Source organism: Sorex fumeus, unplaced genomic scaffold (genome assembly GCF_029834395.1).
Source record: "Sorex fumeus unplaced genomic scaffold, SorFum_2.1 ptg000037l, whole genome shotgun sequence".
Taxonomy (NCBI): domain Eukaryota; kingdom Metazoa; phylum Chordata; class Mammalia; order Eulipotyphla; family Soricidae; genus Sorex; species Sorex fumeus.
The window spans coordinates 77,167,800-77,456,157 of record NW_026606094.1 but is presented as its reverse complement, the minus strand read 5'-3'; the positions used below and the strand labels follow the sequence as shown (position 1 = coordinate 77,456,157).

Genomic DNA, 288,358 nt, shown 5'->3' with positions numbered 1-288,358 from the left:
GCAAAAAAAGGGGGGGGGGAAACAATAATGAAGACTTAGAAGAAAAACATAAACCTCAGAAGTAACTACTGCAAGATTCCATATAAAAGTTCAGGAAGGGGGTGGAGCAATAATACAGTGAGTAGGGCATTTGCCTTGCACACGGCCAACCAGAGTTTGATCCCTGACATCTCGTATAGTCTGGTCCTCCAAGCTCTGCCAGGAGTAATTCCTGAGTGCAGAGCCAGAAGTAACCCCTGAGCATTGCATCACCGGGTGTGATTCAAAAAGCAAACAAATAAAAATAAATTTAAAAAAATAAAAGTTCAGGAAAAGAACTGGCATATTAAAAAGAGTCCAAGAGGAAATAATCTCAATAAATAAGAGATTTATTTTGAAAATGTAAAATCAAGAGAATGAGATAAAGATAAAATATTAAGATACTTCAGACTATATAAAAATAAAGAATGAAGCACAATGAAAATCAAGGGCAATCAATAGACTAGAAGAATAAAAAATGACAATCACTGTTCAGATAGTGGTATTTACAATAGAAAGACCAGACTGAGTACATAATCAGAAAAGTTATGCTAGAGCACAAATCAGTGTAGATTCAGAACCTTTCTATAAAAAATTATAGATGACAGTAAAACAAAATCTGTGTATTCTAAAGAAAAATACTAATCTAAAATATTTAGACTTAGCTAAGCTTACTTTTATATGTGGCCAATAGCAAAAATTTTTAAGCATGAAGGAATTAAAAACCTTGATGAGATATGTATTTTCCTTGGAAATCATTGGTCAAAGACATGTAATGACCAATGAAGAATCGAAAATACTGAAATGAAGTGCTGAGATGTGATAGCATAACCACTACAACAGAGATATCCAAGTAGAGGAAAGCACACAATAGAGACAAGAGCAATATCACTAAAATTAAAAAGAAAGAAGAGAATGTCAGCAAAATTAAAAGATGACTTTTTGAGAAACTATGTTAGTACATCTACAATACACTAACAAAGGAATAATAAAGACACTAAAATTGACATCAGAAATAAAAGAGATACTATCATCACAGACCCTAGAAACAGCAAATGAATATATGGGAATAGTCTAATAGCCTTTTAGACTATTAGATAACACAGCAGGCAGGACGTTTGCCTTGCACACAGCTGACCCGGGTTTGATTCCTCCATCCCTCTTGGAGAGCCCAACAAGCTACCGAGAGTATCCTGCCCACACGCAGGACCTGGCAAGCTCCCAGTGGCGTATTTAATATGCCAAAAACAGTAATAACAAGTCTCACAATGGAGACCTTACTGGTGCCCGCTCGAGTAAATGGATGAATGGGAGGACAGTGCTACAGTGCTACAATCTAATAGCCCTAGTTATAAAAGTTCAACAACTTAAATGAAATAGTTTAATTCCTTGAAAACCACAAACTATTGTCTTCACTGAAAGAAGAATCTTTAGAACAATGATATGTCTGCCCAAAGTAGTTACAACTTTGAAAAACCCTTCCTCTGGCTTGCTAGAAAAACCATTTGAGCTCTAGTTTAGACTTTGTGGCCATGCCAGCTCTTGCCCACCAGATGTTGTTATGGACTCTGGAAGTAGATGCCAATAATGGCTATGGGTTCAAGCTGTTTAAGGAGTGAAGGAATGAATGGGTGTACAGAAATGTAATTGACACTCTTAGTCTTTTAAATGGGCTGGAGCGATAACACAGCGGGTAGGGTGTTTTCCTTGCACGCAGCCAACTTGGCCGACCCGAGTTCGATTCTCCTGACCCTCTCGGAGAGCCCGGCAAGCTACCGAGAGTTTCTCACCCGCACAGCAAAGCCTGGCAATCTACCCGTGATGTATTCGATATGCCAAACACAGTAACAACGAGTCTCACGATGGAGACGTTACTGGGCCCGCTCGAGCAAATCGATGAACAATGGGAGGACAGTGACAGAGACAGTCTTTTAAATATCAGGCTGGCCCAGAGATGACTCTGGAGCATGCATGCCTACAGATTGTTCCTCGGGCTCAAATAGGTTCCCTACCACAGGTCTTCCAATTTCTGCTTTCTCCTGAAGAGCTGCTTCACTGTAACTGAGGCTGACCTGGGAAGAGGTAGCATTCAAACGCCCTGCTACCCACACTTCAGACTTTTCTCTAGCTGCTGTAGGGATCAGCATTTCATTTCCTTCAGAAGGGTGCATATGGATGGTGCATTTCTGAGTCTACAGCAGGGGTTATACATTGCTTTCAGTAAAAGGACACATTGTTTACAGGAGGCAATATGTAAGAGGTATATGTACTATATTATCACTATAACAAACATTTTGAAATGTAAAATTTGTTCTTCACTGTAGCACTGTTCTGTTGTTCATGGATTTGCTCCAGCAGGCACCAGTAACATCTCCATCGTGAGACTTGTTACTGTTTTTTGGCATATCGAATACGCCATGGAGAGCTTGCCAGGCTCTGCCGTGCAGGCGGAATACTCTTAGTATCTTGGGGGCTCTCCAAGGGGGACAGAGGAATCGAAGCCAGGTCGGCCACTTGCAAGGCAAATGCCCTACCCGCTGTCTATCACTTCAGTTTAGCTCATGCAAAACCAGGTAGTAACCTGATTAGGATTGTGGGCCATTATTTGTCAACCCTAATTTTCAATGAAATAAGAGAAAGAAAAGAAATTATAAAAAATAAAAATTGAAAGATGGTGGGAAAACTACTTTTAATGATATGACTTTTTAGGAAAACCCAAGAAATTATCTATTCAATTATTAGAATTCAGGAATATAGGTAATTATAACATATCTATAAATTATAATCAACTATGATTATGGTCTGGAGCTCCTATTGTCTGGAGCCATAGCACAGAGGATAGGGCATTTGCTTTGCACCCAGCCAACATGGCCGACCCGAGTTCGATTCCTCCGCCCCTCTCAGAGAGCCCGGCAAGCTACCGAGAGTATCTTGCCCGCACAGCAGAGCCTGGCAAGCTACCCACGATGTGTTCCATATGTCAAACACAGTAACAACAAAGTCTCACAACGGAGACGTTACTGGGGCTGCTCGAGCAAATCGATGAACAACGGGAGGACCGTGACCATGAACCTATATACATTTTATGAAAGAGCTGTTCAAATACTAAAGTACATTTCTGGGGGGCTGGAGCGATAGCACAGTGGGTAAGGCGTTTTTCTTGCACACGGCGACCTGGATTTGATAGCCAGCATCCCGTATGGTTCCCCAAAACACCGCCAGGAGTAATTTTTGAGTGGATGAGCCAGGAGTAACTCCTGTGAATCTCTGGGTATAATCCAAAAAGCAAAATAAATAAATAAATAAATAAAAAATAAAAAAATATAAAGTAAATTTCTGTGAGAATATTTAAGTGCAGATTCTGGGACTTCAACCCCAGATTTTCAAATTATGAGTTCTGGATTGGAGGTCCAAGAATCCATATTAAAAACAAGATTCCTTCTAGTTTACACTACAAAAATGGTTCACAAGACGTAACAGACATAACTTTAGTATTTCTATTTTAATCCTTATGTTAATATCGTTAAAATTGGTAATTCTAGATGATTGAAGGTTTCTAAATACCTGTGAGAAATATTTAAAAGTTCTGAATACTGCCCTCTCACTCATTACCTATATACAATAAAGTAGAAAAAACGTATATGCCTCTAAAAGTTTAGCACATAGACATCTGCTCGGCCACACTGGCCTAGTCTTGAAGCGATGCATGCAAAAAGCTAGCCCTGCTGGAACTGCTCCTCCAGGAGACTGCTGATTTTGGCATTCTTTTTCCTTTCTTCGTATTTCTTCTGAATTTTCTTTGACCGCTTTTTGTTTAAAATTTCCTCTTCTTCGGGAGTCAACTTGGCTCCATTCTTGTGACCAAGGGGCAGCGCATAGTGGGACTCATACCACTGCCGGTATGGTGTGCTATCAATCAGCATGATGTAGATAGCACAGCGGTAGGGTGTTTGCCTTGCACGCAGCCAACATGGCCGACCCAAGTTTGATTCCTCCTCCCCTCTCAGAGAGCCCAGGCGGTGATAACAAAGTCTCCAATGGAGACGTTACTGGGCCACTCGAGCAAATTGATGAACAACAGGAGGACCGTGACCTCTAAAAGTCACGAAATTTTTGGTGGATAGATGGTTGTCATGGTTTCAATTGAATCGTTATCTTTGGTTACATTTGCTCAAATCTGAAAAGTGAGAAATTTTGGAAAATACTGAAATTTAATATAGTGGACCAATCCACAGAAGGTAATTTGTAAGCATTTTGCTTAGACCAATTTGAGTTTTCATGATACAGCCTTCTCCACCTTATCCCAGTCTAACCATCACCACCATCAGCATTTATAATCACGCTGTCTCTATCTAGTTCCTCGCTACTCTCTCTCCAAACTTTATATGCCCAAAGCCCATTTCAACTTTTAAGTAGGAGGAAGAGGGGGAGGAGGAAGTGACAAATACAACAGGAATTAATGGGGGCAATGTTTTGAACTTTATCCTAAAAATCAGGGGGGACATTTAAATGATGGGGAGTTTGGGGGAAACTAAATGACAGAAAAAGAGATTTTATGTCAAAATGATTTCCTTTTAAACGAGAAAAGGGACATTTGAATTTTTTATGATTATTCATTGGAACACTGCTCATATAACCTCACAGTTGACTGAACACTCCCCTCTGACCTCCCTCCTCAGGGACCAACTAAGGTTTAATTGAAGGTTTTGTCTCTATCTCTGCCTTTGACAGCTGAGAGATTAGCAAAGACTTGGCTAATTAGTATTTAACTGTTTACTAATGTTCCCATGGGGTTGTCGATCACAATCTAGTTTAAAATGGATTCAAAGTTTTCCAAACCTTGAAAAAGGATGCGGTGTCAGAACTGATTCAATTTCTTGAAAGGATTAAAGCAAGAATCAGATCTCTCTTTATGATCTTTTCAGTCACATTCCCAAACAAAATGTTATTATTTTGAATTGGAAAAAGGCCACAGTCTTCTTGAGAGGCAGGAGCTTTGAAATAAGAGTAAAAAATGATGGGAATACATCAAATTAAATAGCTCTTGCACTGCAAAAGAAACAATGACCAGAATAAAAAAGACACCCCTAAAGATTGGGAGAAAATATTTGCTCACAAATGGTTAGCCAAGATACATAAAGTACTGGTAAATCTTGACAAGAAAAGAAAAAAAAATCAACCCTACCAAAAAATGAGAAGAAATGAACAGAGATTTCCTCAAAGACAAATAAGTATCTGATCAACACCACCCAAAAATGTGGAGAAGAAATTAACAAAAACGTTATCAAAGTATACATACAGGTAGCCAATAGGTTGAAAAATTGTTCTGCATTGCTTATCATCAGGTAAATGCAAATCAAAACAATGATGAGATAGTGAGTATCCATCAAAAAGGAAAAACAGCCAGTGTTGACATGGGTGTGGGGGAAAGACACCATCATTTACTGCTGGTGTGCTTGTCAGCTGGTCTATCCTTTATGGAAAACGATATGGACACTTCTTGAAGAACTAGAAATTGAGATTCCAGATGATCCAGAAATTCCACTCTCAGGCATTTATCCCAAGGTTCCAAAAACTCCATTAAGAAAACACATTTGCAGGCTGGAGTAATATTACAGCAGATAACTGTCTGCATGCAACAGATCCAGATTTGATCCTTGACATTTCATATGGTCCCTTGAGCTCTATCAGGAGTGATCACTGAGTACAGAGCAAGGAGTAAGCCCCAACTACAGTTCCAAGAAAAAGAAAGAACTAAGAAAAGATACAATTGCATTTTTACTTATTATTTATGTTTATTACAGCACAGTTCACAGTAATCAGAATCAAAAACAATCCAACTGCCTAAGAGCAGTTGAGTAGATAAAGAAACTGTGGTACTCATACATAGTGGAATGCTACTCAACAACAAGAAAGAATAAAATCATTCAATTTGTTGGAAGGTGGATATAACTAAAGAATATCATGCTCTGTTGAAAGTAGACTATGGACTGAACATGATTGCCACTCAATGCCTCTTTTGCAGACCACAACACTCAAAAGGAGAGAGAGAACAAAGGGGAATGCCCTGCCACAGAGGCAGCGTGGGAGGGGGGTGGGGGGGATATTATCCATGGTGGTGGAAAATGGGCACTGGTGGAGGGATGGGTATTTGATCATTGTGTGACCGAAACCCAAGCACAAAGATTTGTAAATCTACAACTGTACCTCATGGTGCTTCACTAATAAAAAAAAAATATATATATCATGCTCAAAAAAAAAAGAATATCAGGCTCAATATAGTCAGCCGCTAGGAGTAGAATAGATACAGAGCAATTTCTCTCATATATGCAATATAGAACAACTTAGAAGGGGAATAACAAGTGACCAAAGAAAACTGAACCTGAAAACCTATATACCATGAGAATATAATGGTAGGAAAACAAAGTTGGGGAAACTGGAGAGGGGATCCTGAATCAGTGGTGGAGGAAAGTGGAGGGTGCAGCATTAGAACATTATATGCCTGAAATCCTATCATGAACAGTATTGCAAATCACAATGATGACAGAATTTTTAATTAATAATTAAAATGATTTTTTGAAAAAGCAAATTGAAGAATCTCCAACTTGAAATCTCCATATCAACTTGAAAATTACCGGCTATAGATCTGCTCCCATGCTTCCCAGACTTGGGGGCAAACTGAGAATAACCTCCTTACATGACTTAGTCCGTGTCCGTAAAGACACCCTTCAACCTGATTGCCTTCTTCAATTCATTCCGGCAGTCAATAAACATTGCCTCTCTTAGGCCAGTGAGCTAGCATCTAGATTGCACAGATAGAAAGGTATTCCCCTTAATAAGCTGATCTTTACAAAGGAAGGCAGGCAGATGAGCACTGGTTATCATCAATGGACCCATTGTCCAAAAAAGGGTCAACATGGAACAGGCTGAGTCCCCAGCAAAGAAGACTTCTGTCTGCCATTTAGGAAAATATCCAGAGGCAGAAGCACTTCCAGTGGATTTAAAAGAATCAGCAAGATCTCCCCAGAGGATAAGAACAAGTGAGTTGGTTTTTTTTTTTTTTTTTTTTTTTTTTTTTTTTTTTTTTTTTTAGGGATAGAGAACAGTTTTCAAAAGTGTAATTTAAATGATTAGAGGTGAGAGATAATCACTAGCTTGATCACATGTATTTTACATGCCTTGTTAAGTAATTTAAGGGTGTTTTTCTTTTCTTTTTTTTTTCTTCAATTTTTGGGTCACACCAAGTGGTACTCCATGGCTATTCTGGCTTAGTTCTGGAGTTCTCTCCAGATGGTGGTCAGGTGGCTGTGCACTGCAGGTTCTGTGAAACATCCCTGGCAGTCCAATGGGCTAATGTTCTGGCTGTGGAATTTTGATGTTTATTCTACTGGAACAATTTACTCGAATGTTAAAACACACTGCTTCACCCAAGATTCCTGAAGCCCTGGTCCTTATCTGAAATGGGACAAATGTCCAATGTCTCTCGCAGAGGAAGTGTTTGATTCTGCACATAGAAGTTTCTCAAAGGAGCCACTCCTCTCTTTCACCCAGAAGTCCAGAGCAGCAATAGCATAGTGTCCTAACACCCTGGGGACCCAGGCCTCACAACTTAAGAAGATGGATACTGTTTTTAGGATCTTCTTCGGTCCAAGCAGGTGACAGCAGCTCTACTTGCATTGTCAGCAGCAAGACCAACAGGGTAAATCTGCCAGCAGGGTCCACTCCGAGCTTCAAGCAAACTGCCCTACACAAGGTTTCTGCATTGCTCATCTCTGTTTCCATATGCCCCTATTTTTTGGCTTCCGAAAACTTGGAATCTGAGATCTTTTAAATGGACACATTTCTGGGCCCAAAGAGATAGTAAGTACAGCAGGTAAGGTGCTTCTTTGCATTCAGCCAACCTGAACTCAATCTCTGACACATCTATGATTCCAAGAGTACCACCATGAGTGATCCCTGACCACTGCAGGGCATGGCCCCCAAATATAAATGAATGAATAAATGAAAGGACACATTTTCTTACTAAATAAAACCAAGGCTTTTCTCATAAGATATAAGGAAAGATGGACCTTGGGTGACCACTAAAGATCACTTCCATAAACACCTTGCTGAATGGAAGAAAATATTCATATGCCAAATAATGTTTTTCAACCTTGTCAATGCCTGTAATTTTTCATAGTTAGTTATCTAGGAATTCTCCTTAGTTAATCATTTCTGAAAAGTTGCATTCATCTAATCTTCTTATAATCAGTTACTAAGTACTCTAGATTCTTATTTGTAACTTGCCTGCATCTCTTTCTACTCTTCCATTTCTCCTGCCAATGTTCCTCATTTCACAAATGGCCAGTTGTGGTTGTTTCTAACTGGCTCTCTGCCCCCAGTCAACATCACTTCAAAGCACATTTTATGCTCTGCCAAATGAATCTTTCTAAATCACTGATTTCATCACTTTTCTCATCTGCACACAACAGCCAAATTTCCCATCTAGAGCTAAAAGCTCTGAGCCCAATCACCTTTCCAGACATGTGTCCTGTGCTCTCCTCCTGGAACTGAGACCCTGATGGCATACAGCATTCTTCAAACCCTGCATCTTCATGAATCACACTACCACTCTGATGTGTCCTCTGTAAATAAGATCTGTCTTCTACAATTCTCTGTTTCTGTACAAATTCAGTTTATTTTTCCAGACAGCAAACATCTTCCCTAGAATTTAAGAGATTCCCCTTAAGTACATTAAGGGGTACATCTGGCAGATGAAAATTAAATATCTGTTCTAACTCCCTCCCCCACCCCATTCCTGAACCCTCAGAAAGATTATGGAAAAGCAACAAAAGGTTTAAACCTATAGTAAGTGAATAGGAGAAAATGCATTCTCAGAGAAGCTGTTTAATTTTTTTCTGGAGGATAGAAAGTGATGCAAAGGCTTTTGTTTTGGAGCAGAGCAGAGGAAACAGCAGTCATGGGGAAACTGCAGGAAGCCAAATGCAGGTAAGTTATAGAACCATGGACTCTGGACATAAGGAACACAAATGAGTTAATAAGTGAGACTGAAAACGAGCAAATATGTGAAAGGACTATAGATAATATGATAAATATATTTTCTATCACACAAAGCTTAGGCCAGCAGGCATTTATGCCCAGCTGAAAACATAAAGATATTTTTCATTCTAAATAATTTTAGTGACTGGAGAGATATTATAGCTATAAAGTACTGGGTTGATCTCTGGCATTTCACAAGGTCTGACCTCTGAGCCCAGCCAGAACTCATCCCTGAGCACAGAGTCAGAAGTAAGCCCTAAACCCAGTGACTAGGCCCCCCCAAAAAAACAACAAAAATTGAAGGGTGACCTCCTAAATGGTTCCTAGGGAGCTGGGGCCTATTTTAGGAAATTATCAGTCTACAGTTCAATCCTTCTTTAATGTTTAGCTTTGTAGATCTTCACTGAAGACTTCAACCATTATTATTATTATGTACCATATTTCTCCCTACTTTCAGGGAAAAGATTGTTCTGAACTCATCATTATAAGTCAGCCACCTCTATATATCTGCTTCTTAAATCATATACATAATTTAATACTTATAAATCTAATATTTCTAAATTTCTTTTTGTTTTTCTTTGAGAGGGGGCAAACCCAGTGGTGCTTGGGGTTTACTTATGTACAGGGATCACTCCTGATTATACTTAGGGGTTTGTCTGGGGTATAGAGGACCAAAACAGCCACAACCATGCTGAGACCACTCTCCACATGCATGAAGGTACCGGCAGAGGAACAAAGGCATGTGGGTCCTGGGGCTGAGATCTCCAAGCTTGCTCAGATCGGGGCTGAGCATCCTCCACCCAGATCCTCCACCTGCCAGTAGGATCTACCCACCAATACCCACCAACTGCCCCCAGCACCGTGTAATCCCATCGACGGCCAAGACCCAGAGACTATAAAACCCAGCTCCTGGAAGCATGCAAATGCGGCCACGCAACATCTTATTATCTCTTTCTTACTTTGGACAACCTGGCAGGCTACCGAATTTAACCTGCCCACTTGGCAGAGTCTGGCAAACTTCCCATGGTGTACCCAATATGCCAAATACCAGTAACAATGATGGGTCTCATTCTCCTAACCCTGAATATAGCACTTTTTAAAATCTCAGGGCTAGGGCGAAGGAGATGTTACTGGTGCCTGCTCGAGGCAATCGACGAACAATAGGATGATCGTGATCCTGACAGAGGATCAAACTCAGGTAGGTCACATATAAAGCAAGTGCCCTACCACTGTACTATCTCTCTAGCCCCTGTATTCATCCTATTTAAAACAATAGCAAACTTAAAAAATTATAGGGATCAGGAACATAGCTTAGCAGTAGAGAACTTGTCTTGCATGTATGAGGCCCTGAGTTCCTTTGTTGGCATTTAGGGGACTGGGGAAACAATGTGTACACTAATTATATATCTATATACATATATAGATCTGTATATTATTTTAAAGTATTCTAGATACTTTAAAGGATTATGCATATACTTTATACATTTAGAGTCATTTTTCTTGGAAAACATCCAACTTTGGGGGCAGGGGGGAGGTGAAAACTGGCAGTGCTCAGGGCTTATTCTTTTGGGACAAAACCTGGATCTGTGCTCATGGATCACTCCTGGTGGTACTCAGTGGGCCATATATGGGACCAGAGATTTAACCCGGGTTGATCCTGTGCAAGACAAGAGTCTTGCCTCTGTATTATATCTGGCCCAAACATCCAAAATTTTTATTTTTTTATTTGTTAAAAATGTTAGAGGAATAATTTCTATTGACATGGTAAATAATGTCATATAATATTTTTAAAGGAACAAAATGAGGAATAAAGTGGTTTTATAACCATTTATAGGACCATAGTCACTTTGGACAAAAGTCTAGAAATTTACTTTTTTAAAATCAACATCTAAAGTACTCTTTGATTAGTACTATCTAATTGAGAAGTACTATCTGAAAGGGCTGGAGCGATAGCACAATGGGTAGGGTGTTTGCCTCTGTCCCTCTTGGAGAGCCCAGCAAGCTACCAAGAGTATCCCACCCGCACGGCAGAGCCTGGCGAGCTCCCTGTGGCGTATTTGATATGCCAAAATCAGTAACAACAAGTCCCACAATGGAGACCTTACTGGTGTCCACTCGAGCAAATCGATGAACAACTGGAAGACAGTGCTACAGTACTACTGTCTGAAACAACCATAAACATCATGCATATTTATCAATACACAAGTGGCAAAAATGACTTCTAATTCAAAACATCACAAGAGGCAGTTCATTGTGGGTTGAGAAGGGGCATAAGAGACCTGAACTGTCATCAGAAAAATAGGGACCAGCTTAGGAATGAGTGGTTGAGGGGAAAGGGCATTGTATTTAACAAACACAGGAGCATGTGTGTGTGGTCTAAGGGTCTGAAGGGAGAAAACCCTGCATTTGTGTGGAAATGGCTCTAAGACGCAAGCAGGTCTTGTCCCTACTGAGCCAACAACAGTTTCCTGCTCCACTTGACATCAAAGCTCCTGAGGAAGCAGCTTGCAAGACAGTCGACACTAAAAACACTGAGAGCCCTCCACTTGGCACAGTCCCACTATCTATTTTTTTTCATTTTTTTTAATTGAATCACTGTGAGAGAGACCCCTACAAAGCTGCTCATGATTAGATTTAAATCATACAGTGTTCCAACACCCATCCCTCTACCAGTGTACATTTCCCAGCACCAGTGACCCAGGTTCCCTCCCATCACTCCCCCATCCCTGACACCACCACCCCCAGCCTGCCTCTATGGCAGGAGCTTTTTTTCCTCTCTCTCCCTCCCCCTCTCTCTCCCTCCCTCTCTCTCTCTCTCTCACTTTCTCTCTCTCTCTCTCTCTCTCTCTCTCTCTCTCTCTCTCTCTCTCTTCCTTTTGGGCATTGTGGTTTGAAATACAGGAAGGTTATCAGGAATATCCCTTTACCTGCTTTTAACAGTTCTTGCCTAATATCATCATTTCCAATCATTATTGCCATACTGTTCCCTTCTCTATCTTACCTACCCTCCACCCCATACACACTTGTGGTTGATTCCAAACATTGACTAGTCCTTCTAGCCCCTGTTTTCCCTGGCCATGGATATTAGTCTTTTAATATATATAATTTATATATTGATAAACAATATATAGAGAAAATATACATATTAATATATATTATGTATATTATATACCACAAATGAATGCAGTCATTCTATATACGTTCCTTTACTTCTGACTCATTTCATTCAGCATGATACTCTTCATGTCCACCTATTTATAGGAAAATTTCATGAATTCATTTTTCCTAACAGCTGCATAGTATTCCATTGTGTGGATATCCTATCCATTCATCTGTTCTCAAGCACTCAGGTTGTTCCCAGATTCTGGCTACTGTGAATAGTGCTGCAAAGAAGATAGCAGCCCAGATGGTGTTTCTGCTGTGTGTTTTTGGGCCTCCAGGCTATATTCTCAGAAGTGGTATTGCTGAATCAAATGGGAGCTCAATTTCTAGTTTTTTGAGGAATGTCCAAGATCCCACACACACACAAAAGGAAAGTTACAGGCCAATATCCCTGATGAATACTGATGCAAAGATCCTCAACAAAATGTTAGCAAATAGAATTCAATGATTCATCAAAAAGATCATACACCATGAACAAGTGTGATTCATCCTGGGGATGCAAGGATGGTTTAATATTTGCAAGCCAATCAACATAATTCATCATAACAATAAAAGAAAAGTTAAAAACCATATGGTCAAATCAATAGACGCAGAGAAAGCATTTGACAAGATTCAGCACACATTTTTGATGAAAGGTTTCAACAAACTGGGAATTAAAGAAACTTTCCTCAATATAGTGAAAGCCATCTACCCTCAAGCCCATGGAAAGCATTATTCTCAATTGGGAAAAACTAAAAACTTCCCTCTCTAAGACTACCCACTCTCACCACTTCTATTCAATATAGTACTGGAAGTACTTGCCATAGCAGTTAGGAAAGAAAAAGGTATTAAGGGCATCCAGATAGGAAGGAAGAAGTCAAGCTTTCACTATTTGCAGATGACTTGATAGTATACTTAGAGAACCCTAAAACCTCAACCAAGAAGCTCCTAGAAACAATAGATTTGTATAGTTAAAGTGTCAGGTTACAAAACCAATACCCCAAATTCCATGACTCTCATATATACAAATAATGAAAGAGAAGAAAGCAATATGAAAAAATATCCCATTCACAATTATGCCTCAAAAACTCAAGTACCTCAGATCAGCTTAAGTAAGGAGGTAAAGGACCTGTACAAAGAAAACTACAAAATGCTGCTTCAAGAAATAAAAGAAGATGTAAGGAAATGGAGACATGTTCCCTGCTTATTGTCAAATTGGCAATATTCCCCAAAACATTATACAGATTCAATGCGGTCCCTATAAGGATAACCATGACATTATTCAAAGAAATTGATCAAACACTCCTGAAATTCGTATGGGACAATAGCACTGTAGCACTGTCCTCCTGTTGTTCATCAATTTGCTTGAGCGGGCACCAGTAACATCTCACAACAAATTGTAAAACTTGTTACTGTTTTTGGTATATCAAATATGTCATGAGTAGCTTGCTCTGCTGTGTGGGCGAGATATTCTCGGTAGCTTGCCAGGCTCTCTGAGAGGGGTGGAGGAATCAGCCCAGGTCAGCAGCGTGCAATGTAAATGCCCTTTAGACTGTGCTATTGCTCCAGCCTATGGGACAATAGCTAAATAGCTAAAGAAATTCATGGGGAAAAAAGAAGATGGGAGGCACTACCTTCCCCAATTTCAAACACAGCGGGTAGGGTGTTCGCCTTACACGCGGCCAACATGGCCGACCCGAGTTCGATTCCTCCGCCCCTCTCAGAGAGCCCGGCAAGCTACCGAGAGTATTCGATATGCCAGACACAGTAACAACAAAGTCTCCAATGGAGACGTTACTGGGCCCGCTCGAGCAAATCGACGATCAACGGGAGGGCCTTTACCTTTACCTTTACAAAGCCATAGTAATTAAAACAGCATGGTATTGGAATAAAGACAAACCTGCAGACCAATGGAATAGGGTTAAATACCATGACATACACTCTCAATTATATGATCATTTAATATTTCATAAGGGAGCAAGAAATATGAAATGGAACAAAAAAAGCATCTTTAACAAATGGTGCTGGCAAAACTTGAAAGCTACATGTAAAATAATGGGCTCAGACCTCTAACACTATGCACAAAAGTCATGGATTAAAAGCCTCAACATCAGACCCTAATCCATAAGGTAAATGGAAGAAAAGGTAGGTAAAAACCTCCACAATATTGAAGCTAAAGATATCTTCAAAGATGAATTGCCAGCAACCAAGCAGGTGGAAACAAAGATAAACAAATGGGACTACAATAAACTAAGAAGCGTCTACACCTCAAAAGAAACAGTTACAAGATATAAAGACAGCTTACAGAGTGAGAAAGGATATTCACCAAACACCCTTCTGATAAGGGGTTAATATAAAAGATGTACAAGGCACTGGTTGAATTCTACAAGATAAAACATCCAATCCCACCAGAAAATGAACAGAAACCTTCTCAAAGAGGAAATTCAAATGACGAAAAAGCATATGAGAAAATGCTCTTCATCACTAGCACAGCGGTAGAGCGTTTGCCTTGCACGCAGCCAACATGGCCGACCCGAGTTTGATTCCTCCGCCCCTCTCAGAAAGCCCGGCAAGCTACCGAGAGTATCTCGCCCACACGGCAGAGCCTGGCAAGCTCCCCGTGACGTATTTGATATGACAAACACAGTAACAACAAAGTCTCCAATGGAGACGTTACTGGGCCTGCTCAAGCAAATCACTAATCATCAGGGAGATTCAGATCAAAACAACAATGAAATATCATCTCACACCTCAGAAACTGGTACACATCCAAAAGAACAAGAGCAACCAATGCTGGCGCAGATGCAGGGAGAAAGGACTGTCCTTCATTGTTGTTAGGACTACTGACTAATCCAACCTTTTTGGAAAACCACATACCTATTTTGATTAGTGACAAACAAAATAAAACAAAACAAAAATTCCCAGGACAGATGAACATAAAACAAATATGCTTCACTTCATGGCAGGATCTCCTATCTCACAGGATAGGATCTAGGTTCTAACTCCCATCCTCACACCCAAATAAGACAGAGTCTCAAGCCTGAAGCCCTGCTAAGTGTTAGACATCTCAACAATCAGAAGGGATCGGATTTTGCAGACATCTCTAAACAAAGCCCCTGGTTACTGAGAAGGCCATGACAGTTTATTCACAGCTTCCTAAACTCTGTGTCATGCTCGGAGAGAGATCATCAGATCTCAGACCTTTCACTAGAGGCAACCTAATCCCAAACAAGAGTCTTGCTCTCTCCTATATGTGTCAGTTCTGAGGCTGGCTGGAACTGTTGCTGCTGGGTCATCATACATCTTCCTTGGAGCTTTGACACTTGGAGGCAGAACAGGGGAGGGGAGAGAAGGGAGAATTGGCTCAAGGGGCCTAGGGCAGGAATCATGCACAATCATTCTTGGATATACTTTTTTTTTCTCTTTTCCCTCAACCAGGATTACACAGAAGAAAAGGTTTGGGCATAGGGAAATAATGAGTTATATTTCTTATAACTTATGTATCTAATTTTTATGGGTCAATTTGTTTTTACTTAGGTATATATCTAGAGGCCTGGAGCGATAGCACAATGGGTAGGATGTTTGCTTTGCATGCAGCCGACCCGGGTTCAATTCCTACGCCCTTCTTGGGGAGTCAGGCAAGCTACCAAGAGTTTCCCACCCATATGGCAGAGCCAGGCAAGTTACCCCATCCCATATTCAATATGCCAAAAACAGTAACAAGTCTCACAATGGAGATGTTACTGAGCCCACTTGAGCAAATCAATGAACAACGGGATGACAGTGATACAGTGTGATAAAGTGATATATTTAGGGGGAGCACACCTGATGGTGCTCAGGCCTTACTCCTACCTTTGTGCTCAGTGGTCATACCTGTTGGGCTTAGGGAACCATGTAGGGTGCAGGGATTGAGCCTGGTTTGGTAGCATGCAAGGCAAGTGCCCTACCTGCTGTACTAATTCTCCTGCCCTTAACTTATATTTTAATCCCCTTGTGATTTACATTTCATCCCAGCAACTGAAAGAAAAGGAATTGGTCACTCCTGCACATGGTAGTTGGCCAGCTGACCATAGAATCCATGCTGTGTAGATGCTTTTCAGGGGTGTCTGAGGGTCACAGATCTAATACTTTGCCAGCCCTGCATGGTGCATACAGGTGTCACAGCCCCCAAGTTTCAGTTTGGACAAGTCTTCCCCCTCTACTTTAGTTAATTTGTATAGGTATCTGCTTTATCTACTGTGTGATACACACAGGATTGTGATGAATACATTGCTGCTCAGTTTACCTTTTAAGTGGTTTGGCAAACAGAATTGAATTTTTGTGTCACATCCAGTGGAGCACAGGGCTTACTCCTGGCTCTGCACTCAGAGATGACTCCTGCTCCACCCAGGGTGGTGCTAGGAAACCCCAGATCAGCTATGTGCAAGGCAAGTTCCCTACTCACTGTTTTATCTCTCCAGCCCTCTATGTCAAGCTATTTTATGATTGTTTTAATACATTACTATTTTACCAAGTTATGTAAATATTTTGTCAAAAAGATGAAACATTAGTGCTGTGTTTATTTAGTCAACACTTTGTTGCTAGTCACAAAACTTTATCCAATTTTCTGCTCTTACAAATGATGCTACAACAATGCTACATCATTGTGCATCAATCTCTTCTATAATCTACATGATTTTCAAAGCAAAATTGCTGGGATCAAGCATAAATACTTTCAGGCTTCAGATACAATTTCAAAAGTATTTGAACTACCTGTGATTGGGAAGAAGGGAAAGAACAGTTTTCTTTTTTTTTTTTATTTCTTTTGAGATCATCTCTACGGAAACAACTTTCCAGTGAAATTAATGAACAAGTGTTAGATAACATTGGGTTGTCCTTGCTCCTCCCACAGGGAGCTTAGGTTTATTGAGCTACTCCCACAACAGTGCCCCTGAGACACACCCAATTCCATCAAGCACTAATAATCCTGTGTTGCTTTTCTCTTTCCTTTATGTCACTTTCCTTTATGGTTTAGCAATGTCTTTTTTGTATAGACAAAGGAAGACAGTTCATGCTATGCTTTGTAACATAGGTGTTAATTGACTTCAAAATAATATTTGCTCCTGGGCATCCACATTTACTTGACTTAGGTCTCAGTTGCCCTTAGTTCCTAACACTCCAAAAGCAGCATCCCGACAAATGGACTGGATGAACCCAAGGCAAGCCTTAAGCTACCCTGTCATCAAAAAGGGGAAAGCTAAGCACCATAAGTATAATAAGTTAAGAGCACGATCATGGGACAAACTCTGTCATGACCCAAAAAGAGGTAACTGGATAAGGACCCTGCTGGGATTCGAAAAGACTAACCTGGCCTGAGGACTGTAGTCTGCGATATATAGTGAGATGTCCCCAGGAAGAGCCACCCTTTAAGCTTAATGTATCTCTTACTATTTTCATACAAAATGGCTAGAAATATTATAAGAAGTAAATTTACTCTGACTGTTTAAGTGGACTACTAGCTGAGGAGAGGAGAAAGCAATACACCCCGATGGAATGGGTCGGACAGAGGAACAGTTCTCAGCCACCAAACGCTCAAGTCCCCCAGCCCCCGTGCCTTTCTTGTGAAACTCACAAACAGGCTCCTGGTGAGGCCTATGATGTTCTTGCAAGATGTACTATTTGTGCCCATTTTTAAGCTATTAAAATAAGACAAATTTTAACCCAATGTTCAAGAATTCGATCTCTTTCCAATTTATCCTCTGCTTCATCATGTCTCCCTTTAGATTGGTCATTTTCCCCCTTTTTTTCAGGGGATGGGCATACCCAATGATACTCACTGGTTATTCCTGGCACTATACTCAGGAATCAGTCCTGGCAGTGTTCGGGGACCCTATTGGGTGCCAGGGATCAAACCACAGTCAGTTATTTACAAGGCAAGCACCTTACCTGCTATAATAGGTTGGTTATTTTGAAGTGTCATAAATATTTTTATTTGTTTTTGGATCACACCCGGTGGGCCTCAGGATTTACTCCTGGATCACCACTCCTGGAAGAGCACAGAGGACCATGTGTGGTGCCAGGAATTGGCCAAGGTTGATCACACAGGTAAGCATCTAACCCTCTCTCTGTACTCTCTCACCAGCCCCTGCCATGGGCATTTCTAGGATATGCTACAAAGTTAACTACTAACTTTGTTTCTATAAAATAAAACCTGCAAATTTTATCTCCAAATTTCTACTTAAGATAGGTACATTGAAATATGCCAGAATCTATAACTAATCCCTGTGTAGTTTCTTCCACAGTCAAATAATCTTAATATTGAGGAGTCAAGAGCTGTGCCAGAACCAACTAGAAGAAGTTGAAGGATGAAAATGGAAAGGAAGTTTGCCAGTGTCCAGGCCTCTGAGGAAAAGGAAAATCTCCATCAGATCCCTGTTCTGGAATTCACAAAACAGACCAGGCTCCTGCGCTCTGGGCTCTATGCTCTGGGCTCTCATCCTCATCCTCAGTTTCAGTTCAGTAACTAGCCGGGAGGCTGGACCATGCTTAGGCCAGGCTTCAGCAGCGCTGAGGGCACCACCAGAGATCAGAGAACTGCCTGAGATGCACAGAACCAGGATTTGGTCAAATAGGGCCCAATAACTTCATCTTCCAGGACATGGTCATGAAGAGGGAGAGAAGAGACCCCTGAAATTTTATTATCATGCACCAAGTCTTTCGTTTTTCTTTTGCCTGTATAGCAAAGTATATGGAAGGGAAAAGATGGATGGAGGAAGAAAGGATAGGGACATCTTAGAAGTAGGAAACAGCTGGGGGGGGGGGGTAACACAGCAGTACACCACTTAACTCGCATGCGTGAGGCCCTGGGATGGATTCGTAGCACGTCAGTGCGATGGGAGCAGAGAAGGGGGGATGGGTATTAGAATGGCCCAAAGGCAAGCATATGTTCTTGACTTGGGGACACACTCTCAGTTACTAATTATCCCTCCTATCGCTTGATGTGCAATACTGAACTAATAAACAGGGTCAGTCCCTTCCAGAGTCCTGCCATAAAAGAGAGCAAAAAGTACCCATGTGGGAGAGGAAAAAGTCACGAGGGAATCGGCAGAGGAAAGTGGCTTAGGAACCGTGTCACAGTCTCCATCTTTAGAGGGAGTGTGCAAGGCACTTCTAATTTCTTGCACTTTTAAAAAAAAAATTTTATTAGTGAAACACCATCAGGTACAGTTTTAATTTCTTGCATTTTGATTCATACACAAAAGCAAACAGAGTCCAAGTCTTTCAAGCCTGGACTTTGCATCTGCAATGGTAATAACAGAGAAGCTAAAGCTTTCTGGAGCTGATTTTCAAACCTATGGGAGAGAAATTTTCCTTATCTCCACCAGCCTATTTGCCTGATCCAAGAGCTGAACTCCAACACTCCAGGGCCCTGTCTGAGGGAGCGGCTAGCAGCAGACAGGATGGAGAGAAACACTCTCCTAGTCTTTGGAATGTAATTGCCATTAAGGTTGAAAAACGAGGGCGATGAACAGTAGTGGCAGGATTTTTCAAGTTTATGTAAACACTGGTGCAGGGTAAGGGCTGGAACCCTGCAATCAAAGCATCCTTGTCACACCCATGCTTTAAATCTCTAAGCAGCTCCTTGAAGATCATCTGGACTCTGTGAACGTAGCAGCTGATAAAAGGGCCCTCTAAGCTCATTTATCTGCTCTCATGGACACAGATTGCCCAAATGCAGCATCCTGGGGAGACAGCACCCAAAGTACCAGGGAAATGTCTCTACCACAAGGGCAGGGGCGGGCTTCTGGGGCAGTTCTTGAAAGCACACAAGAGCTCAGGACAAACTCGAGACTGTCCAACACTCCATTTTCTTCTCCTTCCCTTTTCATATTTATGAGCAAAATCAAATATTGGACACAAGAGACCTTCCAGCTCCTATGACCAGGAATGCCCTCAAGTACTTTGGGTTTTGAACAGTGAAGACTGAAGCACCAATGCTCCCTCAGGCCTTGCCTTGTGGCTGAGTCTCTGGTTCTCTCTTGTATACCTCATCAAGATAAGCATGAAAGGGGATAAGCCCCAAATCAGCATATCACCATGGCCAGGAACTGTGTAGATAGTGCAACTAAGAGATTTCAAGGACAACTGCTCCAACTTTCCCTCAAATATATGCCATTAAAGTAAAAAAAAAAATTTTAAGTACCAATTAATTGTACAATTGTAAATTGTCCAATGCCAAGAATATCCTGTTCCATTAGTTAATGAGTCCCCATTTAACACTTTCTGTATTTATTAGTACAAATGTCTCTTGAACCACCATCTGAAATATAATCACTCATTGAACAGCATATTCTTTTTTTTTATTTTTATTTTTTATTTTTTTTTACAGTTGTAAATTAACAATTTTTTGTGCTTTGGTTTCAATTATACAATGATCAGATACCCATCCCTCCACCAGTGCCCCTTTTCCACCACCATGGATAATATCCCTCCCACCCCCATCCCCCCATCCCCCCTGTCTCTGTGGCAGGACAATCCCCTGTGTTCTCTCTCCTTTCGGGTGTTGTGGTCTGCAAAAGAGGCATTGAGTGGCAAACATTGAACAGCATATTCTTAAAGAAAGAGAGACAAAGACAAAAATCAACCATGGGGAAAAAACATTTATTTTACATTATCCTCATTTTTACTTATTTTTCATTATAAATATTTCACATTTACTGAAGTGACATTGCTTTCTAATTTTATATGTCACCATTGAGCTCCGTTGAAAATAAATATATATGCATTACAAGTCCATATCCATCCTTCACCCAGTGATGATGATCTGTCCTGATTTGCATACCCTTCTAGTTTCTTTTTGGTTTGTTTTCTGTTTGTTTGTTTGATTGGCTGGTTGGTTGGTTTTGGGTTTTGGCCACACCTGGCATGCTCAGGGGTTACTCCTGCCACTGAATTCAGGGATCACCCCTGGTGGTTCTGGGGTTCATGTGTGGTGCTACAGATCAAATTGGGACTAACTACAAGAGCTTTAATCCTGTACACTCTCTTTTCCCTGTTTGTTTATTTGGTTTTGGGGGGAAAAAAGGTGCATGGGGCCAGAGCAACAGTACAGTGGGCAAGGATTTTGTATTGTATGTGGCAGACCCAGGTTCAATCCCCAGCATCCTATATAGTCTCCCAAGCATAACCAAGAGTGATTTCTTGTGCAGAGCCAGGAATAATTCCTGACCATTGCCAGTTGTAGCCCCAAAGCAAAAAGTACTCCAAAATAGTGCTCAGGTCTTGCAAATAGTGCTCAGCACTTCCTCTTTTTACTTGGCCAGAGCATCCAGACAACTCAATACTAGTATGAGGATATGGTTCTACTTTGGCCCTGTGGTACCAGGACAGCAAGGGTACTATCTGGTAGTGCTCAGGAACCACCAGGACCACACCCAGCCATGCCAGGGGACCACACAGTACCAGTGATTGAACCAGGGTCAGGTTCTCCTAATTTCTGTGCTATCTCCAGGCTCCCTCTTGTTTCTAAAAATAAGAAAATTTAAAATCAATCCAATTTTTTAAATAATGCTATGGTACTGTCTAAATTTTTAAAAAGCCTATAAAGAAAGGGGGGAACAGAGCTATAAAGAAAGGCTCCCAGCACCGTGCCAACCCAAAAAGAGTTTTGCCCACAGGACTCTGCAAGAGCTCACAGGAGGAAGGATTGTCTATCCACTGGATCAGGGAAGGGTTCACTGACAATGAGCCCCTCTCCTGGTTTATAAGTCAATGGGTCTGGTTCAGAGATGTAACCACTCACCAAGTTAGCCAGCCGAGCTGGAAAGGCTAGCTGGTCTCTAGAAAAACTCATTTTGCATTGTCATATTTTCACAAGAGTATGACAGTCTGCACCAAAAAAGAGAAAAATAATATATGAGGGAAGAGGGGAATTTAGACAAAATAGATTGTTGTTTTTAATGTTCTAAAGTGAACTAATGTTTGTACCTTGCTAGAAGAGATTTCAAAAAGGAAGGAAGAATTTGTGGTTGGCAAGTAGATAAATATATATATGTACATATATATGAGAAAGCCAAAGAGTTTAATTTAATTATGAAATTAAGTGAGTATGTAGATATTGGCTATAAAATTCCTTAAACTTTTCTGTAGGTTAAAATTGCTCATCATACAATTCTGAAGAAAAGTGATCTGACACAAAATTTCCCTGAATGTTGTGTGCAGTTTTAGGTTTCATTTTTCAGTCAATTATTGGTTATTTGTTGTCATTTTAAGTCATCTGAAAATATATTTTTGTGTTAAAAAGAATATACATGTATATGTATTGTATATGTATGGGCTGGAGCGATAACACAGCAACACAGCTGGTAGGGCATTACCTTGTACGCGGCTGACCTGGATTCAATTCCTCCACCTCTCTTGGAGAGCCCGGCAAGCTACCGAGAGTATCTCGCCCGCACGGCAGAGCCTGGCAAGCTCCCCGTGACGTATTCGATATGCCAAACACAGTAACAACAAAGTCTCCAATGGAGGCGTTACTGGGCCTGCTCGAGCAAATCGATGATCAACGGGAGGGCCTTTACCTTTACCTTTACCAAGTGGAAAGGTCCCATATGAAAAGGTTGACTGCACATTCTCAGCTACATAACTTGTTAAAATAAACTTGAAGTATATTTCAACTATATATATTCCAATTATATAATATACTCCATATTTTCAACAACGTACGTTTAAACTATATATAATAAACTATATAACATACACTGTATTTTCTAAAAGAAATCTATGGAGATAGTATAAAAGTCAGGCTGCCAGGAGCTAGGAGAGAAGAAAAAAAAAGGAATTAAACTAGTTAGCAAGAGACAATGAGAACACTGCATTTTGATATTTATGATATTTAGCCTAAAAGTACTCAGAGAAAATTAACAACCTTAAATAAATCAAGAATTCAATTAATGAACATAATAAACATAAATGTGGTAGATAGTAATTAAAACTAAGAATAAATTAATAGAAGACACAAAGTAAATAATTATAAAACCAGAGACTGTTATTTTAAAGTTTAACTAAAATAAAGTTCTCAAATAATGATAAATACTTTATGTTCTCACTTAAATGTGGAATCTAAAAAAATACTTTGAACTTACAGACACAGAGAACAGATTCATAGTTTCCAGAGGTATGGAGATGAGTGAAGTTCAAAAGGACACACTTGTAGTTATAATATTAGTAAGTCTAAGGAGATAATGTGCAGCTTGATGAGAGAACTTAATATCATATTACACATTGGGGAGTTACTAAGAGAGTATATCTAAAAAGCTCTCATCTCAAGAAAGAGGAGATTTGTAACTTTGTGAGGTAATGGATCTTCATTGAACTTACTGAGGTAAAATTTTTGAAACAGACACATACAACAAATCATCATGTTGTGTACGTCAAAACTGGAACGATAGCACAGTGGGTAGGACGTTTGCCTTCCATGCGGCCGACCCGGGTTCGATTCCTCCGTCCCTCTTAGAGAGGCTGGCAAGCTACCGAGAGTATCCTGCCCGCCGGCAGAGCCTGGCCAGCTGTCTGTGGCATATTCAATATGCCAAAAACATTAACAAGTCTCACAATGGAGCCCTTACTGGTGCCCGCTCAAGCAAATAGATGAACAACGGGAGGACAGTGCGACAGTGCTACTTCAAAACTCATACAATGTTACATGTCAATTCTATCTTGAAGAAGGATCATGAAAACAAAGTTCAAGTTCTATACATCATATTGGTGAGTGGAGTGAGAAAGAGAGAGGAGTACATGTAGGGAAATTTTAGGATTAAAACAAGGAATGCAGATAAGTACGAAGTTAAATTTATTGTGAATACTATATACAAAGGTCATGTAACAGTTACATTTGTAAGATATAAATTACTTAAATTATTGGAAAGATTTGAGAAGCACTGATTATTGCACAAATATAAGAACAAGTTAAAAATGTGTCAGTTTGGGAGGGAGAAAGAGACTAAAGTCTCTTTTAATAGAATTTACAAATGTTTACCTAGAACATACAAGAAACCAATTAGACTATTTTAAATTTCAAGTAGGTGATGGGGTATAAGAGCAAATTAGAAAATTAATAGCCTTTATATGTAAGTAAGTAAGTAAAGTAAGTAAAGGCCCTCCCATTGATCATCGATGTGCTCGAGCGGGCCCAGTAATGTCTCCATTGGAGACTTTGTTGTTACTGTGTCTGGCATATCGAATACTCTCGGTAGCTTGCCGGGCTCTCCGAGAGGGGCGGAGGAATCGAACTCGGGCCGGCCATGTTGGCTGTGTGCAAGGCAGACGCCCTACCCGCTGTGCTATCACTCCAGTCCAGCCTTTATATGTAGCAACTAAAATTTTAATATTATTTTTTAAATCTCAAAACAAGAAAAAACATGATGACAAGTTCTTAATAAAATATTGAAAAATGAAGTCTAGTAATGTATGAAGAGGGACTCCGCTCCAGGCTGTTTTCACTCGGGCGCCCCAGAGGGGGGCAGGTGAGAGCCCTCCCCGCCCCAAGGAACCCAGCCCCTGCAAGCCCACCTTCACTACCTAACTGCCGCCATGCTCCAGGCTGCTTTCCAAACCATGCGACAGTGACACATCATAAGACACTTTCCACCCATTTTCCATAATTACCACACCATATTTGATGTGGTTCAGACATTAGGCAAAAAAAAATCATAGAGAGAAATATAATATTATATATATATATATATATATATATATATATATATATCTTGGGGAGTCTGGCAAGCTACCCCGCCTGTATAGGAAGAGCCTGACAAGCTACCCATGCCAAATTCAATATGCCAAAAACAGTAATGATTTGTCTCATTCCCCTGACCCTGAAAGAGCCTTCAATCTTTGGGAAGGACGAGTAAGGAGAGGCTGCTAAAATTTCAGGGCTGGGAGGAATAGAGATGTTACTGGTGCCTGCTCGAGTAAATGGATGAACACCAGGATGACAGTGATACAGTGATACAGTGAATGTATGAAGAGAATAATGGAACATGAACAAAAGAGGTTCTTCCTAGAAATGTGAAGCTAGTTCAACATTTGGAAGCCAATGTGAGTCATGATATTAACAGATTTAATAAAGAAAAACTCTATGATCATATCATACCAAAAAAGCATTGCACAAAATGCAGCATCAATCTATAACAAAAAAATAGTCAATGTACCAGAAATAGAAAACATATTGAACTCAACAAAGAGAGTCTAAATGGGCTGCTGTAGATGTTTCAGTGATTAAGGCATTTGCCTTTCACAAGACTAGTCTGGGTCCATCCCATATGTCCATATGTCCAACCACATATAGTTCCTGGTGCCCCCTGGGCATAGAGCCAAGAGTAAATCCTGGACATGTCAGGTGCTGCCCAGAGAGGGAGAGAATCTTTAAAAATCTTGCAATTAGCATTATACTTAATGAAAACTGAATGATTTCTCAAAAATAAAATTGAAACAAAGCAAGGCTTTGTTTTGATTTTCACCACTATTATCTAACATAATAGTAAAAGTCTTAGCACTATAAAGCAAGCTAAGGAAGTAAATGACATACTTGCTGAATGGGAGAAAATACAATCACTCCCCCAAATAAAATTCCTACAAATCTAACAAAATATGTCTTATACATTGAAAATTACCAAAGTAAATGGGAAAAAAACAAATATCTAAGTATATAATTTATATAACATGTTATAAATGGATCAAAAGATCGCTTGGATGCCCACCTACGAGATGGTCAGACTTCTTCGTCAAGACCATGAATGATCAGTTTGAGGCTCTTCATGTTCCTAGAATGAGCAGATGCCATTGGGCTACGCTAGCATGCAACCGGGATGAATGGAGACATTACTGGCACCCACTCGAGCAAATCGATGAGTAACGGGGTATCAAGTGATCAAGTGATCAAGTTATAAATGAAAAACTCACCTAGAGAGATGTCATGTTTTCCTAAATTGATTCATAGAGTTAGTGAATTTCATACTATATCCCAGCATGACTTTTTCCAGGTAAGGGCAAAATTTGAAATGAAAAGACCATAAAATACAGTTAAAACAATTTGACAAAGAAGGAAAAAGGAGAAATACTACTTTAATGGATTAGTATAGGGCTAGCTACTTATAGTTACCTCCCCCTTGAGATTATTTTGAGGCTGATAAAATATAAAATGTCAGCTGCATGAAAATAAATATTTACTTTGTCTTTGGGATAACACCCAAAGGTGCTCAGAGCTTACTTCTCCTGGCTCTGTGCTCAGGGATCACTGCTGATGGTGGGCAGGGGCTCATACGTGGTGCTGGCAACTAAAACCAAGGTCTGCTGAGTGCAAGACCATTACCTTAACCCTTGTACTATCTCTATGATCCCCAAATGAATAAATATTTTTAAAAATAATGTATATTAATGACTTAGATTTATACCTCAGCAATAGTGTTGCTTAACACAGATTAGCCATTAATAAAACATTTTATAGATCAGAAACTGATGTCTAATTGGGCACAAAGTACAAAGCCACAGTAATATAGATAAGTGTTGGGGCTACAATTTGAGCAAAATTCCTGTGATTCCAAATCCCAGGGGATCTTTTAGTACCACATTGCAAAAATTATCAAGGAGGCGTTACCTTTCCAAAGATACTCTAAATCTTCTATGCACTGAGTCATATTTATTTGTGGATGAGCAAACTCTGAGACCTCTCTAGTATGTCCCAATTTACAAATGTTAGAGCTTTTTTGTGGCTCCGATTTGTCTGGCTATTTAAATCATTTTATTTTTATAGTACTTTTCCTTTTCAAGAGGTCAATCCAGTGGTTATCCTTGACTCCTTCAGATACGGGATTCTAACACAAATAGATATTTAAGTAACCCAAAATCTCAATCTGTAAAACATAACATGCCTTGTTTCCTTCCTGTAAATTATTCATCACAAGTATTATTATCCCAACAAGCCTGTGATCGATAAGAACATCTCCATTTGCGTGTAAATGAGACTCGTCTTCTCAGGCCAATGCCCTTGCTCATTCCTATACCTGCAGAGATGAAAAGAGATTAAGTGAGTCTCTTCGATATATCCCATAAAATATTGATTTAAGGTCTAGTTGAAATAAGTGTATTACTGTAAACTTAAAGCACTCAAGTGAGTAAAACACCCCAAGGGGAAACATTTCTACAGAGCAAGTGAGACAAAAATTGGATACTTTGGAAATGGTGAGAATTTTTCTAGGCACACAGATCCTTTTTGCAATGTCACACAATGAAGTAGGACTTTTATCAAATGATCCAGTGATAAAAGCTTCTCCTTGAAGGGAGGGTTAAGGTGAAAGAGGCAGACAAAGTTAAAAGTAAAATAAGTTATATATATGTATATATATAGTTTAAAACAAGGAAACTTTCTTATTTTTAAAATTTTATGTTACTTCACAATACTTGATTACATTTAATATTCAAACACCAATCCCACCACTATTACACCTTCCCACCACCAAATTTGAGATGTTTCCATCCCAAGTCCCAAGCCCTGTCCCAAAACACAAATGAAAGAATATATTTTGTAAGCATGTTCTGCATGCTTTTTATTTGCTATTCTCCCCATCGCATGAAATAAACTTGGAAATGAATTTAAGCTTCATGGGATAAAGGCCAGAATGGAAAGAAACACAGTGTTTGGAAGACCCCAAACTGCTGCAATTCAGTGCTTAGATTCACTTTCCTTGGGGGGAATCGTCTGACTTAGTTTGCTCCTAAGAGTATTTTTTGCTTTTTCTTAGAGAAACCATTAACATTGCTTTTACTTAAAAGCTAGAGATTAAGTAGATGTGAGAGCTTAGAGAGACTTTCCAAAATCTCCAGCTCTTGGAATAGAGAAGGGATCACTAAGAAAAAGATGGCTGGAGGAATCGGTCGGGATGGGAGATGTGTGCAGAAAGTAGATAAGGGACCAAACATGTTAACATCTCAGGGTCTGTTTGCAAACCATAATGCCCAAAAGTAGAGAGAGATTATGGGGAATCATGACTGCCATGGAGGCAGGGGGAGGGTGGAAAAGGAGGTGGGGGTATACCGGGGATATTGGTGGTAGGGAATGTGCACTGGTGGAGGGATGGGTATTTAATCATTTTGTGATTGTAACCCAAACATGAAAGCTTATAACTATCTCACAGTGATTCAATAAAATTAAAAAAAAATATCTCCAGCTCTTCAGTACTTCCAGGAGGCAACTAGGTCTCGGCAGGCAAAGGACAGAAACTCACAGCATGGCAGTGGCAGAAGCCCCGTCTAGGGGTGGGACTCTTGACCCCTGTCAATGGCTCTCAGTGAAAGAGAGCAGACTCTTGGAGACAGTGCTCTGAGGGATGTGTACAGTATGTAGAAACTTATTTGGTTTAATAAGGTAAAATGAGCAATTTAGGCTACACCCAGTAGTGTCTCAGAACTCCTAGCTCTGTGTCCGTGGTTCCCTTCTGACAGTGCTCAGGAGACCACCTGTGGTATCAGAGTTTAAACCCGGGTCAGCTGAGAGCAAGATAAGTGTCCTACCCACTGTACTTCTTCTCAGGTCCTTAATTCCATAATTGCACTATGACTGAGCACTCAAGGCCTGCAAACTTTGCATAATCCATGCCCCGAATTGTTCAGAGGTCATTCCTCAGAAGCACTGGCATCAGAAGCCCTCCCCTGGCACACCATGCTGATCTCTTCATCACCGTCTCTGACTTCTTCCATGATATTCATGTTAGCTTCACAGATTCCCTTCAAGGCTCACCTCCCATCTTGGGATGCAGGATCAATTTTCCTTTCTTCTCCAAAATTAAATTCCCTTCCTCTAGTGCCAAAGATGTCAACCCCAAATAGTTCCTATGATTCCAACACCAACCAACCCATACCAGTTAGGATTCCTTGGGAATACTTTACACAGAAAATTTCAACTTGTCTCCTGGATGTGACTTCAAGCATTTAAGGACATTCTGGGTTCATTTTCCTCTTTAATCATGAAGATGTAACATCAGGACATATGTAAGAGTCAAATCCTTGACATTGGACAGTCTCCTGTTATCTCATTCGGTGATCATCTATGATTTCTTGGTTTCATCAGATCCACTAGGGAGAGACTTTCCTCCATTGATTTTAATCTTTCTTTCTTTCTTTCTTTCTTTCTTTCTTTCTTTCTTTCTTTCTCCTTTCCTTCCTTTCTTTCTGGTAAAAACAGGTGCACTACTCTAAAAACTGCTAGCACAGCAAACAGTGGTTTCTGTATCATTGTGTATGTTTTAGAAGTGCAGGTTTCACCTATTTATCTTTCTCTTTTTTATTTATTTTTTGAAGTGCAATTCCTTTCCATTATATCCATGTTATTACAAATGGCAACATTTCTTTTTCAATTTTTCACTTTAGAATTTAAATGAGTGGAACAAATGTGAGTTTCTTCCATGTTCAAAGCAGTGGCAGTCTTTTATTAGATAACTTTCAGTTTTATTATAAATTATATCATCACAAGACTTAAAACTTAGATGATATACTTAAGCTACATGTATATCATCTAAAATACATGTAGCTAGGGGTTGGAGAGATAGCACAGCGGGTAGGGTGTTTGCCTTGCACGGCGGCCGACCCGGGTTCGATTCCCAGCATCCCATATGTCCCCTGAGCACCGCCAGGAGTAACTCCTGAGTGCAGAGCCAGGAGTAACCCCTGTGCATAGTTGGGTGTGACCCAACAAGCAAAAAAAATACAGGTAGCTTCCCCTGACAAGAATGAGTAAGCCCCCAAGGGCTCAAGAGAATGAGAAACACATTCTTTGGCTGAAACATGAACATCACTGATATGATTAGATTCTAAAAGATATAAATCAAGCATCTCCTTTGGAATTTACAAGTTAAAGGGGGGAGTTTACACAAATGTTGAGGAGTTTATACCCCCACAGTCAGTCCCTCTCTGAAAAAATAAAACACCAAGAGATACCAGAAATAATTTAATTTTTGAAATTATCTTTACAAAAAGAGGGACAAAAGGATAATATCACAGTGAAGTGGAAGTTATGAAGATTAAACACTGCTTAACCAATTTCACAGCATAATCATCACCACCACATAATCAGCACATGCTGATTTTTAAAATACTGGTACAACTATTTTTTAATGCTGAACATAACTGTTGCACCCCATATTTTTTCACCCAGCATGACATCTTCAATAATCATGCAGTGAAATATGGTATTTTACTTTTTGTTTTGAGGGCTTTTTGTTGTTGTTATTTTTAGGGCCACACCCTGCAGAATTTAGGAATTACTTCCAATCTGATGCTCAGGGGTTCCTCCTAGAGGTGCTCAAGGGTCTTGTTGCCAGGGATCAAACACAGGCTCCTTCATGCAAAGCTTATGCTCCAACATTTTGAACCATCTCCTCCCAAATATAGTAGTTCTTATTAGCAATAATTTTTAAGGATCTGTTAAGCAGGTGTAAAAGAACCTTTTCTTTTCTTTCTTTTCTTTTCCTTTTTTTTTTTGTCACACCTGGCGATGCACAGGGGTTACTCCTGGCTCTGCACTCAGGAGTTACTCCTGGCGGTGCTCAGGGGACCATATGGGATGCTGGGAATTGAACCCGGGTTGGCCACGTGCAAGGCAAACACCCTACCCGCTGTGCTATCTCTTCAGCCCAAGAAACTTTTCTTTAATATCACTGCATTTCTCTAATTCTTGCACATTCACCAATAAAATAGCAATTCTTCAGAGTAGCCATTCCTTGTCCTCATTATTTAAGAGAATGTTTATTATCTGCCTGGATATAAGGGGAGTCAGAGATGAACAGCAGGCAGCAGTCTGCATAGTGCTTGTGGCCTATGTTGAGGGACAGAGAGAGAAAGAGGAGCAGTTAGATGTAAAGGGCGTAGTTGGGGCTACACCAGAATCTCTACCCAGCCTGAGAATCAATACACTGCAAAAAGAAACGCTGGAACCATGCCATCAGATTTTCCAGTCACTGAAATAGGGTGGCCAGGGAAACGTTGTCATCCTCCAGAAAGAAATTCTCCTGAGAGAAACACCAAAAGCAGCTGCCTTCTCCTCCCACTTCCCAGCCTTAGCTCAGCACCAGAGATTGAGAATCTGCACATGGCCACTTTTCAGCTGGTCACTGGAGGCCCCGGAAGGAACAGAACAGCCCTCAGGGCCTCATGCATGGCAGGCTGGCATGGCACTGGCATTTGTCCCTGTGAGGGGCCAGGCAGGCTGCCCAGCTCCCACTCCTGTTCTCTGTGGTAACCCACTCGCAGGACCAAAGAAACAGCCTCCTCTGACTTATAAGTGGTTAGGGAACCATCCAGAAGCCAGAAGAAATTTCCCAGCTACAAAACAAGATATTTCTATCCACAGCTCTAAAGACAGTCTGCTAAATTGGATATGATTTTTTTCTTTTTCTTTCTGTCTTAGGGAGAGAGTGTTTGTGTGTACTACCCTTAGTAGTATAAATAATTTTCTCACTCTCTCTCTCACTCTCTGTCAGTCTCTCCTCTCTTTCTCTCACTGTTTCTGTCTCTTCTCTCTTTTTCTCTCTCTATCTTCTCTCTCTGTCTCCTCTCTCAATCTCTCTCTGTCTCTGTCTCTGTCTCTGTCTCTCTCTCTCTCTCTCTCTCTCTCAATTTCTCTCTCTCTCTATGGGTGTGTATTTTATTTCATTTTTTTCTTTACTTTCTTCCTGGGCCATGGATCAGTCCCTGACTTTCACACATGCAAGGAAAGCACCATAATACTAAGCTACATCTATGACTCTAGATCTAAACAATGTTTGCAGCTTTAGTCAGATCTTTAGTCACATTGCTGCTCTGGTTCTCCCAAGCAGTGAATACTCCAGGGCCAGGAGGCCCTACCAGCAATTCTTGGTTACCCTGGCCTCGGGTGGTTCAACACAAGAGCCAAGGATGCTACTGCTGAAGCCTGTGGTGGTGTGGTACCCAAGTCAGTTCCCAGTGCTAAAGGTCTCCCAGGTCACGTCACAGGAGCTCCAGAATAGCACTGAGGGATACTCAGGAGATTCTGTGGGGTCAGAATCTAACTGGGTCCAGCGAGTGCAAGCATGTGCTCTAACCACTGGACATCTCCTGTCCTCCTCATAGTAATTTTTTTGACTGTGGTAAATTGCTTATTAAAGGTAAAAGGTAAAGGCCCTCCCGTTGATCGTCGATTTGCTCGAGCGGGCCCAGTAACGTCTCCATTGGAGACTTTGTTGTTACTGTGTCTGGCATATCGAATACTCTCGGTAGCTTGCGGGGCTCTCCGAGAGGGGAGGAATCGAACTCGGGTCGGCCATGTTGGCTGCTTGAAATTGCTTATTAGGTAAGAATTTTACAAATGTTTCTAATTATTAACAGGAACACTGGACCTGGAGAGAACGGTGTCATCTCCCACTGCAGGCAAGAACCACATAGTGTGGTGGAGCTTGTGACCTAGCCAAGGCCTCCATGAAAGCCCTCTCTAGCAGGCTGGTTCTGTGATTCACTGCATATCAAATTTCTTCTGGTGACTTAAGGGAATGGATCCATGAGAATGACCTCAGAATTTGCACGTGGAACCTGCACCAACCAGTAAGAGCTCAGGACTCTCAGAGCCCCCGAGGTGTCCAGCTCCTCCCTAGGGCACAGCCAGGAGGCTTCACACAAACCTGAGCTAAGGAAAACTAATGGACAAGCTGGATATCAGTCACACCCTTCGGAACCCCACATTGTGGCCACCACGGCACATGCAAATCCGATGTACAACGTGGTGTTGCTTGGCGTTGTAGTCTAGTCTGTGCTCTGCCAGGCTGCGTGGCCAAGAGTTGGCAGTACTGCCTGTGCCACTTCCCACTGGTGCTTCCTCCACACCTCCCCAATGCACTTGCTTGTTACCATTTTGGCTTACTGTTGGCCATTACTTCTTTTTTTTTTAAGGTTTTTTTATTTTACAAAGTAGTTCACAATATTTGATTACATTTAATATTCAAACACCAATCCCACCACCATTGCACCTTCCCACCACCATATTTAGGGTGTTTCCATCCCGAATCCCAATTCCTCCCCCAAAGCAGAACCAAAATAATACAATATTTCCCTCTAAGGTTGTTTGCCTCCTACTTTGAATCCCATCAAATGTGGCACAGTACTCTTTGCGGCCACATGGCTCAGGAAAATGTTCACTCGTGGGTGAGGCTCGGTCCAACCATGTGGAGAGCGACCAAGAGCAGGGAGGAGTTAAGTTCTGGAGATTTTTTTGCTGGCAGTGCTAGGTCCCTTGGGGGTGGGGGTGGGGGGAGGTCTCACCCAAACCCCTCTAGGTGCCCCAAGTGAATCAGGCTGGTGCAGGGTTCAACAGCATGGTTATGGCAAGCACCATGTTGCTTTCTTCTGGGAGAGAAGGATGTGTGATCTGGATGATGGCCAATGATGAGATTATCTGACATCAGCCAGGGATGGCTTAGACAGAGGTGGGGGATATGGGCAGAGGATCTCCATTCCCAGTCCCATTGAACCCAGAGTTCTCAGTCACAAAGTCCTGCATACTTGGGTTTTCTGGGGGTTATGTGTTTAGTGGGTGAGGCTTCACCAGAGCATGTGGAGAGCAGCCATGAGCAGTGCAACGGTTGAGTTCTGGAAGTTCTTGGCTGCCAGGGCTGAGTCCCTTGGGGTGGGGTGGGGCCTCACTCACCCCCCTTTGGTTGCCATTACTTCTTAATAACATCTATTTCTGCATAAATGGATGAAATTCTCCAATGAAATAAAAGATAGTAAGACTGAGTTTGAGAGAAAAAAATAAACATAAGAAGCAAGAAAGATGATTTAAGCATCATTATGTATGCAACGTATTATTTATCATATTTATATGCAACCTAGAAAAAAATCCAACCAAATAAAACCTGGGTAGCTGTGTTAATATTAAAACTAAGTAAACTTTAGGTTAAAAAAAAGTTACTAGAAATTAGAAAAACACTATAAAATGATAAAAGATTTGTTTCAGCAATGCACAGAGGAGAACCTCAAAATATATAAAGGAAAATTTGAACAGACCTAAAATTTGTGATCATCTTTCTGAAAAAGTTACTTTCAATCATGTTGTTAAAGTCTTCTACATCCTTGGGGCTGAAGCAATAGCACAGCGGGTAGGGCGTTTGCCTTGCACGTGGCTGACCCGGGTTCGATTCCCAGCATCCCATATGGTCCCCTGAGCACCACCAGGGGTGATTCTTGAGTGTAGATCCAGGAGTAACCCCTGTGCATCACCTGGTGTGACCCAAAAAGCAAAAAAAAAGTCTTCTACATCCTTATTACTAACAAAGACTAGGATAAACAGAGAAGACATTGTCAGCAAATGTTTATACATTTGTCAACTGACACATTAGAACATCATCCAATACATGTCTTATGGTCATACATGAAACATTAACAAAAAGGAACATACAAATCAGAAAATACCCATAATTTGGAGATTCAGAAATGCATTCTTCAATAATCTCTCTATCAAAGAAGTTAAAATGCAACCAGAAATTAATTAGTCTAACTACAGAATCTAAGAAATTTGGGGGCTGCAGCCAAAATATTTTTAAGAGGAAAAATTATAGCCTTAAAATGTATGTATTAGAACTATATTAGAAAAACAATGATGAGGGAAGAGCAATAGTAAGTACAGCTGGTAGGGCATTTGACTTGCATGGGGCAACCCAGATTCAATCTCCAGCATCCCATACGGTCCCCTGAGCACTGCCAGGAGTGATTCCTGAGTGCAGAGCTAGGAGTAATCCCTGAGCATCACCAGGTGTGATGAAAAAAGCCAAAAATTTGAAAAAAAAAGAAAGAAAAACAATGATTTTCTTGATCAATTTTGCCAATTGAGTTCTTAATCAATTTATTCAAGGAGTTACCATTCGATTTTGCTAATTTTTTATTATACATGTGCTTTAGATTATTATGCTGTTTTATTATTTCTGTTACTTCTATTAATTATATTACTATCTTTATATTATTCCATACTTATTTTGCTAACTTGCCCAATATAATGTTGTTTTTAGTAAACCTCCTTCTTTATCGCCCCTAAAAATCATGACAGTAATTCAGAGGAAGCTGATCACAAAAATTTTATCAGGAAACTGAACATATCAATGGTTTAATTAAGTTAAAAATGTTCCTCAAGAATTTTATTCTTCCACCAAAATTATATTTTTCTACGGAAGTCATTTAAAATAAGTTATATGAGAAAAAGAAATGTAAATTATCCCACATTTCAGCTTGTTTTTTTAAATTCAGATTAAAAATAACTAGGAAAACTCCAAAAGATACATCACCCCAAATTATGATATTCCTAAGAGACCAAATTTACCAGCTCGATGAGTTCTTGAAAGAAATAATTATAAAGAGCCCGAGAACAGACAACTGGTTAAGGAAACTCTGGTACATATACATAATGGAATACTATGCAGCTGTTCGGAAAGATCGTCATGGTCACGGTTCTCCCGTTGTTCATCAATTTGTTTGAGCGGGCCCAGTAATGTCTCTATCATGAGACTTGTTGTTACTGTGTTTGGCATATCGAATATATCAGGGGTAGCTTGCCAGGCTCTGCCATGCGGGTGAGATACTCTCAGTAGCTTGCCGGGCTCTTCGAGAGGGGCAGAGGAATCGAACCCGGGTCGGCCATGTTGGCCGCTTGTAAGGCAAACGCCCTATGGCTGTGCTATCGCTCCAGCCTGTTTGGAAAGATGAAGTCAGGAAATTTGCTTTTAAGTGGATGGGCATGGAGAGTATCATGCTAAGTAAAATGCGTCAGAAAGAGAGGGGCAGACATAGGATAACGACACTCTTTTGTGAAATATAAAATAAAAGAATAGAAGACTGACACCCAAGGACAGTAGAGAGAGGGCCAGGAATATTTCTCCATGATTGGCAGCCTGCCTTTTGAGCTGGGGGAGAAGGCAGCTGGAAAAGAGCGGGGATCACTAAGTCCGTGATGGTTGGAGGGATAGTTCAGGATGGGAGATGTGTGCTGAAAGTAGATAAAGGACATGATACCCTTTCAGTATCTGTATTGCAAACCATAATGCTCAAAAGTAGAGAGAGAGTATGGGGTAAATTGTCTGCCATAGAGTTAGTGGGGAGGGATGGGTTGGGAGTGGGGGGATACTGGGGACATTGGTGGTAGAAAATGTGTACTGGTGGAGCTATGGGTATTTGATCATTTTATGACTGAAATTCAAACATGAAAGCTTTGTAACTAACTCACCATGATTCAGTAAATTTTTTAAATAAAAAATAGAAATGACTAGAGTGAACTGAAAGTTATAAATAAAATTATTTTTCATTTAAAATTTTTATAAAAAGAATTTTACATTGTCTTAGAAAGAGCAAACAGTGCCTTCAACTCTCGCTGAACATGAAAGTAAGATGATATCATGGTTGACTTGTAAGCTATAGAGATAAACCACCCACAGCTTAATATAGTTCAGTGTTTAATCAATAGGCCAGAAGTCAAATGGAATATTCTCCACCCATGGGCCTTTTGAATCATTTTCTAAATGAATGATAAGAATAAAAGGAATCACTGAGGGGTGGGGGGAATCTTTGAGACCAGCTTTCCTAACAGATTGAGTCATTTCCCTTAACTCCTGAGAAGTTTCTAGGTGGCCTAAATACTGCTAAAGTTCCCCCATGTTCTCCTAATAATTCAGAAAAACACAGTGTATGAAAATAAATAATTGCCCAACTACCCATAAGCTACATTTGAAAGAACAAAAATACTTGTTTTCTGAGAGAAATTGAGAACTCTTAAGTATGACAATGTCCACAGTTACTACTTTAGCTTTTTAAAAGCAAAATGCATTTCTTGAAGGTATTTAATGAGAGAAATAGTCTTTGGGAGAGTGGTCTGTTTTGAATAAATAATTTCTGCCTAAAGGATTATATGTACTTGAGAGCAAGGACAGGATATTAGAACTTCTGCTTTCAGCTTTGACTCTGCCTAATTACATCAGCAGTATATTATTTAGGACAATTTCATTAGTGGCTAATACAAACAATCCCCAAACTCTTAGAAACATAACATTATTAACTGCCCGTGTCACAGTCCCACCAGTGTCCAGCCTTCTGTGTGATATTTTAGTGATTACATTTTCTTGCATTTTTTTCACGGCAAACTTTCAGGATTTCCTCTATCCACTGCAGGCTCACTACATTCAAAGTAGTGAGAGAAAAAGGGATCACGCTTGGTGTAGAACGATATACTTGACTTTTTCCATGCTTGTAGATAGTCTCATAACCTTATTCTAACCAAAGGTTTGGTCTATGCAGTGTTCCAGAAGGAACCCAGGACATATCGATGAAACTGAGGTAGTATAGGCCAGCAGCCAAAGGGAGGAAGCTCATCTTTCTCTTTCTTTCTTTCTTTCTTTCTCTTTCTTTCTTTCTTTCTTTCTTTCTTTCTTTCTTTCTTTCTTTCTTTCTTTCTTTCTTTCTTTCATTGAATCACCGTGAGATACAGTTACAAGCTTTCATGTTTGAGTTACAATCATACAATGATGGGTGTTTACTCATTCCTCCACTAGTGCACATGCCCACCACCTATCTCCCCAGTATACCCCTTCTTTCCCACCCTCTCCCTGCCTCCATGGCAGACAATTTCCCCCATACGCTCTCTCTCCTTTGGGACATTATGGTTAGAAGCACATATTTCGTATTTTCTGGTGCAGTCTTGGCAATGAAATGTAAAATGAACTAGAGGAACAACAAACAGGATTCTCAGTTCACATCTGGAATTCTATGACTTTCAAATAGGAGAATGTCCCTAGTGTGGATTTGCAATCTGTGACTACAGATATGGGAAGGTGTATTACCACTCTGCTACTAAGTAAAACTTTTTATCTGTGTGAAATGAAATAAGATAGAGGGAAATAGACAAGAAGCAGATTATTTTAGCCATGTATGCAATATAGAAGTGCAGTATAGAAGTATAAATCTGATGAGCAGAAAAAAATTTTAAATGTACAACTAAGAATTGAGGTTTTTTGAGGAAAGGGGTCATGGGTGAGAGAAAGCATAAAGGAAATATAAATGTGAAAAATAAATATGAAAGTCATTTTCTTTACCTAGTAAGATAACTTTCTCAAATCAACATCTAATTCTTAAATTAATGGTGAGACAATATCGTTTCCATGTTAAAGTTAAAAGCAAGTCAAGAATCCCTACTTTCATCACTATTAGTCAATAGTAACATTAACATTTTGTTTAAGAGAACAAAATTTGTTGGGGGGAAATGTGCGGAGAGAACCAATTAAAACACAAGAAATGAAGAGAAAGACATCAAGCAGGAGAACATAAATCAAATCAATGCCATCCCTTTCCACTTGTACCCTGATAATGGAACTATTTCTCTGTATCAGTGATTTAAGTTGTAAATCTAACCCCTGGTTTCTAAAACTTTAGCCACAAAACTCTCTTTCCATGGCATATTCATTAATACTTGTATCTCAAAGAACCCATGTCAGATATTCACACCCCAACAATTTATCTCCTAATTCCAGTATGTAGTGACTTAAACAGTTTTTGCTCAATGCCAAGTATAAAAGGTTTAGAAACCAGGCATTTTCCCTTCCTCCATTGTCCTAGTGTTCCCTTCCATAACTTACTCCCACCCAACCCTGGCCCCAATGGCAAGTTTCCTACTGAAGAACAGTTCTTCTGCTCTTCCTTTCTATTGCCATTGGACATTTGCTATTCCCTTCCAAAGTTCCTCTGGGGCAGGAATGATAGTACAGCAGGTATGGCATTTGCCTTACACACAGTTGACCCAGTTTTGATCTCCAACATCCCATATGGTCCCCTGAGCACTGCCAGGAGTAATTCCTGAGTGCAGAGTCAGAAGTAACCCCTGAGCATTGCTGGGGTTAAGAAACCAAAGTTCTTTTATATTCCATCTATGAGAAAGATCATTCTCAATCTGTTCCTCTCTTTTGACTGATTTCACTCAATATCATACTCTCCATATCCATCCACATTGCATGACTTCATCTTTTCTTATGGTTCATTGCATTGCATTTCTTTTTTTTTTTTTTTTTTTCTTTCTTTCTTTCTTTATTTATTTATTGAATCACCGTGGGAAAGGTTACAAAGCTTTCAGGTTTAGGTCTCAGTCATGCAAATATCAAACACATTTCCCTTTACCAATCCTTTTTTTTTTTACCATGAAGAACCCCAATAAAACCCCACCCCCCACCCCTCCCAGTCCCTGTGGGGCAGATGAATTCTAGTTAACACTCTATCTGTTTGATTAGATTCATTGTTTCAATAAAAGATTCACCACTATTATTTAGAGTTTACCCCCCCCCAAATCAGACAGGCTGAAAAAGCATTGTGACGTGATTTGCTTTCTACAGCTGGGTTCAAGAATTAAATGTTGGTTTTGGATTTCTGCTATTTTACTTATTGACCCTGGAAGTATTTCTACTGAAAGTCAGATAGTTAAGAAATTGGTTTCTGTGCTCTGGAGTCGTGGCCGTGCTGGAGAGCCGCTAGTGGGGGGCAACTGGTGGCCTCGGTAGGGCGTGAAGGGCGGACCGAAACGCCCCCCTTCCCACGAGGTTTTAGTCACCCCCACTCCCCCGGCTCATACCTGCTGTCCACAAGGCTCCCATGCGGCCGCCATCTTTCTTTCCAGAGAGGAGAAGGCGACTGGGGCAACACCCTTTCCCCTCCGGACAGACATGATGGCCTGGATTAACGCATAGTCCTTTCACTTTTCTGCTCCAAGCTACCGGGTTCTGCATTAAGTCCCTGTGCTTCTGGGGCTGTGGCCGTGCTGGAGAGCCACTCGCGGGGGGCAACTGGTGACCTCGGTAGGGCGTGAAGGACGGACCGGAACGCCCCCCTTCCCATGAGGTTTTAGTCGCCCCCACACTCCCGGCTCATACCTGCTGTCCACAAGGCTCCCATGTGGCCGCCACCTTTCTTTCCAGAGGGAGGAGGGCGGAAGGGACCAACACCCTTTCCCCTCCGGGCAGACATGATGGCCTGGATTAACGCATAGTCCTTTCACTTTTCTGCTCCAAGCTGCTGGGTTCTGCATTAAGTCCTTGTGCTTCTGGGGCTGTGGCCGTGCTGGAGAGCCGCTCGTGGGGGGCAACTGGTGACCTCGGTAGGGCGTGAAGGACGGACCGGAACGCCCCCCTTCCCATGAGGTTTTAGTCGCCCCCGCTCCCCCGGCTCATGCCTGCTGTCCACAAGGCTCCCATATGGCCGCCATCTTTCTTTCCAGAGAGGAGAGGGCGAATGGGGCAACACCCTTTCCCCTCCAGCAGATTTGATAGCCTGGATTAACGCATAGTCCGTTCACTTTTCTGCTCCAAGCTGTTGGGTTCTGCATTAAATCCTTGTGTTTCTGGGGCTGTGGCCGTGCTGGATTGCCGCTCGTGGGGGGCAACTGGTGGCCTCGGTAGGGCGTGAAGGACGGGCCGGAACGCCCCCCTTCCCATGAGGTTTTAGTCGCCCCCACACTCCCGGCTCATACCTGCTGTCCACAAGGCTCCCATGTGGCCACCACCTTTCTTTCCAGAGGGAGGAGGGCGGAAGGGACCAACACCCTTTCCCCTCTGGGCAGACATGATGGCCTGGATTAACGCATAGTCCTTTCACTTTTCTGCTCCAAGCTGCTGGGTTCTGCATTAAGTCCTTGTGCTTCTGGGGCTGTGGCCGTGCTGGAGAGCCGCTCGTGGGGGGCAACTGGTGACCTCGGTAGGGCGTGAAGGACGGACCGGAACGCCCCCCTTCCCATGAGGTTTTAGTCACCCCCACACCCCCGGCTCATACCTGCTGTCCACAAGGCTCCCATGTGGCCGCCATCTTTCTTTCCAGAGAGGAGAAGGCGACTGGGGCAACACCCTTTCCCCTCCGGACAGACATGATGGCCTGGATTAACGCATAGTCCTTTCACTTTTCTGCTCCAAGCTACCGGGTTCTGCATTAAGTCCCTGTGCTTCTGGGGCTGTGGCCGTGCTGGAGAGTCGCTCGCGGGGGGCAACTGGTGACCTCGGTAGGGCGTGAAGGACGGACCGGAACGCCCCTTCCCATAAGGTTTTAGTCGCCCCCACACCCCCGGCTCATACCTGCTGTCCACAAGGCTCCCATGTGGCCGCCATCTTTCTTTCCAGAGAGGAGAAGGCGAATGGGGCAACACCCTTTCCCCTCCAGCAGATTTGATGGCCTGGATTAACGCATAGTCCTTTCACTTTTCTGCTCCAAGCTGCTGGGTTCTGCATTAAGTCCTTGTGCTTCTGGGGCTGTGGCCGTGCTGGAGAGCCGCTCGTGGGGGGCAACTGGTGACCTCGGTAGGGCGTGAAGGACGGACCGGAACGCCCCCCTTCCCATGAGGTTTTAGTCGCCCCCGCTCCCCCGGCTCATGCCTGCTGTCCACAAGGCTCCCATATGGCCGCCATCTTTCTTTCCAGAGAGGAGAGGGCGAATGGGGCAACACCCTTTCCCCTCCAGCAGATTTGATAGCCTGGATTAACGCATAGTCCGTTCACTTTTCTGCTCCAAGCTGTTGGGTTCTGCATTAAATCCTTGTGTTTCTGGGGCTGTGGCCGTGCTGGATTGCCGCTCGTGGGGGGCAACTGGTGGCCTCGGTAGGGCGTGAAGGACGGGCCGGAACGCCCCCCTTCCCATGAGGTTTTAGTCGCCCCCACACTCCCGGCTCATACCTGCTGTCCACAAGGCTCCCATGTGGCCACCACCTTTCTTTCCAGAGGGAGGAGGGCGGAAGGGACCAACACCCTTTCCCCTCTGGGCAGACATGATGGCCTGGATTAACGCATAGTCCTTTCACTTTTCTGCTCCAAGCTGCTGGGTTCTGCATTAAGTCCTTGTGCTTCTGGGGCTGTGGCCGTGCTGGAGAGCCGCTCGTGGGGGGCAACTGGTGACCTCGGTAGGGCGTGAAGGACGGACCGGAACGCCCCCCTTCCCATGAGGTTTTAGTCGCCCCCGCTCCCCCGGCTCATGCCTGCTGTCCACAAGGCTCCCATGTGGCCGCCACCTTTCTTTCCAGAGGGAGGAGGGCGGAAGGGACCAACACCCTTTCCCCTCTGGCAGACTTGATGGCATGGGTTAACACATAGCCCGTTCACTTTTCTGCTCCAAGCTGCTGGGTTCTGCATTAAGTCCTTGTGTTTCTGGGGCTGTGGCCGTGCTCAAAGCTTAACTATGATTTTCAGAGAGAAGCCTTAGGTAGTTTACTTCCCATGGATCACTTTGTATGTAGAGAGATGTTGCGCGGCCGCATAAGCGGCCGCGCGGTTTTGAGGAAAAGTCCTAGTTCCCGCATACTCGAGCTGTGCTTGTAGAGGTTTCTGGTCACCGGGGTTCCATCTGGAGGAGGCGGGATGCGGTACCTACCCCATCTCGGACTTCCCGATGATCTCGGCTCTTTTTGGAAACTGTTTTTTTTTTTTTCCTTCGGGATCTGTGGGTCCCGCCCTCCATGTTGTTCTTCTCTTCGGCTGAATCATGCATTGCATTTCTTATGGTTGCATTCATTGCAAATTGCATGACTTCATCTTTTCTTATGGTTGAGTAGTATTCCATTCTGTATATATCATAATTTCTTTTTCCAGTCATTTTTTGTGGGCATTTGGATTTTATTCCTATCATATTAGGATAAGAGTACAGATGTTTTTTTTCTGCATCTTGCGTTGGGCCCTTCGGGTATGTTCTCAGGAATGGAATTGCTAGGTCATCTGTAAGCTCAATTTCTAGTTTTTAGAGAAATATCCATATCATCTTCCCAAAAGACTGGATCAGTCAATGTTCCCACCAGTAGTGAATAAGGGTTTATTTTCCCCCACCTCTTCACCAACACTGGTTATTGTTCTTTCTGAGGAGTGCCAGTTTCACACAGTTCACTTTATATTATCCTGCTGCCTTCCTGTCTGAACTATTCCAGGACCATAAACTCACCTGCTAGATGCTTTTGTTAGGACTGCCATAACAAAATGCCAAAAACTTAAACATACATGTCTGTCTTAATTCTTTTCTTTCTTCCTTCCTTTCTTTTCACTATTCTCTTCTTTCCTTCCCTTCCTTCTTTCCTTTCTTCCTTTCCTTCTGTCTGTCTGTCTGTCTGTCTCTCTCTATATATACATACATACAGATAGATAGATAGATAGATAGATAGATAGATAGATAGATTTTTCTCTTTCTATCTTTTTTCCCCTGTTTTTTGGTTTTGGTCTTGGGCCAAAAAAAACCAAGTTTTTCCCTGCAACGTATAGGTTGTCACTGAAATAGTGCTGGGTAACAAAAGAGCTTGTGACACTCAGGGAATGTCTACTCCCAGCTATGGGGATCATGCAATGCTAGGGATAGAATTCAGGACTCTCATATGCAAATCATGTGTTCCATCCCCTTGAGTTATCTCCCTGGTTCAAACAATAATGGTTTTACTTCTCTCAGTTCTGGAGACTCAGAGTGAGATGAAGGCATCAGTGGGGTTGGCTTCTAAGACTACTGTCCTTGGATTGTGGCTTGACTGTCTTTTTGCTGTCCTCACATGGCTATTTCTCCCATAATCTCTTCTTATAAGGACACCAGCCATATTCAATTTGGGCCAAACCATGTGAACTCTTTTTACCCTAATTCTTCAAATGCCCTATGTCCAAATACAGTCACATTTGAAGAGCTTAGATTTTCAGCATAGGAATCTGGCAGCGTTGGAACAGTTCAACCCGTATCAGATGCTACCTCTCAGCATAAACATTATCTTGTGCTTCTCTCAGTCATAGCTGAGTATCTGTAAAGACAGTGTCTTCACTAATAATTTTTGAAAGCCATTGATGTATTTGTATTTCTACCAAATAGCACTGTTCCTAAAGACTGCATGCTTAATGTCTGTAGAGTACATGAATTGTGGAGAAAGAGAAAGAAATGCCAAAAGTCTTTGAGCTACCACTTACTGATAGTGATTGCTGAAACAAATGGGATAATAAGCACCTCCCATGATTTTGGTGAGAATTCAATAAAACAGGTCACTGGCAAAGTGCCGAGCACATAAAAGGAGCTCCATAAATGTTAATTGAATCTGAGGTTGTATCTTTTTCCCTGATATCTATAAAAAACTAATTAATAGTTGTTATTGAAATGCATACTAATTAAATTGCTTTATAAAAACAACAATAATGAGGTGTGCTAACCCAGTCCACATAGATAAAGGATTTGCCATCATCAACAATATTCCATAAATTTTGTCTCACAGGTTAGAGCCAATTTCGAATCTTGGTGATTAAAATACTTTTAGCCAAGGGCTTTTTTCAACCAGAGTCACACAGAAAATCCTGTGTAGCCTTTTTATGGACAAAATAATGCACAATATAATGTCCTATAAAAGTGTGGAAAGCTTAGGCTTCAATGCTTTGTTGGGATATGCCAGTGTAAGTGCTAAACACGAGCAAAGAACCTTTTAAGGATACGCCAGAGTGATAGTATAGTGAGGAAGGCTCTCACTTTGCACACGGCTGCCCCAAATTCTATCCTTAGCATTCCATATGAATCCCAAACCCTGCCAAGATTGACCCTTGAGCCTAGAACCAGGAATAAACTTTGAGCAGCGCAGAATATGGCCCCAAAACCACAAAAAGTGAAAGATTTTAAGGAAATTTTCTTCAAGGAAAATATTCTATTAAAGTTTTAAAGAGACATGTTTAAGGCAAAGATGACTGAGATCACAAGAGAAATACACAAGTGCATCAGTGTAAAACCACTCTCCAGAAGCTCAGGAACAAGTTTTCCCCTGCTATGTATCAGCTGTCACTGAAATAGTGCTGGGTAACAAAAGAACTTGTGACACTCAGGGAATAGGAGGGGAATAGGGAGTATAGCTAATTTATATCTTGGCTTTTTCCGTTGCTGCCCCCCTTAATCCATCCCAACGTCAGTGAAGCAGCTTCCAAAAGCTGAGAAGAGCTGGAGTGCTGTGGCAAGACCCCCATCTGCAGTGTACAGAATGCCTAGGCTTCTGAGGAGGGTCTTCATAGGAAGCCAGCTGGAATTTTCTCTGCCCTGGCTGATGTCTGAGACTCAAACCTTCCTTGCCTCTCTCTTCCACAGGGGTCAGACCGGTATCTGTGTGTAGTTCTCCATATTTGTCTGTCTCTCTTCTCTCTATCCTGATCAATGTATTTCATCTAGAAAATCTCCCCCCTATCTAATTCAGTGTTGGTTTCTGCATCTCAAGGACTTGAACATTCTAAAGTTTGTTCACTAAAAACATTAAGTCAATTTTTTTTCTGATAGTAGTTCCACAAATTGGCTGGGTAGTACTTCTGGCATCAGTCAGGCTAGGTTGATCCTGACTGTGTTTACTCATGTATCATAGATGGTGGGTCAGGAGGAGATAGTATGATCAAGGATGGCACCTGGAATACTTCTGCCCAGCTTCTAGTGATCCCTTTCTTGTCTTTCTCAAGAAACAGCATATAAGCACTCAGGTTTCTTGATTTGAAGCTGACATAAAACTTACTTCCATTTTATTTAGGTGGACACTGAAAGTCAAAGGGCCTGTCCAGATATAAAAGTGGGGACAGAGGTTCTTTTTTTTTTGTTAGTCTCATACTATGTTCACAAAATCACAAATCATCCTGTTAATCGTCTATTGCCTCTAGCAGGCCCCAGTAACGTCTCCTTCATCCTAGCCCTGAGATTATATTCAAGGCTCTTTAGGAGAATGAGACCCATCATTGTTACTGGTATTTGGCATATCGGGTATGCCACGGGGAGGTTGTCAGACTTTGTCGTGTGGGCGGGCTACATTCGGTAGCCTGCCAGTTTGTCCAAAGTAGGAATGAGATAATAAGATGTCGCGCGGCCACGAATGCGGCTGCGCAGTTCCCGGAGCTGGTTTTTATAGTCTCTGAGTCTTGGCCGTTGATGGGATTACACGGCGCCAGGGGGCCAGTTGGTGGGTGTGACCCCCGACTACTGGAATTTGGAGGATCTGGATGGAGGATGCTTGGCCCAAATCCGAGTAGGCTTGGAGATCTCGGCCCCGGAACCCGCGTGACTTTGTCCCTCTGCCAGTACCTTCATGTGTGCGGAGAGTGGTCTCAGCATGGTGGTGGCTGGTCCTGGAGGTCTTTGGCTGCTGGAGCCCTGGTCGGGGCGGGGAGGAAAGCTCAACCCGCTCCCCTCCAAGGGGCCCCGGCGGCGAGGACAGTCAGGCGTGGGGGCAGGAGACTGCATTGTTCTCTTCCGGGAGCTGGTTTTACCAGCTCCCATACTATGTTATTTTTATTTATTTATTTATTAGTGAAACACCATGAGGTACAGTTGTAGACTTAGAGATTTTTGTGCTTGGGTTTCAGTTATACAATGATTAAGTACCTATCCACCAGTGCCCATTCCCCAACTCCAATACTTCCAGAATCCCTCCTGCCCTCCCACCCACCATCCCACCCCATCCCTGTGTCAGGGCATTCCCTTTTGATCTCTCTCTCTCCTTTTGGGTGCTGTGGTTTTCAAAAGAGGCATTGAGTGGCAATCATGTTTGGTCTATAGTCTACTTTCAGCATGCACCTCTCATCCTGGGAGGATCCTCCCAACACCCTTTATTTGGTACTTCCTTCTCTATCTGAGCTACCTTCTCCCCCAGCATGTGCGGCTGGCCTCCAAGCCATGGAGTGAACAGAGGTTCTTTTTCTTAATAGAAGGTACATTGCAAATCTTCTGATAATGAGAAGTTAAATATTATCATCATTTTTGCAACCAGTCCCACAGATCATTTCCACAGTTATCCCCCAACAAGCAGTCTCTGTTTATGATAACTGCCTTGGCGTTTTGGCCCTTGCCAGCCGACATAGCCAACAAGCATGCCAGGTCTTTGAGCCCATGCATGGCTGGACACTGTTCATAAGGCTAGCATTTTCCTGGGCAGAACTCCCAGCCAGTGTGAACCAACAAAACTATTAAATGCCACCTTTAGGAGCTGCTCCTCGTGGTCCAAGCCCTAACTAGGCAACTTGACAAGGTTTACCCTGTGTCAACCAGTTCCTCTCCCATCTGTTCCCTGTCACCCCACATCAGTTTCAGGTCAGGAATGCTAAAAGAAAACAGGGCACACAAGTATTTGAACTCAACCTTACTTTCCCAAAGAGCAAACTGACAATTAGAACCAGGACCTGCTTCAAAAAAGAGCAAGCCAGCATGAAGTCTGTCTAATTAGTCATATGAACAAGAGCTTCCCCTCCACTTCCTCTAGAACGCACGCTTGTCAGATCTCATAAGGGAGGATTTGGTCCTTGACATGCTATCGAAAGGAGATAAGGTACAGGTAGCTTCACATTCCTGTTATGAGTACCCCTCTTTGGACCACAAAATGTTGCTGTGAAAATCCCTTTCAGATTTCTTTTTAGCTCCAGGAGTTGCAAATAAATTTGTAAAATGAGGCTTTTGATTATGCCATGAAGACAGACCCATACAGTCACTCTAGTGAATTCTCTCTGGTTCAGAACCTTGACTTTTAATACCTTGTCTCATGCTAATGGGAAACTGAACAAGATGAAAGATTCAAGGTGAAAGCTGGATATGGTCTGCTGATCCTGAGAGCTAGATGGTTGAGGTTTATGTACTTTAATTTTTTTCCCCTTTAAAAAGGCTAAGTACCATGGAAGGTCACTGGACCTGTCAGCAGAAAATATTAGCAGAAGCCCACATAGCACCTAGCTCTGAGCATTGCAGAAAGCATTGCTTTAGAAGGCCCAGATGTGGAAAAATACAAATCTGGAACAGGTATGACAATGCATTACTGCTCATATCCTCACAGGGGCAGGACCTGACTTTCCATAGTGCATCTGGCTTCTATTCACATCCAGCATCAGCTTTTCGGGAAAGCCACATCTCTCTGCAGATAGGTCCTGACCCAAGAGCACTGTGACCACATGACTCTAAAAGTGATCTGAGTCATTTGTTTAGAGCTCATGCCTGTGGGTGTAGATAGCCTTCCCACTAAAGCCTCGCACGCACAAGCAAGCTTCTGCTCCCTCATTAAGTCTTGATGCAAAAACCCACACACCTTGTCTAAAGTCATAAGGAATGAGAGGTGGAACATACATGCAGTTTTCTCTGGCTCCCTTTCACTTTGCCATATCTCCCTTCCTGTCTGAGAAAGAAGCTCCAGTTTTACCAAATCTTGCTGTTGTTGCTTACTTGGGTTAGGGACTCCTAAGCACCCTTCAATACAACATTTCTGTCATGCCATGCATGTCTGACCCTTTCTTTTCTGGTCCAATTCAGCTGGGTGCCCACGAAGACAGCCTATACACCTGAAGTCACTCGCTGTGACTTTGGCTAATTAAGGGAGACTGGGAAGCTGTCACACATACATGAGACTTAAGTATTTCTTATGAAAGAAGAGAAATCAATACAGCTTGCTATAGCATTGCCCACTATTTAGTGAAAGGTCAGAGTCAGGACCTGTCCAAAGAGATGTTGCCCAAGATATCATCACAATCCAGCATGCGACAAAGGCTCTTAAAATGGAATCCCAGGGGGTCAGTGTAGGCTTTCCACACTTTGACCCACCCTGATGTCTTCTCTCCTGCCAGGACCGAGCTTCGCCAAGATATGCCAGTAGGGGTGTAAAGCAAGTTCTAGGACTGCAGTCCCCAGTGCCACTGGCCTCAGTCCCAACTGTTTTCACAAACGCTCCCCCAAAGTTCATCCATCACTCCTCATTTGCAGAGTCCAAAGGTACTCTTCTCTAAAGTGCCTGCTGCTGCTCTGGGACGCCCTTTACCGTCTTGGAGTGGTCTCGTTCCACATATGTGTCCTTCTCTTAATAATCCTGCTCCCTGGAGGAGCCAGCAGGCGGCAGCAGCCTTTTCCCCTTTAAACCAGTTTCTTGGGGGAGTCATTTACTGTAAGACATTTCTGCCTGTATGTATAGATGTATGCATGTGTGCGTTCACATCAGTGTGCACCCCAGCACTTCTTTGTTAGCAGCTGAGGAACGCTAAACTTCATCTTGAAGAAGCCTTGGGGCCTCGGAAATGGTTCAAGGGGTTGGAGTGCATGCTTTGCTGGAGGCGTGGGTTTGGCCTCTGGCATCATATGGTCCTCTGACACTCTCAGGAGTGACCTTTGAGCACAGAGCTGGGAATAGACCTGAGCACTGTCAGATAGAGGGGAGGGAATGAATGAGACTCTTATTAAGAAGTAATAAGAATGGCTGTTCTTATTACTATGGATATTCCACATTATTACAAAATATAGAATACAGATGAGGAAATGTAGTAAAAGCAGGGTGCTTCGATCATCCTGGAGAGTATTTAAAGAAGAGATAGAGAAGGAAAGAAATCAAAGGGGGAAGAAGAGAACAAGAAGTAATGGGTGAACAGTTATACCAGTGATATCTCCATACACGCAAAACACATATTCAACAGAACTGAAAGCACGAAATCTAAGCAGCAACAAATGGGACTTTGTAAGTTTCTGATGTGGGATCTTCATCTCCACTTGCTTCTGCAGAGCTCTCAACCATGGTTCTTCTCGGTGAATTCCTCCTCTTGGTGTGCTATAATGTCAATGATATTAGTGTCAAAACATACTTTGCTAGATTAAATTATAATTTATTCACATTCTGCCTCTTCCATTCTTATGAAAGCTAAATTTATGAGCAAAGGAATGTACACCTAATAGGTTTTCTTGGTCAAATTCTCTCTAGCTAAGAGAATTCACGATCTTCACCACTACCCTTTCTCTTCCCCTTAGAACCAAGCTTGGTGTTTTAACAGTGGACTTTCATTATTCCACTTTGTGCCCAAGGATTGGGAATGTGGGAGAAAATTTCCTGGCTGGTTATAATTCAGGACTTCACATGTGGTTGTAGTCAACTTCTTGGGGAAGATTGTACCATCAGACACTGACTTGGTCTGGATGGTGTGTTTATAAGTTTAGTTGTCAGCAGAAACATTCGTTCTGAGTTCTAAGGGCCTGTGTGCAGGGCTGCTCATGGGATGATAGTTTCATTCCTTTAAGGGGGTTATGAGACAGAGATAAAAACTTCCTGGCAGCTAATCTTCGAAGTGATGTATCACCATTTTAACTCTGTTCTGTTGATCACAAGAGCCCATTCTGGTACACTGGGAGAAACAACTACAGATTAAAATCAGGAGGTGGGCACTTTGGCAGCCAGTTGAATCTTGCCAAACTTATGCACAACCACCAAGACCAATTACCTTCCCTTTCTGATATTTTATGTGTGATTTTTATCATAAGAAAGCTGAGGCTAGGAAGGGGAAGGGAGACAATGGTTTGATGTCAAAATAGTCACATTAATATTGCCAATGTTTCAATAAACCAATTTTAATCTTCTAAAATAACTATTGCTAAAATTATAATTTTCAAAGGACAACTTTATAACTCATTTATTGGGGCTTGTACAAGCACCATTACCTTTGCCAGCATTAGCTAGAATATCTTTTTTAATATCACTTAGAATGCTAACATTTTCCTTGACCTTTCATAGATAGGAAAGACTGTTGGGATTATTCAGAGAGATCAGAAAACTTGGATTTTTGGACTCCTAGTCTGGCAGATGCTTGACAACACTTTTATGCTTTATCTCTGAAATGTAAAATAATCCAAATTTAATTGGTTTTTGTTTTAAAGTAATACATTGTGAAGGGTCCAAGGTGGTTATTTTTTGTTGGTTTAAAATCACTAATGTACTGGGGACATTGGTGGTGGAAAATGTGCACTGGTGGAGGGATGAGTGTATGACTGAAACTCAATCATGAAAGTTTTATAACTGTATTTTATGATTAAATAATAAAAATAAATAAATAAAATCACTAATGTAAAATAGCCTTGTAATTTGTAATTAGCCTCAAGAATTCTTCCAAAACTATAATAGAATTTCTATCTCCCTTTTAAGAGAACCAGTCTGTATGCTCAGCAAATTCATGTAATTTATTCTAAGAGGTCTAAGGGGTATTTAGTTTTCACCTTTTTTTTACTCTGTGGCCTTTTAAACTGGAAGGGTAATCATTCTGCATTAGAGTATTGGTGCATCAAGTCAAGATATTAGGGGAAGCATCTAGTCAAGAATGGAAGACATGGGGTGGGCCGAGAGACAGTACAGTTGATAAGGTGCCTGCTTTGCACCCAGCCAGCTTCGGTTCAATCCTTTGAACTTGGGTTCAGTGATGTCACCTGACTACCACCGAGTGTAAACCCTGAGTACAGAGTCAGATATCCCACCCCCCAAAGAATCACCAGTCGTGATACCCTACTATTGGTTGTTTTTCACTTGAGGACATTCAAGATACATACTTTTGCTATTAATTTTTATTTATGTGATGCCTTTTTCTGAAGAAGCCTACCAATTCAAATATAAATTAAAATACCTATCAATGTCCAGTATGAAGCAACTAAAACACAGGTTCAGTGATTAGTAGTTTCCCAAGATGCCCTCTATTTCTCGGGAGTCTTTTAACAGAATGGTCACTCCCAATTCTCCCTTCAGTCACCTGTGGCTTCTTACTCTCCCCAAAGAGGCAGACAGTACTGAAGACATCCTGGTTTATAGAAGCAGAAACACAGACTAAAGTACTACTGAGTCACAAGTAAGTGAAAATGAGAACACAGTTAATGCTTTTCCACTCATGTCCCCTGCAGTATTGCAGATGATGCTTGAATCAAGTTTAGTTAACCTCATGCAGATTCCCCACCTCTGAGGGACAGGCTGCTCAATCTTCACCATTCAAGCAGGCTATTCTCTGATCCAATCCCACAGGGGCTTTGTTGTTTTTGTTCTAGGGCCACTCCCAGTATTGTTTGGGTCTTACTCCTGGCTCTGTGCTCAAGGGTTAGTCCTGGCATGCCAGGGGAGTCTATGTAGTACTGGGGATGGAATCCAAGTCAGATGCATACATAGAAGCTGTCACTCCTGCCCCTCAGATCCTAGAGTTGTGTGCCCATGCCCCTGTCTCTGTATGGTTCCCTGAGCACTCCCAGGAGTGACGCCCAGGCACAGAGCCAGGAATAGGCCCTGAGCATCTCTTGGTGTGGCCTTAAAACAAAGCAAAATAATTTTTAAAAACTCATACCTACTAAAGGCTCTCTATTCTTAGCTTATAAACATTTATGATACAGAATATTTTTGAAAGATTAATAACTCAGAATTGAATTGAAGGTAAAAACTTCAAGACAGATGACTTTCAGGGAAAAGACAGAATGGAGGATTGAAGGAAAGAGGGAGTCAATCATGAAGGACTTTAATAATCCCATTGATGGAAAGGGCTGGCAGTGCTACCACATGAAGAACAGTTTAAAAACCCATTCATTGCACATTAAACTTATCAGCATTTTACAAAACTGAAACATCATAAGTGAATATCTGAAATAGGAAAAATGGAGGCTGGTGTTATTTTGCTCAAGAAATAAGTCTAAGTCACCACCTTCATGTGAAATCAAGATACCATAAGCATCTCCTGAAAATTAATCAGGAGACAAATAATTCTGCCATAATATTAGATGATTAATGAGATTTCTTTAGACATGGTATTCATCCTTTGTTGAATAAAAAAGCCACAGAAATTCCCTCTCACCATCTTTGGATTCAATTGTTTGATTAATACCAAGTTCTTAATAATTGTCACTGGGTCTGGGCTAAAACATCTAGACTACTGGTTTTCAATAGGAATTCCAGAGGAATAATATGCTTATTGAATATGCAGATTCACATCCCCCTGAAATGAATGATTCTAATTTGACTAGTGGGGAAGGGTTCCTCTGAGGTATCTATAGAAGGTACAGAGAGAGAAATAGTGAACAAGCCAGTGAATACTGTCCACGTCAGAATGTTGAAATTCAGTGTTGAAATTCAGATCTTTAGACTCAGACTTCCAAGATCCCTGGTTGCTCCATATAAAAGTTAAAGTTGAGGAGCGCTGCATTCTAGAGCATGAGCCAACAAACTTTTTCCGTAAAGCACCAACTAGTAAATATTTCAGGCTTTGCAGGCCATGTGGTCTGTGTCACAGCTACTCAGCTTTGCTGATGTCCTGCAAAAGCAGCCTATAAAATGGGGGTCTGCCAAGCAGGTCCCATAGGCCAGATCTGGTCACTCATCTGCGCAAAACAGTCTTCTAGCCAGGCATCATCTTCCTGTTTTTAAATGGTTGACAAAACAGCAAGAGTAGAATAACTTTTTATGGCATGTAAAAAGTAGACAGAATTCAAATGTCAGCGTCTATGAACACAATTTTATCAGTTCACAGACATTTCATCTGTTTCCATGCTGTCTGTAGCTGCTTTTATGTTACAGTGACAGAGTTGGATAATTGTGACAGGAACCCTATGGCCTGCAAAGCCTAAATATTTACTATCTGGCCCTTTTCAGGAAAACTTTGCCAACCCCTGCAATGAAACATTATTTGTGGATGCTGAAATTTGAATGTCATATAGTTTTCATGTGTTATGTATTATTTTCTTTTGATGTTTCTCAACCGTTTGAAACTGTAAAAACCATTTTCACTCTCAGAATGTACAAAAACAGGTGACAGCTGAAACAAATTGAGCTCTGTAAAGCTTCATTCAGAAAACACAAGCCAGCTTTTCCAAAAAAGAAAACAAATCTTCATAAGCAAGGTTTCTCAAGTTCAAGTCTGGCCAATAGTAATCTCATTTTAACTTATTGAAATCACCCCTGGCCTGGTCCCAGTCACATGATCTGGGAAGTCTTCCATTACCCCCAGACTCCAGAGATGGAGATCTGATTGGGTTAAGCCAATCAGGGTACCTCAAGGCTTTGATCATTATTCAAGACACATGATCGTAAATCCAGGCCAATAAAATATAAAGACATTTCCTTTCTGGATTCCTTTATATGCAGGTGCTATTGAAGGAAAGTAATCCCTAATAACTTCAAACAGGGAAGAACATAGACATGAGAACTACTGAGGAGCAGGTTGTTGTCCTTTAAGGTAGGAGAAAACCTACCTTAAACATGGCATGAACATGGGTCAGAGTGGTACTACAAGGGGTAGGACATTTACCTTGTGTACAGCTGGTTCAGGTAGAATCCCCATTACCATATGATGCCCCAAACATCTCCAGGAATGATCCCTGAGCTCAGAGTCAGGAATAAGCCCTGAGCACCACTAGTTATGACCCCAAAACAAAACAAACAAAAAGTAGTATCAGCAACTAAAAGCCAGAAACAAGAAATAAAAGTATCCTCTGAGCCTTAGAATGCACCTAAAACCAAACCTAAGTCATTGAAAGGGATGGGTCAACACATTCCTTTGTTGAAACCAGATTGGAAACAATTTCTCATTCACAACATAGAATCCTAATTGGTGCACACATTATTTCAACACTTTTTTCTTAAAACCTTTATTTCAAATGCATTTGAGTGATAGCACAGGGGGTAGGGCATTTACCTTGCACGTGGCCAACCTGGGTTCGATTCCTCCATCCTTCTCAGAGAGCCCAGCAAGCTACCGAGAGTATCCCGCCCACATGGAAGAGCCTGGCAAGTTCCCCGTGGCGTATTCGATACGCCAAAAACAGTATCAACAAGTCTCACAATGGAGATGTTACTGGAGCCTGCTCGAGCAGATAGATGAACAATGGGAGGACAGTGCTACAATGCTACTACCCCCACCCCCACCATTGACAAATTAGTCCTGCAAGGTTCTGCTAATCACATACACACATAATCTATATCTACACACATATATGTAAATATTTAGTGTCTGTATATGTACACACACACACACACACACACACACACACATATAACCCCAATGACTAGAAACCTTTCGGTAAATCAAACCCTTGAAGGCAAGGTAGTACTTCAAGCCTTATTTCCTGCTCAAGGTCTAAACAGGCTGTGATGCAGAATGAGTTTCAATTCTTAGAAGAGCTATGTGATCTTCATGATTTTTACTAAAACGTTGAAGTGCAGAGAGCATGGTTACATGAATTTGGAAATCAATGACAAATGGTAAGGCCTTCCCCCTCCTCCTCCTCCTCAATACAACAATACAACAAGTCCCCGCCCCCAGCCCCAGCTCCCAGCCCCCGCTCCCAGTCCCCGTCCCCACCGACCTCTCTAGACCTGACATTCAGCTGTCAACCTGCACCTTTCAGCAAGTGCATAAGCATCCCTCAGCTTCAGCAAGTGCATAAGCATCCCTCCTCCTCCTCCTCCCCCTCCTCCTCCTTCCCCTCCTCCTCCTCCTCCCCCTCCTCCTCCTCCTCCTCCTCTTTCTCCTCCTCCTCCTCCTCCCCCTCCTCCTCCTCCTCCTCCCCCTCCTCCTCCTCCTCCTCCTCCTCCTCCTCCTCCTCCTCCTCCTCCTCCTCCTCCTCCTCCTCCTCCTCCTCCTCCTCCTCTTCTTCTCCTCCTCCTCCTACAGCATGTGTGTCAAAGGAATTGAGAAAGTCAGGTAGCATGAGTTCAGAGACTGACAGCACCATAACTACAAGTATTGCCACCTTCTGACCCAGTCTTCAGATTCCTTCACTATAAGTTAGAAGGAAGGTAGATTTTAAGAACCCTTCTTTCTGTTTCCCAAACATTCTGGAATGTTTTGTTCCCTGCTCTGTTGTCCTCCAAAAGTTTCCTTTTATATTAAGAGTGCAGTAGGAAGTTTGGAATGTTACAGGTTTGAATATGGAAGTGGTTTTTGTTCTTGTTTGCTTTGCTTTTCTTGGCTGTTTCTATTTGTTTTGTTTTGTTTTCAAAATCACAGATTATTTCTCAGGGTAATGAGGAGTTCATTTCTCTTCTATATTCTTTGGCTAAATCCAAATTTTCTGGTCAAGAGGAAGATTGAAGTGTCACAAGGAGGGCTAAGCAATCAAGAACCTTTCTTCTGAGTTCTTTATATATATATGTATATATATCACATATATATGTACATATTCCTGGCACTCCTCCTGTTCCTCCATCCCTGAGTCCAGTCATTGGGATGGATTTCAGAAACACACAAAATTAATACGATTTAAAAAATTCAGGTACACCTTAAACCACATGTTGAAAATCATTGTCCTAGGCATTTTTTATATAAAACTAACTTTGTTATTTCTAACAGTCCTGTTAATTCTTTCAAATAATTTTTCTCATAAGAATGTCACAAAAGTCTTGTGAAGCAGATTATGTTATAATATGAAATTTACAATATTTATTTTACAAGGGGAATGAGATGTATATAAAAGTACCTGCAGCAGAATTGGATCCGGATTTTGTCTCAATCAACATAGTTCAGCAGCATAAGTAACAATGATGCCCTACAAGAAACTGCCCTCCTTTTTTTACAATAGAGTAAACTATTGTATTGCAAGTTGCAATGAATAAGAAGAAGTCATCCTTCTGAGCATCCCTCAGCATCAGGAGGCAGTGGCTCTAGTAGGTCTGAGGGACATTAAGTGCCCTCAGACCTCTACAAAGCATTGTAGCCTGTTGTTCCCAGGAATCACTCCAGAAATAGACAGCTTTCAGAGTTGGCTGTTTGTTTTCCTGTGAACTTACTCATTTTAAGAAACATTTTGGAGTCGCAGGTGGGTATGGGCTGAAAGTGCTTGAGACATGATCATCAGAGTCCTGGGAAAGACAAACAATCCTAACCTATGTTCCAGAACCTGCTCTCTGTGCTTTATAGTAGATTCCACAACTCCACTGGGCTTTCACTTTCCAAACGGGGAGAAAAAGAAGGATCAAATGAGATTTTCCGGGTAAAGTAGTTGCTACTGCCTGCCACATAAATACATTTAAATAAACATTATTATGACTGATTTATTGTACATGCCAGAGGAAGAATGTTCAAAAGCTAGTCTACGTTTCTAGGGGGAGCTGGGGACACTGGATTAGAAAGATTATGTGTGCCAGCACAGTCCACCTCAGGGCCATTTGCAAATAGTTCACTTTAATAGTTAGCATTTCTTTTCTAATTGTACTTTACCTGTTAGAAAGTACCACTGCCAAAACTGGGTTTTCTGTGAGTGATTTATTAACAGCCACGTGAAATAACGTGACTGATGGGATTTATACCTTTGAATTGGCCGTGCCAATCAGGCATTGTGCTGGGAGTACAAAGAGGAGGCTTGGAACATCGGAAATCACTGGTGATGCAATACAACAAGTCCCCGCCAGCCCCCGCTCCCAGCCCCCGCTCCCAGCCCCCGCTCCCAGTCCCCGCCCCCAGTCCCCGTCCCCACCGACCTCTCTAGACCTGACATTCAGCTGTCAACCTGCACCTTTCAGCAAGTGCATAAGCATCCCTCAGCATCAGGAGGCAGTTGTTCTAGTAGGTTGATTTTTAATAATAACCAACTATGACTTATACACACAAACATAGAGAGAGAGACAGAGAGAGAGAGACAGAGTGACAGAGAATAAAGAACCACTTCGGTAATAACCCTGGCAGCTGGCATGTGCTGCGAGAAAACTTGCTCCGTGCTGAGTATTCTATTGCACATCTCATTTAATGTGCACAGTAATCCAATAATGTAAGGGTTAGCGTTCCATTCATTTAGCAGTTAAGGCTAAAGAGACAGAGATGAGGCCAAGTGGCCAGTGGTCACTTTAAACAGCCGAAATGAAACTTGAACCAGGTCAATGGTGAATTAAGCCAGCAGGTCTCTAAGTAATCATTGGACTTACTTGAAACATTCAACCTCAGGCTCTCTCCCTTAAGCCCCCAGCCTTGTTTTTAATTTTAAAAATGACTCAGAAGGAGAGAGAGAGAGAGAGAGAGAGAGAGAGAGAGAGAGAGAGAGAGAGAGAGAGAGAGAGAGAGAGAGAGAGTTTCGTTCTAGAACAATAATAGTTTAGTGCAATACTGGCGAGTGACGAGTGCTCCTCAAAAATCTTAGTCTTCAGCGCGCCTTGAGTTCTGAACAGACCCAAACTGCAGGCAAGAACCGCACGCCGGAGAGGCGCGGTGACGCGCACTGGACGAGGCGAGCACCCCGGGAGCACCCGCTTTGCGGAGCGCGCCTGCCCGCACCGCGGCCGGCCGCAGACGCCCGCTGTCCGGCGCCGTCCCGGGCCCGGCTGATAACGGTCCTGATTGCGCGCGGGGCGGAATCGGACTGGGCGGCGGACTGGCGAGGAGCCCCCTGGAGGGAACCCCAGAGGGCCCCAAGAGACGGCGGAGGGGGCGGAGCCCCGAGCTCCGCGCTGCCTCAAGCCTTTTCAGTTCGGAGTCTAGGCCCAGGGCACCGGGGATTTGCTGGGCGCGGGATGGGTCGGCCAGAGCGCCCTAACCCAGCGAATGCTGATCCGCTCGCGCATCCAGGGGCGCGGGCCGCGGCCGGCTTTTCTCGGCTCAAGGAAGCGAGGCTGGAACCGGCCAGGACAAAGCCGCTGAACGCAGGAGCACGCAGCCTGCCCCGCAGCGTGGGCTGCGCCGCTGCCGAGCGCCATCGGCGGGGTGTCCTGGCCGGCTCAAACCGCCAGGGCTGCAGAACCAGCAAACTCGCCGGGGGTCAGGTCTGCTGGGCAGCTGAACACGTGCCACAGGCACAGACCTTTGACAGCCTAGCCCGCTGGGAGTCGCAGGGAGGGCGCCGCACCCCTCGACGTAAGCGGAGAGTGCCAGATCCCAGCCGCGGGCCACAACGTACAGCCCGTGTTTCTGGGCTCTGGGCTGCTTTAGAAAGAAATAACGCCGCCTTGGAACTGCCTTTTCTCCAGAAAAGGAGACCGACCGCTTCAAATTTCAGCCGAGGTTAACGTTGTGGAGCGAGAAAATTGGGTTCATGCAGGATCGCGGTCCTGTCTTGGTCCACCAGGAAACTGTGTGCACCCTTGAGCAAGTGCCTTCGTGTCCTCCGAGTCTATCCTCTCCATCTCGTCTCTCCCTCACTCCCCATCTCTCTCACTCCCCATCTCTCTCTCTCTCTCTCTCTCTCTCTCTCTCTCTCTCTCTCTCTCTCTCTCTCTCTCTTTCTCTCCTGACAATTATTAGCATTAAAGCTGTTTTGGAAAGTGTGCAGTGTCTGGTACATACTAAGTAAGCAATAGATGTGGTTTGTAATGCACCGAAAAGCTTTAGCACCAGAGACTTCAGACAGGCATGAAAAACCTTCACAGAATAGGAGCTGAGAGAAGAAAATTCAGCTGAAAGATAAACCGTGGGTCTCCAGCCTTTCTAGCACAGACATTTGTGTCAGGAAGTCACCTGCCTGACCAGATCTTGCTTTTGAGAGGGGGGAGCATTGTTTGAGTCCCTCTTTCCCAACAGAAATCCTAAGTGACACCCAGAGCATCTCATAGCCCACAAAATCCCCAGGTTCCTGCAGGGCTGAAAGTCTGTGCTCTTAAATTCACCTCTAGATTAGATTTAATTCTATCATCCTAAATTAAAAAAAAAAAAGGAAACTTCTGTCCCAAGTTCAGACAATAGTAGTGACTCTGTCGTCCTTTGACCTCCAGAGAAAGCTCTCCATTCACCCTCCACTTCCTGGATGTGGGCATTGTTGTCAGTGGCTGCATTTGACAGAAATGGAAATACAGACAGCACAACTGTTTCAACAGAGCTGCTTTCTGAGGCCAGACCCCAGCACTTTCCTCTACAATTGCTTTAAAAATAAAAGTTGTTCATTTTGCCTAATTTATACTTAACATTAAACTGATATGCACCCACCCCACAGAGTTCTTTAACATAAATGCCAAGTAAAGTATAATAAATACACCATTGCTTCTCCTGCCCTTCTTTCTTCTTTCTTTCTTTCTTTCTTTCTTGTTTTGGGGCCACACCAAAACAAGAAAGGTAATTTTCAGGGACCACTGTCAGTGTGAGCCAAATTTTTTCGCTTCACAATGTTGACCATGCTCGTTCATGGTGTTGCTCAGGGTTATTCCTGGCTCTGTGCTCAGGGATCATTCCTGGTGGTGCTCAGGGGACCTTATGGAGTGTCAGGGATCTAACCCAGGTAAGTCATATGCAAGGCAAGTGCCCTATCCTTTGTACTCTCCTCCTGCTGGCCCTCAGGGTCCTCATTTCTTCCTTTCCCTCCCTCCCCCATCTTCTCTCTCTTTCTATCCTCCTTCTCAACCACTGTTTAATGGATATGGAACATAGGCAAATTTTCCAAGCCCATATTCATTCCAATAAGCTACTGCCAGGTTCAAAATGACTGAATGCAGACAAATTAATAGAATTCCAATTTTCATTTTTTTTCAATCCTTTTTCTGTTTTGAGGCAGGAGTGACAGTACATGGGTTAAGGTCTACACTGCTGACCCGTATTCAATTCCTGACACTGCACTTAGTTTCCTGCACATCACCAGGAGTGATCTCTGAGCTTAGTATCCTGGAAATAAACCCTTTCCCCCCTATTTCTTATGTTCTTTTATATGTTAATATCATGTGTCTCACAGGAGCTTGTGTGTATCCTAAGTCCAGATTGTTGAGGTTCTGATTGCTGCTCTATTTCTGGAACCAAGAACACACCAAGTGAGCAAATACTCTGCTCTGCATTCTTTATTTTTTGCTCTGCATTCTTTATTTTTTTTTATTCAATGTATATATCTTCATTCCCTCACATGCTTCCAGATATCTGAAGTACAATCACATTTGGGAATCCACACTGAATCCCTTCCAAAGTATATTTTGTGTCAATAAATTGTTGGACACCAGGACAGGAGCTGGTTGCTGAACTTTCAGAGTAAGTCACTTACTGCCTAGATCTGACCCATCTTGGCCCCCCACCCCCAAGTCCTCTGCTCAGAAGTTGTCTCATTACCTTGTGAGTTTGTTTTTCAAACCTCTAAGAAATCTCAGCTCTGAAAGAACCTGATGGGTGAGGGTGTTTACCTGTGGAGCTAAGCTGTGCTCCTTGCAAGCAAGGACCCTGATCCTTCACACAGGCTGGCAGGACTCTGCTGGGCCAACTCACATTTCATCCCCAAATAGGCTGACTCCTCTTCCTCCCAGTGACTTCCAGCTTGGTTAGTCCAGAGCTCCTGGTAACCACTGAAGCGATGATTTGGGATCTAGAGAGTTGTTTTGGAATCCCTACTATGATATTTGTTATAAGCATAGTTTCCATCAATTTTTTTCTTCTTTTTGGTTTATTTGGGGGCCACACACAGAAGTGCTCAAGATGCATTCCTGTATCTGTGCTCAAAGGTCACTTCTGTCTGTGCTGGGAGATGGGATGATGGACATATGTAGTGCTGGGAATCAAACCAAGGTCTCTAACCCAGGCTCTATGATGCAAGGCAAGCGCCTTAACCTTTCTCTGTACTTGCAATCTGCAAGTACAAATTCCTTTTCTCTCTCATTTTTTATTACAATACTGATAGCAATAGTGCACATGTTATTTGAACACCATATCCACCCATGTCTTTAAAACCCTTCCCTCCTCCCCTTCAGCTCAGATCTGGGCTCTGCCCTCCCCAACTCAGTTCTATAAACCAACTCTCCTGTTCTCTTGTCTTTGGGTACTTGTTATTCCCTTACTATGTATCTTTATTATATTTTAGATGGTTTTTTTAAATTGTTCGTTTTAAATTCAGAGAATCTTTCATTTTTTTAAAACTTGATTTCCAAGTGTCTGAGTCTCCCACCCTTTTCTGTTTGTAATTTCCATTTTCAAAGTATCATGTTCTCACAGGATAATTGATATGATTTCTATTTCTTGATTTTTAATGGAGAATGTCTTGTGACCCAGCATGTGGTCTCCCTTAGAGAATGTTCCATGTGCACTGGGAAGAATGCGTGGACTTTGTGGATGGGGGTATGAAGAGACTTATATAGTCTGCAAGGCACATCCCTTCCATCTCTTCTTTCAAGGCTAGTGTTTCCTCATTGAGTTTTTGCCTAATTATCCCTCAAATTCTCAATCTTCCACAACTAGGGTGCAAGCCCAAACTTTAAAGAGGATCCAGAGAAGTGAATAATCAAAAAATAGTGTAAAACAGCAATTTAAGAAATCAGAACTCAAGATCTGAGCTTGAATAGCTAAATTTTAGATAAAGACAGGACACACCAGCATCTGGTGTCCTGTGCAGAAGCGCCTTGGGGCAGGAAGGCAGAAGCACATGTGGAGGGGGAGTGGTGAGGGGGCTTGGATTCTTCGCACAGTGGGTCAGAAGATTTCTTCTCAGGATGGCACTGAGAGTTTTGCAGCTCCCTTGCCATCTGAGCACACCTGCTCTTCCTCAGAGGGGGAAGAGGCTCAGAGGTGCTCGCAGAGGCAGCTGTCTCAGAGCCCTGAGTGGGTCTCTGGCCAGGACAATGAAAATGAAATGAAAATGGAGCACAATGAAAATGGAGCAGAGAACGCAGGAAATGTGGGGATCCCGGGCAGCGATGGGTGGCCAGGCTGCTCACATCAACGTGCTGCTGGCCTCCGATAGCAGTGTACTTTCTTTCTCTGCAGACTCCAGTGGACCAGGGAGCATCCCCGTGTCTCCGGGGCTGGAAATGCCAGGTTCTGGACCCACACAGTATATCCCTCCTTGACCCCACAACTGGGTGCACGTGAAGTCCCGAGCGAGCGACTCACCAGCACCCTCAGCTCGAACCCGGATCGTTAAGCGACGCACTGGGTCAGCATTCCCTTGAGAGCTCATCACTGCCAGGTCCTTGGGGTACTGGGTGGGGACCCCTGGAGTGGTCCGCCCAGAAATAGATGCTCCGGGTCAACTTGTGGCGGCAGCTCAGCAGCTCTCGGGTTCAAGAAAATTGGAACCCTCGGTGTAGTGCTTCTGAGCTGAGGCCGGGAATGCGGAAAGCTCGGATTTACCCTCTCCCTGGTAGGGCAATCCAGGGTGCCTTGAACCAGAGGTAGCGCCACCCCATCAGCGCGCGCCTCGGCGGGTCTCTCCAGCGCTAAATTCAAGTTAGGCATCCTGAGGCAGCGGCCCAAGCCGAAAGAATATATCGGGAGAGCACGAGTAGATTCCCGGCACGCCGGGAGCCCCCTCGGCCACCAGCTGACAGAATGGGTCTCCTCTCCCCACCGCCCCCGCCGGCGCCCGGCAGCCAGGCTTGGACGCGGCTTCGGGCCGAATCAGCCCGGGAGTCCCCTCAAGCTGGCATTGGAGTGACAGTCCGTTGAGCAAGGAGCACTGGCAGAGGCAAGCCTGTGCCAGCGTTAGCGTCCTTTGAGAGAGGAACACTGGTCCTAGAGGACCCCGCTGAGTTCTGGGTTGTTCTGGGATGGATCGTTGTGTCCCAGAGTGGAGACGATGGCAAGTGTGAAGAGACACCCACCACCCTTACAATCCGTGTAACTGCTTCAGTGTGGCCCCTGACTTTTGAAGGCTTCCCCGTCTACCAGGCCCTAGACTTGCCGGCATACCCCCCACCCCTCCGGTGATGATGACAAAACTCTCTGCACCCTACACCAGAAAGCCCCCTCTGCGATGGCGAAATCGGGCTTTAGAAATCAATAATATTCTCTATTTCCGTTCTATTGACATAAACCATTTAGTTTTCTCCCAAGCAAAACCTGGGAACGAACTTCCAAGCTTGGAGGTTTCGCTGGGAATTGGGAGCGGGAAGAGGGTCGTGTGTCCCACTTTAATAGAGTAAAAAACGAATTCCAGGTTCTGAGCCAGCGGGGAAATCCACCCAAAGTCGCGCTCAAAACCTTCCCCGAGCACAGTGCTCACCGCAACACCTGACCCCGAGGAGGCCAGCAGCAATGTTCCTGCTATTGCCCAGTTTGGGCCCCAGGACCTGAGTCTTTACCCGGTCATTCTGCGACAACCCCAGCTTTGGAAGGAACCCTGGAATTCCCCTTTGGCTCTTAGAGTCTCTGAATGGCACTTGAAGGCCCCTCCCTCCTAACCCCCATCCCTATTTTCACAGCAGCTTATTGATCCGCAAAGGCAATAAATCCAGGGCTAGGGACCATGTCCCCCACCCTTCCCCAATAATCACGTTGTGGACTGCGTTTTACTACTGTGGTTTCAACACCAACAAGATGCATCGCAGGCTAGGGACCCCCAAGTGACCCCATTCTTTGACTTTTCCGTTCCTTTGGTTTGTCCCCTAATCTGAGCGCTGGCTTAGTATGTTTCTCTCTCTCTCTCTCTCTCTCTCTCTCTCTTTCTTTCTCTCTCCGTATATTACCTTTTCTGGGATGCTGGGTTGGAATTCCCTACTCACAAGAGACCAAAAACTGGGTTAAAGCCACATGAACACGTGAAAAAGAAAAGTAGAAAGAACTGGAGGTAATCCGGCTTCTTCCTTGTCATTGTTTTTTCCTGAAGGGATCCTGATCATGAAATTCTAAAATTCCAGTCGGACCCTTTGCGAAATGCAAGGCGATGGCTTTTGTTAAAAACTGAATTTTAATTCTACAGCTGGTTTCTGAGCTTTCAGCAGATGATCCGTGGAAGTATCTATCAAGTCTTAGACTAACCACGACGTCTGCGTCCCGCCACGCCTGACACTAGACAAACACAAAACCCGCCACCTTCTGGACCCCGTCTGCAGCGCGCACTTTCCATTCCGATGGAAAAGTCACCGCCAAGTCGCACTCAGGTAGGCGAGGTGGGGCTCTAGGAAGAAAAGGGTTCGGTGGGGTCTGCACTGGCAAAGGGGTACACTTTCAAGAATCCCAAGGTTGGAGATGAAAGCGGACCCTCGGGCACGTCCCAGGGCGCCTGTTCCGGCCACTCGAGTGGTTCGCTCTCTGCTCTGCAGGCAGCACCGCGGCCGGCCGGAGCCCATCCCGAGGCGGCCGCGTTTCTCTCTCGCCTGCCGGGCGGGCTGCAGGGGGTACCTGCGTCTAGGCGCCCTGGTGAGCCGCTAGCAGTCGGGAACCGGCGGGGCCTCCCCAAAAGTGTCCCCTACACTCTGCACGCGGGGACAGATCATAGGTTCGTTCCCCAGTCGCCGTCTGCTGCTTCGAACTAGAAACCGCTGCGACATGGCTACCAAGCAGGAGCGAGCCGAGCCGAAAGACTCACCAGCCTCTGGCATCGGGTTTATGCACAAGTCCTTAGTGTCTGGATTTTAGCTCCCCAAAATCCCGGGTGCCACTAAGGGAGAAAAGGGCTGAAGAGAAAGGGATTTGATTCCCCCTTCTTGAAGACCCCACCGACGGGCTCCTAAGCTCCAAACCTGCCAGCAGGAAGGGAGCACAATTATTCACATATAACTCGTGTGTGTGTGTGTGTGTGTGTGTGTGTGTGTGTGTGTGTGTGTGTGTCTTGGGTCCACGGGGCTCCAGAGAAGCGGATCATCTTGAGCATTCAGAGAATTTGAGCTATTCGAGTCTAGGAAGGCCGACCCGACGACTCCGCGAAGCCTTGGCCAGCCGGCGCGCAGCCCAGTGCTCGAAGGCACAGAGGTGGTTTTGCCGAAGCAGCGGGCGCTGCCAGGCTGGGCTTCAGTCTCGGCACCACCCTCGGTCCCCGCGCGGAGCCAGGTCGGCCCCGTGCAGCCCCCATGGACGAGGCTGGGGGACCTTGCGGCGGCGCTCGAGGCGCGGCGTGTGCGTGCCCGGGGACTCCGTGGCGGCGCGCTCGCAGCTCTGGGTAGCTGCATCCTTCCCGCTCGCGTGCCCGGCCCCCAGCCAAGCAGACGCGGGGCGCCGAGCGTGGGAACCAGACCCTCCCCCTCCCCTACACGAGGCGCCGGGGCCGTCGGCGCCGGCTGTGCGGCGCCGCTCTCGGCCGCTCTTAGAGCTCCGCGATTGCTCGGCAAGAAAAGGGCTGCGAGGAGCGACGACTTCCGAGGCCTCGGGGGTCTAGGTTCCCCTAGCGGATACCCCGGGGCCGCGAGAAAATCTCCTCCCGGGCGCTTGCAGTTCCGCGCCCCGGGGCGGGCGGGGCGTTGGAGCGGGGTGGGGGTGGGGGGCGGCCCCGCTAGCCCGGCCCGCACGGCCCCGCCGCGGCCGCAGCCCTCCCCGCCCGCCGGCCCCGCCCCGGGAAGCGGTGACGTGCGGCGCCGCTGACTGGCTGCGGGCCCCGGGGGTCGCCACCGCCAGCAAATTAAGGCGCGGGCCGTGGCCGGCCGGCTCAGTGTCCCCGAGCCGCGCCGCGCGTCCGCCCCTTCGCAGGCGCGCCCGGCCGCTCCCGCCTCTGCAGCCCGCTCCCCGCGCGGGGACGGACCCTCGGGGACGCACAGCCCGCGGTCCCGGACGGTGCCCGAGCGCCCTCCGAGTCGCGCCGAGGGGCGTAGCGGGGCGCGGGGAGAGCACTGGGCGTCCTCGGGAGGCGGCGGCGCCGGTCGCACCGGCAGTTCGGCACCCGCGTCCGGCAGCGTCCCCCCTCGCGGGGCAGCGGGCCCGCGGCGATGGAGTTCACGTCGTCGCCCAAGCCCCAGCTCTCCTCCCGGGCAAACGCCTTCTCCATCGCCTCGCTCATGGCCAGCGGCGGCTCCAAGGACAAGGAGGCCGCCGAGAGCACCATCAAGCCCCTGGGTAAGTCGGGCGCCGTCCGGCCGCGTCCCCGCCGCTGCGGCCGCTGGTGGCCGCCGTGGCCGGTGGGAGGCCGCTCCGACCCGGAGCCCCGCGGGCCCGGCGCTGGGGGCGAGGTGTTAGCCGTTCGACCCCCGCTGGCTCTGGGGACGCTTCGATCTGTGGCTCCCGGCCCGCAGTCTCGTTCGTTCTCTCCCGCGGGCGCACGCGGGTGCGTGTGCGGAATTGAAAACCGAAGACGTGGAGGGACAAGTGATGACCAGGCCCGTGGAAGGCTCACGGGGTTTGTCAGCCTTAGAAACCCCGGAGTGAGGCTCGGCGGCTTCGGAACAGACGAATTTGATTTTGCTTTGCGCCCGACTTGAGAAGCAAAGAGTCTGCTTTTAGACAGGACGGTGGAATAATGCGGTTCTCCTCGCATTTGCCCCTGTCTTCCCAGAAACCCTGGACTCAGCGCAGTTTTATAGCCGCCGTCATGTTCAGTGGAGGTTGGCAAAAACATTGACCAGTAACCATTTCCCAAATTCCTCAACTTTTAGCTATACTGTTTATGTAACAACCTTTTCCATTTATAGAAGACGCTCCACGCCGAGGCAAGGGAGAACAGAGATGGTGATTTTAGCCCGAGTGAGTTAGGTTTGTGGGAAAGAGCAACCGGGGGTTATGTGTCTGAAAGTCCCTTTACAGAAATGTTCTTAGAATCAGCTCTTGGTACCCAGGAAACATTTATTGCACTTCTCTTCATCTGGTTACCCCCAAAACATTAACGACATTAAATCACAAACTTCGTTCTAATCCTCCCAATTCATCTCCTCTTCTTCCCAATCAGGTAACATCATACATCAGAAGAAAAGGACGATAATGGAAGGAAAAGTGTTAGGAAACTAGGGCTTGGGCAGATGGGAGAGGGAATGAAAATCCTCCCAGCTTCTTGAAATGAGGGACTAGGAAATAAAATATTCAGGAAACAGGACTGTGAAAAAAACTTTTCCAAGATTTTCACCACCCCCCCCCACCCATTTTTTCCGATCTAATTTTCATCTAGAGAAATGGAAACAACCCATCCATCAGATTTGACCATTTTAGGGGAAAAGATGATTTTCCACTTCAGAGATATGTTTGTAGAACTCCCCAATATTAAGGACCAGTATTTAGGGGGCCCTCTCAATTTTTTGTCAACATCTCCTCTGATATATAACAACAGGAAAGAGGGGCCCAGGTTAAAATTCCTGATGAAAGTTTAGACAGCTGGCTAACAAGAGTCAGACTTTATTGTCATTTCTGCATCTCTTCTTCCTGTTTATCTGGGAGAAGCCGTCTTCTGAGTTCTAAGTGAGATGGCATTTAACTCACATGCAGGATGCAGAACCAGAAATGAGCATTCACCCTGCGCTTTGGAAATGGTCTTCAGGAGGAAGAGGTATTCTTATCCATTTCACTGTCAAGTCAGTAAAGAACAATGAAATGACTGTAAGACAGGGCTGGCAGTACAAATGTCTGGAAGTTCCGTGAAGAGATGTAATACTTTGACACACAGGGAGGTGTTGATGCAGCAAAGTATCTCCCATGACCCATTTGAAAACTTGAAATTCATTTAGTACTGCCTTAGAAAATGAAAGCATTTCTTTGAAATTTTATTTAAAAAATTTTAATTGGCACATAGAATTGTGTTGTAGCATTTGTAAATCTTTTCCTTCTATTTCCCAATCCTGATGTAATGATTCATCGTACATTTAGAAAATATGCTTTTTTCGGTTCTCAGAAAACAAAAACTTTTCTGAGACCACTTGTTAATCCCTTAAAAAGACATTATGTAAATATGTTCCTGAAAATACTAGTAGACAATAAGATTTTGCTGTGATATGGTTATTTTTCTTCGAATTTGAAGAGATAATTTGATATTTTTCATTTAAAATGTTTCCATGGGGATTCTTGTTAGTAAAAAAAAGGTAAATTTTTCTGTTTCCAGTTTCCTTCCCTGCTAGAAGGAAAAATATGAAGTGAAATATTTTGTATAACATAAGCATATAGTATATGCCTTCTACATCATCTATCTGGTGCATACATTTAGACCTTGTTTTGATCCCTCCAGGCCACTTAGAGTGGAGTTGTTTGGAGATCAGTTTCACATTGCAGATTCAAGTAGTTTCTTTTTTAAGGGATGCAAGATAATTAGGACAATTACAGAAGTCCCCCTGTATTCCATCAAAGTGACTGCTGTAGTCCAGGCCCTTATCAGCTGTGGAGAATGCGTCCATCGCCTGGTGCTTGCTTGGTGGCAAAGCTGCCTGCCATTCAGTTAGCTTGAATTCTTCTTGTTTTCCTCACTTCTAATAAGATCTCTTCGAGGCTGAGAGAGAAAAAGTCCCACACCTTGCTTCAGCAAACAGCCTATTTGAAAATTAAAAAAAAAAAAGCCCCCTCTCTCCTCTCCTTAACAAGCCGGAGCACTTCATAGGACCTCAGGCTAGCTAGGAGGAACTAGCTATAATAAACTATAACTAGCTAGCTATATAATAAACTATATAATAAACTAGCTATATAATAAACTATATATAGTTTATATAGCTGTATATAAATATATATAAATATATAAAGCTATATAATAAACTAGCTAGCTATATAATAAACTATAACTAGCTAGCTATAATAAAACACCCTGATCCAATGGCTTCAAGCTCAGGAGACAGGGGGCCAGGCAGAGAAGTGAAGTGACTGCCATTATTTTTGTTAATTTGAGGAGCTTCATCCCTACTCCAATCCCATCTCCCCTAATTAAGAAATCTCCCTAATTAAGAAATCTCCCCTAATTAAGAAATCTCCTAAGAAAGGAAATTCATCTCAAAGTGTGGAAGTGGTGTTCCCTTTTCTCTGGGTTACCCCTAGTTGTCGGAAAGGCAGGACCAGATACCACCGACTACAGAGCTTAGAACTTGAGTGACAGCAAATTGGTTTTCTTTCTTCAGGATCACCATTGCTCATTCTGTAGTTCTGGGGTTTATTCTCCCAAGTGGGCTTTAATCTCCAAGTGGGCTTTCCTAAGAGTAGAGAAGAGCCCACAGTCTTGGGGATTCTGGACCTCTTTTGATCCAGCGGGAGCTCCATACTGTGTTTGCTTTCACTATGTTTTTAAAATTTATTTATTTATTTATTGCTTTTTGGGTCACACCCAGCGATGCTCAGGGGTTACTCCTGGCTTTGCACTCAGGAATCAGTCCTGGAGGTGCTTGGGGGACCATATGGGATGCTGGGAATCGAACCCGGGTCGGCTGCGTGCAAGGAAAATGCCCTACCCACTGTGCTATTGCTCCAGCTCCTCACTATTTCCTGTGGGGTTTCTGAGTTTGACTTTACAGAGTTCTCTCTAGCACCTCTTCCATCCTGTACACACCTCTCCGTCCTATGTTTTTGCTGTCATTCTTTCTTCTTTCTGTTTGCCTGCAGAGCAATTTGTTGAGAAGTCCTCCTGTGCCCAGCCCCTCGGGGAGCTGACCAGCCTGGATACTCATGGGGACTTTGGTGGCAGCGGCAGTGGTGGTGGCAGCCCCCCCTCCTCTGCACTCTGCACCGAGCCGCTGATCCCAACAACCCCCATCATCCCCAGTGAGGAAATGGCCAAAATCGCCTGCAGTCTGGAGACCAAGGAGCTCTGGGACAAATTTCATGAGCTGGGCACCGAGATGATCATCACCAAGTCGGGCAGGTAGCTGAGCTGGGTGGGAGGGGAGTGGGGGAAGGAGAGGGAGGCTGAACCACCCACAGGAGCTTCTAGGAGCTGGTGAGGGGCCTGGTCCTGGCTTTGGAGAGAGTGGGTCTTCCTTGATCCACAGGTGCGCTTCCCTTCAAGGGCTTCGCTGCTGAGACTAGGCATCCAGGCAGTTCTGCTTTCCCCAGATCCGCCTTGGTGCTATGGTACAAGGAATCATGATTTCAGCCCTCCTGAAGCCTGGGAGGACCTGTGGGGGTTGGGAGGGGGAGTATTTACCGAGCTGCTGTTGGAAGGGAAGGACCCCAGTGGGCTGCAAGCCCAGTGGCTTGCCTTTTATTGATCTCACTTTGCAGAAGCCACCAGCTTCCATTAAAAACTAATTAACAAATTAATAGCCCGGATGGCAGAAGGGAATTTGAAAGGACTCACCCAGCAGGACAGACTGTTCTGCAGAATCCTCCTTGCACCCTAGACAGGCAGAAGTGCCCCCGCCAGAGCACAGGACTTGCTGCTGCTGAAGGCGTGGGTGTGTGGGAGGCTGGTTGTTAGCAAAGTCTGGTCTGTTCTCCCCAGGGCTCCTGATGCCCTCCTGGGGTCTCAGGAAAGTCCGCCCTCCCTCTCTCCTTCTCAACTTGGGCTGAAAACTTAAGATGTTTCATAAGTAAAAAGTATGGGATTTCCCCTCCTTATCAAAGCCCATCTTTTGAACATGATTAAGTAAAGAATATCAAAATTTCACCTAGAAACACTTTTGGGTTTGTGTGAAAGTGACACCTAAAACGAACCACCTTGATCCAACTCTGGGGGAAAATCTGGGCCCCTCCCCTGCCTCTCGGTGGCCTTTTGGGAGCTACAGGCACCTGACTGTGCGGAAGGAAGGTGGGACTCCTGCCTCCTGCCCCTATGTGCCAGAGGCAGTGAGAGCCCAGCAGATTGTCTTTGTCTTCCGGTGCCAGGAGGATGTTTCCCACCATCCGGGTGTCCTTTTCGGGAGTGGATCCTGAGGCTAAGTACATCGTCTTGATGGACATCGTGCCCGTGGACAACAAGAGGTACCGCTATGCCTATCACCGCTCTTCTTGGCTGGTGGCCGGCAAGGCAGACCCTCCGCTTCCTGCCAGGTGGGTGCCTGGAGCGTCCTTACCTCAGCCCTGCTGGTTGACCCTGCCAGCGGGTTCTCTCTGTTGCTGGTGGTTTGCATTTTAAGCAGTCTGTTTTTCAAGCCCTGGGCTCTGGCAGGAAAACATTCTAAGCCCAGATACTGAACTGGCTCTACACAGTGAGCTAGTCTGGAGAAAGCTAGTCTGCATAAACAAAACATTGTCTCTGATTTTATCTTTCATTATGATTTATTTTAGAGTGTTCCTAAATTTCCCTTTTGGATGTTTGTTAGCAGTCTAAACCCGTTTTATATAGTAGCTGTCATTTCTAGTCTGTTCTTTAACACCAGACTGGTTAGACTAGATCAAGTGGTTGCTGCAAATTCCTTTTAATAGAGTAATTTTAGTAAAGTAGTTTCTTAATAGTTATTAATAGTGTGGTTATTCCTGCACACCATATTATCTGAGTAAAATGTAGTTGTTATTGAACAGTGAAGGGACTCACAATTTTAAGAAAAAGACTCCTTTAGTCCCTCCATATGTTTAATGAATGGTTAGAATTCAATACCAGATTAATACCAGATTAAGTTTATTTTTGAGCTGTTTATTGCTAGTAATGTTTTTCCCTTTGACTGAATCACTTATAAACCTTGGTTGTTGATGTGGTGCTCCAATGAACATTCATTTGCGTATGTGAATAGTAGAAGCTGAAGTCAGTGGAATGTAACTGCGTACTTTAATACAAAACAGTCTTCACTGTTTTTTACATTTAATTCTAAAACCAAGCCTTGATGCTTTTCAGTTGTCTTATAACTAATTTTTGTAACTGATTGAAAATTTATATTGGAGCTAGAGTTTATTTAAATATATAGATTTAGGAACTTGAAGTCAAGCGTGTCTGTGTAAGTGTCTAGTTTGGAATCTGAGTCAAAGCACAAACTCACAAGATATACCCTATATATCTCTCTATAAATATTAGAGTATTAATCTTACTTAGTGATTAATATTGATTCCCTTAATGAGTTTACAGTATGCTAACTGCACTGCAGGAGAGATTAAAATTGGATGTCAGGTATTTCCATCCTCATAGTAGAAATTTGGCATACTGTCTTCCCAAGGAGTATAGCAGTATATTAAATAAATCAGGGCTAAGAAACTTTTGAAAAATTGTCACTCATTTTAAGTTGTGAGTTAAGACTTACCACTTTACAATAGATAGTAAAAAGGCACAGAATTTGTATTCTCTGGTATTTACTACTAGTCAATTTACTTTTACTTTTTAGTCCAATTTTTAAATTTTTTAAGTAGCATTTTATGCCAGAGAGCATGACAGAGGAAGAGAAACATTTAGCAGATTTTAAAAAATATGTATTTTAATATTTTTACAAAAGCTAAATCATTTTTACAAGCAACCCTTTTATATGTATTTTTAAAGTCTTTCCTCTAAGAAGTTAATCACCGTTATTTAACATACATTTTCTTCCTATCTGAAGGTATGGGGAATGGGGTAGGGCTTTGAAAATATGACATGCCTTGTTTATGTTACTGGTCTGTTCTGGTTGGAGAAGGAAAGCATGTACCAATACACTATCTTAACTGAAGTATGTTTAAGTTATTGCTGGAATTTTAAGTCCGAGGGGACTTCAGAAAGGCGGCGTTTCCTGTATACTTTTTAATATGTCCAAGTTCTTATTTTTATTGATATTAAACATGTTTGGTGCATCATAAGATAGAAGTTTTACTGATAATTTAAGTAATTGTTTATTACAATTAGATTAGATGAAATATTTTCTGAAAGAGAAGACTCTGGAAGGTAATCTTCTTTGTAATAGCAGTGGAATTTCCCTGTGGATTTAGGTCTTTGAAGCATTTTATTTGAGTCTGAAGTTTATCAGCCAGTCATTCCTAACCAGAAGAAGTAAGACAACGAGAGAATATCATTTGATCATAGTAGTGTACAAGTCACTTGAATGTTAAGTTTTCATAAAGGGACTTTTCCTTTTCTCCAAAGTAATTTATATTTAATCATTATCACTCTTATTCATGTGAGTGCATGTGAGGTTATTGATAATAAAAGAGAAAACTCTTCTGACTTCTAGGAATTTAGAAAAAGTTTGACCCTTTTTGAGGGGGATAAGCAGGATCTGGTGTGATAATGGTTGTAATCATGTTCCTACAGTCACTCGTGGGAGAGATAGCACTTAAAATGCTCTTGGGAATCTGTCTCAAAGAATATTTCCACTGGAGAGGCAGTTTTGAACAGTCCTTAATAAAGCCAAGCAAACAAGCAAACAGACATCTACAGCCTTTGACATTTTTCCCTGGTTTTTTTTTTTAACTCTGTTCTGTAGACCTTTTTTTTGGTGCTTTACTTCTGGTGGGCTTGGTGAGTTTTAGTATATTGCCCCCCTGATTTTTCTGTTCTTAGTCCCCTGTGTGACCAATTGTGAAACTTCTTGTTTCCTTTTGGTTTGTTTTACTTCTGGTTTTTTGGGTAACACCAGACAGTGCTCAGGGTTTAATCCTGACTCTGAGCTCAGATATCACTTCTGGCGATTCATGGGGGAACTTTATGAGGTACCAGGGTCAGAAACTTGCTATGTACAAGGCAAGTACCTTACCTGCTATATCTCTATCCCCCTTTCGTTCTTTAAATGAATGATGCACAGAAAGGTATTGTGAGTTTTTTCCCCTTGCCTTTACTCCCACCAAAATATTTATCTTTAGTTAAAGTTACAGGAAGCCTGAACAAAACTTACATATAGAAATAGCCTATTTGATAGTTAAAGGAATTATTTTTTCAAATGAAAACTTTTGCTTTTCTTCCTCATTTCTTTTCTGATCTCCCCAACTTTGTAAAGACTTCTGGTGAGTGGATGCTAGAATTATGATTTATAAAGAGTTATACTGCGTATGATCATGGAACAATGGTTTTGATTATCAGTAAGTAGTAAATACATAATATATTTCCCCATTCACAACTTATTTTCATTTTGGCTGTTTGAAGTGATATATTTTGAATAATTTGAAGCCTAGCTTGCTTCACTCATTCAGTGAGTGCTTAGTGAGGTGTTGTGAAAATAGGAGTGTGGAAGGGTTAGCAAACTATCTGTGGACTTTAAAAAGTTCCCTAGGTCACTGTATTAAAATTTTTTTGCCTTTTATTAATTAAGAACACAAACTTTAAGCTGAGTCACTTTTAGATTTAAATAAGCTGATTATCTAAAATAGATTCTTTAAAATTTTTTTATCTTCATTGTGTTTCAGCAATTCTTATTCTAGGATTGCATTATGAAAATAGTATAGCGTAGTCTTTTGAAAATACCTACAACAATGAGTTTATATGTGACGAAAGCAGATTAGCAATTGATTAGCTAAGTGGAAGAAAAAAATCACTTAAAAATTTGCTTAGCAGTTTCTGGCTATTCAATATCCATTTTAGATCATACACCTAAAGAAACCAATGTTTTAGTTATTTTGGTGTTACTATAGAATTAAATTTGAGACATATGGGGTCAAATAAAATTCAGGATTTACAAGAGGTTTTGTGTATATTTAGAGTCAGAATATACATATATATATAATATCCAATGCACAGAGAATAGATTTTTAAAAAAATAAAATTAAATAAAATTCTCAATGAAATTCTCTCATAATTTTTATAGGCTGTACGTACATCCGGATTCTCCTTTCACTGGTGAGCAGCTACTGAAACAAATGGTGTCTTTTGAAAAGGTGAAACTCACTAATAATGAACTGGATCAACACGGCCATGTAAGTCCGGTGCTTGGGAACGTGACAGTTCCCTGGGATGGATGGAGACATCATATAGGACTTCCTCCCCCTACATCTCTTCCTTTCTTCCCTCTTGCCCTCTCACCCTTGTCTCTGAGTCATTCTATGAGACTATGCACCTGTTCTTCAGAGGACGTTGACCATGTTGTCAATTAGATCATCCTACAGAGTGTCTTGTGCCACTTCATTGTAAGAAGGTCTGAGCCCTTTGGCGCCATGGATTTCCTAGGAGTTCTGTACATGTTTTTCCAGCTGAACAAAGGGAAGTTGCACTTTGGAGGTTATTGCAACCCTCTCTTGGGATAATTATCTACTTGCTGTCAGTGAGATATCAGATGACAAGGCATGAAGGAGGGAGTTCCTCCTGTGTGTTCCAGAGGACACTCCCATGTGGTATACAGAGGATTTACGTCCGTGTAAATTTGGGGAACGTTTTTTACCTAGTTGCTGGGAGCCACAATCCAGGTACTCAGGGAATCACGTGTCACCAAGGCTAGAACTCAGGCCTTCCATATTCTTCTTAAGTTGTAACAAGTGTTATTTTCTCATTGCATATCTTTTCTTTTCTCTTTCTCTCTTTAAAGAGAGACAAGAATACTAAAGCATAAGGAAATCTTGGCAGATTGGAAACAAAGCAACTTAATTCTGTCAATAAGGAATTCAAAATGCAGAAAAACCAGAAATTAGAATTTGAGCTCTTAACAATAGTCAAAACAGCCAGCTAGTCTTGACAAAGACCTTTAAAATTTTGAGTACTTTTTTTTCAAGGCAACTGTATGTTTTATCCATGCTCTTAAAGATTTACACACTTCTGTTTTAATTTTTTAATGCTAAGAAAATTTCAGAAGAGTCACTATTTTTTTTATCAAAAGAATATTGCTTCTATTTTTGCTGCTATTACCAAAAATCATATTGGTACTTTCAATAGTTGTTTTGTGACTTAGATATTACAACTAGCTTGTCTCTTGGATCCTTAATTAAGGCTGATGATACTTTAAGTTTTTATTTCTTATTGGGTGTGTGCAGTTTAGAAGTGTTCCACAACTTTTCTCAAAAAAGTTGGTTCTTGTCAATACTGAAGCAATAAGCTGTAGACATGATCTCAAGATGTTAGATTGACTTGGGTCCCAAATAAATTATTTCCAGTACTGCTGCTGCCTATATGGTTAGAGGGGACCTCGTTTATCATGAGCAAATAAGAGTGACCAGAAGAACCTGGGATTCTTGGTAGCACTGTTGGAATGTTGGAAGTAGGCATATTGCTTTCTGTAATTTTATCTGTTGGAAAAGATAATTGATATTTATTTTTACAGATTTGTTGGCATATTTTTCCTTTGTTTCTATTTTGTTATTTCAAGTGAAAATTTTGCATTCAGGTTAAAATTCATGAAATACCTGATATTCTGTAGCCAATGATCTTTATTAATATCATTTTTTGGTTAAAATTTCTTGTGATTCATTGATATCTTTTCCGGGAGATAATTTTTTTATGGTCCTGTTATTCCATGTGTGGAACTTTTAGAAAAACTGCTTTGATGTTTCCTGAAAGACATGAGCATTTATTGTGAGAATAGCTCTCAGAATTGATATTTTTATTCTAGCTTCAGCTTCATGGGTGAAACAGACTGAATCTGATATCGGGGCTCTGGTTTCTAGTTCAATTTTGCCAACATTTAACTTTGACAAATTATTTAGTCTTAGATGGTCAGTATTATCCATTTTAGAATATGGTTATTTGCTGAAACCAATTGTAACCAGAAATTGTCTTCTGTAAACTGAAGCTTTAATTGTCTTATTATTTAGGTAGGCATTTTGATTCAGTTCTGAAGAAGCACCTCTAATTGATGCACTTTTTAATTTTTAATTGGAAATTTTCTTATTTCTAGGATTCATCTCCTTGATGGAATGAATGAAGTCCGCATTTCTTTTAGTGCCTGTCCCCAGGAAGGCTTGATAGAGAGTCAGGAGCCCCACTAGGCTCTGATAGCCAGTCTGGGGTTGAGTATTTCTGGACCGATTCCCTAAAGAAATTGATTTTAGCATGGTGGAAATGAGGGAAAGAGAAATTTAAGTAAAGCTTTGAACTTTTTCCATGTGTGTGTTGTACTCTCTTGAACAGGTCTCTCTCCCTTCACATTTGTCTTAATAAAATTGTAACAAAACTTTTAAACTTTATATATATATATATATACATATATATACATATAAAATGAATGTTCAGTCTTTTCTTATGTAAGGCAGATAATCACTTTGAGTTTATTTTAATTTTAGGTTTCTTGAACTCTTTGGAATGAACATATTCAAGGAGATAACTTTAAAAAGTAGTCTGGTTCAATTCCTTTGAAAGCTCTCATTTGTTTCTTTTGTTTTCAGATTTAGATTCATAAAATGATTTCCCCAATCTTTAATTTTTTTTTACATTGTGCCCACACCTGGTGATGCTCAGGGCTTACTCCGAGTGGTGCTGGGGATTGAACTCAGGTCCTACATGTGCAAAGCAAGTGCCCTACTGCTGTCCTATGTATTGGACCCAAAAGATTCAGAGTTTGAGCAGCTGCTAATGCCCTGTTACTTTGTCTTACATAGATCAAAGAGAGAGATTTGATTCTGCATCAATAGTCCTGCAATGACTGTATTAAACTCAGACAAAGCAGGTCAGCAGGAACACTCCCTGGAAATGCCCATTAGTTAAGAGAACAAGGATACCATCAGTCCTACCATTCCCTGCCCACACCTCTCCGGGCAGGCTCCCTGCCAGCATGAGTCCCATGAGCCCAGGAAGGACAGAGATTTGGAAGATTTGGGGAGTAGTCTGGGGGCCAGGGAAGGAGATGTGGAAAACCTTTATATCTAAAAGTGAATTTCATTCAGATTTTATTATGAGAAATTTTAATTTTTATAGTTTTAGATACATTGTTTACAAGAATCAGAAACAATTTCTTGTTAATATCTTGTTTGATTTCTGAATATTGGTCACTTTTATTAGCTAAGGAATGGAAGATGGCCATCACTATTAGTCATGTTCAGTTTATAACTGGGAGTTAAGAATTGGTGAATAATAACATTTTTATTTAGCTAACACCCCTTACTTGTTATGTGATTTTTCAAGGGTTATGTTCCTTAATCTTCACCATGACCCTGCTAAGTTAATACATTGTTTGTATTTGAGGAAATTGCCATTGGAGCAGTGAGATCTCTTAAAGAGCTAGAGAATAGTAGATTTTCTGTTCTAACCAGGACTGTCTGTTATCACAGACTTTCTGTGTTGTTTTATTTTTTTCCACGTACATGACCTGGCTTCCCAGAATATAGCAACTCTACTTTAGAGAATTTAGATAATCAGCCTCTAGTCTAATCAGGCTAGCTACAAGGGAAAAAATTATAATGACTTCATTTAAAAAATACACAATTAAACCTGAAGGCCAAGAATTGTGTCATTGAACTGACACTGACCAGAAGATTTATTCAAAGTGGTCATTTAATGCATAGTAGATGTTGAATATTATGCAGCAATACATGCATAAATAAATAAATAGCCATCAGATAATAGCCTCCTTTATTTTAAAAAGGACATTTAAAGAACCCTGTATTATTTGCAGTTATTTTTGGTAAAATATAATTCACAAGAATGACTCTTCAGGAAAATAATTTACCATGAGAAGATAAAGAAAAATCCTGTTCTTCACACTGAATTGCAGGGGCTGGAGAGGAAGTACAGGAGTTAAAACACTTACTTGCCTTGCAGGCAGCGAACCTGAGTTCAATTCCTGCTACCATATATGGTGTCCTGAGCACTTCCAAGAGTAATCACTGAGTGCTGAGTCAGGAGTAAATCCCGTGCATCACTGGCTATGGCCTATCCCCAGCAAAAAAAACAAAAAAACAAAAAAACAAAAAAAACCTTTAATTAGAAACTAGATTTTATGGCCCCTTCTTTGCCTCATTGTCGTTTGACTAATTAGCAGTACGAGTGTTTAAAATTAAGTATTTTTTGTTCTAGATCATTTTGAACTCAATGCATAAGTATCAGCCCCGTGTGCACATCATTAAGAAGAAAGATCACACAGCCTCATTGCTCAATCTGAAGTCTGAAGAGTTCAGAACGTTTATTTTCCCGGAAACAGTCTTCACCGCAGTGACTGCCTACCAGAATCAACTGGTGAGTATGCTGATGCATGCTTCTCTTTTTGCCCAGTTTTTATTTAGATACTGTGGTTTATAATACTGTTAATAAGAGAGTTTCTGACATCCATTTTTCCAGCTCCACACCCCCTGCAGTCTCAGCATCCCTTCACGAATGGTGCAAAGCCCCTTCCCTCCTTTCAGTCTCTTGGCAAACTCTGTTCTGTGGGCCAATTAATTTTCTGATCAAAATAAGGATTTCAGGGGCTCTTACATTTTCCTGGCAAGAATGCCTATCCCAGTACTCAGAACAGAAGTTTATTTTGCAGAGACCGATTGAGTGTCGGCTCTAGTACCTCTGAGGGTGCCATGTGACTTTGGTTTAGGATTCTAAATACACTATCTGTTCTAGAATTATTATGCTTCTAGAAGGCACACTGCCTACCCACACACACCCAAACCTGCGCCAAGTTCCTCTTCAAATCTCTTTTCCAGAAAATGACCTTCTTTTCATTCTCCTGGTAGGAACTCATGGTGAATATGCCTAAACACTCTTTGCCTCATAAAAATTAGAAGCTCAGGGGCCTGAGTGATAGTTCAGAAGGCCTTGCACATGATCAATTTGATCCCTGAATTCCCCTGTGGTCCCCGAGCACTACCAGGAGTAATTCCTGAATTGCAGAGCCAGGAGTAACCCCTGGGTGTTGCTGGGTGTTGCCCCAAATCAAATAAATTAGAAACTCAGTTTTTCAGCTAAGTTAGCATATATATTCCAGCTCAAGTATTTAGTAAGAATTCTAGAAGAGTGGTTTTTAAATGTCTCTTCAGATAATAAGCTGTGGTATGGGGACTGTTGTGCCCCCCAACTAGCATCAGGATATCTCATTTATAGTATTGAATTGCATATTGTCTTCTCTCTCTTGCACATCACATTGATAATGTACATATCCTTCATAAGGCTTTGTTCAGCTTAGTAAATACTCACCAAGGTCCTACTATCAAGTACATCCCTGTTGGTTTTCTTCTTTCACGGTTGGTTTTCTTCTTTCACATTGGTAACCGCAGTAGTTTGGTTGAGGAGGTGATTCCAGGGCAATGGGGAGTGTGATGGGCAGAAGGACCACCAGTAGGTTCCCCCTGCTGGGCTTGAGTGAGGAGAACTCATGTGTCATTCCCCTTTACACACCTGGCTGTGCACCTTCACCAGGGTTTTGCGTCCTGTTTTTATTTGATGTGTTATATGTAGCCAATGATTTTGATCAAATGCTATTTGATCTGGATACCATTAATTTGGAGCTCTGAGGAGCCAGAGAGATAGTACAGCATGTGGGATGCTTGTCTTACCTGGGTTCAATCCTCAGCATCTCATATGTTCCTCCAAGCCCACAAAGATTGAACCCTGAGTATAGAGCCAGCAGTAACTCCTGAGAACCATCAGGTATGGTCCAACCTGCACCCCCCCCCACAGCACTCCACCCAAAAAAACCAAAATAATTTGGGTCAGAAAATTATGGGTTCTGGGAAGAATTCGAAGGAACAAGCTGTAAAAAAGAAAAAGAAACAATATTGCAAACTCTGAGTGAGTAACTATTAGGTGCATGTGGAAGACTTAGAGTCTGGAGGTGGGATCAGCGTCCTTGATGAGGTGTGTAGTTCACAGGAGGAGCTAGACCTTTAGTGGAAGCACAGGTAGTGGACACAACGAGGGAATAGGAGTTGGAGAAGGGATGTGGGCATACAGCACAGTGCATGTGTGTGAAAGGCACAAGCCCCTGCCAGATCTGTGTGACTTTGTGCAGAGTTCATATCTCCATCCTTATGACTGTTTTCCTTATCTGTAAGCTGGAGCTCAGAAGTGCTCAGAGCCTCCTAGGAGATTGCTGTAAGGGTTGACTGAGAAGCTGTATGTAGCCTTAGGAGACTGTCCAGATCTATCTAAGAGGCATGTGATTACTAGTAGACTGTCTCTATGATGTCCAAAGAGGTTTTGTCATCATTTGTATTTTGGATCTAAGTGGTGTGATTTTTACTGATATAAATAAATGTCGTCTTACAAATTACCTATTAAAAAGTTATTTTAACTTTCTTTTTTTGCTTTTTTTTCGGGGGGGGGGGGGGGGTCACCCAGCGATGCACTGGGATTATTCCTGGCTCTGCACTCAGGAATTCTTTCTGGCAATGCTCAGGGGATCATATGGGATGCTGGGAATCGAACCCGGGTTGGCTACGTGCAAGGCAAACTCCCTACCCTCTGTGCTATTGCTCCAGCCCCTATTTTAACTTTTAAATTATTTCCAAGATACCTTTGTGAACTGAGGCCAGCCACCTGGCTCTCCCCTGCAGGTCCACGCTACCATGCTTCTGTCTTCCTGCCACTCACTGTTACTTCCTACTCACGCTGTTCTGCTCCTCTTGGGCTACCATAGAGCAACATGGTCACCCTGTGCTATGGGACCCAGACTCCTGTCTTGAAGCCCCATTCCAATGACTGGCCCAACAGCTGGCTCCTGCCCACCTTCTCGTTTTCCCGCCTGCAGATTTTTTTTTCATGTTAAAGACCAATAAATGTCTCTCACCCTCCCCCCTCAAAAGATTATCACCAAGATAGTTCAAAAGTGGAAATGCTGAAATTTTCTGAACTAAAATTCTGGATAAAGAAAATCCCACAAGATCCTAAAGGAAGAATCCTTTTTCTTTGGGAATTTGGAGCACTGAAACCCACAATCCCATTTTTAATTTACTTGGAATACAGGTAATGCAAATATCATAGGTCCAAACAAGATTCCTGAAACATTTAGTTAAGTTTATATTAAGTGAATTGATAGTTTTTATACTGTCACTGTCCTCCCGTTGTTCATCAATTTGCTCGAGTCGGCCCAGTAACGTCTCCATTGTGAGACTTTGTTGTTACTGTGTTTGGCATATTGAATACGTCACAGGGAGCTTGCCAAGCTTTGCCATGTGGGTGCAATACTCTCGGTAGCTTGCCGGGCTCTCCGAGAGGGGCGGAAGAATCGAACTCAGGTTGACCATGTTGGCTGTGTGCAAGGCAAACGCCCTACCTGCTATGCTATCACCACTATTTGTAAGCTTACTATGTGCAAGGCATCCTTTGACGTGTGCTATTTTATTTAACTCTCATAATGATACTGTGAGATAGGAAGGGTGTTTCTCTCCACATTTCACAATGGCAGCTTCTGAGGCACAAAGTCAGATAACTCATCCAAAGCATCCTTGTTGTTCCCATCCCAGATTTAACCCCAGGTGATTAGAGGTTAAGAGGTATTCTTAAACCTGGTATCCCCAAGAAAGCAGAACTTTATCTCCTCTCAGCTTACTCTTGAGACAAACTTTCTAGAAGGAGTCAACTCTTTACAATCATCTTTCTCTTTTGAGCGAATCCTCACTGTATAGTGTGTGCTGTCCACACTAGGCAGCAGTGAGTGGTCATCATCCAGTGCAGGTCAGAAAATATGCTAATGAGGAGAGTAGCACCTCAGGGGAGTTATCTGTCGTTATGTCATCATTTCACTTAATGGCTTCTTTCCCATGCACCTTCTTATTTAGAAAAATGCAGTATCCAAAACTTAAACACACAATTAAGGACTCTTTATTCAGAGAAGTGAAGTAATGTTTTGCAAAATTTCCTTTTCATGTTGCCCTCAATTTCTGTCTTTACATGTTTTCTTCTCTGAATTATTTGAAATATAGTTGTATACATCATGATATTTTACTTGTAAATTTTTTGTAAGTATGAAATGATGTGTGTAACATAATATTTTTAGTCTATCATAGCTAGGAAAATTGATAATATTTTCTTGACATGTAAATTCAGTTCATGTGGACCACAAATGTCTTTTATAACATTTTTCTACTTCTGAAGTAGTATTCAATTAAAATTCATAGTTTGGATTTATTACTTTTTAGTACATAAAAATCCCTCCATTTTTTTCTCCCAATTTCATGGACCCATTACTCTAATTCCTGAAAGAACATTCCCTACGCTCCATTTTACAGATGAAAAAACAGCCTCAGAGTAGGTAAAATGTTACCTACCATAGATTTGGAAGATTTGACTGCCAAGGTCTTAATTCCTTCTTTTTGATGGTATCAGAATAGATGGCAAGGCCAATGACGTGGATGCTAACAGTGTCAAAGTCTTGAAAACTGAAATTAAAAATTTTGTTAAATTAAAATAGGTAAACACATCCCAATAATATCTGCTCCTCTTTTTTTTTTTAAATTTTTATTAGTGAAACACCATTAGGTACAGTTGTAGACTTACAAATTTTTGTGCTTGGGTTTCAGTTATACAATGACCGAGTACCCATCCCTCTACCAGTGCCCATTCTATACCACCACTGATCCCAGTATCCCTCCCACCCCCCACACTCCCATCCCACCCTGCCTCTGTGGCAGGGCATTTCCTTTTGTTCTCTGTCTCTCAGTATCTGCTCCTCTTGAAAATGATTATTTCTTATTGAGATTATAAGTGGGTTTAAAATCAGTGACCAGTGCTTTCCAATATTTCATTGCATCATTAATTCTCATTAATCACTATGACAATATAAATAGTGAGCAATTTCATTGCCAGATAACTGAAAATAGAATACTTTAGTTAAATTGTTTAATAGGTCTATGTTTGACTTTAGTTTTGTACACCCACCTTTTAAAAACTATAATATTTATAAATGTATTTGTCATTGTCATTGTCCTCCCATTGTTCATTGATTTGCTCGAGTGGGCCCAGTAACGTCTCCAATGTGACACTTGTTACTGTGTTTGGCATATCAAATACGTCACGGGTAGCTTGCCAGGCTTTGCCGTGCAGGTCAGATACTCTTGGTAGCTTGCCGGGCAGTGTACTTGAAATTCATTTATTATAAGATATTTCACTTGGTTTATTAACAGGCCAGTTTAAACAAATGTTTTATAACTCTTATTAGAGAAATAAAACTTTATTATGGTTTTTTAAAAGCCATAAGTGGAACGCATAAACCAATTTTGGGGTTAGTATTTTCATTTGTCCTATGCAGTTTTCTAAAATTATTCTTGATAATTTTAGGCCTCTATTCCATATGCATACAGAGGTTTTTGCTGTAGCAAACATTCAGTAAAATTAATTAAGAAATAAAATTGTACTAAATATATTCTAAATATTATGTGTTCCCTGCACAAAAACAGAGAGAAACAAGGATTTAAAATTAACTTCAGGGCTGGAGTGATAGCACAGCGGATAGGGCATTTGCCCTGCACATGGCCGACCTGGGTTCGATTCCCAGCATCCGTGATGGTCCTCTGAGCACCGCCAGGAGTACTTCCTGAGTGCAGAGCCAGGAGTAATCCCTGAGCATTGCTGGGGTGACCCAAAAAGCAAATAAATAAATAAATAAATAAATAAATAAAATTAAGTTTATATTTAGGATCTCCTTCTCTTAGCACAGCAGGTAGGGCGTTTGCCTTGCACGCAACCAACATGGCCGACCTGAGTTCGAATCCTCCACCCCTCTCGGAGAGCCCGGCAAGCTACCAAGAGTATCTCGCCCATACGGCAGAGCCTGGCAAGCTACCCATGACGTATTCGATATGCCAAACACAGTAACAACAAGTCTCAAGATGGAGACATTACTGGGCCCGCTCGAGCAAATCGATGAACAACGTGAGGACAGTGACAGTGACAGTGAAGCTCTTAAACTTTACAAAGACCTGTTATTTTTATATCTATTGAAAACTAAATCTAAGTTTCCAGTCAAATTTGTGAAGAAGCTTCTCATTGATCGTGGCTAGCAGTATTATTTAGAAGTAATAAAAATGGGACATTTTTGCTATTTCTTTCTCTGGTTTTTGCAAGGAAGTGATTGCATTTCTTTACATTATTAGATAAAAGCTAAATACATTACACTTTCAACAAACTATTTTATAATTTAAGATTTAAAGGTCATACATTGTTTTGCAGCCGGCAGACTATTGCTGTGGAGTTGAAGTGTAGGTCAGGTTTCATTTTTAAATGCCTTTGGACAGATTTTTCTCTGATAATTGGAGAAATGGTCTCTGAGGGCCAATTTTTCCCTGTGTCTGGGAACCCCAGCTGGATCCCGAGTCTGCTGATACCACGTGGCATGATAACTACCACCAAAGGTTTTCCTTCCCTCTGGTACAGCTGGTTAAACTCTCCACTGCAGTTACATATCCATTTTCCTTCAGATAAAGGAGATGTTGCAACTGAAGGCTTTGGTTAGCAAACATATTATGCTATATATTAGTGAGATAATACATGAAAGACTTTGGCTTGAATTAGTCAGTGATTTGTGTATATGCAGATACACCCTGATTGCAGGTTTTAAGCACCTAAAGGTAAGTACTTCTGCCCTGCATTGTAAATGCTTTTCCATCACAAAATGAGAAGTATTTTTTCCTTTAATTTTCATTTATTCTTATTATTTACTTATTTATTTTGGGTTTTGGGCCACACCCAGCAATGCTCAGGTGTTACTCCTGGCTCTGTGCTTAGGAACCACTCCTGACAAGTCTCAGGGTACCAAGTGGAATGCCAGTGATAGAACCCAAGTTGGCCACGTGCAAAATAAGCGCTCTACCTACTGTACTATTTCTCATGCCCCTAAATATTAATTTTGAGTTGTAAAGAAGTTAGTCTGATAGTTTCTCTACATACTGTATTTGGTAGTTCACTATTTTTGGATCTGATTCAGTAGCATCTTTGCCACAGATGATACTGTTCAACAGTATTGCTTTAGTTCTCTGTCAGGAAAATCCTTCATAACAAAATTCCAATCTATCGTTCATGTTCTTCAGTTCTCAGTGTGAAACATTTGCAGTTGTCCTAAATTTTATAAAAGGATGTAAAATTTTATTCAGGAATGTCTTTTTTCTGATGGCTTGTTCTTGAAGCATAGTTCAACAAACATGCCTTGAAGGGTATTTTGATGACACCCCACTAGGTTCAGGGTCTTGTGATATCACAGGAGCATGATATTTTATTTAAAAGGCTAATGCAGGTTTGAGAGCTAGTACAGTGGATGTGGTGCTTGCCTTACACAGATGCTAGCTAACCCAGGTTCAGTCCCTGGATTGAATATGGGGACCCATATGGTCCCCCAGCACTACCAGGAGTGAACCCTGAGCACAGAACCTGGATTGAGTCCAAAAAACTCAGAACTCAACTCAGAGTTGTGGCCTCAGCACAAACAATAATAGCAACAGCAACAATATAAATACATATTTATGTAAATATATATACATATTTATACGTAAATATATATTGGTCACTGTCCTCCCATTGTTCATTGATTTGCTCGATGCGGGCCCAGTAACATCTCCATTGGAGACTTCATTGTTACTGTGTTTGGCATATCGAATACATCACAGGTAGCTTGCCAGGCTCTGCTGTGTGGGCGAGATACTCTTGGTAGCTTGCCGGACTCTCCGAGAGGGGCGGAGAATATATATATATATAAAGGTAAAGGCCCTCCCGTTGATCGTCGATTTGCTCGAGCGGGCCCAGTAACGTCTCCATTGGAGACTTTGTTGTTACTGTGTTTGGCATATCAAATACTCTCGGTAGCTTGCCGGGCTCTCCGAGAGGAGTATATATATATATATATATGCTGTTAACCATTACTCCATAAAACCTGTTCAGAATGCAGTGTTAGATCTGGACTCCCTTAGAATTTTAGCGATTATTTCCTTTTAGAGTTTTTCTTTTCCCAAAAGAATCCTATGGAATTAAGTGGTCCATAAAGCTTTACTGTAGTATGAAATTTTTATCAGCATGTAAAGAAAAGGAATTAGAATTAATAGCCTTGGGGATATGAATTAGTATCTAAGAGTGAATTGGGTAGGGATGCAGGGGAGATAGCACTGCAGTTAAGATGCTTGCCTTGCACATCACCAGCCTCCCCAGTTCCACATCCTGCCAACTCCACCAGGAGTGATACCTGAACACAGAGGCAGGGTAAGCCTTGAGTGTGGTACAAACTCCCCCCCATACCTTTCCTATGATAAAAGAAAAGATATTAGTAATAGAAAATTTTCCAATAAAGGAAAATTCCAAAGTAATCTGAAAATTTGTGTTGAATTTAATGATCTTGCCTTTTCAAAATTATGGTAGTGATATTAGATACAGTGACATCAATTTTGCAACACATATGTCAAGTATGCTCTCTTTTGGGGGGAGGGGACTAGTAGGGTCCCCGTGAGGCAATATTCAGGGACTATTTCTGCTTCTCTTCAGGGGTCACACTCCTAGAGGTGCTTGGGAGCACGTATATGATTTGAATTAGAGGACTGAACTGGGATTGACAGTACAGCCTTAACCCCTTCACTGTCTCTCCAACCCTCTCTAAATCCTTGATGACCACACTTGGAAACAACCTCAAGTCTTATGTAAATATTTCTTTGTAGATATACTTAAAGTCACTCTATACTTATTTTTTTAAAAAAAGAAGTTTCTTATGCAACGTATTTCTTTCCAAGTTTACCACTTTCCTCTAATTTGAAAAAGATATTAGCAATGGTTTGTTTTGTTTTAGAGCTGACACCCAGTGATGCTCAGGGCTTACTTCTGGCTCTGTGCTTAGTGATCACTCCTGCAGGGTTTGAGGGACCCTGTGGGATGCTGGGGATCAAACTAGATAAGTCACGTGCAGCACAAACACCCTACCCGCTGTACTATCTCTCCAGCCCCCATTTTTGGACTGTTGATATTCCTGGGCCAAAAGTAGCATTGCTGAGACACTATCAATAAGACTTGCTTTCCATATTATTGCTGAGTTCTAGAAATGACATGAAATGGAAGGATAACAAAAATTGTAACTAATTTGATTCTAATTTAAATAGAAAAGGGGACAAGAGGTAAATATAGATTCTGAAAGTCTTATGTCATGCAGTTAATGTTGTAAACAGGACATTATTGGCCATTTACTCTTTTTGATTCATCATGGCATATATACGTGTGCTAGGATTAATAAATGAGGTTGCCAGATCAGCACGGCAGCCTTTTTGTTCTGCTCCTCGTTATCTGGCAGTGCTGATATTCTGGATGGCTCCCCTCCCCACTGATGGTGCCCTGCCCTCTCTCCACTCAAACCTGTCACACTCTGGCCACATTGTTTATAAAATTCCTATCCTATTTTCTCTCACCTCCAGCATGTGTTCCCACCGGCCTATCCAGGGAAACCTCCTTTTCTCTGACGCCTTCCCCTACCATGGGAACCTCGCCCTGCCCTGTCTCTCCTCGTGGACTTCTTTAGCACTTCCGACCTTTCTCAGGACACTGAGAAATTTTAGATATATTGTGCCGGGGCTGGGGGGGACGACATGGAAAATGAACAGACTATTTCTGGTTCTACTTCTTTGACCTCGGAAATGATTTTGTTCTGTTACCCATTTCTTCCCTTTCCAGATCACCAAGCTGAAAATAGATAGCAACCCTTTTGCCAAGGGATTCCGGGACTCTTCCAGGCTCACTGACATTGAGAGGTAATGAGAGTTTTCTGTTTACTTTTGTGTCCAGATAAGATAAAGTGGAAGGCAAGTTTGTAAGAACGCTTTCTTTTTGATACCAAAGAATCAGTCTTACTGCATACAGACCTTAATTCTCTGCCCCTCACTTCCCTTCTCCTTAAAACCCCTCATGACAGGAGACTGCTTAAAACTTTGACAGCTGCTGCAACTGTATCTGTACTGTGATTCTTTGGTCTGACATTTATCCATCTGTGAAAAATAGGGCTTCATTGTTATCAAGACTCAGTGCTCTTGATGATGAAGTGGAAACGTGCTAGCTTTTGCTTTCTGAAATGGATACATTTGTTGACTTAAAGTGTAGAAAGGTAATTGGGAATTTTAAAGCAAGTAGCTGTAATCTTAAATGTCTCACTCAATGTGAGATTATATGATGGTAATATCTGTATTCAGGTACTGTTGTTTGCCAAATATGAATACAAAAATCTATTTTTCAAACATGATTCTAAACCTGATTATTTGCATTTCTTAATGTAACTTTCTTCTTTATGAAGGTTTTTGAGTTAAGCTCAGCAAATTTCATTTATTCAGTGCCCTGCTATCAACTATAGTCACCAGGTTTTATATTAGATCCTGGGATCTTATTCACTTCTATATTCGGTTCTTTTATACAGCCTGAACTTTTACGAACAGTGGAGGAGTTGTGGTCAGTGACCTTCTGCTTTATCTTATCGCCAATACTATTCATTTATTTTTGGTTTTTGGTTATACCCAGTGTTGCTCATGCGTCATTCCTGGCAGTACTCAGGGGACCTTACAGTGCCAGGAATCAAACCTGGAACTTGTGCATGCACAGTATGCAGTCAGCCCGTTGACACTTACTGCCTATATTATTGTGATTTTCCTACCAACTGCTATGTGTTTCTGCCACACTCTTTGTTCCCTAGCCAACAGCCAAACCTCCTAACCATAGCACATCTCCTTCACCTGTCCCAACAGAGTAAAGTGATGGATAACTTCATGTTGTAGCAACATTTTTCTGATTTTCCCAAGCCATTCCAAAGTGCTATAGAATATAGGTAGGGTGTGGTTTTGAACTGGGGATCAGGAGGCTCTATGGGAGGCAGGAATGCCATCAGAAGAGGCCGAATGTTTGGCTGGGAGCTGAGTTCTACAGGAAGTTTAATTAATTGGGAGGCATGACTAGTGGTTGGGATATTGAGATTAAGGAAGGAAACTTGAGCTTGCGTTTGAAACTCCACTGCAGAATGTGGATAACTTTCTTCTGGGTGGGACTCAAGTGAAGGAGATTGTGATGTCAGCAAGGTGCATGACAAGTAAGGCCTGGCACAGGCTGTTCTCCACGTGGGCATGACCCGTTATGCCTCCTATTTGTTAAGCACCGTGATTGATAATACTATTAATGGAGGGTTTCATGTAGAAAATGTTACAGCAACATACCCTCCATTAGAATGTCCACCACTGTCCTTCGTCACTGCCCCAGTGTCTCCTGCCATAGTAACTCCCATCCCCCCAACTATTGTAAGCTTTCTACTAAAGATCAGCTCTCAGTTTCAGTGGTCTTTGCACATTTGTTATTTCCTCTCTGCTTTTCTATATATCCCATGCCTGAGAGAGATCATTCTGTATTTGTCTCTTCTGACTAACTGCATTCAGCATCCTACTCTTCAAATTCATCCACCCGGCAGCAACTTGCATAGTTTCATCTTTCATTATAGCAAGTAGTATTCCTTGGTGTATATGTACCAGAGTTTCTTTGTCCAGTCATGTTCTTGGACACTGGGTCCTGTCTCCTGTTTCTGCAGTGCCACTGGCATGTGGTGCTTCCAGGTGTGTGGCAGGTTGGCACAGTGCCGTACACAACTTGCTGTGGGATGGGGGTGAGCAGGCACTGTTGGGAAGCAGACTCATGGCTTAGAATCCCAGCTCTGCCCAGCTGGCTGAGTGTCCCTGAGAAGTCAGCCAGCTTCCAAGCCTATTTCCTCCTCAAGATAATGGAGAAAATAGACCAACTCCCTTCAGAGCTTGATTAGGAGAATCTAGTATGAAGACATTTCTAAGAGCACTTTATGAATCTTAACAGCGTAAAATAAAATAGTTTATTTTCATATACTTAGAATGTACTTACACGTACTTGATATGAAATGTTCTATTTTTCGCCACAGGCAAGTCTCATTTAATAGTTTTAATAAACTAGGCCTAGAGTAAAATAGCCCCTGAGTTGCACATGTGCGCATGACCGTCGAGTTTTCCAGACTGACTGCCCTTTGGCACGACAGATTGGATAATGCTACAGCCCCATTTTGCACTGATTGAATAAGAATGGGGTGGGGGAGCACTCACTTGTACATGAAAATCTGGAGCCTCAGTGGTCTGAAGGCCAGAGAGCATCTGATGTGACTAGCTGAGAGTTTGCAAGATGACCTAAGTAGTGTGAAATTGGCCAAGGTTTTGGATTTCATTTCCAGGTATTTAAGTCTGAATTTTTCCTAAACAGCCTTTGGGGATGGGACAAATCAGATCAATTGATCTTTAGAGACCTAAAGAAATTAAATTAGTCTGGAGTCAGTTACTGCACTAAACCATCTAGTAATTGAATTGCTCCTTGTAACTGATTGAAAACAGCCCTATCTGTAACAATATAGGGAGCTTTTCTTTATACGAGATCTGAGAGAAAAACACATCTTTTTATGACATGATGACAGAAATTGCACTTTTCCAACCTAATTGAATATGATGTTATAAATATGTGACCTTAATGATTTCAAGTTTCCTGTTCCAGATTTACAACTACTGCACAAGATATCCAAACAAAACTGCCTTTAAGATTGGATATGTTTGCCTTATACCTCTAAATTCATAGTATTATTCCTTCTACAGTTGTACAGACTTTTTGGAAACATTAAAAGGCTTTCTTGCTTTAATTTCTCTAGGTTCCATTCAGACACTTCGATGTTCCACATATTTCATGCATAATATTCCTCTGCATAGGTTCTCTTCCTTGTTTGCTAAAGCAAAACTATCTCGTTACCAAAAGTAGAAAGTATTTTCATTAGATGTTTTGTGGTTATACCTTCACCAGACAGATAAGCCTCAAGCCAACGGACCAAAAGGGTTTCTTAATGTATTCAGATTTATAGTTATTTAGTTCAGGAAAAGAACTTTCTGCCCTTCCATATAATAGCCCACAGCCTGTCTGTTGATGTTTTCTTTTTGGGGAAGGAAGGAGCATTTATATCTCTATCTCTATCTATCTATCTATCTATCTATCTATCTATCTATCTATCTCTGTCACTGTCCTCCCATTGTTCATCGATTTGCTTGAGCGGGCCCAGTAACATTGTGAGACTTGTTACGGTGTTTGGCATATCGAATACGTCACAGGTAGCTTGCCAGGCTTTGCCGTGCGGGCGAGATACTCTCAGTAGCTTGCCAGGCTCTCCGAGAGGGGTGGAGGAATCAAACTGAGACAGCCTTGTCGGCTGCGTGCAAGGCAAATGCCCTAACCACTGTGCTATCACTCCAGCCCATATATATATAAAATAAGCAGAGGCATGATGTTACTTCTGAGGAAGAAAGAAAAATGAAGTTTATTTTTCCATAAAATTAGTTTCTTGTTTTATTTTTATAAAAAAGTATTTGTTTCTTGTAGAAAAATTCCCATAAGAAAGGAAAAGGAATAAAAAAGTAACAATATCCTACAGAAATAATCGCCCCAAATTTGCATATTCTTTCAGATACTTTTCTGTGAAAATACACACATAGATGTTTGTTCATGGCAAATGTCTAATTTTAAATTATTTTATTTTTTATTTGTTTTTTGGGGGGTCACACCCACTGATGCCTTAGGGCTACTGCCAGCTCTTTAGGGAGTCACTCCCCAAGGTGCCTGGGAACCACAGGGTAAAAAGGATACATCCAGTCCTCCAACTAGCAAAGAGTCTGTGCAGCCCATTGAGCTGGCCCCAGCCTCGATGTCCGGCTTTATAATGAAGGCACAATTCTGTGTGTACCAGAGTTTATTTGAGCATTATATTTGACTGTGTCTGGCATATCGACTAATATACAACTATACTGTATATTACTTTCTATACAGATTTCTTACTTTTTGTTGTTACAGTGACAGGAAGAGTCTGGTTACATTTAACTTGTGAGGACTTGAAATGAGGCTGTTGCATCTTGAAATGCAATATGGGATTTTAAGTAAAACAATAATAAAACTAAATTTAAAAGGACCAAAGAAAACAAAAAAGCACAGTTCCACTGATTTTGAAAACTACATATAAAATGAAAATGACTATCTCAATAATAGTTTCAAAAATATTTATTGACTGTTAAAATATTATGTTTTAGCACATATTGAGTTAAATAAAATGTGTTAAAATTAATTTCAAGGGGCTGGAGCAATCACGCAGCGGGTAGGGCATTTGCCTTGCATGCGGCCGACCCGGGTTCAATTCCCAGCATCCCATATGGTCCCCCGAGCACTGCCAGGAGTAATTCCTGAGTGCAAAGCCAGGAGTAACCCCTGTGCATCGCCAGGTGTGACCCAAAAAAGCAAAAAATAATTAATTTCAAATTTAAAAAATTGACAGCTGGACAGCTCAAGTTACATATGTGACTCACATTACCTGTCTATTGAATAGCACTTTATAGGAAGACTTTCGTAGTAGGGAAGGTTTACTTCTAAAAATAGAATTTTTCATTAAAAATTTACCTACTTTAGTCATAAAAAGTCATTGATTCCTAGAGGTTACTGGCATTCTTTCATTTTACTGAACTTAAAAAATAGAGTTAATAATATTTCATGTTAGTCAGTTGAGTTTTCCAGTTAGATTGCAGTATCATTTGCAAAAAAAAGGGATAATAATTATCTTTTTTTTCCTAATAGATGTTTTTGAAAATGTTTTCTTCCTGTTCTATTCACTGACTTAAAATTTCTAGAACACCATTGAAAACTAGTGGTGATAGTATTTTTCTCTTGTTTTTTATTTAGTAATGTTTCTCTTTTTTTTTATTGGTTCAGATGGATAGTAGGGTGATATTCTTCTATGCCTAAATTAAAAAATTTTCAATTACCTTGAATGTTAATTGGATATATTAAATGTTCTTTCACTATTCATTGAATCTTTTAAGTATTTTTCTATTTGCACTGTCTGTAGCACTGTCCTCCCATTGTTCATCAATTTGCTCGAGCGGGCCCAGTAATGTCTCCATTTTGAGACTTGTTGTTACTGTATTTTGGCATATTGAATACGTCATGGGTAGCTTGCCGGGCTTTGCCATGCGGGCGAGATACTCTCAGTAGCTTGCCGGGTTCTCTGAGAAGAGTGGAGGAATCGAACCTGGCCCGGCCAGGCTGGCTGTGTGCAAGGCAAACACCCTACCGCTGTGCTGCTTATTTTTTATATACTGTATGAAATAAAATTGTAGTCATGTTGTCTATGTTTAGATTCCTGGAATAAACCCTTTTTAGATATTTCCTTTTGATTCTAGTTTATTTTTGAATTAGCGTATCTTTATTTTATTTTGACTTTTTATATCAGTCTTTATAATAGATATTTTTTTCTCTCTTTACTACCAGTTTCGATACATTTTTTCAAATTAATTTTTCCCCCTTCATTTTATTATCTGGATCACTTTAAATAAAAAAGATACAATGATTTATCTGAAGATTTTATAATCATGCTCATAAATTCTTGTGCATACACTTTTTTTGAAGAATATTCAGAGCAACTCTGTACTAACTGGTACCCCCATTTAATTATTTTTGTCTCTAATTCTTTATCTACTTTTATATTGCCATCCTTTGAAACATTTGGCTTTTTAATTGCCTTTTACAGTAAAAAAAGCCTTTCTCCATAGAACTAGATATACCCTCTCTTGAGTCAAAATATTTGTGTGATACTCAATGTTTTTTTTCATTAAGGAAAACAACCCTATGATTTCATTTGTCTTTTGAGTTATTCACTTTCCCACTTTTCTGCTCATCTTACAGTAGAACTTTTTTTGAGAAATTAAGCATGCTCTGTTTCTCTCCACTCCTTTCTTCTTCCAGGAATATCCCCCACTACCCACCTCTGTCAGTCCAGCCTTGTGCAGATCCCTAGAGAGCTTCCCCTTGCTCAAAGTCCAAACGCCTCTTAGTCATCTTACCTGTCCTCCTCACAGTTGTTTATCACCGTCCTTTTCCCTCTAGACTTCCAAGACCTGGAACTCTTGTGGGCTTTGTTCTACTATTTTGGTGATTCTCTCTCCACTCCCTTGTCTCCTCCCACTCCTTCTGTCTGTAAACTCTGTGTGTGTGTGCACACGTGCGTGCACGTGCCAGCCTTTGGGCCACTTCTCAGCCTTCTTCCTAGGTGATTTGATCCAGATTTATGCCTTTAAATACTATTATCTGATTTCTACTATCAAATTTACATCTGGCCGCTGGAGTCCAGAACAAGGCTTTTTACATCTTTATCCTCAGGACCCTTCGGATTTATGTATCTAAAATCAAATGCCCAGCACAGTGCTCCTTGACATTTGCTCTTCCTGTATTTCTTTCTCTCAACCATTGGCAACTTTCCATTGTTCCCGCCTGAGACTGGGGTTGTCAGACTCGCATCTCACTTCCTGTATCCAATCAGCTAATTCTTCAGAGGACCCCATCTAGGGAACTCCAAATATAACTTCTCTACATTTGCCACCCCCCCTCCCCTATCCCAGGACACTGTTGCCTCTCTCCTAGACTATTCCATTGATTTTCTAATTCATCCTTCCACCTCACTGTTGATTGCACTTGAGTTCATCTTCAGTGCAGTGGTCTGCATGATCTTGGCAAAGAAAGGAAATCAGAGCACATCAGAGTTTTCCACTGACCCACCATTTCATCACAGTCAAATCCAGGGTCCACTCAAGCTCCTGGGGGGGGGGGCTGCAGCATCTGAATTACTCCTCCCAGTCATCCCCAGGAACTCCCCTACCTCTGTCTTACTCACTCTGTTTAAGCCATAGTGACCGTCTTGCTCTGCTGTGAACAAGCCCAGGCCCATTCTGGCACCGGGCTTTCACCACCTGGTATGAAGCCACTCCGATTTTTAATGGGTCAAGACTCTGTGTTAGGTTTTCTACCATATCCTTAAAATATGGAGTCAAGCCTGGCACATAGAAAGTATTCAAGTATTTGTTGAGTAAATAATGGTGTCCTTTATTTTTTGGTTTGGTTTTGGGCCATCCCCTGAAATGTTGGAGAGGGAGTAGGACTGCTCCCAGCACAGTGCTCCATGGATACTCTCTGGAGCTGGGGACCCAACTCAGGCTTCCCACCCTTTCTGCTGTCCTTCCATGACCCCTTCCCCGCACCCAGTGGCATCTCTTTTTAAAAAGCTGTAGCAGGTTATCTGTATTTTTTTTAAATTTGTGGTTTTGAAGGTTTTAATTATTTATTAATAAAACTAGACTCTCTCTCTCTCTCTCTCTCTCTCTATATATATATATATATATATAGCTCTTTGGGTCACTCCCAGCGATTCTCAGGGATTACTCCTGGCTCTGCACTCAGGAATTACTCCTGGCGGTGCTGGGGGACCATTGGGATGCTGGGAATCGAACCCGGGTTGGCCGTGTGCAGGTCAAACACCCAAACTGCTATGCTACTGCTCCAACCCCCAGACTCCTAATATTTTTAAAGATTTAAATATAATTAGAAATTAAGTTTTGTAGAATATATATGAAATGTTATTTATTTTTCTTTTTCTGCCAAACCTGGCAGCACTCTGGGGCTATTCCTGACTGCTCAGGAGTGACCCAGCAGTGCCTTCCCTCCTGTACAACTTCTCAGCCCCAAACACATGAAGTTTGAAGTGACTGAGATGATAATATATCAGGATTTTTTTGTTGTTGTTATGTTAAAATGATACATAATTATGTATTATAGCTCAAAATTCAATGAAAATGGAGTATAACTTAGTTCAGTAGAAGAATGAACAGGCCATAGGATAACTGTTAACATAGTGAAATGAAGTTGACCTTTATAATTTGAATTATTTTGATTTTCAGGTTTCTTTTTTGCATTTATTTGTGTAGAAATAAATGACTTGTACTAAATTAGGTAACAAACAAGTACATATTCATCAATGCATTTAAGAGGAAAACAGTATTAAGCCTTGTGAACATTTTTACTAGTGGTACCAAGTTTACATGACTTTATCACATTAGTAGTGCTTATTTAAAAAAATTATAGTGCATGCATGGCACTTGGTTTAAGAGAAGGGTTTTTGAAATCATAAATTTAAAAAGAAAAATTCCCTTTTAAAGAATGTCCAAGAGAAAAGGCATGAACCTGTGATTTATCATTTTTTGACTAATAAGTAGCTTGTCTTTGTTTTTTGATATAAAAATTTAGTTCATCTACAGTTATTGTGATAACTTATATGTTTATCATTGTATCTTTTGACTCTTTTTATGCACAATATAACTATTTGCTTTTACTTTTGTTATCACTTTCTGTATTTTGTTTTATTCATCAAAATTTTATCTGACTAACATTCCACACTGTGTTCTAGAGAATAAGTTATCTGCTTTATACACTTTCAACTGCCCATCAAAATCATCTTTCAATAAAGAAACAATTATCTTTCTTTTTGTAGCTAAGTGAAATTTTGAGAGATTACTACTTTATCCAAGCGCACATGATTTGTGACAACTGAGCTTCAAATCCAGTTTAGTTTGTCTGAAATCAAAATGCTGTCTCTACTGTTCATTACATTTCTTCTAAATAATTAGCGCTTCTAAATTCTATAAAACATGAATCTAACATTGATATTTCGCTTTCATTGTCAAGAATGAGACTATACCTTTCCTTAGCTTGTGAAATATAAGGTCTTTTGCAAATAAGTCTTCCTTCCTACCCATTCACCCATATTTCAATTCAAATACTCTGTTATTTTTTTTAAATTTGGGATTTTTAAGTCCAGACTTTTATTTATGCATTATCTTTTCTAGCATCATTCTTAATGTAAGCATCTCAGTACATCAACCACATTCTAGATTAAAATCTGACTTCACAAATCCTAATCTCATCATTTTCTGCTTTTCTTCTGTACACGCCTAATGATTACATTGGACCCTGACTTTTTTTCTTGTAGTGGATGAGCACTGAGTGAGTGGAGCAGAGGAATATGTGTGCTTGTGTATCTGAGAGATCTGCTGTTATTATGTACGAAAACTCAGGCACAGTTTTTCCAACTCTTTGAACCTGCCTTTATCATTTAGCTTTCAAAACTGCTAGCAGCTCCTTGTCTTTCCCTTTGATGGTAACTCATATTTCTTTTTTCTCTGCCTGAATAAAATGCTTTTTGAAAGTTTGCTTTGAAATGTAGAAATTATATGAACATTTGTTCAGTTGTAGATTCAAAAAAAATTTTTTATTTTTGAAATTTTTATTAGTCATGAGCCATGATGTCAAATTTTTAATATTAGTGTTTACAATATGGTGAAGATGTTTGAATTAAAAACCCAATTCTTTATGCATCTCAGGAACATTTTCTTGTTCTTTTTTTCTCCTTCACCTCCTCCTCTATACAGAATTTTTTTTGTGTATGCAGAATTTTTAAAACTTCTGTGACACATCTCTTAAATTTGTTTTTTTCTCTTTTGATTAATAATTTACATCTATAACACTTTAGTTCAAATTTCAGGAGCATTTCAGATATGGTTCTTGTAATTTACTTCTGGAGGATGAGGAACCCGCATGCTCCCAGTGACTGAGCCCAGGACTCCCCCGTGGAGCACATGCGCTCCCTCCCTGGTGCGTCTCCCAAGCCCTCTACTGAGTCTCTTTCATTATTTTTTGACTTCTGAGAATATGTTTGCATATCCAAATTGTTTTCTTTTTAATACTTGCTAGTCTGTTACTGCTTTAATATTGGAATCTTCTTAAGTCTTGCAGAATTTTGCTAATACAAATTAGAGATTTAAACCACTTCTGATTTCTTGGAACAAGTCTGTTTCGAGAACAGAAATAGGTTCTGGCTTTGTACTGTCCAGTCACTTTCTCTATCTCATATGTAGTGTGAAATTTTGGTTTCTCTAACTATTCTAAGCTGAGATCAATTTTCAATTAAAGTATGGGTATTTGTAATGCCTCTCAGGTACCTCCCTGCCAAAGTAGGAGGAATAAGTTAACTTTGAAGTAGTTATGCTGAGGTGGAGACATAAGAATTGCTCTGTTTGGACTAGGACCTTGTGGCAGGTAGGTAGAGACAAGCTGGAAAGGGAGTTTCCGCATCACGCTGATTATACTGCCCTCTCTGTCTTCTTAAGACAGCAGCAGGAAATCATTGCTCTTCCCCACACCCAACAAAGAGCAGTTTTTCAGAGCTATCCTGGGTGTGGCTCACTGGTCTTCTCTGATTCCATCTTTCCAGCATTTGTTGTACAAAGCTGCTTCTTACAGCTGCTTAGGTATCTACCCATTCCTGTCACCAGGGCTGCTCAAGGTGTGGTGTAAGTGAAGCTATAAAAGAAGCCTGTACATATTTTCCCTACCCGAAGTGGCTTTCTTCCTTGCATGTGGATAGGTAGTTAAAGTTTCCCTCATTCATTTTCTATGTCATCGGCATTCTTCATGATATTTTTAGTTACTATTGTTTTCTCAGTCACATCAGTGGATCAAAGAATTAAATGAGCATATCTCACCATTGGAATTCATACCGAGAGTCTCTATAAAATGCTTAAACTCTTGGCATCAAATAAATCTTTCAAACACATAGCATTTGGACACCAGCCAGTGGGAGTCAGACCTTTTTTGCTAAGAGCTCAGAGACATTCTGTTAGTATAGATGAGGAAGGTAACCTCAGAAAAGAAAACTTGTCAAGTTAGGAGGAGTGGGGCTTATAGGCATTTTTTTCTACAAGGGTTAAAGAGCAGTGAGTATTTGGGCAGATTTTGTGGGAGTCTCATGGTTTATGCGTGTTTCTTTCATGTGACATTCGATGCTAGAAAGTATTAGGGTCTCCACAGTTATAGGCTGCTTTGTAGAGTTTTGGAGAGAGTAAGATTTGCAATGGGATCGATTTGGATCGATCTCAGGTTCCAGGAAGGTTACAATGCTGCTACATCCCATCTGTTTGGTACTTTCCACAAGTAAGAATGAGCTTCACTAATTTAAGTGGTTGGAAAATTATTAATGGTCTTTGGCAGCATATTACATAAATTTTATTTGTCTATAGAGAAAAGTGTTTTAGAGCATGGTTAGGTTATTTCATATGTATGTTGTATATGGTGGCTTTCATGCTCCAGAAATAGAAGTGAGCCCATTCAACAGATGCAGAAGTCGGCTGTGCTTCAGGAATCCACATCTGGCTCTTAACATGAGGAGCTTGCTCATTGCTGGCTTAGAGCTTTGAGGGTCTGTGAAAATTTTGGTAGCACTGTAGCACTGTCTTCCCGTTGTTCATCAATTTGCTCGAGTGGGCCCAGTAATGTCTCCATTGTGAGACTTGTTATTACTGTTTCTGGCATATTGAATACGTCATGGGTGGCCTGCCAGGCTTTGCTGTGCAGGAGGGATACTCTCTGTAGCTTGCCAGGCACTCTGAGAGGGCCGGGGGAATCAAACCCGGGTTGGTCGCATGGAAGGCAAGCGCCTTATCCGCAGGGAAAGAAAGAAAAGAAAGGAAAGAAACAAAGAGAGAGAGAAAGGAAGAAAGAAAGAAAAAAAGGAAGGAAGGAAGGAAGGAAGGAAGGAAGAAAGGAAGGAAGGAAGGAAATGATGGTAGAAAAGAAAATTCTGAAAAAGAGGGGTTTTTTTTGACAATTTTTAATTGTTAATCACTGTGAATTATAGAGTTACAATGTTATTCATTAAGATTCAAGCATACAATGTTTCAACACCAATCTCTCAACCAGTGTCCACTTCCCTCCACCTACGTCCCTACGTCCCCAGTTTCCCTCCTACCCCCAGCCTGCCTGGAGAGGAAGCAATTTTTTCCACTGCCATTGTTCTAGTGTTCCCTTCCTTAATTTATCCTCCCTTCCTCAATCCAGTAGCAAACTCCCTACTGAAGAATAGTTCTGCACTTTGGTTCTATTCCTTTTGGGCTTTGTTATTTCCTTAGAAAGTTTCTGTATATCCCACATATGAGACAGATCATTCTGTGTCTGTCCCTCTCCTTCTAACTTCGCTCAATATGATATTCCCCAGATCTATCTGTGTAGCAGCAAATTGCATAGTTTCATCTTTTCTTACTGCCCAGTAGTATTCCATTCTGTGTATGTGCCATCCACAGAATCCAGTCATCATCTGTTCTTGGGCACTTGAACTGTTTCCAGATTCTGACTATTGTGAAGAGTATTGCAGTGAACATAGACGTATAGATGGCTTTTCTGGATTATGCTTTTGGACCCTTGGGGAATATTTTGAGGAATGGGACTGTTGTGACCCAGAGGTTTTATATCTTTAGGATTTTTTTCTTTCTTGATTAAATGAACTCAGAATTTAATTCCACGGCCTACTTCATGATGATACTTGGCAAAGATGGCATTATCTGATCTAGCCTAGCATACTCCTCCTTATAGAGGCAGTTGAGACATCCTGTCGGAGCATCATGGCCTTGTTCAGGCCAGAAGAAAGATGACAGAGTAGGCTGGTGGGAGCTTTAAGAAGGATACTTTAGGACTCTGTATATTTTAATTACTTGTGTTGTCTTATTCTGCCCTCTAATATGCACCTCAGTTATTAGGAATAATTGAAATACAGGTTATAATCATTTTTCTCCTTTAGTGTATTAGAAACTTACATTGCCTGAAAGAGGAGAGTATAAAAGGCTTTGATGGTGCTTGTAGTGCAGTAACATTTTATGCCAAGAGCATAAACATTATTGGGAGTTATATCATTTTAACAAATAATATAGGGCTGTAGCAATAGTACGGTAAGTGGGGTGCTTGTCTTGCACGTGACTAACCTGAGTTCCACCCTTGGGACCCCATTTGGTTCCCCGAGCCTTCTAGAAGTGATCCCTGAGTGCAGAGTCAGGAGTAAACCCTGAGTACCACTGGGTGTGACCCAGAAAACAAACCACAAGATATAATAAAATAAAAAGCCACTTGGGAAAGTAGGTGTTAGACTCTGAAAACATCACCTCCCTTCCATGCACACTGGCTCGTTTGGAAGAGGGAGGCTCTTGCCGGCCTGGCTCCAGAAGCCAGTCATGCCTGCAATTATCAGGTCACTAGTTGAGAACCTGATACCCAGCACCATAAGTCTCCTTTCTTTCTGACTCTGACTTTAGAAGTAAACCAACGACAAAGATGTAGGAAAATAAGAGCATGTTTGTGTAATTTATTTTAAATTTGTATATACTGTATCAACCAAAACACATAATTGTTACAGTATTTACAATGAATGTAGTTTTCTGGTGAGAAGAAAAATAAATACTTTAACTCAAGCCTAATGAATAAATTATTATGGCTCATAAACAGTTTGCAAGTTCCTTTAAATATAGTTTTTTCACAGTACTCAAAAGAAGAGAGGAATGCCCTGCCACAAGGGGGAATACCCTGCCACAGAGGCAGGGTGGTGGGGGGATGGAGTGGGGGATGCTGGGACCCGTGGTGGTGGAGGATGGGCACTGGTGGAGGGGTGGGTACTTGATCATTGTATAACTGAAACCCAAGCACAAAAATTTATAAGTCTATAACTGTACCTCATGGGGTTTCACTAATAAAAAAAAGATTCTTTTATGAGCAATGATATGAGAGTTCTGCATTATATTATGACAACATTATGCCTAATATGATTTACTGACTTCACAGAGGGGGTCTATTTGCTGAATATATTGGATAATACAGCATTTTTTGAAAATGTGGCTCGTTGTATATTTATTATTTATGTTGAAAGTAAGGAAATAAAATTTAAATTTAAACGCCCTCCATGAGGAATTTAAGAAAAGTTCTAAATTCCTAACGAAAACTCTAAAATAAATAAATAAATATAGTATTTGGTTTCTAGGTCATACCTGGAGTTCACAGAGCTTACTCCTGGCTCTGTTCTCTAGGATCTCTCGTGGTGAGACTCAGGGGAACTGCAGGATGATGGGGTTGGAACCTGGTGGGCTCAGGGGATCACATGGGGTGCTGGGGACCAAATCTGGGTCAGCCACGTGCAAGGCAAGAGCCTTAACTGCTATGCTATTTCTTCAGCCCTCAAATGAAGTTTAGACAACTTTCTAGGAGATATTTATTTTGAGGGTAGAGTAACATGGTTGTTAGCCCCTTTGTCTCTGTCATTATACCATTGAGGTGACTAAATCCCAGAGAGCATAAGCTATTTACCAGGGTCATGTAGTTAGTTAATAGAGTTGGATTTGCAACTACTAATGGGCTATTTTTTTAAAAATTATAATTTTACTTTTATCAACATGGTCATAGATTCATAAGCTATTAGAGACATAATAAATTTTATAGATCATATAATCCAGTTTGCCCCTTCCCTAATGCATCCTCATTTATAGAGGTATTTTTTTTTTTTTGCTTTTTTGGTCACACCCAGCGATGCACAGGGGTTACTCCTGGCTCTTCCTGCCATTGCTCAGGGGACCATATGGGATGCTGGGAATCGAACCCCGGTCGGCCGTGTACAAGGCAAACGCCCTACCCACTGTGCTCTCGCTCCAGCCCCTGGAGGTATTCTTTTTAAAAAACCCAGTTACTCAGAAACGAATGTATACCTTCTTAGAAAAAAAAAATTTAATCAAATGAAAATAGTATAAGAAAAGCCGTAATGCTGAAAAATGAAAATATTTTTGTCCATCCAGTTTGAATTTCACATTTTAGTAAAAACTATAATAACTTAAAATATCTCCCATATGATGGGAGAGATGATTTTTTTTCCTTTTTCTATGTTATTTTTTTATTTTATTTTTTTTTATTAGTGAAACACCATGAGGTACAGTTGTAGATTTACAATTTTTTGTGCTTGGGTTTCGATTATACAATGATCAAATACCCATCCCTCCACCAGTGCCCATTTTCCACCACCATGGATAATATCCCCCCCACCCCCATCACCCCATCCCCCCTGCCTCTGTGGCAGGGCAATCCCCTGTGTTCTCTCTGGGAGAGATGATTTTTAAGAGATCCTTTTTCCTAAATTTTAGAAGCTATTTTTATATGTTCAAATTGTTAATTTTTTGAAAATTTTTAAATTTTATTTTCATAAAGTTGTTCACAGTAATTGTTTACATTCAATATTTCAACACCAATCCCACCACCATTGCACCTTCTCACCATCATTATTTCGAATTTTCCCACCACCACCCAAGCCTGCCCCATCGGCAGTGCTAAATAATTTTTTGGAGTCTGAAGGCATCTCTGCAGTATGCTTATTTCTTCCGAGATTCATTTTGTGAATCTCTGATTTTGATCTTTTGAGGTTTATTTATGGGTCTTTTAGGCAAGCTTTATAATGATGAGCTTATATGGCTGAGCTGGAGGTGGTTTGTGGGAGTGGCTCCCACATACCTAACTTTTGGCTGTTTAATTTCTTGGTAAACTTGGCCCCAAGTTGTTAGGGTCCGGCCAAAGGCACAGTGGCAGTTTTGGGGTGTCAGGAAGCCTGAGGGCACCATCAGGCTGCTGATGCACTCACCCCGCAGGTATAGGTTGGCCTGCTCATGTGGCACCATACCCTCTCAAACTGTTACTTATCCAAGTTTTCTGAGGGAAAACATTCTTTTCTTTTTTAAAATTTTTAATTTTTTAAATTTTTTTAACATTCTTTTCTAAAACAATATCAAACAAATCAGTGATTCTGATAAAGTAGCCTGACTTATAATTTATTGTGAATTGCCCACTTTTTTTTCTGCTTGTGTATGAAGGACATGCGTTTTCTGCCTGACCATTTACTAAAGTTGATTTATGGCAGTCCTTCCCAATGTGGAGGGACACAGGGCACCACTTCCCAAGGGTCAGTGCAGCAATCTAGAGGCTACTGGTAACTCTGCGTGCAAGTGGGGGTGTTCTTCTTTGCCTATTAAGGATGGTAGAGATGTAGAGGGCCACTGAATAATTTCTTCCAGAACATATTAGGTCTAATATGTTTTGGAACATATCACTAGAAACTCTATAGTCAACATCCTGCAGGGGACTTTTTTTTCTTGTCTTCAGAGCCAGATTTAGGAAATGAAGCATAATGAATGAGTTTTTGAGTTTTTTCCCAGTGGCACAATATACTTACTTTAGTTGTTAATGATAATATAAAAGCATAAATATATATTACTGCTGAAAAAATTGTAGGAATAAGTCAAATAAATAAAAACTGAAATAAAAATAAAGCTTTTCAAAAATTGATTTAAAGTTTCTTTGTTTTTCCAAAATGCATTGCATATTATACTTTAGTTCTTAAATTAAAAATAATGATTCATAATATATCTCAAAATAGACTACTTAAAGTTTTAATTTATTAAGTACTTTATGGAAACTACAAATATTGATATATTGTCTTCCAGTAATTTATACATCTTTAAAATTATTGAGGTGAGGAGTTATTTATAAATACCTAGTAAGATACAACATAAATATGAGAAAATTGACGAGCAAATCCAAATTTAAATATTTTGTTTCCTTTCAGTTTTATTTGGCTGGAATAGATCTAACATTTTCTCCTTGGACACGGTTTTTCCCAGTTCTTTATTTAGAAGACAAAGCTAGAATGTAAATTGAAATAAAATTTAATATTTATTTTATTTTCTCTCTGAAATGGACTACAGGATGGTTTAAACAAAGCATGACAAGTTGTAGCAGCCAGTAGTCTCAAATTCACCTTAGGTGATTATGATTATGTAACAAGTCATAGGAAGAGCATGATATTAGATAATTTGGTTTAGTTATTTTAAAACATTTATTACTTATTTCATGTCAGGTGCTAATATAAAAATTCTTTACGTTGTATTTATTTTATCTTAATTACTCTTAAGAACAAGAACATACTAATATCCTAATTTTATGGTTAAGAAAACACAAAATAAAAAACTGAATTTCTCCACAAGTACACAACCAGTATGTGACAGAACTAGAATCTGAACTCATGGCCTATGAGTACCTTCAGAACTATTGAACTCAGTACTCTAATACCTAACTCCTGCACTCATTACTCCATGAACCCTTCTAACTGCTCCATTAACTGCTCCAAGTACCCTAACTACTATGCTTACGACTCCAAGTTCCCTCCAGACTGCTACAGTACACTAGGGAAGTGATTCTCCACATGTGGACTTCCTGCAGCAGTAACAGCATCGCTTGAAAAACCACTGGCGTGCCTGAGATCTCTTCCATTGTTCTCTAAAGGTGGAACCCCAAACCTGCATTTTGATGAACCTGAACCCACCAGATAATTCTGTCTAATCTGTTGGGACTGCTATAACAAGAATACCAACAGAATAAGTGAACGAAAGAGCAGATATTTCTTTCTCACAGCTCTTGAGGTTGGAAAGTTCATGGTGAGGGTGCTGGCAGATTCTCCCTGAGGGAACAAGAGTCTGATTCCTGGTTCAGAGAAGACCTCTGTACTCAGGTGCAAAGAAGCAAGACACAGAAGCTCAGACTTCTGTGGGCACTGGTCCCACTTGTGAGGGCACCGCATTCAAGACCTTATTTCCTTCCGAATATCCCACCCATGGCGCAATCATTTGGGGGTTGTGATCTCAGCATGAATTTGGGGGAGGGAGACAGCAACATGAATCATAACATACACTGCAGTCTAAGAATCGCTGCCTGGATAAGGTAATGTTTCTGCCTGGTTCGGAGGTTATCCGAGTTGTAATGGAGACAGCCAGGCAGAAATATAATTGCTGTCAATCTTGGGAGAGCAATAGAAGATAAATCTGTTAGATACAGTGGTGGTGAAAGGCAAATGTGAGGAGAAAGGGCTGTTGCAGCTTTATGAGTATTGAGAAATTTGCACTCTATGTTGAAGATAGGGGAAGGACATTCAGTCCCAATACTGATAGCGGATGTTGGTTTTACTTAGCTAGAGTTTAAACACATTGTTCAGATGACCTCAGAGGATTCCGACCATTTTGGCAGAATCTTTATAATCATTGTAGCTACCCTGTTGCTTACACATTTTGGGGCTTTGAGGGCGTCTTTATATGTGTATTATACCTGGAGTTAATGGTGACAGAGTGGTCAAAAGAGATACACATGTACTACTTATTTCTAGAGAAATAATTTACTGTACTACTTTCTTGCTTTGGGATATAACACAACCAAGTATTACAATAACTTAGAATTCCTGAATCATTTAACCTGTTAAGTGAACTATCCCTTATTTTTCAGGGCACAGTATATTAGAATGTTTCCTAGTAGGCTTCCAAACGAAACAAATTCTTTATACTCTTCATTCTGCTGGAACAAGAAATTAGGCAGAAAAATAAACATGGACTGTCTACTCTTTGTAACGTCTTTGAAGAGATGGGTCTGATATGCACCACTGTTTTCAATCACTTAAAAGGCAATAATTTGATTATGCCATTCTTTCTATAAGAGCTGCTATTGCTTTCAGTCCCAGGCCTCACACAAGTACATCACTCTGATAAAAATCCCTTTTTTCTTCCTAGAGATGAGAGTAAGTAATGATACCAGTGATCTTCCAAGGGCAAAATGAGTATAATTTACTTCTTAGAATAAAGCAAAATGTTTCACAAGACAGTGATTTATTTGGTTATTTGGAAACTAATATTCTGTATGCGTAGGTGAAAGCTGTTTAAGTCATTTTTTATGAGGCTCTTTAGAGAGGTGAATACTGAATTCTGCTTTTGAATGTATTTGCTGCTCCAAGTTAGGCATATGTGCTCTATGTCTTGTGTGTGTGTGTGTGTGTGTGTGTGTGTGTGTGTGTGCATCATATTAAAATATGCCATCCATAATTTGGTCAATCTCAGTGATGGTCATTCCTTTTTGATTGTACAAAGAGAAGATGATTGCTAGAATATTTGAAGTCTGTTCCTTTCTTTTGTGATTACAATTGGGTGATTTTTTTCTGAGTTTATTTTATATGAACAATGTGGCATATGACTCAGACTGAAGGACCTTTTATAAGCTTGAGTGTCTGTTTAAGGGTTGCTTGTCTCACTTGACTTTATTCTTCATAATGCACATCACTCAGAGAGATTATTACTTTCTAATCTTGTGGGAATTAAGTTCTTTAATGATATTGGCTCTTAAGGCTACTGGAGTCCAGCATTTCCAGAGCATGAGCATAGAAAGAATAAAACACTTGAAGTTTGAGATATGGCCCAAAAGGCTGAAGCACAGACTTTACATGTGGAATCAAAGATTCTCTCTCTGCCTCTGTTCCCCTGAGCACCAATGGACGTGCCCTAACCCTTTGCAAAAAAAAAAATCAAGTGAAATATGCGCCAGCTGGTGAAATGACCAGGGTCAATAACATACCAAAGCATCCTTTCAATCAACTTCTACATTTAATGTTCTGATCTTTCAGTAAATTAAGATATTTAATTTCAATAAGCCTGCTCAAAGGATTTGGTATACTTAAAAACCAATGGCGAAAGACTCACTAAAACTTAACATTTCATCTTTTATAATTTTATAATATAACTGCAAATAGCAGCTGAGTTAAGTTGTATGGTGATTTTAGTGTTGAGTCTCTGAGAAAAATTCTCTTTGTTTGTATCATATTATTATGAATCAGTGTTATTCCTTTGGATACAAAAATTGTTGGAAAATTCACTCTAAGAGAATAAAATATTTTAGCCTATTTCTGATATACTTTTGTGTGTTTGTTTTGATTTGGCAGTGCTCAGGCCTTATTCATGACTCAGTGCTCAGGGATTGTATTTTCTATATACAATGTCTGATGGGTGTGTGGTATTTGTAGTTTTGATTTGCTTGTGTCCAGTGACAAGTGATTTTTTATATGCTTATTTAGGTCTTTTTCCCATTTGTTATATTGAGTTGCTTTATTTTTTGTTGTTGAGTTGTATAAGCTTCTCATTTATTTTGGAGATCAACCCTTTGTTAGTTGTATAATATAAAAATGTCTTCTCTCATTGATAATTGCCTTTATATTTATGTGCTACTTTACTGCATCAGTCTTTAATTTGATGTAACCACATTTGTTTATTTTTTTCACCTTTCTATTCCCAAACTCCTGCAGTGTGTAGTTCAAGAGTTTCTCACCTCTGTTTTATTTGTGTATTTTCTGATTTTAGGTCTGATGTCTAAGTATTTGATTCTGTTGAGCGTAGTTTTGTGCACAATGCTAGTGATCTAGTTTTATTTGTTTGCTTTTGGATCTTCTGTTTTCGCAACTCCATCTGTTGAAGTGATTTCCTTTCTTCCTTGAGTGGATTTGGTCCTCTGTCATAAATTAAATGTCCATATATGAGTGAGTTTGTTTCTGGACTCTATTCTATTAGTCTGCATGGCCATTTTTCTGCAATAGGAAACTATTTTTACTACCTCTGTTTTGTAGTTCAGTTTTAAGTCAGAGAACACAGTAACTTCAATTTTCTTTGTTTCTCTATGGATTGCCTTCTTTGGGGACCTTTAGTTGATTCCATACATATTCTAGAATTATTTTCCATTTTCTTGAAAAACATTGTTGAGCTTTTGTAGTAATTTTATTGAACTGTAAGCTGTTTTAGGTAAAATTGCCATTTTAAGATCACTTACTTTTAGCCCACAGAATATCTTTCCATTTCTTTGACTCTTCTATTTCTTTTAACAATTACACAAGGATTTTTATATTGTACATTTTATTCACTGCCCCTTTCCCTGTAATTAATATTCTTTTAAAATTTTTTTTGTTCAAACACCATGATTAACAAAGTTACTCATAGTTGGTTTTTGGCATATTCTGTTCCAGTATTGATCTCACTATGAGTGTCAGGTTCTCTCTACATGTGACCCCAGGTTCCCCCCCACCCGCCTGCCTCTTTGACAGGTGCCTTTAATCATTGTTATTTGGACCTCATACTTTTAGTGTGGTTGAGTTTGCAGTTTGTATATCTATATATCTATATAACTGTACCACTCCTCTACACCCCAGATACATTTGTGTCCCTTGACCCCTGACCCCATCACTTCCCATCACCTCTTTTTAATTACACTCTAGATTTCTTTCCTTCTCTGTTCTTCTCCCTATAGTCTGGGGTCAAGTGTAATTCAGGTATACCCCTACTTTAATACATTGTATGATCTCGCTTATCTGTGACATATAGAATAACAGGACAAGAAAATTCAATAAAGCAGTTTTTAGAGAATGAATAGTCTTTTGAGGCAGGTGCATTTCCCTATTTACATATGAAAAGAGGGAGTAAGGAAGTCATACTGAGAAAAATAGTTCTAGGTGGTTTCTCTCCTCATATATTTATTCATTCAATTCAATGAATTTCAGACTAAATATTTTAAATTTTATTTATTTGTTTGTTTGTTTTTAGCTTTTTGGGTCTCACCCAGTGATGCTCAGGGGTTATTCCTAGCTCTGCACTCAGGAATTACTCCTGGCGGTGCTTGGGTGACCATATGGGATGCTGGGAATCAAACCCGAGTCGACCATGTGCAAGGCAAATGCCCTACCTGCTGTGCTATTGCTCCAGCCCCTAAATTTTATTTTAATGTAGAATAAAACCACAACTGTTAATATAATTCTAGAATTGAAATTGATTAGATAAAAGTTCTAATGTTAAAATTATTAAGTATAAAAATAATTTTTATGTGAAAATTGTTATAGTTCATCATGGGATTGTTAAGTTCTTATCTATGGAGTTACTAAGCTGTTTGTTGATAGTTGTGTTATTGTTTTTGATAAGTTTAGTTGGCATCTGTGTTACTTTCTTATCTAATTTGGTGTGCTCCAGCTGAGCTGTCAGTATTGAGGAATTATAAGGTTTCATGTGATCCAGAGGCTTCAGGATCTGTTGTCTGCCTAATGAGACTGCAAGGTGGCAACTGTGGGAGGTGGGCGGGCATGGTTGCTGGGGCTACCAGAAGGATCAGAATGTTGCAGGGGGGCTGCATACCCCAACTCCTAGAAGGCTCCAGAGTTCTCAGCCTGGATCCCAGAATACCTGAAATTATTCACAGATTGGCATCTCTGCAGGAAGTATTCACCAAGTGGTGGAGTTGTGCCCTTGGCATGGCTGCAGGGGTGGGATGTGGGTGCAGCTGCTGGGTCTAAGAGCCAGCTGCTGGGTCTGCCCACCTTCTAAGGGCACCAAAGAGTTTTAAATTGGGGGTGGAGGGACCGTTGTGTCCATGAATTTCAGCTGCTTGCATCTCCCCAGAGATTTAGTTATAAATGGGTAAAGCAGTGCCGTTAGCTATGGGGTGTGGCTCCTGGGGCTTCCAGAATATGGTGGTATGAAGGGGATTGTCCACCCCAACTCCATGAATCTCTCAGAGGTCTCAACCTTAATAGTTTTTTTTATATCAGCTAAAAAAACCAATATTTTTATTATACAACTTTGTCTCCCATCTACTATATTAATATAAAAGTTAATGGTGACAGTGACAGTGTTTTATCAATTTTGTGAATAGACTAACCAACTTCTAATATTATACCAGAAAGTTTTTCCTTTTTATTGGCTAGTTGTATAGTCTTAAGATATTTTATGATTTGTGACTAATTTCAAACAAATAATGCATAGGTCATAAATTCAAGTACATAAGAGGAATATGTGGTGTATAGTATTGATCATCCATCTATTCTCCATTGCTAAGTTTTCATCTCCATTGAAAGCACCTGGGAGCTTTAATAATGACTAAGATTGTGTGTCTTATCCCCAGAGATTATCATTAGTTATTGTGGGAATAGAAACTGGGCTTTGGGATTTTTAGATTTCCCCAAGAGGGAGCTATTGTTCAGGTAAAGTTAAAGCCATAAAGATGATTATTTCCTCTTGCCTTAAATATCTAAGAAATAGGGAAAAGATAAAAAGGATGTTTTGTGGCAATTGATAATTAAACAGTGAAGATAGTAATTCACCAAGGGATGGAAAATAGTTTTATGATGGTCCCAGCTTACAGCATGAAAGCATAGCTGGGTCATGGCATAGGGAATGAAAATATAGGCACAGTTTGAAAGATTCTCTTGTGACTAATCAGAAATTAAAGTTTAATGAAATAATATTAAGAATTCAAAGGACAAGAGCAGAAAAAAAGAACTTGGAAGAACAACAGGTCTGTCTTGAGTGTTCAGTTGAGCACTGACTATAAGGACGGAAATGACCAAAAGCTAGATATAGAAAAACACCTGAGTCGGTGAAAGCAAACAGTTCCAGGTCTTCAGACAAGTTTGGGAAAATCACCTGTTCTAGACCAGATGACTGGTCCCACGTGGTCCCCAGAGGACCACCAGAAGCACTCCCTCAGCAAAATGCTGGAAGTAGCCACTGAGCTCCACCAAGGTATGGTCGAAAACTAATACAACAAAATTAATCAAGTGACAAAATCCAGAACTGACTTAAGTATTATTATTAAAAGACAAAGGCATTAAGGAAATTACTATAAACATCGTTTATATATTTTTAAAAAACTAAAGACATAAAAAGATCTCTGAAAGATGAAAATAAAAATTCAAAGATGAAAGCTACAATATATCAAATTACAGATACATCAGATGGGATAAAAACCAGATTAGACATTGCAGATGGAAAGATTAGCGAACATGAAGACATATCAATAGAAACTAACCAAAATGGAACAGAAAGCAATTTTTTAAAGTAAAGAGAATTAACTGTGCTGGAGAAATAGTACAATGGATAAAGTGCTTATCTTGCATGTGACTGACCTGGGTTTTATGCTTGGCACACCATCTGGTGGCCTTGTTAGTAGTGATTTGATTTAATGGATGGCTCCAAACTTAAGTGTAATGGTTTTCAGCAACAAAAACCATTTTTGTTAGTACAGGCTGTTCAATGGTATACAAGGTGAGCCACTGGCCATATGTGCAGGCATCAATATGTTAATGAAAGCTGTAAGAGTACAATTCAAAGAGGCTAAACAACATCCTCTGCTGTGAATGAAAAATTGTATCAGATGTCAACCTGGATCGACACTACTTCCACTACCCAGCCGTCGCCACACTCCAGGACGCTTTCCGGACCCGCGCAGCCGCTTCACACATCATAAGACACTAAATACACATCTTCCGGAATTGTCGTACCGTATTTGATAGGGTTCAAATATGGTAACACCTACAAGGGTGATTAGAGGTCTCCCCAAAAGCCTCTATCCCTCTCAGAAAGACTGGCAAGCTACCGAGAGTATTCCGCCTGCATGGAAGAGCCTGGCAAGCTATCCGTTGTGTATTCGATATGCCAAAACCAGTAACTACAACTGGTCTCATTCACCTGACCCTGAAGGCTTCACCAACATGGCAGCACTGAGAAGGATGAAAAAGGAGAGGCCGACAAAATCTCAAGGCCGACCTAGGCTGCCACAACGAAGGAAGACAAAAATGATCGTCTGTACTTTCAATGCACGTATGCTAGCATCAGATGCATCCATCGAGGACCTGATGGTACAAGCGTGAATGATCAAGTACAGCATCATTGGTCTAACTGAGACAAGAAGGCACGAATATCACCATGCCGTTTTCGACACTGGAGAAGAATTGTTCCTTGGAACATGCGATAAAAGAGGTGTTGGAGGCGTCAGTGTCCTTGTCAACACAAACTTGGCCAAGAGCATTGATTCATTCGAATGCCTAACAACCCGAATTGGACGTTTACATTTGAATGGATGTGGCTCACTGCCTGCAGTTTCTATCTTTGTTGTCTATGCACCAAAATCGCATTATGATGAAAGAGAAATTGAGAAGTTCTACATGGAGCTAGAGAAGTTTTATAAAGAAGACCACACCTTCTACAAGATCATTGTGGGTGATTTTAATGCCAAGATAGGACCGAGAAGATCAGCTGAAGAACTTCACATCGGGACCCATGGCCTAGAATGGAACGAACAGGGTGAGAGACTGTCTGAGTTCATCATGTCGACCACGACCATTCATGGTAACTCACAGTTCCAGAAGGCAGAATCTAAACGATGGACATGGGAGTCTCCCGGTGGACGATTCCACAATGAAATAGACCATATCATATTCAATCGACGGTTTTGCCTGACTGATGGCGCTGTTGTCCCAAAATTTCGAACGGGATCGGACACCGTCTCCTTTGTGCAAAATTCTACTTCACAGAGCGGGGAGAAAGGGCTTCAAAGTTCAAAAAGAGAACTCTCAGAATGACCACCAACTGGGAACTCATTGGTACTATTGCGGCAACATGGGAATATGCCATTGTTGACAACATTGACGAGGAATATGATCGACTGGTTCAGCACCTCCATGAATGTGTGAAGAATGCCAAGAGAGAGATAGCCACAAAAAATCGCCTATCTTCGAAAACTCTTGAGCTAATTCTCCAGCGTGGTTTGGCGCATGCCTCAGGCAACAGCAAGCTAATGTCCAAGCTCGCAAAGCAGTGCAGAGATGCGATCAAGGAAGACCTCAAAGAGAGAAGAGCAGAAGTACTTACTGGTAGATGCGGCAGAAGCCGGGAAAAGTATTTGTAACTCCCGCCTGTCCTTCCCCAACTACAAGACCAAGATGACTGCCCTCCGACGTCCTGATGGATCCATCACATCCTCCAGAACGGCAATGGAGAAGATTATCCATGACTTCTACTCAAATCTCTTCGATAGCCATGTCCACTTGCCGACATACCAAATTCCACAGGATGGATATGTCGTTCCCAACGTTCTCCCTTCCGAAATCCGACACGCCATTTCGTCGGTAAAGAAACAAACAGCACCCGGCCCAGACAAGGTCAGACCTGAACACCTGAAGAACCTGCCGTCAGTACTCATCAATACACTGGCTCGGCTCTTCACTCGCTACCTGTCTGAATGCAAGGTTCCGTCCCAGTGGAAAACCAGCAGGACTGTACTAATGTTCAAGAAGGGAGACATCCATGACATTGGCAACTATCGCCCGATCTGCCTATTGTCTGTCATCTACAAGTTGTTCACTCGAGTCATCCTAAATAGGATTGGCAGAACACTAGATGAAGGACAACCATGCGAGCAAGCCGGGTTCCGCAAAGGATTCAGCACCATCGACCATATCCACATGATAACCAAGCTCATTGAGGTTTCTCAGGAGTTCAAGATGCCACTCTGTTTAACGTTCATTGATTTAAAGAAGGCCTTTGATTCTGTTGAGACGGAAGCGGTCATTGAAGCCCTAGCCAATCAGGGCATTCAAGCCCAATACATCAGGATCCTCCATGAGCTGTATTGCGGATTCACTACCAGGATCTCATCATTCTACAAAGAAGTGATCGTTGATGTCAAGAGAGGGGTGTGGCAGGGTGATACCATTTCACCAAAACTCTTCAGTGCCACCCTCGAGACCATCATGCGACGACTGGAATGGGAAGGAATGGGAGTGAAGATAGATGGTCGTCAACTACACCACCTCCGCTTTGCTGATGACATTGTTTTAATAACACCAAACATCAGCCGAGTGGCACAAATGCTGGCCGACTTTGACCGTGAGTGTGGAAAGGTAGGACTACAGCTGAATCTTACGAAGACAATGTTTATGAGAAACAGCCTCGTTCCTGACGCCCCATTCGCTCTCAACGGAACGACCATCTCCGAATGCAACAGCTATGTGTACCTAGGTTGAGAGGTCAACATGACAAATGACCTGGCACCCGAGCTGCGCAGAAGGAAGAGAGCGGCTTGGAACGCCTTCAAGAACGTCGAAGAAATAGCTAAGAGGAGGAAGAACCTCTGGCTCCGGGCACATCTCTTTGATTCCACTATTCTTCCTGCATTAACATATGCCTCAGAGACCTGGGCCCTATGCAAACAAGATGAGAACGCTCTTCAGGTCTCCCGAAGAAGAATAGAAAGAGCTATGCTTGGAATATCACGTTTCACTCAAATGAGAGAAAGAATCCGGAGTTCTGACATCCGTCGACGATCAAGAATCAGGGACGCTGTCTCATTTGCCAAGGTGTCGAAAATCAGATGGGCTGGTCACGTAATGAGATTTAAAGATGACCGCTGGACTAGAGCTGTTACCGACTGGATTCCACGGGATGTCAAAAGACCGCGTGGCCGCCCACCTACCAGATGGTCAGACTTCTTCGTCAAGATCATGAACGATCGGTTTGAGGCCCTTCATGTTCCCGGAGCGAACAGATGCCATTGGGCTACACTAGCACGCGAAAGGGACAAATGGAGACGTTACTGGCGCCCACTTGAGCAAATCGACGACTAACGGGAAGTTAAGTGATTAAGTGATTAAGTCAACCTGGATCTACAGAGAGAGTAAAGAGCAACATAGGTGTTAACTGCAAGATTGGGTAGATGTATTTTTTATGCTTCAAATATATAACAACTGCTTAATAAAAGAACAGTAAGAAAGCTGTGTGGGGTTTATTATAATGATAAAATATTAGTACGTCATAAAGGTCATAAGGAAGAATTCAGAAATTATTGTGTCAGACACTATATTTGAACATTAGCACTTAAAAGTGATTTGTGATATATTGAAAATACATACTATGAAAGCTAAAACAATACTAAAATCACAAGAGAATATTAGAGCTAGAGAATTCTCAAATAGTATTAATAGTAGTGAATTTCTATTTGGAAATTTATCTCACTCACTGAGAGAGCAACACTATCAACCAACTTGATCCAATTGAAGTTTACAATATGCTTCAACCAATGTCTGCAGAATATACTTTTGCTTCAAATGCACACATAATGTGTACTAAAATTGACCATCACAGTAAAGTCAAAGACATTCAACTTAGAGAACTTTATTCTCTAGCCACAATGGCATTATATCAGAAAATTAACAGGAAGCTATCTGAAAGGTTCCCAAATACTTGGAGACTGAATACCTCAGGGTGCAAGAAAGATCTTAACAAGAAAAAATTTTTAATGTTGAACTTAATGAAAATACAGCGAAAAAACTTGCAGAATATTGCTGTACCTTAAGGTTTTTTTTTTAGTACTTATCCCTATTTTTAGAAATAAAGAAAAATCTAAAGTTGGTGATCTCATATTCCATCTCAGAAATAGGAAAATAAGAGCAAATAAAACCGTAAGTTAATAGAAGCAGATAAGAAATATTAGAGTAGAAATCATTCCTCCAGACAACAGGAAAAATAATAGACAAAAATCAGTGGAACTAAAAGAAGGGAGGATTAATAAAATAGACACTATCTAAGGCTGGTGATGTGTAAAGGATAAAAAGTACTGATTACTGTTACCAGGAATGCACTATAGATACTATAGGAGCCAAAGGAAGGACGCTAAAGGAATATTGTATTTAATACTCAGGCTTATTATAGTCTTAACAATTTAAATTAAATAGACAGTTGTATTAAATGTATTCACACTAAGAATTTATTGAATAAAGGTCTGGAGAGATAGTACAGTAGGTAGAATGCTGTCTTGCTCAGAATTGACCAGGGTTTGGTCCCCCAGACACCTCTAGGAGTAATCCCTGAACATAGAGACAGGAGTAAATTCTGAGCACAGCACATTTAAATCTCCTCCCCCAAATGTATTCAATACAAAAGATACCAGATAGCTTTGGGATTATACTTTTAGACCATTTCACAAGGAAAACTCCAGCCTAGACGGCTTCATTCAAGGGATTAATAACATTTCTATTCAAACATCCCCTTGATACTAAAACTAGAGAATACATGAAAAAGAAAAGAAATTATTCTCCAACATTCATCATGAAAGTGAATAAAAAAAATTCTGAGCAAAATTGTGTGTAATTGAATCTCTGGCTTGTAAAACAGTGAATTGTGTTTTTGTTTCACAATTTAAATATTTCTAACATTTTAAATTCCGTCAGTAACATTGAACAGATTAGCAGACTAGAAGAAAACTAGAAAAGTAAAGAAAACTCTGGGGAAAATCCCTTATCTTTCTGAACCTCAGCTTTATATTTTGGAAATCAGGAAAATAGAGCTATTTATTTTGATTGGAAAGAAAGAAGTAAAACTACCTAGGGTCACAAATATTTTAATTATCTTTATAGAAAATAAAAATCTCATTGAAGTTGCCTAAAAGAATAAATCAGTATATCTCACAAAGTCACAGAATACAGGACAATGATTTAAAATAAGTTGTGTTTTATGTACTACTAATCAAATTAATACTTGCTGACTCTGTCCTTTTTAGTCTTAATTTCAAAATTGTCATGATCTAAACTATCCATATTGTCATTTGCACTATGCATGCACTAGATTTATTAGTGTAATTCTTGACAATTAATGATATTTTAAACCTACTGGCAACACTTCATCAGTGGTCAAACCAGTGCAGTTCCTATTGGCTGCATTTTTGATTACCACAGTCAAGGAGAAGGTTCATAACTTCCTAGTACATCTAAGCATTCTCTTCCACATACCAGAACTCTGCTCCTGTGGAGAGGTTCCAGAGCTCTCTGTTCTCTCATTTAGGTGAATGTCTCCATCCTATGCTATTTTATTGTATTTTTATCCCTGAGATCACGATTCTGAAGAGTTAGCAGACCAAATCAATCTGTCCTTGAATGGGTGGGTGGTTTTTTGGTTTGCTTTTGATTTTCTGACTGAGAAAATTTTCTGGTTAGTAAATTGTCTGGTTTTTTTTTTTGGGTTTTGGGTCAACTCCTAGTGGCATATGCAAAGCAAGCACCTTCCCCACTGTACTGTCTCTCCAGCCCAGAAACTAATCTCCATTTTTGCTCAATTTCTGCGTTTACTCAGCCTGTATCTCACTGTCTTGATAGGGAGAGTGTGGAGAGCCTGATTCAGAAGCATTCCTATGCCCGTTCACCCATCCGTACCTACGGAGGAGAGGAAGATGTGCTGGGAGATGAAGGCCAGGTGGCACAAAATCGAGGTAAGGCACCTTCCAAGTGTGCAGTAACTGAGAGCGGGGCACCCGAGGACAAGGAAGGTGGGTAGGCGACACTGCTTCCAGGCAGACTGGCTGAAATATTTCAGTAGTTTCTGGGTAGGATGTGGGGGAGCTGATGGCCACCCAACTCTATATTTTGCTTTTGTGTCTCAAGTGATCATGCTGCTGTAGATTTTGTATGATTTCTGTTTGCTAATAAAAAAAATATAGCAAGTCTCACAAGTCACCAACCCAAGGTCTACAACAACCACAGAACTCTTGGACTCTGGGGAAAGTCCCTTACCTTTCTAAACCTCGGTTTTATAGTCTGGAAATCAGGAAATAGAGCTATTCCGCTTATCTAAGGAAGGCAATGGAAAACACTAATAGGAAAAGAGAGGTCTCCTATAGATGAACAGTGTAGAGGAGTGGCCACAGTGCTGAGCTGGGCAGAACAAAGATACTCCTGGTACAGGGCTTTCTGAGGGACCTTCGTCCCTGACTTCTGGGAAAAGGAACCCACAGTGACCAACCCTAGGAACAGGGCTGTTCACATGGGGTAGATGTCCTGATATGACTTATGTCCATATAGTGGAAGAATATCATGGGCCAAACACAGGACCTCTCCTAGTGAAGTCCCAGCAGGTTCCTAGTGCTTCTGCAATCAGAAATATCCATGTTCATACTCATCTAAACATTTGGATACTGTGATGTAAGAAAAATTTGGCCTTGCAGCTTTTTAAATACTTAATAATAATGATCAGAGTAAGAAGTTGGAGAGGTAGGAGAGGAGCAAGGCACTTGCACTGTGCCAAACTCGGTTCAGCCTGTGGCTCCACACATGGTTCCCTGAACACCAGGGGATGTTCCTGAGAAAAGAGAACAGAGAACATGATACAAGCTGTCTGGAGTTTCTTTTGAGGAAGTTATGTCTTTACCATTAGCATGGTATTGGCGTTTTGGTCACTCTGTGGGAACATGTAGGCTGTTGAATGAGTTAGGCAATTTTACATTTGGAAATTCTTCTATAGGTGTGTATCTGTTTCCCCTGAAGGGTTGGTTTACCTCAGGGTTGATTTGTTTGTCTTCTAAAATTGAAGACCTATTAAAAAATAAATAAATAAAATTGCAGACCTATAAATGTGTATTAAACATATACACGTGCATGCATATATATGTGAATATAAAAGAATCTTCAAAAGTGATTTAACTCTTGATTTGCTCCTTGAAAAAGAGTCTCTAGTATAATGAGTTGTTTCTCCTTATAGGATCAGCCTTCACCACGTCTGATAACCTATCTCTAAGCTCCTGGGTATCATCATCTTCTAGTTTCCCTGGATTTCAGCACCCACAATCCCTGACTGCTCTCGGCACCAGCACAGCATCCATAGCAACTCCCATTCCTCACCCCATCCAGGGTTCTCTGCCACCATACAGCCGACTTGGGATGCCTTTGACCCCATCAGCCATTGCCAGCTCCATGCAGGGGAGTGGCCCCACATTCCCCTCCTTCCACATGCCCAGATACCATCACTACTTCCAGCAGGGCCCCTATGCTGCTATCCAGGGACTGCGCCATTCCTCTGCTGTGATGACACCGTTCGTATGACTCTTCTGAAAGCAGGAGAAATCCAGATACAGAATGTGCAGATAAGGATGGAAATATTGGAGAAGGCGGGGTGGGTGGGGTCTGGGCTATTGGAGCAGGAGCTCTCTAATGACATAGGACTTATTCAGAGGAGAGCTGGACTCACAATAAAATCTATTCCTGAAGTTTGCGCCATGGACCAGGATTCATCTGGAGCAGTGGGATAGCTCTTGTGCTTGAGAATCTTTGTCAAGTTCTCAGCCAGCATAAGTCATGCAACTAGACTATCTGTTTTACCCTAAAGTGAATAACAACAAACCAGATGAATTTTAAGGTGCATTATTCTTAGTTTCAAATGCTGTGTTGATGCAGTACTGTATAAAATCAACATGTATAGGTTTTCTTTCTGCTTTCCACAGGTTAAAACAATTTCCAAGAGGTAATACTGTATAACATAAGCATAGTATCTAACTTAGATACGTTTCTCTTTGTAGAAGTGAGAACCGATAGAGAGATTATTTGTAGTGCTGTAGCTTAAGCATGTTGAGTTTTCCTTTGTGTTCGTTTGATGGGGAAGGAGATGAGATTATGTTGATGCATTCTGTTTTGTGGAGTGATGGATGGTGATGACCTCACAAAGTTCTTGTTCTGGTATAGATGGACCAGTACATGAAAAGCGTTTCCCCCCCACAATTTCATCTCTTTTAATCCTTCCTTTCTTTCTAGCAATTACCTGCTCTTTATAAAAGGGAAAATCTTCCATACACAATTTTGAAACAAGAGGCTGTTTGTGTTACAAAGGTTTTATTTTCCTGAGCTGCGTTTTAAAAACATGACTAACTATTCACTAAGAACATTAAAATTTCTACACAGTGACACATTAGAAAACATTAGACTTGCTTTCACTTATAGCTGTGATAAAAAGGTTTTGCTCTACTCTGACAGGATTCTTTTTGCCATGGGGACTACAGGTCTCTTTAATTTTATGTCAGCTTTGGAAAACTTGGTGAACCTTAAAATGCAGTAGACCAAATTTCCGTTTCACATGTCTGCTTTGTTATTAGATAAGGATTTGTGAGTGTCCTTCAGACATGCCCTTTCAGCTACCCTTTAACCTGTGCTTGTGAGGATTTATCAATCCTTATATCTGATATTTTGTCATCTTGTCTCACACTTAGCAACTCCTTTACTAGGTCCATAATATGAAATTGTATGCTGACTCAGTGTGTCCCTGACTGAAGCACAGGCAGTGTTTCTGATTCAGTGTGAAGCATTTATCCCCCTTATTTTTAAATCTTGTCTTCTAGTGTTTATGATACCAGTAGATTATATTTTAGTGTACAGAGTCTTTGTTATTTTCATATCTTAGCATTTATGGCCAAATTAGTCCATCTGATATTCTCTATAGTTCATTTCTTTTATGACAGGTAATAGAATTTATAGTCCTTCAGTTTTAGATACAGTATATTCTAGCTATAGGACTTAACCTGTCTTCTTTACAAAAATCTTCAAAATACTTATTTTCATGTTTACAAGTAATACTCATTTTACTCTTGTCTGACTATAGGAGTATGGAATCTGTGACTGAGAGACAGCTAATACTGCTGTTTTGAGTAGTGGTACTTGAGAGTATAAACAGTGTACTTATCACATCAGTCTCTGGCAAGGTTTTACTTGATTGTTCTAATGGTAGAGTTTTCCAAATATTGCCTTTCTGGGTATTTTCACCCTGTGTACTAGCATACCTTGTCTGTGTATTGCTATTGCTGGGTTTTTGCACTTGTGTTTGTTGTATCCCAGGGTTTACTTACAGGGAAGCATGGACCGCATTAATCAAACATCTCAAAGTCTTACGGCAGACACTGCAGATTAATTTCTAACTTCTTGCATGTTACACTATAGTACTTGGCAAGTAGTTTGTTTTCAACTAGTAGTTTGACATATGTGCAACTATTTTAAAAAAAAAAACTAATGTTTAACGTAATTATCCATAACAGCATAGGAGTTTAATACTTTTATAGTTGGCCTGTTTTCCAGAGTTCCATTTTTAATAAAAATTAAAGCAGAAATAACAAAAGTAATGCTATCTTAAGAAAATAACCCCATATCCTGGTAAATTATCATTCTAATAAAGTGAATCCATGTCCAAGTTTTCTCTTCAACAAGAATGGAAGGATTATTTTGACATTTTCCCTGATCTGTGTGCCTCAAAGTAGGTTTGTATGTTTTTCTTAAATATGCTTTTGCATCAGCATTTCCCGATTTCATACTTTGTTTTGCAATTCTGAGCAATAAGACTAAAAATAGAGAACTTAGAGAAAATCAGATTGAAATATCAAAGCATACCTTTATAATGTCACTCCTGAAAATCCGAGTTGTATATATATTTGAAGTTAGTGTTACTTGAACCAAGAAAAGCAGCCTAAGTGAAATATGACTTACCCAACCAGAACCTCTGGGGCAGTGGGAGCAGGACAGATCCTTACCTTCATGGGCCCTTTTGAACTATTCTGGCTATTTATTCTAACATTTGATATCAGGAAGAATAAAAATTCTAAAGTTTATTCTATAAAAGTCATTTTAAGAATCAGTTAATTAGCAGGGCATTCAAGAGCTTGAGTAACAGCATATTTGAGATGAATTCAGGGTTTCCCCAATTACATCACAGTCCACAGTTGACTTGCACACAGAAGCAGGACTTGAGGAGACCCTTTAGGAATGCTGAATCTGACCCGAAACCACTGATTTGTAACTTGGTAGGCTCTACATTTATAATGTGTTTTTAAAGCATTTGTCAATAATTCAAAGCTCAAGTATTTCCTGTGCTTATTTAGTAAATTTTCCCCATTGCTCTTAGCCGCATAAAGATAAAGCTGTGCGGCTTGTTTCTAACACACCACAGATTGTTAGCTAACAAGGTCTCCATTAATGTGTATTGCCTTGCTGGCCTTTTGACTTTATAACAGCGTTTGTTTTTGCAAGGCCTGCATCTTTTCCCAGTAGGTGGGCACAGAATGGGAGATGGTCAGAAGTTGATGATTCATCATCACTGAAAATTCTGGGTTGGCCACAGTTCCACAGGATTCTGGGGTACAGCATTCCCCTCTTGTCTCTGACATTACCCTCAGCCAACCACAGCCCAGGTCACCCAAAAGAAAACGCAGCCCTCTAGCAGCCTTCCATACAGTGTTCTTAGAAGGAAAGCATGCCCATTCCAAACTGCTTGTCTATTTATCCCATTTTGAAATTCCACACTGGCTTTTCAGACTGTCTTCTTCCATGTAAGCTGAGTTATGTTGAGGAAATGAGCTAAAATAAAATGGGTCCAATGACCTTACCACCTCTATTATATAACACCAAATTTAGCCATACCAAAGAAATTAAAGTTCAAAAACAGAACAATAAAAACCCAGTTTTGAACTGTGCAGGTTCACCTATCACAAGAAAAACACCATTTTACTAAATTTCCCATTGACTAAGTTAGTGAAATGATTTTCACTGTTGTATATGAAATGTATAGTATCTCAAGTTTTAATATTATTACCAACAAAATGTAATATACCCTAAATGTGTACTGGACAGAAATAAAGCACTGGGTAGAAAAGATTTTCCTTGAGGAAGCTAGACTAGGGTGAAAGATGGGTTTTTAAAAATATATATCAATCCAGAATATATGGTTTTTTTGTAAGCAAATCAAAGGAAAGGTTACAAATTCTGAAAACTAGGAAACCATAAAAAATATTTTAAGATAACTTTCCATGACATTTGCAAAATATTTCGATACTTCTTCAGCATGTTTAAATCTGAAAAAGTTCATTTATAAATAATTGACAGGTTTAATAACCCATATGTATTTTCTAGTTCTTTTTCCTCTGTCTTTTCTTCAATTTGAATCCCTTTCCTTAATAATAAAGAAATTAGAAGCTTTTGGAAAATAATAACACGTGGACAAAAAATATACAGTTGTATTTTACTTCTGGTACATTAAAATACTATATTAAGTTGAGTTTTTTTTTCCTATTTTCTAAAACCTAAAGGAAGTTTTTTTTTTAAAATTTCTTATAAGATAAAATTGGATGGATACAACCTTTGTAGTAGACTCTGTCACAGTTCTATTGTTTGCTGTGTTTATTTGCTTAATGAATTAATTGTGTGAGAACAGTCACTGTAATGGAGTGTGTGAGGTGTGGGTGGGGGGAAGGGCATGGGAAATGTTTTATGAGAAAAGAAAGCCTAATACTATGAAATAACATCTAATGAAGTTCTTTTTAAGTGCAATATATTTATTTCTGCTAGAAATGTATTATCAACATTATGTAATATTTGAAGCATTACATATTATTTGTAAACAGCTTAAAATTATATATTACCCAAAATTGTACATAAGTACCAATGTGTGGATATTAATTTCTTTCATTAAAAACAGTGTGGTTTTGATACATATACACATTACACCTTTTATTATCTTACACATGTTGCTATATAATTCTTGGAGTCTGTTTTGTCACCTGGAAGAAATGAGGAGGGTCACAATTGTCACGGCCACAACCAGGCCAGACCCAGCACCCTGGATTACTGCACAGTCTTTTTTTTATCTTCAATTGCATTGGAAAGTCTTCAAAGAAGACAGACATAGCTCTCAAGTTCCCACCAGTTCCCATATTTCTGCAATCCCTTTTACTCATTTCCTCTGTTTAATGAAGTCTTTGAGTTATGAAACTATATGCTTCTCTTTACTGATCCTGAAGACTCCATAAAGCTTAAAGAACTGCTACCTCTCATTCTAGTCATGAACTCTTGAATGTATGTGCTCTAATGCTATTACATTAAGCAGGCTGACACAAATAAGATTAACCAAATTCAAAGTCTTAATTCATCTTCCATATGACAGTCCTTCAAAAATATTGACATTATCATACTTTCTGCTTTCAGAAGTCAATTTGCCTTCATATTTTTGTGCACGCCAAACAGGAGTCTTTTACAAATTTTCTGTTTGGAATGATTCCAAGCTAAAAGAAATGCTTGAAGAATAGTATAAAGAAACCCTGGGTAATCTTTACCTTAATTCTTCAGTTGTTTACTCTGCTTCAGTTTGTCTTATCCTTTGGATTCATAAGAGTGAATGTGTATGCACATGCACTACACACATGTCCTTGCACACACACACACACACACTTATCAGTATATAAAAATTTATCATTGCTCAGCATTTCTCGGTAATTCAAAGTCTATATCCTAAAAATAAGGAATTTAATTAAATATTCACATTATGTTAGCAACTTCAGGAACTTCAATAATGGTACAAGCACTTACTTCAATACTGTCAAATGATCCAGTGATGTCCTTGTTGCTTTGGTCTCTTATAATCCTGTCCTTCCTCAGGCTTTATTATCCTTTATAACAAAAGAACTCCTCGAATGATTTATAATTTATTATCATTCTTTGTTTTATTTTGGGGGGGACTACACCTAACTAGTAATGCTCTCATGGTATGCAAGTCACGTACCCTACCCGCTGTACTATTTCTCAGACCCTACCATTCTTATTTTCATGATTCAGTCATCCTAGATTTAATCAGTATTATCTTTAGTTAAATTCTGTAACCTTTTGACATATCTTGGACTTTTTTTTTTGAGGGGGGGGAGTGTTTTGTCTTTGTTTTTCTTTTAGCACTTCTTCAATTTCTGACATAACAAGTTCAAGGCTTATTTTAACCTTCCCCTTTCCAACTCTGAAACCAGTCATTTCTCTAAGGATCCCAGATTCCTTCTAGTTGGGGAAGCCAGGCTAGGAACCAAGACCTGTGTGGCAGATGTACCCAGTGGAGTGTTTGCTTCGAAGTAATTTCAGCTAACCTAGTTAGAAATTTGCATGTGTACATGGAAGCACACGTTCACCTGTTTGCATTTGGGAGTGTATGTGTATAAAATGTATATGAATGATGAGTTTTTACAGATACTTCAAATTGCAATGTATGTTCATGAAGTTTTTTTCCCCATTACTTTACCCAATTTCATATTTGTATTTTTTCTTCTTCCCTAGAGAGAATCATGGTTCCCAACATCAACCCTTCCCCACAAATAATTTCATATCACTTCACTCTTACAAATCTAGAAAGGGCTCAAGGTTTGTTTGCAATTGTTTCTCTTCCTCACAGTAGATGCCTGAAGAAAGTGCTGCTTTTCTTCTCCCTAGTAGGTGATTGTTTGCAGTTTTTAGCAAAAGGCAAAAAGACCCAAAGTAGTTAACTAAATACTCTGAACAAATTGACGTTGTAACTTGCCCAACTTCAAAACTTGCCATGAATCTATCATAATAAAGACAGGTTAGTTGTGGGGTATTCCCCAACTGGGTCAGTGGCTTCTGTCCTGTCCTGCAAGGTCAGTAACAAAGAATGAGGCAGATGAAGCAGCTGTCCAGGCAATGAGATCTCCTAAATAGCCCCTAAAGCGGGACTGACTGGACATTTTATTTAGTTAGCCTTTGAATTCTCATTCCCTCAAGTACCCCATTCATCTTATAGCAAAGGATTTACATAGCCATAGCATATGGATATCTTTTAGATAAGCAAGCAGCCTGCACTCTTAAAGGGATGATCTTGTTTTTCTGAGCCGAATACTCCCTGCCAGGCCACATGACTACAGTGCTTGTAAACCTGCTTAAGCCTACATATCCCTAACATGAAGTTTCCTGCTTGTTTCATATTTTTGGTTCTGATACACGTTTGCATCTTCAGTGTCCCTCTCTCACTAAGCTAATTTTCCTATTCTGTATATTCCTAGCATAATGTTTCTTGCTTTGCAACACATTTGTGGCTCTGATGCATATTTCCATATTTCCATATTTAACTTGCTTTACTCACGAGACCATCCAAAGCTTGGGGCCTGTTTTAGTAGAATGATTTCCCACAATGGCAATCGTGAAAGAACAGACAAGTGAGTCAATAGAATAGAGAATAAAGCAGTATGAATCTAGTTAACGGATCTTTCACAAAGGGGCAAGTGAGTGGAGAGACTATGCAGAATCATAAACTCCAATCAGATATTGCACTTTTCGCAAAATTTAACTCAGTAAGAACCGAGTGTTAAATGCAAAGCCATAAAATTCCCCAAAGAAAGCATTATAAGAATTTCATGTTCTTCCAATGGAGCTAGCCAGGCGTGTAGAATAGAGCATTATAGAAACTCTAGGTATCCTTGGCTTTTTAGATATAGTAAAAGTATGATTCTGAAAGAAAATCATGATTGACTACATTGAAATTAAACTTATGAAAAACTCACTATTAAAGTAAAAATACTAGTCAAAACCAAGAGAAAATACTTGCAAAACTCACCTTCATAACATACAAATATTACTTAAAACTTATTGATTAGCTTGTCCAGAATCTTTCTCTTGCCTTAATTTAAAAAATATGTCATTATGTGGACTTAGACCTTTACATTAATTTTCTTTTAATCTTCTATTTTTCCTTTAGAAAGAATATGTGAAATTAATAATTTCCTCTCCACCTTGAACCTTGGCATGGCAATTTCTGCCTATTATAAAAAAATTTATATACTTTGTATGTATTGTTAAGTCTAATCTTTGCAATGACTGTAGAAGAAAGGGCCTATTTTTTAAAAAATTTTTTTATTAGTGAGACACCATGAGGTACACTTACAAATTTTGTGCTTGGGTTTCAATTATACAATGATCAAATACCCATTCCTCCACCAGTGCCCATTTCCCACCACCATGGATCCCAGTATCCCTCCCACCCCTCATCACCCCCATCCTCCCCTGCCTCTGTGGCAGGGCATGCCCCTCTGTCCTCTCTGTCCTTTTGGGTGTTGTGGTTTGCAAAAGAGGCAATGAGTGGCAATCATGTTTGGTCCATAGTCTACTTTCAGCATGCTTCTCCGATCCTGGGAGGATCCTCCCAACTTCCTTTATTTGGTGCTCCCTTCTCTATCTGAGCTCCGAAAGGGCCTATTATTATACCTATCTGAGGTATGGGAAAATTAAAGCTCAGTGAGATTAAGTGCTCATAGAAAGACCATGGTAAATAAGAAAAAATTCAAATCTGGTATGTATTCATAACTAAAACACTGAACAAACTTCTTAAATATTTATAACTTTTTAAGGAAAAATATTTCAAAGTCTACTTTTCCTCTTCTTAATCCAAGTACATCATCTTAATTAAGAAAAATAAAAGTAACAACTTTTAATAACAATTTTCTTCCCAATGGATAATAAATTGTAGGTTGTGTGTTAAGAATTGTTTCAGTGGATTTTAGCAAAGACTAGAGAATTTTGAAGTTCCACATTTATCTTTTGGGGATGGGTATTGATCTATGTGGAAGCAGAACTTGGCTACCCAAAGCAAGAGTCCGGTGGTCCTGTTGCAAATACTTCTTTTACTGAGGGATATTTCGTGGCTATTTAGGCTGCCAGAGGATAGCACTGCACTGTAGCATTGTCCTCCCATTGTTCATCGATTTGCTCGAGCGGGCACCAGTAGCGTCTCCATTGTGAGACTTGTTGTTACTGTTTTTGGCATATCAAATACGTCACGAGTAGCTTGCCAGACTTTGCCATGCAGGTGAAATACTCTCGGCAGCTTGCAAGGTTCTCGGAGAGGGGCGGAAGAATCAAACCCAGGTTGGCCACGTGGAAGGCAAACACCCGTTGTGCTATCACTCCAGACAGAGGATAGAAATAAAAATAAAAATAATGAAGCCAACTGTACTCAGAGCAGACAATAACTGGACTATGGGAGGCAGTAGGAAACAAATCAGGGCCTGGGTGGTCACATTGGGTCTAACGAGACATAAACAGACAGGCAGACAGACAGACACACACACACATATACACAGAGTGAGAGAGAGAGAGAAAAATAGAGAGAAAGGGAGAGATGAGGGAGAGGAAGAGAGAAGGAGAGTGACAGAGAAGGAGGGAGAGAGAAAGAGAGAGAGAGAGAGAGAGAGAGAGAGAGAGAGAGAGAGAGAGAGAAGAGAAGGTAGCAACCAAAGGACAGGACAGGGAACAAACTGGGAAGATAGAAGACAGTAAGGTGTTCAGGTTGAACTTGAGACAGAAGAGGGAAGAAAGAACTGATAAGCTTATGTGCAGGGCAACCTGTGACTCCACAGGTAAATCTTTACAGTTACTTAAACACATGTACAAAAACCTAAATAAAAATCCTAATAAGATCCTTTAGAATAAAGGTTTTGTTTTGAATTTGAGGAAATCAGATCTAGAAAACTGAACTACCACAAATATACTGAGGTCAGACAGTGATATTTCTAGACTACTCTATCATAGTCAAAGTTAAATACAATAAAAATACAATCTCATATTAAAGGTGGCACACAGATGATTTATGTAGAGTTGCTGTTTGGGCATGATTTGCATTTAATTTGCCCATCTATATTCTACATTTCATTCATTAATATATTTGACCTTTGCTTATTTATGTTGAATATAGTAGTTCTTAAATCAGTTACTTTGATGGTAACTAAAAGTAATCTCATTATGTGGGAGCTTGTACACAGAATTATAATCTTTGGGTTCATGGAAAAATTGATTTTTGGGGTGTGGCTTATATATATGTGTATAGTTCTTGACTAAACACATTGGTTAAGTCATTTAATATATTATATATTGACCATTTATATTGGTTAAGTCATTAAATATAAGCCTGATACAAACTGAACAGACTCCAGTTTTAGTTTTTGATTTATTTATTTTAATTTCACTTGAGGCACTGTAAGAGCTCCAGTTTTAAAAGCAAAATGGCCTCCTCAAGTACACAGAAAGTAGATATTCCTAGAAAATTCCAATTTATGACAGATGCCTCTTTCCCTGTAGACAAAGTATCTTGGGAAACATCACATGTACATGCATTTGCACGCTGATGACTTCCCTGCCTTGGAGGCTGCCATTTCCTCCTTTGAAGTGCCTGCATTCAGCTAGACCCTGAGCAGGCTTCGAATTACTTAATCCGATACCAGTAAACACCGTTTAAAATGCATCAATCCAAGACATATAATGTTTTTAAGCTGAAGCAAAGATTTTCTTTTCTGGAGAAAATTTGCTGAAGAAGAATTTGGGAGGATTTTATAACAGATGATAAAAGAAAAATTTGGCAATAGTATTAAGTCATACTTATGACTTTCCTAGTTTGGGAGATAAAAATTGATATATGATTAGAAACATTTTTTCATTATTTTAAAATTATAGAAGGGTCTTAACTTCAATTTTCATTTCAACATGAAAATTGAATCCCATTTGGTTTACTTTTTGAAAAACTTCTTCATTAAAATGAAAACTTATTAAATCAAATTGCTCTAATAGTCTTGGAAGTATCATACAACTACAGCTAACACAAGAGACTCTAAGAACTTTGTGAGCATTAGAATATCTAATCCTTCCCAGCTTTGTTGATAATCTAACTCCTTATGCCATAAAAAGGAATAGAGTATCTCAATATATAATAAGCTGTAAACAGTGCAAATAAAATCTACTTCTCATACAAAAGAATGAAATGAATATTTTATCAAATGAGAGGTAGAAAAGTGAATAACATTTTCAAAACAAAGTTCACTAAGTTAACTATTTTTCCTGGCCTATATAAAGAGAGAGATGTGTCTTAGCTGTTCACTTAAAGTGATATGTATGTAGGTATGTAAAATTAAAGTACTTACTCTTGATAGACCATATCCACACGATAACCAAGCTCATTGAGGTTTCTCGGGAGTTCAAGATGCCGCTCTGCTTAACGTTCATTGATTTAAAGAAGGCTTTTGATTCTGTTGAGACGGAAGCGGTCATTGAAGCCCTAGCCAATCAGGGCATTCAAGCCCAATACATCAGGATCCTCCGTGAGCTGTATTGCGGATTCACTACCAGGATCTCACCATTCTACAAAGAAGTGATCGTTGATGTCAAGAGAGGGGTGCGGCAGGGTGATACCATTTCACCGAAACTCTTCAGTGCCACCCTCGAGAACATCATGCGACGACTGGAATGGGAAGGAATGGGAGTGAAGATAGATGGTCGGCAATTACACCACCTCCGCTTTGCTGATGACATTGTTTTAATAACACCAAACATCAGCCAAGCGGCACAAATGCTGGCCGACTTTGACCGTGAGTGTGGAAAGGTAGGACTACAGCTGAATCTTACGAAGACAATGTTTATGAGAAACAGCCTCATTCCTGACGCCCCATTCGCTCTCAATGGAACGACCATCTCCGAATGCAACAGCTATGTCTACCTAGGTCGAGAGGTCAACATGACAAATGACCTGACACCCGAGCTGCGCAGGAGGAAGAGAGCGGCTTGGAACGCCTTCAAGAACGTCGAAGAAATAGCTAAGAGGAGGAAGAACCTCCGGCTCCGGGCACATCTCTTTGATTCCACTGTTCTTCCTGCATTAACATATGCCTCAGAGACCTGGGCCCTACGCAAACAAGATGAGAACGCTATTCAGGTCTCCCAAAGAAGAATAGAAAGAGCTATGCTTGGAATATCACGTTTCACTCAAATGAGAGAAAGAATCCGGAGTTCTGACATCCGTCGACGATCAAGAATCAGGGACGCTGTCTCATTTGCCAAGGTGTCGAAAATCAGATGGGCTGGTCACGTAATGAGATTTAAAGATGACCGTTGGACTAGAGCTGTTACTGATTGGATTCCACGGGATGTCAAAAGACCGCGTGGCCGCCCACCTACCAGATGGTCAGACTTCTTTGTCAAGATCATGAATGATCGGTTTGAGGCCCTTCATGTTCCCGGAGCGAACAGATGCCATTGGGCTACACTAGCACGCGAAAGGGACAAATGGAGACGTTACTGGCGCCCGCTCGAGCAAATCGACGACTAACGGGAAGTTAAGTGATTAAGTTAAGTGACTCTTGATAGAAAAACATCTAGATCAATTATGGCAAAGTGTTGGGCCAGAGCTATAATACAGTGGAAAAGTGTTGGCTTTGCATGGCCGACCTCCATTAGATTCCATCTGAGTGCAAGGCCAGGAATAACCCCTGAGCAACCCAGAAAGCCAAAAATAAATAAATAAATATCACTGTATCACTGTATCACTGTCATCCCGTTGTTCATTGATTTACTCAAGCGGGCACCAGTAATGTTTCTATTCTTCCCAACCCTGAGATTTTAGCAGCCTCTTCTTACTCATCTTTTCCCAATGATTGGAGGCTCGTTCAGGGTCAGGGGAATGAGACCTGTTGTCGTTACTGTTTCTGCCACATCGAATACGCCACGGGGAGCTTGCCGGGTTCTGCCCATGCAGGTGGGATACTCTCAATGGCTTGCCAGACTCTCCGAAAGGCACATATTTATATATTTCTCTATATGATTTGTTGCCTACTGTCTGATCCCCGTCAAATATGGTGTGGTAATTATGGAAAATGGGTAGGAAGTGTTTTATAATGTGTCCAGGAATATGTTAACTCATGTGTGAGGCTCAGTTCGAGAGTGTGGAAAGTGGCCTGGAGCATGGCGGTGGTTGGGTAGTGGAGGTCGGCTGCTGGGGCTGGGTCCCTTGGGGTGAGAAGGGCTCTCACCCTCCGCACTCTGGAGCGCCCCAAGTGAAAACAGCCTGGCGCTCTTTATTTATTTAGTAAATAAATAATTAAAAAAACAAAGCAAAGCTGTTAACATTTGGATAATCAAAGGACACGATCATTTTGATATATAAAATATGCAAGTGTTTATGTGTTTATTAAAATTTTAAATTTCCCGACATTAAATATTTAACAAGCTTACTTATTCCAAGAATGGCAATATTTTCCTTTTTTTAACTTGAGAGTTAGTGGCTTATAATGATTAATAATGGTATTTCAGCGTGCGCATATGCTACCCGAGTCCGTGTGCTGCTTGGGCCCATGCGGCCGAGTACATGCGGTGCCCGAGCACATGTGTCGCCCGCATCTCCCCTCTTGAGATGGACTTTCATGCGTTTCTATTTAACGCTGGGATGTGTGTAGGGAATCTCTCCACCCTTGGAGAAGCCTGTGTTCTCTCTTGAGCAAGTTACTCATTACTCTGTCTCTCTGACTCTCCACTTTCCCCCACTTTCTCTCCCTCTTTCCCTTCAAAAAACCCTCCAAATAAAATGTTTTACTTCAAAAAAAAAAAGGTATTTCAGGCATATGATTCCAGTACCACACCCCTCACGGTGTAATCACCTTCTTCTGGAAATTCGAATGCACCTCGCTCTCAAGCACCCCACCCCAACTCGATTGTATGGATCAGTTGTTACTGTTGTGGGAAATTTTTTATTTTTAAAAGTGAATGCCAAAAATCACCTAAATTTGGGGCCTGGGGAAGTTAGCTCACAGGGCTCCAGTACTTGCTCGCTATTGCCAGGCCCTGAGTTCTGTCCCTGGAGTCCCACGGTCATCCCCAGACCCACCTACCACCAGCGTTTTCAGGTGTAGCCCTTGGTAACCTTGGTAACCTCTATGACTGCACTCCAGGACAGGCTGGAGCATTTCCGGGCCCAGGCCTTTTGCCTGCCCTCCACTGCTGGGTGTGGCACCTAAACAAAACCAAACCTAAACTTGAATTCTTATTTACAAATCATTGTTGCCATCTGCTGGACATAGCATTTCATTGCATCTTTTGTAAAAAAAAAAGAAAAAAAGAAGTGTTTTTTTCCCCATATGTTCTACTGGAAAAATGACACAATTAGAAACATAATCAATTGTGAAATTGCCCGATGCCTCTATTATTTTAAATAGGATGATGTGATAATATATCGTTATAACATATTGTTATGTGATGATATCCTGCAGTATACAGCTCAAAATGTACTTTTAATAATCATTGAAATCATTTAATGATCCATTACAGAATACATACCAAGCATATAAGTAAATTTATTGTCATTAATAATTATGAAATATGATTCAAATAGTTATTCAGGTCTGGAGCGATAGTGCAGTAGGGAGGGCTTTTGCCTTGCACACGGCCAATCCTTGTTTGATTTCCAGCATCCCAGTATGTTCCACTCGCCTGCCAGGAGTAGTTCCTGAACACAGAGTAAGGAGAAAGCCCTGAGCACTTCATGGGATGTCTCAGTAATAAAACAAAGAAATAAAAAGTCAAATATCTGTTCAAAATGGACCAAGTCAAAATATGACAAAACGGTGAGGAAAATTAATGAGGTGAAAACATTCCATGACTCTTAACACCTGAAAAAAACTCATTGCCATGTTTTTCCTCATACATGAATCTATTCTTCTTAGTAAAAGAATTCATAATTACTTTGACAATTGTGTTTCTATGTATGAAGCCACTAAAAATACAGAAGTCGAAAAATATTGATGTGACTGTTAAGTAGTAATGATAACCTATATCTATTAATAATAATAAAGCTAACCAGTTTAATCTGAACACAGTTACCCTAGACAAGATAAAGAAGGATTTGTTGATTAAACACAAAGATGTTTTAGCATTATCTCATTAAATCATAGCATTATGTAATTTTCCTCACTTGTCAGAAGAGTACATTAATATTAGAGTGTTAAATTACTCAAGGTCACATACTGGAAAGCTTCCATATTAGTCACCCATGTAAAAAATTGAGAATGAAACCTGGAACTTAGTCCAGTATGTCTCTACACATCTGAACCAAGCAATACACGTTGTTGCTCTGACTTTTTACACTATCATGAATATTTTTTTTCCCTTTATTTTATTTTATTTTTTTTAAAGTTGTAGATTTACAATTTTTTGTGCTTTGGTTTCAATTATACAATGATCAGATACCCATCCCTCCACCAGTGCCCATTTTCCACCACCATGGATAATATCCCTCCCACCCCCATCCCCCCATCCCCCCTGTCTCTGTGGCAGGGCAATCCCCTGTGTTCTCTCTCTCCTTTTGGGTGTTGTGGTCTGCAAAAGAGGCATTGAGTGGCAAACATGTTCAGTCCATAGTCTACTTTCGACATGCATCTCCCCTCCTGGGAGGATCCTCCAAACATCCTTTATTTGGTGCTCCCTTCTCTATCTGAACTGCCCTTACCTCTAGGATACCCGGCTAGCCTCTAAGTTACGGAGTAATCCTCCTGGTGCTGATCTCAGCTATTCTTGGGTATTAATCTCATACTTTGTTACTTTATATCCCCCAGATGAAGGCAATCTTTCTATGTCTATCCCTCTCTTTCTGACTCATTTCGCTTAGCATGATACTTTCCATATTGTACCACTTGTATGTAAAGTTCATATCATGAATATTTTTCTGTCACATAAATATTCAAAGTGACTTTCATGACTGCAATGCTTCATGATACGTTTCTTATCTTCTTTTCAGTTGTTCACATTACAAGTAATAGTTTTATTGATTATGTGCCATAAATATCATTCCAAGTTATTTTCAAACATTCATTTTTTAATGAAATTAAAGGAAGGATTATAATACTATAATGCATCACCACTTGCTCTTACATTGGTCCATATACTTCACTTCTGGGAACAGATTTCTTGGTACTACCCTGAGTTGCTGACTGGTTTCATTAGCCCCTTGCCTTGTTCCTGATATTAATCAAGCCAGATATGTGCATGCTTTGTCATATTTTAAATGAGGCTTCCTCCTTGTTTTCTCTGATATAAACATTGCAATAAACATTCTTATGAAAAATTTAAATTTTTAAATAAATGCACCATAATTTACGAAGTTATTCATAGTTGAGTTTCAGGCATAAAATGTTTCAATACCAATTCTACCACCAGAAACTAAAATGCTTAAAATAATCTGATTTGTGCTCTTCAGAGATAGATCAAGGGTAAGAACACTTAGTTCTTTTTCAGTACATCAAAGATCCAAAAGGCAGTTGAATGGGCCACGTCAGATAATAAAGGGGTTAAGGTGCACAGGACTAACCTCGGTTCATTACATAGGTTCCCCCAAGACACTTTTTCATGAGCAAAGAGCCAAAAATAAACTGTAAGCACAACTAGGGGTAGCCCCAAAACAAAACAAAAAGGCAATTAGAAACTTCAGGAAGCAAACTGGCCAGAAAGAAACAATTACTGCATTCCTCTTACTATTTCAAAACAATATCTAAGAGCTCATAATTAAGAAATAAGGTATTTGGAATATCCATATTCATTTGAGAATATTTTTCTCTTAAAATTCTCTTTATTTTCAGCTGTGAATGCTATATAGATCTGTGGTGCTTGGTGGCCAGTGTCACTCCTGATGGTGCTCAGTTTACACCTTGCATTTGAAAAATTCATTGTGGTTTACAAAACATTAATAATGGTGTCTTGTGCACATAATTCTAACATCACACCCATTACCAGTATACCCAATTCCCTTTCCCAAAGACCTCAATGCCCCTCTCTTTCAAACAACACCCCCCACCCCAATCAATTGTGTGGATCAGTTCTTCTGTTGTGTTATCTTTGGACCTTCGTTGCTCCCTTGCTGCAGATCTTGAGGTCCATGATTTAGAGAGATCATTCTGTATCTATCTCTCGCCTTCTGACTTCACTCAGCATGATCTCCTCTAATTCCATATATGGTGTTACAAAATGCATGATTTTGTTCTTTAATAGAGCTGCATAGTATTCTATTGTGTATATATAGCACAACTTTTTCATCCATTGATCTGTAGTTGGGTATTTGGATTGTTTTCATATAATGGCTATTGTTTTGTGTGTGGAAATGAACATAGATGTGCATATATCGTTTCAGATTAATGGTGTTGTGTTGTGGGGTAAGATATCAAGAAGTGGTATGGCTGGGTTGTATGCAAGATCTATTCCTATTTGAGAGTGGTAATTCTTCATATTGCATTCCATAGAATCTGAACCAGAGGACATTTCTACCAACGTTGCACGAGGGTTCCTTTCTTACCACAATCCCACCAACACTGTTTCCAGACTTTTTCATATGTGCTATTCTCATTGGTGTGAGATGAAATCTGAGGGTTTTTTCTTTGAGTTATTGTTCCCCAAATGTGGGAAATCATCCCCCTGACAATGCCAAAGTCAAGATAGTATTTTGGGCAAAGCAGTTAAGGTATTTCAATATCAACATAGGGTAGCAAAAGTGCCAAGGAAAGTATAGAATAAAACCATTTAGTATTTTAGAATTAGAGGGCAACATAGACAAAAACAGAATAGGAACTTACCACGACTTTTTGCTTTAAGGGCATGATAGGCTCTGTGAAGTACCCCAGTCTCAGATGGGTACATTAATATTTCAAAGTTAACATATCCATTGAATTTTGAAGTGCTTATTGACTATCCTTAGTGTCTCTGCCAATTTAAAGAATAGCTCAGTGCTGGGAACCAGGGTGCAGGAGCAGTGCTGTAGGGAATAAGTGGCCAGCCTGGGCATTCACTGGGGTCTGCCTGGGCAACCCCCAAACCTGGACAGTTCTCTGTATTTGTCTCATTCCCTGTGATGGACCCCCCAAGGGATGGAAGTGCAAGGTGCCAATATGATCAATGTTACTGTGGTCAATCACCACACCTAATCATGAGCAATGTGGGGCACTTTTTCATATGCCTGTAGGCCAAAGAATAATTTTTATTAGCCTTTCCTATCATATTGCAAACCCAGTGTTGAGCGCTGGAACTTATTCACTATTAACACTTGGAAAAATCACTCCAACATCCTTAGTTTTTTCACTGTATTGCTGTATCAGCGTCCTCCCACTGTTCATTGATTTGCTGGAGCGAGCCTAGTAACGTCTCCATTGGAGACTGTGTTGTTACTGTGTTTGGCATATCGAATACATCATGGGTAGTTTGCCAGACCTTGCCGCGTGGGCAAGAGACTCTCAGTAGCTTGCCGGGCTCTCCCAGAGGGGCGGAGGAATCAAACCCTGCTCCGCCAGGCTGGTTGCATGCAAGGCAAACGCCCTACCACTATGCTATCGCTCCAGCTCCGTTTCTCGGACTTTTGGCTAAGATCAAGTGTAGTATCTGTTCTTATCAGTTTCATATCTGATACGTCCTCTATCCTTAGTTTTTTAATCTCTAAAAATTTATGAAGTAAATAAGAAATGATGTAAATACGAAGTAAATAAGAAACATTATTGAAAGTTCCCACAACGGAGACATGCTTAGAAAAATCTTAGGAAACAGAGTACTGGGGCCAGACTGATGGAACAGCAGGTAGCATGCTTGCCTCTCACATGGTCAACCTGGTTTCATCCCCGGCACCCATATACCCTGCCAGGCAGGAGTCATCCCTGAGAGCAGAGTCAGGCATAAGCACTGAACACTGCTGGGGGTGGCCCCCAAACCGAAAAAGAAAGAAGAAAACAGAAAACTGGTAGTAGCACTTAACTAAGTGAAACAAAGATAAGGGTACCTTCGATAAGTGCTTAGAAAAGAATCTCTTGATCAGTGCTCAAGAGTCTTTTGATGGGCCGGATGGAATTCAGGCGGGAAAGAAAAGGAACAGAAACGCCAGGGGACAGCTGCTGATCCCACTCACAATGACCCAAAGACAAACGGAAGCAAATCATTGAAGACACCGAGGACACTGTACAGGGCTCCACGACAACTCAGATAGACAAGTGGGGCCCATAGCCCCAACTCTGATTAGACCTAGGCCTTGTCCCCCCACCCACCCCGGGCATGGAGAGAGTGGATGGGACGTGGACCCGGGTGCAGCAGACTTGGAGGATGTGGAATCGCTCTTGGGTGTAGCCAAGCGGACAACATGTGAGAAGGCACTTCTGCTCTCCCACGCTGTCCACGAGGACACTTGGATTAGTAGGACAAAGGAAAGTAAGCACGCTGGGCACAGCCGGTCTGTCCAGAGGCCCTGCCAGTGACCTTGCCTGGATGCTATTTCTTGGGGCAAGGGGGCGCACGAATCAGGGCAGTCTTTCTAGGGGGCCACCTAAGAACTGGGGACTCTGGCACAGACGCCTAACAGTACAAGTTCCAGGTCTAGGGGAAACCCTAAGCCAGAACTCTAAACAGAGCTCTAAAGCCCGCAGAGCCCTCTTTTCTCTTTTGTTATCCCCCCTCCCGATATTTTGGGGGTTCTGTTCTGCAGTGCTCCCTGCTCTCTGCTCCTGCTGTGATTAGGGGCCAATGGATTAGAACCCTGAGCGTTCTAGTTTCTGAGCCTGAGTCCAAGGGTGCTGGGGTGCTTGTGGTGAGGAGTGGGGTGGAGTTCTTGGGCGCAGGCGGACCGTTTTCCGGGGGGTGGGCCCTGGGACCACGTGGGAGTCTCCTTGTGGCTGCAGTTAGCGCTAGTGACCCAGGCTGCCACCTGCTGGGAACGAGCTCTGCTCAGGTCCCGCCCCCTGCCCCAGCCTCTCTCGCTCCCGAGATAAGCGCAAGCCTCCTGCGATCGGGAAGACAGGACAGAATCAGAGTTGGGGGACGGTGCTGGGTAGTGAGAGGGGCACGGGGAATGGGCGATAGACGGGGATTTAGGGAGGGTGGGGGACGCACTGGGGTTGGGGGCACGAGCAGGGAGCTGGGGGACGGTTGGGAGCGGGAGGGATGGGCTTAGGTGGGCGGGGGCGGGAGGGGCGGGCTTAGGTGGGAGGGGACGTGAGGGGGCGGACACACGTGGGCGGGGGCGAGAGGTGACGGGCTGGGGGGCGGGAGGGACGGGCCTAGGTGGGAGCGGGCGGGAGGGACGGACTTAGGGGGCGGGGGCGGGAAGGGGCGGGCACACGGGGCGGGGGCGGGAGCGCGGGCGGGCTGGGGGGCGGGAGGGCCGGGCTTAGGTGGGTGGGGGCGGAGGGGCGGGCGCACGTGGGCGCGGCGCAGGTGGGCTGGGGGCGGGCGGGGCGGGCGCACGTGGGCGCGGCGCACGTGGACCCGGCGCGCGGCGGTCCTCGCCGCCAGCCCCGCGACTCGGGCCGTCGCGATCTCCATGACGACCGCGGGGCCCGCAACGGCGGCCAGGGCGAGTCGTTGAGGCGGGCCGGGAGTGTGCGGCGCCAGGGAGGACTGCCGAGATGGTGGGCCCGGCGCGGACCCCGTTCCGAGGCGCCGCCGAGCCGCCGCCCCGCGCGTCCCGCTCCCCGCTGCCCAGACGGCGGCGCCGGGCGCCCCGAGCCCGGGAGCCGGACGCCGAGGAGTCGCCGCCCCGGGGCGCGGACAAATGCGAGCTGCCGGCCACCCTGGGCGGCGGGCACCTGCCGGGCGGCCGGCGCGGGCACTCGTCGCGGAGGCCCCTCGACCTGGAGCGGCCCGACGGCGCGCGGCTGGAGATGGTCACGCGGCGGCTGCTGCGCGGCCGTTTCCCGGTCGTCGGGCAGCTGCTGCAGCAGCTCCGGGACCAGACGACGCAGCTGCGCTCGCGTCGCCTCTCCCGGAGGAGCATGTTGGGCCTCGGTGAGCGGGCGCGCCGGGCCCGGGCCGGGGACGCCGCAGTGTGATCGCCGCGGCGGCGCGGGCGGCGGGCGCGGCCCGGGAGAGGGGTGGGGTACGCTAGCCGGGGCGTCGTCCGGAGCGCACCGGGGGGTCGCTCCCGAGCGGGGTGAGAGCGCCCCGAGCCTGCGGCGGTAGAGGGACCCCGCCCACAGAGGCGCGCCGCGGGAAGCGGCCACTTAGAGCGCGCTCTGCCTGCGAAGGAACCTCGCGCTTCTGGGGGCGAGGCTCGCTCCCCAGAAGCGGGAGCTTAGGGTCACTGTGTGCGCCCCGAGGAGGTCCAGGTTGTGGGCCTTGAAGGCGTGTCGCTGCCCCACGCGCCGGCCCCTTTGCAGGGGTGACTGCACGCTCCTGGGGCGGGCCTTGGGGGCGGGGGCCTGTGGGGGTCCGATAGCTGGATTCGCGTTCATGCACTGGGAATGCTGGGAAGGGCGAGGGTCTGTGCTCCAGCAAGAAGACAGGGTCCTGAAGTTGCATGAAGGCCCGGCAAGGAAACAGATGGGCAAGGTTCGCTGGGACATGGCTATAGAGCCTAGGTGAATCCTGTGAGAAGTCAGTACAGGATTCTTTAGGGGAAAAGTTGGAGGAGGTGAAAAGCACCTAACAGGATTAACCATTCTCGAGAGGATGGTTCAGTGGCGTAGTACATTCACAGTGCCCCCACTGAACGACTTAATGGTTGGAGTACTGAGTTATTAGATATATGTTCATCTAAGTTGCATCCTTGAAACGTATGGACTGATTTCCTCACTGAAAGTCCAGTTTTACACTTCATACAATTGTTCCCTTTGTTCTAATGTGCTTACCACTCCCCCTCGCCTTATGATAACCACTAATTGGTCTTAGGATCCAAAAGGTTCTTTTGGTTGTATTTTTGTATGTTTGTTATCCCGAATAAAAATGAGAAAAAATATATGGTGCTTATCTTTATGATTTCACTTAAGCAGAAAGCTGGCTCTGTCTACCAATTGCTGGTAAATGACCTGATTTCACCCTTCCATTGCACATCTTTATTCATTCATCATTCATGGGCATCTAGGTGGATACTAGCCCTTGACTATTATAAATAAGACTGTAAGGAACATAATATTACGCATACCTATTGTTGAAGTCTTGCATTGGTGGGGGTAAATATTCTGAAGTGGGATAGTTGTATTTGATAAATTGCTTCTATATTCTGACTACCTTGTACGGTGTTTCTATAATGGCTTTGCTAATTCGCATCTTTCTGAATAGTCTATGCAGGTTTTCTTCTCTTCACATCTCCAACTTGTAGTATCTTATCTTTTGGAAAATAGACATTCTTACAGGTGGGAAGGGGATATCTCTTTGTTGTTTTGATGTGTATTTCCTTAATAAGAGTTGTTAAACATTTTGGTTTTGACCTAATGAATGATGCTCAGTGATCACTCCTGACGATGGCAGGGTGAACCAAATGGGGATTGAATCCTGGTTGGCCATGTGCAAGGCAAGCGCCTTCCCCACTCTGCTGTCTCTCCAGCTTGTTAAACATAATTTGTATGTGCTATTGGTTAGCTGTAAGATTTCTTCAGAAAAGTGACTATGAACAGGTCCTCTGGCCATTTTGTTGTGTTGTTGAGTTTTATCAGTAATTCATATATTTTGGATGTTAGTGCCTTGTCAAATGTATGATGTGCAGATAACTTCCATTAGCATGTTCTGTCAGTTTAAATCTTGTGCTATAGAGAAGCTTTTTAGTTTGGCATAATCTCGTTATTTTTTGCTTTTGTTTTCCGAGATGCTGGAGAACATCTTGAAAGGTAATGTTTAAGAATACATTGCCTGTATTTTCTTCTGTGGATATTGTGGTTTGGGTGATGTATCCTTGCCATAAATTCATGTTGAATTAACATGTGTATATGGTGTTAAATAGTGGTGTACTTTCATTCTTTTACATATGGTCATAAAAAGTTTCCCACAACCATTCATTGCAGAGACTTTCATTGACTCCTTTGTCATCAATCCTCCTTATTTATATGTGTGGTTTTATATCTGGGCTCTCAGTTTTGTTACATTAACTTATGTGTTTTTATTTTAATACTTTGCTGTTTTAATCATTACATTTCTTAGAGGAGAGGAAAAGGAAAAGAAGTCAGGAAATAATATAAAAACACTGGACAGAAAAATATCACTGAGAATAGTTGGCGTGATGGAAAAAAGACAAGAAATCCAAACATTTGGTGAAATGCTAGAGAAGAATTAAAGAGGTCAATTCAGAGCTATTAAGAAAATTGTAAGAACTTGGGCTGAAGAGATAGTATTACCAGGACTAATCCCCGAGCGCAGCTGGGTGTGGCCTCAAAACCAAAAATCAAGAATTATAGGACCTGAAAAAAATTGGCCAAGAGTCTTGTCATCAAGTTGTGGGTAGCAGAGGAACTAGTGTTTCATAGTTTGAAGAACTGATAAGAACTTATCCTGGTCTAGGATAAGTAAAGACTGAGGGGAAGAATCAAAGTGTGGGGGGGAGGAGGGTGAAATTTAAGTTTTGAGAGAGGAAATCATTGATTCAACAGAGTCTCAGAATATTTGGGAAAGGTAGGGTTAAAGTCATAAATTTAAGAGTCTGTGGGAAAGGGATACTTGCTCTTCTGAGAAGGTAGAAAATAGAACGGCAAAGATTCCTATGTAAGTGTTGAATTGTAAGAGAAGTTGGGGTCCTTATGAATAGGTCTATATATGCTGCCTTTAAAAATTTATATGAACAGAGTTAAAGAATAACACTGAGAAAACACAAAAATCTTAAAATGAGGTCAAAATGATAATATCACTCTTGCAAATCATTGAGATACTGAAAGTCTCGAACATATCTTCCTTTGCTCAAGTCTCCCCTGCAGAGGTAAGCATTATTCACAAGTTATGTCCTTTGGGATTTTTTCCTGAGCTTATCTAGATAGATTTTGCTAGCCATCTTGCTGTGTGTGCTTGTTTTCTACATATATAAATGAATAACTTTGAAGTACTTGTTTTAAAGGTATTATAACAAAGCAGCTATTTAATGACTTTTTTCTTTTTTTCCAGCTGTCTTTGTGGCACTTTTGCACTGGTAAGATTAGTTTGTTTGAAATTAATAAAAGCATTTGATTAAAAACTGCATTGCTGTTTGCACTCGGTAAAAAACTAATTGCTTTCCACGTGTATAGAGCATTTGTATGTGCACCAGTTTACAAACATGTTGAATAAAGACAAGTGAAACAGCATATAAAAATACACTGAGTAGGGGATTAGTAACATACGAATTAAAATACTTTTGTTTTCAAAAGGATTCCCCTCTGTATTTCTAGTTTTCTTCCACTAGTTTTTCTAATATATTTTTTCACAATTACTCTCAAAAACTCCTCTGCATGTTTTTCACTGAAAATTTCAGAGATAATATTTTAGAGACCTATCAACTGAAAGTCTGGTAAAAATGAAGACAGACTAATGGTAATTATTATTATTTTGGTTCTTTTGGGTCACCCACCCAGCGTTGCTCAGGGGTTACTCCTCTTGGCTCTGCACTCGGGAATTACTCCTGGTAGTGCTCAGGGGAATCATATGAGATGCCCGGGATGGAACCTAGGTCGGCCATGTGCACGCACCTCCCTTACCTGCTTTACTATTGCTCTGGCTCCTGAATTGTAGTTATTGAATGAACCTTTCAGTGTATGTACATATGCACCTTATTTCAGATATGTGATCAATTTGGAAAAATACAATAAAAAGAACGTGAAGTCCTACTCTTGGGGACTTGCCCTACATTCATTTTGGCCATACCCAGTGATGCTCAGGGCCTACTCCTGGTTCTCAGGGATCACTCCTGGCAAAGCTCAGGGAACCACATGGGGTGCCAGAGATCAAACCCAGGTCAACTGTGTGCAAAGCAAGTACCCTGATCCACTCTACTACCTTGTTGGCCCTGCATTCTTCTAAGACTGCTATTCTTGCCATTTAGTATTCACGGAGAATATGCAGACTAATTTACTAATGGTAATGATAAGAAATATTTTCAATGGCTTTTGGTGCCTGTTTAAAGGTCCTTCGTGAAAATGAAGATGAGTGGAAAGTATGCCTGATTTGTTGAAGTTTATCTCATGCTTTATCGAAAAGTGTATATATGTGTATATTATATATGTGTTTGTATATAAACTGAAGAGCATAATTTGCTTACTAATGGGCTATTAATACTGATGTGCCAGTTGTATGAATTATACTAATAAAGTATTTCAAAGTATAAGTCCATGGTCTGTGGCACCTGAAAGTTGAGCCCTCATATAGTATTATTTCAGTCTGAAGTTTTCATATTTAGAATTGTATTTTTCCAAACCTGGTACATTAGGATCATTTTTGAAATTTAACAGAATCTTTCTTCTGACTTAAAGGATTGGAAATGGAGTAGGAATGGAGAGGTCCACAGATTTTAGAAACACAAGGTTAAGAACCAGGAAACAATCAGAGTTTCAGTTATGTGCAATACTTGTTGATAAATGCCCAAAGTAGTTGTTGGTAGGCATATTATAAAACTATCTCAGTGTTATAAAAATGCACTTTTCTACTTGACAGTTTTTGTTACTTTGTTTATAAATTAGTTATTTTAGTATTGGCTTTGAAACATGTTCTTACTGTACTCTATTTGCCCCTAGGGTGCACTTAAAGACACTTTTTGAAAATGATCGTCATTTTTCTCACCTCTCATCTTTGGAACGGGAAATGACTTTTCGCACTGAAATGGTTAGATTATTCTAATGAATTCATTCGTAGCTTAAGAATAATAAAGATTGTACGGTAGAAATTAGCAACTGAAATGAATGTTTGGTAAGCTGTACCATTTCTCAAGTGATGACATTTTTAATTAGAAAAATATTGATTTCCTTATTTATAAAAATATTATTTCATTATCTCTATCCTTTCCTAGTACAAACTTCTTAACATCAGTTTTAATGGTCAAGGAAGAATAGCAAATAAAAACATTTGAGAAATTATTTAAGGGTATCATGGTACAAAAGATTGCTTTCTTCTGATTTAGAATTGAGCAGTCTTCATTTTTTAAAAAAGTCTCTTACACCTCTTAGGATTTCAAGACAATCTTGTAAAAGAGACTGTTTTTTTGATATGATTCCTTTAATTTCTGTTCTTTTATTTCAAAATGTATAAGATGATGTTAGGATGCAGAGTTTCGCATTTAGGGCATAGCAGTACTATTCCTTCCAATAAGTTAATTGGGACTCCAAATGAAGAACTCAGACTGCCTCTTGTTTTTTCTTTCTCTCTCTCTCTCTCTCTCTCTCTCTCTCTCTCTCTCTCTTTCTTTCTTTTTTTTTTTACTTTAGAAAGTATTTTTCTGGGGTATGGTCCCACTAGCAGGTCAATCTGTACCTGTGAGGCGAGTGCATCACCAGCCTGGTGGTGCCTTCAGACTTCTAGATACCCCAGAATTGCTGCTGTGCTTTTGGCCAGACATGGCCAAAAGTTAGGTATGTGGGAGACAGACCCACAAACCACCTCTGGCTCAGCTTTATAATTGGAGGCAAGACCTCTCTGGTTCCTGATCAAACTGCTTAATGGCCTTGATCCCAGTGTCTCAAACAAATCTCTGAACCCAGTGGCTTTTGACAGAAATGCATCCGGTCCCTGCAGTAGGTTACCAGTGCTGGGCTACCCCAGGAGGTAAAGGGTGCTGTCCCTCAGCCTACTTCCTCTTGGCGGCTCAGTGGCTGCCATTCCCCAGAGGCCTTTGGACAGTCAGGTTTGCACGCACAATGATGACATGCGGAGCCTCATGGGATGGGGGTGGAGCCAGCCCTTTCCTAGCCTGTCCCAATGAGACCCCACCCACGAATGGCCTTGCTGGCTCCCGATCAAGCTGCTTAACAGCCATGATCCCAGAGACTGAAGAATAAATCTCAGAACGCAGCAGGTTTTGGCAAAAATCCCTCCAGATTTAATTGTTAAAATTTCAGAATTCCAAAATTGCGCAGCCACTATTGCTGCCGCATGACATGATATGTTATTCATGACCAGCAATAGAAAACAAATTCTCTACCGTTGCCTTTCTGGCAGATCTGTGTGTTGGGGTAAAATCCCAAATAATAATGGTGGGTCTGGTGTCGAAATATTGAATGTGATCAAAGTAGAGAGAGAGAGTAATGTGGAAGTCAGCTGCCCCACAGGTCGGGGGAGGGTGTGGGATGGGGGGTATACTGGGGTTTTAGGTGGTGGGAAATGGGCACTGGTATAGGGACAGGTGTTTCATCATTGTATGACCGAGACTTAAACCCAAAAGCTTTGTAACTGCTCTCACGGTGATTCAATAAATAAATTTATAAAAAGTGGGAAAAATAAGGTGGAGTTCATGCTCAATTCAATCAGCCTAATCAGTGACTGAATAAATAGCAATAAAATACTCCTACATTAAAATAATTAAAAAAGAAAATATTTTTCAGTGCTATCTTTTTCACATTTGTTGTGCAAATAAAACTTTTAAAGAACTGTGATTTTACAAAGTCATAGTTGAGTTTTAGACATATAATATTTCAGCACCAATCCTACCACTGGTATCAACTTCCTTCTACCACCAGTGTTCCCACATTTCCTCCCCACCCCAAACTCCAGTCCCTATGTGTCAACTTGACAGGCACATTATGAAGTTTCAGTGGTTGCAGCTTAGATCTCACGTTTTCAGTGTTGTTGGATATATGGCTACACCACTCACCTGATCACCATTGTAACCGAATCCCTGATACCCGTTCACCCATTACTTCCTGTTCTCTTCTTTACCCTATGATTTCATTCCTTCTTTGCCCACCTTGACTAGGGTCAGGGATGATCTAGACATCCTCCCTTTACTATATTTCTTCAGAGAGTGTTCTATATTGCACAGATGAGTAAGATCATCCCGTGTTTGCCAGACTGCCTCCTCTTGTGCAGCCATTGCTTTAAAAATACTGTTAATAAAAAATTTAAATGAAAAATTTACCAAAATAGCAAAATTGCTATTTCAACTGTTTTAGGTAGTTTTTAAATACTTTTGTATTATTTTATAATCACCACTCCATATATTTCCAGAACTTTGTATTTTTCCAAACAGACACTCTTACCAGCTTCTTTTCCCCTCCCCTTAGTCCCTGTAACCTCTATTCTGTTTGTAGCTATCAGTTTGACTCCCAGATAGTTGTTCTGTGCTTTGTTATATGACAGCTGATAGCATCTAGATTCTTAGGAACATATTAATTGGAAATAATGCTGACTTTATATAGAGTTTTATATGAAACAATGAGATACTGTTTGTCTTTGAGTTTGAACTAACATGCCCTTTCATTAGCCCGGTAGTGACAGTATTTCCTAACTGAGATCATATACTAACATAGCCTTTTTTTGGGACACAGCATTTGTTTCATGAAGAACAAGTCAGTTGACTTTGTGCAGAGCCATCAGATGGAGCTGTGATATAAGTTGAAAGCCTGAAGTTGCATTTCACTTCTAATGATAGTTTCATTTTCTTTTCAGATGTGGGGGGGAAAGGTAGTTTTATATTTGTAAAGTTGTTCAAAGATACGGGAACATCTCTGTCTGTGCTAGAAATCATATTTCAACCTCTAGGCATCTCGTACACTTAATCACTTAATCACTTAACTTCCCGTTAATCGTCGATTTGCTCGAGCGGGCACCAGTAACATCTCCATTTGCCCCTGTCGCGTGCTAGTGTAGCCCAATGGCATCTGTTCGCTCTGGGAACACGAAGAGCCTCAAACCGATCGTTTATGATCTTGATGAAGAAGTCTGACCATCTGGTAGGTGGGTGGTCACGTGTTCTTTTGACATCCCGTGGAATCCAGTGGGTAACAGCTCTAGTCCAGCTCTAGTCTAGTCTTTAAATCTCATTACGTGACCAGCCCATCTGATTTTTGACACCTTGGCAAATGAGACAGCGTCCCTGATTCTTGATCGTCAACGGATGTCGGAACTCCGGATTCTTTCTCTCATTTGAGTGAAACGTGATATTCCAAGCATAGCTCTTTCTGTTTTTCTTTGGGAGGCCTGAATAGTGTTCTCATCCTGTTTGCGTAGGGCCCGGATCTCTGAGCCATATGTTAATGCAGGAAGAACAGTGGAATCAAAGAGATGTGCCCAGAGCCGAGGTTCTTCGTCCTCTTAGCTATTTCTTCGACGTTCTTGAAGGCGTTTCAAGCCGCTCTCTTCCTCCTGCGCAGCTCGGGTGTCAGGTCATTTGTCATGTTGACTTCTCGACCTAGGTACACATAGCTGTTGCATTCGGAGATGGTTGTTCCATTGAGAACGAATGGGGCATCAGGAACGAGGCTATTTCTCATAAACATTGTCTTCGTAAGATTCAGCTGTAGTCCTACCTTTCCACACTCACGGTCAAAGTCGGCCAGCATTTGTGCCGCTTGGCTGATGTTTGGTGTTATTAAAACAATGTCATCAGCAAAGCGGAGGTGGTGTAGTTGACGACCATCTATCTTCACTCCCATTCCTTCCCATTCCAGTCGTCGCATGATGTTCTTGAGGGTGGCACTGAAGAGTTTCGGTGAAATGGTATCTAGCCATCTAGCACAATGCCTAGATCTAGACATCTCGTACAATGGGAAGTAATTTCTGACTTGGTAAAATTGAAAATCAATTGTTTTCATTAAGGCATGGTTAGAAAAATTCCTTGAAACATGTAATCATTGAGGAGCCAAATAGATAGTACAGTGGGTAAAGGTGCTTTCTTCATGCAGCCAACCCAGATTTGATCCCCAGCATCCTATATGGTGCAGGAGTGATCTCTAAGTGCAGAACCAGGAGTAAGCCCTGAGCACCACCTGTTGTGGCCCCCAAACAACAGCAACAACAACAAACCTTAATAAACCGAAGAGAAATATAATCAGCCCTTCAGCCTTTTCATTTGGAAAAAAAAAATATTTATTTTTTGCTTTTTGGGTCATACCTGGCGATGCACAGGGGTTAGTTACTCCTGGCTCTGCACTCAGGAGTTACTCCTGGCGGTGCTCAGGGGACCATATGGAATGCTGGGAATTGAACTTGGGTTGGCCATATTCAAGGCAAACGCCCTACCCACTGTGCTCTCTAACCCGTCATTTGAAAAATTTAAGAAATTGTTCTAAAAGGAATATAAAAGTAAATACTTTCATATTTTACTTACATTGACAACATGTCCCCCCTTTTTTTTAAGGGACTTTATTATTCTTACTTCAAGACCATTATTGATGCACCTTCATTTTTGCAAGGACTGTGGATGATTATGAATGATAGGATCACTGAATATCCACTTGTAATTAATACAGTGAAACGCTTCTATCTTTATCCAGAGGTGAGTAATATATGGGACAAATACTGTAGAATAATTTTTTTTGTCACTCTAAGAAAAATGATGTTATAAGAAGAAGGAAACTCTTAACATGTTGAAGTCACTGCTGCAATTTGTGTTAATTAAGCCACAGCCAAGTTTGAACCACTGGTGGTAAATGTTAAAGTATGGTTTACGTGTCTTTATATTTGAGAAGACGGGCAAATGTTACTCTACAAAAGACCCAGAAACTATGCTCAAATTTAAAAAAAAAAAAGGAACTTTAGTGGAGAAATAATGACCAGTTTAGTAGACAAGCCAAATTGGAGAGTCAGTAAGAATTCTAAATGGGATTGATGTGTTCATTGTAGAGACTATTGGATAGGTCTAATGATCACAAAGGGAGAGTGAACATGTTGCGTTAATAAGCCAATATGTATTGGTTACATAGCCAAGACTCTGAATATTTTCTAATGCTTAACCTAAAAAGAGTATGGGTTTTATGGAAATCTCCAAACTTTAGTAACTGGAAAAGCAGCAACAACAACAAATCAATAAACTCAATTTTTGAACTTTAAGATATATAAGTAGTACGGTCCTGCTGGTTTTCTATTGGGACGGAACCTTGCATTCAGACAGGTAGCGAGTGAAGAGCCGAGCCAGTGTATTGATGAGTACTGACGGCAGGTTCTTCAGGTGTTCAGGTCTGACCTTGTCTGGGCCGGGTGCTGTTTGTTTCTTTACCGACAAAATGGCGTGTCGTATTTCAGAAGGGAGAACGTTGGGAACGACATATCCATCCTGTGGAATTTGGTATGTCAGCAAGTGGACATGGCTATCGAAGAGATTTGAGTAGAAGTCATGGATAATCTTCTCCATTGCCGTTCTGGAGGATGTGATGGATCCATCAGGACGTGGGAGGGCAGTCATCTTGGTCTTATAGTTGGCGAAGGACAGGCGGGCGTTACGAATACTTTTCCCGGCTTCTGCCGCTTCTACCAACACTTCTGCTCTTCTCTCTTTGAGGTCTTCCTTGATCGCATCTCTGCACTGCTTTGCGAGCTCGGATGTTAGCTTGCGGTTGCCTGAGGCATGCGCCAAACCACGCTGGCGAATTAGCTCAAGAGTTTTCGAGGATAGGCGATTTTTTGTGGCTATCTCTCTCTTGGCGTTCCTCGCACATTCATGGAGGTGCTGAACCAGTCGATCATATTCCTCGTCAATGTTGTCAACAATGGCATCTTCCCATGTTGCTGCAATAGTACCAAAGAGTTCCCAGTTGGTGGTCATTCTGGGAGTTCTCTTTTTGAACTTTGCAGCCCTTTCTCCCCATTCTGTGAAGTAGAATTTTGCACGAAGGAGACGGTGGTCGGATCCCGTTCGAAATTTTGGGACAACAGCGCCATCAGTCAGGCAAAACCATCGATTGAATATGATGTGGTCTATTTCATTGTGGAATCGTCCACCGGAAGACTCCCATGTCCATCGTTTAGATTCTGCCTTCTGGAACTGTGAGTTACCATGAATGGTCTTGGTCGACATGATGAACTCAGACAGTCTCTCACCCTGTTCGTTCCATTCTAGGCCATGGGTCCCGATGTGAAGTTCTTCAGCTGATCTTCTCGGTCCTATCTTGGCATTAAAATCACCACAATGATCTTGTAGAAGGTGTGGTCTTCTTTATAGAACTTCTCTAGCTCCATGTAGAACTTCTCGCTTTCTCTTTCATCATAATGAAATGTTGGTGAGTAGACAACGAAGATAGAAACTGCAGGCAGTGAGCCACATCTATTCAAATGTAAACGTCCGATTCGGGTTGTTAGGCATTCGAATGAATCAACGCTATTGGCCAAGTTTGTGTTGACAAGGACACCAACGCCTCTAACACCTCTTCTATCGCATGTTCCGAGGAACAATTCTTCTCCAGTGTCGAAAACGACACTGAGATTCGTGAGATTCGTGCCTTCTTGTCTCGGTCAGACCAATCATGTCGTACTTGATCATTCACGCTTGTACCATCAGGTCCTCGATGGATGCATCTGATGCTAGCGTATGTGCATTGAAAGTACAGACGATCATTTTTATCTTCCTTCGTTGTGGCAGCCTAGGTCGGCCTTGAGATTTTGTCGGCCTCTCCTTTCTCATCCTTCTCAGTGCTGCCATGTCGGTGAAGCCTTCAGGGTCAGGTGAATGAGACCAGTTGTAGTTACTGGTTTTGGCATATCGAATACACAGCGGATAGCTTGCCAGGCTCTTCTGTGCGGGCGGAATACTCTTGGTAGCTTGCCAGTCTTTCTGAGAGGGATAGAGGCTTTTGGGGTGACCTCTAATCACCCTTGTAGGTGTTACCATATTTGAACCCTATCAAATATGGTACGACAATTCCAGAAGATGGGTATTTAGTGTCTAATGATGTGTCGCGTGGCCGCTTTGTGGCCGCGCGGGTCCGCAAAGCGTCCTGGAGTGTGGCGACGGCTGGGTAGTGGAAGTAGTGTCGAGAGTGGAAGTCTGCCAGTGGGTTATTTTTCTGGGTAGGGTGGGTCTCCCAATGGAAAACCAGCAGGACCGTACTACTGTTCAAGAAGGGAGACATCCATGACATTGGCAACTATCGCCCGATCTGCCTATTGTCTGCCATCTACAAGTTGTTCACTCAAGTCATCCTAAATAGGATTGGCAGAACACTAGATGAAGGACAACCATGCGAGCAAACAGGGTTCCGCAAAGGATTCAGCACCATCGACCATATCCACACGATAAGCAAGGTCATTGAGGTTTCTCGGGAGTTCAAGATGCCGCTCTGTTTAACGTTCATTGATTTAAAGAAGGCCTTTGATTCTGTTGAGATGGAAGCGGTCATTGAAGCCCTAGCCAATCAGGGCATTCATCCCTAGCCAATACATCAGGATCCTCCGTGAGCTGTATTGCGGATTCACTACCAGGATCTCACCATTCTACAAAGAAGTGATCGTTGATGTCAAGAGAGGGGTGTGGCAGGGTGATACCATTTCACCGAAACTCTTCAGTGCCACCCTCAAGAACATCATGCGACAACTGGAATGGGAAGGAATGGGAGTGAAGATAGATGGTCGTCAACTACACCACCTCCGCTTTGCTGATGACATTGTTTTAATAACACCAAACATCAGCCAAGCGGCACAAATGCTGGCCGACTTTGACCATGAGTGTGGAAAGGTAGGACTACAGCTGAATCTCACGAAGACAATGTTTATGAGAAACAGCCTTGTTCCTGACGCCCCATTCGCTCTCAATGGAACGACCATCTCCGAATGCAACAGCTATGTGTACCTAGGTCGAGAAGTCAACATGACAAATGACCTGACACCCGAGCTGTGCAGGAAGAAGAGAGCGGCTTGGAATGCCTTCAAGAACGTCGAAGAAATAGCTAAGAGGACGAAGAACCTCCGGCTCCGGGCACATCTCTTTGATTCCACTGTTCTTCCTGCATTAACATATGCCTCAGAGACCTGGGCCCTACGCAAACAAGATGAGAACGCTATTCAGGTCTCCCAAAGAAGAATAGAAAGAGCTATGCTTGGAATATCACGTTTCACTCAAATGAGAGAGAGAATCCAGAGTTCTGACGTCCGTCGACGATCAAGGATCAGGGACGCTGTCTCATTTGCCAAGGTGTCGAACATCAGATGGGCTGGTCACGTAATGAGATTTAAAGACAACCGTTGGACTAGAGCTGTTAATGATTGGATTCCATGGGATGTCAAAAGACCGCGTGGCCACCCACCTACCAGATGGTCAGTCTTCTTCGTCAAGATCATGAACGATCGGTTTGAGGCCCTTCATGTTCCCGGAGCGAACAGATGCCATTGGGCTACACTAGCACGCGACGGGGACAAATGGAGACGTTACTGGCGCCCGCTCGAGCAAATCGACGACTAACGGGAAGTTAAGTGATTAAGTGAAGATATATAAAGAAGAGAAAAAAGTAATATGAGCCATCACCAAAACTGAAATGACAATAGAACAGAGATATGAAAAATGGAAGTTATAAGATACTTAATGCACAGTAGCAAGAAAAAAACCTCTCTCTCTCTCTCTCTCTCTCTCTCTATATATATATATATATATATATTAGTATACTGTAGGAATTCCAGAGGAGAGAAGAACAAGAAAGAGGAATATAGTGGAAGGGATGATAGCTTAAAACTTCCTCAATCACTGGGTGGAGACCTGCAAAGACTAAAGAGGCCAAGGAGTACCAGTCAAAATAAACTCAAATTAAACTGTACTGTAATCAAAATAGCAAGATCGACAGAGAGAAACAGATTACTTAAAAGTAGCAAGAGCGAAAGAAAAAACTCAGATACAAGGGAAACAATATAAAATGTGCAACACATCTTATATAAAATCAAACAAGCAAATGAACGATATATTCTAAGTACTGCACCAGAAAAGTCTTGGAACTTGGGGTCCTCTACTCTGTAAGCCTGTCATACAGATTTTAGAGACAAATGCTTAAGACAGGTGCTAGATCCACTCCATTCCAGCAGTGTACATTGCAAAATTAGACTCACATGCAAAATTAGACTTACAGCAAAAAACCAGAATGTTCATAGGAAAATTGAAAATTCATTTATATAAATAATTTTCTGAATGTCAGTGGACTAAACATTTCCATCAAAAGGCATAAAGTGACTGGATCGCTTAGGAAACAGAACTATAACTATTTGCTTCTTACAGGAAGCACACTTGAATTTGTGGTATAAATATGGGCTTAGAGCGAAGATGAAAAACAATCATACATACCAATGGTAGACCAAAAGTCACCCCCCAAAACCCCATAGGCCATAACCCCACAACTCGAGGACAGTTACACACCAAATGGCATTCAAACTAAAGAAGGTAATAAAAACTATGCATGGGCATTACTGGTAAAGGAAACAGTAGGTCAAGAAATCCTAATTCTATCAAATATATGCATCAAATGAAGGGGCAGAAAATTTTATAAATCTTCTGCTCAAGGCCTAAAGAGAAACATTGACAGGAACAGAGTGAGGTTCAACAATACACTTTGTTATTATGCAGATCATCCAGAGAATGAGGAATTGGAATAACTGGGATCAATGGACAGGGCCCTCCACCCTCAAAAAACTGAATACAGATTCTTCTCCAGGCATACAGCACAGTCTCCTGGCTATACCATATACTAGAGTAAATATACATAAATTTTCTAGTACACAAACCATATTTAAGCCCACTCTCAGAGCACAGTGCTGTGAGGGTTGAAATCAGCCCTAAAAGAAGGTGGGGTACAGCTCCAGCACTTTGAAACGGAATAAAGTACTGCTAAATCAGCGATAGCACAGCTGTAGGGCGTTCGCCTTACAAGCGGCCAACATGGCCGACCCGAGTTCGATTCCTCCGCCCCTCTCGGAGAGCCTGGCAAGCTACCGAGAGTATTCGATATGCCAGACACAGTAACAACAAAGTCTCCAATGGAGACGTTACTGGGCCCGCTCGAGCAAATCGACGATCAACGGGAGGGCCTTTACCTTTACCTTTACCTTTAAATCACATCTCAATCAAAGCTGAATCAAAGCAGAAATCAAAAAAATACAATTATTCCTAAAAATAAAAGTGAATAAAAAACTATTAATCTGTGAACAGCAAAAAACAGTATTTGAGGGGGAAATTAATAGGAAAACAGGCCACATTGGGCCCAATGTGCTAATTTGAAGAGAAAGTTCAAATTAGCAACCTAAATATATGTTAAGAACCTAGAAAAGCAACAACACTTGAATCCTAAAATCACGATCATGATCACAACCATCCTGTTGTTCGTCGATTGCCTCAAGCAGGCCCCAGTAATGTCTCCTTCATCCTAGCCTAGAGATTCAAGGCTCTTTCAGGGTTAGGAGAATGAGACCCATCATTGTTACTGGTATTTGGCATATTGGGTACGCCACGGGGAGTTTGCCAGACTCTGCCGTGTGGGCAGGTTACATTCGGTAGCCTGCCAGTTTGTCCAAAGTAGGAATGAGATAATAAGATGTCGCACGGCCACAAATGCGGCCGCACGCTTCCGGGATCTGGGTTTTATAGTCTCTGGGTCTTGGCCGTTGATGGGAATTACACGGCGCCAGGGGGCCAGTTAGTGGGTGTGACCCCTGCCTACTGGAATATGAAGGATCTGGGTGGAGGATGCTCAGCCCCCATCCGAGCAGGCTTGGAGATCTCAGCCCCGGAACCCACATGCCTTTGTTCCTCTGCCGGTACCTTCATGCGTGTGGAGAGTGGTCTCAGCATGGTGGTGGCAGGTTCTGAAGGTCTTCGGCTGCCGGAGCCCTGGTCGGGGCGGGGAGGGAAACTAACCCGCTCCCCTCCAAGGGGCCCCAGCGAGGACAGCTAGACGCGGGGGCAGGAGACTCTGCCGAATCCTAAAATTAGAGGGAAATAATGAAAACAAGGGCAAAAATCAATGGTATTGAAATCAAAATAGTATGACAAGGCAATAAAACAGGAACTGGTTCTTTGAGAAAAATAAACTAGATACACATAGTCTTAGCTAGACTCACTAGGAAGTAAAATAGAAAACAAATTGGAAGCAGGAGAAACTACAAGAAACCCTTCAGAAATACAGAAGACCATAAGAGGTTATTATAAGGAATTCTATGCTGTCAAGTTGTGAAGAATGAATACATGAGTTTCTAGAAGCATATAAACTCCTGAAGTTGAATGAGGAGAAAGAAGAAAATCTGAACAGACCAATTCTGGAAGAAAATTGAAAATAATTAAAAATCTTTTCAAGAACAAAATGCCTGATCCAAATCATTTCCAGATGACAGTAATTAAATGAAGATGCCCATTAAGGAGGAGGTAATGTAGGTGTGGGAGAAATGTAGGGACTTTGGTGGTAAAGATGCTAAGACTGGTGGTGGGATTGGAGTTGGATCATTGTATGTTGAAAATTGTCCATTGAAAGCTTTGTTAGTTACAGTGCCTAAATAATATGAAAGATTATTGGTATGATTTATATATGTGGTAGGGTAATTTTTAAATTTTTAATTAAAAATTCTTTTTTTAATTAACATGGCCGACCCGAGTTCGATTCCTCCGCCCCTCTCGGAGAGCCCGGCAAGCTACCGAGAGTATTGGATATGCCAGACACAGTAACAACAAAGTCTCCAATGGAGACGTTACTGGGCCCGCTCGAGCAAATTGACGATCAACGGGAGGGCCTTTACTTTACTCGAGCAAATTAAAAATTCTTTAATTTTTTTACTTTTTATTTTTTTAGATCATTACAAAGCTGTTCATGATTGGATTTTGTGCATACAGTATTCCAATACCCATATCCCTCCACCATTGTGTGTTCCCCAGCACCTGTGTCCCCAGGTTCACTCCCATCACCCCCTCTCTCTCCTTGCCTCTTTGGCAGGTGGCAGGTGCTTTCTCTCCCTCTCTCCCTCTCTCTCCCCCTCCCTCCCCCACCTTTTTTGGCATGTTGAGGTCTTTAATTCATTTTTAATCTGACTTTTGTTCATATTGCAAACAATATTGATACTGAAAGGTTATCACATTACCTACTTTTAACCTTCAGATCTTGTCCCAGATGTTATTGTCATAGCAGTCTCTTCTCTATCCTACCTACCCTCAGCCCCACACACTTGTGATTAGTTCCAACCATTGACCAGTCCTTCTAACCCTTGTATACCCTGGATATGGATATTCTTCTTCTAATATATATATGTATATATATATAGAATTATGTACCACAAGTGAATGCAGTTATTCTATATCTGTCCCTTCCCTTCTAACTCATTTCACTTAGCATGATACTCTCTGTGTCCACCCATTCATAGCCAGATTTCATGACTTCATTTTTCCTTTCAGCTGCATACATAGTTTCTTTATTCATTTGTCTGTTCTTGGGCACTCAGGTTGTTTCCAGATTGTGGCTACGGTGAATAGTGCTGCAGTGAGTGCAGATGGTGTTTCCTGTGTTTTTGGACCCCTAGGGTATATTCCCAGATGTGGTATTACTGGGTCAAATGGGAGCTCAGTTTCTGATTTTTTGAGAAACATCTATATTGTTTTCCAAAAAGGCGGGACCACTCGGCATTCCCACCACCAGTGAAAGAACGTCCCTTTCTCCCCACATACATGCCAACACCGGTTGCTTTTGTTCCTTTGGATGTGTGCCAATCTCTGTGGTGTAAGATGATATCTCATTGTTGTTTGATCTGCATCTCTGATTATTAGTGATGAAGAGCATTTTTTTCATGTGCTTTTTGGCCATTTGAATTTCTTCTTTGAGAAACTTTCTGTTCATTTCATCGCCCCATTTTCTGATGGGATTGGATGTTTTCTTCTTGTAGAGTTCAACCAGTCCCTTGTATATCCTTGATATTAACCTCTTTATTAGAAGGGTTTTGGGTGAATATACTTTCCCATTCTGTAGACTATCTTTGTATCCTTGTCACTTTTTTTTTTTTGAGTGCAGAAGCTTCTTACCTTTTAATAGTCCCATTTAAGCTTCTTACCTTTTAATAGTCCCATTTGTTTATCTCTGCTTATACTTGCTGGGTCAGTGGCGTGTCACCTTTGAAGATACCTTTAGCTTCAGTGTCGTGGAGGGTTTTGCCGACCTTTTCTTCAGTGTACCTTATGGATTCCGGTCTGATGTTGAGGTCTTTAATCCATTTTTAATCTGACTTTTGTTCATGGTGTTTAGATAAAGGTCTGAATACAATTTTTTGCATGTAGCTGTCTGGTTTTGACAGCACCACTTGTTAAAGAGGCTTTTCTTGCTCTACTTTGCATTTCTTGCTCCCTTATCAAAGATTAGGTGATCATATCTTTGAGTGTTTGTGTACGGATATTCAACCCTGTTCCATTGGTGTGCGGCTTTGCCTTTGTTCCAATACCAAACTGTTTTAATTACTACCACTTTGTAGTAGGGCTTGAGATTGGAGAAGGTGATGCCTCCCATCTTCTTTTTCCCAAGAATTTCTTTAGCTATTCGTGGGGGTTTGTTATTCCATATGAATTTCAGGAGTGTTTGATCTATTTCTTTGAAGAATTTCATGGGTATACTTATAGGGATTGCATTGAATCTGTATAATGCTTTGGGGAGTATTACCATTTTGACAATGTTAATTCTCCCAGTCCATGAGCAGGGGATATGTTTCCATTTCCTCATGTCCTCTTTTATTTTGTGAAGTAGGGTTTGTAGTTTTTCTCGTACAGATCATTTACCTCCTTAGTTAAGCTGATTCCATGGTACTTGGTTTTCTGAGGCATGATTGTGAGCGATTGCTTTTTTTATGTGACTTTCTTCTCTCTCATTATTTTTGTATAGAAGGCCATGGACTTTTATAGACTGCAACTTTACTATACAAGTCTATTGTTTCTAGGAGCTGCTTGGTAGAGGCTTTAGGGCTCTATAAATATATCATCTGCAAATAGTGAGAGCTTAATTTCTTCCTTTCCTATCTGGGTGCTCTTAGTATCTTTTTCTTGCCTGACTGCTATGGCAGCTACTTTCAGTACTATGTTTAAATAGAAGTGGTGACAGTGGGCATCCTTGACTCATCCCTGATCTTAGAGGGAAGTCTCTTAGTTTTTCCCCGTTGAGGATAATAGTTGCCATGGGCTTGTGGTAGATGGCTTTGACTATATTGAGGAAAGTTCCTTCAATACTCATTTTGGTGATCGTTTTCATCATAACTGGTGCTGGATCTTGTCATATGCTTTCTCTGCATCTATTGATATGATCATATGGTTTTTACCTTTTCTTTTATTGATATGATGGATTATGTTGATTGACTTTCAAATGTTAAACCGTCCTTGCATCCCTGGGATGAATCCCACGTGGTCATGGTGTATGATCTTTCTGATGAGTTGTTGGATTCTATTTGTTAATATTTGTTGAGTTTCTTTGCATCTGTGTTCATCAGGGATATTGGCTTGTGGTTTTATTTTTTTGTGGTTTCTCTGTTTGCTTTTGGTGTTAGGGACATATGTGCCTCATAAAAACAGTTTTGGAGTGTTCCTGTTTCTTCAATTTCTTGGAAAAGCTTGAGACGAACTGGCAGTAGGTCCTCTTTAAATGTTTGGAAGAATTCCTTAGTGAATACATCTGGACCTGGGGTTTTGTTTTTGGGAAGACTTTTGATTACAGTTTCATTTTCCTTGATAGTAATAGTTCTATTCAGGTATTCCAAATCTTGATTCAGTCTTGGGAGTTTATCCATTTCTTCTAGGTTCTCTTGTTTCGTGGCATATAGACTTTCAAAGTAGTCTCTGATGATCTTTTGAATTTCTTTGGTTTCTGTTGTTATATCCCCCTTTTCATTTCTGATTTTGCTGATTAGGGTACTCTCTCTCTCTCTCTCTCTCTCTCTCTCTCTCTCTCTCTCTCTCTCTCTCTCTCTTTGTGAGTCTTGCTAGTGGCTTATCAATATTGTTTGTTTTCTCAAAGATCCAGCTCTTGGTTTCATTGATCTTTCGGATTGTTTTTTGGATTTTCATGTTGTTGATTTCTGCTCTAAGTTTTATTATTGAGTTTAGATTATTCTGTTGCTTTTTTATTTTTAATATATGTGTTCAGTGATGATACTTTCTCCTTAAGTAGTGCATCTTACTGTATCTATAAATTTCAGAAGTTGGTTTCTAGTTTCAGTTAATTAAAATATCTAAGGGCAAGGTAAGGTAAGGTGCTTGCCTTGCACATAACAAATCTGGAGTTCCTCCTCAACATCCTATGGTTCCTTGAGCATTGTCTAGAATGATCCCAGGGTACTGACCCACGAGTTAGCCCCGAGCACAGCTGGATGTGACCCACAAACAAACATAAATATCTAAAAATTAATCCTGAAAATTTTAGTTTGACCCAGATGTTACTTAGGTGTGTTTTATTTAATCTTAATGTATTTGGGGATTTTCATCTTTCTGATATTATTACTAGTTTAAATAGATTATGGCAGGAGAGTGTGGAAAGGTAGGACTACAGCTGAATCTCACGAAGACAATGTTTATGAGAAACAGCCTTGTTCCTGACGCCCCATTCGCTCTCAATGGAACAACCATCTCCGAATGCAACAGCTATGTGTACCTAGGTTCTAGGTTGAGAGGTCAACATGACAAATGACCTGGCACCCGAGCTGCGCAGGAGGAAGAGAGCGGCTTGGAACGCCTTCAAGAATGTCGAAGAAATAGCTAAGAGGACGAAGAACCTCCGGCTCCGGGCACATCTCTTTGATTCCACTGTTCTTCCTGCATTAACATATGCCTCAGAGACCTGGGCCCTACGCAAACAGGATGAGAATGCTATTCAGATCTCCCAAAGAAGAATAGAAAGAGCTATGCTTGGAATATCACGTTTCACTCAAATGAGAGAAAAAATCCGGAGTTCTGACATCCGTCGACGATCAAGGATCAGGGACGCTGTCTCATTTGCCAAGGTGTCGAAAATCAGATGGGCTGGTCACGTAATGAGATTTAAAGACGACCGTTGGACTAGAGCTGTTACTGATTGGATTCCACGGGATGTCAAAAGACCGCGTGGCCGCCCACCTACCAGATGGTCAGACTTCTTTGTCAAGATCATGAATGATCGGTTTGAGGCCCTTCATGTTCCCGGAGCGAACAGATGCCATTGGGCTACACTAGCACGCGACAGGGACAAATGGAGACGTTACTGGCGCCCGCTCGAGCAAATCGACGACTAACGGGAAGTTAAGTGATTAAGTGAGGGCAGGAGAGCAAATTTTTTTATGATTTCTATTTTAAATTGTTAAGGTATGTTTTATGTCTCATAGTGTTGGTGTGGATGAATATTCCATGTGAGGTTGAGAAAAAATATTTTTTCATTTCATTTCATCATCCTGTTAATCGTCGATTGCCTCGAGCAGGCCCCAGTAACGTCTCTTTCATCCTAGCCCTGAGATTATATTCAGGACTCTTTAGGAGAATGAGACCCATCATTGTTACTGGTATTTGGCATATTTGGTAGGCCACGGGGAGTTTGCCAGACTCTGCCCTGTGGGCAGGCTACATTCGACAGCCTGCAAGTTTGTCCAAAGTAGGAATGAGATAATAAGATGTCGCACGGCCACAAATGCGGCCGCACGCTTCCGGGATCTGGGTTTTATAGTCTCTGAGTCTTGGCCGCTGATGGGATTACACGGCGCCAGGGGGCCAGGTGGTGGGTGTGACCCCCGCCTACTGGAATTTGGAGGATCTGGGTGGAAGATGCTCGACTCCAATTCGAGTAGGCTTGGAGGTCTCGGCCCCGGAACCCGCGTGGCTTTGTCCCTCTGCCAGTACCTTCAGGTGTGCGGAGAGTGGTCTCAGCATGGTGGTGGCTGGTCCTGGAGGTCTCCGGCTGCCGTAGCCCTGGCCGGGGCGGGGAGGAAAGCTCAACCCGCTCCCCTCCAAGGGACTCCGGGAAGGAACACCGAGGCGCGGGGGCAGAGACTGCACTGCTCTCGTCCGGGATCTGGATTTTATAGTCTCTGAGTCTTGGCCGCTGATGGGATTACACGGCGCCAGGGGGCCAGGTGGTGGGTGTGACCCCCGCCTACTGGAATTTGGAGGATCTGGGTGGAAGATGCTCGACTCCAATTCGAGTAGGCTTGGAGGTCTCGGCCCCGGAACCCGCGTGGCTTTGTCCCTCTGCCAGTACCTTCAGGTGTGCGGAGAGTGGTCTCAGCATGGTGGTGGCTGGTCCTGGAGGTCTCCGGCTGCCGTAGCCCTGGCCGGGGCGGGGAGGAAAGCTCAACCCGCTCCCCTCCAAGGGACTCCGGGAAGGAACACCGAGGCGCGGGGGCAGAGACTGCACTGCTCTCGTCCGGGATCTGGATTTTATAGTCTCTGAGTCTTGGCCGCTGATGGGATTACACGGCGCCAGGGGGCCAGGTGGTGGGTGTGACCCCCGCCTACTGGAATTTGGAGGATCTGGGTGGAAGATGCTCGACTCCAATTCGAGTAGGCTTGGAGGTCTCGGCCCCGGAACCCGCGTGGCTTTGTCCCTCTGCCAGTACCTTCAGGTGTGCGGAGAGTGGTCTCAGCATGGTGGTGGCTGGTCCTGGAGGTCTCCGGCTGCCGTAGCCCTGGCCGGGGCGGGGAGGAAAGCTCAACCCGCTCCCCTCCAAGGGACTCCGGGAAGGAACACCGAGGCGCGGGGGCAGAGACTGCACTGCTCTCGTCCGGGATCTGGATTTTATAGTCTCTGAGTCTTGGCCGCTGATGGGATTACACGGCGCCAGGGGGCCAGGTGGTGGGTGTGACCCCCGCCTACTGGAATTTGGAGGATCTGGGTGGAAGATGCTCGACTCCAATTCGAGTAGGCTTGGAGGTCTCGGCCCCGGAACCCGCGTGGCTTTGTCCCTCTGCCAGTACCTTCAGGTGTGCGGAGAGTGGTCTCAGCATGGTGGTGGCTGGTCCTGGAGGTCTCCGGCTGCCGTAGCCCTGGCCGGGGCGGGGAGGAAAGCTCAACCCGCTCCCCTCCAAGGGACTCCGGGAAGGAACACCGAGGCGCGGGGGCAGAGACTGCACTGCTCTCGTCCGGGATCTGGATTTTATAGTCTCTGAGTCTTGGCCGCTGATGGGATTACACGGCGCCAGGGGGCCAGGTGGTGGGTGTGACCCCCGCCTACTGGAATTTGGAGGATCTGGGTGGAAGATGCTCGACTCCAATTCGAGTAGGCTTGGAGGTCTCGGCCCCGGAACCCGCGTGGCTTTGTCCCTCTGCCAGTACCTTCAGGTGTGCGGAGAGTGGTCTCAGCATGGTGGTGGCTGGTCCTGGAGGTCTCCGGCTGCCGTAGCCCTGGCCGGGGCGGGGAGGAAAGCTCAACCCGCTCCCCTCCAAGGGACTCCGGGAAGGAACACTGAGGCGCGGGGGCAGAGACTGCACTGCTCTCGTCCGGGATCTGGATTTTATAGTCTCTGAGTCTTGGCCGCTGATGGGATTACACGGCGCCAGGGGGCCAGGTGGTGGGTGTGACCCCCGCCTACTGGAATTTGGAGGATCTGGGTGGAAGATGCTCGACTCCAATTCGAGTAGGCTTGGAGGTCTCGGCCCCGGAACCCGCGTGGCTTTGTCCCTCTGCCAGTACCTTCAGGTGTGCGGAGAGTGGTCTCAGCATGGTGGTGGCTGGTCCTGGAGGTCTCCGGCTGCCGTAGCCCTGGCCGGGGCGGGGAGGAAAGCTCAACCCGCTCCCCTCCAAGGGACTCCGGGAAGGAACACCGAGGCGCGGGGGCAGAGACTGCACTGCTCTCGTCCGGGATCTGGATTTTATAGTCTCTGAGTCTTGGCCGCTGATGGGATTACACGGCGCCAGGGGGCCAGGTGGTGGGTGTGACCCCCGCCTACTGGAATTTGGAGGATCTGGGTGGAAGATGCTCGACTCCAATTCGAGTAGGCTTGGAGGTCTCGGCCCCGGAACCCGCGTGGCTTTGTCCCTCTGCCAGTACCTTCAGGTGTGCGGAGAGTGGTCTCAGCATGGTGGTGGCTGGTCCTGGAGGTCTCCGGCTGCCGTAGCCCTGGCCGGGGCGGGGAGGAAAGCTCAACCCGCTCCCCTCCAAGGGACTCCGGGAAGGAACACCGAGGCGCGGGGGCAGAGACTGCACTGCTCTCGTCCGGGATCTGGATTTTATAGTCTCTGAGTCTTGGCCGCTGATGGGATTACACGGCGCCAGGGGGCCAGGTGGTGGGTGTGACCCCCGCCTACTGGAATTTGGAGGATCTGGGTGGAAGATGCTCGACTCCAATTCGAGTAGGCTTGGAGGTCTCGGCCCCGGAACCCGCGTGGCTTTGTCCCTCTGCCAGTACCTTCAGGTGTGCGGAGAGTGGTCTCAGCATGGTGGTGGCTGGTCCTGGAGGTCTCCGGCTGCCGTAGCCCTGGCCGGGGCGGGGAGGAAAGCTCAACCCGCTCCCCTCCAAGGGACTCCGGGAAGGAACACCGAGGCGCGGGGGCAGAGACTGCACTGCTCTCGTCCGGGATCTGGATTTTATAGTCTCTGAGTCTTGGCCGCTGATGGGATTACACGGCGCCAGGGGGCCAGGTGGTGGGTGTGACCCCCGCCTACTGGAATTTGGAGGATCTGGGTGGAAGATGCTCGACTCCAATTCGAGTAGGCTTGGAGGTCTCGGCCCCGGAACCCGCGTGGCTTTGTCCCTCTGCCAGTACCTTCAGGTGTGCGGAGAGTGGTCTCAGCATGGTGGTGGCTGGTCCTGGAGGTCTCCGGCTGCCGTAGCCCTGGCCGGGGCGGGGAGGAAAGCTCAACCCGCTCCCCTCCAAGGGACTCCGGGAAGGAACACCGAGGCGCGGGGGCAGAGACTGCACTGCTCTCGTCCGGGATCTGGATTTTATAGTCTCTGAGTCTTGGCCGCTGATGGGATTACACGGCGCCAGGGGGCCAGGTGGTGGGTGTGACCCCCGCCTACTGGAATTTGGAGGATCTGGGTGGAAGATGCTCGACTCCAATTCGAGTAGGCTTGGAGGTCTCGGCCCCGGAACCCGCGTGGCTTTGTCCCTCTGCCAGTACCTTCAGGTGTGCGGAGAGTGGTCTCAGCATGGTGGTGGCTGGTCCTGGAGGTCTCCGGCTGCCGTAGCCCTGGCCGGGGCGGGGAGGAAAGCTCAACCCGCTCCCCTCCAAGGGACTCCGGGAAGGAACACCGAGGCGCGGGGGCAGAGACTGCACTGCTCTCGTCCGGGATCTGGATTTTATAGTCTCTGAGTCTTGGCCGCTGATGGGATTACACGGCGCCAGGGGGCCAGGTGGTGGGTGTGACCCCCGCCTACTGGAATTTGGAGGATCTGGGTGGAAGATGCTCGACTCCAATTCGAGTAGGCTTGGAGGTCTCGGCCCCGGAACCCGCGTGGCTTTGTCCCTCTGCCAGTACCTTCAGGTGTGCGGAGAGTGGTCTCAGCATGGTGGTGGCTGGTCCTGGAGGTCTCCGGCTGCCGTAGCCCTGGCCGGGGCGGGGAGGAAAGCTCAACCCGCTCCCCTCCAAGGGACTCCGGGAAGGAACACCGAGGCGCGGGGGCAGAGACTGCACTGCTCTCGTCCGGGATCTGGATTTTATAGTCTCTGAGTCTTGGCCGCTGATGGGATTACACGGCGCCAGGGGGCCAGGTGGTGGGTGTGACCCCCGCCTACTGGAATTTGGAGGATCTGGGTGGAAGATGCTCGACTCCAATTCGAGTAGGCTTGGAGGTCTCGGCCCCGGAACCCGCGTGGCTTTGTCCCTCTGCCAGTACCTTCAGGTGTGCGGAGAGTGGTCTCAGCATGGTGGTGGCTGGTCCTGGAGGTCTCCGGCTGCCGTAGCCCTGGCCGGGGCGGGGAGGAAAGCTCAACCCGCTCCCCTCCAAGGGACTCCGGGAAGGAACACCGAGGCGCGGGGGCAGAGACTGCACTGCTCTCGTCCGGGATCTGGATTTTATAGTCTCTGAGTCTTGGCCGCTGATGGGATTACACGGCGCCAGGGGGCCAGGTGGTGGGTGTGACCCCCGCCTACTGGAATTTGGAGGATCTGGGTGGAAGATGCTCGACTCCAATTCGAGTAGGCTTGGAGGTCTCGGCCCCGGAACCCGCGTGGCTTTGTCCCTCTGCCAGTACCTTCAGGTGTGCGGAGAGTGGTCTCAGCATGGTGGTGGCTGGTCCTGGAGGTCTCCGGCTGCCGTAGCCCTGGCCGGGGCGGGGAGGAAAGCTCAACCCGCTCCCCTCCAAGGGACTCCGGGAAGGAACACCGAGGCGCGGGGGCAGAGACTGCACTGCTCTCGTCCGGGATCTGGATTTTATAGTCTCTGAGTCTTGGCCGCTGATGGGATTACACGGCGCCAGGGGGCCAGGTGGTGGGTGTGACCCCCGCCTACTGGAATTTGGAGGATCTGGGTGGAAGATGCTCGACTCCAATTCGAGTAGGCTTGGAGGTCTCGGCCCCGGAACCCGCGTGGCTTTGTCCCTCTGCCAGTACCTTCAGGTGTGCGGAGAGTGGTCTCAGCATGGTGGTGGCTGGTCCTGGAGGTCTCCGGCTGCCGTAGCCCTGGCCGGGGCGGGGAGGAAAGCTCAACCCGCTCCCCTCCAAGGGACTCCGGGAAGGAACACCGAGGCGCGGGGGCAGAGACTGCACTGCTCTCGTCCGGGATCTGGATTTTATAGTCTCTGAGTCTTGGCCGCTGATGGGATTACACGGCGCCAGGGGGCCAGGTGGTGGGTGTGACCCCCGCCTACTGGAATTTGGAGGATCTGGGTGGAAGATGCTCGACTCCAATTCGAGTAGGCTTGGAGGTCTCGGCCCCGGAACCCGCGTGGCTTTGTCCCTCTGCCAGTACCTTCAGGTGTGCGGAGAGTGGTCTCAGCATGGTGGTGGCTGGTCCTGGAGGTCTCCGGCTGCCGTAGCCCTGGCCGGGGCGGGGAGGAAAGCTCAACCCGCTCCCCTCCAAGGGACTCCGGGAAGGAACACCGAGGCGCGGGGGCAGAGACTGCACTGCTCTCGTCCGGGATCTGGATTTTATAGTCTCTGAGTCTTGGCCGCTGATGGGATTACACGGCGCCAGGGGGCCAGGTGGTGGGTGTGACCCCCGCCTACTGGAATTTGGAGGATCTGGGTGGAAGATGCTCGACTCCAATTCGAGTAGGCTTGGAGGTCTCGGCCCCGGAACCCGCGTGGCTTTGTCCCTCTGCCAGTACCTTCAGGTGTGCGGAGAGTGGTCTCAGCATGGTGGTGGCTGGTCCTGGAGGTCTCCGGCTGCCGTAGCCCTGGCCGGGGCGGGGAGGAAAGCTCAACCCGCTCCCCTCCAAGGGACTCCGGGAAGGAACACCGAGGCGCGGGGGCAGAGAGAAAAAATATGTATTCTGCTATTGATTAAAAATATCTATTAATGTAAATTCTTCCCAGTTGACTAATGATTTACTATTCCAGACTGATTTTCTGTCTGATAGATCTGTTTCTGATAAGAGTGTTGAAGCCTCAGACTATAATAGTAAATATTTTATTGCTATATTATATGTACTTTCTAAACATGTATGTCTCTCATTGATTGTATTTTTATGTTTAGTCTCATGTATTGTGATTGTCTGTCATTGCCTACATACACATTAAATTTTTCTGTTTTTTTGAGGGGGGGACCACATCCAGCTGTATTCAGGGCTTACTCTTGCACTTGGCTCTGCACCCAGGGATCACTCTTTACTGGTTTGGGGGACCTTATGTGGTGCCACAGATGAAGCTGGGTCGGCAATGTACAGTCAAGCACCCTACGAGCTGTACTACCCCTCTAGCTTCCACCTTAAAGATTTTTATGTCTTATAAAATTAACATCCTTATCTTGTGTAGGGGCACTTTGACTCTGATAACTTCTCTTATTGTGACAACTCCTGTCTGAAAAGTACTGGTCTTCAGTAGGAAGCTTACGGAAGGTGATGACAGTGGGGGAGGGAAACAGACACTAGTGGAGGATGTGATGCTGGAATTTCTTCTGGATGAAATTTTATCATTACCAGTTTTGTAAATCATGGTATCTAAAATAAAAGTTTTGAAAAATTAATTTTAATAAACTGTACCCTGGTTCACTTAACTTTAATCTTAAATGTGTTTAATAAAGTTGGTTTCTCATAGAAAATACATTAGATTTTAATTTCTGTTATATTTGGGTAATCTCTTAATTGACGCATTTAGATAATTGATGTTTAGGGTGATAACTGATATAGATAGGTTGAGATATATTTATCACTGTTTTTTGTTTGTTTCTTTATTTTTTGTCCTGTTTTGGTCTTTTACATTTTTATCTTTTATGGCTTTAATTGAACATTTTAAATTATAATTTATTTTCCTCTTTTAGAATATCATACATATTTTCTTCATGTCTTGGTAGTTGTTTTTGAATTTGCAGTATGCATTTATTGGGAACCTAGGTTCATTTGAAAATAACACCACTGCACTTCCAAATCAGGTTATTGCTAATACCATCATTTTTTAAGCCTTTTATTTCATCCTTTCTATTTTTGTTATTCTTTTTTTTGTCACTAAGATAGTTTTTATTGAATGGAATTCTTAGACATGAAGGGAAAGAGAGGAAATATGTATATGTTCATAAAAGAATATGGGCTTCTCTAGAGTGGAAAATCAAGTAAACCGAGAGAGAAGCAAATGAGATATGTATTCAAGGGAGAACACGAGCCTGAAGAACAGACATATTATTGTTATTTTTGCCAGGTAATACATAAGCATACGTAAATTAATGCATTGTTTTATTATTTTAAATAAAGATCCTGTTTGTTGTACAAGCAAAGGTCAAATTATTTTACAATCACTTATTCTTTGGTGTTTATTTATACAGATATATTTCTGATGTTATTTATAAAGTCCTATAAATTCTCTCAATAAAAATTTCATTCATAAAGTTCCACCATTTTTGTTTGCCTGTGAAAGTATTTCTCAGTACTGTCAATAATTCTTACAATGCAAAATTCTAAGTTACATTATTTTCTCTTAATATTCTCAATATTTTACTTCATTGCCTTTCTGCTTGAATTATTTCTAGACTACAAAGTTTGTATTTTATTTAAAAAATTTTTTTTTATCTTTTAGTTTTTTCCTTTTTGGGTCACACCCAGCAATGCACAGAGGTGACTCCTGGCTCATGCACTCAGGAATTACTTCTGGTGGTACTTGGGGGACCAAATGGGATGCTGGGAATCGAGCTTGGGTCGGCCGCGTGCAAGGCAAACGCCCTACCAACTGTGGTATCGCTCCAGCCCCTATATTTTATTTTTTATTCAATGTATATATTTTTATTTCCCTTGAGAATGTTATTTGATTTACAGATTTTTAAAGGAGTGGATTCTTTATCCCTTATGCATTTTTTTCCTCATCACGGTCAGGGTCACGGTCCTCCCGTTGTTCATCAATTAGCTCAAGCAGGCTCAGTAACGTTGTGAAACTTGTTACTGTGTTTGGCATATACGTCATGGGGAGCTTGCCAGGCTTTGCTGTGCGGGCGAGATACTCTCGGTAGCTTTCCGGGCTCTCCGAGAGCAGCGGAGGAATTGATCTCAGGTTGGCCATGTTGGCTGCGTGCAAGGCAAACGCCCTACCCACTGTGCTATCGCTCCAGCTCCTTTTCCTCGTCGCTTTCAATATATTTTTCTCCATGTTTCTCAAATATCTTCTATTTATGGTTTTGTTTTATTTTTCAAATGTATGCTCTATCTCTGTGTAGAATTCTTTTGGTTATCCTAATTTTTCATTTGCTTGTTTTCTTGAGTCTTTAGATTCATGTCTTTCGTTTAATGTACAGTGATGCAGCTATTAATGTTTGGATACTTTTTAACTCTGCGTCAGTTTCTGTTCTTTTGTAAGGACTGCACAGAGCAGAATGTAAGATTTCATGTTCAATCTCATAGACATCCTTGGGAGTCTGGTTTTTTCCCTTTTCTTTTTTTCTCCAGGTTCTTTTTTTCTCTTTTGCTCGGGATCAATACATTTTATTGTTCTACCTGCCAGTTCACAGATTATGTTCCTGTTCTTTTTCTCTGATGTTAAGTGCTTTTATAGATTTTTATTTACTTTATTATATTTTTAAGTTTCAATTTTTAAATTTATCTTCTCTTTACCAAGACTTTCTATTTCCTTGCTAATTCTTTTTCCCTCATTTTTTGAAGCATGATTATAATTTCTCATTGAATGATCCTTTAAGAAATTTGTTTTCTGAATAACTTTACATAACCCCCTTTTTGGAATTTGTTGTTTTTTTACTCAAATTTAGATCTCTGACTCTTGATATGGTTAGTAGTTTCTGATTGAAATTTAGACATTTGAACGTTATGCTGTGATGCTAGGTCTATTTAATACTTTGTTTCAGTACAGTTTTTCCAGCACTTTCTGATGAGAAGAATCTGTCCAGGAACTTCCTATAGTAAATTTGTTGAAGTCCTTTATGTTGACCCTGAGGAGAGGGTATTCCTCATTACTACTGGGTGAGATAGAAGTTTGGATGTGCCAGTGCTCTTTAGATGCTTCTATGACCTTGCCCACAGATGGGAGTTCTGTCCTCCTCTGGCCTCCTCTGACACTGACCTACTGTGGAAATGAAGTGAGGTTTCATTGTTGGATGGGTATAAAGTTGAGGCCTCCTGATTGTCTCTACTCACATGAAATATTTGGCTTTTCAGTACATGAGTTGGGGTGACTTATATATAAGACACTGTCCTCCCGTTGTTCATTGAATTACTCGAGCGGGCCCAGTAACGTCTCCATTGTGACAATTGTTACTGTGTTTGGCATATCGAATAAGTCACAGGGAGCTTGTCAGACTTTGCAGTGTAGGTGAGATACTCTCGGCAGCTTGCAGGACTCTCCGAGAGGGGTGGAGGAATCGAACTCGGGTTGGCAATGTTGGCCGCTTGCAAGGCAAAAGCGCTACCCACTGTGCTATCGCTCCAGCCTGTCTATAAGATAGTACAGTGAATAAGGGGTTCTCTCTGAGGACATGACATCATGTATGACTCTGATATTAGCCCTTTATCAGATAGGTGTTGGGTAATAAGTTTTCCTATTCTGTGAGCTCTCTTTGTATCTTAGACATTGTTTCTTTTGAGATTCAGAAGCTTCTTAGTTTCATGTAGTCCCATTTGTTTATCTCTGTTTCCACTTGCTTGGTCAGTCACGGTCACGGTCCTCCTGTTGTTCATTGATTTGCTTGAATGGGCCCAGTAATGTCTTCATTGTGAGACTTCTTGTTACTGTGTTTGGCATACTGAATACGTCACGGTAGCTTGCCAGGCTTTGCTCTGCGGGCGAGATACTCTTGGTAGCTTGACAATACCCCTGTGCTAACCCCACCATCAGAGCCCCAATGTCAGTGGCCCTTACTCCCGTTCACACTCCTTGGCAGCCTCAGTTCTGCTGGCAGTACCTCAGAGTTGGCTCTCATTTACCACTATTTATTTCTTTTGTTTACGCTATATACGCTCTCATTTACCACTATTTATACCCTTTGTTTCTTTATATGCTAAATAAGAGTAAGATTATCATGTATTTTGTCTTTCTCCTTTGACACCCTATTCTTCCATCCCCCGTTCCATCCGAGTTATAGTTGTGGATAATTATATTCAGCTTGAGGGCTGGAAAACCATACACATGCCTACGAAGCCCTGCATTTATATTTCTTCAGTAAAGACTGGATTTTCTTTATTGATTGTTTTCTGGTTGATTATCCAGTGGTGGGAGCAACCTGTTAAAATATCTTTCTTATTGTGTTGATGTGGATATATTTTCTCTGTTTTTTTGTCTACATCTCAATATTGGCTCCTGGCTCTGTGCTCAGGGATTACTCTTGTATGGTGTGGATGGCGGGAATCAAATGTGGTGCTGGAGATTGCAGTCTGCCCACAGCATATAAGGGAATCACACTGCTCACTGTTATTGCTCAGGCCCAGCTTACCTTCTTTAAGGCCTGCTAATAGTTTTATTTTAATGATCCTTCATTTGGTGCATGTATGTTAATGAGTGTTAAATCTTCTGGATATATAGACTCTTTATGCTCATATTATGCTCATGTCATTCTCTTCCTGCATTTTTTAGTTTGATGCATGTTTTGTTTGATACTTGCCATGGGAATTTCAGCATTTTATGGGTTGCTGTTTGTATAATTGTTTCCCAGCCCTTTACTCTGTATCTGTTTTTATCCTGAGAGTTCAAGTATGTCACTAGTCAGTAGCAGAAGGTTGGGTTCGTTTTTCTGATCTGTCAAGCCACTTTGTGTCTTAAGATTTTAAAAACTCATTTTTATTGTACTTCAGGTAAGATGGTTAGAATAATGTTAACATTTATGGTTTTCTGTGCGATGTTCCTGCATCTCCACCCCTGAAGTGTCAGGTATCCTCCACCACTGTTCTTGTGTTTCTTTCAGTCTTCCCCTCCCAACCCTTTCCACTGCTCAGTATCCTGTTTGTAGTAAAAGGCTAAGAGTTTGTCGTCATTTCATGCTGTCAATTCTCTTGTTTCTCAGTATATTGTAGATGATCTCAATCTTGATCATCTGTCATTTTATTTTCTCCCTCTGAGTAGTTTCCCTTAATAATACCATCTAGTTCCATCCAAGTTGCAGAAAACTGCAATATTTTATCTTTTCTTATGGCTGAATATAATGTTCCATTGTATATAGATATCAAAGCTTCTGTCCCCATTCATTTGTCATTAGACATGTGTGTTGTTTCCATATCTTGGCTACTCAGTGCTACAGAGCATAGTTATGCTATATCTTTCCAACTTACTGTTTTTATGGTCTTAGGGAAGATGTCAAAAGTGGAATCACTAGGTCATATGAATTTTGTTTTTAATTTTTTGAGACATCTCCATACTGTTTTCCTTAGAGGATGACAGATGACATTCCCACAAATGATAAATACGAGTTTCTTTATCACCACAAACCTGCCAACTGAGTGGATGTTTTCAGTCTCTTTTTATATATGCCATTCTCACTGGTGAGATATGACATTTAATTATTGTTTTGAATTATGTTTCCTTGATATCAAATGTTGATAAACTCTTTTTCTTCTGCCTGTTGGTCACCTACATATCTTCTTTGAAGGAGTATCTGTTCATGTTCTCTCCCCATTTTTATTGGTGTCTGTTCTTGATGAGTTCTTATGTGCCTTATATAGGTTGAATGTTAATACTTTGCCTAATGTATGACATACAGATATTTTCTTCAGTTCAGTAGTATATCTTTTAATATTAGCCATAGATTCTTTTGCCATATAAAAACTTTTTAGCTTGATATAGTGTCATATTTTGATTTTTGTTTTCTTTCACAATGGCTCTTGACCATAGATGATACCTCTGAGGTCTGTATACTAAAGAGAGATGCATGTCTTTACTCAGAATATTTTATGGAATATGATATAATCTTGAGGTCATTATTCTCTGTTCAATTAGATTTTGGTAAGGTGTGAGATAGGAACTAATTTATTTTCAAGTGGCCATCTAGTTTCCCTACCTTCATATGTTAGAATTTGTTGCATTTTATAAACCTAATTCATTTATCATAGATTAATTGTCCATTTATATGAAGGCTCATATCTAGGTTCTAAATTTTATTCAATTAACATGAGAGTCTACCTCTATTACAATACCATTATTTTTGTTACTATAGCCTTATCGTCATAATTTCAAAGAATGAAATACTTAGCATCTTCTTATGTGCCAGAATATTTTTGCTATTATGGAAGGTTTATGATTTTGTACATATTTCAGTGGTGTTCTGTGTCCTTGAAGATTGTTGTTGGAATTTTAATGGTAATTGAATCTATAAAATGTTTTAGGTAGGATAATTGTTTTGACATTCTTAATTGTTTTAACTCATGGACATGGAATATTTTTCTCTTTCCTGGTGTCTTTTTAAAATAAATCTTTATAATTTAAGTCTTTCTACATACCTTCATGAGTTTATTCCTTGGTATGTGATATTTGGGGGAAAGAAGTGCTTGCATATATAAATGCAATAGATTTTTGTGTGTTTTGATTTGTAGCGTGCTATTTTGTTGTATTGGTTTACTATTAGTGGTAGTTTTTAGTAGAAACTTTAGGATTTCAGTATATATTTATTTTTATGTCATCTGCAAATATTAATAGTTTAACCTCTTCTTTTCCGATTTGGATGCCTTTGATATCTTTTTCTTGCCTGATTGCTGTGGCGAGAACTTCCAGCACTATTGAATAAAAGTGGAGATGTGGACAACTTTGCCTTGTTCCTGATTTCAGAGGAAAGGTTTTCAGTTTTTCACAATTGAGCATGGTGTTGGCTGTGGGTTTGCAGTGAGTGGCCATTGCTATATTGAGGTACGTCCCTTCTTTGCCTATTTGGTTGAGAGTTTTTAATCATTAATGGATGTTAAATCTCATCAAAATCTTTCTCTCTCTATTGAAATAATCATATGATTTTATATTTTCTTTTGTTTACATGGTGTATTAAATTAATTGATTTGTGTATACTGAACCATCCTTCCTTTCTTGGGATAAAAGCCACCTGGTTGTGATGTGTGGTCTCTCTGATATAATGTTAGATTCAGTTTGCTGAGATTTTGTTGAGGATCTTTGCATCGCTATTCATCAGTTTCGTAAGTCTGTAATTTTTGTAAATTTTGTTTAGTGATATATCTGTCTGCTTTTGGCATTAGGGTAATGTCGACTTTGTAAAATTTCTTAGAAATGATTCTTGTTTCTTCATTATTTTAGAAGAGCTTTAGAAATACAATCATCACTATTTCTCCCTCATGCATGGCCAGACTGGTTTGAAACCCTTGGGCCCTGGACCCTGAGGCCCTCTTCCTCACCATTGCAGCCCCTAGATCAGGGAACTACACCACCTGACACCAGCTCTAGTTCTCCAAACCCAAAACTGCAGATGCTAATGTGTTCGCATGAGATTGTTACTGAACACACTTCATATTAAAGACAATGGCTGCAACAACCATATTTCACTGACCTTTATGCAGTCATACACCTCAGTCAGCTAAACAGAGTCACTAGTTTAAAACCCCTTGTCATATTCCAAATGTACCACATGGTAAAGAAAATAATCTGAACAACAGAGGTATTATCAGTATCCCTTTGGTATAAGCAACTTGAAACCAGTTCTTAGGTAACTGGAAATCCAAACCTCCGACATTAACCCACATAAAATTCAAAGAGCAATGTGGGAAACTAAGGAACCCAACTGCTTTGTCAGAAATGGAAACCCAGGCAAATCCTCAAGTCCATTAAAATCCTTGAACTTGGTTGACGAGAACCAGAAATCAACATTCACTACATTTGCAATCAAACTTAAGCAAGCACTGAGCAGAGAAATTTGACCAACTCAGGAACTAATACAGAGGATGCCAGATTCCATACAAAATGAACTGAAGGAACTAAAGAACACAATAACAAGTCTCAGTAGCAGAAATGCGCAGCCAGCAAATTATAGAGATGAATTAGAATACATAGAAACAATCTGTGAATTATAGGAATATCAGAGGGAGAGAAAAACGAGAAAGGGGAAAAATAAAGAGTGGGTGACATCATAGCTGAGAACTTACGCACTCTTTGAAGGAGGTTGATACACAGATTTAAGAGGCCCAAAGAGTACCAAGAAAAATAAACCCAAGCAGAACAGCTCCAAGGCATAATAATCAAATGGCAAAATCCAAAGAGAGAGATCAACTTCTTAAGTTTCTAAAAAGAAGAGAAACCTTCAATAATAAGAGACACAACATATGAATCACAAGTCTTTCAGATGAAACGATACAGGAGACAAAAGAGTGGAATGACATATTTAAATTACTGAGAAAAACTTTAAACCTAGAGTTCACTACTCTGCAAAGTTCTCATTTAGATAGATGGAAGAAGGAATATAGTCATTAGATCTTGAAGTTTTGGTAGATATAACTAGTGAACAGTATTAGGGCTTTTATTCTTGGGGATATTTTAATAACATTTAATTTCCTTACTTATGATCGATCTACTCAGGTTTTCTACTTCCTCTTGATTCAGTCTTTGGAGACTGCATGATTCTGAGAATTCATTCATATGTTTGTTTTTTGTGGGGCCACACACAAATGTTGCTTAGGGCTTACCCTTGCTCTGTGTTAAGGGATCACTCCTTGCAGGGATTGGGGCACCATATGTGGTTCGTGGGATCCAGCCCATGTTGACTGCATGCAAAGCAAGTGCCCTAAGAATTCATTCATTCATTTTCAAAAGGTTTTCCAGATTAGTGGCATAGAGTTGTTCACAGTAACTAACCTCTTATGATCCTTAGTATTTCAGAGTTATCCGTTGTAGATTTGATCTGCTTTTTGGGGGCTTCTGTCTTTTTTTATCTTGTGAATCTAGGTAACGGCTTGTCAGTCTTTTATATTATTATTTTTTAAATGAACACCTCCTGGTTTCATTGATACTTTGTATCGTTTCATTGTTTTATGCTGTAATTTATATTATTCCCTTTCTTCTACTTTAGGATTCACTAACTGTTCTTTTTCCAGTTTCTCAAAAAGAAAGGTTATATTAGTATTTTGAGCTTTTTCTCTTTCCAGATGTAAGTCTATATTGCTATATACCAGTGATTAATAGTTTGTGTCTTCATTCTCTTTAGTTCTAAGAAGTACTTTCCTTCTTTGATTTCATCTTTGATCCAACATTTTAACAGTACATTATTCAGTCTCCAAATGTTGAAGCTTTCCAAACTTTCATTTTCTTAATAATTTATCATTTCTATTTTTTGTGACTTTATGGATAATTTAGCTGTAAGTGGTCTTTCTTGGAAAAGGCTGCATGTGCAGTAGAAAAGAATGTGTATTTGGGTTTTTACATTCTTTTAGGTGTAGGGTCCTGTACATGCCTACCAGCCCCAGTTCTCCCAAGCACTCATTTCTATAAGACTCTCTTGTCCTTATTAATGTGCTGCCTAGTTGTTGTGTCCAGTGGTGAGAGTGGGATTTTAAGTCGCCCCACTACTGTTGCATTGTCATTAATGTATTTCCATAGGTTAAAGTTAGAAGTTACTATTATAAAGTTTACTGTTTCTTCCTTTTGTGTGTGTTAGTTGATGAGAGTTAAGTCCTCTTTCTCTTATGATCTCCTTATGTAATGTTCATCCCTATTTCTGATTATTTTCTTTACCTTGAATGTTATGTGTTGTGACATAATTATGGCCACACCAGTTTTTTAAAGTTATAGCATTAAATCTCAATGTTTTCCCGTCAGTCACTCTGAGCCTGTCTTTATCATGAGAGTTTAAGTAACTCTTATAAGCAACAGAAGGCTGAGCTTTGTTTTTAGATCCATTCATTCAACCTGTGACTTTCCATGGGAGGGAGAGCTCAGTTCATTGACATTTTAAAAAGTTATTGATATGAAGGTATTTGTTGGCATGTATTTCAGAGAAGTTTGGCTGCTTATGCCATTTGTTGTTTGTGTTTTTATATGAGTTCATTCTCTGTCTCTTCTAGAACTGTTTTAAATTCTGATCATTTTCTTAGCTGCTGTTTACCCGAGAATGTTTTTAATATCTCCTTCAGATCTTGTTCTTGACCTTGCTAGGTAGATGATGCTATGTTGGAAATTATCTTCATTCATACTTTATACATGTAATTTCATTCTCTTCTTACTTGTAAAGTCTCATTTAGAGAATTGTGCTATATAATTTTTTTTTGCTTTGAATGTGTGATTTTTATTTTTCTTGCTGCCTTGTTTGTTGGGGTTTTGGGCTGCACCCAGTGGTACTCAGGGCTTATTCCTACCTCTGTGCTTAGGGCTCACTCCTGGTATGTAGTGTCAGATATGGAGTCAGGGTCAGTCATGTGTAGGGCTGGTGCCTCACCCTCTGTACTCTTTCCAGCCCCTCTCGTTGCTCTCAGGTATCTGTCTCTGCCTCTTGTTTTTGCCTTTTTGATTACAGTATGCCTTGATGTTATTCTATTTGGGTTTATTTGATTGGTGCTCTTCTTGCCTCTTGGATCAGTGGTCCGATCTCACCCCCCCAAAAAAAACTCAGATTGGGTATGTTCTCACCTACAATTTTCAGCTAGCCTCTCTTTCCCTCTCCCTCTTCTTCATATGGAATTCATATAATTTTGAGTTTGTTCTTTCTGCTATTGTCATTATTACCTTTTTTATTTTTAAATTTTTCTGTTTCTCTTTTCAATTTCTTCTTTCTTGGTGGAGTTGTTTTCTGCATCTTTGAGTTCATTGTTTTCATTTTTTTTCCTGCTTCATCCATTTTGCTCTGACTTGCTGCTATATGTTTTTAGCTCCTTCAATTCTGTTTAAATCATTTATTTCATGTTTCCATCAAGTTCTCTTGAAATTTATTGATTTCTTTGTTCACTTGTCATTTTCAATGTCAATTTGAACACTGTTATGACTGTTACTTTGTCTTTTTTAGGCAGATTGCAACTTTCTGATGTTGGGGCTCTTCCTGCATTTTTGTCACGTTCTGATAATTTTCTTCACTTTCTCATTCTTTCTGGTGTTCCATTAACCCAAGGCTGTTGCTGGTATTATCTGGGATCTTGCTCCCTCAGTGGATGTGCATAGTTCAAGCACTCATCTGTGCTGGTGTTTTGTGTTGGCATGCTTCTTGATGGTGTCTGGGGCTTTGCCGCACCCTTTCTATGGTTCAAGAGGACCAAGGAAAACTCTGATTTAAATACCTTTAAATCATCTTCTAAATCTTGAGTATTATGATATTTTAGTAATATACTTTTATAATTAATTATATAGCTACTATTACTATGTTACCAAGCTGATTAAAGGGTCTATTAGAGAGACATTGATCATATCATCAATTTTTGTAGATGTACATTATTCAGTGATACAGATATTTGGTTTATAGTGTATGCATATTTTGTGTATGCATGTACATATGTCCACATACTATGAAAATTCTGAGAAACTATTTTCCCAAGTTAAACAATAATCTTGTCAAAATTTATAAAGTAAAAGGCAGTCACTAAAAATCATATTTTGTAAAGATACCTTGTTTTATAAAGCTGATTATTTTCCTACGTTACCTTTTTTTTTAATCTTTTGTAGGTGATCATAGCCCTCTGGTATCGCACAATTATGGGAATAATGAATTTATTTGGGATAGAAACTAAGACCTGCTGGAATGTCACCAGAATAGAATCTATGAATGAAATTGAAAGCTGTGAAGGCATGTTTCTTCCTAAAATACTATTGCATTGTAATTAATGTTTACATAATCATATTTTAGTGCCTTTGTTTTAAGAGTTTTTATAATTTTTATTTTTTCCCTTTTTTTAAACACCTAGAACTTGTTCACCTAAGAGGTTATATCCCTGTGTAATTTTGTCTGAGAATGCTATATACTTAGGAATATTAAACTTGAAATTTTATTACAATACTAAATACCCAAATCTAAAGCAATCTTATATATTAGTTATTATTTAATTCCAGAATCAGAAGATACAAAAGGAGTAATGGATATAGTACAGTGATGTATAATATTCCTAGCATGCTCAGGGCCCTAAGTTTGAGCTCTGGGGCCCCAGAAACCTTATTGGGTATGACCTGGGTCCCCCAGTACTGCTTTAGAAATATTTTTAATGTTTTAAATTTTACACAAGTGACATTTGATGTTTTGTAACCGAAATAGATAAATATGAATGATATTTTTGTGATATGTAGTCTAATATCTACTTGTAATTAGCTATGCATACATATTTAAAATAAGATATAAAATAGATTGTTTAAAGATTTTTTTTGTCCTGTTGCTGTCCACTAAGTTGCTTTATATATCTCCCACATGCTGTCTTTGTTGAAGATCCACTTTTGGAGCACCTGACTTAACCAGAACCTAGGCTTCTAGTTAAATGTTTGAAATCTAGCACCTTTATAGTCTTGAGTATGATGTTCTTTTTTAAAACACAAAACCTCATGTATCTATTTGTCTCACATTTATACCATTACTTTCCTTTCTATTTCTTTGTTTTCTTCACATTGTATAATTATTATTGATTATTAAATACTTGTGTATTAAGTACTGAGATAATTATACCCATTCAAATTTTAGTTATTTATTAAAAAATCAATATATATTTTCAAAGGATTGGGAGACCCTGCTTGCTTTTATGTTGGTGTGATCTTTCTTTTAAATGGATCACTGATGGGATTATTCTTTGTATATGGCACATTCCTGAGGTAAGACTATTGTATTAAAATATTTATAAAGTTTTGTAATAATTACAGGGTGTTACTCATATTTATTGATTGAAACAAATTATTAATAAAGAAAAATTTAAGAAAATTTGAAGATACACTGGCAATATTATGTAAAGAGGAATTACATTTGTCATTAAAGTAACTTTAATGGATTTCTTTTATCCTAGTGGGGATTTTTTGAGAGGATAATTGTGTGTGTGGTTTTATTTCTAAGCTTTAAGTTGTAATCCTTTGATATGTGTATACGTTTTTAGTTCTAACATTTTTTATTACTGTATCTTTGTGGAATAGTTTGAAGCCATAGAGCATAAATAACTCCATTTTGTTCTTTTTTCTCAGCGGAGTTTCTGCTATTGGATGCCTTCTGTGGTTTCCTAATAACTTTTAGGGGGATTGTCTAGTCCTGTGAAGTATCTTAAAAAGAATTTCATTGAATATGTGTAGTGCTTTAGGTAAAAATGAACATTTTGACCAAATTGGTTGATAATTTGTGTTTATGACCATGGAATGCTTTTATGTTATTTATTTTAGTGATATTGTAAGACATCTACATGTATAAGCTTCTATCTTCTTGATAAAATATATTCCTAGTTATTTTATTTTTGATCTGATCATAAAATATTTTGTCTTCATTTCTCTTTATAAATTTGTGATATGCATGTATAAACACAAGAGACTTACATATTTTGTAGTTTTGAGCTTACTAAATTCTAACAGTTTGTGAACTGTGATGTATGTACATATACATACATAAAATATGTCATTCATGTATGACATGCTTCTTTTCAGTCTGAATACCTTTTTTAATCCTTTTTTTCAAACCTAATTTCTGCATGGCAGAGCCTGGCAAGCTATCCATGGCATATTCGATATGCCAGAAATAGTAACAATCAGGGGTCTCATTCCCCTGACCCTGAAAGAGCCTCCAATACAGTAGCATTGGGAAAGACAAGTGAGGAGAGGCTGCTAAAATCTCAGGGCTGGGACAAATGGAGATGTTACTGGCGCCCGTTCGAGTAAATCGATGAACAACAGGATGACAGTGATACAGTGATAGAGTGAAATCTAATTTCTATGATCAGGGCTTCCAGTACATCATGACAGTGGTGAAAATGGATGCCATTGTCTTACTACAGGTCTTAGAGAAAAGTACTTCGGTCTTTCATCATTGAGTATGATGAACTAGGACTTTGTCAAATGTGGTTTTTATTATAATTGGCATTTTTCCCTTCATCTGCTTTATTCAGAGTTTTTTAATCATAAATGAATGCTGAATCTTGATCAAATGCCCTTTTCTTGTGGTTAAATTTTTGTTTTCATTTATTTTAAAATAGATTTTATATTTCTGGAGTAACATAGGCTTGCAAGAATGTCAGCATGCTCTAGAGATGCAGTAGTACCACACCATGCCCGCCACTACAGTGCCAAATGGGCCTGTTGAGGACTGGTACATATTCTTCCCTTTCCTTCTCTCTTCCCTTTCCTTCTTTTTTTTTTTGGTTTTGTTTTGTTTCTTTGTTTTTTGGGTCACACTCGGCGATGCACAGGGGTTATTCCTGGCTCATGCACGCAGGAATTACTCCTGACTGTGCTTGAGGGACCATATGGGATGCTGGGAATTGAACCGGGTCAACCGCATGCAAGGCAAATGCCCTGCCCGCTCTGCTATCACTCCAGCCCCCACCTTTTCTAGTTCTTGCTCATTTTTCTCTGGCTCTCAATTCAGGAGTTCCAGAAGGTGCTCTCCCTTACCTTGGATGGGTTCTGGTTTTCTTTATTTTGAGGCTTATATCAGGCTTTGCTCAGGACGTAATTCCTGGCCCCACATTCAGGGATCATTCATGGCAGTGCGTGGGGAACTCTATGTGGTACCAGGGAACTAGAAATCCAGCTCAGCTGCAGGCAAGGCAAGCACCCTACCTACCGGCTTATCTCTCTGATCCCATTTCCAGGTATTAGGAACAATCTACTCTCTACCTCTCATGGAAAAGTTGCATAAAAAATTACCTTTTCTAAATTGTGCCCAACTGCCTCTGAAGTCAGTTTTCTTCCTTAGCCAGGATATATCTCTGGTTTTGTGATACCTGTCTTACGGCTTTTTTAAAAAAATTTTTTTTAAACCACGCAGTGCTCTGGGGCTACTCTGGTATGGTACTTGTGAGAGATCATGTACTACAGGGAACTAAACCTGCTGTTCCTGTATGTAGAGCAGGTGTTCCAGCCCTTTGTGCCATTTCCTGTCTCCTAGATGCTAATTTTTAAGCCTTTACTATGGAAGCTCTTTTGATTTGGATTTCAAGTCTACTTCTGTGTAGATTATCCTATGTAGATAGTTGTATATTTCTTGTGTGAGCACAAGTCCTCCTTATTCCACCCCCATTGGTTCACCTCATCACGTCCTCAGGCTCGTAGTTGATTGGTAACTTATCTTTCCTAAAATGCTGCTCTAGTTTCAGTTGGGATGGCAGTATGCCCAGTATCAAGTGATAAGTTGACATTGATTATTCTTGTATTCAGCTTTCCAATCTTGACATATCCATATAAGCTAGCTTTTTCAGAGAAATAAGATTTTACAAATAAGAAAACGTTTTCCCTTTCCACAAAAGGATAGATTCAAGTTCCCCTGCTCTGTTTCTTCTTGTATTTACTTGGATGTGATACCTTGAACTACAGCCATCATTGTTGCAACCGTGAGGGAAGGTTGTCAAAGTACACAGTGTCTACCCTGACACCCTTTTGCTTCTGAACTCATTGAAATAATATTCAAATAATGAAAGTCACATCTGTTAAAATTTTTGTTGTATACAAAATACATTAATAAGCTTTCTTTATTATGGTTGAACTATATAGCATCTAATGACTAAATTTAATCTTTCAAGAATACTTTTTTTAGGGCTGGAGAGATAATACATCGGGTAGGGAGTTTGCCTTGCACGCGACCAACCCGGGTTCGAGTCCCAGTATCCCGTATGGTCCCCTGAGCACTGCCAGGAGTAATTCCTTAGTACAGAGCCAGGAGTAACCCCTATGCATCGCCGGGTGTGACCCAAAAAGAAAAAAAAGAATGCTTTTTTTACAGGGTTTACTGATGTTTAATATTTAATATAATAATTTTAAATATAATTTTAAAATTCTAGGATAAAATTGTATTAAAATTTACAGTACTTTGCATGAATTATGATTATGAACTTTACTTTTACAGTGGAACTCAACTTGGTGGCCTAATTACAGTATTATGCTACTTTTTCAACCATGGAGAGGTTTGTTTCTAAAGCAGTTTTTAAATATAAGGTATATAGGAATAAGGAAATACATTCATCAAGGCAATAATAATTTTATATTACTTGGTACTTCACAGTATTTTTAAATAACCCTTCTTGGTGGCCATCTGGTAGTGTAGTATAGCAGTTGGGGTTGATTTGCAGCACCACGTTGGGAGTCCCCCAAACCACCAGGGTGGCCCAGCTATCTTCAGGGTCACAAGATGGGAGCATTCTCATATCCCTAGGCCTTTGCAATGAGGTTGGCCAAGAGTTTCTGGGGGAGCCTCCAGACTTCATAAGCACCATTGGGAGCCTCTCCCACATAAAATGGCTCATCTTGTAAGTTGACACTTCCACAATGCTGATCCATATGTTTACATAATCATTAAATCCTTTACATTCATGTAACGGATTTACATGAATGTAATGGATTTAATGATTATGATTACAATACATGCTTTCCTTGTTTTTTACTATGTACATGTAAGTACATATACATACGTTTGTTTATAGCTTCATTTACTCCCACCATGAATTTTGGGGAGGTGTTTCTAATTCTATAAAAGTTACAGAGTCAGAGTTAAAGTGATTAAGCTACTCATCCAAGATTCTCCATGCTGTACAGGTGAAGCTGGCTGTCTGTAACTTCTCTCTGGCTCTGACTCTTGCATGTACTATTATGGAACACGATACTGTTACTATATAGAACACCTCATTTCAGCAAAGTCTGACATCTTTGAAAGCAAAGACATTGCATATGTAAGAGCTAAAATAGATATGCCAGTCTTGACATGTTAATATTCCTGTCACTAGGGGGATTTCAAACTTTTAAGGAAAGGAGAGCAATGAATTCAAACTGTAGCTAGTAAAATAGGGTGACATACAGTAGGACAATTGGGAATTGCTAACCATAATAAAATATGTACTGAAAAAGGGTTCCCTTGTTCCTCTCCTTTGGTAAAAACTGACTCTAGGATTATCTCTTGGGGATGCCAAGAATAATTAATTTGGCTTAGAGATATGGATGGTTGTTCTAAGCATACTAATAAGAATGTTCTGTGAAGACCAGTTAATGCAAATAAGCATATAATCTCATACTGGTGAGAGAGCCATGTATTAAATATTGGAAACGATGGCTGAGATGTGGAGAGAAATTCTCAATTCTCTTTTGGTGGAAATATCGTCTGGTTCAACCTATTATGGAAATCAATGTGGAGGTTTTAGAAATGTAAAACAACTTCCATAAAATCTGAGTCCAGTTCTCAATTATGAAACTCAAAAATGTTCATTCAAAATGATATATTGCACATTCATGTTGATTACAGAACTTAGTGCAATAGCCAAAAGCATAGAAGTATCCCAAATGTCCAACTATAGATGAATTGGTCAAGTTGTGGTGTGTGTGCACAATGGAATACTTTGAAGCTATAAAAAAGGAAGAAAGCATGCAATTTGCTGCAATATGGATAGAAATGGATAGAATTGCAAGTACAGCAGGAAATGTTATGCAAAATTATGGGGAGAAGGACAAATAATGAGTGATATAACTCATCTGTGGAATATAGAAAGACAAAAATAAGATATTGCTGAAAGTTGTTAAAAACTTTGTCATTGGAATGCATAGAAGAAGGAGGGAATGAGGGGGAGAAGACCAGCATCCAGGAGACATGGAATAGTGTAGAAGGTTATGGATACTTTGGAGGAGGTGGAATGTTGAGCTTTTGCATATCAATACCATCAATTTTAAGACTTGGAATTTCCTAAACTATAATAAATAGAGGACATCCTCATTGGCCACCTTCCAGAACTCACGGCTGTTTTCCCCAGAAGGGATCATAAAATGAGGCCCCCATAACCATGCCAGCGGACTCCGCGCCAGGCTGTTTTCACTTGGGGCGCTCCAGAGGGGGGCAGGTGAGAGCCCTCCTCACCCCGAGGGATCCAACCCCAGCAACCAATCTCCACTACCCAACCCTACCATGCTCCAGGCTGCTTTCCACACACTCGGACCGAGCCTCATACAAGAGTGAAGTCCCACAGAACCCAGGTAATGTGAAACTTTGTGATCTTGGACTCTCTACTCCAAGGAACTTGGGAACAGAGATCCTTTGCCTATTTTCTCCAGTCTCCAGTGACCCAGGGGCCATACCCATAAGTCACCTCCTACCGGTGCCAGATAATCTCCTCATTGGACACCCTCCAGAACTCACTCTGCTTCTCCTGGAAGGGAACATAAAATGAGGCCCCCCCATAAGCATGCCACCAGACTTCACGCCAGTCTGTTTTCACTCGGGGCGCCCCAGAGGGCAGCGGGTAAGAGTCCACCCCGCCCCAAGGGACCCAGCCCTGGCAGCTGACCTCCACTACCCAACCACCGCCATGCTTCAGGTAGCTTTCCACACACTCTGGCCGAGCCTCACATATGAGAGAACATATTCTGGACATATTATAAGACATTCTCTACTCATTTTCCATAATTACCACTCCATATTTGATGGAGTTCAGACTGTAGGCAACAAATCATAGAGGGAAATTTAATATATATGCCTCTCGGAGAGCCTGGCAAGCTACCAAGAGCATCCCACCCGCATGGTAGAGCCTGGCAAGCTACCCGTGGCGTATTCGATATGCCAAACACAGTAACAATAATGGGTCTCATTCCCCTGACCCTGAAAGAGCCTCCAATACGGTACCTTTGGGAAAGACAAGTAAGGAGAGGCTGCTAAAATCTCAGGGCTGGGACGAATGGAAATGTTACTGATGCCTGCTCGAGCAAATTGATGATCAATGGGATTGTAGTAATAGAGTGATAGTAAATAGAAGATAAAAAGAATCATGCAAAATTATGGTAGTTATGAGATTAGAGCAGTTTTGAGAGATATGATTCATATTGTCAGAATTCTTAATATAAAACTGTACTTACCATCGAATTTTAGTAATGATTTGGTTTGGGGCACACCTGGCATGCTTAGAGTTTACTCCTGGCTCTGCACTCAGAAGTCATGCCTGGTGAGGCACAGGGGACCATATGGGATACCAGGGATCAAAGTCCGGTCAGCTGTGTGCAAAGCAAGTGCCCTAAGTACTATATTATCACTCCAGCCCCAATAATGCCTTTTTGATTATTTTCTTTTGGTGCTGGGCAGTCACACCTAGGACCTCACTCTACCACTGATCCACACCACTAATCCGTAAAATGTAAATTAATGCTTTTGTCATGTGTATTTTGGTAGTGGTTCTCAAATTTTTGTAGTTCTTTTTTAAAGATATTTGTGGTTAACACCTAATGCTTTTCAAATTTATTATCTTAAATTGCTGTAATGTACATATTATTATGTTTTGTGTCTGTGTCTGTGAATTCCTTTGGTGACATTTGTTTAGATCTTTCTCTGGGCTTGTATTCATCCCTCCGGCTGTGATGCCAGGATCCTAACTGCAAGGCTCAAATATGGATCTGAAATACTCACTGTTCTTGCACCTGCCATCTTGTTTCCTTAGTTCAGATTGGCCTGGTACATGTTTCACTTGCCTGTAGGTGAGCTAGTTAATGGTGCTTTACCTGTGGCTGTATGTCCCTTACGAGAACTCCAGAAACTGAGCAGCTCTTATCAGATATTTAAAAATTAATGAACCTAGTACAAAAACCATTAAAATTATCCTACTCTGGATATTTTAATACTTTTATGATTTTAATCAGTGAAACAAAATGAAGTAAGCATTCTCTTAATTTCAGGCTACTCGTGTGATGTGGACACCACCTCTTCGGGAAAGCTTTTCATATCCATTTCTCGTACTTGAGATGTATGTTTTAACTCTCATGCTCAGGTAATTTCCATTTAGAAAACCAATTATAAATCAACTTTAAATATATTAAGATATATTTCGGCCTATTAAGAGCTGAATTTAGGTTTATCAAATTTAGGTTTTCAAATTTCTATAATTGCTATAAGATAGAGTATTAAGAAAATAATCTAATATTACTGTGTAAAAAATTCTTTCCAGAGAGGCTGGAGAGATAATACAGTAGGTAAGAAACTTACCTGGGTTCAATACCCTGGCACCATATATGGTCCCTTGAGCACTGCCGGACTGCTGAGTGCAGTGACAGCTATAAGCTCTGAGCACCTGAAAAAGAGAACAGAAAATATTAGCAAAACGCAGTAAACTTTGGCATAGAAATTAGTTCCTAGCTTATTTATTAGTAAGATCTCTTTATTGAACTATTTATATCATTATGTCCACTGATTCCCAGAGAGCCTCAGACCTCACAAATAGGAGTGATTCTGCCTATGTCGAAATCATTTGCGTGATGTCCTCTTTGTTGCAATTACAGATGTGCTAATTAAGTATGAGAAACTTCCAGTGCAAGTGCCTCTGCCTCAGCCAACAATAATTTTGTTTGATAGAATATAAGATAACTCTTTCCTTACCGGATTGGAGGGGGACAAGAGGCAGATAAGAGGCAACAGGGGCCAGGTCAGGGAAAGCAGTGTTAAGGAATGATAGAGCCACATATGCAAACCACAGAGTCAACAACACTGAAATCAAGAGACCCAGACTTTGGCAACCGAACTTAGAAAGGTGCCTGTCCAGAGGGCAGGCTGGGGCAAAGGCGCTGGTATGGGAGGGAACCTGGGAACACGGGTGGAGTTAAGTTGACGCTGTATTGGAATTGGTGCTGCAGTATTGAATAGCTTTTATAAATTATGGTGCTTTAATAATTTTAAAGCTTTTTAAATTATAAAAAGTACAAGGTAATTGATTTATGGATGTATTTTATAATGTTACCAAACAGTATGAACTTTTAAGTTTTGATTCTAAAATTTGATGTTATTATACAAGAATTTACCAAGCATCACTACTTGTAAGAATAGTTTGTTTTATTATTTATATAATGTGAATTTCTATTTCAAATTCTCAAAAGATACTTTTCTTTATTGGTAAAAGGTGCTGATACTGATATATTTCATATCAGATTTTTTTTTTTGCTATTTGGGTCACACCCAGCAATGCTCAGGAATTACTCCTGGCGGTGCTGGGGGGACCATATGGGATGCTGGGAATTGAACTCAGGTTGGCCGCATGCAAGGCAAACACCCTACCTGCTGTACTATCTCTCTAAGCCCCCATATCAGCTTTTTTTATAGCACAAATATTTTAAGTTCTGTTATAAATGAGTTTTTAAAAGTAAACAATAATTCATTGCATCAAAGTTAAACGATTAATTTGTATTGTTTTGATGTGTCTTTCTATATAGTGATATTTCATGTTAGAAATTGCAGTTGTACATTGATCATTTAAATTTAGTAAAGCAAAAGCACTTTAGTGCTATTTAGAATACAAGAATTATTCTTTGTAGGTCATTTTTTTTAAATCACATTTTTACATGAGAGCACTGTGATTTATAGAGTTATTCGTTGTTGAATTTTAGACATACTGTATTGTAGCACCCATCCCACCACTAATGTCAACTTCCCTCCACCAGTGTTCCCAGGTTCCTTCCCCTGTTCCCGACCCTCACCCTATCCCCGGCCAGCCAGCACAGCCTGCCTTGTCGACAGGCATCTTTCTAAGCTTGGTTGTTAAAGTTAGGGTCTCTTGATTTTAGTGTTGACTATGTGGGCTGGATTTTTGACTCTTTGATTCCTTTACTTGACCTTTGAACCTACTTCCTGTCCTGGCCCCCATTGCTTCTCATCTGTATTTCTCCCCTCACCGCCTGCAGTCTTTCTTTTCTCCTCTATGTACTGGGGCCAAGATTGATCAGGGCATCCCTCTTTAAAACACTGCATTCCCATCTTAGTTCATTGTTTTATGTTTCTGTTTTGTTTTGCTTTGGGGTCATACCCAGTGATAATCAGGACTTACTCCTCACTCTACACTCAGGAATCACTCCAGGAGGTGCTCAGGGAACCATATGGGATGTGGGGATTGAACCTGGATCAGCCACATGCAAGCAAGTGCCCTACCTACTGGTTTGAAAAACCCCATTAAGTCTTTCTTTTAAACAACTTAATTTTACAATTCTTTCCCTTGAATTTTTCATAGTTTTAAACTTCTTCACTAGCACATATACTTCATTGCCCTTTTTTTGGAGAGGGGATGCCGCACTTGTGCTCAGGCTGACTCCTGACTGTCCTCAGGGATCACTCCTGCAGGGTTCCAGTGTCTGTCTGGGGCTTGGGGGGTGGAATGTTGCTTGGCCATGTGCAAGGGAAGTACCTTGTCTGTCGTATGATGCTCCAGCCCCACTCCATTGTCCTTTGAAGTATGAAGATACGGTTTACTTTTAAAACTGATATATGAAATTTCTGCTTTTCAGATAGGGCAGAGGTTCCCAACTCATGGTCACCTTTCAGAAAAAGAATTATTCTGCCCCTCAGGAATCTCCCTACAAGTGAACAAATGGTGCATGCCCAGCAGTCAAACAGAAGATAACTGCCACCCTCAGTGTTATCCCAGCCTCCAGTGACGGGACAGGCCCATTGTGTTATATGGGAGGACTAAGGAACTCCTTGGGATACCAGACCACATTCTGTTTCTGATCCCAGTGGAGTATTAAATTAGCAATGACATAAAATCTACTGACATAAATTAATGACATATGACAAAATACTATGCCTATAATATTTACTGGTATGATATAATGTTTTATTTGAAACTCTTATTTGTATTTTTTTCGTTTTGGTTTTTGGGCCACAGTTGGCTGTGCTCCAGGTTTACTCCTGGTTCTCTGTTCAGGGATCACTCCTGGCAGGCTCAGGGGATCCTGTGGGGTGCTAGGGATCCAACCCTGGTCAACTGTGGGTAAGGCAAGCATCTTTCCTGCTGTACTATTACTCCAGTCCCTAATTTGTATTTTTTTAATTGATGGTCATTTTTACAATAACAAGTATTTTATGTTCTGTTAAATGAGTTTTTAAAAGTAAACAGTAATTCATTTATCAGAGGTAAGGGATGATTGGTGTTTGTTGTTTTGAAATGCTTTTCTGTGTAGTGATAGGTTATTTTTGTGTTAAAACTTACTGATAACAATTTTCTCCATCAAGGACCTCGAACCTTAATAAAAAGCATTTCATTGCACTTTGTGTGTCCAATGTTGCTTTTATGCTTCCCTGGCAGTTTGCTCAGTTTATCCTTTTCACACAGGTAAGATGATTTTAAAGTGACTTGAATTGAGTGCAAGATGTATTTAGTTGCTTCTATAGGAGTTTTATGTGTGATTGCATAAAACATTTTCAAATTAATGTGCCCAAAAGATTTTCAAATTACGAAATTATGATGTTTATAAAATGTGTCACTGAAAATTCTAAATGTTATAATTTTTAGTAGGTACCAGTGATTATTATGCAGAATAAATGTTGTTATTTTAATTCTATCTTATTGATAATTTGAAATTATGTTTGTCAGCTTATAGATTTTTCTTTTACCTTAGCAGTTATGTTGGGTGCCACAGGTACACAGCATGTTAAGAGCCAGTTCTACTCTTCACATAGCAGTTATGGTTCTCACACAGCTAATAAATGTTGTTCATTTTGTCAAAACATTTGTATTGCAGGCCATTTTTTACACTTTCTCCAGAATATTATTTGAGGGAATTGAAATTGTGCCGTGCTTTCCTAAACAGTTATTAGGTAATCAATGATAAGAAATCATACGAAGTAAGCAGAAAGATACATTTTTTAAGGAAATGTAATGCTTCTAAGATTTTCTATTAAAACTTCTTTTGCCTCCCAAATTTTGATGATGACAGTGATAATATTTGCAGTGAAAAAAAAATCTGTCAGAAAGCTCTCTGCTACCAATTGCCGTTGCTTAAAAGTTCTCTTTCAGGTTTACTTCCTTATAGTTTTCCCTTTCAGGTAGCACTGTAGCACTGTCCTCGGGTTGTTCATCAATTTACTTGAGCGAGCACCAGTAGCGTCTCCATTGTGAGACTTGTTACTGTTTTGGGCATATCAAATATGCCATGGGGAGCTTGCCAGGCTCTGCCGTGTGGGTGGGATTCTTTCGGTAGCTTGCCGGGCTCTCCGAGAGGGACAGAGAAATTAAAACCGGATCAGCAGCGTGCAAGGCAAATGCTCTACACGCTGTACTATAGAAATTATTCTGTGGGCTTCATGGATTACACATTCTGACATATAAAAGAGCTCTAATGGGCTTCACTGCCTTGCAAGAAAATTTATTTATGCAGAGCTTCTAATGAAATGTTTTAAGTAGTGCTTTGAGTAATTTTTATATTGCCTCAAAGAATTTATATACATTAAAATTATGTACCATACTTTGCCTTTATTTGCCTTTTTGGGTAATTTTTAATTGAGATGGAATTGATAAATTTATAAATCAACTTTTAGAGGTACCATAGGCTGGAGTGATAGCACTGTGGGTAAGGCATTTGCCTTGCACTCAGCCAACCCGAGTTCGATTCCTCCGCCCCTCTTGGAGAGTCAGGTAAGCTACCAAGAGTACCTTGCCCACATGGCAAAGCCTGGCAAGCTACCCGTGACGTATTCAATATGCCAAAAACAGTAACAACAAGTCTAACAATTTGTTGAGACATTACTGGTGTCTGCTCGAGCAAATCGATGAACAACAGGAGGACAGTGCTACAGTGCTATATTATATTAATAAAATTATAACTGATATATAAGTTAACAGATCTTAGGTCACTACTCTTATTTTAGTGAGAACCTTTGAGGTCTAGTCCCTTAGCCACTTTCCCGTACACAAGACGTACTGACTATAATCACTACTCTGTGCATAAATCTTTAAAACTTATTCATTGTCTACTTGCACAGTTATCTCCACTTACCCAGCCCAGGCCCTGGTAATTACCTTTCTTCGGTATCTGTGAATTTGACTTTCTTTAGAGTTAACATATAAAATATTTCATACAAGCCTTTGTCTTGCTTACCTCACTTTGTATAAAGTAGTTCAGGTTTATTGATGTTGTTGCAAACAGAAAGGGTCCCTCACTGCTGTGACTGAATAATACTGCATTGTGATTGTACTACATTTTCTCCTGATCCTGTGTTGGAAGACCCTTAGGTGTGTAAGCAAATGGGGCTACATTAAACTAAGAAGTTTCTGCACCTCAAAAGAAACAGTGATTAAGTTATAGAGAGAGCCCACAAAATGGGAAAAATTACTTACCCAATATCCATCTGATAAGGGGTTAATATCCAGGATATACAAAACACTAGTAGAATTGTATGAAAGAAAGAAAGAAAGAAAGAAAGAAAGAAAGAAAGAAAGAAAGAAAGAAAACCTCTAATCTCATAAAAAAAATGGGGAGAATAAAATGAATAGAAGCTTCCTCAAAATGTAGTCCCGTTTGTTTATGTTTGTTTCCACTTCCTTGGTCAGAGCTGTTTAATCCTTAAAGATGCTTTTAGTTTCAGTGCCGTTGAAGGTTCTGCCTACATTTTCTTCCATGTGCCTTATGGATTCAGGTCTGATATTGAAGTATTTAATCCACTATGATCTGACTTTTGTGCCTGGCATTAGACAGAGGTTAGAGTTCATTTTTTTGCAGGTAGCTGTCCAGTTTTTCCAGCACCATTTGTTAAAGTCTTTCCTTGTTCCACTTCACATTTCTTGCTCCTTTATTAAGGATTAGGTGATCATATGTTTGAAAGTCTATGATAGACTATTCAACTCTGTTCCATTGGTCTGTGGGTCTGTTTCTAGTCCAATACCATGCTGTTTAAACTACTACTGCTTTGTAGTACAGTTTGAAGTTGGGGAGGGTGATGGCACCCATCTTCTTTTTCCAAGGATTGCTTTAGCTATTTGTGGGGCGTTATTGTTCCATATGAATTTCAGAAGTGTTTCGTCTGTTTCTTTGAAAATTGTCCTGGGTATCCTTATAGGGACACATTAAATCTGTATAGTGCTTTGGAGAGTATTGCCATTTTGACAATGTTAATCCTCCCTATCCATGAGCAGGGGGTGTGTCTCCATTTCCTAGTGTCTTCCTTTATTTCTTGAAGTACTGTTTTGTAGTTTTATTTGTACTGGTCCTTCACCTCTTTAGTTAAGCTGATTCTGAGGTACTTGATATTCTGAGGTACTATTGTGAACAGGGTTTTTTTTTTAAATATCTCTTTATTCTCTTTCTTTATTTGTATATAGAAAAGCCATGGACTTTTGGGTGTTGATTTTGTAGCCTGCCACTTTACTATTCAAATCTGTTGTCTATGGGAGCTTTTCTGTAGAGTCTTTAGGATTTTCTGAGTTTAGTATCATATCATCTGCAAATAGTGATAGCTTGACCTCTTCCTTTCCTATCTGTTATGCCCTTGATATCATTTTCTTGCATAACTGCTATGGTCAGAACTTCCAGCACTATATTGAATAGGAGTAGTGAGAGCGGGCAAGACCAGGTACTCCAGGTCTTCTTGTTTCAGCTTTGTCATGTGTCGGATCTTAGAGGGAAGCCTTTTAGTTTCTCCCCATTGAGATTGGAAGCTTGCTGTGGGCTTGTGGTAGATGGCTTTGACTATATTGAGGAAAGTTTCTTCAATGCCCATTTTGCAAAGAGTTTTTATCATAAATGGGTGCTGGGTCTTGTCAAATGCTTTCTCTGCATCTATTGATATGATAAATGGTTTTTATATTTTCTTTGTTTTGATGATGGATTATATTGATTGACTTGCAAATGTTAAACCATTCTTGCATCCCCGCGATGTATCCTACTTGGTCATGGTGTATGATCTTTTTGATGAGTCATTGGATTCTGTTTGCTAGGATTTTGTTGAGGATCTTTGCCTCTGTGTTCATTAGGGATATCGGCCTGTAATTCTCTTTCTTGGTACTATCGGTGCTATCTCTGTCTACTTTTGGTATCAGGATGATATTTGCTTCATAGAAACTGTTTGGAAGTGTTTCTGATTCTTCAATTTCCTAAAAAGGATTAGGAGTCAGTCCTCTTTAAAGATTTGGAAGAATTCACTAGTGAATCCATCTGAGCCAGGACTTTTGCTAATGGGAGACTTTTTATTACGGTTTCAATTTCCTTGATGGTGATAGGTTCATTCAGGTACTCCAGGTATTCTTGGTTCAGCCTTGAGAGGCTATAGGAATCCTGGAATTTATCCATTTCCTTGAGGTTTTCTTATTTTGTGGGATAAAGATTCTCAAAGTAACTTCTGAGGATTCTTTGAATTTCCAGTTTCTTTTGTAATGCCCCCCTATTTGTTTCTGATTCAGTTTATTATAGTTTTCCCTCTGCCTTTCTTTGTGATTCTTGGTAGAGGTTTATTGATCTTGTTTTTTTTCTCAAACCAGCTCTTGGTTTCATTGATCTTTTGGATTGTTTTCTTGGACTTCCATCTCATTAATTTCTGCTCTAAGTTTTATTATTTCCTTTTTGCTGCAGGGGTTGAGCTCCTTTTGTTGGTCATTCTCCAAGCTCTTAAGCTGTAAGGTTAGGTTATTTATGTGGGCTTGCTCTTTCTTCCTGAGGAATGCTTGTAGAGCTATAAACTGTCCTCTTAACACAGTTTTTTTTGTGTCCCATAAGTTCTGGTAACTTGTGTCTTCATATTCGTTTGTTTCCAGGAATCTTTTGATTTCCTCTCTGATTTCCATTCTGAACCCCTCATTGTTCAGTAGTGAGCTGTTTAATTCCCAGATATTTGATTTCATTTTCTGCTTGTTTGTGTGATTCACTTCTATTTTCAGTGCATCACTGTCTGAGAAGATCATTGATACAGTCTCTATATTCTTAATTTTATAGAGTATGTTTTGTGGTCCAGCATGTGGTCTATCTTGGAAAATATCCTATGCACACTTGAGAAGAATGTGTACTCAACTTTCTTGGGATGAAATATTTTATATATATATGAGACATTTACTGTGTGTGTATATATATATAAAATTACTTGACATCTCGTTACTCATCAATTTGCTCGAGCAGGCACCAGTAACATCTCCATTTATCCCTGTCGCATGCTAGTGTAGCCCAATGCTGTCTGCTTGCTCCAGGAACACGAAGAGCCTCAAACTATTCGTTCAGGGTCTTGATGAAGAAGTCTGACCATCTCGTAGGTGGGCGGCCAAGCAGTCTTTTGACGTCCCGTGGAATCCAACTGGTAATGGCTCTAGTCCAGCGGTCATCTTCAAATCGCATTACATGTCCAGCCCATCTGATTTTCGATGCCTTGGCAAACGAGACAGCATTCCTGATTCTCCATCGTCGACGGAGGTCGGAACTCCAGATTCCTTCTCTCTCCGAGTGAAGCATGATACTCCAAGCATAGCTCTTTCAGTTCCTCTTTGGGAGACCCGAATAGTGTTCTCATCCTGTTTCCGTAGGGCCCAGGTCTCTGAGGCATATGTTAATGCAGGAAGAACAGTGGAATCAAAGAGATGTACCCGGAGTCAGAGGTTCTTCATCCTCTTAGCTATTTCTTCAATGCTCTTGAAGGCATCCTATGCTGCTCTCTTCCTCCTGTGCAACTCAGGTGCCAGGTGGTTCGTCATGTTGAGTTCTCGACCTAGGTACACATATCTGCTGCATTCGGAGTTGTTCATTCCATTGAGAGCAAATGGAATGTCAGGAACAAGTCCGTTTCTCGTGAACATTGTCTTTGTGAGATTCAGCTGCAGTCCAACCTTTCCACACTCACGGTCAAAGTTGGCCAGCATATATATATATGTATATATATTTATATATACACTAAATTTATATATATATATTTACATTAAGCCCCTTTCTTCCATTTATTCCCTCAGATAAAGTATATCCTTGCTGAGCTTGAATCTGGTTGACCTATCAAGAGGTGATAAATTGATGTTGAAGTCTTGCACTAGTATTGTGTTGCTATCGATGTCTTTTTGTTTTAAGTATTTTACTGATCCTTCATTAGGTGCCTATACATTTAGGAGTAAGTACTTTTTGATGTACAGATCACTTGATCAATAAGCAATGACCTTCACTGTCTCTTGTGAACTTCTTCACTCTGAAATCAATGTGGTCTGATACCAGAATGGCCACCCCAGCTTTTTTGAGGAGTTTTATTGCCTGTAGAATTGTTTTCCAGACTTTGACTTTGAATCTGTGTTTGCTCTGACTGTTCAGATGTGTTTCTTGCAGACAGAAGAATGTTGGGTTCAGTTTTCTGAATCAACCTGGCACTCTCTGTCTTTTAATTGGTGCATTTAACCCATTGATGTTGAGAGAGATTATTTTTTTTTAATTTTTTTTCCACCACCATGGATAATATCCCCCCCCACCCCCATCCCCCCTTCCCCCTGCCTCTGTGGCAGGGCAATCCCCTGTGTTCTCTCTCTCCTTTTGGGTGTTGTGGTCTGCAAAAGAGGCATTGAGTGGCAAACATGTTCAGTCCATAGTCCACTTTCGACATGCATCTCCCCTCCTGGGAGGATCCTCCAAACACCCTTTATTTGGTGTTCCCTTCTCTATCTGAGCTGCCCTTTCCTCTAGAATGCCCGACTGGCCACTAAGCTATGGAGTAATCCTCCTGGTGCTGATCTCAGCTATTCTTGGGTATTAATCTCATATTTTGTTACTTTATATCCCCCAGATGAATGCAATCTTTCTATGTCTATCCCTCTCTTTTTGACTCATTTTGCTTAGCATGATACTTTCCATGTTGTACCACTTGTATGTAAATTTCATGACTTCATCTTTTCTAACAGCTACATAGTACTCCATTGTGTAGATGTACCAAAGTTTCTTTAACCAGTGATCTGTTCTTGGGCATTCGGGTTTCTTCCAGTTTCTGGCTACTGTAAAGAGTGCTGCAATGAACAAACAAGTGCAGATGTCCCTTCGACTATACATTTTTGCCTCTCTGGGATATATTCCCAGGAGTGGTATTGCTGGGTCAAATGGGAGCTCAATTTCTAATTTTTTGAGAATCGTCCATACTGTTTTCCAGAAGGGCTGAACCAGTGGACATTCCCACCAACAGTGAAGGAGTGTCCCTTTCTCGCCACATCCGTGCCAGCATCGGTTGCTTTTGTTCTTTTTTTTTTCCCTTTATTTTATTTTATTTTTTTTAAAGTTGTAGATTTACAATTTTTTGTGCTTTGGTTTCAATTATACAATGATCAGATACCCATCCCTCCACCAGTGCCCATTTTCCACCACCATGGATAATATCCCTCCCACCCCCATCCCCCCATCCCCCCTGTCTCTGTGGCATGGCCATCCCCTGTGTTCTCTCTCTCCTTTTGGGTGTTGTGGTCTGCAAAAGAGGCATTGAGTGGCAAACATGTTCAGTCCATAGTCTACTTTCGACATGCATCTCCCCTCCTGGGAGGATCCTCCAAACATCATTTATTTGGTGCTCCCTTCTCTATCTGAGCTGCCCTTTCCTCTAGGATACCTGGCTGGCCTCTAAGTTATGGAGTAATCCTCCTGGTGCTGATCTCAGCTATTCTTGGGTATTAATCTCATACTTTGTTACTTTATATCCCCCAGATGAATGCAATCTTTCTATGTCTATCCCTCTCTTTCTGACTCATTTCGCTTAGCATGATACTTTCCATATTGTACCACTTGTATGTAAATTTCATGACTTCATCTTTTCTAACAGCTACATAGTACTCCATTGTGTAGATGTACCAAAGTTTCTTTAACCAGTCATCTGTTCTTGGGCATTCAGGTTTCTTCCAGTTTCTGGCTATTGTAAAGAGTGCTGCAATGAACAAACAAGTGCAAATGTCACTTCGACTATACATTTTTGCCTCTCTGGGATATATTCCCAGGAGTGGTATTGCTGGGTCAAATGGGAGCTCAATTTCTAATTTTTTGAGAATCGTCCATACTGTTTTCCAGAAGGGCTGAACCAGTGGACATTCCCACCAACAGTGAAGGAGTGTCCCTTTCTCGCCACATCCACGCCAGCATCGGTTGCTTTTGTTCTTTTGAATGTGGGCCAGTCTCTGAGGTGTGAGATGGTATCTTATTGTGGTTTTGATCTGCATCTCCCTGATGATTAATGATGTAGAGCATTTTCTCATGTGCTTTTTTGCCATTCGGATTTCTTCTTTGAGAAAGTTTCTGTTCATTTCATTGCCCCATTTTTGGATGGGGTTGGATGTTTTCTTCTTGTGGAGTTTAACCAGTATTTTGTATATCCTGGATATCAACCCCTTGTCAGATGTGTATTCGGCGAATATCCTTTCCCATTCTGTAGACTCTCTTTGTATTTTGGTCAGTGTTTCTTTGGAGGTGCAGAAGCTTCTTAGTTTAAGATAGTCCCATTTATCTATCTCTGTTTTCACTTGCTCAGACAGTGGCGTGGCATCTTTGAAGATACCATTAGCTTCAATGTCATGGAGGGTTTTGCCAACTTTGTCTTCAATGTACCTTATGGTTTCTGGTCTGATGTTGAGGTCTTTAATCCATTTTGATCTTACGTTTGTACACGGTGTTAGGCAGAGTTCTGAGCCCATTTTTTTGCATGTAGCCGTCCAGTGATGCCAGCACAATTTGTTAAAGAGACTTTCCTTACTCCACTTCACATTACTTGCACCTTTATCAAAGATTAGATGATCATATGATTGAGGGGAGATGTCAGTGTATTCAACCCTGTTCCATTGGTCTGCAGTTCTGCCTTTGTTCCAGTACCATGCTGTTTTAATTATTACTGCTTTGTAGTACAGTTTGAAGTTCGGGAGGTTGATTCCTCCCATTTTCTTTTTCCCAAGAATTGCTTTAGCTATTCGTGGGGGCTTATTGTTCCATATAAATTTCAGGAGTGTTTGCTCCATTTCTTTGAAGAATGTCGTGGGTATCCTTATAGGGATTGCATTGAATTTATACAATGCTTTCGGTAGTATTGCCATTTTGACAATGTTAAGTCTCCCGACCCATGAGCAGGGGATATCTTTCCATTTCCTCATGTCCTCTTTTATTTCCTGAAGTAGCATTTTGTAGTTTTCTTTGTACAGGTCCTTTACTTCCTTAGTTAAGCTGATTCCTAGGTACTTGATTTTCTGGGGCACAATTGTGAACGGGATTGTTTTTTTCATGTTGCTTTCTTCTCTTCACTGTTTGCATATAGGAAAGCCATGGACTTTTGGGCATTGATTTTATAGCCTGCAAGTTTACTATACAAGTCTATTGTTTCTAGGAGTTTTTTGGTGGAGGTTATTGGGTTCTCTAAGTATAGTATCATATCATCTGCGAATAGTGAGAGCTTGATTTCTTCCTTTCCTACCTGAATGCCCTTAATATCTTTTTCTTGCCTAATCGCTATTGCAAGTACTTCCAGTACTATATTGAACAGCAGTGGAGATAGTGGGCATCCTTGTCTCGTCCCTGATCTTAGAGGGAAGGCTCTCAGTTTTTCCCCATTGAGGATGATGCTTGCTGTAGGCTTGTGGTAGATGGCTTTAATTATGTTGAGGAAGGTCCCCTCTATACCCATTTTGGCTAGGGTTTTGATCATAAACGGGTGCTGGATCTTGTCAAATGCTTTCTCTGCATCTATTGATATAATCATATGCTTTTTATCTTTTCTTTTGTTGATATGATGGATTATGTTGATTGATTTCCGAATGTTGAACCATCCTTGCATCCCTGGGATGAATCCTACTTGGTCATGGTGTATGATCTTTTTGATGAGTAGTTGGATTCTATTTGCTAGTAGTTTGTTGAGGATCTTTGCATCTGTGTTCATCAGGGATATCGGTCTGTAATTCTCTTTCTTTGTGGTATCTCTGTCTGCTTTTGGTATCAGTGTGATATTTGCTTCGTAGAAACTGTTTGGAAGTGTTTTTGATATTTCAATTTCGTGGAAAAGCTTAAAGAGGATTGGGAGTAAGTCCTCTTTAAAGATTTGGAAGAATTCACTAGTGAATCCATCCGGACCAGGACTTTTGTGCTTGGGGAGACTTTTTATTACCATTTCAGTTTCCTTGATGGTGATAGGTCTGTTCAGGTATTCCAGGTCTTCTTGGTTCAGCCTTGGGAGTCTGTAGGAGTCTAGAAATTTATCCATTTCCTCGAGGTTTTGATGTTCCGTGGCATACAGTTTCTCAAAGTACTCCCTGAGGATCCTTTGAATTTCTGTAGTTTCTGTTGTGATGACCCCCTTTTCATTTCTGATTCGGTTTATTAGGGTTTTCTGAGAGAGATTATTTTTACGTGGTTTTGTCTCATCTTTCTGCCAATGTTTGGTGTACTTGAGGGGCTTGTCTTATCTTAAAGTAGCCCTTTTCTTTGTTCTTGTAACCATGATTTTGAGTCTATGAAATTCCTTAGTCGTTGTTTGTCTTTGAAACTGTGTGTTGTTCCTTCTGATATGTATGAGAGTGTAGCTGGGTGAAGTATTTTTGGTGAGACATTTATTTGATTGTGTTTTTTTTTCACTATACCTCCCCACTCTCTTCAGGCTCTGAGGATTTCATCAGATAAGTCTACCGTAAATCTTAAAGATGCTCTTTTATAGGCGATTTCTTTCTTTGATCTTGCTGCTTTCAGAATTTTGTCTCTGTCTATCATTTTCATCATTCTAATTAGGATGTGTCTTGGAGTATTTTTATTTGAATTTCTTCTAGCTGGTACCCTTGGGGCCTCCTGAGTCTGGTCACATGTGCTTTTCAGTTCTGGGTATGTCTTAGCAATGATGTCTTTGACAGTTTCTTCTTCGTCAGGGTTTTCTTCCTGTTCCTCTGGGATTCCAATACTTTTTATGTTACTCCTCTTGGCTTCATCCTGATTTTCTCTTGACATCAGTTGGTTCATTTTGAGACTCTTTTCCATTTTCTTCTGTTGTCTGGAGATTCTCTGCACTTCATCTTCAAGCTCACTGATTCTGTCCTCAGTAGCTGTTACTCTGCTGCTGAGGCCTTCCACTGAGTTTTTAAATTCACTTACCAGGTTTTTCAGATCTGTCATTTCTGTTTGTAATTTTGTTTGCATTTTCCACATTTCTGCTCTCAAGTCCTCTTATATTTTATTGGTGCATTCCATTGTTTCTTTTAGCTCCCTATGCATCCTTGGTAGCTTCCTTCTGAATTCCTTGTCAGAGAGGTTGTTTAGTGCTTCATTACAGGTTGGGTCTTCTGGGCTAGTTTCTTCACTAATTAGGTGAAGAATTAAGCTTGGTGGCTTCCTGCATTTCTTTACCATTGTGATCTGTCCTGTTTGAACTTTCATGCTCACTGTTACTGTTGTGGTTTTGGTGCAATATTAATTGGGGCAGTGGATAGTGAATTATTGGCTTAATGTGTTTTTGGTTATCTGGCTGCCCTAATGAAAGTTCCACTTAAGAGGGTAATTTATGGTTCTTATGGGATATGGATGGGGAGAATAACTCGAGGCCACGGCTCCAGATGCCACCCCCATCATGCCTTTACCTGGATAGGAGGAGATTAAGCAAGTCCTTGAAAGTAGGCTGCTGGTGGTGCGGCCTGCCTGTGTTCCAGTCCCTCGGAGATCTATGTTGCTATTTCTTTTCATCATGAAGAAAGCCATTTTGACACCTGTAGGGACATGATTTATTTTAGTTTGATTTGCAAACTAGGGTTTGAGCTTCCATAATGGGCCAACATTGACACTCTTTGGAATAATACCCCAAAAGCACAACACCGAAAAGACATCTGCATGCCTATGTTCATTGCAGCACTCTTCACAATAGCCAGTATCTGGGGACAACCCAGGTGCCTAAGAACAGATGACTGACTGGATAAAGAAATTATGGTATATTTACACAATGGAGTACCACTTGGCCCTAAGAAAAGATGAAGTCATGCAGTTTGGTGTTAGTTGGATGGATATGGAGAGTTCAATCATGCTGAGTGAAATGATCAATGTCATATGTGAGCTATAAATAAAATTTGTAGGGGAGTAACAAATGCTCAAAAGCAATAGAAATAAGCAGGAGATTGCTCTTCAGTAGGAAGCTTGCCACTGAGTTTAGGGAGGGCTGGGGGACAAATCGGGGAAGGGAACTCTAGGACAGTGGTGGAGGGAATTCCGGAGGGAAAAGTCCTTCGTGAGGGAAAACTGGGGACATGCCTGGGGAGATGCATACCTTTTAAAGAACTGGTATTGGAACATTGGATGCCTGAAACTTAGTAAGAGTAACTTTGTTACTCTGTAACTCATGGTGATTCAACAGCAGTTTTTCATTTTTATACCCCTTGTGGTCAGTGGTGTTGAGCACTTTTTTCATAAGCACCTGTTGAACATTTGGAAGCTTTATTTGGAAAATGTTTAATTCCTTTACCCATTTAAAATGAAATTTGTTGATTTTTAGACATTTATTTTTTTATATTTTAGCTATTATCTGTAGTATGTTCTGAAATTCTCCCATTCTACAGGTTCCCCTGTTTATTACTTCTTTTATTATGCAGAAATATCCTAGTTTAATAGTTATACTTGTTTTTGTTTTTCTTGCTTGTACTTTTGATGTTAGAGTGATAGCATAGCGGGTAGGGCATTTGCCTTTCATGCAGCTGACCCGGGTTTGATTCCTCTGCCCCCCTCGGAAAGCCCAGCAAGCTGCCGAGAGTATTCTGCCGACACGGCAAAGCCTGGCAAGCTACCCGTGATGTATTCAATATGCCAAAAACAGTAACAACAAATCTCACAATGGAAATGTTACTGGTGCCTGCTCGAGCAAATCAATGATCAACGGGAGGACAGTGCTGACAGTGCTTTTGATGTCATCAAAACAACCACAGCTGAGACCTATGTCAAGGAGCTTATTATCTGTGCTTTATTTTCATGGTTTTTTTTTGGTTTGGAGTTATTTCCTATTAGAGGTTCATTAGGAGAAATGGTGTAAGAGGTTCCATTTCATGTGAGCACCCGCTCTATATGATGCTATTTGAAGAGACTATCTTTCCCCATAGAATATTGCATTCTTGGCTTCCTTGTCAAATGTTAGTTGACTGTATTTGTGTGTTTTATTTCTGGGCATTCAATTCTGTTCTATTGATGTATCTTTCTGCCAGCAATGTGCTCTTCTGGTTACTGTAGTGGACCCAATGAGGAGTTGCTTGTAAATTACAATCATCTCCTCTTGATGCTTTTAGGATTCTCTTTGTCTTTGATCTTAATGGTTTTATTATACTGTCTTGGAGAAGATCATGCTCACTTTAGATAATGGGGTTACTTACGAGCTTTGTGAAAGTCCCAATCTCTCCCTAGGGTTTGAGAATTTCAGATAATACTTCTTTAAATAAATTTCCTGTACCTTTCCTCTACTTTGGGTTTCTGATGACTCTGATATTTGATCAGTTACTGGTATCACATTCTGTTTATTCATTACTTTTTATTTTCTTTCTCCTCTACTGGGACTTTTTCAAAGTTTGTAACAGCTAAGTCAGTGTTCTCTCTACTGCTTGGTGTATAACTATGTTAAAATATACTGCATTTTTATTTTATTCATGAAACTCTTTAGCTTCACAATTTGATTCTATATAATGTCTGTTGAATTTCTCATTTTCTTTATTTTACTGGTTCTATTAAATTCATATTTTCTTGTAACTTGTTGAATTTCCTAAGTGACTATTTTGTAAACTTCATTGCGTAAATTAAATGAATAGAATTCAATATCTTTGAGTTTGGTTGCTGGGGCATTGTTGGAACTGTATCAGTAATGCCACATTTCCCTAATATTCCATGCTTTTTGAGTTTTGTATTGCTGTTTTTGCCTTCGAACTAATTGTCCCCTCCAGTCTTTAACTTAGATGGGAAATGTTCTTAATTAGTCCTGCTTGTTTCTAGGAGTTTTCTCTTACCTTGTGTATATTCTTGAGCTTCTTGCTTCATCTTTGTGACAAAATTATGTATTCTCCACATCTTACAGTTCATCACTGGGTTTGGAGTTAGAAGGAAACTTGCCCAGCAATCACTGCCCCCACACAAGTGCATCTGACTGGGCATTGCTGATCACCTCTGAATATGACATAACTTCTTCCCCTAAAACAGGAAAGGAGGGGGAGTTGGCCACTCTGGCTGTCGGAAACCCTGTTTGGGTTTGTTTGCTTCCAAGGAGGTGTCACTGTAGCTCTAGAGTGGGCTTTTTCCCTTCCCCACAGATGCTGACCACCATGGGTGGCAGTCACCCTCACACTGGGATGTGACATCATGGTAGTGGTGATGGTGGAGAGTCCTAGACTTTACCAGGATTATGAGCAAATTTCCTTCTGGAGTCAACACAGGAGCCATATCCCTTTGATGCTCTTTGATAGTCTTATTTTCTCTTTCTTAGTCTTCTCCCTCCAAACTCTGTCATGAGCAGTGCCAACTCACATAATCGGGTGCTGTAGAGAAAGCATATGGTTTCTTGTTTCTGTTTTAAAATTTGGAAGATTTTTAAAATTCATTATTGTGGTAACATTGGCGTACAAGAGTGTGAATGTTTACATGTTTAAGAGTACAAGTTAGCACTTAACACCCACCACCAAAGTGTCTGTCTCCCGTCACTATACTCCATTTGAACCTTCCAACCACCTCACTCCTCCCCTTGGTCACCTCAGTTCTGTGGTCAGTGTCGAAGGGTCTGTTTTCATTAGAACATTGTCTGTTCCCTTGCTTGTTTCCTTGTACATACGTGTGATATCATGAAGTACTTTTCTTTCTCTTTCTGGCTTATTTTACTTAGCCAGAATCTTTTATGAGTGATTTATGAGATAAGTATGGTTTTTACATTTTATGGGTTTGTTAAAAAATAAAAGACAGATGCACAATGAAAGACTGTATAAAGCCAATAAAGACTGTAAAAACTCATGTATTTATTGCCTTTTTTTCATAAAATATTTGTTGACTACTGAACTAGATTCTTTAAAGATCTATTTCTGTTCTCATTATGTTCTATTACCTTTGTAGCTGGTTAATCTTTTTTTTGTGATGTTCAGCATTGGCTTTGTTTGTTTATTTTTTTGGTTTTGAGGCCAAAGCCTGCATTGCTCAGAGTTCTATATTCAGAGATCCCTACTGATGAGCTCATGAGACCATATGTGGTGTTGTGGGTATAACATGCTGAGCTTGCTGCATGCAAAACAGCACCTGAATCCATGTACTATATTTCTCCACCTGTAGTGTACCTGCAGTTCTGGAGGTCTTCGACTGCTGGAGCCCTGATCAGGGCGGGGAGGGAAACTCAACCCGCTCCCCTCCAAGGGCCCTGGCAAGGACAGCCAGGCGCGGGGGCATGAGACTCTGCTGTTCTCTTCTGGGAGCTAGGTTTTATAGTCTCTGAGTCTTGGCCGTTGATGGGATTACACGGTGCCAGGGGGCCAGTTGGTGGGTGTGACCCCCGCCTACTGGAATTTGGAGAATCTGGGTGGAGGATGCTCAGCCCCGATCCGAGTAGGCTTGGAGATCTCAGTCCCGGGACCCACATGCCTTTGTTCCTCTGCCGGTACCTTCATGTGTGCGGAGAGTGGTCTCAGCATGGTGGTGGCTGGTTCTGGAGATCTTCGGCTATTGGAGCCCTGGGCGGGGCGGGGAGGGAAACTCAACTCGCTCCCCTCCAAGGGCCCCGGCAAGGACAGTCAGGTGTGGGGGCAGGAGACTCTGCGCTGTTTTCTTCCGGGAGCTGGGTTTTATAGTTTTAGAGACTATAGTTTTATAGTCTCTGACCATGGCACTTTTTTAAAAAAAATCTCAGGGCTAGAACAAAGGAGACATTACTGGGGCCTGCTCGAGGCAATCGACGAATAACAGGATGGTCAGGATCGTGAGTGTACCTGTGAAAATTGAATTTGCTTACAATAGGTAGTTAAAGGCTAATGTACTGAATTACCCTCATATAGCCTGTTATTAAAATTGTTCAAGATTGACCTCAGTCATTTTGAGGACTCCTTTTTTTCTAGCCCTTTTAGGATTTAGCCTTTTGAAACCAAACCAAACCCTGGAATTTACCAGGATGCTCTCATAGTCTGTTGCTGAGCCTAAAAATGTCTCACATTGCCTCTCAGCACATGGCACTGATCTGCAGACGAGTATCTCTGGGAGGAAGGATGCAACAGGTCATGCTCATCACTGTACATTCTCATATTCTCTCAGGTCTTAGAATCCTAAGTATTTTTGACGTGTTACCAATGTACAGCTTTCGTAATGGCCTTTAAATCATTTTTTCCTAGCTATTCTATTTCTCAGTGAGGAGACAAGTTTAAATTACTTACAGTACCATTATTAAAAATATAATATAGTACTCTTCTTATACTTGTTCTGCTTATGAATAATGATACTTTCAAACATTTCATTTTACTTTCAATTTTTTTAAATTTCAGATAGTCTCATTATTTTCCATGTATATTGTGGGGTACATTGAGCCAAGCAAATTTCAGAAGATCATTTATATGAACATGGTAATATTTTTAATATTAATAAGTCAAGTGTTAAATAAGACCTCAGATTTTACAAAACAGAACTGATTAATGTTTTATTGAATATTTCATATCATTTACTACATTTGATGATGATTATATCAGTAAATAAAATAGTGTAAATTATAGATGTCGTGTTATAGCAGGTTATTCTTAACTACAGTAACTTTTACACTATAATATTTTCAAGTATATTATTTTTATTGACACTACTCCTGAAATACTGTTCCCTGTGGTCTGATATTTTAAATACCTTTTATGAGTGTGAAACTTTAAATCATATATTTTTGCACTTCTATTTTTAGGTTCTGGACAAATGTTCTGTAAAGTATAAAAAATAAATAACTTTTTGATGAGAAAAGGAAGTGAGCTTTATTAGTGATGGGAATATTTAGATAGTTAACAAAATAAGATTAGAAATAACATCTTTGACTAATCTTATTATATTACAGCATTATTGAGTCAATAGAAAAATAATTATTCCAGTTTTCAACAGAAAAATAATTATTTCCAGTTTTCATTCTATCAAGAAGCATGTAGAAAGAATAGTATTAAATTCTGCTCCATCTCATTTTCTGGTACTGAAGAACCTATTGGTGTGTTGAAATTCTATTATCATTTAGCTAAGATGTATTTAAAATTTTATTTCCATACATAGTTTGTAATGGAAGTGGAATATAGTATCATTTGCCTATAGAAAAGTATATATTAGCTTATATATTCCAAAACTGAATAACGTGTTTTTTTTCTCAATTTTCAGATTTCTGTTTTCCTCTGTTTTATATTGATGTTTGGAAATACAATGTATTTATCTTCTTATTATTCTTCATCTTTGTTAATGGCATGCGTAAGTGTTTGTTAAACTCTAGAAGATTATTAACTTGTTAAATAACGGGTTTACTCATCTAAAGTAGGTGTAGGAGAATAAGTAGGACCCTTTCCTAATAGTTGACATGAAAAGATTCCAGAATAATGCTCTAACTCTTCCTTGTCCTAGAAAAATACAATAGAAAGTTTACCTTATCAAATAAGTATAAATAGTTAAAAGATAAAAGACTTTTAAGAAGAGTTACTAGGGCTGGAGCGATAGCACAGCGGGTAGGGCGTTCGCCTTACAAGCAGCCAACATGGCCGACCCGAGTTCGATTCCTCCGCCCCTCTCGGAGAGCCCGGAAAGCTACCGGGAGTATTCGATATGCCAGACACAGTAACAACAAAGTCTCCAATGGAGACATTACTGGGCCTGCTCGAGCAAATCGACGATCAACGGGAGGGCCTTTACCTTTTTTTTACCTTTATTATCTTCTGTAAGATAGTAAGAAACTTTACCTTATCAAATTAGTATAAATAGAGACAAGATAGTAAGACGAAATAGGCCATAATTTCTGATAAAAATGTTATTTGGGGGGCTGGAGAGAGAGCACAGCAGGTAGGGCGTTTGCCTTGCACGCAGCCAACCCCGGTTCAATTCCCAGCATCCCATATGGTCCCCTGAGCACTGCCGCACTGCCAGGAGTAACTCCTGAGAGCAGAGCCAGGAGTTACCCCTGTGCATTGCCAGGTGTGACCCAAAAAGCAAAAAAAAAAAAAAAAAAAGGTTATTTTGTTCTGAGTCACTTCATTAGACCATATATTTTTTTGCTTGACACTGCCACTTCCCAAAACATTTTGGAATTCCTATGAATTATCTTCATAGGTGTGCACATGCTTTGAATATCCTCGATTGTTGCACATCTTCGTCTTTCAAGGGTGATTTTGATTTTTGGAAATGAACAGTCATAAGAATAAGGTGGGTGATTGTTCTGGATAATATAGATCTTGTCAAAATATGATATAACAATAAATAAGGTAGTTTATTGGATATATAAATTATCTCTGCAGGCATTATAGATAGAATTTTAAGTTATTTAAACAATGAAAACAAAATGTGAAAAGTAATATAGTTTCATGTGATGTATGTTTATGAATAAGACTGATTTGAATACAGATTTGGAGTAGTGATCCAGTCAATTAGTTTTACTACTTTAGAGTAACACATGTAGTATTCAGAAGCCAGAATCTAGAATGTTCACATGTACTGGAATGTTCCCAGGATGTTTTTGTACCAGTGATCAGAGATGATGTCCTCCCAGTAATAACAAGTATAGCACTTTTCCACATATGATGCATTAACTTACTTGCCTGTGTTGAATTGTCCTAGAATTTCAAAGATAAATCAATTCCACTCATTCATGCTGCTGAATTTGGTTTGCTAGTCCTTTACTGACAATTTTTACATTGAAGGTCATCATGGATTTTAATACTTAGCTTAGTTTTCTTATAATATTCTATTTTTGTTTCATTTTGAACCACACCTGGTGGTATTCCAGGCTTACTCTTTTTGCTGCACTCAGGAATAGCTCTTGACAGGCTCGGGGACCACATGAGGTGCTGGGGATTGAACCCAGGTCTGACATATGCAAGAAAAGTGCCCTACCTGCTGTCCTATTGATCCAGCCCCTGTAATGATGTTTTCTAACTTTGTATTAAGTCATGCTGGCCTCATAAGCCAAGTGATATGTTTTGACATGTTCCCGCCTTTACAATTTTTGAAAGATTTTAAACTTTAATCAGTGGATTCCAGTGAAACCATCAGATCCGATCTTTTTTTTTGTTTGGAGAGTTTGATTACTGATTTAGTCTTCCTACTTGTTATAGATTTACTCAGATTTTTATTTCTTTATGACTCAATGTTAAAAAAATTTCTGCTTCTAGGAATGAATCCAGTTTTGTATCGTCAAGGTTATTAGTATATCATTATTCATAGCAATCTATTATGTTTGGGCTTAGATTTTTTGGATAAGAAAGTATATGTAGTCGTAATTTACAACTTGACCCAGAAACTAAAGTACCATCTGATAATTTTACTTAGGGTTTAATTACTACAACATGTGAATTTGGTGGGGAGACATAAATATCTAACAAATAGCATTGAGGGTATGTTTTTTTAGGACTCCAGATTTATGCATGAGTCTCAGTGCCAATTTCTTTTCACAGCTCCAGCCCTCTCTGATCTCCTTCCTTTGCTCTAGGTTCTCTCCTAAACAACATTCTAATTTTTTAAATAGCTTCTCTTTTTGTCACCCTGGAAAGTTTGCCTTATTTCATATACCTTCAGTTAAACGTTTGAAAATATTTCATGTAGAGTTTAGATAAGACATTTTTTCATGTGAATTGAGACCACCAATTTCTCTGCAAGAACCTGTCCCTACGAGCTTGCATGGGCCTTCCTCTTACATGGCAAGAACTTCCCAGAAGAATTTCTCTGCTTAAAATTTCTCTGCTTAAAATTTCCCAGGTAACTCAGTGAAGAATAACCTTTATTCCAGGGACAACTTCTTACACCACAAGGCATTTAGCTATCACCCCAAGAAAATTTTGAAAATTTAGCAATTAAGAAGGAAAAGTACTGGTGATAAGCAAGGTGAAAGAGAGACTGTAAATGGTGATTTGTATCATTACTGTAAGATAGAAATGCTAATTTTCACTTTATTTTATGTCCATTGTAGGTGATAATTCTAAAGAGAAATAAAATACAAAAATTGGTAGTGTCTGAACTCAACTTTTGGGTAAGATTCAACATTATTAAATCAGTTTCTTCAAACTCAATTTTTATTTCTGCAAAATGAATACAGATAATTATTGTTGAATGGTGTTTTATTTAGCTTCCAAGTGTTCGAAATCTCCCCCATCTTTTTTCAGTGATTAATTTCTACTTTTATGTCATTGTGGTCTGAGAAGGTAGTTATACAATTTCTATATTTCTAAAATTATGTATTTTTGTGTTTTGCCTTAATATGTGATCTGTCCTAGAAAATGTTCCGTGTACATTGGAGAAGAATATATATTCTTGTTTAGGGGAGTGTAAAGCCTGTATATGTCCAATAATTCCATTTCTTTCAGCTCCTCATTTAGGGTTCTTGTCTCTTTATTGAGTTCTGTCTGGTTGATTTGTCTAGTGGGGAAATTGGTGTGTTGAAGTCTCCCACTGCTGTTGTGTTTCTGTCGGTGTTTCTTTAGGTTTGTGAGCAGAAACCATAAACTTTGCTGAACTTTCGTTGAGTACGTAGATGTCGATATAGTATTTCTTGATTTGTTGTTACACCAATAAGTAGTGTCCATCATTGTCCCTAATTACTTTCTTTATATTGGATAAAATTTGGTATGATGTAAGTATGACTGTCCCAGCTTTTTTTTTTTTTTGGTCTTCCATTGGCTTCTATGATTGTTTTCCATCCTTTCACTCCAAGTCTGTATTTGTCCTGAGAGTTGAGATCTGTTTCTTTATAGGCAGCAAAAGGAACAGTTTTTTTCCTGATTCATCCAGGTATTCTATGCTTTTTTATATGAGAGTTTAGTTCATTGACATTCAGAGAAATTATTGACATAAGGGGCTGTGTTACGTGTGTGTGTGTGTGTGTGTGTGTGTGTGTGTGTGAATCATTTGTTTTCAGTAATTCTTGCAGGATTGTTTCAAATTCTGCCAACTCTAGTTTGCCTGAACTGCTTCTTATCTCTCATGCAATCTAAATGATAGCTTAGCAGGGTAGTGGACTCTACACTAGAAGTTTTTTGGGTCAGTGCTTTGAAAATATCACTCCACTCTTTCTTAATATATCTAAAGGTTTTCTTCTCTTTTGCTGCTTTAGTCTTTGTGTTTTGATTTTACCATTTTAATTACTGTATCTTGGGATTTTTTGTTTGAGGCTATTTTGTTGGAACTCTTTGGGCCTCTTGAATCTGTGCAGGAGCTTCTCTTAAGATATCAGGAAACTTCTCAGTTGTTATTTCTTTGACCAACTCTTCTTCCCCTTTACCCTTTTTTTTTGTCCTTTTGGTAGTCCTCTGATTCAAAGATTATTTCTTTTGCTATTATCTATCAAGAACCTTACATTCTCTTTCATTTGTTTACTTTTCTTTTTTCACTGTTGTGATGGCTAGCTAGCATTTTGTCTTCAGTATCACCGATCAAGTTCTCTGCACACTGAATTCTGTTGCTGTGGCTTGCTACTGTGCTTTTTAATTCCTTTAGTTCCATTTGTATGAACTCATTGATACTCTGGATCAGTTCCTCTTAAAGTTGATTGGATTTTTTTTTCAGTCATTGCATATAATGATTGCCATTATATGCAATCTTGATTTGAGTGAAGCTTGAGTGTTTATTTGAGCTCTGTGATTTGCCTGTCCCTGTCTGACAGAGCAAGTGAAATCTTTTGTTTTACTATTGTTCCTAAAGATTTGTAGGTGCTACTATTTGAGTTTAAGATACCAGATATTTGAGGTCTGATCTATTATTTTTATTTTTCAACAAGCAGTAATCTTTATACATTTAGGATGTTACTTCATTAGTTGTGCAGTTCAGTCTCTAATATATTTGTTTGTACTGTCACAGTCACGGTCCTCCCATTATTCATCGATTTGCTCGAGCAAGCCCAGTAACGTCTCCATCAGTGAGACTTGTTACTGTGTTTGGCATATTGAATACGTCATGGGTAGCTTGCCAGGCTTTGCTGTGCGGACAAGATACTCTCGATAGCCTGCCAGGCTCTCTGAGAGGGATGGAGGAATCGAACCCGACTCGGCCGGGCTGGCTGCATGCAAGGCAAATGCCCTACCGCTGTGCTATTGCTCCAGCCCATTTGTTTGTACAGAGTGTTAAAATAGGCATTTCTGAGTAACAATAAAAAAGCAAAGATCCCTTGAAGATGGAGGGATAGGGGCTTTATGGGAGCAGAGGACCCAGAAAGGGGGTGCAGATGGCTCTAGAACTGCAGAGCAGGATGTGGGCTGGAGCTCTTGACACACCTGGATGATTAAAGAGCAAGTATTTTCTGTTTAATGTTTTCTTTTTCTTTAGATTTTTGAGGGTTTACTTCAAGGGTTTACTTCATTTAAAATTTATATTGTGTTAATATACATCATAGATTTCCTTCTGCTCATTACTTACATGTCTTCCTTAATTTATACTGTTTAGTGCTGTCCTGATTTTTTTTTATTATTAGTGAAACACCATGAGGTTGTAGACTTACAAACTTTCGTGCTTGGGTTTCAGTTATACAATGATCGAGTACCCATCCCTCCACCAGTGTCCATTCTCCACCACCAGTGATCCCAGTAGCCCTCCCACACCCCCACCCAATCCACCCCCCCACCCCACCCTGCCTTTGTGGCAGGGCATTCCCTTTTGCTCTCTCTTGCCTTTAGGGTGTTGTGGTTTGTAATAGAGGTATTGAGTGGCCATTATGTTCGGTCTATAGTCTACTTTCAGCACACATCTTGCATAGCGAGCAAATCCTCCAGACATTCCTTTACTTGGTGTTTCCTTCTCTATCTGAGCTGCCTTTTCCCCCAGCTAGCTTTCAAGCTGTGGAGCAGACCTCCTGGTACTCATCTCAACTATTCTTGGGTGTTCGTAAACTGATCTCATTTGCTGGGGGAAAGGTACCTTGGATGGAGAAGGGAGCATTAAGTAAATGATAGTTGGAGGGATCACTTGGGAAAGTAAATGCATGCTGAAAGTAGACTATGGACCAAACAGGATGGCCGCTTGGTACCTGTATTGCAAACCATAACACCCAAAACGACAGAGAGACTAAGGGGGAATGCTCCTACCACAGAAGCAGGGCGTGGTGCAGGATAACATTGGATTTATCCTTTCAGCCTTGCTGCAGGGAACTTAGTTTACCTTAAAGCAATGTCCTTTCTGTATGGACACAGGAAGACAGTTAATATTATGCTTTTGTAACTTGGGAGTTGATTGACTCTGAATAATATTGACTCCTGGGCATCTTCTTTCTCGACTCAGTTACCCTTAGTTCCTAGTACCCCAAAAGCAGGGTCCTGATGAGGGACTGAATGGACCCTGGGCAAGCTGTAAACTACCCTGGCATTGAAATGGGCCAGGCCAAAGTGCCACAATACTCAACTATAAGTTGAGAGCATGGTTATTGACAAATGCTGTCATGATCCAGAAGTAATGACGAGATTATGACACTGCAGAGGTTAGGAAGACTAACTTGGCCTGTGGTCTGGAATTATAGTGAAATGTCCCCAGGAAGAAGCAAACTTTAAGTTGATATATTTCTTACTGTACTCATACAGAATGGCATTGCTAGAAATATTAGAAGTAGATTTTCTACAATTTAAGTGGATTACTAGCTGAGAAAAGAATAAAGTGACACACCGTGGATGGGATCCTGCCCTTAAGCAGATCTGCTAGTAATCTGGAGTAATTTCCTTAGATGAGATTTTTGTCCTTGAGTTAATCTCCTGGAGGAGTGGCCTTATCCCTCTTTGTTGATTTGCTAATGTTCAACCCACCTTTCTATCACCACCCTATGTGATTGCTATATAAACTAAGACTGTAAGATCAGAGGGGGCTCCAGAGAGAGAAGTGAAGGGACTCCAGAGAGAATAGCGAAGGGGCTCCATAGAGAAAAGCAGAAGGGGAATCAGAGGAGAATGGAGAGAAGATTGGAATAAACTGCAGTTGATACTGACCGGCCTGGTTCTCGTTCCTTCCTTTGCCAGCCCATTGCCAACAGCCATTCCCGATCCAGTCCATTCACAGTGACTGGAGAGCACTGAACGTGGGCGGAGAGAGAGAGAGAGAGAGAGAGAGAGAGAGAGAGAGAGAGAGAGAGAGAGAGAGAGCTGCCCAGAGAGCCCACAAACGCACACACATCAACACATCCACTCCACGTGTGTGCATATATTTTACAGGGTGGAAAGAGTAGTGGTGAGGGGAGGGATACTGGGAACATTGGTGGTGGAGAATTGGTACTGGTGGAGTGATGGGTAGTTGAACATTGACTGAAACACAATCATGAAAGTTTGTAAGTCTCTAACTGTATCTCACGGTGATTCATTAAAATAAAAAAAAGTGTATATAAGAAAGCCATGGACTTTTGGGTGTTGATTTTGTAGCCTGCCACTTTACTATACCAACCTATTGTTTCTAGGAGCTTTTCTGTAGTCTTAAGGGTTTTCTAAGTATAGTATCATGTCATCTGCAAATAGTGATAGCTTGACCTCTTCCTTTCCTATCTGTATGCCCTTGATATCTTTTTCTTGCCTAACTGCTGTGGCCAGGACTTCCAGTACTATATTGAATAGGAGTGGTGCGGGCAACCTTCTCTTGTGCCCGATCTTAGAGGGAAGGCTTTTAGTTTTTCCCCATTGAGAATGATACTTGCTGTGGGCTTGTGTGAGATGGTTTTGACTATATTTAGGAAAGTTCCTCTGATGCCAATTTTGCTGAGAGTTTTCATCATAAACGGGTGCTGAATCTTGTCAAAAGCTTTCTCTGCATCTATTGATATGATCTTACAGTTTTTATTATTTCTTTTATTGATAAGATGAATTATGTTCATTGACTTGCGAATGTTAAACCATCCTTGCATCCCTGGGATTAATCCTACTTGGTCATACTGTATGATCTTTTTGATGAGTTGTTGAATTCTATTTGCTAATACTTTGTTAAGGATCTTTGCATCTGTGTTCATCAGGAATATCGACCACTTTTGATCTTTGACATAGGAGCAAGAAATGTGAAATGGAACAAGGAAAGTGGTGCTTCAGCAAGTGGTGCTGGGAAAACTGGATAGCTACCTGCAGAAAAATGAACTCTGACCTCTGTCTAATGCCAGGCACAAAAGTCAGACCAAAGTGGATGAAAGATCTCAATATCAGACATGAATCCATAAGGTACATAGAAGAAAATGTCGACAGAACTCTCCATGATATTGAAGCTAAAACATCTTTAAGGATGAAACAGCACTGACCATGCAAGTAGAAGCAAACATAAACAAATGGGCTACATCAAACTAAGAAGCTTCTGAACTTCAAAAAAGAAACAGTGGCCAAAATACAGAAAGAGCCCACAGAATGGGAAGAATATTTACCCAATACCCATCTGATAAGGGATTAATATCCAGGATATACAAGACACTAGTAGAATTGTACAAGAAAAAACCTACAACCCCATCAAAAAATGGGGAGAACAAATGAACAGAAGTTTCCTCAAAAAAGAAATACAAATGGCCAAAAGGCACATGAAAAAATGCTCCACATTGCTAGCCATCAGGGAGATGCAAATCAAAACAACAATGAGATATCATCTCACACCACAGAGACTGGCACACATTCAAAAGAACAAAAGCAACCAGTGCCGGCATGGATGTGGGGAAAAAGGGACGCTCTTTCACTGTTGGTGGGAGTGCCCACTAGTCCAACCTTTCTGGAAAACAATATGGACAGTCCTTCAAAAATTAGAAATTGAGATTCCATATGACCCCGCAATAACACTTCTGGGAATATATCTTGAGGATGCAAAAAAGCACAGTAGAAATGCCATCTGTACCTATATGTTCATTGCAATAGCCAATATCTGGAAACAACCCAAGTGCCGATGACTGATTAAAGAAACTTTGGTACATCTACACAATGGAATACTATGCAGCTGTTTGGAGAGATGAAGTCATGAACTTTGCTTGTAAATGGATAGACATGGAGAGTATCATGCTAAGTGAAATGAGTCAGAAAGAGAGGGACAGACATAGAAGGTCTGCACTCATTTGTGGAGTATAGAATAACATAACATGAGGCTGACACCAAAGGACAGTAGATACAAGGGTCAGGAGATTGCTCCATAGCCGGAACCCTGCCTCATGAGTGGAGGGGAGTAGGCAGATGAATTAGAGAAGGGATCACTAAGAAAATGATTGCTGTAGGAATCGGTCGGGATGAGAGATGTGTGCTGAAAGTGGACTGATAATGTGTGCTGATAATGAACCAAACATGATGAACTTTCAGTATCCGTATTGCAAACCATAATGCCCAAAAGTAGAGAAAAAGTATGGGGAATATTGTCTACCATAGAGGTAGGGGGAGGGTGGGGAAGGGGGGATATACTGGGGAGATTGGTGGTGGGGTATGTGCACTGGTGGACAGATGGGTGTTTGATCATTGTGTGATGTAACCCAAACATGAAAGCTTTTAACTGTCTCACAGTGATTCAATAAAATTTTAAACTATAGATAAATTAAATTAAATTTTTAAAAATCATCAATATGTGCATCAGATATGGGTGAATCCTTTAATATCAAAATCCTAATATCCATATCATAATTAACATTCACAAGATTTCCATTTTAATATTTTTGCATTTTATGTGTTATATGCCCCCGTACATCTTGTATTGAAAGTTTATTTAACATTTTTATGAGTAATTTGGTTTTTTCTTGTATTATAGTTGCAGTTCATAAGTACATTTACATTTAAATAGGAATGTTTAAATATTTTTGTTTCATATTTTATTCTATTATTGTTTTGATTTTTGGGTCACACCTGGAGATTCACAGGGCCCCTCCTCAGTCATGCACTCAGAAATTACTCCTGGCCGTGCTTGGGGGACCATATGGGAGGCTGGGAATCGAACCTGGGTGAGCTGCGTGCAAGGCAAACACCCTACCCACTGTACTATTGCTCCATTCCCTTATTTTGCTTTATTTTAATGTTCAGAATATCTAATGGCTTATTGTTTTGAAACTGATGTTAGGAATATGACCCATGGTTTCTTGCTTTTCTTGGTACACACTGGCTGCTTGCATCCTCGATCTTTCTGGATCTATCTTTAGATGCCTTCTCTTACCATGTAGGTCAGGTTTTGCTTAGTGAGACAATTTGAAGACATTTGTTAGAAATTTTATGTATATTCAGATTTACTTTATATCTCCCCATATTTCATATGAACCTTCATTTGTGACTTATTTTTATATTAAACAACACTATTATCTCATTAAATGTTGTATGCTTGAAGCTGTCATTTCTAATATCATTATACCTGAGTGGTAGATTACTTGGGCATAAAGTCTGGTTTACATTTTCTTAAAATTGTTGAAAATGCTTCTGCTGTTTTATATGTTACTTGAAAGTAATTCTAATGTTAATCACATCCTCTTGCCTTTATAAGTTGTATGCCTTGTGCTTGCAGATCTGGGGGTATTTTTTATTTTCCACATTTCTAATAGAATATGGCCGAGATTAATGTTCTATATCAGATCAGCTTTACCAGGGCTTACATGAGTCCTTCCCAAGTGTAGACTTAGGTTGTCTGAATGGAAGAAACTTTCCGTGAAATGTGTTTTAAATACAGTTTTCATTTATTGCTTTTTGCTTTTTTTTAGGGTCTTACATTATATTTCTTGTCTTATATTTTGTACTGCTTTCTCTAAATCATTCACTTCTTTCTTTAATCTCATTGTCATTCTTGTAGTTTGTTGCCTTCAGTTGTAAACAAATTTTACTTGTTTTGTTTTGGATTTGTGGTCACAGCCTGCTGTGCTCAGGGTTTAATCCTGGCCCTGAACCCACAGATCATTCATGGTAGGTGCAGGGGACCATGTGCTGGAGATCGAACCCAGTCTGTCATGTGCAAGCCAAGTGCCTACCCACTGTATTATCTCTCTAGCCCCAATAAGTAGAACTTTAAAAACTTTCCTTTTGAATTTGGGTATGTATAATAATATGTGGTATATTTTATAGCAAAGTCAGCAATTTTAATCCCTTGCCTTTAAACTTTAAAAGTTTATAAATTAATACCAGAGAGGCAAAAAAGTATAGTTGAAGTGACATCTGCACTTGTTTGTTCATTGTAGCACTGTTTACAATAGGATGGGAGATGTATCCTGAACGTATACTATAGACCGAACATGATTGCCACACAATGCCTCTTTTGCAAACCACAGCACCCAAAAGGAGAGAGAGAACAAAAGGGAATGCCCTGCCACAGAGGCGCGGTGGGAGGGATGCTGGGAGCATTGGAGGTGGAGAATGGGCACTGGTGGAGGGATGGGTACTCAATCATTGTATAACTGAAATCCAAGCACAAAAATTTTTAAGTCTACAACCTTACCTCATGGTGTTTCACTAATAAAAATTTTTAAAAAATAAATAAAAGTAAAGTGTATGAAGTATTAGTCTTATAAAAAAAACCAAAAATACTTTTAGCAAGTCAAATTTTGCATAGTTATCTAATCATACTTTATAATGTAAAGAAAAATTGACCAATATAAAATAACTATAAATAATGATCAATACCAATAGTGTGTATTTTTCTGTGCCTTTAATAAATTTCTACCTGGAAACAAAGTTTACCTTTTATTTTTAAACATTACTAGTAATATACTTCACATGATGAAAAATACCATATGCCATTTATTAGTATAGTCAAATATTTTAACTGGGTATTTTATTATTTTTGATAAATTATTTCTGTCTTTTTTTTAGCTAATTCAAGGTTTTGCTTGGTTGGGTGGAACAATCATTTTGAAATTTCTGACATCTAAAATCTTAGGTGTTTCAGACCATGTAAGTACTTTCTAATTAAAGTATAAAGTTCCTATAAATATACAAAGGTAGCTGTACAAAACATCTGTTCTGACTTTTCATTTTATATTAAGTGCTTTCTTCCTGATACCAAAGCTAGTTATTTGGCAGGTCAGTACTAAAATCCAGAAATTCTGTCATCTTCTCAACAAACGTAGGAAAATGTAGATGTCAGTGTTGACATAATCTTGTAGAGAAAAAAATTAATACTTTGTTAAGTATTCATTTAATATATTTAAAATTTGTTGAAATAATATCATTCACATTGCTGATAATAACATATAGGCAGCCTGTACTCGTCTTTGAAATACAGAACTCTTGATCCCCCAATTTAGTTTTATTTACTCATAAATATTGACTGTGTGTGTGTGTGTGTGTGTGTGTGTGTGTGTGTGTTTCAACAGGCACCTCCCAAGAATGCCTAGGAAGCCTGGGCGCCCCATGGTGCATCTCAGCAGTTGGGCCATTGCTCTACACAAGGGTCCTCAAAGGAAGGGTTGTTTGGGTTCTGTGGTAACAGGTGAGGATCACATGGCACAGAGAATCGAGGCTGGGTTGGACGTATGCTAGGCATACACCTAACTGCTGTACAGCACCCCAGCCCCTGCTTTCCTACTTATAATCTCTGCTTGTTATGTGAAAAGATATGTTGAAAAGATGGGATACTCTTGGTAGCTTGCCGGGGCTCTCCGAGAGGGGCGGAGGAATCAAACCCAGCTGTGCGCAGGGCAAATGCGGTACCGCTGTGCTATCCCTCCAGCCCCCATATGTGCCATCCGGGCTGGAGCGATAGCACAGCGGGTAGGGCATTTGCCTTGCACGCAGCCCACGCAGCCAACCCAAGTTCAATTCCTCTGCCCCTCTCAGAGAGCCCGGCAAGCTACCAAGAGTATCCTGCCCGCCCGGCAAAGCTTGGCAAGCTCCCCATGAGGTATTCGATATGCCAGATACAGTAACAAGTCTCACGATGGAAATGTTACTGGGCCCGCTTGAGCAAATCAATGAACAACGGGAGGACTGTGATCGTGACCATTAAGTGCTGAAATTAAACTTTAGCAAAGTGAATATAATATATAATATTATATGATTATAGTATTATAATCATGTTAATCAGAGACTATTATAATATAGTTTGTATAGATGTTCATGTTACAATCTAAAAATGTAAGCATTTCTTTGCCATTTATTGATAGTTCTACACATTGGTTTATTCAGTTTAATTGTTATTGTTTTCCGGTATGGATGACAGATTTTAATTTTTTCCCATTTTATTGTCTTCATATTTTTATTGTGTAGGGTTATACTTTATGCCTTTAAGTTGTTTATTAAGTTAATCTGTGATTAGTTTCTTTCCTTATTCACACTGTCACTTAACTCTTAGATCTTTAATACATACACATCTGTATTAAATACATGCACATACTCTTGGTAATCTTAAGTGACTTATTCTCTGTAACAGAGAAGGACTTGAAACTAAAATGGTTTGGTAAAATTATTCTTAGAAAAATCATAAAAACTAAAAATTCTAAGTCAAATTAGAAAAATCTGAGATTAGAAATATTAAGGACACTCTAAGTTATCCTTGCTGTTTATAAATCAGAGGGACTACAAATAAATGAAAACCAATAATAATTATGAAACTTGGAATAAAATGATTTTTATTTTATGAAAATAAGTCCTCTTTTACTTAGGAAATAATTTTAATTAAGATTTTTATATTTCAGGGGCTGGAGCGATAGTACAGCGGGTAGGGTGTTTGCCTTACACACAACCGACCCGGGTTCAATTCCCAGCATCCCATATGGTCCCCTGAGCACCCCCAGGAGTAATTCCTGAGTGCAGAGCCAGGAGTAAGCCCTGTGCATGCCAGGTGTGACCCAGAAAGCAAAAAAAAAATATATTTCAAATATTTTCTTTTATTTGCCTTATGAAAAGGTAGTAGAAAATAATTGTCTCACCAACAACAGTAATAAGTAGTAGAAGGGTTGAGAGAGACAGCTCAAGTGGTTGAGTCTTACATGTATTAGGTTCTGAGATTCTACCCCTAGCATTGAGTGAGCATCTGAGCATCGCTGGAATGGTCCTAAGCCCTCCACTAAGCACCTCTGGAGTGAGTGGCCCTTAGGTGACAAAATGAAAGAATCAGTAAAAAATAAGAGTTCTACACTTGTTGGTGATACTTTTAAGGTCTTGAAATTCACATAACTGAATCTAAGTAATGTGTTTCGTTGTCCTAATTCTTGCAAAAAATAGCCCTCACATTTAATGCTTGCATATAGCTCTAAAATTAAAGATGAATCAAAAATTGTAATCAGTATGAGTATGGCAGTGTATAGAAAACATGTTCATGATTTACAGTATATAATTAAAGGGATTAACATGAAGTTGTTTTTCCCTTGATAGGCCATTTATAAAACCCCCTTAATTAATTGAATGACAAATGATATTAACTCAGTCTTACCATTATAGTTTTCACTGCCTAGTTTTTGTATCTCTAACTTATTTTCATTTTTAAAATTTTTCTTTATAGCTCTGCATGTAATATTGTATGATTTATTGTGTGTTGTAATTGAGGGGTATCATGTACTTATTTGGTATTATCTACTCTTTACTACTGTTACACAAATCACTTGTTTTTATCTAAAATTATTTGTGTAATTTTAATTTATTTTACCTGTATTTTCAGATTCGCCTGAGTGATCTTATAGCAGCCAGAATTTTGAGGTATTCAGATTTTGATACTTTATTATACACATGTGCTCCTGAATTTGACTTCATGGAAAAGGCGGTAAATACCCATTTTACTTTATACTCTTTAAGCTATAACGTTAGCCAGTCATATTGCCATTCCCACCTTTTCTCTTAAAATGTGACCTCTTTTTCAAAGATAATAGTTTAAATAAAATAACCCAGTTGTAGTGCTTTGACATACTATATTATTGTAGTGTTAGTATATTATTAAAGACATTTATTTAGTATAATAATAAGCAATTATTATTATAAGCTATTATAATATATGAATTCGATTATTACTGACAATTTAGGTCATGTGATAATATGTGTGCATTAAAAATATAAATCTTTGTTTTTAATAAATTATGCTTGTTGCATTTCAGCATTCAAATATTAAGAATAATTTTTAACAAAATATTGCTAAATGTACTAGTAAATCATGTTATTCTCTTTTTTATCAACCAGTCATTCAAAAGGTGTTACTGATCAATAATTATCTGTGAGTTTTATTATAGAACTACAAAGAAAGTTGACTTGATTCCTGCTCAAAAAATGAATAATTTAATCTCATAGAAAATTGTTCCCTATTATTATAATAGGTCATGATAACTCTTTACGTGGTATTATTTGAATATGTACTTAGACCTAGCTTCTTTATTTGTGCTAGTTTTACGAGTGAGAATGAAGGAACTTTTTAGCCTAGGAAATAAAAATGGTAGTCTGGGGGCTGGAGCAGTAGCACAGCGGGTAGGGCGTTTGCCTTGCACGCGGCCGACCCAGGTTCGATTCCCAGCATCCCATATGGTCCCCTGAGCACCGCCAGGAGTAATTCCTGAGTGCAGAGCCAGCAGTAACCCCTGTGCATTGCCAGATATGACCCAAAAAGCAAAAAAAAAAAATTAAAAAAAAATGGTAGTATGTAGGGACCAGTAAACACATTTTAAATTAATATTGAAAGTATATAAGTATATTATTTATTAAATCATTAAAGTATTTTTTCATAACTATGAAGCACCTATCAAAACTTGAATATTGATACATATTCTGAAAATAAGAGGTCTTTTAGAGAAATTTCATGTTAAATTAATTTGAAATGTAATATAAAATATAATAAATGAGTATTATGAATAATTTTCTGTATTCCAGACTCCACTGAGATACACAAAGACATTGTTGCTTCCAGTTGTTATCATGATTGCTTGTTTTATCTTTAAAAAGGTACTTTAAAATTTTTTCTTTTGCTTTTAAAGGTGAAGACAATAAATTATTATTAAAGCGCAAAATTCCACCTTATTTTTTATCTTTTTTGTAGGTGAGGTAGCATGATTACAATTGTGTGAATATTTATGTTTTTGATGTACCTCCACCACCACCAAAGTGTCCAAGCCCCTCCACCACAATTCTTGTGCCACTGATAGCCCGCCTTTCCCTTCCTACGCTGTGACTTCTGCCCCACTGCCGGAGATTCAGTTCTTATAGTCAAAGCTCAAGGGCTTGTTATCCTTGGATGTTCTCCATTCCCTTCTACTTATTTTTACTATAAACGCGTTCTCTCCTTAGCCTTAGTTTTTAATTCAGATCTTTAGTATCATGAGTGTTTTAGAGAGTTGCATTAGAAAAGATAATTTTATTCTTTCAAAAGAAATTGATTGGTTTCTTAATATGCACCAAGAACCTTGTTACCATATGTATATACTGAGACAGATAAGACAGGTTCTCTCTTAAGTTCACTTGGGTGAGAGTATATTAAATAATCACAGATGTAGAAAAACTTTAAATTGTTAGAAGTGGTATATAAGAAAAGTACAATTGAAATTTTACTATCTTTGTAATGTAATGTACATGCAAAGAATTCCATAACAGTTTTGAATAGGCATGCACAAAATTCGTAGAGTCATTTAAAAGTGATTCTCTGCTTGGAAACAAACAAGGAAAGAAGATCATACCATAAAAGATATAAATCCTATGATATGCTAAAAAATGTTCTTTTTCTTCAAGGGATTTATTTAAATGCCTGGTTAAAGAAGTAGGGACCTAGCTTATACCAATTTGGAACCATCCTTTATATTGTTCACAGGTTTTGCTAGTATGTATTTCTGAGCAGATGACAATAACGGGATTTCTTCATCACTGTATGACTGTCTGGGCCTGGTGAAACCAGTTTTTATCTTTAAAGTCCAATTGTGTATCTTCTCTCTGAAGTAGTGGATAAATTTCTTATATCTTTGTTTTCATATAGAAGATGAATAATTTATGAGAAGGACATTCAATTTTTTGCCCTGATTTACTTTCTGAGGGAGACTTGGAAGGAGTCAAGTCCTAGTTATATCTACCTAGGGAATTGGTCAATACCACACTGTTTGCTTCTCATCATCCTCTAGTCCTGCCTAGCTCAGCTTACACATTTTCTCCAGGAATCTGTTCTTATTCAGTCATGGAAAATTCTAATATTCTTTAAGGACTGTTCTTGAAAGGGCTAATGCAGGAATTAAGTACTAAGTGGGGATACAGTGAGTACAGTAGAAAGTGACAGTAGCTCTGCTATTCATTTTTTTTTTAAGTAAAAGTCGAGGTCTTATAAAATTAAATTCTTAAAAAGAGAAAGTTATAACTTAAATCATCTGTCTTTGCTCAAGTTGGGGCTGACTTGTTCCTAAGCAGTCATTTTGTTTTATTTGGAGGGCTAAATCAGCAGTGCTCAAGTGCTACTCCTGACTCAGTGATGGAGGATTGCTCCTGGCAGTACCCATGGGACATAGGTCCTGGGGAATGAACTCAGGCCTGCTGCATACAAAGCATGGGCTCATCTGTTGAACTGTCTTTTCAGCTCCCAAGGCATCACTTGAACAACAACAAAAGAATATTCTTTTTAATGGGGATGCCTATGATACTGAATTAGGACATTTTAAATGCTGTATAATTCCCTAGAAAATCGTCATTGATTTGACTTTTTTTTTTTACAGACTTTACGTGATGTTTTATGTGTTTTATCGGCAAACACTTATTTAAGGTAATAGTTGTTTTTAAAAATAATGTGTTCAGTTATTAAATAAATTACTGAACTATCAATTGTGTAGATGAATACATTGAACTAGAGTGTTGACTAGATTAAAAAAGATAATATGAACCAAACTTAAATTCTTTATTAGTAAGAGACAATATTATTTTTATGTCACTTTTATATTTGGACTTATTTATATTTAAGCTTAAATTTATTTTAGTTTTAGTATGGCCGTAAAATTTAAAGTCAGTAAACAGAAAAAAGGTAAAGTTTTATTTTGAATCTTTAATTTTTAGAGAAAGCATAATTGCTTATTTTTCTCAGATTGAATAGTTTTTCTGCACTATTGTCTAAACTTTTGTATCACATTTTTATGGGTTTAGACGACTAGAATTAAGACACCAATTTGTGTGCAAAACATAGCATATAACTCAAAATAAATCACATTGCTACGGGGCATAAAGAAAGCTCCTTTGAGGAAAAAGTCTTATATCACCCTTTAAATTTGTAGACATACCAGAAAATATGGGCTGAAGCGATAGCAGAGTGGTAGGGCATTTGCCTTGCATGCAGCCTGTGTGGCCAACCCGGGTTAGATTTCTTCGCCTCTCTCGGAGAGCCCAGCAAGCTACCAAGAGTATCTCGCCTGCAAGGCAAAACCTGCAAAGCTACCCGTGACGTATTTGATATGCCAGACACAGTAACAACAAGTCTCACAATGTTACTGCACCCGCTCAAGCAAATCAGTGAAAAACGGAAGGACAGTGCTACCAGAAAATATGTTGTCCTAAAATTAATTTTCTAGGGGAGGGGGATTTTTAAGATTTATTGAAAAGTTTTCGTGAGCCCCTTCCCCTTATGTTTTCAGTAAACTCTGTTATTGCCGGAAAAGCCAGAATATTCTAGTACATTTGTTGAAAGTTATTCCAAACTAAGGAGTTTGTTGGATGTACTATGCTTCCTGGGCTGGAGCAATAGCACAGCGGTAGGGCATTTGCCTTGTGCGCAGTCAGCCTGGCCGAGCCAGGTTTGATTTCCTCCACCCCTCTCGGAGAGCCCAGCAAGCTACCGAGAGTATCTCGCCTGCCCGGCAAAGCCTGGCAAGCTACCCGTGATGTATTCAATATGCCAAACACAGTAACAACAAGTCTCAAAATGGAGACGTTACTGGGCCCGCTCGAGAAATCGATGAACAACAGGAGGACAGTGACAGTGACTATGCTTTCCTCTGGTCAAATGGAATCCAGGAAATATGTCTTGTCATTCTAATGAATACATAACTAGCTCCCTGGAGTCTGTTGACATAGGGAGTGCTTGAAGGGCCTGTGATAGGTAATTGTATAGTAGAGGAGAGGGATCCATGGCAGCTGTCTTCAGATTAATTAAAGGATGTAACACAGAGGAGGTTGGACTGAAGGTGGAAATGTGGGGATGATTCTTAACTTAAAATAAGATTCTTACTGATAGCATACCTGAAAGTGACAACCCTGTATGTCTGAGTATGTGTGTACATGGATGGGAAGAGCATCCTTTATTTTTTTTAAATTTTTTTCATTTTTTATAATTTTATTTATTGAATCACCATGAGAACAGTTACAAAACTTTCCGGTTTAAGTCTCGGTCATACAATGAAACACCCGTACCTTCACCAGTGCCCATTCTCCACCACCAAACACCCCAGTATACCCCCATTCCACACCCTCCCCCTACCTGTGGGGCATATGATTTCCACTTTACTCTGTCTCTACTTTGATTACATTCAATAATTTGACACCAGACCCACCATTTTTTTTTTTTGGGATTTTACCTCAACACTCAGATCTGTTGAAAAGGCAACAGTAGACAATTTGTTTTCTATTGCTGGTTATGAATAACATGTGATGTCACGTGACTGCAGTAGTGGCTGTGTAATTTTGAAATTCCAAAATTTTAACAATTAAACTAGAGGGATTTCCTGCAAAACCTGCTGGGTTCTGAGGTTTGTTCCTGAGTCTCTGGGATCATGGCCGTTAAGCATCTTGATTAGGAGCCAGAAAGACCATTCGTGGGCGGCGACTTGGGTTCTCGTTGAGACAGGGTGGAAAGGGCCAGCTCCACCCCATCCAGTGAGGCCCTCATGTCTCATCACTGAGGGCTCAAACCTGACTGTCCAATGGCCTCTGAAGGATGGCGGCCACTGAGCTGCCTAGGGGGAGCAGGTGGAGGGACAACACCCTTTCCCCCCTGGATTGGCCCAGCGACAGTAACCTATTGCAGGGTCTGGACGCATTTCTACCAAAAGTCACTGGGTTCCGAGATTTGTCTCTGAGTATCTGGGATTATGGCTGTTAAGCAGCTTTATCAGGAACCAGAGAGGTCGTTTGTGGGTGGTGACTCGGGGTCTCATTGGGATGGGGAGGAAAGGGCCAGCTCCACCCCATCCCGTGAGGCCCCACATGTCTCATCACTGCGGGCCAAAACCTGATTGTTCAGTGGCCTCTGGAGGATGGTGGCCACCAGGCGCCAGGGGGAATAGGCCGAGGCATGAAACCTATTTCCACCTGGGTTGGCCCAGCACTGGTAACCTACTGCAGGGACTGGACGCATTTCTGCCAAAAGCCTTTGGGTTCCAATATTTGTTTCTGAGTCTCTGCGATCATGGCCTTAAATGGCTTGATCAGGAGCCAGAGAGGCTGTTCGTGGGCAGTGACTCGGGGTTTCATTGGGGTAGGGAGGAAAGGGCCGACTCCACCCCCATCCCATGAGGCCCCGCATGTCTCGTCATTACAGGCCTAAACCTGACTTTCCAATGGCCTCTGGCAGATGGTGAACACCAAGCCGCCAAGGGGGAGCAGGTGGAGGGACAGCACCCTTTCTCCCCTGGGGTGGTCTGATGACAGTAACCTAATGTGCGGTCCGGACGCATTTCTTCCTAAAGCCGCTGGGTTTTGAGATTTGTTTCTGAGTCTCTGGGATCATGACCATTAAGCAGCTTGATCAGGAGCCAGAAAGGCCATTCATTGGCAGTGACATGGGATCTCGTTGGGGTGGGGAGGAAAGAGCTGGCTCCACCCCCATCCTGTGAGGCCCTGCATGTCTCGTCACTACAGGCCTAAACCTGACTGTCCAGTGGTCTCTGGAGAATGGCAGTCACCAGGCTGCCAGGGGGAACAGGCCAAAGCACGAAACCTATTCCCACCTGGGGTGGCCCAACACTGGTAACCTGCTGCAGGAACAGGACGCATTTCTGTCAAAAGTCGTTGGGTTCCAAGATTTGTTTCTAAGTCTCTGGGATCATGACCATTAAGCAGCTTGATAAAGAGCCAGAGATTCTGTTCCTGGTTGGTGACCTGGGATCTCGTTGGGGTGGGGAGGAAAGGGCCGGCTCCACTCCCATCCCATGAGGCCCCACGTGTCTCATCACTGCAGGCACAAACCTGACTTTTCAATGGCCTCTGGAAGATGGTGGCCACTGAGCCGCCTAGGGGGAGCAGGCGAGGGACAGCACCTTTTCCCCCCTGGGTTGGCCTGATGACAGTAATCTACTGTGCGGTCTGGACACATTTCTGCCAAAAGCCACTGGGTTTTGAGATTTGTTTCTGAGTCTCTGGGATCATGGCCATTAAGCAACTTGATCAGGAGCCAGAGAGGCCGTTTGTGGGCGGCGACTCGGGGTTTTTTGGGAGGAGGAGGAAAGGGCCGGCTCCACCCCCATCCTGTGAGGCCCCACGCGTCTCATCACTGTGGGCCCAAACCTAACTGTCCAGTAGCCCCTGGAGGATGATGGCCACTGGGCCGCCAGGGGGAGCAGGCCAAGGCACAAAACCTGTTCCGACCTGGGATGGCCCGGCGCTGGTAACCTACTGCAGGGACCAGACTCATTTCTGCCAAAAGCTGTTGGGTTTCGAGATTTGTTTCTGAGTCTCTGGGATCATGGCCATTAAGCAGTTCGATAAGGAACCAGAGAGGCCATGCCTCCAATTATATAGCTGAGCTGGAGGTGGTTTGTGGGTGTGTCTCCCACATACCTTAATTTTTTTTTTTAATTTTTATTAGTGATACCTAACTTTTGGCCATTTACTTTCTTGGTTAACTTTGCCCCAAGTTTCTGAGGTCTGGCCAAAGGCACAGCAGCCGTTTTGAGGTATCCGGAAGTCTGAAGGCGCCATCAGGCTGCTGATTCACTCGCCTCACAGGTACAGATTGACCTGCTGGTAGCACCATACCCTCGCATCTTTTAAATCAGAAAAACAACGCATGCTTGTGGTAATACGTGCCAGCAAACCAGTACTTCAAAGAGTGACACTTTCATCTCTTAGAAGAGCTTCTAATTGATGCCAGTTGCTTTGTATGTATTTTCCTAGAAATTCATTCAAAAAAGCACTTAAAAATTGAATAACTATTATTCTGTAACTTTCTATTTCATTGACAATGTATCTTGGGCATATGCCTTTATCTTCCACATGTCACCATATTTTATTGTTCATCTTCATGACTGAATGGCATGTATTTTACCATTTCCATATTGGTACATACTAAGATTATAGTTATATTTTTGTTACAAAAGCCAGAGTTATAAGTAGTGAACATTCTTTATGTGTACTTTCATACTTAATTTGCTATTTGGAATAATTAATAATATTTAATCTTTAGAATATTTGAAATGGGAATCCAGGATAATATGTGATTATTTGTAATATGTTAAACATGTATGACCTAGACAGTGTGCGTGCCCATTTCCTCTAGCACCATAGATATTGTTATCAAATCTTTACTTTTATTATCTTATAATTAATTTACTTTTATTATCTTATAATTATTATCTATATAATTACATATAAGTATATATGTATTCATTTGTAATTAATAAAACACTTTCCCACATCAGATTCATTGAATATATCTCTTCATGTTTTCTTTCATGTTTCTTTTTGGCCAAGTTAGTAATATATATTTAAAGTACACAACATGATTTGATGCACAGCGGCACTGTGAAATGGTTCCACAGGGAAGTGAATAACCTTTCTGACACACCCATCACTTCCCAGTCTTATTTTTTAATATGACAGCTCTTAAGCATGATATCCTTAGCGAATAGCATACATAGAATAATGTTCTGTGTAGTCACAGTGCTGTTCATTAGAAGTTCATCTCCTAACAGAAGGCTCGTACATTTGCATCCCATTACCGTCACCTGCTAGCCTCTGGCAGCTGTCATTCTATACCCAGCGCCATCCAGGTTCATCCTCATTGTACAGGATGGGAAATTTTCCTCTCTTTGTTTCTGAATAATAGTTCATCTCTTAATGTATTTATCTATAGATGAATTTGTGTATAGATACTTTGTGTTTCCATATATTGGCTGCATGTAAATTATGATGCAGTTAGCATGGAAATACAGATTTTTTTTTAATTTTTAAATTTTTATTAGTGATACACCATGAGGTACAGTTGTAGACTTACAAATTTTTGTGCTTGAGTTTCAATTATACAATGATCAAATACCCATCCCTCCACCAGTGCCCATTTTCCACCACCACGGATCCCAGTACTGATTTCAGTCATTGGATAAGTTCTCAGAAGTGGGATGGCTGAATATAATGGCGGTTCTATTTTTAACTTTTTTGAGAACCTCTGTATTGTTTTTCATTGTGATTGTCCCAATTTACATTCCTTCCAGCAATGTACAGGTACAAGTGTACACTTCTTTATATCTTCCTCAACATTTATTACTATTTTTATGATTTATTCTAATAGAAGTTAAGGTAATAATTTGTTCTGGTCTTGAAATACCAAATAAAGTCTTATTATTAGTTATTTTGAGCACATTCTCTCCTACCCATTCATTAATATTCTTTGAAAATATAATTCCTTTACCCACTCTTTTAGGGGTCTTGCCCAGCAACTGGTGATGGGTGTCAGTGCTTCTCCTAGCCATGCCAGGGGACTCTGAGAGCTACTCTGCCAGAGGTGCCAGGACCCCCATGCTGCCCCCTGCTGTGCTCTGCAGCTCTGCTGTAGGATGAAACTGAGGCCCAGCATTTGCTGGAAGGTAGTCTGCCACTTGATGCCTCTCTTCCTTCATTACTCATCTTTAAATTAGAGTGTGTGGTTGGGCTATAACTCACCTGGTAAAGCACATGACTTGCAATCCCCAGAACTGCCAGGCCCTCCAAGTACAGCAAGCACAATCCTGGTGATCGGTCTCCAAGCACTGGTGCCATGTGGGAATAACCCAAATGAATAAATAACTAAAATCACAGTTCTGCTTAGACATTTAGCCATTAAATTATGGGAGTTTCTTAAACATCCAGATTACTTTTTCCCTAAGTAGATGACACTGATGGGCAGTGGTGACATTCTAGAAATCTTAAGGAGGGTAGAGATGGCCTCAGTGCACTTGTGGGTGGGGCATTTCTGTTAGTTCTTTAAGGAAGAGCACTTTTCAGAGGAGTTCTGAGTCAATTAGTTTTTTTCTGAAAAGGGTGTGGAATGCCACGTAAGTTTGGGAATTTCCACTTCAAATGTTAATCCCTTATATCTGATAATATGCTGTGAATAATTTCTTCTGTTCTCTAAATTTCCTTTTAATTTGTAATTAGCTAGGCTAAAGCTAATTTAATTAATGTAGTTCCATTTTAATTTTGAATTTGTTGCCTGGTGCTTTTGGTATCATATCCAAAATTCATTGCCAATACTAATAATGAGAAACATTGCCTCTATTTTCTTGTAGGAGTTTAACAGCAGAAGATACTACATTTAAGTATCTAAGCCATTTTAAATTAATATTAACGAATTGGTATCAGATAGGAATTCAGTTGCATTCTCTTGCAGATGGCTGTCCAGTTTTTCCAGCATTATTGTTAAAAATTTAATGTACTTTTATTTGTGATTTGCATAGCTGTTGACTGTGGAGTTTCAGACAAAAAGTGTTCTAACTCCAGTCCTACTACCAGTGTCCCAGTGTCTGCATCCCTCCATCAGTGAACCCAGCTTTCTTCGCAGACCCCTAGCCAGTCTCCTTGAAAGACTCATTTTTAAGTTAATATATTTTGGGTCTTATTTTAGTTCTAGGCATTTAGATATATACAGATGCATATAAGAAGTACCTGTTTATTTCCTCTACATATTTTTGGGGGTTTACTGTTTTTGATCTTTGTAGCTACTTTGGGCTTTTTCTCCCAGAGGGAAACAATATGACGCTCGCCGTAGCCATGCCTCGGGCCTCTGCACCAGGCTGTTTCACTCGGGGAGCCCCAGAGTGGGGTGGGTGAGAAATCATCCCCACCCCAAGGGACCCAGCCCCGCCAGCCGAAAACTCCCACAACCCAACTGCCACCATGCTCAAGACCACTCTCCACAAGCTAAGACCAAGCCTCATGCACACGTGAATGTATTCCTGGACTTCGTGGCCGCATTTGCAGCCACACAACATATCATGAGACTCTCCCTACTCATTCCTCAAGAGTATTGCACCACATTCAATGGGATTCAATTAGTAGGCAACCAATCATAGGGGAAAATACATTTATATGCATATATAAATATTTTCTGATAAAGATATATGAAAGCTCACATCACTCAACTTTTAACAACAGGTTAGTACTATCCTGAAGAATGTCTGAATGGCCCCTGCCAAAATAGAACAATCTTCACACTGTTTCCCTATGGATACTTTTTTGTAGCATTTTCAGAGGTTTTCCATAACAGACAATACAGAATATATTATTTTGGCTGTGCTTTGGGACAGGCAATGGGGCTTGGGATGGAAACATCCCAATTATGGTGGTGGGATAGAGTAATGGTGGTGGGATTGGTGTTTGATTATTAAATGTAATGCAATATTGTGAACTACCTTATAAAATAAAAAAATTGAAAAAAGATAACTTGGACTTTAACTGCCTTTTAAATGAAATATTGTATGTAAATATTCTCTCCAATTCAGTTGGGCATCTTTAATATTAGTGCATGTTTCAACCAGGCCAGTCTGGGGCCAGAAACGCAGCCCTGAGCTGCCTGTGAGGTTCTTGGGACCCAGGCCATCCATATCTATCCAGGGGTCTCCAGGGCTTTCCCCAGAGTGCTTCTGAGGCTCAGGTCTATCCCAGATTCTGGAGAGAGGGGAAAACTGGCATCAGGATCCATTTCTCACACATGCAAGTATCATAGTCCCTGTACAATCTCCCCATCCTCTGGTTGCTTTTAATTCCTTTTTTCCTTCCTCTTTCACCTCTTTTGTGATTTGATTACTCTCCATAATGACATGTTTTGATTTACTCCTTTCTCTCTCTCTCTCTCTCTCTCTCTCTCTCTCTCTCTCTCTCTCTCTCTCTCTCTCTGTGTGTGTGTGTATCTGCTATAGAATTTTGCTTTGTAGCTATTGTGAGGCTTATGTAATATGTCTTCTAGCTATAAATCTGACAACAACTTCAGTTGCTTACTAGAACTACCTTTTACGCCTCCCTCTATATTTTATGCTTTTAATATAACAATCTAGATACTATATATGGTATCTTCATTGTGAAACTATTGTAACTATAGTTGTTTTTTGAGTACCTTTGTCTTTTTATCTTTATTCATACACCAGCATTACAATATTAGAATATTCTGAATTTTACAATAGTTTGATACTTTCATATGTATTACCTATTTATATAACATACGTACATATATAATACATATTATGTATATAATGTATGTAGTATCTTATATATATGATAGTAATTTTCATTGTTTCATACCAAAGAAATTCTTTTATCATTTCATACAAGGCAGTAGAGTGATAATGAACTCCCTCAGCTTTTTCTTTTAACCTAGGGAAGTCCTTTACCATCAATTCTTATGACAAACTTTGCCAGGTAAAGTCTTCTTCCCTATCACTGTCATTATCATCCCGTTGTTCATTGATTTGCTCAAGCGGGTGCCAGTAACCTCACCATTTGTCCCTGTCACATGATAGTGTAGCCTGAATGCATATTGGGGATCTTTCAGGGTCAGGAAAATGAGGACCACCACTGTTACTGTTTTTGGCATATCGAGTACACCACAGGTTGCTTTCCAGGCTCTGCTGTGCGGGCGGGATACACTCAGTAACTTGCCGGCCTCTCTGAGAGTGATGGAGACTTTTGGGGCAGCCTCTAGTCACCTTCACAGGTGTTCCCAGTTAGGCATATATGCAGGCAGGATACTCTCAGTAGCCTATCAGGTTCTCTTGAGAGTAAGAACTAGACAATCAGAGGTCTAGGTCTAGCTTCCGGGAGCTTGGTTTTATAGTCTCTGGATATTGGCCGTTGATGAGGTTACACGGCAGTTGGTGGGTGTAACTGTCTAGCTACTGGAAGATGGGGGATCTGGGTGGAGGAAGCCCAGTCCCAGTCCGAGCAGGCTTGGAGATCTCAGTCCTGGGTCCTGCACACCTGGGTTCTTCTCTCAGTTCCTTCATGCATGAGGCTCATCCGAGCATGTGGAGAGTGGTCTTAGCATGGCTGTGGCTGGTTCTGGAGGTCTTTGGCTGCTGGGGCTCCTCTCGGGGAGGGAAACTCAACCTGCCCCTTCCAAGGGACCCCAGTGTGGACAGCCAGGCATGGGAGCAGGGGACTCTGTCTTTGTTTCACAAAGTCTTCTTAATTGAAATAATTTTTTCTTTGAGATTATACTTATCCCAAAATTCTAAATGGGATTGGACCACCGTCTCCTTTGTGCAAAATTCTACTTCACAGAGCAGGGAGAAAGGGCTGCAAAGTTTAAAAAGAGAACTCCCAGAACGACCACCAACTGGGAGCTCTTTGACACTATTGCGGCAACATGGGAAGATGCCATTGTTGGCAAAATTGATGAGGAATACAATCGACTGGTTCAGCACCTCCATGATTGTGCGAGGAACGCCAAGAGAGAGATAGCCACAAAAAAACGCCTGTCTTCGAAAACTCTTGAGCTTATTCGCCAGCATGGTTTGGCGCATGCCTCAGGCAACCGCAAGCTAACGTCCGAACTCGCAAAGCAGTGCAGAGATGCGATCAAGGAAGACCTCAAAGAGAGAAGAGCAGAAGTACTGGTAGATGCGGCAGAAGCTGTGAAAGGTATTCGTAACACCCGCCTGTCCTTCGCCAACTACAAGACCAAGATGACTGCCCTCCGACGTCCTGATAGATCTATCACATCCTCCAGAATGGCAATGGAGAAGATCATCCATAACTTCTACTCAAATCTCTTCAATAGCCATGTCCACTTGCCGACATACCAAATTCTGCAGGATGGATATGTCATTCCCAACGTTCTCCCTTCCGAAATCCGACATGCCATTTCATCAGTAAAGAAACGAACAGCACCCGGCCCAGACAAGGTCAGATCTGAACATCTGAAGAACCTGCCGTCAGTACTCATCAATACACTGGCTTGGCTCTTCAAACGCTACCTGTCTGAATGCAAGGTTCCATCCCAATGGAAAACCAGCAGGACCATACTACTGTTCAAGAAGGGAGACATCCATGACATTGGCAACTATCGCCCAATCTGCCTATTGCCTGTCATCTACAAGTTGTTCACTCGAGTCATCCTAAATAGGATTGGCAGAACACTAGATGAAGTTCAACCATGCGAGCAAACTGGGTTCCGCAAAGGTTTCAGCACCATCGACCATATCCACACGATAACCAAGCTCATTGAGGTTTCTCAAGAGTTCAAGATGCCGCTCTGTCTAACGTTCATTGATTTAAAGAAGGCCTTTGATTCTGTTTATACGGAAGCGGTCATTGAAGTCCTAGCCAATCAGGGCATTCCAGCCCAATACATCAAGATCCTCCGTGAGCTGTATTGCGGATTCACTACCAGGATCTCACCATTCTACAAAGAGATGATCATTGATGTCAAGAGAGGGGTTTGGCAGGGTGATAACCATTTCACCAAAACTCTTCAGTGCCACCATCAAGAACATCATGTGATGACTGGAATGGGAAGGAATGGGAGTGAAGATAGATGGTCGTCAACTACACCACCTCTGCTTTTCTGATGACATTGTTTTAATAACACCAAACATCAGCCAAGCAGCACAAATGCTGGCCGACTTTGACCGTGAGTGTGGAAAGGTAGGACTACAGCTGAATCTTACGAAGACAATGTTTATGAGAAACAGCCTTGTTCCTGACGCCCCATTCGCTCTCAACGGAACGACCATCTCCGAATGCAACAGCTATGTGTACCTAGGTCGAGAAGTCAACATGACAAATGACCTGGCACCCGAGCTGCGCAGGAGGAAGAGAGCAGCTTGGAACGCCTTCAAGAGCATTGAAGAAATAGCTAAGAGGACGAAGAACCTCCAGCTCCGAGCACATCTCTTTGATTTCACTGTTCTTCCTGCATTAACATATGCCTCAGAGACCTGGGCCCTACACAAACAGGATGAGAACGCTATTCAGGTCTCCCAAAGAAGAATAAAAAGAGCTATGCTTGGAATATCACATTTCACTCAAATGAGAGAAAAAATCCGGAGTTCTGACATCCATCGACGATCAAGAATCAGGGACGCTGTCTCGTTTGCCAAGGTGTCAAAAATCAGATGGTCACGTAATGAGATTTAAAGACGACCGCTGGACTAGAGCTGTTACTGACTGGATTCCACGGGATGTCAAGAGACCGTGTGGCCGCCCACCTACCAGGTGGTCAGACTTCTTTGTCAAGATCATGAACGATCGGTTTGAGGCTCTTCACATTCCTAGAGCGAACAGACACCATTGGGCTACACTAACACACGACAGGGACAAATGGAGACGTTACTGGCGCCCGCTCGAGGAAATCGATGATTAACGGGAAGTTAAGTGATTAAGTTTTCTTTGAGATTATACTTTAAATATGTTATCCCACTGTCTATGGGCATTCGGAAGTTTTTCTGAGAAATTCATGTTCAGCCTTATAGAGCTTGTCTTATCTGAGATTTCCCACCCTCATCTTAAAAATTCATTGTTAGACTTTGACAGTCTTTATTAAATGGGCCTAGTAAATGTCAGGGGTGAAACTGGATAGGAATCTATAGAAATTCTATATTTGTCTGTATTTCTCCCAATATTTGGTAAGTTTTCAGTCATTGTTCCTGTAGATAATACTTTGGTCCCTTTTTTTCCTTTTTTTTTTTTTTTGGCTTTTGGCTTTTGGGTCATACCAGGCAATGCACAGGGGTTACTCCTGGTATTGCACTCAGGAATTACTCCTGGTGGTGCTCGGGGGACCATATGGGATGCTGGGAATTGAATGCGGGTCAGCTGCATGAAATGCAAATGCCCTACCTGCTTTACTATTGCTCCAGCCCCAACATTTTTTTTTTTAATGGTGTTCCATAATTCATATAAATTCTCACTCTTAATTCTTTTTTTTTCTCCTCTAACTGGATTATTTCAAATTAGCTGTCTTAGAGTTAATAGGTTCTTTCCTCAGTATGATCCAATTTGAGATTCATATTGTCCATTGCTTTAAAAAATGTCAGCATTTCTATTTAGTTCTTTTTAAAAATGGTCTCTTGTGGAGAAGACTACTTGAATATACCTTAACCAAGAATAGAGACGTTGTATTATATCCCACCCAGTTGGAGTTCTTGCTGATTCAGCTCCCTAGCCCATCTGACCTGCATGATCCCATGAGGATGTCTCTGGGAATACAGCCACGTAGGCCAAGGAGTCCCAGAGGCTCCCAATCCTGATGTTGGCAGAAATTGATAGATGATTTCTTAGTGGCCGGGATTAGTAAGAGGATATCTCACCATATGGGCCACCAAACATGACTAAGCAAGCAGACTGTTTTTCTCAACCATTTTCTTATTATTCTATATCAGTAAATATCCTGTTATTGGGCTGGAGCGATAGCACAGTGGGTAGGGCGTTTGCCTTGCATGCAGCCAACATGGCTGACGCGAGTTCAATTCCTCCACCCCTCTCGGAGAGCCCGGCAAGCTACCGAGAGTATCTCGCCTGCACGGCAGAGCCTGGCAAGCTACCCGTGATGTATTCGATATGCCAAACACAGTAACAACAAAGTCTCATGATAGAGACGTTACTGGGCCCGCTCGAGCAAATCGATGAACAACGGGAGGACCATGATCCTGTTATTACTTAGAGAATGCATAACTTTTTTGCCTCATATATATTTTATATTGATAAGTAACACATTACTCACCTCATTTATATTGACAGATAGCATTTGTAACCTATCACTCCCTTCTCCTCCAATCCCTCTCATTGTATCCCCACAAACCATACGTGTTACATTCCTTTCCACCCATATATAACCATGTACTCACTGAATAAATTACCCAATTGACCATGAGTTGTTGGTCCATTCCTGTTATTTCCCAGATGGCAGTTAATACTTGAGCATGAGCCATCATCCCTGGGCCAGGGAAAGATCACCTCCATGCCTCCTGGGTTCATTCCACAGTGGGACTGTGACACTACCCACCAGCATTTTAGGAAGTGGATACAAGATTATGTCATATTTATGTGAAAATCGCTTGATTACTTGACATCCCGTTACTCATCAATTTGCTCGAGTGGGCGCCAGTAACATCTCCATTCATCCCTATAGTGTGCTAGTGTAGCCCAATGGCGTCTGCTTGCTCCAGGAACACGAAGACCCTCAAACCGTTCATTCAGGATCTTGACGAAGATGTCTGACCATCTCGTAGGTGGGCAGCAACGTGATCTTTTGACATTCTGTGGAATCTAGTCAGTAAGGGCTCTAGTCCAGCGATCATCTCCAAATTGCATTACGTGTCTAGCCCATCTGATTTTTGATGCCTTGGCAAATGAGACAGCATCCCTAATTCTCAATCGTTGATGGAGGTCAGAACTCCGGACTTCTTGTCCTACTTGAGTGAAGCATGATACTCCAAGAATACCTCTTTCGATTCCTCTTTGGGAAACCCAAATAGCATTCTCATCCTGGTTTCACAGGGCCCAGGTCTCTGAGGCGTATGTTAATGCAGGAAGAATTGTGGAGTTGAAGAGATTTGTCCAGAGTCAGAGGTTCTTTGTCCTCTTAGCTATTTCTTTGATGCTCTTGAAGGCATTCCACGCCACTCTCTTCCTCCTGCGCAACTCAGGTGCCAGGTGGTTTGTCATGTTGAGTTATCAACCTAGGTACACAGAACTGCTGCATTCGGAGGTGTTCATTCTGTTGAGAGCAAATGGAATATCAGGAACAGTCCATTTCTCATGTCTTCATGAGGTTCAGCTGCAGTTTGACATTTCCACACTCATGGTCGAAGTCGGCCAGCATTTGTGTTGCGTGGCTAATGTTTGGTGTTATTAGAACGATGTCATCAGCAAAGTGGAGGTGGTATAGTTTTCAACCGTCCTGCTTCACTCCCATCTTCACTCCCATTCCTTCCCATTCCAGTCATCACATGACATTCTTGAGGGTGGCACTGAAGACTTTTCGTGAAATGGTATCACCCTGCCGAACCACTCTCTTTACATCGTTGATCGCTTCATTGTAGAATGGTGAGATCCTGGTGGTGAATCTGTAATACAGCTCACACAGGATCCTGATATACTGAGTTTGAAGGCCCTGATTGACTAGGGCTTTGATGACCACTTCAGTCTCAACAGAATCAAAGATCTTTTTTAAATCAATGAACGTTAGAGGAGCATCTTGAACTCTTGAGAAACCTCAAAGAGCTTGGTCACTGTGTATGGATATGGTCAATCGTGCTGAATTCTTTTCGGAAACCAACTTGCTCGCATGGTTGTCCTTCATCTAGTGTTCTGTCAATCCTATTCAGTATGACTCGAATGAAAGCTTGTAGACAATGGACAACAGGCATATCAGGCAATAGTTGCCAATGTCGTGGATGTCTCCCTTCTTGTACAGTAGAACGGTCCTGCTGGTTTTCCATTGGGACAGAATCTTGCATTCAGACAGGTAGCATGTGAAGAGCCAAGCCAGTGTATTGACGAGTACTGATGGCAGATTCTTCAGTTGTTCAGGTCTGACTTTGTCTGGGCCGGGTGCTGTTCTCTTCTTTACCAATGAATTGGTGTGTCGGATTTCGGAAGGGAGAATGTTAGGAATGTTCTCCATCCTGCAGAATTTGGTATGTGGGCAGGTGGACCTGGATACCAACGAGATCTGAGTAGAAGTCGTGGACAATCTTCTCCATTGCCCTTCTGGATGATGTGATAGATCCTTCAGGATGTCGGAGGGCTGTCCTCTTGGTCTTGTAGTTGGCGAAGGACAGGCGGACATTGCAAATGCTTTTCCCAGTTTCTGCCGTATCGGCCAGCACTGCTGTTTTCTCTTTGAAGTCTTTCTTTATCTCTTCTCTGCACTGCTTTGCAAACTCGCACATTAGCTTGTGATTTCCTGAGGCTTGCGCCAAGCCACATTGGTGAATAAGCTCTAGAGTTTCCAAAGACTGATGTCTTTTTATGGCTTTCCTTGCACAATCTTGGAGATGCTAAACCAGCCTATCGTATTCTTTGTTAATGTCGTCAACGATGTTATCTTCTCATGTTGCAGTAATCGTGCCAAAGAGCTCCCAGTTGGTGGTCATTCTGGGAGTTCTCTTCTTAAACTGTGAAACTGCATTGCATAAATCTAACCTTGAGGAAATAATCAAATGTATCCAATTTAAAGATATTTCTCTATATGTGTTTTTAAATATTAGTGTCAAAAAAGAAAAAAAATTGAAAACAGTTCTAGATCAAAGGAGACTAAAAAGAAAAGGTCAGTTAAATGCAGTGTATGATTCTAGGTTGGATTCGGCTCAAGAAACTGTAAAGAACATAATTGCTATGGTTGGTAAAGCTTGGATATAGATTAATATTAAATAAAGTCTTGCTTAGGTGTCAAAATATTTAATATTGATAAATATTTTGGGCTGGAGCGATAGCACAGTGTGTAGAGCATTTGCCTTGCATGCGGCAAACCCTGGTACCATTGCTCCGCCCCTCTCAGAGAGCCTGGCAAGCTACCAAGAGTATCTTGCCCGCACGGAAAAGCCTGACAAGCTCCCCAGGACATATTCCATATGCAAAAACAGAAACAACAGGTCTCACAATTTGTTGTGAGACGTTACTGGTGCCCTCTCAAGCAAATCGACGAAAAACGGGAGGACAGTTCTACGGTGCTTCTGTGGTTAAATAAAAGACTGGACTTGCTCTTAAAATTTTTTAAAACAAATTTTATCTCACTGTTGAACTTCTAGTTTTATATATGTATTTTTTAAAATTTTTGTTGAGTTATTCGTGTTCACTGCAATTTGCTGAACCTCCTTAAAATGCTTATATTCAATTCCCTAGCAGTTATGTCCACATTTGATGGAGCAATGACCTATTCTAGGCTTTGTGGCCTGGGTCTGTGAGGAGACTGCTTTACCTGAAAGTGGGTGTGAGGATGTTAGCCAGCTGAGATGTACCATTTCCAGTGGTGTTTATGCAGGCTTCTCATCTGAGGTAATTACAGGTGAAGATTACTGGGATCTCCATGATCATAGCAGTGTTGAGGTTTGTTGGAGTCCTCTGTGATGACTCTCCTGGAAACACCTGATCCGTGTTTCTTTTATTGGTCAACGAGTGGTTCTGGTTTTTGGACACTCTTGTGGTAGAGGTACTGTTGTCTCATGCATATAATACAATACACTGCCGGGGCCTGGGTCTTTGACATTCACACAGTGGAGATTAATCAAGGGTCTGATTGCTCTGGCTAGCATAAGAATTTGGTGGTTATAGAGCCTCCAAAATCAAAGGCACAGGCTACCCTAGAGTGGCAATGATTTGTCAGATAGGAATGTTAAATTAGTGGTTATGAACTGAGGTTTAGTGTACAGCTCTGGGTTCTGGGCCCTGAGCTCCACCTAGGAGAGCAGTATTGGTTTCATCCCTGAGTCCTGAGCCCCCACAGTGAAGTGTTCAGGCGCTGTTGTGTCTCTCACTTCATATGCACAGCAGCATAGGTCCAGGGTGGGGACAGCCAGCCACGTGTTCTTTCTGGGTGTGCTGCAGCCGCAGTGGCTGTTGATGGCAGTGGCAAAAGCAGTCGTGGTTCTCTGCAGCATTCTTGACAGAAATCCACTGAAAGCAAAAGAGTTCCGAGGCTGTGTGGAACTTGTGGAGGTCCTGGGACAAGATCTGCTGGAGTCGTCTGTGAGCAAGCCTCTAGCACACAAAAGCCCACCCGGGGTTGACTCGGATGAACAATATGCATTCATATTCATAGATAGGTATATAATTTATAGTATATTGTGCTCTATCCTCTTATTTTAAATCATACATAATTAGGGCTGTGGGGGTAGTGCAGGGGTCGACACTTGCCTTCCATGCAGCAAACCTAATTTCATTCTTGGCACTGAAAATGATCATCCAAGTACCACAGGGGTGATCCCTGAGCACCCCTGGGTGTGGCCCACAGTACAAAAAAAGAAATGATACTGTTTTGATGTATATCACTGTCACTGTCCTTGTCTTCCCATTGTTCATCTATTTGCTCAAGCGGGCCGAGTAACATTGTGAGACTTGTTACTGGTTTTGGCATATCAGATACGTCACGGGTAGCTTGCCAGGTTTTGCCGTGCAGATGAGATACTCTTGGTAGCTTGCCGGGCTCTCCAAGAGGGGCGGAGGAATCGAACTTGGTCAGCCATGTTGGCTGCGTGCAAGGCAAACGCCCTATCCGCTGTACTGTCGCTCCAGCCCTTGATGTATATAGATCCATATAATTTTTAAGAAGAGGATAGTGAGGTATTTTCTATTGTATGTTAACACTGTTGTAAACATCTGACCAAAATTGCAATCATTACACTTTTAAAGTTAATAAATGTAAAATGTTTATTGAGGACTAAGTACGTGTTTTTGCTCCAGTGGGCCCAGTAACATCTCCATTGTGACACTTGTTGTTACTGTGTTTGGCATATTGAATGCATTATGGGTAGCTTTCCAGGTTTTGCTGTGCGGGCAAGATACTCTTGGTAGCTTGCCGGGCTGTCCGAAAGGGGCGGAGGAATCGAACCCGGGTCGGCCAGGCCAGTTGTGCACAAGGCAAATGCCCTACCTCCCTATCACTCCAGCACAGCACAACTATTGCGTGCAGCCAGCCGGCCGAGCCGTGTTCAATTCCTCCGTCCCTCTCAGACAGCCCAGCAAGCTACTGAGATTATCTTGCCCACACAGCAAAGCATGGCAAGCTACCCGTGATGCATTCAGTATTCCAAACACAGTAACAACAAGTTTCACTATGGAGACGTTACTGGGCCTGCTCGAACAAATTGATGAACAATGGGAGGACAGTGACAATGACAGTGAAGTATGTGTATTGATGTATTTTATTGCTTTTAATTTTTATTGAGCAAATAGTGATTAAGTTTGTATATGGCACATACTTCATTGACTACCTTATTGAATATTATGTAAATGATAGAGAATTTAATATAATTTTTTATTTGTACTTCTAGAAGTGCAACCTACAGTCACCAGTAAAACTTATTTCATCTAAAGAATGGATTTTTTTTAATAAACATGATCTAGTATATGCAAAGGTGTTAATCATTCTCTTTAAACTGACAGGAATTTTAGAAACATCTAATAATTTTCATGCTCATAAATGATGCCAAGTTATACCCACAATTTTTTGTGTGAATTTTTTTTTTTAGGGGTGAGAGCGATAGCACAGAGGTAAGGCGTTTGCCTTGCATGCAGCCAACATGGCCGACCCGAGTTCGATTCCTCCGCCCCTCTCGGAGAGCCCGGCAAGCTACCGAGAGTATCTCGCCTGCACGGCAGAGCCTGGCAAGCTCCCCGTGACGTATTTGATATGACAAACACAGTAACAACAAAGTCTCCAATGGAGACATTACTGGGCCCGCTCGAGCAAATCAATGATCAATGGGAGGGCCTTTTTTTTTAGTTTTTTTTTGTTGTTGTTGTTAGTGAGACATTGTGAAGTACAGTTGCAGACTTACAAATTTTTGTGCTTGGGTCTCAATTATACAATGATCAAATACCCATCCCTCCACCAGTGCCCATTTCCCATCATCACGGATCCCAGTATCCCTCCCACCGCCCATCCCCCCCATCCACCCTGCCTCTGTGGCAGGGCATTCCCTTTTATTCTCTCTCTCTCTCTTATTGTATACCCACAATTTAGAATCAAAATTTAAAATCTAAGAACAAATCAGTGTTTCTTTGTATGTAATTTTAGTGCAATGTATATTCAGTAAATAGGACATATTTTTGTTTTTATTTCAGAAAACATCTCCTTGAACATGGTGAGGTAAAGCTTTCATTTTCATCTATGACAGATGGTCCTATTAAACTCTATTAAAGGATAAATCACAGCGGGTCAACGTTGGTGCTATTATTCCATCAATTGTGCAGGAGTGGTTCAGCTTTGCTAATAATTTTCTGCTGTTTCTCACTCTGCTTTATGTTCTTCCAGAAATAAGAATTTGAAAGTAGAAGTCTGATTTATAACCATGGAGTATAATTGAATTAAACTTGCTCCACCCATTCAGTAATAACAAACCTTTCTTTCTAGTTGCTGAGTGCATTGACAAGGGCTGGAGCGATAGCACAGTGGTAGGGCGTTTGCCTTGCACGCAGCCAACATGGCCGACCTGAGCTAGATTCCTCCGCCCCTCTTGGAGAGCCCAGCAAGCTACCGAGAGTATCTCGCCCGCACGGGAGGGCCTGGCAAGCTCCCCGTGACGTATTCGATATGCCAGACACAGTAACAACAAAGTCTCCAATGGAGACGTTACTGGGCCCGCTCGAGCAAATCAATGATCAATGGGAGGGCCTTTACTTTTACTTTACTTTATGCAAGTGGATATAGTCAGTCAGAAGCTCAAAAATGTGACAGGATGTGGGAGATGGCACAGCAATGATCTTTGTTTTTTTTTAATCTGAGATAAAAACTATTTCCCTATAGTTACATAGATTTTTTCAAAGGATACATAAAACAAGGCATTTTAAATGATGCTAAATTATTTTTGTGGTGTGCAAGGGAAATATTGGCATGGGATTGAAGTGTCATTTCCTAAGCAATAAAGCTTTGAGTTTTCAATAGTACCTCAGAAAATCAAGTACCTCGGAATCAGCTTAACCAAAGAGGTGAAGGACCTATACAAGGAAAATTACAAAACACTACTTCAAGAAATAAAGGAGGACACTAGGAAATGGAGACACATCCCCTGATCATGGAAAGGGAGTATTAAAATTATCAAAATGGCAATACTGCCCAAAGCATTATACAGATTCAGTATGGTCCCTATCAGAATACCCGTGACATTTTTCAAAGAAATAGACAAAACACTCCTGAAATTCATATGGAACAATGAAACCCCACAAATAGCTAAAACAATTCTTGGGAAAAAGAAGATGGGTGGCATCACTTTCCCCAACTTCAAACTGTACTGCAGTGGTAATTAAGACAGCATGGTACTGGGCTAGAAACAGACCTGCAGAACAATGGGACAGAGTTGAATATTCTGTCATAGAACCCCAAATATATGACCAGTTAATCTTTGACAAAGGAGTAAGAAATGTGAAGTGGAACAAGGAAAGCCTCTTCAACAAGTGGTGCTGGGAAAACTGGATAGCTACCTGCAGAAAAATGAACTCTGAACTCCGTCTAATGCCAGGGACAAAAAGTCATACCTAAGTAGATTAAAGACCTCTATATCAAACATGAATCTATAAGGTACACAAGAGGAAAATGTAGTCACAACTCTCCATGACATTGAAGGATGAAACAGCACCAACCTTGCAAGTGGAAGCAAACATAAACAAATGGGACTACATCAAACTAAGAAGCTTCTGCACTTCAAAAAGAAACAGTGGCCAAAATACAGAAAGAGCCCACTTAATGGGAAAGAATTTTTACCCAATACCCATCTGATAAGGGATTAATATCCATGATATACAAGACACTAGTAGAATTGTACAAGTGAAAAACCTACAACCCCATCAAAAAATGGGGAGAACAAATGAACAGAAGTTTCCTCAAAAAAGAAATACAAATGGCCAAAAGGCACATGAAAAAATGCTCCACATTGCTAGCCATCAGGGAGATGCAAATCAAAACAAAAATGAGATATCATCTGACACCACAGACTGGCACACATTCAAAAGAACATAAGCAATCAGTGCTGGCATAGATGTGGGGAAAAGGGACGCTCTTTCACTGTTGGTGGGAATGCCCACTAGTCCAGCTTTCTGGAAAACAGTATGGACAGTCCTTCAAAAACTAGAAATTGAGCTTCCTTATGACCCCACAATACCACTTCTGGGAATATATCCCGAGGATGCAAAAAAGCACAGTAGAAATGATGTCTGTACCTATATGTTCATTGCAGCACTGTTCACAATAGCCAAAATCTGGAAACCACCCAAGTGCCCTAGAACAGATGACTGGTTAAAGAAACTTTGGTACATCTACACAATGGAATACTATGCAGCTGTCAGGAGAGATGAAGTCATGAACTTTGCTTATAAATGGATAGACATGGAGAGTATCATGCTAAGTGAAATGAGTCAAAATAGAGGAACAGGCAGAAGAACTGCACTCATTTGTGGAGTATAAAACAACATAACATGAGGATGACACCTAGGGATTGTAGATACACAGGACAGATAGATTGCTCCATAGCTGGAAGCCTACTTCATGAGCAAAGGGGAGAAGGCAGCTGGAATAGAGAAGGGATCACTAAGGAAAAGATGGCTGGAGGAATCGGTCGGGATGGGAGATGTGTGCAGAAAGTAGATAAGGGACCAAACATGATAACCTCTCAGGGTCTGTATTGCAAACCATAATGCCTAAAAGTAGAAAGAGATTATGGGGAATCATGTCTGCCATGGAGGCAGGGGGAGGGTGGGAAAAAGAAGGTATCCCGGGGATATTGGTGGTGGGGAATGAGCACTGGTGGAGGGATGGGTGTTTGATCATTGTGTGATTGTAACCCAAACGTGAAAGTTTGTAACTATCTCACGGTGATTCAATAAAATTTTTAAAAATAAAAATTAAAAAATGAAGCTTGAAGTTTTCAAAGGGAGAGGTAAAAAAATATTTTTTCTTTTTGGGTCACACCTGGCAATGCACAGGGGTTACTCCTGGCTCATGCACTCAGGAATTACTCCTGGCAGTGCTCGGGGAACCATATGGAATGCTGGGAATTGGACCCTGGTCGACTGCTTGCAAGGCAAATGTCTTACCTGCAGTACTATTGCTCCAGCCCCCTGGAAAGGTAAAAATTTTGAGAGCAGACAACTGAATTTGAACTTACTGTGATTAACTTATGATAACATATAATATTTTAATAGTTTACTGTCTCATGAACCATGCAGTCTAAATCTCAGCATATCATTCCCGCTTTACAAATAAGAAAATCAATTAGGTGTGAACAGCTGTTACAGAGTTAAACACTGACATAAACACTGACATTTCAATTCAGTGAACTCTAATTCTTTGCTTCCACAGTCCAGAGTTCCTAATTAACAAACATTTCCCCACCATGCTGTGATGCAGAGTCCTCGTGACTCCTCCATCTTCAGCATTTCTGGTGTGGGTGTATCTGTAGGTCCTCTGAGGGGATTGAGGCACCTGGAGCATCCTGGCACTCAAGAAAATCTTCAGGAGACCAACGAGAGCACCTTGGCAAAGTTTATCTTCTGTTTCTCTCTCATTCCCCTAACCCCGCCCAGTTTCAGTGATTTGTTAATAGCGTTTGATGTTCTTGCGGGGATTATCCTCACAGCTGCTGTCCCAGACTATCATGTATTTGCATGCTTGAGGTTCGATCAAGATTGAAACACTCTGTCCCGGGTGTGTGTGGGATCCTGAGAACATTTTGACTTGGCCTCCAAGGACACGTTTGTCCAAGTGTCAGCTGGAGCTCTTTCCCAGTTGGGGGCTGCCCTACAGCATCATGTCCTTTTGGGTTCCCACAGTGCGTGTGCATACATGCGCGCGCTTGTGTGTGTGTGCATGCGCACACGCGCATCTAGCCAGTAGAGGAGTGAGCACCGTGGCAGAGGTGTCTGTCAGGACTCAGCCCAGTGAAGGAGCGAATACTGCTGCTCATAGCCAAAACGCCGCCAACCCACAGCACACCCTGACAGCTAGCTGGTAAGGTTGTCTAGGAATAACCTTGGTTCCTGCAGTGGACAGAAAACCAGCTTGCTAATGGCCCACTACTGGAGATCAATCTTCCAGTTGAGCCCAGACTCTCCACTTCCAGTGTTGTCAAAGGAATGGTCAGTAGTACTTTCTGCTTTCTTTGCAAGAAATTTCTGATAAGTAATTTACATATATTAATAATTTCATTCTCACATCAACTCACTGAGAGTAAGTATTGTCATTACTTCTACTTTACATATGGAAAAACTGCTGTTACCTAACAGAAATCAGGTATTGGCCTAAGGTCACAGAGCTCACCTGGCCTGAGCGTGTGGCACCAGGCCAGGAGCCCAGCAGTGCAGCCCCAGTGCGTGTATGCCCTCACTCTCGCATGGCTCGTGGCCTGCTTTCATAGGGGGTTCAGCCACTGAACCATTGACTTACTAGCCTCCATTCAGACTGAATAGTTTAAACTATTTAAAATGTACTTCTTTTTTGAAGCATGTATTCCTTGGGTTTTTTTCCCTTTATCTCACATTATTTTGCTAATTTTTCTTGTCTTTCATTTCTTCATTTATTCTCATTATGCCTGTTTCATTTCTTTCTGCTAAGGTACATTTATTACCTCAGTATGTATTGTTCTCCTACTCCTCACCAAGTTCCTGCTTTTATAAAATTTACTACATAGTGAAAAAAATATATGATCAGATAATTACATGTTGAATGATAGAGGTAGAAACAAAAGTAGCACAGAAAGAGATGAGATTTAATCTGTGTGAAAGAGCTGAAGTCATCAAGGAGAGATTCCTGTAATTTTTTTAAAAATTTTTGAACTTATTGTGGCACCATAGTTTATAAAACAGTTATTGGTAGGGTTTTGTACTTGTCATAGAAATTAGACAAGAAAGAGGTATTAAGAGCATCCAGATTCATTAAAGAAGCCAAACTATTACTTTTTGCAGATGAAGTGATACTAAGACAACTCTAGACTCTTTAAAAAAAAAAAACCTAAAATAGTAAATCCGTACATTCACATGACAGGCTACAAAATCAGCACAGAAATCTATTACATTATTTCATGTAAACAATGAAAAAGATGATAGAGGAATTAAAAAAATATTTTCCACAATGGGGCTGGAGTGATCACAAAGTGGGTAGGGCGTTTGCCTTGCACGCAGCCAACATGACCAATTCGAGTTCAATTCCTCTGCCTCTCTTGGAGAGCCGAGCAAGCTATTGAGAGTATCTCGCCTGCATGGCAAAGCCTGGCAAGCTCCCCATGACGTATTCAGTATGCCAAACACAGTAACAGCAAAGTCTCACAATGGAGACGTTACTGGGCCCGCTCGAGAAAATCCATGAACGGGAGGACAGCGATACCGTGATTTTCCACAATTGTACATCAGAAAAGTAAAAGTACCCTTTGGATGTGTGCCAGTCTCTGATTTGAGATAATATCTCATTGTCCTTTTGATTTGCAACTCCCTGATGAAGAACATTTTTTATGTGTCACTAGGTCATTCAAATCTCTTCTTTGGAAAAATTTCAGTTCATTTCCTTTCCCTATTTTTTAATGGGGTTGGATGTTTTTTTCTTGTAGAGTTCAACCAGTGCCTTGAGTGTCTTTGATATTAACCCCTTAGCAGAATGGTTTTGGGTGAATAACCTTTCCCATTCCATAGACTGTCTTTGTATTTTGGTCACGGTTTCTTTTGAGGTTTCTTTTCTTTCTTAGTTTAATGTAGTCCTATTTGTTTATCTTTATTTCCACTTGCTTGTTCAGTGATATTTCTTCTTTGAAAGATACCTTTAGCTTCAATATTGTGGAGGGTTTTTTCTTTATTTTCTTCCATGAATCTTTATGGATTCTGGTCTGATGTTGAGGTCTTTAATCCATTTTGATTTGTGGCTGGTGTTAGATAGAGATCTGAGTCCACTTTTTTGCATGTAACTGTCCAGTTTTGCCAGCACCACTTGTTAAAGAGGCTTTCCTTGCTCCACTTAACAATTCTTGTTCCCTTATCAAAGCTTAAATAATCATATATATTTGAATGTGTATGTTAGGATATTCAACTCTGTTCCATTGGTCTGCGAGTCTGTTTTTATTTCGAGATTATGCTGTTTTGCTGGCACGGATATGGACAGAAAGGAACTCTCTTTCACTGTTGTTGGGAATGCCTACTGGCTCAACCTTTCTGGAAAACAATATGGACATTCCTCAAAAACCTAGAAATTGAGCTCCCATATGACCCAGCAATACCACTTCTGGGAATATACCCTTGGGGCCAAAAATAAAAACCACACACAGCACAAACAACCATCTGCAGTCCTGTATTCATTGCAGTACTATGCACCATGGCCAGAACCTGGAAACAACCTGAGTGACCAAGAACAGACAACTGGTTAAAGAAACTATGTGAGGTAGAGGGTGAATAATATAGAAAAGGGACTAGGATGACAATGATATCTGGAAATGATCATACTGGACAAGAACTGAGTGTTAAATGTAGGTACAGGTATATGACAGATAAGCTTTAAATATCTGCATTGCAAACCACAATGCTCAAAAGGAGAGAGAGAGAGATGGGAAGGAGGAGGAGGTGGGGGGGAGAGGCGGGGTGTCTGCCATAAAGGCAGGCTGCTGGTGCTGGGAAATGTACACTGGTGGAGGGATGGGTGTTTGAAAACATTATGACTGAAACCTAATCATGAACAGCTTTGTAAGATTCTATCTCAGTGATTCAATAATAAAATTTTAAATAAAAAATATATTTAAAAAAAGAAAGAGAAAGTACCTTTGAAATCAGCCTAACAAAAAAAAAAAGTAAAGTAAGGCCCTCCCATTGATCATCGATTTGCTCGAGCGGGCCCAGTAACGTCTCCATTGGAGACTTTGTTGTTACTGTGTTTGGCATATTGAATACGTCACGGGGAGCTTGCCAGGCCCTGCTGTGCGGGTGAGATACTCTCGGTAGCTTGCCGGGCTCTCCGAGAGGGGCGGAGGAATCGAACTCGGGTCGGCCATGTTGGCTGCGTGCAAGGCAAACGCCTTACCGCTGTGCTATCGCTCCAGCCCATATAAAACAAAAAAAAATAATAAAAGAATGTTATAAAGAAAGTTATCATCACTATTTAAAAAAATCAAAGAGGATGCAAGAAAATGGAAACATGCTCCTTCTTTATGTGTTGAAGGGAAAATTTCTGTCAAAATGACAATCCTACATGAAGCACTAGAAGATTCAGTGCAGTCACACCCAGTTGTTTGCAGGACTTACTCCTAACTGTGCTCAGGGATTGCTCCTGGCAAGGTTTGGGACATCAAATGCAGTGCCAGGGATTGATCCCAAGTCAGCTTTGTGTATGGCTGATGCCCTGTGCTCCAGCTCCTTAGTGATATGTTTTTTAACATCAAGACCAAATGCTGTTAAAATTTGTATGGAGTAATAAAACTCTCAAATAGCCGAAGGAATTGTAGGAAAAGAGATGGGGCAGCAAGGGAAAGGGGGGAGGGCTTTTTCTTTTCCCAACTTTAAGTTATACTGTGTATAACTGTAATAGGTAATCAGTGTAATAACTAGAATAAAGACAGAATCTCAGACAGTTGGAACAGAGTTGAGAAGACAGAATGGTTTCTGCAGGTTTATGGACTAATCATTAGCAAAGGAGCTAAGAATATGAAAGTGGAGCAATTTAAGCCTTTCAGCAAATGGTTTTGGAAAAACTGATCAACCACATGTAAATGAACTCAGCTCCTTATCTCACGCAATGTACAAAGGTCAATTAAAAATGGATTAAATACCTCATTATCACACCTTAATCCATAAATTATACTGAGGGAAAAATAGAACTCCTCGTGACATTAAATTCAGAGGCATCTTCAGTGTTTCAATGCTATTGGCCAAATAAATGGAAGAAAAGTTAAACAAATGGGATTGCATCAAATTAAGAAGCTTCTACACAACAAAAGAAACTATGACCAAAATTGAAAATAAAAAGTTATCACAGACATGGAAAAATACATACTCATCATTCTGACGAAAGGTTAATACCCAAGATATGTAATGCATTTATAAAACTTATCAGGAGTAATACAACCCCATCAAAATCTAGGGAGAAAAGATATATTGAAGCTTTCTCAGAGAAGATGTATGGATGACCAGTACATACGTGAAAAATATTCTGCATCACTTATCAGGGAAATGCAGGTGAAAGCCAATTATATACACATCACACCAGTGAGACTTGCACACATCAGAAAGAAGAAAAACTGTTGGTGTGGATGTGCAGGAAAGGAACCCTCCCTCACTGCTGGTGGGAGTTTTGCCTGGTCCAACCCTGGTCCAACAATATGCACACTTCTCAGAAAACTTAGGCCCAGCAATTCCCTTTTGACATTTATCCAAAGGGCCCAAACATTATATTCAGAACAGACATTTGTGCTCTGATGTTCATTGCAGCACTATTTATAATAAACAAAATCAGAAAATAACCAAAAAACAGGACTGGATAAAGAAGTCATATATACATATACATATATATTCCATTGTGTATACACACATTGGAATACTACTCCATGTGTAATTTGCGCTACATGGATGATGAAACTGGACACCATCACGCTGACTTCACTCCATTGTGTGTATATATCATGTTTCTTTATCCAGTCTCACACTTGGGTTGCATTGCTAACACACCTGTGGTTGTGGTAGATATCACACACACTGCTGTGGCATAGAGATCCCAAATCATAGAGCCACTGTGATCATCCTTGGTGTTACCGGGTGATCCTGGGTATAGAACTTACAGAGTTATGATTACAAAGCTGGCTCGCTGCCACCCTCCCTGTTAATAATAATCCCTGTCTGCTAATTATGTGATAATATAAATTTTATCCTTTCTTTGATTTGGTCTATTCCATGATTTATTTGTATATATTCAACCATCCTGGCACCCCTAGGATAAATCCCACTTGGTCATGATGAATGATTCTCTTGAGATAGTTGCAATTCTAAAGACTTTGTGTCATTTTTGCATGTATGTTCTTCAGATATATTAGTGTGTAGTTGTGTGTGCATGTGCTTTCCTTCTCTGACTTGGGAATGAGAGTGATACTGGCTTCAGAGAATGTCCATGGGATACTTCTCAATTTTATTTTTGGGAGGAAGAGTTTGAGCTTGACGGTTATTGGTTTGCTGAAAAATTTTCAGAATTTTTTTTTTTAATTTTTATTTTTTTTTACAGTTGTAGATTTACAATTTTTTCTGCTTGGGTTTCAATTATACAATGATCAGATACCCATCCCTCCACCAGTGCCCATTTTTCACCACCATGGATAATATCCCTTCCACCCCCATCCCCCCATCCCCCCCTGCCTGTGTGGCAGGGCAATCCCCTGTGTTCTCTCTCTCCATTTGGGTGTTGTGGTCTGCAAAAGAGGCATTGAGTGGCAAACATGTTCAGTCCATAGTCTACTTTCGACATGCATCTCCCCTCCTGGGAGGATCCTCCGAACATCCTTTATTTGGTGCTCCCTTCTCTATCTGAACTGCCCTTTCCTCTAGGATACCCGGCTGGCCTCTAAGTTATGGAGTAATCATCCTGGTGCTGATCTCAGCTATTCTTGGGTATTAATCTCATACTTTGTTACTTTATATCCCCCAGATGAATGCAATCTTTCTATGTCTATCCCTCTCTTTCTGACTCATTTCGCTTAGCATGATACTTTCCATATTGTACCACTTGTATGTAAATTTCATGACTTCATCTTTTCTAACAGCTACATAGTACTCCATTGTGTAGATGTACCAAAGTTTCTTTAACCAGTCATCTGTTCTTGGGCATTCAGGTTTCTTCCAGTTTCTGGCTATTGTAAAGAGTGCTGCAATGAACAAACAAGTGCAGATGTCCCTTCGACTATACATTTTTGCCTCTCTGGGATATATTCCCAGGAGTGGTATTGCTGGGTCAAATGGGAGCCCAATTTCTAATTTTTTGAGAATCATCCATACTGTTGTCCAGAAGGGCTGAACCAGTGAACATTCCCACCAACAGTGAAGGAGTGTCCCTTTCTCGCCACATTCACGCCAGCATTGGTTGCTTTTGTTCTTTTGAATGTGGGCCAGTCTCTGAGGTGTGAGATGGTATCTCATTGTGGTTTTGATCTGCATCTCTCTGATGATTAATGATGTAGAGCATTTTCTCATGTGCTTTTTTGCCATTCGGATTTCTTCTTTGAGAAAGTTTCTGTTCATTTCATTGCCCCATTTTTGGATGGGGTTGGATGTTTTCTTCTTGTGGAGTTTAACCAGTATTTTGTATATCCTGGATATCAATCCCTTGTCAGATGTGTATTCGGCGAATATCCTTTCCCATTCTGTAGACTGTCTTTGTATTTTGGTCACTGTTTCTTTGGAGGTGCAGAAGCTTCTTAGTTTAAGATAGTCCCATTTATCTATCTCTGTTTTCACTTGCTTGGCCAGTGGCGTGGCATCTTTGAAGATACCATTAGCTTCAATGTCATGGAGGGTTTTGCCAACTTTATCTTCAATGTACCTTATGGTTTCTGGTCTGATGTTGAGGTCTTTAATCCATTTTGATCTTACTTTTGTACATGGTGTTAGGCAGAGTTCTGAGCCTATTTTTTTGCATGTAGCCGTCCAGTGATGCCAACACAATTTATTAAAGAGGCTTTCCTTACTCCACTTCACATTACTTGCACCTTTATCAAAGATTCGATGATCATATGATTGAGGGGAGATGTCAGTGTATTCAACCCTGTTCCATTGGTCTGCAGTTCTGCCTTTGTTCCAGTACCATGCTGTTTTAATTATTACTGCTTTGTAGTACAGTTTGAAGTTAGGGAGGTTGATTCCTCCCATTTTCTTTTTCCCAAGAATTGCTTTAGCTATTCGTGGGGGCTTCTTGTTCCATATAAATTTCAGGAGTGTTTGCTCCATTTCTTTGAAGAATGTCTTGGGTATCCTTATAGGGATTGCATTGAATTTATACAGTGCTTTCGGTAGTATTGCCATTTTGACAATGTTAAGTCTCCCGACCCATGAGCAGGGGATATCTTTCCATTTCCTCATGTCCTCTTTTATTTCCTGAAGTAGCGTTTTGTAGTTTTCTTTGTACAGGTCCTTTACTTCCTTAGTTAAGCTGATTCCTAGGTACTTGATTTTCTGGGGCACAATTGTGAACGGGATAGAATCCAACTACTCATCAAAAAGATCATACACCATGACCAAGTAGGATTCATCCCAGGGATGCAAGGATGGTTCAACATTCGGAAATCAATCAACATAATCCATCATATCAACAAAAGAAAAGATAAAAAGCATATGATTATATCAATAGATGCAGAGAAAGCATTTGACAAGATCCAGCACCCCTTTATGATGAAAACCCTAGCCAAAATGGGTATAGAGGGGACCTTCCTCAACATAATTAAAGCCATCTACCACAAGCCTACAGCAAGCATCATCCTCAATGGGGAAAAACTGAGAGCCTTCCCTCTAAGATCAGGGACGAGACAGGGATGCCCACTCTCTCCACTTCTGTTCAATATAGTACTGGAAGTACTTGCAATAGCGATTAGGCAAGAAAAAGATATTAAGGGCATTCAGGTACGAAAGGAAGAAATCAAGCTCTCACTATTCGCAGATGATATGATACTCTACTTAGAGAACCCAATAACCTCCACCAAAAAACTCCTAGAAACAATAGACTCGTATAGTAAAGTTGCAGGTTATAAAATCAATACCCAAAAGTCCATGGCTTTCCTATACGCAAACAGTGAGAGAGAAGAAAGCAACATGAAAATTTTCAGAATTTACTCGTGAAGCTGGAGCGATAGCACAGCGGGTAGGGCGTTCGCCTTACACGCGGCCAACATGGCCAACCCAAGTTCGATTCCTCCGCCCCTCTCGGAGAGCCCGGCAAGCTACGATATTCGATATGCCAGACACAGTAACAACAAAGTCTCCAATGGAGACGTTACTGGGCCCGCTCAGTTGATCGATGATCAACGGGAGGGCCTTTACCTTTTACCTTACTCGTGAAGCTATCTGTATTCTTTGGGACAGTTTCAGTATTTGTTACTAATGTGTTTGAACTTTCTATTTCTTCCTGACTCATTTTTGAAAAGCTGCTTGATTCTAAAAATAGGTTAATTTTCTCTAGGTTGTTCAGTTTGTTTGCTTTGTTTGTGTTCATAGTGGTATTTCATAATGGTTTTCATTTTATAGGATCAGTTGTTGTTTTACTTCTTTTATTTCTCATTCTCTTTACCAGAATTTTCTTTTTATCTTGATGAGCCTAACAAGTTGTTATAAATTTTTTCAAATCATTTTTTTAAAAACAGCTGCTTTTGTTTTTTATTAATTTTTTGGGGGGGCAGGGTGCACGCCCAGTGATGATCCAGGGATTAGTATCAAATCAGTGGGGCTTGGCATTAAATCATTGCATTGGGGTGTTGCTGTTTTTTAAACATGGTTCATTAATTATGAACATAAATTAATTTTTAAAGTACTTCAGTGAAAAAAAAGCGTTGGAAAAAGTTTTGACGTTTCATTTTAAAGAATGTATTTAAAAGTCAAAAACAAGTATGATTACACTATGTATTGGTGTTAGGACACTTACCAGCCACAGATAGGTCCCTGGTACTATGTATGACCTCCTGAGCACAGCCAGGAATGATATCTAAGCACGGAGCCTGGAGTAAGCCCTGGATATCACTGCAGGTGGCGCCCAAATTCCATACATAAATGACCACAGTCTTCAACCCTAAGTACACTCACACAAAGATAGATAGTTGTAGATGGTTTTTACAAAACTAATAACATCTGGTGTGTTGTACAGTTTGATATCTGAAATTTTTTCTATACCATTAAGTAATATTCCAGTATTTTATCTTTCAGTGGACTTTTACTTGTTAAAATGCATTGCTTTTATTTATTGCTCAATATTGACCTTCAGGTTATTTCTATCATTTGCTACTAAACTATTATAGGATCAGTTTTGTGTTCTGATTACTCCTTAAGTCAAATTTCTAGAACAGAAATTTAAGTTATAGGGATTGACTCTTTATCTAGGTCTCAAAAATATTACTAAATCACAGACCTGTACTAATTATTTTAGTGTGTCACTGCATCCTGTAACATTCCGTAGTACTTTAGTGACACTTTTACAAATGAATATGATAGCGTTAATGTTTGTGTGTACTTGACTTAGAATACAAATAATTAGTTGTCATCACTTCTTTCTTAATCTTGTGTGCCCATATTTTTTTATCTGTTTTTCTAATGTGAACTTGGTTGATATTTTGGGAACTGTTAGAAATGTTTTGCTAGAGATATTTGTTCAGTGGAATCCCATCATCAGTTAAGGATGTTTTTAGTATACATATGTATATAATTCTACTACTTTTACATTAAGTTGGGATATGTTTCGATATAATTTTGTTAATGGGTGGGGATGATGTATGAACTGCAAAGCATTCCATGACTTTCTTCTGTGGCCTACTTCAGCACCTTGGGTTGGCTTGCTTAAAACACTACCTTTTCAGTGAGGCTGTATCAGTGATAGTTCTTGAAACTGGAACTACTCCCAACACATACTTCTTTTCTAGTTTCCCTTCCCTGTTTCATTTTCTTTTCTGTCACTTTTACCCCAATCACTAGACTATTTATTTAATGGTTTTATTTATATGCTTGCTTTATTTTCAGTCTCTGCTTACAGTCATAAGGCCAGAAATTTTTCATTATTGTTTTTCCATTGATGTGTCTGCAGTACCCAAAACAGTGTCTTTCATAAACTAAGTTTGTTTGATAAATCTTTGTTGAATGGATCAAGACGTTACTAAATTAAAGATACTGGTCCTAATGAATGATACATTTCATACTTAATATTTATTCATTTTTAAATATATGGAGTGAAATTGTCATTTTATTTGTTTTTATAGCTAACGTTTCACCTGTTGCAGTTGGTATCATTTACCATCATTGCCATTTTAATTTTGAGAATGAAGCTGTTTTTGACGCCACACATGTGTATTATGGCTTCCTTGCTATGCTCTCAACGGGTAAGATACTCCTTTGGATGTCATTTTCCTAAAACAGCTCCACTACCTAGAGTGTAGGTGGTGGAGCTGTTTGGCTATCTAACTAATCTATCTAACACCTGTCTAACTACCTATAGTGCAGTTACCACAACTTTGCCAAGTAATCTGAAATATTAAAGCACTGTGTTTATTTCAAATGATTTAGAATGTTCATGGTATACTCTAATGTTCGAAATGTTGGGCACTGAACTAGAGAGAGAGAGAGAGAGAGAGAGAGAGAGAGAGAGAGAGAGAGAGAGAGCATACAGCAGGTTAGGCACTTCCCTTGTGTGTGACTGATCCAGGTTAGATTCCCCAGCAACACAAATGTTTCTCTGAGCACTGTCAGCAGTGTTTTCTGAGCACAGAGCCAGGAGTAAGACCTGAGCACTGCAGGTGTTGCCCCAAACCAAAATAAAATAAATGAATAAAGTTAGAAACAGAAGTACAATTAGCTTTGAAAATAATTCTAAATTTTAACTGCTAATTCCATTATTAGTGATGTGCTTCTCTGTTACTGTGGTAGTGCCCTATCCACAAACATACTTTTTGCTTTGTGTTTTGTTTTGTGCCCATATCTGGTGGCAGTCAGAGACCACTCCCAACTTGATGCTGGGATTCCAACCTGGAACCCACATACAGAACATGTACCTCAGCCCTTTGAATGCTCCCTAGCCCCTCACAAACAGCTTTTACTCCCCCCCCCCCTCATTTTTTTTGTATTTTGGGCCACACCCAGAGGTACTCTGGATAGACTTACTTCTGGTTCTAGGCTGAGGGATCTCTCCTGGAGGGGTTCAGGGACCACATAGGGCACTGGAGATCAAGCCCAGGTCAGACTTGTACAAGGAAGGTGCCCTGCCCACTGTACTATCTCTTTAGCCTCCAAAACATAATCTGCTCAAGTTAAAGTCTTGGAATAGTTTCATGACCTATTAAAACTGTGTCCTAAACTACTTATCAAATACTAAAAGTATATGCTATGAATTGTTCTCTTATTGATTGGCTTAGGGACTCCTTATGGAAAGTTAACAGATCTAGGCCATCATTATATCTAATACACAGAAGAGCTGCTGAATACGTCACACGGACAGCATCTATTGATGCATAACAAAGTCGCTGAAGCTTGGGGAACAGGGCACTTCTGGAAGTACCCTATTTAGTTTTGATTATGAGTATTTTGTCTCATAGTATTATAATGTTTATCTTCCTGACTAAAAGGTACATGTCAGTATTTGTGGGGTTTCTCTGAGTTATTTATTTATGTCCATAAAAGGCAAGTTGATGTTAATGGATGTGGTTCTATAAATTTGTGATTTGTTCTGCTTAATTTCTAGTAGTAAATGAACACTTAGAAGGATCAGGAATTCTTAATTATTTTGAGAAGGAAAAGTCTGTTTTTAATAGAATTCTGTCATTCTGAAATATTTGCTATTTTTGAACAACCACTGGTGATATTTCTGTTGATTATAATGTGCTGACAGTATCAATGAAAACTTTAAGTAGAACTCTATATATGAATTGTAAATAAATGACTTCTTTTATTTTAGCTCTTTGGCTGGCTTTTTAGCAAAATTCGTTTTGAGAATATTGTGTTTGGCATTCTAACAGTGATGTCAATACAGGGCTGTGCCAACCTCCATAGCCAGTGGAGTGTGATGGGAGAGTTTAGCAACCTGCCTCAGGAAGAGCTGATACAGTGGATAAAATACAATACCAGACAAGGTGTGTGGAGTATGGATATACTACGTCCAGTATGTCCAGTTGTATATATATTATGCTATTATAATATATATAATGTATATTATATAGTTATCATTTCACATGTGTGTTTGTGTACCTTTAAAATGCACAGACTTCTGGACTCTCCCAGATGTTGAGCTTACTCACAGCACTCTTCACAAAATCAGCCTGGCATAAACAGTTTTATGCTTCTAAAAACCCATCCTCCTAAATGATTGCCAAAATAGTTTTGATAAACATCAGGAGTTAATGATGACTCACAAAAATCTGTTCTATTGATCTAAGATCACTGCTGTATTTTATTTATGACATTGACAAGTCACAGATAAATTAATTTTCTAATAGCAATCCTACACCATGACAGGACACTGGAAAAGATGACTTCCGACTGGGGTAAGGAGAATGTCAAATATCTGCTCCAACTCTGTGGAGTCATAATCTTATTATTATAATCTTAATAATAATAAGAGTTATAATCTATTATTCTGTTTTCATAATTCACTTACACTCATTTTAAACACTGCACTATATTTTTAGTTCAACTGCTTTTATTCCTGTCTTTATGTAAAACCATATCAAGCAGAGTTTATTTCACACTAAAATAATACTTGGAATTTTGCAGTAATAAACATTTATACTCTGTTGACATATGTGTTTTCAAACTTAAGATACTTAAGAGTTTTATTTAGAAGTATTTAGAGAATGCTCAGTACATCTCAAACATCCTGTTATTTACATAATGCAAAATTGATTAAAATAATGAGAATATTTATAATTACTCATAGTAAGTTATTATATAAGAAGTGAGCATTTGGTCTTTTTATGGTCTGTGACAGAAAAATCAAAGTTAAGTAGAACTGGCTAGTATCTTTTGGTATATTGCTAGTTGTTACCAGAAATATCTTTATAAATGCCATTTACCTGTGAAGTAATACTAGCAAATAATAAAATAACTTCATGAAATACATAATTTTATAAACTTAGACAGAAACTAAAGAAGCTAATTATGTATAAAAATATCTGAGGGAAAAACGTTTTCCTCTGATCAATTCTGAGTACTGCTGTTCATAACCTACAGAAGCTCAAAATCTATTTAAAAAAGATGTACCATGAAACTTGTTCTTTAAAACATTTAGTTCTTAGAATTTTAAATTAGTAGAACAAGCTATGAACACTATAATTTTTTCTCATTCTAGATATCTTTCCAGGCTCTCATCTCTCTGTTTTTGTTTCGTTCTGTTTTGGGACCACCCCCAGCAGTCTCAAAAGTGCTCAGGTGGGACTTAGGGAATCATATGAGGTGTTGTAGTTGCACCCCCCAGCGATTTGCACTCTCAATCCCTTCTTGCTGAGCTAGCATTCAAATCATATTGTTTGAACGTGGCAAGAAGCTGTGAAGTTACTATTCGAATCATATTGTTTGAACGTGGCAAGAAGCTGTGAAGTTGCTATGGTAGGGGTGAGGGAGCAAAGCGCTGATACTTCCTAACTGCTCAGGCTTGGACAAGTCTCTCAGCTCCACTGTGTACGGGTGGCTTGTTCTACTAAATAGGAGTATCAAAGAATCTTTCTAATAAAACAGATTAAATAAGTGTAGCACGATCCCTGGCATCAAGGTAATGAACATTTAACAGCAGTTGGCAGTTATAGTGAACAGTCAATATTGAATGAAGAAAAAACTGGTTACTTTGAAATGTGTTTTCTTTACTTTTTAAATTATACAATATTTCATAAATGCATAAAAGTCTGGGCAAACACAATGCATAGCCATATATCCACTACCCAGAGTTTCAAGTAGCAAATATTTAAATGAATACCATCTTTCTAATATGAGTTCAAATATTATATATACAGCTTTTGTAATTTTTTAGTAAAAGATGCTTTAGGAAATACCATCTTGTTTTTCAGATGCCGTGTTTGCTGGTGCCATGCCCACAATGGCTAGCATCAAGCTCTCTACTCTTCGCCCAATTGTGAACCACCCACATTATGAGGATGCAGACTTGAGGTCGGCAGCTGGTTGGATGTTTCAGTCAGACACACTTAGAAGTTATATTCACTCTTAGAAGAGAAAATCACACAGCTATACACACAGACACACACATATATCTATCCTGGTATTAAAAAATACCAGGATAGATATTGGAAAATTGGAAAATATCTACTGTCTATCCGAATATGACAATATGTACCAAGTAATTTTAAAGCAAGCTTGCCAGACCTCTGAAATTAAAAACTCAAACATTAGCTTTTATTAAAAAAAAGCTTAAAATTGTGTCACATATTTATGAATATGTATATGTATGTATATGTATCTGTATGCATGTGTGTGTTCCAGTAAAATAGATCCTACATAGTAATAATAGGCATTCTGGTACATTTGTGTAATGGCCATAGTTCCAGTAAGTAACTCTTGCTGTAGGTGTCACAGATCCACCACCTGACTTAACGCTTTTTATCTTGCTGTTTGCCAGTGACTATACATTTAACAGATAAGAACAGTACCTGAAATGTGCTATATTATATGCATTATGAAAATTTACAGGTTTTACTGATTAGAGAATTTCAGTTTCCATGAAGGTATTAAAGCTCTGTTTTCCTGAAATGGCTGACTTGAAATATTATTTTAATTTTTGCATCTGCATAGATAGTACAGGGTGCTTGCTATGCATGCATCCAACCTGGGTTTGATCCCTGGCACCATATATGGTCCCTCATGCCCTGACAGGGGGTGATTTCCTAGCACAGACAACAACTAAGCGCTGCTAGGTGTGGCCCAAAAGCAAACAAAATTATTTTAATTCTAATAATTGTCAGGATAATCTTTTAGTGGCCAGTTGTTATAGATAAAATTTTTATGTGCTGTAAATCAAGTCATTTTATTTTATTTTTTGTCTTCATAAATTTTATTTTTTAATAGAATCACAATTATAAAGTTGTTCATGATTTGGTGTCATTTAATGTTTCAACACCAGTCCCTTCACCAGTGTACTTTTCCGAACAACAAATGGTCTCAGTTTCCCTCCCCCCACCCCGCCTGTCGCTATGCAGGCAGGCATTCTCTGTCTCTCTCTCTGTCTCTCTTTTCTCTCTCCCCCTTCCTCTCTCCTCTCTCTCCCCCCCTCTTCTCTCTCACCCCTCTTTCTCCTTTTTTCTCCCTCTCCCCTCCCTCTCTCTTCTCTCTCTCTCTCCCCTTCTTTACCCCCCCCCCCCTTTATGGTTTGCAATACAGGGAATGAAAGGTTATCAGGTATTTTCCTTTACCTACTTCCAACACTCAGTTTCTATCCAAAATGATCATTTCCAACTATTGTCATATTGGTCCCTTCACTATCCTAACTGCCCTTCTTCCCCCACATGCTTTTATGGGAAGCTTTCAGCCATTGACCAGTCCTCCTGGCCTCTGTTTACTCTGGCTTTGGATATTAGTCATATATATATATATATATATATATATATATATATATATATATATATATATATGAGGGGCTGGAGCGATAGCACAGCGGTAGGGCGTTCGCCTTACAAGCGGCCAACATGGCCGACCCGAGTTCGATTCCTCCGCCCCTCTCGGAGAGCCCGGCAAGCTGCCGAGAGTATTCGATATGCCAGACACAGTAACAACAAAGTCTCCAATGGAGACGTTACTGGGCCCGCTCGAGCAAATCGACGATCAACGGGAGGGCCTTTACCTTTACCTTTACCTTTAGTGAGTATATATGTATACTCACAATAGTGATAGCACAGCGGGCAGGCGTTTGCGTTGCCATGCCGCTGACCTGGCCAACCCTGGTTCGATTCCTCCACACCTCTCGGAGAGCCCAGCAAGCTACCAAGAGTATCTCACCCGCAAGGCAAAGCCTGGCAAGCTCCCCATGATGTATTTGATATGCCAAATACAGTAACAACGAGTCTCACAATGGAGATGTTACTAGGCCCGCTGGAGCAAATCAATGAACAACGGGAGGACAGTGCTATATATGTATACATATTGTATATAATATATGTATATATACATAGTATATATGTGTATATATATATATTTTATATACCGCAGATAAATGCTGTCATTTCTATACCTGTCTCTCTCCTTCTAACTCATTTCACTCAGCAGATACTCTCCATGTCCATCCATTTATAACCAAATTTTATTACTCCAGTCTTCCTAATGGCTGCATAATTTTGCATTGCATAGATATACCTTCGTTTCTTTATCCATTCATCTGTTCTTGGGCACTCGGGTTGTTTCCAGATTCTGGCTCTGGTGAATAGTGCTACAATGAACATAGAAGGCAGATAGTGTTTCTGCTGTGTGTTTTTGGGCCCCCAGGTATATTCCCAGAAGTGGTATTGCTGGGTCATATGGGAGCTCAATTTCTAGTTTTTGGAGGAATATCCATATTGTTTTCCAAAAAGACTGGACCAGTCAACATTCCCACCAACTATGAATGAGAGTTCCTTTCTTCCCGAATCCACTCCAGCACTGGTTGTTCTTGTTCTTTTGTATGTGTGTCAGTCTAGGTGGTGTAAGGTGATATTGTTTTGATTTGCATCTCCCTGATGATTAGTGATATATAATGTTATTTCATGTGCCTTTTGGCCATTTGAGATTTTTCTTTGAGGAAGTTTCTGTTCATTCCTTCTCCCCATTTTTTGATGGGGTTGGATTTTTTTTTCTTGTAAGTTTCTACTGCTGTCATATAACTTTGATTTAGTCCTTTATCAGAAGGGGTATGGGTGAATGATTTTTTCCCCATTCCATGGGCTATCTTAGGCAGTAGATAAGTTGCTTAAGTGTTTAAGGTTTAACGCTGGTTGTTGAGATTCTTGTATACTTGAGATTCTAAAATTACAAGCATAGGGGCTGGAGAGACAGCACAGCAGGTAGGGCGTTTGCCTTGCATGCAGCCGACCCGGGTTCGATTCCCAGCATCCCATATGGTCACTTGAGCACCGCCAGGAGTAACTCCTGAGTGCAGAGCCAGGAGTAACCTCTGTGCATCGCCAGGTGTGACCCAAAAAGCAAAAAATAAATAAATAAATAAAATTACAAGCATAAATAGCAATTTATTGAGAATTACATAAAAACTCATGTAAGTTCAGATCTTCTTTTTTTAAATCATATTTTAGTGAACATTCCTACTCTTATAGCACCTATTGAGATATTTTCTCCACAACCCCAATTGTCTTGAACATTCTACTTGCTACATTCAGTCACAACTCCTATGCTTTTCAGAGTCTAGAAATGAAATTATCTACTCAAATCTATGTGTTCACTCTATCCAGCTTCTAGCTGAATGTGTCCCATGAGCAGATACTATGAAGTATGCAACAGGTGTTTTATGTTTGGAATTATCCTGCTTTCGACTGTGGTCTTTGTTATGTACTAAAAAGCAGCACAGTCATTTCTCAGCATCTTTGGGGATTGGTTCTAGAACCTTAGTGGAAACCCAGATCTATAGATGCCCCATTTCCTTACATAAAATGAGCTAGTGTTTGTGTTACTCTACACACATCCTTCCATATGTATACTTTAGGTCATCTCTAGATGGCTTATAATATCTAATGCAACATTAATTGTTATACTATTTTGTTTACAATCGTGACAAAAGGTAAAAGTCTACATATTTAGTACAGATGTACCCACTGTGTAATGCTGCGTCGTACTTTTTTTTTTTCAGTTCATAGTGGTTAATCTTGGATGCAGAAACCATAAGGGCTAACTGTACTTAATTTTTTTTTCCGGTAGGGCGTTTGCCTTGCATGCAGCCAATATGGCCGACCCGAGTTCAATTCCTCTGCCCCTCTCGGAGAGCCCGGCAAGCTACCGAGAGTATCTCGCCCTCAGGGCAAAGCCTGGCAAGCAGCTCCTCGTGCTGTATTCGATATGCCAAACTCAGTAACAACAAGTCTCACGGTGGAGACGTTATTGGGCCCGCTCGAGCAAATCGATGAACAACGGGAGGACCTGACCGTGACAGTGACCGTACTTAAAATTCAATCTATTTTAGCATGTGCAAATTATTGGTAAGAAAGTGAAAATTACTATCCCCCAAATATTTGAGACAGTTTGGGGTCATATATATCAATGTTTCACCAGCACTGAGCTTTCAATTTGCTACTTAAGTTTTCTTGTTCCGTATTATTATAGTTTACTTAATTTTTAAAAGAACTTCTGCTTTTATTTAAAGGGCTCGAACAAAAATAGTTTATTCTACATACAGTCGAAAGTCTGCAAAAGAAGTAAGAGATAAACTTATAGATTTATATGTGAATTATTACATTTTTGAAGAGGCATGGTGCGTTGTAAGAACTAAGTAAGTATGATAAAAGTATACTTTTCAGTAAGAAATGTTTTGTTATAGATATTATTTTAAAAGAAATTTTATTCACCAAAATTGTTTCCCTCTTTCAACTAACAATATTAGTATTCTGGTTTCAATTTAATATCATAATTTTATCTTTTAAAATTTTCAAGTTTTGTATTTTTATTCAATGTGTAAAATACATTTTAAAATTCATTTTACTGCATATCTGAAATATAGATTTAAATGTATAACAAAGGGAAGTATAGAATTCTACATACCTCTGTGGACAGGTAATTCCTAGCATTCGGAGCATATCCATAGAGGACATAAATCATTTGCAAGTTTCTTGGGCTTTTGGCAGATTCTTAAAACATCCCAAAAAGCAGAAAGCAGACTTATGATTACTGATTTAAGAGGTCAGGGTATAGCAGAGCTACTATACTTTTTAAAGAGAACCCTTTTATACAGAGAACTCCTTTAGAAGTAAGGGATATATAGAGAAGGACTTTCAGATATGATATTATGTCCAAACCCTGGACAGGCTCTAAAAAAAGAGGGACTCGAGATAGTACAGTGGGTAGAGCTGCTGACCTGGCTTCGATCTCCAGCATCCCATATGGTCTCTGAGCCCACCAAGAGTGATTCCTGAGTGCAGAGGTAGGAGTAAACCTGAGCACTGCCTGGTATGTTCCAAAACCCAAAAATTATAAAAGAGAGATAGTTGGAATCTAAAAGTACTAAGTAGAAACAGTTACTGTACGTGACATGAAATCCAGTATTTAAATTCCATTCTAGAGCAACCACAAATGGTCAGTCAACAAGTAGGCAGAGCACTGCAGAATACTATAATGTATTAACTTAAACCTTTAAGTTAAAGAATATTAGGCCTAAGGGGAAATGGGCACATGTGACCAATACTCAGGGGAAAAGACATTAAGTAGACATGAATCAAGTCAGTCCAGATGTTAGTTAGCAAACAACGTTTGCAAAGTCGTCATTACAAAGTTTTAAACATCAAGTAACTAAAGGAAAACTTGGCATACAAAAGCGGTTAGAGGAGCCCGCAGTCCCCACCAGGGTGTGTGTCAGTGACTCGTGCCTGGGAGGCCCAGGGGGCCTTTCCACTGCAGCACTGCAGCCTTGTGTCCTGCATGGAACTGCTGAGCAGTATGGCCCAGGGTGGCCCCTAAGCACTGCAGGGAGGCCCCTCCCAGAAAGTGATTTAAATGTTGAGATATGGGATCTCAACTGATAAATAAAACATCCACCTCAGAAAAATATGAATTGTATAACAAGTACGAATAAGTGAAATCAGAATTGTTAAAATTTGTTCAATAGATCTGAAATGACAACAAAGGACAACTGGTAAATTTGAAAACAGATTTTTAAAGTAGCCAGTCTAAAGAACAGGGTTGAAAATAATGACTGAAGGGAGATCACATTAAGGCACAGAAGTAGTTAAAAACAAAGACTAAAGAAGAAGAAAAAAAACAGACTAAAGAGAAAATGTTCAAAGTAATGAGAAAAAGTAATATACTCCACTAGATATGATTTTTAGATATGATTATTTAAAAATAATTATCAGCAGTATTAGAATGATTTGATTCATTGTTAAATATAATCATGTAATTATTACAAATTATTAGGTAATTGTAATTTATTACTAATAATTTTCCTAAAAAATTACCCACTGACTAATAATTGGATAATTCAAAATACTGAAGGAAAATATCAACTACAAATGACATATTCGGTGAATGTATAATTTAGGACAAGTGGTAAAACATTTAAAATAAAAATCTGAGATAACTTGTTGCTCACATACTTAACAGTTAAGATCAAGTAGAATTCTTCTTTTTTTAAAACAATGAAATTTAATCATTATCCTACATTGTACACCTATACATACACAGTGCTCAAATTTATATGAAAACTTAAGGTAAAACATGATACTTAAACTTCTAGAAAAGACAGGAAAATTTATAATATCTTAACATAATCACATCTACATTTCAGTTTTATCACTCCTTGTTCCACAATCTCTTCTATCTTGTTTTCTTTTTAATTATTTTCCTTCTTTTTCAAATAGAATTCTTTAAGCTTGTGGAATTTGATACAAGATAGTAATGAAAATATACCAATGTACTAAAATGTATTAGAAGTATAAAATATTTGGATAAATATTCATTACTTTCATGCACATGTATTTTTCTTCTAAAAATCTTTAACCTATTTTATGTAAAGAAATGACATTGTATTTTGTTATGTAAATAGATTTAATATATAATAAAAGTAGCATAAGAAAGGAAGTTTCAAGAAACTTGAAAAACATGATTTACTGGCAGTAATTCAATTTTACTGTTAAATTTTGATAAATGATAGATGCCTATGGTAATTCGTAGAGCAAGCACCAAAAAAATGCAACCATGAGTAATAAATAAATGATCAAATGATATAATAAAATTTGATTTACATGAAAGTCTAAAAAGATAATTAAAAATGGAGGAAACAGGAAAAAATGGAAAATAGCATGCCTAAATAATAGCAGGTAATTACAAAAGTGAATGAGAACTAAATACTTATATCAAATATGATGATAAAATTTAAAAAGTACATTTATTTTATTGCATTTTGATAATGTTAGTAGAAAGATTTTTATGTTGTATAAGAAAGGTAAATTTTTTTAAAAAACAAGAAAGGTAAAATTGTTTAGTCAATGCATTTGTATTTTAAAATTTTTATGTTGTGATTCTTTCCCACGTTCATCACTTAAATTGAAAGTTTGAGTCTTAATCACCAAAATTCCTCTAAAGAAGAGAAGAGATAGTGTTTAAAATCACCCTATCACCAGAAATAGGTTTGAGAGTCCCTAACTCCTCAGGAGACTACAGTCTGTGGGCACTATGGGAAATGAATTTTCAATTTATATTGATGATAACACATCTTTCATTTTTTGGTCACACAGAAGATAAAGGTGCCACCGAAGAATTTAATTTCATGTTTTTTTAATCTCTGTTGAACTTGGGTCTTTGTTGAAATCATGCTAAAAATATTAGGTATGTATTGAATGAATACACATATATATACACACACTTACATTCTTGTTTGGTTTTTCAGACCCGGTTGCAGCATGCTTGAGATTTGGGATCTGGAAGACCCTTCCAATGCTGCCAACCCTCCCTTATGCAGCATCTTGCTCAGTGATGCAAAGCCTTACTTCACCACAGTTTTTCAGAATAGTGTGTACAGAGTATTGAAGGTTAATGCAGCATGAGTCAGTCCATTACACTGTGCTGTAGAGAAGTGCGTCTAAAGCAACCACTTTGGGCCTTACATACATCAATAAAAATCTTTAATAAGGGACCCTTAAGAAAAAGATATTAAGACAAAATTTTTCTGATTATTCAGAGTTTGTATTGCTTTTCATTGAATAGCAACCCTATTACGGTTGTCATATAAATGATCAAATTATATCAGATTATATAAACAAATGTTCATCTTAAAGAAGAATATGTATGTATAAGAACAGTGAAATTTAAAAATCAAAGATAGGTAAGTCCTTTTGTATCCGCCTATATGAATTCCTTCAGACTCTCTGTGGTTCCAGGGTGCAGCAGCTCAGGCTCTTTCTATACTTAGCCTAAGGCATCTTTTCAGGGTGTTTGAGATCCTACTATTGGTCACAACGTGTTTACCTCTGTGAGGAAACTTTCTCTTCATAACCAATGGTCTGTTAAGCTGGATTTGCTTTCAGTAGTCCTCAGGAGAGATCTATAATAGATTTTTAGTAATTCAAGTTTATAATTTCTTTATAATTTCAAGGTTTTTTTCAAAACATTTTGTGATGTTTGAATCTTGAAATTTATTTAATCAAATAAGAATTTACCATTGGTTTGTTCTGAATCAAAATTCAACTGATTATTAATCTGTATTTATAATCCAGTGGTTTTTCTTTTGATATTCAGATAAAATAAAAATTGTTATGTGTAAAACTGAATTTGGGGATTAAACATAACCAGGAGAAAAGCCAGCTTAATTTATCAAGTGAGATTTTAAGATTCTAGATCTTGAATAATTAAAAAAAAAAGACATTGTCATCTTGAGAGCCCTTTGGCTCCCCTTATGTTATCTTCCTTTCCAGTCATCATCTTTTGTAATAACACATTTTTAAAGTCCTCATTTATATGGGGATTTGGATAAAGAAGCTGGTGCTTCATAAGTCTTTCACCCAATTTATAATCTACCCAAGAATAAATGGCAAATTTCTATCTTAAAGGTATCATTGCCAAACATTATTTTCCTCTGCTGGGAAGTAAATATGCTACATTTCTAATATTTTAGCATACATCTACTTTAAAATATCTTGGAGTTTTTTTTATGCCTTATGTCTTGGCTCTCTGCATGTGGCATAAGAAAATTACTTAATTCTGTGCATTAATTTACTTCTAGTAAGTAGATTGTATTTGAGAGCTTAAAAAGAATTATCTTTTAATTTTTATAATTGAACAAGATTTCAATGCAAGGGGCAAAAAATCGAAAAGTCATATGTCGCATTTATTTCTGTTAGCATTTTCAAGAAATATATGCATGTGGGGTAAAGAAGGAAAGAGACATGAGTGCAAAGTAGGCATAACATTTAAAATTCTTAAAAGTTAAAACATTTGCATGATATTTTATAGAAAGGATTTAAAGAAGTTAGTAATTTTTTAAAAGGAGAGCTGCTTTAATAAAACTTAGTACAAAGTTACATGTAGTTTTATATAGGAAAAACCAGTAAGACTTTCAACTCTTTTTTTCAATGCAGATAAAACATGCCACATTTTACTTATATTACCATTTTTAAATAATTGTTTCACTCTAAGTGAAAGAAAGGAGATATAGCTCCAAAAAATTCAAAGAACACAATTTGAATAGTGTTTTTATAGGAAAGATTTAAATACTTTGTTACAGTTGTACAGCAAAGGGACAAGTTGTATTAACTAATAAAATGTTCCTTACAAATATAATGTGTTAAACTATAAACTTAAGTTATTTTTATGTACTGTGTATGATAAAAATTTTAAACCCCTTGAAGATCCTCAGTGTGTTTCTTATTCTTCTCCTTTCATAAGTATGCATTTTGATACTGAAATAGTCAGAAATCTTAGGGCCCTGATTTAATATTTTCGCAGTAATTGCCATTTTGTATCAGCCCAGGATAAACAGTCTCACTCAGAAGCAATGAGGTAGAATGGAAATTGTGTGGGCTTTTTTATACAATTGGAGCTAAATTCGGATTTTGACACTTTACCACCATTCCAGTGTTCAACTGGAACTCTGAATACTGAGCACTTGCTGTCTCCCAGGCACTGTGCTAAGTTTGGTCACATTCCTAGGTTACATGAGTTCTGTGTTTCTATAAATCAGAACTCACAGATCCTGCCAGGCAGGGTCGATATGAGTAGCTGAGAGAGTGTTTGAGGATGCTTGGAGCGTACAGGCTGTCAGCAGAGTTTGTTCACATTTGTTGCCTCCCACAGCTCTGGAAGAGTCCAGCTCAGTAATACCAAACTACATTGTAGGTTACCTCAGAATTATAAATAGTCTTACCTTTAGTGTTTATAAGTAGAAATAATGAACTTCATCTTCAAACAAACATGCTATTTATCGCATAGATGAATTCTACTGTGTATCTTTTTGAAATATGAAGACTATAAATACTGCAGGTTGAGTATTTTAATAATAACTTTAATATTTTAACAATACTCAGTACACTGAAGCATTTTTCCTAGTTTCCATGGCCATAGTATTTGCCTTCACATTTGTTGAAACCATGGCAAGAAATAAGTTGCAACAAGCATGCAGTGGGCCGGTTAATAATTCAGTTATCAGAAACTTGTGTATAACCTAAATATGTGTGAGCTGCTGCTGCTGCTCTGAATGAAACAGGACAGCACTTGCCATGTTAATTTTAAGAATAAAATCATGTTCGTTGAAATCTCCAGGCTCTCATGGAGTCAGGGATGGACTACTTCCCCACTTCTCCCTGTATTTCTGGGAACCTGACAGTCATGCCCATGAACCGCCTCTGGCTTGTGCCAAATAAGTTCAATAACTGGCCAAGATCTAGAGATTCCTAAATAAATCTCAAAAGAGATCAACAAGCTGCATATATGCTTCTGGACTCCACACCAGGCTGAGTGTCACATGGGGCAAGATGGCGTGGGTCAGGTGAGCCCACTACCCACCCAGTCAGAGCCCTGGCAGCTGAAAACCCACACTCCACAATCACTGCCATGCTCATGGTCATAAGCCGCTGCTTGCGATGAGCCTCATCTAGAAATTGATCTGTTGAAAAACCCAGGTATGTGAGGTTTGTGATTAAAATTCCCATGCTCTCCTGGAGTCAGAGGTGGGCTACCTCCCCCCATCTCCCTGTTCTTCTGGAAGCTTGGCAGTCATGCCCATGAACTGCCTCTGGCACTACATGTTTTTTTAGTATTAAGAAGTAGAATTAAAACAAATGTTTAAGTGATTGTTGTACTAAGGAAAAGAGAAACGTACCCCTAGATGGTATTTTGCCCTTAGGCGGGTCATCTTACTGGATGAGAATTTGTCCTAGGAGGAGCTTCCCCTGAGGAAAGGACTTACATCTGTTGTCATATGACCACACCTATGTGTAATTGCTACCCCAGCCCCTCATGATTTGGGATATAACTAAGGCTGTAAGAGTGGGCACAGGGGAAAAGGGTAGGAAGAAGAATACAGAGGTGGGTGAGACTGGAAGGAGGAAGAGGGAGATGAGATTGGAATAAACTGCAACTGATCACCAACCGGCCTGGCCCTTGTTTACTCCTTCTTCCATCCATTGCATCCACTGTCCAGGGTGAGGGAGATGGCCTGAGACCACAAATGCAGGTGGTGAGAGAGCGCTGAGGTGTTGTATTCATTTTTTTATTACATAGGTTAGTCTTTCCTAACCTCAGCAGGGTCCTTATCCAGGTATTTCTTTTTGGGTCATGACAGCATTTGTCCATGATCATGCTCTTATGTTTTATGGTGCTTGGCCTGTCCCTTTTCGATGTGAGGGTAACTTACTGCTTGCACTAGGTCCATCCAAATCCCTTCATCGGGACCCTCCTTTCAAGGTAGTAGGAGCTAAGGGCAACTAACACTTAAGTCGAATAAATCTGACATGCCCAGGAGTAAATATTATTCAGAGACAATTAACTCTCACGTAACAAGAGCATAGCTTTAACTGTCTTTATGTGTCTATACCCCAAAAAAGAACATTGCTCTATTGGGAGGATCCTCCCAGGATGGGAGAAGCATGCTGAAAGTAGACTATAGACCAAACATGATTGCCACTCAATGCCTCTCTTGCAAACCACAATACCCAAAAGGAGAGAGAGAGAGAACAAAAGGGAATGCCCTGCCACAGAGGCAGGGGGGGATACTGGGACCCGTGGTGGTAGAAAATGGGCACTGGTGGAGGGATGGGTACTTGTTCATTGTATAACTGAAACCCAAGCACAAAAATTTGTAAGTCTGTAACTACCTCATGGTGTTTCACTAATAAAAATAATTTTTTTTAAAAAAAGAACATTGCTCTAAAATAAACTGCAAAGGACATAAAGGAAAGAGAAAAGCAATGTTTCACTTACAAATACAAAATCCAGAATACTCTGAAGAATCTGACCTTACAGGTCACAGAGTCTGATTAGGGGAAATGAGTGACTAACAGATAGGGGAAGGAGAGCACAAAAGAGAAGTTAAAAATGAATGAGATTGCAAAAGAGGCATTGAGTGGCAATCATGTTTGGTCTATAGTCTACTTTCAGCATGCTTCTCCCATCCTGGGAAGATCCTCCCAACACCCTTTATTTGGTGCTCCCTTATATATCTGAGCTCCCTTTTCCCCTAGCATGTGTGAACCAACACCCAAAAGGAGAGAGAGATCAAAAGGGAATGCCCTGCCTCAGAGGCAGGGGGGTATGGGGGGATGGGGGTGTGAGGGATACTGGGATCCATGGTGGTGGACAATGGGCACTGGTGGAGGAATGGGTACTTGATCATTGTGTAACTGAAACCCAAGCACAAAAATTTGTAAGTCTACAACTGTACCTCATGATGTTTCACTAATAAAAAATTTAAAAAATTAAAAAATTAATAAATTTTTTAAAAAAATGAATGGGAATGCCAGGGAAGCATTGTGATGGGTGTTACTCAATAAACCTAAGCTCCTTGTGGCGTAGGAGAAAGGACCAGACCAATATTATCCAACAGTCAATAACGTCATAAAAGCCTGGGTAGCCATACTTTTATTTCTTGATACAAATTTTAGGTTGAAGAAGGTTATAAGAGACAGTGAAGGTCATTTCTTAATAATCAAGGGATACATATATCAGGAAGAAATTACATTCCTAAATGCATATGCACCCAATGAGGGACAAGCAAAATACTTAAAACAACTGCTAATCAACTTCAAGGAAGACATTGGTAGCAAGACAATAATAGTTGAAGACTTCAACATTGCCTTGTCACCTCTTTATAGATCAGCGAGACTAACACTCATCAAGGAAATATACTGGCTTTGAAGGATGAAATGAAAGAGAGGGGGACTAGTAGATATATACAGAGCTTTTCATCACCCCAAAGCTGAATATATATCCTTCACCAGTACACAGGGGACATTCTCTGAGATAGACCACATGCTGGGCCACAAAACATACCACCATAAAATTAAGAGAATAAAAATTGTATCTATCTTTTCAGACTATGAGGAACTGAAATAGAAGGTAATCACACAGAAACGGAAAATCAAATACCTGAAAATTGAACAGCTTGCTACTGAACAACCAGTAGGTTAGAGAAACAATCAAAAAAGGAATCAAAAGATTCCTGGAAATAAATGAGAGTGAGTAAATGAGCTACCAGAACTTGTGAGATACAGAAAAAGTGGTGTTAAGAGCAAGCTTACATCAGGAATGAAGGGCTCACTTGACTTCACGCATAAGACCTTAGAAAATGACCAACAAAAGACACTCGGACCAGGTGGGAGGAAGAAAATAATCAAACTTAGAGAAGAAATTAATGATCTAGAATCCCAAAAGTGATCCAAATGATCAATGAAACCAAGAGCTGGTTCTTTGTAAATATAAACCTAGATTGATAAACTACTAGCAAGACTCAGAGAGACAGACAGACAGACCCTAATAAAACAAATCAGAAATGAAAGAGGGGACATCACCACAGAAGCTACACAAATTCAAACAATGATCAGCAATTAGCAATTACTTTGATAATCTTTATGCCATAAGACAGATGAACCTAGATGAAATATGAACTTCTGGATTCAAATAACCTCCCAAGGTTGAACCAAGAAGATTGGGAATACTTGAACAGCCCTATCACTATCAAGAAAATTGAAATGATAATCAAAAGTCTACCCAAAACAAAAGCCCAGGTGGATTCTTTCATACCTTTAAATAGGATCTATGGCCAATCCTTTTCAAGTTTTTCCAGGAAACAGAAGAAACAGAGTTTCTATGAGACAAGTATCACAGTTATACCAAAAGCAGACAGATACGACAAGGAGTTCTCTCTTCTTGTAATCAGGCAAAATAGAATGTTAGAAATACATTCAAAATAGCAACCACAAACATCAGAAGATGGATTAACAAATGAGGTGAAAGACTTATACAGTAAACAATATTGAAATAAATAGAAGAGGATTCTAGGAAGCTGAAACATATCCCTGTTTATAGATCGGAAGAATCAATATTATCAGGATTTCCACCCTATTCAAGGTATTATAGATATTTACATATTTATATATTCATGTAAATATGTATGCATTATACATGCATGTATTTCACTGCAACTTGGAGCTGAAGGGTTCATGCTGAGTGAAAAAGGAAAAGGACAAAAACTTGATCTCCTCTGTGAATACATTAGTGCAAATCAAGAGAAAAGACATCATTGAACAATGACAAGCCCTTGACTTTGGATTACACTATTGATCATTAAATCTGGGGGGAGCCAAAGGGATAAAATCAATCAGACTCAGAGCTGAAGCAATAACACAGCAGGTAGGGCATTTGCCTTGCACATGGTCAACCCGAGTTCAATCCCCGGCATCCCATATGGTGGGATCCCAAGCATCGCAAGCAACCGCCAGGAGTAATTCCTCATGTAGAGCCAGGAGTAACTCCTGACAATCGCTGGGTATGACCCAAAAAGAAAAACAAAACAAAAATCAACCAGACTGAAGGTGACATAGGACCAGTGGTGGAAGGTCCTAGGCACTTTTGTAGTGGTTTCAAGTAACTTTGTAACATCAATCATATACTTTGATGTTAATGTAAGCACAGCGGGTAGGGCGTTCACCTTGCATGCGGCTGATCTGGGTTTGATTCCTCTGTCCCTCTCAGAGAGCCCGGCAAGCTACTGAGAGTATCCCACCCGCATGGCAGAGCCTGGCAAGCTCCCCGTGGCATATTCAATATGCCAAAAACAGTAACAACAAGTCTCACAATGGAGATGTTACTGGTGCCCGCTCGAGCAAATTGATGAACAACGGAAGGACAGTGCTACAGTGCATACTTAAAAAAGAAAGAAAGAAAGAAAGAAAGAAAGAAAGAAAGAAAGAAAGAAAGGCTGAAAGACCCCTTGATATATTCTGTATATAACCCCAGGATCTAGGAATTATCACCAAAATAGAAAATACCATTTCTGCTACCGATGAGGAAACGACGTATACACCACTGCTTCAGAGAGAGAGAGATGGGATATAGAAGGGATCTGAGCCGGATCAGATTTTGGTTTTCACTAGGACAGTATGGACTACCACTCCCTCAAACCTTCATCAGAATCTTGGCTTCAGCTACAGGAATGCCGTTAACTGCAGTTTTAACTGCATAGATAGGGCAGCTTCACTAGCAGAACTCAGCCTGAGGTCACTCTTGCCAGTGTGCTCAGCTTCCCAGTTGCTGAGCATGGCCGTACCTAGGGGCGAGTCTTTTCTCCTAGAACCTGGACTTCCCAGCAATTTCCTTTTCTTTGGAGACTTCACGGAACCAGGTAAGACCCTCTGAGCTCTCATGTTGGAGAGCCCTGTGCCTGCTTGCACCTGCCTCGCTAGTATCAGATCCACCTCACTGAAGGCCCCCCAGACCAATCCTGGCTCTTCTCCGTCTCCCGCCTCTTCCCGAGTTCCAGCTCCTCCTTCCCTCCTGCGCACTGTCCTGGAGCTCTCAGCCTAGGCAGAGTGCCTGCCCGAGCACTCACAGAGCGAGTTCAGACTTGCAAGCCAGCAGGGTGCCAGGCAGGCACGGCTGTTCCTGGTGCGTGTGGGGAGCGTGAGGTAACCTCAGGTGTAGTTCTAGGAAAACCCACTATCAATCCTCCAACCCTGTTTTCCAGGAATTCCCTCGACCACCCAGAGATGGTGACACTGAGGAAATTCCTTTTTTTTCTCCTTTTTTGCTTTTTGGGTCACACCCGGCGATTCTCAGGGGTTACTCCTGGCTCTGCACTCAGGAATTACTCCTAGCGGTGCTCGGGGGACCATGCTGGGAATTGAGCCTGGGTCAGCCGCATGCAAGGCAAACACCCTACCCGCTGTGCTATTGCTCCAGCCCCGGAAATTTTTTTATTGTTAGATCTTCCTGGGGTCCCAGGATAATGCCTCGAAGTTTACAGCAGACTCGCCCCGGGCAGGAGAGGACACTAGATGGTGTGAGCTATCTGTGGCTTCTCTCAGTTCTAGACACTCACCCAACCTCAGAGTGCTCAGAAGGGAGAACGGTCCTGTGAGCAGGGTAGAATCCGAACATTCAAACCAGTAAGGTAGAGAGAATACCACCCTAGACATTTTACAGAGTATTAGACACTGAACATGACTTACCAAGTCCAGCTATCTTAAGTGAACAGCTGGAGTCCACTAGATGACCTTTGCAACTTTATGAAAAGCAAAGTTGATTTAATTTGAAAAATAGCTTTTATTTAGTCCTCAAACAAAATTTTAGGGCTCTTGCATTGCTTGCTGCCCACCAGGGTTCGATCCCTGGCACCCTATAAGCTCCCTTGAGCACTGCCAGGAGTGGTCCTTGAGGATAGATCCAGGAGCAAGCAAGTAGGGGACACTGGCAAATGTGTCCCCTACTAAAAAAATAAAATAAAACTAATTTTTTAAATTGAATCACTAGGAGATACAGTTACAAAGCTGTTGGAGATAGGGTTTCAGTCATACAATGTTTCAACACCCATCCCTCCACAAGTGTCCATTGCAAAGTGGGAGGAAACAGTGTAACAACATTTATTTTATATATATTTAGTGCCATCTGCTGGCAATAAAAATTATAACATTCGTCATGAAATAATTCCTATAAAGTGAATGTCTGCTTTGTTCCAAAATAACTCTTACCGACAAAGTTTTAAGAGGCTGTTTATATGTACATTAGTAACTCAAAGGAAAAAAAAAAGACACAAGAACGGGAGCTATACTTCAGTTGTGGTTACTGTGGCAGAAGGTATTAGAACAGTGAGTCTTGTTTTCTGCCTCTTGCCTTCCAATTCTCTGCTGTTTCTTCCAGTTCCATTCTCTGATGCCTCAGGCGGTTCCCTGAGCTTTGGTCCCTCCTCCTTGTCTACAATCAGTGCCATGTACCACACTCTACTTTCTTTCCTGCATTGATGAACTGCTTCAGATTTCCAGCACTTCATTTTCCCACTCATGTTCACCCTTTCCCTCCTTCTGTATGTGCCTTGTCTGGCCCCTCCTTCACCAGCCAACAACCCCTTCCTCTTTATTACACCTTCTCAGCTGAGAAATCCACTTCTGGATGCCAGTTCTGAACATTCCTGTGGTCTGCAAATGCCACTCCTCTTGCCATGCTGTTGGATAGTTTAAATGTTATCTGTTGACCTTTGTTAGGATCTTATTGAGCTACGAGCTAGGGAGTGAAATACAAAGATCATGCCTTGTAATGTTCTATTTTCCACCCAGTAGTACCCAGAACATTGTAGGTGATCAGCAAGTATTGCATGAAGGAATCATAAGGAAAATAATTCATAGATTGCTATCCTTAACTCATGACTTAATTATCTCCCAAAGAAACCAACATATTACTAATGATTTTTTTTAGTATCCAATACTACTGTACATTCCTGGAATAAAATTCAAAACTGCAGTTTGCAAACTAGTAGTCGTTCTGAATTCCTGCTCTGCCACTTACTGGCTTGGCAATCTATTTAGCATCTGAATTTTTTATGTGTAAAATTTAGTTACTAAGGTATATAATGTTCTTGAAGAAAAATATGAGGTGATGCTACATGCTAAGCATATAAAATAGATTTTAAAACCAGCTGCTTGTCCTTTGTGGCTGTTGCCCTTGTTCTTCGTCTAGGTTAATTGAACCTCAAGAGTTGCAGACCAGGTGCGATGTTTATTCCTGCTCAGTAGTTTATTCTTTGGGGACTGTCGGCTGCCTCTGGTTTCAATATTGTTCTATGCCTATTTGAGAGCAGTTTTACTTTTGTATTATTTCTCTAAAAAGAGCCAACTTATGTCTCTAATTTTTAAAAATTGTTACACAACTAGAAACATCCACAGTCTAACAATGTGGCTGGACCATTCCAACTGCAAAATAACCCGTAGCTATAGTATACTCTTGTCACATGGTTTTCTGTTTTCTAGGAAGTTTGAATTTACTCAAGCAGTTTTTCCCCATTGGATATAAAATAAGAAATCGAACAATCCCGGGCTTCCAAAATTTGACTTCTGGCTAACTTTTCACTAGTGAAAGCAGAAGCAAATTGGTAAAGGTTTTTTTAGAACCTGTATTTCCATTGGAAACAAAGCTAACCAGCATCAAGGGAGCTATTGTGGAGTGCAGACTTTACCCAGTGTTATAGCCTTTTTGTGTGGAAATCGAGGAAGGAGATTGTCTGTACTTACTTTCAGAGAGAGTTTGTGACTATCTGGCATTCTCTTTCCAGGGCAGATGATATTGGCTAAGGGAAGTCAGAAAATGAGAGGGTAGACAAAGCCAAAGATTTGTTATCTGCTTTCCTACTAAGTGGTTTTATTCTCTTTTCTTACCTTTTGCTCCTGCTCTGTGAAACCAGGGAGCAATGAGGATGGCAGAGGGAAAGTGGAGAGATGCAGCGTGGAAGGAATGTGGTGGTTGAGGTGGAGAGCAGATGTGGTTGTCAGGCTGAAAATTTCCAGAATTTTTTTTTTTTGCACAGTTGGGTACAACTGGGCTATTTATATTAAGAAACTAGGCTATGAGACCAATCATTGATCACCCACTTAGGTTTGGGGTTTAGTCACATCCTCTCCAGCTCTTCCACATTCCATTCACCATATGGATCACGGCCCTTATGTAGGGGACACTCTCTGCACCTCGTCCTCCCACCTGATCTGAGGTTATGATCACCTCATAAACAGATGCTCTTTAAGAGTGTGACAGTGTTCTAGTGGATGATGCCATTTTATAAACTACATAATTTATCATTAATCAGGGGTTCATGTGTGAAATGAAATTCATTGTCAAATACTTTGAAATCATTTTATGTGCACACAGGAGCCTCTACTAATTTATGGCATGTCTGTGCTCCTGGGTCAGAACAGAGAGGCCCTCAGTGAAGAGATCACTGTCTTTCAAGAATCAGTTCCACCTGCAAGAAGATTCATAGTCTAGATAAACTGCCATAGCAATAGCCTTATAGCAACTTAGCTTAATAATAATTTTCCTTAATGGTATGAATTATGGTGGTATCAAATATTTGGAAATGGAAAATTATAGCAAGACTTTACAGACTTTTTATTCTAACAAAATCACCTGTTTTATTCTCTACATCAGAACGAAATTTCATCTTTTTCTTTTACATTTTCACTGTATTTATAGAGACACACATTCTAGCATCTACAACTCTTTGATGCCTTTCTACTAACTCTCATTTTCTCTGGTATAATGTCACTAATACTACTGTCACCCTTCATAGGGAATAACCAAAATAGCCCTTTCCAATGACCCTGAGCCCTGTTGCAGTTGTAAACACAGGATCACTGGACTTTTGACCCTACAAGATCCTGGCTCTCCAGGGGAAAGTCCAACCTTAGATATCTCTTCTGTAGCATAGCTTGACACCTCATGGCCTTCTCAGTCTCCCTACTGCCTGCTGTTCTCCTTTTGACTCATGTTCTGAAACCATGGTTTATGAGGATTCTAGGGAAGTTCCTGGGTAGATGAATTCAAGTGTGACTGTGATTCGCTATGATTCTAAGGAAAGTAAATTAGTGCAAGTTACCTTTATTCAACCACCTTGACCTTGCCCCTCAAGCGTTGCTTTTAATTTCTACATTTTGATTGTTTTGGGGCCTGTGTTCAGGTCTTACTCCCGCTCTGTGTTCAGGGATCACTCCTAGCAGTGCTTGAAGGACTACATGGAGTGCCAGGAATCAACCCAGATCAGTTGTGTGCAAGGCAAGTGCCTGACCTGCTCTATATTTCTATATATTGAAACAAAGCTATTGGGGAGCTGGCTGGGACTAGTTCAGCCCAGAGGGAGAAAGCCCGAGAGATGGGAAACTACAGTAAGTGCAGTTTTCATATGAAAACTAACAGTCTGGAACCCACACCATTTCTACTTGCTCTGATTATCCCAGACTGAGGGAGATCCTCATGCCTCATGGCCTGCTGAGATTGTTCAAACAAGCTATCCTTGCATTGACCTACTCTGACTTGCCCTCCTTCACCTCAGAAACACAATGAAGCACGTTGTCCTCTGCTACAATACACCGTGCTAGGTCCAGCAATGTCAGGTTCTCAGGGGCCAACTGAGCTCCCAGTGCTTGAGAGGCTACATGTTACCAGAGAGAACTGCTCTCTCCCTAGCCCTGTCTTGGCTTCCTCAGCAGCTCCGTCCTGATTTCCAAAAATGGTTGGCCCAATTCACATTTCCACCAACAGTATGTAAGTTTCCTTTTCTACATCTTGCCAACACTTCTTGTTAGCATACACGGGAAATTCTGACAAAAACTTCTAAATAAAAGATCTTTTTTCTTTAAACTTTGGAATAATGTAAGAGAAGATTAGGGGGAGGAAATATATATATATATTATATAATTTTAAAGAGGATTTAAAAAAAGAACTACAAGTCAATGATAAAAGATTAATACTAATGTATAAGGAAAGGGAAATCTTAAATCATCCATGAACAACTAAATTGGGTCCAGAGATAATGGTTGGTGACCACATTTTTCAGTTCTCCACATTGGCATTTCATTTTATGAAGGAGGTAGCATTGGTTTACAAGACTTAAGTGCTTCACACTTCTTTTAAGGTATACTGCCATGTGGCACCCACCCTCTAAGTACCAGTGACCTTCTACCACAACCTGTTGCACCCCTCTATTCTTTGATGTCCTGCCTCTGCCCCTTCTGTTTCAGGTCCATGGTCAGAACTCAAGGGATTGTTTTCTTTGGTGTTTCCTGTACCCTTGCTTTGATTCATTTTACTTCATACCACAGTGAAATCACCAGTATTTTTCTTACCCTACTCTGCTTAACATAATCCTTTCAGATGCCCACTCATGTTGTATGTCCCTGTCCCGGTCCCGGTCCCAGTCCTCCCGTTGTTCATCGATTTGCTCGAGCAGGCCCAGTAACGTCTCCATCATGAGACTTCTTGTTACTATGTTTGGCATATCGAATACGTCACGGGTAGCTTGCCAGGCTCTGCCGTGCGGGCGAGATACTCTCGGTAGCTTGCCGGGTTCTCCGAGAGGGGCGGAGGAATCGAACTCGGGTCGGTCATGTTGGCTGCGTGCAAGGCAAACGCCCTACCGCTGTGCTATCGCTCCAGCAAGGTTTCATTGTTCCTTACTGAATAGCATCCTATTGGGAATACTTGCCACACTTCATTATCTGTTACCGCGCTTGGAATTTTTCTATATTGTTCCTACTCTGAATGCAGTTACAATGAATATAAGAATGATTATCTTTTTGCGTTTTTGTATTCTTGAGGTAGATGCCTAGCAGACGAAATGCTAAATCATTGAAAGTTCTATTAACAGTTTTTTCCAGAACTCTTCATAGTGTTTTCCATGGAAGCTGGATTGCTCTATATTCTCACCAGTCACCAGTATTATGTGAGAGTCACTTTGTCTCCAGTGTGTGCTGTTCCCAATATTTTAAAAATATAAGTCATTCAGGTTTGAGCTAATGTCTGATTATCCCTTAATTCATATTTCCTGATAAGAAGTTATAATTAGCACTCTCTATGGGCCTGTTGCTACCTGTATATCTTCACTGGAGAACTGTCATAACCTGGAAATTTATTGTGAGAGGTTTCAGCACTTTGAGAGTTTAATGTGGATTCCTTTATAGGTGATTTTTGCTTTCCTTTTGCTGCTTCGAATATATTTCTTTCTATATGTATTTTTTCTATTTTACATATGAATATCATGAGGTGTGTCTCTTGGATTGTTTTATTTAGAACACTTTTAGGTTCCTGAACATGCATGTCTTTTTTATCCTCCCCCTCACCCACTTTGGGAAGTTCTTGTGTATTATTATTTTCAAACAAGAAGTTTCCCCCTTTCTCTCTTCTCCTTAATCTCCCACAATGTAACTGTCCTTCCCCTTTATGCTATTTCATAAATCTACATCTTGAATTCATCTTTATTGGCCTTTTTTTTAATGCTTTCCACTACCCTGTCATTAAGATTACCGATTTGTGTCATTCATCTTCCATCCTGCTGTTAAGCACTTTTCTTGAATTCATTTTAGAAGTTCAACTACTAATTATGTCTTTGTTATTCATATTTGAGTTTGTCCTCTGTCCTTGTTAAATCTTTCTTTGATTGATCTCATTTTAGTGAGCACCACTATGAAGTCTTCAGGTATTTTACATAGTTCTGCTATATTAGGAGTCTTTATGTAAGTTTTGTCTTGATGCATGAATTAGGATTTCTCTGTTTCATTATGATGTTTTGTGTTTGTCTGTGGATTAGACTACATAGTATTCCTATCTAGACTGCATGTTATGTCAAATAACATGAAGTCTTGTGACCATTGATCTATGGTGTTGGATATTGGATTTTTAGCTGTATCATCTGAATTCTTGTAAGCACACAAGGTCCCAGCAAGGCCTTGTGGTGTTCCCACCAGCCCAGCTGCAGTGGGGGCAAGTGCAGAGATTGCTGACAATATAGTGGAAATAGGACAAACCTCCCTGGATGCTACAGTATGAGTTCAAAAAGGGATTTGATATCTTTTTTCACTGAGCAGATTCTCTGATCATGTTTTCTGAGAAGCTCCAGTCTGAGGCTGACTCTTTATCTGCAGCCTTATTCTGTTCTCATCGGATTTTTTAGGCAATCCCCAGAGTTCATATGAGAGATAGAGAGGCAGACAAGTGGCTGCTAACTTTGTGTTCAGCAGACCTAGAGGTCTTGTAGCCCTGCGGGATTGGAGCAGGTGTTCTGTGTATTCTATGAGACAAGTACTACCCATTGCCAATGGGCTCCACTGTTTTTCCTCTGCTATCCTGGCAGATCGAGCAAGGACATGAAAGTGTTGCAGGAAGGAGGCTGGAATTAGAGGAGGACTATTTCTTGAGTACATGTGCTTTCCTGTCCCACACAGCTCCACAGTCAGGCCTTGTGAGGCAGTTGAAGGCCCCATTTAAAACTCCTTCTGGCTTTCTTCATTTGGCATGGTATCTTCCAGTCCCATCCATGTTACAGCCAGTTGCATCTATTTCATCATTCCTTACTATTGAGTAGTATTCCATTGTGTATATGTACCATATCTTCATGATCCACTGATCTGCTGTTGAACATCTAGGTTGATTTAAAATCTTAGTTGGTTGTACTGAGTTCTGCCATGAGCAATGGTGTTCACATGTCCTTTGGAATTAAATTTTTCTGTCTTGACCCAAAGTAGAATTTCAGGGTCTTATGGTAGCTCAATTTTAAGTTTATTTAGAACTCTCCATACTGTTTTCCATAGGGGTTGAACCAGATTACATTCCCAAGAGCAGTATGAGAGTTCCTTTTACACCACATCCCCACCAACACAGATTCTTCCCATTATTTTTGATATGTACCATTCTCACTGGGCTGAAGCGATAGCATAGTGGGTAGGGCATTTGCCTTGCATGCGGCCACTCTGGGTTTGATTCCTCTGTCCCTCTTGGAGAGCCCAGCAAGCTACCCAGAGTATCCCGCCCACACGGCAGAGCCTGGCAAGCTCCCCATGGCATATTCAATATGCCAAAAACAGTAACAACAAGTCTCACAATGGAGACGTTACTGGTGCCCACCGAACAAATCGATGAACAACGGGAAGACACTACTACAGTGCAGTGCTACCATTCTCACTGGTGTGAAAGGGTATCTTATTGTCATCTTGATTTGGATTTTCCTAATAAGTTATGGTGAACATTTATTTGTGATGATATCACTTATATGTGATATTTAAAGTAACTGGGTGAGAAAATATGTTGGTTAAAAGGGAGGATGCTTAGATTACCCTTGACCCCAGAGTATAGGGAGAAGGAAAGAAATAGAATGAAAGGGAAGGGAATAAAAGCTAGCTGAGAAGCAATGGAGACAGGGATCAAGGGGATTCAGATACACTGGTGGTGTTAAGGAATGATAAAGCTAAATATCCAAACCACAGAGTCAGCAATACTAGAATCACAAGACCTAAACTTTAATAACCAAATATAAAAGATACCTGTCAAGATGACAGACTGGAACTGAGATGGAGATGGGGAGGTAGGAAAGAGAATCTTGGACACTAGTGGAGGGAAGGTTACTCTGGTGGTTGTACTGGTGATGGAAACTCGTGTGTCAAAAACCCAACTATGAATACTTTGTAATTCATGGTAATTTAATAAGATAAAGTTGGGGGTAGCCTTCCTAGTCTCTCCTTTCCCTCACTCTTGCACCACTACCTACAGAGTAACAGTCCAAAAAGAATCTTGGCTGTTAAAATAATTATGGGATCAGACCTCTTGATGCTGTCATTGGAGAAGTGTATTGAGATCAAGTTCTAAATTATATCAGTTGTCTTCTTCATCATTTGCTTCAAGAGAAGCGCCTGAAAATCCCAGCACAGGTCACAGAAACCTAACTTGAGTACCATAAAGTATGTATCTGTGTAACAGTCAACTTTCAGCAGTGCCAACATTAACTTGTCATTGTTATGAATTCCTGCAGTCTCTTATGAGTGCAAATGTGAGTTACTACTTTATTGCTTTTCAGATTTTGACTTCTGTCTTTCTAGCAGCTGACCTTGTAATTCAGATGACTTATGCTCTAATGAATGCTCCAGAAAAAAATCAGAGTTCATTATTAGTCCCAGACACAGTGCATTAACAAGAACTATTCCTTTTGCAGAGGGTCATGTTGTCTAATCCATTAGTTGTAAGAAGAGATTCAACATTTGCAATGTAAAGGCTCTGAATTGGATGTAAGATCCAGGTTCATGAATACAGTGATACACCCTTGGTGCCCAGGACAGTATCTGCACATACACAGTGTACAACTATTAAATAAATAAATGACTTGGCTCTTGTTTGACATAGTTCTAGTGCAGATTAACAATTTGGGGATGAATTGTTATACATTTAGCCTTTAATCCTATTTATTTCATATATCTGAGCTATAATTATTTTTGGATTAAGTTTTAATATATATTTTTGAACTAAGAGATTTAGTTGTTTCCTTTACGAATCAACTATTAATTCAACACCTCCCAGCTTATTCACTGATCTTGGCTTGTTCTCATGAACCTTAAAGAAAAGCTGGAGATAATTCATTGTCCTTTCAAGATGTTCTGAAGCACACAATTCTCTGCAAGATGGAATGTGTGAGCTACACATTTTGCCTTCCAAGGAGCTCCAGGTCCCCACAGTGTCCTATTTTTTCAGACAACAGATTGAAAGGGAGTGACAGATAACAGAGCTTTGGCTTTTTGAAGAAAACAAATGAGCACTGGTTTCATCCCAGGGGCGATGGGGGGGGGGGGATGACATGACATGGGATACTCATGTGGGGAACCTGGCTTGGGGAAAAGTGACCCCACCATACCATATTCCTCAAAGCTTTGGGAGACTGCTGTGTGGAATCTACAGTTTTAAGAAGAAAAACACCCAGATTTCACTGGCCCTGTGTTCATAAGGTGGTGGACCCAAAGGGAAGAAAACTTATCCTAATCATTCCTGACCTGCCCTATAGGCTTATCTGGGAAAAGAGTGGAGAAAGGAGGAAAAAGTAGCAGAACAAAATCCCAAATTTGGCCTTAGTCCTGTTCCTGCACATTCTATGGATTTCCACCTCCAGTTTGGGATTTCCAGTGCAGGGTTGGGGTGTAGTTGTCAATGATGCTGAGGACTTAATACTTCCCTGACATCGGCCTTCCTGATACTCACTGTTCAAAGGATTGAAGTCTTTAGAGTGTTAAATTAGACTTCTTAATTCTTCTTAAAACCAAGAGCCCCAGCCTACCCTGCCCTGTCTGCGTCCACCAACTGCAGGTGACCCAGAGATTGGATTACGCACAGAAGACCCACCCCACTGGAACCAGATAAATACCTCACCAGCAGACCTCCACTACCTCCACTACCTCCACTACCTCCACTACCCAGCCACCGCCACG

At 40.8% G+C, this 288,358-nt stretch overlaps 2 protein-coding genes and 1 pseudogene across 2 annotated transcripts; all 3 read left to right on the top strand.

Moving 5' to 3' along the window:
* The first annotated feature begins 66,469 nt into the window (after nucleotides 1–66,469).
* On the top strand, nucleotides 66,470–120,392 carry TBX20 (T-box transcription factor 20). Its single transcript, XM_056118229.1, has 8 exons — nucleotides 66,470–66,596; nucleotides 70,038–70,296; nucleotides 71,259–71,423; nucleotides 75,068–75,176; nucleotides 79,198–79,356; nucleotides 88,741–88,817; nucleotides 118,640–118,752; nucleotides 120,018–120,392. Exons 1-8 carry the CDS (start codon nucleotides 66,470–66,472, stop codon nucleotides 120,356–120,358), a joined length of 1,350 nt encoding a protein of 449 aa, XP_055974204.1. The 3' UTR covers nucleotides 120,359–120,392.
* A 17,852-nt stretch (nucleotides 120,393–138,244) lies between these two features.
* Nucleotides 138,245–138,349, top strand: LOC130027923 (uncharacterized; annotated as a pseudogene).
* A 1,940-nt stretch (nucleotides 138,350–140,289) lies between these two features.
* DPY19L2 (dpy-19 like 2) lies at nucleotides 140,290–269,974 on the top strand. Its single transcript, XM_056118706.1, has 22 exons — nucleotides 140,290–140,668; nucleotides 143,747–143,771; nucleotides 145,348–145,435; nucleotides 149,901–150,038; nucleotides 179,581–179,701; nucleotides 180,615–180,708; nucleotides 183,932–183,989; nucleotides 187,726–187,817; nucleotides 191,042–191,141; nucleotides 207,222–207,299; nucleotides 208,078–208,164; nucleotides 210,866–210,925; nucleotides 219,645–219,725; nucleotides 222,430–222,531; nucleotides 223,623–223,694; nucleotides 225,440–225,486; nucleotides 244,683–244,707; nucleotides 258,512–258,631; nucleotides 260,200–260,374; nucleotides 262,301–262,400; nucleotides 266,584–266,709; nucleotides 269,818–269,974. Exons 1-22 carry the CDS (start codon nucleotides 140,290–140,292, stop codon nucleotides 269,972–269,974), a joined length of 2,325 nt encoding a protein of 774 aa, XP_055974681.1.
* Nucleotides 269,975–288,358: the final 18,384 nt, after the last annotated feature.

Coding starts and splice junctions, on each gene's coding strand:
- TBX20 (XM_056118229.1), top strand. CDS start 66,470: ATGGAGTTCACGTCGTCGCCCAAGCCCCAGCTCTCCTCCCGGGCAAAC. Junction 70,297..71,258: donor ATCATCACCAAGTCGGGCAG/GTAGCTGAGCTG, acceptor TTCCGGTGCCAG/GAGGATGTTTCCCACCATCC. Junction 118,753..120,017: donor CCAGGTGGCACAAAATCGAG/GTAAGGCACCTT, acceptor TTCTCCTTATAG/GATCAGCCTTCACCACGTCT.
- DPY19L2 (XM_056118706.1), top strand. CDS start 140,290: ATGGTGGGCCCGGCGCGGACCCCGTTCCGAGGCGCCGCCGAGCCGCCG. Junction 143,772..145,347: donor TTTGTGGCACTTTTGCACTG/GTAAGATTAGTT, acceptor ATTTGCCCCTAG/GGTGCACTTAAAGACACTTT. Junction 244,708..258,511: donor ATCTCCTTGAACATGGTGAG/GTAAAGCTTTCA, acceptor TTGTTTTTATAG/CTAACGTTTCACCTGTTGCA.